Source organism: Cnephaeus nilssonii (assembly GCF_951640355.1).
Source record: "Cnephaeus nilssonii genome assembly, chromosome: 5".
NCBI classification, from domain to species: Eukaryota; Metazoa; Chordata; class Mammalia; order Chiroptera; family Vespertilionidae; genus Cnephaeus; species Cnephaeus nilssonii.
The window spans coordinates 87,486,566-87,750,435 of NC_137076.1; the positions used below are offsets into that span (position 1 = coordinate 87,486,566).

Here is a 263,870-nt window from a genome sequence, read left to right on the forward strand (position 1 = left end):
CAGCCTGGAAGGTTAGCAGGGAATGTGTCCTTAAACAGTGATCTCTCCACTCCTCTATGCATAGTTCTTGTCTCAACCCATTTTAAAGGTAAAGAAACTGAGTCTCATAAAGATGAAGTCATTCATTCAATACTTTCAGGCAATTTTGTGGCAACGCCTATATTAAAACTCAGAACTCAGGACTCTCAGTTCCCTGTGCTTCTACAAAACATGCCAACACTAATCAGTTCATGTTCTAAAATTAAGTTCCGTGGGGAGAGGCTAGGACAGGGTGTGTGTGTGTATCAAGTACAAAATACAAGTCAGGACTGACTCTCCCAACCACTCCCAGGAAAAGGAATTTCTCTCAGCCCAGCTTATCTTTCTGGGAAATTCAGGTTTTCAGGCATCTGACCCAGTGAGTGGGGTAGGAAGGAGGAGCCCTTCTACCCACCCAGCCAGTCCACCTCAGTTGTCTTTCCTCTCGCCTGGGCAACCAGAGGCCTGGGCAGGCCGCAATGCAGGAAGTCCTGAGAAATGGAAGGAACTTAAACGCCCATCAATATGGGAGGGGTCAAGTAATGATGGTGTATTTACTCAGCAGTGAAAAAGAATGAAGCCGGTCTAGATATGGAGTCTAGGAAGGATCTTTAGTACACATTACAAAGCAAACACTGAAAAGACCTGCACACAGTATGGTCACATTGATGTACAAAATTACACCATGTATGTGACTTTGGATGTGTAGAAAGAGGACCACATCAGCCTGATGATGGGGGTCCATTTATTCACTCCATAATCGGGCTGCGGGCCTTGGGCTAGGTGAGGGGATCCACAGAGAGCAGAGCAGACAACAAATCAGAGTTTCTGAAGTGGGTAAAGGAGGGATGGAGGATAGGAAAGGAGGAAGGGACATGATGTCCTTATATTTTAGGTACTTCTGTGTTATGGCAAGTTTTCCAGCTAGAGTGTTGCATGATGATGTCACAATAAATACAAAACGATATGATCAAAGAGAAGAAGGTAGTAGAAGGAGGAGGAATGCACATGTCAACATAGTGTGCCAGGGGTGCTCATGGGAGGACTCCTGGGTTGTCTTTCAAGCTGTTACTCTTGACCTTACTGGAGGGATGGTCTCTAGTACCGAGCATCCCAGAAGGATGATACCAAGTAGAGAACGTCAGGCGCAGTGTCCACAGCATCATAGATGGAAGAAAGCATATTCCAGTGACAAAGGTCCCACACCTCCCTGCAGTTTCCTGATGGCCCTCAGAGAGCACTGCCAGCAGCCGCAACGGTTCCAGAGGAGGCAACCTTTGAATAGCAGGGTCATCTTCCGGAGCCGATGCCATGAATTTAGCTGCGCTGTCTTCTGTGAAAGTGGTCTTCTAAACATGACCTTTATACCCTCCTGCCCTGTCAAGTGCCTCTGTCTGACCAGCAGCCTGTTCTGAGGGCCCTTGCTCTAGCTGGGAACCTGGGTGATAACAGAGGAAGCCTCTTTTCTTCTTGAAGGTGCCAGTCTAACCCTGAGCAGATTGCACAGTTACATGGATTGCGTGAAAGGACAGGCACACCCTTTCCCACCCTAGCACCTCCCAATCGTTGGGTTTATCTTCTATCTTCTCTGGACAAAAACATGAACCAGACAAGCGATTGGCCAGTGGGGTACCAGAAACCTTACCAGCACTCTGATGTGCTTCTGCCTCTTGGTGTCTGTTTGGGCAGAGATTTGTGATCGGAAGACCAGAGTTTAAATCCCGGTTCTGCCATTTTCAACTGGTATGCTCTTCCACATACTTCCTCCTTCATAAATAACAACAATAATAATTAAGTGAAGATAACAAAAAAGTTCTACTTCACAAAATGGTTGTGAGGATTTTAAAAGTTTTTTTAATGTTTTTTATTGAATTTATTGGGCGGCCATTGGTTAATAAAATTATATAGATTTCAATTTAAAAGTTTTTATAGGTGTCTGTCTTTCACTTGTGCAAACCTTGTGTGTGTGTGTGTGTGTGTGTGTGTGCGCGCGCGCGCACACACACACGTGCACAATCACTGTTCTGCTCATCTCCTAGATGTGCCTGGAGCTGACAGGATTTTGAGGGGAAGGAGCATCCCAGGCAAACAGAATGTGCCTGTGACAGAGACCAAATCTCAGTCCCAAACAGAAAGCCTACAAGGAAATGCATCCAAGTAAAACCAGACCCACTTGTCCACAGAGATAATCAGAAAGATTCCTTTAGGCTACCTGGGGCGAAGGCATGCGGTCTAGACCACCCTAACTGCATTTCTGTCCTCACTCCTCACATGGCGAACAGTTTCAAAGACATGAGTTTTACAAGCTGTTTACTTAAGAAAGAAAGATAAAATCTCATGTTCAACTATTTCCACTGCTATAGTATTTGACTTTGTGATCTAATAAAGCTGTTTAAAGCAAAAGGAACTGTGTCTCTCTTCTTTTCTAGGTGTTTTCATTGATAAATTTCATGGAGTGACCTTGGGCAAGCCAGCCATTTCCCCTTCAGTGCTTTCCCCTCTTCCTTTGAGTCCCCACACCACCGGGTCTTGCTCCTATGATGATTCTGTCCCAGTCCCTCTGAGAGTGGGGTACCCAGATCTCCATCCAGCCGTCCAATACAGCTCTGTAATTTGTTCACAGCTCTGAAACACTGTCCCCTCCTTTGTTCCACTTACTGTACTTCTATTAATAGACCCCAAGCTTACATCACAGCCTGCTGAGTCAGGAGATAGCTCATATTCCATTCATTGGAGAGATTTATCAAAATTCAGATGCCTTGATCTTGTTCAGCCCCAACAAATCAGAATCTCTGGAGGCAGGATCCTTGGAGGTTTTCTTTTAGAGCCATTCCAGGTGAGTCTAATATGCATTCCGATTTTGGCAAGTGTCCCAGCGTTTCCCTTCACAGGGATGAGGACAGGCCCAGGTGTAGCTTTCAGGGGTCTCAATGCCCAGCACACCCTTCTTAATCTTCTGACCCATGCCAAAGGTAATTAAAAACCTTAACCATGGGGGCGGGGAGGGGAGGGGGGTAGCACATTTGGGGACAGTCCACTTCAGTGAAAAGAATCTGAGAGGTTCCCTTTCACTCCTCAAAGTTCAGTGTCCACCAATAATGAAATGACAACTTATAATTATACAGGAAGTTCCCTATTGATGAAACCCGTCATCTCACTACATCCTCACACCATACCCATGACATAGGGGTTGAACCTGCCATGTAGGAAGTGATGAAAGGGTCGTCTGAGAGAAGTCAGGTGACTTCTCTAAGGCCTAGTTTGCTAGTTATTGGTAGAGATGGATTTTCTTGAACATTCAAGCCTATGCCAGCACATACAGTAGCTTTCACCACTTAAGACATCCAGGAGAACATGAACCAGACACATACACACAGCGTCCCAACCCCCGGCTCCTTCCTCAAGCAGCATTTGTCTAATAAAAAAAATCAGAATTATTGCCCTGACCGGTTTGGCTCAGTGGATAGAGTGTCGGCCTGCCGACTGAAAGGTCCCAGGTTCAATTCCGGTCAAGGGCATGTACCTTGGTTGTGGGCATTTCCCCAGTAGGGGTGTGTAGGAGGCAGCTGATCAATGTTTCTCTCTCATTGATGTTTCTAACTCTCTATCCCTCTCCCTTCCTCTCTGTAAAAAAAAAAAAAAAAAAAAAAATCAATAAAATATTTAAAAATATATTTTAAAAAGTCAGAATTACTTAAAATGACATGTGACCACATACATGCAGGAGTCTAGCAAATAAGCAAAACAAAGGACTTAAGAGGTTTCAGCAATGCATGAGCACCTGGGGAAAGTAGGAAAGAAAAGCCATTTACATACAGGGTGCCAGGGCTTTCAACCTGTGATATGGATCTGAGTTACCTGGTGTGGTAGGCAGAATATGCCCCCCCAAAGTATGCCCCAATCCTTAGAATCTATGAACATGTTACTTTATGTGGCTAAGGGGACTTTGTTGATATAATTAAGAAATTTGAGAAGGGGAGATTTGGGGGATTACCCAGATATAATCACTAGGGTCCTTATAAATGGGAGGTAGGAGGGTTAGAGTCAGAAGATGTGATGACAAAACTACAAGAGGGCAGATCAGAGAAAGAGATCTGAAGATGCTACTGCAATGTTGGCTTTAGATGGAAAAAGGGACCATGAGCCAAGGAACATGGGAAGCCTCTAAAGTCAGAAAAAGGAAGGAATCGATTCTCCCCTGGAACTTCCAAAAGGCTACAGCCCTGCCAATACCTTGGCCTTGACCCAGTAAGAATCACTTCAGACTCTGACATCCAGAACTATAAAGTAATGCATTTGTGTTGTTTCAAGCCAGGAAGTGTGTAATGTGTTACAGCAGCCACAAGAAACAGATAAACCTGGGAACCAGTAAGACACAGACCCTTATCTGGGTCCAAGATTAGTGGTGAGAGCTCTGATGGGAGCTTGCCGGTGTTGCCTGTGTGCTGTCTTGGAACCACACTCTGAGCGTGGAGGCCATCAGCAACTCCCTGCGGCCTCAACGTCTGGAGGCCTCCGGTTAGCATGAGGGTTAGCATGGGGTGGGCGCATGACCTGCAGACCTCGGGGTTCCCTTCCTCTGACTGTACCCACGCATCCGTCCCACTAATAATGGTGCAGATCTCTCATCAAATCACCTATTCTGAGAGGTGCCCCTTTTATTCCCTATTTCTGCCCCCCTGTTTATTTACTTCACGGATTATAATCATAAGTCAGGGTGTTAGTTTACCACCCTTCTCCTCATGTTTCTGCTGCCCCACCCCTGGCACAGAACGGGCACTCCTATGTGAATGAATGAACTCAAAAAGTAAGGAATCCTTTAGTTCTTTTTCAAAAAATGTCTGCCAAAGTCTCTCACATCTTGTATTTGTAAAATTGAATTTTTTTAAAGCTACATAATCCAAAAGTTTACACTGATCCAAGGAGCTTTATTCTCTCAGACTGGGTCTACATTCCAAGCAGATAAAATCAGCCTGAATATTGATCTTTCCCATCCATGTTCAAGATCTCTGCCCAAATCTGAAAAGCCTGCTGAAGCAGGTGGGTTCCCAAGAAGGAGACTTGGAGCTGAAGATTTGCAGGCAGGAAGCGTATGAGGACATGCTCACAGGGTCCACTCAGGTGGGGAGTGAGGGAAACAGGAGTGGGCAGAGGGAGGAGTGGGCTGCAATGCAGACCCAACAGAGTTCTCAGCTGGTTCCTACAGGGAGCTCAGAGTAGGCATGGCCCTTCAGAATTGTCCCGGCCCAAGGGCACAGATAACAACCAGTCACTGGACTGGTTACAGCTGTGTAATGGCCAGTCCTTGGGGGCAGGCTGGCCCAAAAGAGAGCATGACTTGGGGACAGCAGTTCTCGGCAAGCCCCAGAGAAGGACTCAGCTGAGAGCTGTCAACCTTAAAAGCTTCCAGCCGCTGGGAGAAGGAGTGGGCCAGTCATGGTAGGTGGGAATCTAGGCAGGCTCCAAGCATGCCTTTGGTTTCCTTAGTCACTGGGGAAAAGAAACTATTAAATCAGACTAAGCCCAGGATGGAGCTCTGTGTCACACCAATATGAAGTGGGGTGGAATAGACTAAAGATTCAAGAGAGAAAAATGCTGCCTGGCTGGTGTGACAAAGTGGTTGAGCATTGACCTATGAACCATAAGATCACAGTTCAATTCCCAGTGAGGGCCTAGGTTGCAGGCTCAACCCCCAGTGGGGCGTGCAGGAGGCAGCCCATCAATGATCCTCTCTCATCATTGATATCTCTGTCTTTCTCTCCCTCTCCCTTCCTCTCTGAAATCAATAAAAATATTTTTTAAAGAGAGAGAGCGAGAAGGATGCTGATGTAGAAGAGTCCAGAAGGAAGAAAAGTGAGATGGACTTGAGGGTGCACAGACAGCACGACCTGGAAACAAGGTTGTTCTGAGATGGGGCCTCAGGAGAATGTGATGCGTGGAAGTGTCGACAGCATGGAGGAATGAGGTGTGCATTTCGGTCAGTTCACGGGTGAAGGCTACAATATAAACAAGGAAAAGGGGGAAAGGGGGAAAGGGTACACAGGGCAGGATGATAAGAAGCCAAGTAAAAAGGAATAAGAACATTGCTGGGCACAGCGAAGGGCAGGCTGGGCTGACATTGGGAGTTGGCCAGGGCCCAGTCACGGGAGTCTATGTCTTTCCGCAGGAGCCTGGAATGGAGCAGGGACAGCTCAGAGCTGACAACGCAAGTGTGGCAGGGGACATGGGATGAGAGAATCCGGGGGCTGGTGAGAGAGTCACTGAAATGGGTGACTTCAGACTCAAGCTCGATGAGGAGGCCAAGGGGGTGGGAAAGGACGTGAGAAGAGAGACAGACCTTGACATGAGGTCATGAGAAGAATTCCCAGCAGATTCAGGAGGGTTTGGGGAGTAGGAGAGCAGGTGGAGGGTACAGAGGGGAATTTTAGGAATCGTGTTTATATGATGGAGGATGAAGAGGAGGGTGGAGAGGGAAGTACTATCCTTCAGGAAAGCAGGTGTTCTATTTAAAGTTGTGACATTATAGTAATGATAAATGCATTAAGTAGTTCTAACCATATATTGAATAAAAATGCAAGCTGACTTTCAAACCACTTTACCTCTAACCAAAGCTCAGTTCCCTCTCCAAAGGCAACCACAGGCAACCAGGAGTATTCTTCTAGAACGCTGACTGCATTCCAGATGACATATTTGGGACCCCATTTCTGTACCAAAAAGAATTTACATATATACATATGTGTGTGTGTGTGTGTGTTAAATACATGCATTACGTACTAGTATATACACTGAGTGGCCAGATTATTATGACCACCCCATCAGTACTACGTTGGGCCACCTTTTGCCTTCAATACTGCGGCGATTCTTCTTGGCATTGACTCCACGAGATGTTGAAAGGTGATGCAAGGAATCTGACACCATGCCTGATGAATAGCACTGTCCAGTTCTGTGAGATTTGATGGTTGTGGAACCAGCTGCCTGATGGCTCTTTTAACTTTGTCCCACAAATGCTCAATTGGATTGAGATCTGGTGATTGTGGGGACCACCTAAGCAAGGTAAAGTCTCCCTCATGTTCTTGAAACCACTCCTGCACAATACGAGCACCGTGGCATGGTGCATTGTCTTGTTGGAAGAAGCCATCTCCATTGGGATATACCATCAACATGATAGGATGAACTTGATCAGCAATGATGCTTGGGTATGTTGTGCTATTCAGACATTGTTCCACGTGAATTAAAGGGCCCAAATCATGCCAGGAAAACATGTCCCAAACCATAACACTGCCCCCACCAGCTTGAAGGGTTGTACTCATGCATGTGGGGTGCATGCTTTCAAGCTGTTTCCGTGAAATTCTCCCTCTGCCATCTGCATGATGCAACTGGAAACGTGATTCATCGGACCACATGACTTTTTTCCAATGCTCGACTGTCCAATCCTTGTGTTCCTGTGCGAACTGGAGACGTTTTATCTTGGTAACTGCAGACAGCAAAGGTGTTCAAACAGGCCTTCGGCTTCCATATCCCATACAATGCAGTGTACGGCTAATTTGCCTACAAACATCAGATGGTCATAATAATCTGGCCACTCAGTGTATATAAACATGGGTGGGGAAACGTAGCTTTACAGTTGTGAGTGCACAAAACACAGAGTTCATTCTTGTATTATTATTTATTAACTGTTGTATTATTTTCCATACAAACAACTGCAAACCTACTTTTGCCCATCCTGTATATATTCCTGAATAGGGTCATATTCTATATAGTAACTCTCTCACTGCCTCACTCTTGGCACCAGAATTGCCCACAGTGTGAGACTGACAGCTCCAACTTGGATGGTTTCACTGGACTTGCGGCTCCATCTCCAAGTGAGAAAGGCGGGGCTCTTGTGGAGAAGGAAGCCTCGGTGAGGGCAGCCCAGGCCACAGCCTGTGAGGGTGAGGCCACCGCCATGGGTGATGCTGGCCCAGAAACCTCTCCTCCTTCCCCTGGACAAAGGCAGAGCAAGTGTGGCCCGAAGGCTTTGCCACGTGGTTTTCCAACATCTAGAAATGTTTTCCTGTTTCTGAGTGAGAGTTGTTAATCTTCCTTCCTGGAGTCTAAATAAAGTTCAAAACAAACTTCTAAACAAAGGGGCCCTCTGCTCCTAGGTCTCGACTCCACTCCCTGGAGAGGAACGAGCCAAGATGCTAGGATCCTGACGACTTTAGCAGGCGAGCCCCACAGAATCCCACCCCAGGCTTCCTCTTGCACCTTCCTGGTGGCCACCAATTGTTATGGACATCCTCCTGTGGGTAGCGTTTTATTTCTACTGGCCCCTTTCTTCATGTCCTCATAATTGTGCAGGGAAAAGAAAATGGTTTTCCCAAAAGAAGTTATTTGGGGCTTTCAAATGGCCCAAGGTTCCATGTCTCTCCTAAGAGCCTAATTCATCAGCATGCAGCAGGAAGGTGGCAAGGATCCTAGACAAAGAGAGGTGAGGGGCCCCACATTGGAGCCCGATGCTGCCCCTGCCTCAATGTGAGGCCAAGCGGCTGAGCAGCTGGTCCAAGAGCAGGGCTCATCAGCATCACATGGGAATGCAGCCCCTGCCTGTAGGCTTCCCAGAGTGGCTGTGTGTGTGTGTGGGGGGGGGGGGGGGGTTAAAATATCCCTGGAAGAACATTGCTGGGAGGCACTGGGTGTGTTTCATTAAACTGAGTCTACACAAATGGGAAAAATGTTTGGTCTTAGAAAGGAAAATTGATCTCAACCAGAAATCAAGAGAAGGGATTCAAGACCCTGTCACCTTCATATATGAATTTGTGCTGCTACGGAAGCACGTTCACTCAGATCCTTCAGAAGATACTAGGAATACGCAGTCAGTGCCGGACCTCCGACCTGCCACCTTCCGCACTGCACCCTGGGATGTGGTAGGAGACCATAGACCCTGGTTGCTCAAGGCCGAATCCTGACTCATCATCTCATTGGTTCATCATGTAGCCTGCTCCCAAGTAAGAAGAGCTGTCACCAGCTCATCTGCACAGAACTAGGCTGAACAAAGTGGGAGTGAAAATGCCCCTCCCCTCATGAGAAGCAAAGCCCTTCCCTTAACTCCATCCCTTCCTTGAGACAACATGGTCCCCGTTTTCATGGGAAATGGAGAAGAGGATACCATAGTGTAAGAGTTAGAGAGGAACCATTAAATAAAATTTCTTTATGGTTAGGAGATTTTAGCAAAAATACCTAGGGAGAGGTGACAACATTGAGAAATCATGAAGCAAGGCTGACTCTAGTCAGAAGGAGGCTTCTCCAACTGTGACAACAAGTCCCTTGTGAATCACTAAGAAAAGAATAGAATTGCTAAGGGATGGAACGTGGGGTTGAAGGAATGTCAGGGGCTGAGGAAAAGGAGCGTAAACAATAGAGATCTTTATGCCTATCCTGCTAGGGATAAGCCAAGCTTGGCTAAAGCTAACTTTCCTACTGCAGACTTGATATGGAAGCAAAGAATTTTCTAACCAGAAGTTCTTTTATAAAGCATATAGTCTAGACTGTATCTAGATAAAGCCCCCATTCTGAACCATTTTTAAAAAAATAAATATTAAATTACATTAAAATATAAACAAACATAAATATAACTTGGAGTTCAATAATTAACAAGGATCACTTCCTGAGTGTGTATTCTGAAAAAGGCACTGACCTGGGTGCTTCGTGTACACTATCTCATTTAATTGCAAAACAGTGGTATGAGGCAGCACTATTATTATTCCCTTTTTACAGGTGGAGATACAGGCACAAGAAGATGAAGCACTTGCTGCTACAGAGCAGGCCAAAGTGCTCCTCCCTTCCTCGTTTAAAGCCCAGTGGAGGGCAGGGTATAGCGTGAGGAAGGGCCAGGAGCCCTGTCACTTGTCCTTCTCCCCAACATCTCAGATGACCCCTGTTTGAAAACCAGAAGATAAACTGAATCACTCAAGGCCAAGGTAGGCAAAGATAAAAAACGTAATACATATTTAGCTTTAAAGAAAGAACAGAATATGTCTGGGGTCCAGATACAAGCGTGGAAATCTAAGTCCTATGGGCTGATGCCACGGGGAGCCTGGAGGGTCAGCCAGGACACGGTCCTCGGATCTGGGGCTGGCTCTCAAATGCCCACCCCCTTACTAGACATGACCTGGGCCTCTGGGAAGCAGGGGAGCGGGAACGTTGCTCCCTGCTTAAAGCCCGAAGTCTCAAAGTGCTGCTTATTCTATCAAAAAAGAATTAGAAAACTTCCTCCCACCTTCCAAGGACACCCTGAAGAAGCCACGCATCTGTCTGAATCCTGTGTGCAAAAATCCAACACCCAGGCCTGCTCCTTGAGAAGTACAGGATCTGAATTTACTATGCACTCTCCACTCAGGGGAGTTCGTGACGTCAATTATCTAGGCAAACAACAGAAACAACTGCAAAAACTATAAAGGTTCCCTTCACAGTGTGATGCCATGAGAAGCCCATTTTTTAAATGTTAAAGAGCAGTTCTGAGTAGTTTATAGTTAAAGAGATACAAATCACCCAACAAAATTAATTACTGAGAGAGAAAACTGGCAGATGCCACCAGCCAGTGAATTAGCATGGTGAGGATGGGAAATAAAAGAACTGAAAATGAAATAGGACTAGAATAAGCAAGGGAATCCTATATAATAAAAGCCTAATATGCTAAGTGTCCGACCGTTTGTTTGACCATTCAACCAGTCACTATGAAGCACACTGACCACCAGGGGGCAGACGCTCCAACCGGTAGGTTAGCTTGCTGCTGGGGTCCGGCTGAATCAGGACCGGGCGAGATGGGTCAGACATGCCCTGAAGCCCTCCCGAGGTCCCTCCCCAGCCCCGATCATGCACTGGTGGGGTCCCTCAGCCTGGCCTGCACCCTCTCACAATCCAGGACCCCTTGGGGGATGTTGGAGAGCCAGTTTCAGCCCGACCTTCACAGGCCAGGCCAAGGGACCCCACCGGTACACAAATCTGTGTGCCAGGCCTCTAGTGTGATATAAAAGAATTTAAAAATGGGGAACCATAATGAAGGAATAGAGTATTATAAAAAAAAGGAACAGACAAATTTGATAGCCAAATAAAACTCCATAAAAACAACAACAAAGGCATTGTCGTTAAGGACTCACTGGGTAAGGATTCAACAGAGCAGAGGGACAAAATAGGTTACCTGAACACAGATCTGCAGGAATCACACAAAATGCAACATAGAAAAACAAGGTAGAGACTATGAAAGAATTACCCAAGAAGAGAGATAGAATGAGATGCCCCACATAATCTAATAGAGCTTCCAGGAGGAGAAACTGAGTCACTAGTCACAGGGAAATGATTGAGAATATTCCAGAATTGAAGACATGTATATTCAGATTTAAAAAGCACACCAAGTTCTGAAGAAAATAAATAAAAATAATAGATTTTTTAAAATATGATTTGTATTTCTTTAATGGTTTTGTCTGTTCAGGTTTTTCTCCTAATCTTTTATGAGTTTAATTTCTATTTCATCTAAATGTTTAGTTTTGTAGAATGAAAGAATTAAATAAAAATTAAGAACACAAATTTAAAAAATAGAAAACAAAGACTATAGAAAGAAGGAAATACTGCTGAATGGAAAAACTAATGAAGCATCTCTATGTTTTAAGAGCTTATTTTTGAGCCACTGCTATAGAATCAGTTACTAATGCTGGCCTCTGCTCACTTCCATGACAAACAGGCACTTTCCGTGTGCAGGTCAGATGTCTGCTCCTGGGGTGATTTCATGCTAGTACACTTCCTATGTACGTGGTCAGTAGAACCTTCCAAGGGAGATATCCCAGACAGGGAGTGGGAAGAGGATGGGGACTTCAGCAAATGCTGGACCATCTTCAGAAACCTGACACCAAACAAACATGGGCTAAGAGTGACACCCAGTGGCCAACCACCAGCACAGCCCACAGAATGATTCCCAGGACTTCCACCCCCTGGCTGCTGCTGTGTCCAGGACATTGGTGGGGTCTCCCTGACTGCTGCTTCAGGGAGGTCTGCAATCTAGAGAGTGCCTTGTGGGGGTTCAGTGAGCCAGTTCCCCTCTCCTCCCCTCCTGGCACCCCTCCCTGTCTCCGGGCTCACTTCCCCTTTCCCTACCACGTGAGCAGTCTCTGCAGCATGGGGTCTCACAGGTGCCCAGGTGCAGGACAACAGAGGACACTGTGGAAATAAGGAGAAGGTCTCATGCCACCACTGCGGTACGGGGGCTGATGTTCTCCAGGGTGAGAGTGTATCCCCGACAACTGAGCAGCTAAAATGGGAAAATTTAGTTAATTTAGGTAATTGAAACATTGTTCTCCCTGGAGAAGGTAGGCAAACCATCTCCCACCAGAGTAGTCCTGTGCTGTGGACACAGTGCATGCCCCGCCACCCCTATGGATAAGCCCAGCAGCCTGATCCTGCTGTACCCAGATCATTCCCCCAACTCTTTCCCAAAGCTTTGGCCTAGGGCAGTGGTCGGCAAACTCATTAGTCAACAGAGCCAAATATCAACAGTACAACGATTGAAATTTTTTTTTGAGAGACGAAAACCGACTTCTGCACATGGGCCACAAAGTTTCAATCTCACTGTACGTGCGCACCCGCACGTGGTATTTTGTGGAAGAGCCACACTCAAGGGGCCAAAGAGCCGCATGTGGCTCGCGAGCCGCAGTTTGCCGACCACTGGCCTAGGGCATCTGGAACTTTTATATTGTGAACTGCTTCTTTGCTCTTTTTCCGGACTAGTTCCTTAATTTTAAAAATCTATCAATTATACATCTATGTCAGTACCTTGCATTTGGTAGGTAATCAATAACTGCTTGCCAGTTTTGTTTGGTTTTCTAATAAAGAAGGGTCTCCTTGGAGATGAAGAAGCCAAATTTTTCACATGGCATTTCACAGGAATGGTTAACATTTGCTTTAGATTTATTTACAGGTAATTTGAGATATTTCAAAAGCCATCCATCCACATCCTTTTTAGGGATATATTTCTTGCAATTTTTAGAGCCAGATTAAATCCTTCATGTCAAGTGTTACAGATTACCTGAGCTGGGAAGCAGCTGTCTCTTTGCCTGTATGTTCCATGCTTTTCTGAACTTCTGCTTTTGACTGTAACTAGCCATGGTCCAATTGTCCTTTCTCCTCAAGTCCAGATCATTCCATCAAGAATCAGCTAACAGAATATGTGATCAGTGACATGGGAGCATAATTCAGTGGAGCTCAGGAGGGAGAGAGAGAGAGAGAGAGAGAGAGAGAGAGAGAGAGAGAGAGAGAGAGAGAGAGAGAGAGAGAGAAATCATGAAGGGAAAGAACTGAGGTGAACCATGGAGGATGCAGAAGATCTTGAGTGAAGATTGGATGGAGGGTATAAAAGTAGTGGGAAAGAAATGGATGAAGACTTGGCAGTCGGAGATAATACAAAGTCCATATCCACTATTCCCCTCTCCCCGCCCCAATTATATGGAATGGAGTACTGTGAGTCATGATGATGGGGGGGGGGGGTGAAAATGGCAGCCAAATTCTGAAGCATGTTTATATCAGCCTGAAGGGATTTAAATTAACCTCGCAGGAAATGGAGAGTGATAGAAGACTTGTCAGCAAGTAAATGTCAGAGATAAAGTGAATACCCTTGCAATGTGTTTGGTTGTGGTGTCTAGATGATCTGTAGATGACGTATGAGTTTGAGCATGGGTCATATTCTTCCATAAATTTAGACTATCTTGGAAAACGTACTATGTGCATGGAGAAAAACTGTCTACTCTATAATTATAGGACATAGCGTTCTATAAATTGCAATTACATCAAGCTGGTTCAGTGTTTTCAGATCATCTTTATTTTTACTGACTTTTTGTGTTCTTTCAATTGTGTGTGATTTTTGTTCTTTTAATTATTGAGCAAGAGTGTTAAAATCCCCAGCTGTGATTGTAGAATTTGTTTCTCCCTATAATTGTTTCAAGTGGTTCTTTGTCTATTTTAAAGATCTATTATTCAGCACACACATTAATGGTTGTATGTCTTTTTGTGTTCTACTACAGCCACCCCAGCCTTCTTGTGCAATATCTTTTTCAACTCATTTTCTTTCAACCTATCTTTAAAGTATATATCTGATGAACAGCATATAATTGGGCCTCATTATTTTAAAAAATCAATTCTGACAATCTCTCTCTTTTAATTAAAGTGTGGTTTTATAGTCTTCTGGCCCTCATGGTTTATGATGAGAAGTCAAAGGTATTTGAAATTGATATTTTTAAAGAAAAATTATTCATGACACTTATGATGATGAGGCTTTATTCAAGTAGAGACTACTGCTATGGGGGATTTTAATAGGGGAGAGTGATCAGGCTCAACTCCAAACACAAGGACAAGTGGCGATTTCTAGCCAAGGAGAAGGGTGGGGTCAGTAAATGGAAAATTACTCAGAGGAAACTTCAGGGATAGTAGGATTCTTGTTAGACCTACTTAAAAGGGTTCTTGCTGAAGGCAAGCAAGAATGATCAGATATTTTTTTAAAAATATATTTTTATTGATTTCAGAGAGGAAGGGAGAGAGAGAGAAAGCTAAAAACATCAACAATGAGAGAGAATCATTGATCAGCTGCCTCCCGCATGCCCCCTACTGGGGAACGAACCCGCCACCTAGGCATTGTGCCCTTGACGGGGAATCAAACCTGGGACCTTCAGTCTGCAGGCCAACGCTCTATCCACTGAGCCAAACTAGGTAGGGCGAGGGTGACCAGATATTACGGGTAGGGGATGAGGAGTTTGATCAGATGTTGAGATGATCAGATCAGATGCTGAGTGGAGAATGTTTGCTAAGCTGACTAATGAGTATTCTTGCTAAAACTGGACTGAGTACACCATGGACAGAGACCACGGTCAGGGCCTCGTCAGAAAGAGGACTGACTCACAGGAGATTGATTCACATTTGGTCTTACAGGTGAGAGGATGGAGGACCAGGTCTGCTAAGGCCACAAGCATACACCAAAAACTGGTCACACAGACCAACCTCTTTTTCGTTTTGGATAGTCAGCAGAGCAGGGAACTACAGCCAAGACAGTGAGTTCACCTTTAGGAAAGCCTCCCTCCCATGAGATTTCCCTAAGGAGATGGAGCAAACATGCGCTGAATGCATAAGGTTAGACAGAGTGATGACTGAAATTGACTGCCAATATGCTACTTAACGCTTCCTTGGAGGCTATTTTCTGAGCAGGTTCTTAGTCTCAGCTCTCATTGCAGTTCAGGCCAAAATTTATTAAAGTCTTGGATGAAGTCACAAATTCACTCCTTTAAGTAATATGAATGAGCACCTACTCTGTAGTGAGCACTAGTAACACTATGAATGAAATCAGAGCCTCTGCCATCACAGAACCCACAATCCATTGGGAAGTTAGGTGCAATCAAATGACTGTGCAGTAAGGGCTATGACAGGGAGGAAAGTAAGTACTATAAGAGCATGTAAAAGAGGAGTTTCATCTATGTGGGGAAATCAGGAAAGGCTTCCCTACAGAAGTGACTCTTAAGCTAATCTCTGAAAGATAAGAGTTACATAGACAAAGATAGGAAGGACAAGCATCCCAGAGACCAGCATGTCCCTCAGAGGCCCTGCGCCAGGAGGGACTATGCCTAGTGAGAGCAAATAAAGGGCCAATGAGCAGCGGGTGCAGGAAGCAATTAGGAGTTGTATTTATCTGCCAAGATGTAAGCTCCATGAGGGCAGAGAATTTTTATTACTTTGCTCACAGCTGTATCCCCAGTTGCTAGAACTGTGCCTAACGCATAGTAGATATTCAGAAATATTGAATGAATGAATGAATGAATGAATGAATGAATGAACGAACGAACGAACACTGGTATATGAAGCTAATAGAGTACATAGGGGATATTAACAACAGAAATTTTGAAGAGTTTTAGGCAATGGGATGATGCTAACAGATCTCTCTGTTTTGTAGAGATTAGCTTCGTAGTGAAAATACTGGAGGGGGCAGGAGTAGATGTAGGAGACCAGCTAAGATGAGCATTCCTTTTTTGGATGAAGGCAGCTCAAACTAGGCGGTGGCACTGCAGAGAGAGCAAAGTGAAGAGTATCAAGGGATGTTCAGGGGGCTTGGTGAGGGACTCCTGGACACAAATTGGTCAAAGTCATTGGTGAGGGAGGAAAGAGGGTGCACAGGAAAATGGAATCTGAATTCACCATTATCTCAAAACGTTTAGAGGAAATGTCACAAGCAAATTAAATAAATGCAAACTCTTAACTCAAAATACACTCAAAAATACAATGACACAAGTACAAGTGGGGGAAATGGCTAAAAATAAAACATAAGAAACACTTCAGGGTACTTTCAAGCTCTAAGTGTGAAGGACGCATAAATGAGGGTACCACACACTGATGCAGGGTAGGCCCCCGGAGGAGAATCACTGTAAAAGTAAACAAAGTGGCAAATGGAAAATCCTGCTGTCCTCAGGGCCAGCTGCTGAGACCACACATTCAGCTCTAGGTGACAGATATTAAAATAGACATTTATTGACCAAAACTCACTGAGAAAAGGGCAACTAATGAAACAGTAAAGAAAGTTAGCACATGAAGAAATATCTACGTTAACAGAAGACATTTAGCAAACAGGTAAAAAAAAAAAAACTCAAAAGGAATAGTCACATTTAAGTGTTTAAAGGCTCTTTTGAAGGTGAGAAATTGCACTTCTGTGATCTGTGGGAGTCACATCCACGGTGGGTGTTACAGGAACAAAACTTTCCACTCAGTGACAGAAAGCATTTTCTAAATGAATGTGTCCCAAAATAGAAGTCTCAGCCAGCCCGGGGCCTCCCTTGGGGAGAATAAGCAGATGAAGGCCAAGAGAAGTCAGGGCCAGGTCATGAAATCCAGGGCCTGTGTTTCCGGCTACTTGGAGACTGAGCTTGATCCTCAACGCTAAGTGGAAGCCTATGAGCGTTGTAGGGAGGACGCAGGCTGGTCTGGCTTACATCCTGGGAGGACCTCTCCAGTGTTGAGGATGGACTGATGCTGGCCAGGAGTGCCCACAGCAGTTGCCAGCTCACATCCAGGTGCTGGTACTTTGATTAGGATTTCATTGAACCTATAGATTATTTTGGAGAGAACTGATATCTTGACAACGTTGAGCCTTCCAATTCATGAACACAGTATGTCTCTCCATATATTTAGTTCTAGTTTGATTGCTCTTGTCAATGTTTTATAAATGTGAGCATAGAATTCTGGCATGGATTTTGTTAAACATATCTCTCTGTTTTTGGTGCTATTGTAATGTACTAGCATTGTTTGTAGATTCTTTAGGATTTCCTATATAGGTAATCGTGTCATCTGCAAATAAAGACTTTTTTTTCCTTTCCAAGCTGTACACCATTTATTTCCTGTTCTTTTCTTCAATATAATTTTAAACAATGGATATCCTTGTCTTGTTTCTAATCTTAGGGATAAAGTAGTCTCTCAACATTAAGTATTTTCATGCTTGACCTTTATTAGGGTAAAGAAGCTCCCTATTGTTTCTAGCTTCTTGAGAGATTTTATTATTAACAGATACTGAATTTTGCTAAAATGCTTTTTCTACATATATTGCGATAATCATGAGGGTTTTTTTCTTATCTTTTCTGTTTATATAATTAATTACATTAATTGATTTTTCAAATATTGAACTAATTTTGCATCCCCAGAATAAACCCACTTGTTCATTATGTGTTATTCTTTTTATTTATTGCTAGATTTGATTTGACATGGTCCTCACCACGGTGGTTAGTTCCTGATGCCGTCAGGGAGACCCATGCAGGTCTGTGGTGGAGGGGCCCGGCAGCCATCAGAAGGCGCAGGTGACCAGGCTACGGGCGGGGTGCTCCCCAGACTTTCCTCTGCGAAGGAGGGGAAATGTGCCCTTGCCCAGGGTCAGCTGAGGAACAGGTCCTGCAGCTCAGGGCAGGAGGTGGGGCTGCTGACCTGCTGAACCAGGAACAGGTCACCAAGCTGCTGGCCCTGACCTCGCCCAGAGCAGCTGACGGCTCTTTCCCAAAAGGCAGTTTCCTGTTTCTTGGCTCCCGCAGCAAACCCGGGGTCAAGAGCAGGCAACCAAAGCCTCAGCCTGGAAGGTTAGCAGGGAATGTGTCCTTAAACAGTGATCTCTCCACTCCTCTATGCATAGTTCTTGTCTCAACCCATTTTAAAGGTAAAGAAACTGAGTCTCATAAAGATGAAGTCATTCATTCAATACTTTCAGGCAATTTTGTGGCAAAGCCTATATTAAAACTCAGAACTCAGTTCCATGTGCTTCCACAAAACATGCCAACACTAACAATTAAGTTCCATGGGGAGAGGCTGGGACTGTGTGTGTGTGTGTGTGTGTGTGTGTGTGTGTGTGTGTGTGTGAAGTGCAAAATACAAGCCAGGACTGACTCTCCCAACCACTCCCAGGGAAAGGAATTTCTCTCAGCCTAGCTTATTTTTCTGGGAAATTCAGGTTTTCAGGCATCTGACCCAGTGAGTGGGGTAGGAAGGAGGAGCCCTTCTACCCACCCAGCCAGTCCACCTCAGCTGCTTTCCTCTCGCCTGGGCAACCAGAGGCCTGGGCAGGCCGCAATGCAGGAAGTCCTGAGAAATGGAAGGAACTTAAACGCCCATCAATATGGGAGGGGTCAAGTAATGATGGTGGATTTAGTCAGCAGTGAAAAAGAATGAAGCCGGTCTAGATATGGAGTCTAGGAAGGATCTTTAGTACACATTACAAAGCAAAAACTGAAGAGACCTGCACACAGTATGGTCATATTGATGTACAAAATTACACCACGTATGTGACTTTGCATGTGTAGAAAGAGGACCACATCAGCCTGATGATGGGGGTCCATTCATTCACCTACAAGGTGTGGGGACTCAGCTATGATTTTTGGCTTCATAGTCTAATGGATCTATTTTAGTGATGAGGAAAATATACGTGGCTCTGTCTCATTCTTTTCCTGAGTGACCTTGAGCAAGTCAAACATGTCCTTTTTCTGTCCCTTCCCCTCTTCCCTACATGACATAGCTGAGTCCCCACACTGTGCCAATCTTGCTCCTTGGGACTTTGGCCAAGTCCAAAGGAAAAGGCATGCCCAAGTCAGTCCCCAGGTGTCCTGTCCAATACACGGCGTGGGGGCGCTGGCCCCTCCCTCATTTCACTCACTATCTTTCTATTGTAGCCCACATTTACTCAGGAGACGGTTCTAGAATCACACCTTGAGGAACATACCACAGACCAGTGCTTCTGAAACAGGTTGCACACCTGTCTGCACTTCTGACTCGGACAGATTCATCAAAATGCAGGTTCCCAGACATTGTCCTGTACGGTGAATCATTGAAGTCCCTGGAAGAGGGACCCTGGAAATGTTTTATACACCTTCTAGGTGATTCTGATTAGCTGAAATGTTGGCAAATGCTGCCCCAGGACTTCCTTTCACGGGGAAGAGGGGCAGGTGTATAGACTGCAAGGATCCTCAAGACCAGGCTCTCCTTTCTTAATTTGATCCACACCAAAATTAATTTAAAGCCTTCACCAGCAGGGGGCAGCACGGGCAGGGCATTTGAGCTACAGAGAAAATAATCTGCATACAGTGATCACAAATAACAACCTATAATTGTACAGGAGGCCCCTGTTTATGAAGCTCCTCCAAAGTCATCGACTCCTTAAACCCTTGTTGCATACCTGTGAAGCAGCAGGCCTTTGTGTGAGAAGTCAGGTGACTTCTCTAAGGTCATATTTCTAACCATTGGTAAGAGTAGGTTTTTCCACACATTCGTTGGGAGAAAAGGGGGATGAGAGGGAAGGAATCATCTACAGTAGGTTCACCCTTTAAAACTTATAAGAGGCCCTGGCCGGGTAGCTCAGTTGGTTAACATGTCGTCCTGGTTCTCCAAGGTTGCAGGTTCGATCTCCACTCAGGACACATACAAGAATCAACCAATGAGTGCCTAAGTAAATGGAACAACAATTCTCTCTCTCTCTCTCTCTCTCTCTCTCTCTCTCTCTCTCTATCTCATTAAAATAATTTTTAAAGTTTAACTTTTAACAGAACATGCACCAGAAACACACACACAGCACAACCTTCATTCCCAAACCTCAGCTCCACCTTCACCAATTCTGCCTAATAATAAAGTCCAGATGCTTCTCACCTACACAAACCACATTCCTATAGCTGTCAAACAAACAAGAGGAACAAACTTATCCACATACTTATGTATGCACAGTTGACAAAAGTAAGAGTGAATAAGAGAAAACCATTTAAATTATAGGCTGGTTCTAAATTCTTCAAGTGTATTTGAATACCATAGATTACTACTTCAGAGAGGAAGGGAGAGGGAGAAAGAGATAAAAACATCAGTTATGAGAGAGAATCATCAATTGGCTGGCTGCCTCCTGCACACCCCACACTGGGGATCGAGCCTATAATCCAGGCATGTGCCCTGACCAGGAATCGAACTGTGAGCTCCTGGTTCATAAGTTGACGCTCAACCACTGAGTCACACCGGCTGGGCCCACCTGGCAATCTTATCAAAATGCAGATTCTGATTTTGTAAAACTGAGGCAGGGCCTGACTTTTGCATTTTCCATCAAGCTTCCAGGTGATGCAGTGGCTACTGGTCCACAGACCACACTTCAAGAAGTAGTAGCCTATGTCACCCAATGCCACTTCCTTCCATGGATTAGCACAAGATGGGAGCAATGGAGCTGCTATCTGCTTCAATCCTTGCCCTTCACTGTGTGAGCATCTCTCCCCACTGAGAGCCACTCTAGTGTTTAAAGACACATATTGATCATACATAGTCCCTAAACTAAGCCCATCAATTAACCTCAAACTCACCTGAGGAAACCATGATCTCATACCATAGCTCCTGGCTTCCAAGTCATTCCAAGAATGATTTTAAGTGAGTGAGATTTTGAGGTGCTAACCTTCAATATGACATAAGTCCCATGTATGCAAAACTACATTGGCTTAGAGCAAAGGAAAATTTTGTACGAGTGTTTTGTTTTGATTTTTTCATTACTCAGGTCCCTTAGTTTCAACCAGGGGCAATGTTGCCTCCATGGAGACATTTGACAATATCTGGCAACATTTTTGGTTGTCACAACTGGCTACTACCTAGTGTGTAGAGGCCAGTGATGCTACTCAACACCCTACAATGTATAGGACAACCCACACAACAAAGAATTATCCAGCCCATTTCAGTGGTGCTCCTGTCAAGAAATCCTGCTCTGTACAACTCATACTGATCCAAATCTTTGACAACTTATTGAATGATTATTTGAGTATTTCCACAGATCAGGGGAAAGGCTAATAATATAGGCAGCCACTCAAATTAGACACCTTCCCATTGGGCAGGGAAGTTTAGGGGCTGAAGGGTCCAGTGGTTGGGTTTGAATGCCAGTTCTGCTGCCAGCAAACTGGACGGAATTGGACATATTATACAAATCTCTCAGACATCAAATGACCATAAGCCTCATGAGGACAGGAGCCATCTCTTCTTGGGGCAGCAAAGTATATACATTCTCCTGGCACATAGTAAGTGGTTATATGTTTATGGAAGAAATAAATGGGACCTTACTTCCTTATAACAATCATTTATTTATTCTGATGTAGGTTGCTATTTTAAATTCTTGATTAGAGACTTGAATGTTAGGGATTACTATTATTAGCTGTACCTTGTCCTGGCAGAGCCAACTAGCACTCTGGGATATGTATAATGTCCTTTGCTATGCGTGTACAGTATTGGTTGTGGGGAAAACTGTAGGTTCTAGCATTAGACCACCGGGCTTAAAATCTTAGCTCCACCACTACATGAGCTTAGATGTTCTATTTAACCTCTAAGCCTGCGCTTCTTCATTTGAAAAACAGGGGTAATAACAACTCCTATCTCACAGGGCTCTTAGAAAAATTCAAGTTAAATGAGATAATGGATGCAAAGTCCTTAGCACAGTGCCTGGTGCACAGCACACAGCCAGCTCCCAAGAAAGAGGCTTTGTTATGCTTTTGGCCTCAGGCCTCCAAATCAAGGGCACCTGCTCTGTTACCTCCGCAAAACAAAGAGGAGACGCAGTGCGGAAATCAGAACCTGGCCCCAGAGACCACGCTGAGCAGGCTCCCTTCTGCTGGGCGGCAAATCAGGAGCCCGCCCCTCTCTCCCTGCTCCATGTGCCTGAAGGAGCAGCGCTGGGACGAGCATTCCATACTGTTCCACGTGCCCACTTAGTCACACGCGGAACACAGCCCTGGTGACTAGATGCACGGCATTTTCATTCTGCTAAAGGGCCCAAAGACACCAATAAAGATGTCAACGCTGGAAATTGTTTGGAGAGCAAAGAAACAAATGAGGAGAGAAAAGTGCAGCCTTTGATTCAATAATGAATTTTGCATAAAGGCCCGTATCACAGAGGACCAGAGAACAAACTGCCACACGCTCTGTATTCCATTTTTTATGAGTCGGAGGAAAAGGTGCAGGGAGGACTGACATTAGGAGCACAGTAAAGAAAGTGTATTCAAGCATATATCTTGATTGAGCACGTGGACCAAAGCCATTTATATTTTATTAGAGGCCCAGTGCATGATTGAATCATGCATGTGTAGGGTCCCCTACACGCTTTCGCTTTTCTCGGTGGAGCTGGGTGCCTGTCCGCTGGTGCCGGAGCAGACAGGCACCCAGCTCCCACGCTTTTGATGGTCCGCGGCTGCTGAGGGGGGCTACCCAGCTGTTGAGAGGCGCAGGGGGCGGGACTCCCGCCCCCTGCGCCTCTCAACGGCCGCTGAGGGGGGCTGCCGCAGACACCTGGCTACCCTACCGTTGAGAGGCACAGCTGAGTGTCCGAGGCAGGCCCCCTCAGCGGCCAGATCGCCGTTGAGAGGCGCAGGGGGCGGGAGTCCCAACCCCTGCACCTCTCAACAGCAGGGTAGCCCCCCTCAGTGGCAGCGGATCTGTGCCTCTCAATGGCCGGATAGGCCACCCCGAGTCCCGCCCCCCAGCCTCCCGCCACCCAATCGTGGGCGTAGCGGAGTGATGGTAATTTACATGTTACTCTATTATTAGATAGGATAGCTAGTGAGATCTTGGAGCTGAAAAGGAGCATCTTGTCCAACCCTTTCACCTTTGAGATGAGCAAACTGGAGCCCCTGGGCATCAAGCAACAGGCCCCACGCCTTCGGCCTCATGGTGCCCGACTTGGGAAGAGGAGCCATGGGCTCGTTTCCTGGTCCAATCCTGCCTGGCTCAGGGATTTGACCCCTGACTGTAAGGACTGGCAGGAAGTGTGGAGGCCTTCTCCAAGTGCAGTTCACACATTCATCCAAGTGACCTTTCCTGAGCACGGACTGTGGGCCAGATGCCATTCTTGGTCCTTGGGCAGACCAGGTGTCTGCTTCTAATGCACAACAGCCCATAAAAGTGCACAAATGAATTGTACAACATCACTTCTGGGGTGTTCCATGCCCTGGGGGAAGTAAACAACACACTGTGGCGGAGAGGGACTGGTGGGGGAAGGACAGCTTAGCAGGACTCACTGGGAGACAACATTCACTGGAGATGAGATCTGAACCATGAGAAGGAGCCAGTCACATGGAAGTCAGAGGAAAGGGGGTTCAAGTCAGAAGGAACAGCCACCCCAGGCAAGTGTGGGAGGCAGAGCAAACAGAAACGAAGTCTGTGTGGCTGGAAGAGAGTGGGCAAGGGCAGATGCCAGGAGAGGAGGTGGTAGCCGTGGGCAAGGCAGCAGGCTGGGGCTACAGGCACCGGCCCACGGTCCCCCTGGAAGATGGAAACGGGACTGAGATTCAAACTGGGGCCTCCAGGCTCACCGTTTTTAGGGTTCTGCGTCACCTGTGCTGTGCGGGCCCTTCCAGCATGTGGGCTCACCAGGGTAGTTACAGGAGGACCCTGCCACTCTGGGCCTTGGCCACACTGTGCTCCCACTCAGGACCTACAAGGACAGGCCTCCAGAGGCCAAAGGAGCCCCGAGGAGCAGAGTGGCTGGACGGCATCAAAATGGAAAGTGGACTTCCCTTCCCTTTGGTCACCGTGACACATACAAGGGTCATGAATCAGCCCTGCCAGCACAGAGGAAGGCCTCAATAGAGGCGAAGGCAGATTTTTTAATTATTATTAATTTTTAATTATACAAGAACTGATGGATACATTTTCCATATTAAAAAAAAAAAAAGGAAAGAGATGAAATGAAATAAAATATGGTCCCTAAGGTGTAGACTCATCTCCTCCAATCCTGACATCTCATCAGTAGCCCCACCTCTATCCCATCTAGAGCTAAAAACTATTATCAATTAAGTGAATAGTGTTCCCGGCTGTTCCTTATGCCTTAAAATGCATATGTGTGCACGCCCAAAAGGAGACGGGGCGATTTTTAGGGGTTTGTTTCCACAAACTGCAGCATACTGCATGTAATGGCTGCAACTTCTCTTTACCCGATCAGACAGTAGGTCGAAAGGAGCTTTCCAGGTCACGACACTGACACTCACCTCATTTTGCTATTCGCTCTTCCTTGGAAAGATGGGCCCCAGTTTATCTCCCTGTGAATTGTAATTTCAAGTGTTTCCAATCCTCTCTGCATTACTAAATAACACTCCAGGGAAAGCTCTTCTCCGTCCACGTTGTGAGTGTCCCCCTAAGGCAGACGGAGGACGAGACTCTTAGATGCAGTTCCCAAAAGGGAATCAGCCGGGGGAATTCCTAAGCACCTCGTGGCCTTCTAGACCCCAGAGACCTGTCCTTTTCATCACTGGCCTCACCGTGCACTCACTGTGTGGCGTTACTCAATACCCATTGCCTCTGGGACTTGATAGAGGGAGGGGCGCATCTGATGAACTCTCCCAGTGATGGCCACCTAGAACTCTGTGATCCCAGGGAGTGGACCTGTGGGGTTCCCTCACAAGCAGAGGTTCAATTCCCTCTCGGAGGTTACAAGGCACTTGCAGGGGGGCCCGTGGACTGCAGTGCATCACTCCAAGCACGGAGCGCTTCCCTGGCGTTCCTGAGGAAATGACTAGCGCCACAGACCGCCCTTTTCCATGGCCTTCCTGGATATCAGGGGCTGTGACGTCACCGTCTGCAAATTCTGTGAAAATGCCTGAGTTTCAATCTCTAATGTATAGCGAGATGAGGACAAAAATAATCACCACCTACTTTGCATAGACTTTAGTTTTACAAAGCACACAGTTTCTCCTTTTGTTCCTAGAATAACCCCAAGACACACACAGGAAAGGGATCCTTGCAATACATATCACACTGATGTTTAATGGACACTGTTATTCATTACATCAGAGTAGACTGACGCGCAAGAATTCATTGGTCGCCTAAGGTCCCGTAGCTAGGAAGTGAGATTAAACCCAGAAACCGGGTCTTCTGACTCCATCCTTTCCTCTTGCGCAAGGCAACACTGGACTTCCCAGCTGTGGGGCTTAATAACTAAGCGAGACCAGAGTTCTCAGCAGATTCTAAAGCAGTGGTTCTCAACCTTTGTAATGCCGCGACCCTTTAATACAGTTCCTCATGTTGTGGTGACCCCCAACCATAAAATTATTTTTGTTGCTACTTCATAACTGTAATTTTGCTACTGTTATCAATCGTAATGTAAATATCTGTGTTTTCCGATGGTCTTAGGCGACCCTGCTGCTGTAGAGCCTAAGACCATCAGAAAACACAGATATTTACATTACGATTCATTAACAGTAGCAAAATTACAGTTATGAAAAATAATTTTATGGTTGGGGGTCACCACAACATGAGGAACTGTATTAAAGGGTTGCGGCATTAGAAAGATTGAGAACCACTGTTCTAAAGGATTTGGTGGAAGAGCATGTGCAGAGATAAAATTTAGGTCTTAAAAAAGCCACATGAATAGAGGGAAGAGAGCCAAGTTTGGGGGAAGATGACATGGGAGTTAATGTAACTGAACTCTAAGAAGAGATGAATAAATCCATGGTGTCTGAAAGGCTTTTACTCCACCCATTAATTAAATATGCTCTCTGGGACACTTGAGTTAGCTGGTCACGGGAGGCTTCACTAGGGAGCTGGCAATTAAGCTGAGACCTGGAGGAGAGGGGATTCCAGCTTTGCAAAGGAACAGGGGAAGAGAAACCAGGTGTGGGGAACAGTTTGTAAAGTCCCCAAGATGAGCAAACTCACTGGGAAGCCATGAAGTCCCTCTGTGCAGGGAGCAAAGGGAGAAGGAGCATGAGATCCGGGGGGCCCCTAATGACTGGCCTGGGCAGGTGCTCGAGGAGAACAGAGGACAGCTCCCAGGAGAGGATGGGACTTGAGGAATCTTGAGAAGGTGACTGGAAATGATGGCTTTATTCAAGGGAAGCACAGCAGAGGAGGGCAGGGCCAACAGAACTGTAGGCAGAAGAGAAATTATTGGTGAATAATGAGTAAGACTCCCTCTCTTAATCTGCAAAATGGAAGACCAGGACAGAAGGCTCGCTGAGGTCCCTTTTAGATATGAATTTGGAAAGTGAGCCAAGAGCAGCTTGGCCAGGGGAATGGCAGGGCCGAGTCCAGCTCTCAGATCTCCAGATTCCCATCCGGAGCTGGCTCCGCCCCAGCTTCTTGCTTCTGTCAGGAAGGAGGCTGGGACTGTGGTCGGATGTGAGTGCAAAGCCCCAGCAGAACCCCCCGGTGGGACCGTCTGCCTGGAGCTCCCTTGCAGCCCCCAACACTCTGATCTCAAAGCCAGTTCCTTTGTCTCCCCGGCTCCCCCAGAAGCTTCCCAAAGACCTCAGGAACCCCTTTGATTTTTAAAAAATCTTTATTGTCGAAAGTATTACATACATCCCCTTTCTTTTCCCATTGACCCCTCCTAGCCTGCCCCGCCTCGGCCCCAGGCCTTCACCACACTATTGTCTGTGTCCATGGGTTAGGCATATATGCATACCCCTTTGATTTTTTAAGAAACATTTCTCCATGCAACAATGTGAGGAACAAGAGGAAAAGCATGGCCCCAGCACAAAGCTGTTAGAAAAACAGGCCTGTGTCCTGCTAACTCCACCTGGGCTTCACGGTTTTCCAGGGAGGACGGGGGGCGCAGATGTGGAGGGAGCACCATGTGAGGCTCCCTCTCCTGGTGGGAAGTCCACTATTTGCTCAGCACCTGGGTCTCAGCACAAACCAGGGGTGCCCTTGGGGGACCAAAGGACCCTGCAGCAGCCTAGCATGTGGTGAGACCTTCTGCCAAACCCCAACCGCAGGACACCGAGAACCAAGAACATTTCAGTGAAAGGAACCTCGAGAGTCATCTAGTCTAACCCTCCATTATCAATGTGGAAGCTCAGGCCCAGAGGAGGTCACCTGACCAGTCAGTCAGGTTGTCCCAAGGCACATCATAACTATGTACGAGCACTTCCTAGGTGCCTGATGCTGAGCTAAGGTGTTTACTGACACACACAGTGAGGTAGGTACTGCTATGATCCCTGCTTTATATGAGAAGTCTATGGCCCAGAGAGGTTATGTCCCTTGCCTAAGGTCACACAGTTATGAAGAGTAGAGCCAGGTCTCTAATCCAGACCTTTTTATCCCACTGCTCCTGGGCTTCTTCACATCCTGCTGAATCAGGACTATAAGCAGGACTTCTGACCTCTCAGCCCAGTAGAGCCACTTCCATCCTGGGTCCATTAAGCCTGAACATGATCTTGGGTCATGTGAACCCCACTGAGCTCTTCCACAAAGAAGCCATGAGACCTACCACCAGCAGCCGGTCTTGCCTGCCCTCACACCTGTGATTCCCTCTTTCACAGCTTAGTTCCACACCCTCTTCTTCCCTCCATCCCCCGCAACTCAGACTGGCTGTTCCTTCTTCTTCAGCCTTAGCTCAAATGTCACCTGTTGAATGAAACATCCTTCTGTTAGTGTCTATTACTGCCCTCTCTTCGCTAACTTTACAGCTTGTAATCATACATCTATGTGTTTATTTCTGCATTGTCTCCTCCCCCATGTTTCTGTCAGGCACTGTGCTTGGCACAGAATAAACACTCCATTAGAAGTCATTCAATAAATGGGTCAATGAAAGAATGAACTAAAAAACCTTAATTCTGCCCTAGCTGGTTTGGGTCAGTGGATAGAGCATCGGCCTGCAGAGTGAAGGGTCCCGGGTTTGATTCCAGTCAAGGGCACATGCCTGGGTTGCGGGCTCGATCCCCAGTAGGGGGCGTGCAGGAGGCAGCCGATCAATGATTCTCTCTCATCATTGATGTTTCTATCTCTCTCTCTCTCTATCCCTTCCTCTCTGAAATCAATAAAAATATATTTTAAAAAATAAATAAATCAAAATAAAAAACCTTAATTCTTCTTCAAATAAAATGTCTGACAAAATCTCTCACATCTTGTACTTGTCCAAGTGATTTTGTTAAAACTACATAATCCAAAAGTTTACCTTGAGCAAGGTAACTAGGAGTGTGTCCTTCCAGGTCTTTTGCTAAGCATTATAGTTATATGTATATGTAGTACCTACATATGGGGTCCCATTTGTGAAAAAAAAAAAAGATTTAACTTTTACATAATATTGTGTGCATTCTACGTGTTCTATAAATTATATATTATATGGATTGTGTTGCATAAATACATATGCCCATAAATATACATGATCCTTAAGAAGAACATACTGTATATATTTTTCTGGAATTTTCTTTTCCTGTTTAATTGCATACCAGGAAAATCCCCCCCCCCCCACACACACACACACATAGATTTATCTCATATTATTAACAACTACATATCATTTTTCAAAAATAAAAGTCCTCACTTTTGATGGGATATTCAATAGTCTAGGGATGGCAAGTAGGAACTATGGGGATGCAGGCCCCTCTTCCCACCATTCCCACACTCCATAGGCCAGAAGGGTTTTGTATTCGAGGTGAGGCTGAATGAGAGCGTATTCGTGAATAATAGGAGCAGCACCGGAGTGGGGTGAGGAGGGAGCAGTGATGTGGACGACAGACTGTAGAAAGGAGCGGGATGGGAACACGAGAAAGGTGAGAAGAAAGGAAAGTTGGGGACCTAGGCCTGTGTTAGTAAATCATAGCAATGAGGGGGCAGAATGTGGGGAGGGGAACTAGAGACGACCCCCATTAGGGACAGGAAGTCAGGAAAGGTGGGTCAATGAAAGAATGAACTAAAAAACCTGAATTCTTCTTCAAATAAAATGTCTGCCAAAATCTCTCACATCTTGTACTTGCCCAAGTGATAGTGTTAAACCCACATAACCAAAGAAGAGACGCATCAGGGCGGCAGCCCAGAGCAGCCGGGCTCAGCTGGCCCCAAAGTTTCCGCTTTCCCCTTGAAGACGGTGGCGGATTTGCCTCCCAATGGTTTTGCCACCTGGTTTTCTAACGTCCAGGAGCATTCGCCTGTTTCCGAGTGAGACTTGTTTATCTCCATTCTGGAGTCTCAAAGTTCAAAACAAACCCCAACAAAGGGCCCCCCTGCTTTGTGCTTGTCAGCCCCATTCTCCTGCAAGGCCAGAGCCAAGATTCTGCTTTCCTGATGACTTTCACAGCCCATTCCACCGAGAAGCCCACCCTCGCTTCCTCCTGCGTCTTTCCCGCCTCTCCGATTGTTGTGGACATCCTCACGGGTGTAGCTTTTTAAGCTTCTTTTAACCCTTTTCTCCCTAGCCTTATAATGTTTCAGATTGTTTCCCCGACAGAAGCAATTCGAGGCTTTTAGAGTGGTCCAAAGCTCAATGGTCTCTCCAAAGAGCTGAATTCATCAGCAGCCAGCTGATTTTATTATTTTAAAAGAACCCTAGACAAAAAGAACTAGTCAATTGAGTGCCCTGTAGTTGGAAAATTCTAAGGCATATTTTCATGGCCACCACTCACTCTATGGAAAGGCCCATAGGTCTACATAAGTGAAAAATGACAGGACCATCTCTGAGGGTAGGTATAAGAGAGGGATGACACTAATAAGTATGTTCACCACTATACCCAACAACTTTAATACACCCAACATTTCATGAGGTAGGTATCATATTTTCCCCATTTTACAAATGAAGAATTTGAGGTTCATTGAGGCTGAGTATCTTGTCCAAGGTCACACAGCTTGTTAGTGATGAAACTGGGACTGAAAATCCCAGTTTCTGAATGTGCTGGAAGCAGTTCCTAGACTCTGAACCAGGCCATCATTGGGTTTACCTAATATTCTTGCTTTACTTAGTTAATTACTGTCTATCCCCTGCCCCCTCCCAAATAAAACTTATGCTCCAGGAGGGCCTGGTCCTTGTCTGTCCCATTCACCACTATATCCCCAGTAGTTAGAATAAGGCTTAGCACAAAGTAAATATTCAACAAATGATTGCTGGATGAATGAATGAATACTAAACTTTTATTTGACTTTGTCTTATAATTGGAAAATTTCTGAACACTAAAGCTTTGGATGATAACTACATATGTTCACTGAACAGCCTTGTTCATTTTACATATTTATATTTAACTTACCTAAACTTTCTCCCAGAAAAAAAAAAATACCCTTTTCCAAGCATTGGCACCGAGCAATTGCACACAACAAGAGAATCAAATAAGGAAGCCCAATCTTTTGGAATGATTTAAATATTTATTAATCACTTACTATATTTTCACAGCAATTCTAGGCCTCTGCCCTTTTCAGTAGCAAACAGTGGTCTGTGAATCATCTGGGACACTTGTTTAAAATGCAGAGCAATTACTCAGAAGCCTGAGAATCTGCATTTTTACAGATATCTCGTGTAGTTGTTGCACTAACAAAACTTTGAGAACCACTGTGAGTAGGTTTAGGGTTATCTCCCCCCACTCCCCATTGAAAACAAATCCTATTAAGCTACCAAAATGTGTTTCAAATCCACTGACCCTTCAATTTCTCTGAAGATACTTTAATTGCTATCACATCTTGGTGTTATGGCCATATCAATTTTTTTTCACCGTGTGGAAGGCAGAAATATTGTATTTGCCTAAAAGGTATTCTTTCCAAGTTTTAAGAGGGTGGCTACCTACCCCTACCCTGTCATCCCAGACTCTGGTGCATTGAGTCATTCTCACATGGGACCAAGCTAGAAATGAGAAGACCCTGTCCAGTTCTGCCAGCAGTTGCTGTGTGTCCTCTGGCAGGTAGCTCAGCCTTTCTGACCCACTGTTTCCTTGTCTATAAGTTGGGGTGTGAGTGTTCACAGCTTTTTGATTCAACACAAACTCTAACTGGAGTCATTCCATAGACAGGGATCATGTGTCTTCTCGGTCTTGTTTTTCTACACTCAAAAGTCATGCTTCTGTGGTCATGAATTCCATTCAGGAAATAACAAGGAATGTAAAGAACCCCACCCCCACTGAATTACTCATGACCCCAAAAAATCAGAATATAGGTTTCTCTAATACACACCCAGGTGAACTAATTACAAAAACTAAACTAAACAAAAACACTTTGGATAAGAGCTAGTTGGCCATACAATAACTGGGTGGACCTGTGAGACTGAGTCATGAGGCCACATACCAGCTGTTTGCCTCAGACAGGGAAGTGTTTCAAGGTGGGGGTTCCTAGAACTTCCACTCTGAGAGCTGCACAATATTAGATCTAGAAGAGCCCTGGAGTGTCTGTCAACAAATACTTATTGATACCTACTGTGTGCCAGGCACTGTTCTAGGTATTGGGGGTGCCATAGGAAACCCTACTGACAAGACCCATAGTTTCATGGTGCTAACATTTTCGTGGGGAAGAGAGAGGATAAACAATTGTAACAAATGAACCAGAGACATGGGGCATTAAGAGGGAGACAGTAACGTAAGTTAGGGGGCTGGGAGAATCCCCGAATGTCTCATTTGCTTGTCCAGCTGCTCCCTTCCACACACGAGGAGGACCAGCCAGAGACAGCAGTGACCTGGTCAAGACCAAGCTGAACTGAAGCAGAGTTGGAAGTGAAACCGGTCTTCCTACAAAGCCAATCCCTTCTTCACAGCCGCTCCCAATCTTACTTGATTTCCTGGTCATTATCTAGCCCCTTAGACTCTAAGACCGAGGGAGGGAAACAAGAGCTCTAGCACTCCCTTGTTGGCCCCAAGGCACAAGGGCCCCCTTAGTCATCCCATTACACCCCAGGACCCAGAGAGAAGCCCAGGTGGGGCGGGGCCTGAATACGGGTCGGCGTGTCCAGCAGGTGGCAGCAGCGAGCGGCCGCGCCCCCTGCACTGCCACCCCGCGAGCCCGCATCATGGATGTCGAGCTCTCCTATTTCGCTTTGCTCGCCTTGGAATTCGAGACCCCAGACGAGAAACAGGATTCATGAACCGGTCGCAGGGGCCCGGGCAGGGGCCTCTGGCTCCCGACGCTGGCCGAAAGGTGGGTCCGGGGGCGGGTCACTGCTCTCCGAAGCCGGGCGGGGACGCGCTGCCCAGAGGAGCCGGCTCTCCGCGCGCTGCCCCCGCCCTGCCTCCCTGTGGTCCACACCCCCTTTGGGCTCCGGAGCTGCTGGGCTGGAGTAGTTGGGGGTGCGTGCGATCAGGCGCCGCCAGCCCTGCTTCTGCCTCTGATTCGGGTCCGAGGGCAGCAAGACCGGGGCACCAAGACCCGGGCACCCGTGTCCTGCCCGCCTCCTCTTCCTCCCTGCTCTCACCTGCGCCTCTTAGTCCACTCGCCTTCAAGGCCAGTGGTTACAGCCCAGACTGAGAGGGGACGGCAGAGGGAGAGAGAGCACCTGAGGATACAGAGCTGGCACTGGACTGCCTTTTCACCCCCAGGTGATGAGTGAGGTCGGAAGATCGGAAGATTTTAAAAGCAACCAGGGCCTCCGTATTGAATGAAAGACCCAGTGCAAAGGCATCACCATGAACTCGAGCAGTAAGTGGGTCCTCCTCTCCTTTGCCATGGGAACAGGGTGGGGGCGGGAGGTGCAGGAGCCTGCGCCAGGGCTGCCTGGAAGGAGGAAGGAATCCTGGCATCTGGGTGGACACAGGGCCCCCAGACTCCTTCGTGGTCCTTTCTGTGCTCTCCCGCAGAGAAACGGGGGTCTGGTTTTTCGTGATCATTTTGCCAATGTTTTATGGGCAGGCAGCGCCACTTGCCTCTGCAAGGAAGGCTGCCTGTCTCCTTCTAGCAGTGCCTGGGAAGGCCTCCGAAGCCATTGTCTGACTGTGGGGGCTCTGAGGAGACCTCTCTCCACACAGCTGGAAAGCCACGGCGAGCTCGGCTGGTCCTGGAGCTGGGAGGAGCAGGGAGGCTGGCCCTCGGTGGGTGGGTCTGGGGATTGTAAAAGATCCCTCTCCTGAGTGCCTGCAGCCCCATGGGCCGGAGCTGCTTTCTCCACAGAGCTGTCGGCTGCTGAGCCATGCCCAGAAGGAGAGAAAGAGACAAGCCCTTTGGCCAAGGCCTCTATCATGCCAGAGGCAACAACTGCTTTGCAGAGCCAGGACCAGACATTTTGCTACTAGGCTGGGCCCCAGTTGTTGAGAAATGCAGCCAGAAATACAAAGAGGCCCAGTCCATTTCTTATCACTGTAGTCCCTTAGACCGTGGGGCACCCGCTGTGGCACCACCCTGAAGGGGAGGGCTGGGTCAAGTCCCCCTCCTGCTCCCTCATCAGCTGAGCTTGCTGGGTCATTGCAGCAGCAGGTGGGGTTATTGAACCGGGGGACCCCTAGGAGCATTCGCTTCCTTGGGTCTCTGACTTGCCCATCAGTCTCCTTTCTGGATCCCAGATTGTCTGTAAAAGGAGAGGGGTTGAATTAGAGACCCTTCAAATATAAGAATCTACAAGTTTCTTCTAAAAAAAAAAAGCTAGAGCTGAGCAGCAATACCAGGAAAATCAGAACCTTCTTAGACTGTGTCCAGATCAAACCCACTGTTCCCTCACCTTCCCTCCATTTCCAGGCTGTTGGCAAGGAGGAACGGAAAAGAGCGAAAACCACTGTGATGGAAATGAAATATTTCTTTACTATGTATTTGTATGACTTCTCTCTGCTGCCTCCCATTGTGTGTTACATGGCTGCGCGAAGCAAGCGAGCGAGGCTGGACTCGCTTTGCCTCTTTCAGCCAAAGAATGTGCCTCTTGGTTTTGCCAGCCTGGAACGGTGCTTTGGCTTCACACCGGGCTCAGGGAAAGGGCAAAATTCTGTAGACCCGATCACTTAGTGGGCCACATGTCTGCATCTGGTGCTTTCAGGCAAATAAAGATGTGAACAGCCTGTCACTTCTCACTGTCTCTAGCAAAAACTGGATTTATCGGCGTCCTTTCTCACTAAATGACAGAACAGAAAGAGGGCTCACCTTTTTTTCAAGGAGCTAAGAAATAAGGTAAAATAAGCTACTGGACCCCCCCCCCCTTTTCTCTCTCTGGAATTGTAAGGAATTCTTGTCCTGTTAGCAACACTGGGTATTCTTGAAGGAATGAAACAGAGATTTTACTTTAAAAAAAAAAAGAAAAAAAGAAATAATGACCAATAGAGTTGAAACTGCAGAAGATGAGGACTGACAAAAATGTCATTCTAGACACTTTTTCTAAGTCAGGAGATTAGTGGAAAATAGACAGAGTAGAGTGATTAGGGCAGCCTAGAGGTCTCTGAAGTCCCCATAAGAGGAAGTGCTCCCTGGGCAGCACTGGAGAGGGACTGGCTCAGGGCTCAGGGGCTGGGCTCCATCATCACTGAGGCTCCTCCCAGCGCTGAGCCTGCAGGTGGAGAGAGCAGAAATCAGACCTCTCTGGAGTGAAGGTGTGGCAGGGTCCTAAGGACACAGAACAGGGTGTTGACAGGACATCTCTGGGGCGACCTGATCTAAGCAAAAATGCTCTCCCCTTTGTGATGTGACTTTCTTAACTTAATCCTCATGCCTGAAATTAAGCCTAAGAGCATCTCAGCTTTTCTTTCACTTCCGTTTCCTGGGTCCTCACTCTCCCCCAGCCACCGTGCTAAGCATTTCACCTGCATGAGCACCCCAAACTCTCACACCCAACCTGTGGGATTGCATTGTTACTCCCATCTCATAGGTGAAATCTTCTAAAGGTTTACAATATCTTCTTCAAGTCATGGAATTAATAGTTGGATTATGAAGGGTTCTTGGATGCATGGTAGTTTGACAGTGCATACCGTTCCTAATCCATGGTTCAAGGTCACCACTGAAGTGGGAGCAAAGCATGAGCTTATTATTGAGTCCTCATCACTTCCTCTGGGGAGAGGAGGGGCTTCAGCCTTGGGACAGTGTGTAAGGGCTGACAGAGCGTGGTCCCTGGAATCGGGTGGTCCTGGGTTCCAGTTCTCCTTTTCCATTTATTAGCTGTGGTCCACAGCAGGGTGGTCCCATCCACAAAACGGGAATGGCAGGCCCTCCCTCGGTGTGGAATGGAGATACACGTCAATGTGTTGTGTAAAATTCAGAATGTGGGGCCTTGGGCATGGCCGGCATCATGTCAGCGATGGTGGTCAGCCTGTCGTCGTCACTGCAGTGGCTGTTTTGGCAGTTGCCACTGTTGGCTTTATGACATTAGCAAGCATTATGACAATATGATCACTCAACCTCTCGGACGTTATACCGTCATCATAAATTGACAGGAGCCCCAGAAGTGTGATTTTCAGGATTACACTGGATTATGAGAAAAATGCTTTGCAAACATATGTATATTGTTTTTATCAATAAGAAACACATGCCTTAGATGGCAAAAACGGGGGAGTGGTCACTCAGCGACACCTCAGTGTGCATTCTTGTTTCATTTTTGTGCACTTTCCTTTCTTCTGAAATCCAGCTGAGCTTCAAGACAGGAATTTGAGAGAAAGGGGTAATTTTGGAGATGATGGAGTAGGTGGTGGTTCAGACCTGCAGAATGTAACAGGTGGGGTTTGGCCCTCAGAGCCACTAGGGACGGAAAGGAGAGCTCTCTGCAGGGAGAAGACACCAAAGGCATGAGCAGGACACGCAGGGCTCAGGAACCCTGGGCTAACACTGAGACAGCACACTCGAAGAGCTTCAGCGGAAGGAAAGGGAAAACAGCAATTGCCTCTACCTTGGCCTCTGTTGGGTCTACCGCCAGCCTTTCCTTGCCCTAGCCTGTGCCCAACTTAATTCCAAGGATCCGTCATTTGTCTCCTGACCTACTGAGGCAGCCCACTAACTGGTTTCCCGTCATCCACTCCAGCCCCTTCCATTCTCCCCATCCACCCTCTACATCACACTCTGCTTAAAATTCGGATCCTGCCCTGGCTGGTGTGGCTCAGTTGGTTGGAGCTTCATCCTGTGCACCAGGAGGTCTCAGGTTAGATTCCTGGTCAGGGCACATAACTAGGTTTTGGGTTCGGGGCGCGAACTGGAAGCAACCAATCAATGTGTCTCTCTCACATTGATGTTTCTCTCTCTCTCCCTCCTCCATCTCTAAAATTATTTTTTTACAAATGCTCAATGCTCATTGCTCTTAAGATGTGAGAGGAAACCCCTCAGTGAGACCTGCAGGTCCCAAGTGGCCTGGCCCAGCCTTGCTCACAGCCTGTCTCATCCACACTGCACCATTCTCCATGTTCCCATCCCATATACCTCCTTCCGTTCCCTCTAACACCTGCTCCTCTGTCTATTCCCCCCTCACCCCAGCTGGTCTCTTCACCTTCCTGAGCTGCAGAAGCCCTCCCAGCTCCCCAGCCCAGCTAGCATCCCCCTGATGTGCACTCTCCATGCACCTTGGTCCTGTTCCTTCAGAGCCTCCAGTCTGTCATCACACACTCATCCAGGTCATTTTCCTGAACCACACAGCAAGGAGGGAGCTGACCCAAGATCCCTTGCTCTCACAAAACCCTAGAGCCATGTGGGCACCACCATCTGAAGTGCATATTCTTAGGCAACAAAGTTTTTGGTTATCCCCTGTCAGTGTCTCTCATTCCCATGTCGGCCCAGGATTTCCAAAGCCTCTAGGTCCAAAGCGAGGGGTGACGGTTGACCCCAGAATACCTGAGGCCCTGAGCACCAGAGTCATTTCTGTGTCCCATAAAATGCTGTGTTCTTCACTTGGGTCGGAACTCCCAGAGCTCCTCAAAGCTATGGCTTTCTTTGGTACAAAACCCAGCGCTGGCTCATCCTTGAGGTTGAAGCATCATACACACCATGTACAAGGTTATCTAGAGCCATCATCACCTTCCTCCTGCCCTCAGACCTCTTCCTGGGTCTCTATCATGGACTGGCATGTCAACAAGTTTTGTTGAAGAGGGTATTGAGCGGGCATACAACCCCCACAAAGATGTCATGGGATAAGCAACACCTGGGGTGGTAAGAACCTGAGCTCTGAATTATAGATTCCCGAGTTCAAATGCAAGACCTTTGGTGTACTCCCTCTGTGATCTTGGGCAGGATAGATCTTATCTCTGAGCCTGAATTTTATTGTATGTAAAATGTGAGCAGTAATGCCAATGTACAGGGTTGTTGTGAGGATTAAGTGAAATAACATGAGAAACTCGTTGGCACTGAGTCTCAGGGAAGGACCTGAACCCGAAATTGAGTTGGCTGCTGAGTAGAGCAAAATTCTGCAGTGATGATACCATCAGAGCCAACCCCCCTCTGGTTGAAAATTAGCCTGTTTTGCTGGGGGTATTGTAGCCACCACCAGGTTCTGTCCATAGGGAAGCCATAGCTTTCAGGAAGATTATTAACCTGCTGTTGTATATGGCATGGGTTGAAAAGGGCAATGCAGGAAGTTAGGATCCTAGGTGAGAGAAAATTACACTAGTTCAGAAACAGTCTGAGGGCCAGGATTTTGATGGCTGTAAGAATAGAAATAAGGGGAAAGATCCTTTAGAAAATAAAGCCTATGTGGCCTAACACCCGATTGAGTTAATAGGATGAAGGAGAAGAGGAGTCTATCTGTTAGGGTCCTGGCAGGGAACAGATGGGCAAGTTGAAGGGAGCTAAATAGAAGGCGTCTTTGCAAGTGTGCAAGAAGGGTGTAGAGAAATAAACGAGGAGAAGCAAGGATGGTCCAGTACCAGGAGGATAGTAACAGCAGCTCATTACCACTCATATCACAACTGTCCCCAGGCCTGATGGGCAAAAAATAACAAATAAAGGAACCCAGAGACCCAGCAAGCTATAGGGTAAGGACTGCCTGGCAGGAGCTGTGGCCCCTGGCTCCCAAAAGGCAGCCAGTCCATGCATGGCAACCCCACGGATCTCCTACAGTGATAATCCAACCAAGAGACAGAGAGCAAGGAAGGCAGTTGAAGGGCACATCATGGTCAGCCTCCCACGGTACATTGCAGGGTAGAGAAGGGAGCAGAGTGGATCTGGAGAGGCAGGGAGTTCAGAACTAAAGATATGCAGCACAAGGAGCATGATGACCTTCCTCTGCTGATGTCGTTGACCATGTCAGGAACTCTAAGAATTCCTTGAGAAAATGTGCTTTTATAAATACAAGCACATAGGATGCCCTCTAAAAAAAAGTCTATATTTGCAAAACAGATAAAATACAGATGGTTGTATACTTTATAAGGACAGAGATTTAAAAAACACAACAACAGTGCTTCCCAATGCAACCATAGTTGACAAATGATTACTTGAGGCTAAGGGGGGTGAGAGGAATAATGTAAGGAACAATTGAAAAACCATATAACAATATGATGACTATAACACATCTCTGCAAATCACAATGTGATTTTAAGAGTAGTTGTATTGCATAAAGGAAGTGATATCAATTCTGAACTCCAGCTTTCCTATCTGGCAAAAGCTTTATCTTGCTGAGATAACATCTGCCGTGGTGAATGGTCAACAACTGGCTGATACCCAACATTAGCCAGATACCATTGTAAAAGAATAGAAAACAACCAGAAGTATGTAAGCACCTTTGCCAATTAAATTGTTCTCCTGTAGCTCTTAAGGGCGCAGAATGGAACTAAATAGCTGGATTCAAATTCCAGTTCTGCCCTTTACTTGCTGTGTGACCTTGGGCAAGTCACTTACCTCCTGTGTACCTCAGCTCTTCATCTCTAATGATAATCACAGGGAATATAATTAATAGTGCCTCTCTCATAGAGTTGTTGTAAAGAATAAATAAGTTAATAGTTGTGAATTGCTTAAAACAGTGCCTGGCATGTAACAAGTGTCTATAAAACAAAACAGTGTATATTGATTTGCTAGAGCTGCCATAACAAAGTACTGCAAACTGGGAGGCTTAAAAAACAGAAATGTATTACCTCACAGTTCTGGAAGCTAAAAGTCCAAAAGCAAGGTTTCAGCAGGGTTGGTTCCCTCTGAGGGCCATGAGGAAAATTCTGTTCCAGGCCTCTCTTCTTGGTCTACGGGAGATGCAGTTGACCCCAGGGTGCCAGAGGCCCTGAGCACCAAAGTCGATTCTGTGTCCCATAAATGCAGTGCTCCTCACATGGTCGGAACACCCAGAGCTCCTGAAAGGCATGGCTTTCCTAGGCACAAAACCCAGGGCTGGCTCATCCTTGAGGTTGAAACATCATGCATACCATGTACAATGGGCCAAGATCCATCCTCTCTCGTTTCATCAGCTTCCTCCTGTCCTCAGGCCCTTTCTTTGGTCTTGTCCCTTTCTCTCTTCACATTATTTTCCCATTATGTGTGTTTCTGTGTCCATATTCCCCTTTTGATAAGGATACCAGTGGTATTGGGACTTTGTTTTAACTTGCTTACCTCTATAAAGACCCTATTTCCAAATAAGGTCACATTTGGGGGTTCTATGGATTAGGACTCCAAAATATAAATTTAGGGTACACAATTCTAGCCATAACATAGTATTTGTTAAGTAAATGACCCCCCAGGAGAAGATGTTGTTGTGGATTGGTTTCCTCCGAATATCAGCTATTCCCCAGGGCTAGTGATAGTTTATTGTTAAAACACATGTCAGAAAGGAGGTTATCTGCCTACTTTTGATGTTTAAACCCTAATCTCACCACCTCTGGGAACCTGAAGGGAAGAGTTCACATGTAGGAGGTCCCCAGTGGCTTGGTAGTCCCCAGTTGGTCTGTCTTCAGAAAACACACACTCCCCACCTGACCCTCCGTTCAGATCATTATGCACAACTGTCACATCTCCTAGTGTAACGGAATGAACAGTCAAGGTACTGGTTTTCAATCTGCCAAGTTTCTGGGAATGTCCAATATGGGGAATAAGAATTGGTTTACTCATTTGTTCACTCAACAAATATTTACTGGCCAACCTCTGCACTGGGCCTGATGCTGGGCACACAGCAGTAAACATAACAGACATGGCCTTTGCCTTCACAGATCAAACAGGGCCAGCTGGTGACCAGCATGATAGGACATGTTGTAATTACCCTACACCAGGTTTTCAATGAATTTGAACCATCTACCAACACTGGGAAATTGGGAAATCAAAATTAGGATTTATAGCTTCTCTGAAAGAAACAACTAGAAGGTCTTGCATCCCTGGCTCCATTTTCCGGTGTGACAACAGTCAGTCAGTCAGATTGCTGTTTTCAGTGGAGCGGGTATTGGTCTCCAGTGTGCCACCATTGCCACCACCTCCTGTTAACTTGCACAAGAGCAGCTGAATGTTTTTATGTTTCCTTGCTGCTGTAAGCATTTGAATTGTTAAGCCCCGTCTAGTAGAGATCCATGTAACATCAAACACAGAGAAGTGTATCTTCACACAGAGATGTGGAAATTGCAGCGTATCTGTTAATTATTATGAAAGAAAGTCCTGTCTGGAGTTAGCAATTGATTAACACTGCCATGCTATTAAGGTCCTCTTGAAGTGAGCAAAACCCTACTGCATGTCCTTATTTCCCTAGCTGAGCTATTCCCAAGAGGGAGATATCATATCCTGTTGGATACAGTTGGGCAAACAACGTCCCGCCCCATCTCCCAGAGGTCAGTTTTGTTTCCAGGGGAACCTAGTAGTAGGGGTTGAGGCACAGACCGAAGGAAGGAAATTCTGGATAATTGGTTCCAGCTCTGGGCACCTTTTCCAGCCCAAAGGAAGGTGCCCTGGGAGGCTGAACTGTTCCAGAGGCTGTTCTGGCATAGAGGACATGCCTGGTGCAGTTGAGGACATCAAGTCAACAGCTGGAGCTCCATAACAGTAAGGGCAGTTTATACACCCACCCAGCTAAGGAGTGGTTACTGAAAAGCCACATACTGACCCCCATATGGCTACTCAAAACCTCTCCTCTGTCAAATTGGCGTTCTCCTGCTTGAGAAAGAAAGGTGAGAAAGTAGATAATGCCAACCTCATTTCTTCAGTTAGGGCCGATTTTCTTCAGGGTAGCAAATAATTCATAGAAGGCGGAGCACCATGCCTGGCATGTAGTAGGTGCTCAAAAGATAGTTGATGAATTAATTTATTCATGCAAAGCTTGCTCTCTTTTTCTTTACAACGAAGACTTCTCTAGCTCTAGACTCATTCTCCTGACTATCTGCTAAGTTGCCCACCTGGGTATTCCAATGTATTTCAGCCTAAATTTTAATAAACTTACATAAACCAACAGTTTAATAAACTTATTCTTTAAAGAGAATAAAGGAGGAAAACTGCTTCAACTTTTTGGTTCCAGTTGATTGCCAGAACCTCCATCCGCCCACTCAACCTAAATTAGTAATTAGAAAGTAGGCCTTGTGCATTCCCTTTTCTCTCACTCTCCCACGTTCAGTCTGTGTCCACATCTGGTCATTACACCTCTCCAAAATGACCTGAAGTCGTCCCCTCCTCAGCTGCCACAACTTCCCAGTGTTGTTGACAACAGGCACAGCCACTGGAGTGAGAGTTGGGTGGGGGAGGGGTGGGTGGATCTCAAGTTTGGCAGGAAGGAATGGAGCCATGTGGGCTGCTGGACAATGTGATTCCAGGCTGCATGGGCAGGAAGAGGTTGCAGCACTGCTCCGCAGAACCCTGATTAGGCTGTGTCTGAAGCATTGTGTTCAAGGGTGGACAGGGATCACGGGGAGCATGCCCAGGAAAGAGCAGCCAGAACAGTGGAAGGACTCGAACATGCCAGGGACAGGGCATTGAAGGGGCAGTAGGGAGATGCCAGAGCCAGCCCCTCACCTTGGTTTTGTGTTCGCCTCAGAGTATGGGTGGTCCCTTGACAATTTCACATGACGCTACTGGATTGACTCCTGGAACACAGAAGTCTCTAGCCTCTTTCCTAAGTGTGTCACCAAGCAGACAAGGGGTCCAGACAGGCTCCACTTTGCCGCCCTGTTGCTCCCAGTGCTGTGCTTGCTGCTATGTTCTCCGGCAACAGCCCCACCCCCTCTCCTGGCAGAATTCCACGCTCCACTGCCTGTATCATTTCCAAAGCTTCTTCCTCGCATCTGCTTAATTTTGTGCAAAGCACAGGTCTTTCTCCATGGGCTGTTATCTCTTGCCCTCACGGCACCATCAAGGCCAATGAAACAACTGCGTTGCAATAGTCGAATGGCACAATTGATCTATTTTAAGCACCTGAAGTACCCTCCACCAAGTGCCAGTCTTCCCACAGCAGGCTGCTCTCGGCGTGCAGGGGTGGGGCAGCTGGAGGTCTGTCCCTGCTTTGTGAAATCCGGGGAAACAGCCCAGAGATCTGGATCCTGCCTGTCCAAGGATGATATAAGGCAACCATAAAATTAGATATTTTCACAGTCAGCGTGTGCTGTTCTGGAAGGAGAATTGCCTATCATGCCAGGATTATATGGTACAGGAACCTCAAATGACCATAAATCCCTCTTTCAAAGGAGAGAGACAGAGCCTGGGCCCATGACATGTAGGGAGAAAGGACGGACGTGGGAGGGAGCATTTTTGGAACAAAGAGAAGCCCAACCCACATCTGAGATGCCTTAGCCTCAGATCAATTTTTTTCCTCCTCCTAATCAAGAGACATTCTTTTCCAACTATAGCCTATCTGAGTGTAAATGTTTTGCTTGTATTATTTTTTAATCCTTGCAACAATCCTACCTGGGTGTTGCCTGCATTCTGCATCTAAGGAAGGCCTCCATATTATGTTGGTTCACACCATCCTTCACAGAACTTGCCACAGTTGCTAACTGTTTTATCCAATAGCTTGTTTTCTTCATTTCTGTCTCTTATCCCCTTCTGACAATAAGCCACTTGATGGCTCTGTGACAGACCTGTCATTTTGTTCACTGCTGAGTCCTCCAAACGCATCCCAGTGCTTCACACAGAGTGATGATTGCTAATAACAGTTTACATTTGTTGAACATTTACTGTGTACCTGGCACAGAGCTAAGCTTTTTGCAGACATAAACTCACTTGACCCTCGCAAAGTCCTAGGAGGTAGACACTAATATCCTCATTTTTACAAAGGAGGAAACAGAGGCTCAGAGAAGAAGTCATTAATCCCAAATCTCACATTTAATAGGTAACAAAGCCTAATAAACATATAAATAGATGAACTTAAGGAGGAACATTATATTCCATTTTGCGTAAAAGGGAAATGAGCTTCAAATGCAAAGTCACCTGGCCACAGTCACACGAGCTGGGAAGTGGTGGGGGCAGGTGTTTGCAATCATGTCGATCCTACTCTGAGGCCTCCCTTCACCCCTTCCTTCTTCCTCCTTTTCACTGTCTCTCCCCATTTTACTGTGATGAAGGTCATGGGCTGCTTGCTCTTAGGGTCTCCTGTTGGATGTCCCAGCCCTGCTCTCCCATTCACTGGGGCAATGACACAAATCCCCGCGCTGTGTATGGTGGCGATGTGCCAGGCACTGTGAGATAAGAGATGCACAGGACAGGGAGCATGACCTCTGACTGCCTCCTTCCAGCATCACCGAGGGACAGAGGAAGCCATCATGGGTGTTGAGAGGGGAAAGTGAAGAGGAAGACAGGCCAAATGCCTTTGGAAAACCTGGGGGATAGTGCATGGAGAAGACCTTGAGGAATGAATAAACTTCTGTTAGGCGGAGCAGAAGGGCAGGAAGGGGCATTCCAGATGGGCTTATTCACTCTTCTCCCAGGCAAGCATTCCACAAAGCCTTGTTGCACAACGTCTGCATCCTGGGCTCTTGGGTGGGGTGGAGGGCGAAATAAACAGATACAGAGTGTTTGGGGACATGTCAGGAAGTCCAGCTTGTCTACTACACTCTGTAGCGTCTGAGTAGGTGGAAAGTGAGGAAATAAGGCTGGGGAGTTGGTGAGGATCAGATCTTTGAGAGTTTTAAATGCCAGGCTGGAGAGTATTTGTTACAGTCTGTGGCCAATGGGGAGCCATGGGAGGTTTTGAGCTCAGCAGTGACCCGACCAGAGCTGTGCATTATTTAGGACCATCTCCCCGGCAACACATACCTGCTGGATCAGAGAGCCCAGAGGCAGGGAAGGGCAGGCTAAGTGCAGTGGTGCCCGTGTGAGTGGGAGAGGGGAGGTGTGGGCTGCCAAAAGGATGGCAGTGGTTCCACAGCCCGCTGTGCACTCATGTCGGCATTGCCACCCTTATGCCCACAGGTGGACCTGTTATCTGATTCTGATTTCTGGGGCTGTGAGAACTGATACTTTGAAAACTAGGTTACTGACCAAATCGAGATGCCTCGATAGTGTATTAGATAAGCACAGGAGCTGTGGAGTCAGACTGCCTGGGTTCAAATTCCAGCTCAGCCACTTACTAGCTGTGCAGCCTCCAGAGACTCGCTTTACCCCCAAAGCTCCTGTTTCCTCTCAAGACGGGAATATTTGGGGAGCACTGAGTGAGGGGTTGGACACAAAATGCTTAGCACAGTGCTTGGCACATAGAAAACAATAATGTTTAATAGTGGTGAAATAATGAAATACATTTGTGCTGGGAAATTTACTTACAAAAAGAAAGAGAGTGATTTGGTCCATGGCCCCAAGTTTGCTGACCCCTATACTACATGACCTCCAAGATATCTTCCAATTTTGACATTCCAATGCAAAATGATGGCACAGAAATGCCTAATCCTTATTTAGTTCATCTTTGTAACTACAAGGGGAGTTTACCTCAAATATAATAGAGAAGATGCACTGGAAGTACAGACGCAGAAAGGACTGTCTAAAGCTGTCTCTTTTCTGTTTGCTGCCTTCATATTCGGTACACCCCGTAATTCACACTCTGGTGTTGTATGACTTTTCTCAAGTGGCCACCAAATGCCGGCTGCGCAGGCTGCCCTGGAATCTGTTCAGTAGCCAGCTCCTGGGCTGCCGAGAATGCCACTCAGGCCAGAGACTCGCCCCGCTGGGCAAATACAGACATTCCAGGCTAGTGCTTCAATGCCCAGAGCAAAGCCTCCTCCTGCTTTGCTCCCCATTCACATTTCCTACCTGAGGCCCACATTCCCTTGTAATGCAATACAGTGCTGTGTTGTCTGTCCAGTATGTTTTATCATCCCTCCTTCTGATTCTTTGCAAGAACTCCTCTCGATTCCTTGTATTACTAATGGGCTGTCCATTGTGATGTTCTGCACCTCCCCCAGGGTTGGCATATGACCTAGACTAGCCAACCAGAGTTTCCTATCTACCTTAGCCACAACGATTTGTTCATCAGTAGACACTAACCCAAGAGACGCCTGCCAGAGTGTTTCCTGAAATTGGATAAGAAGATACTGGCAAGGAGAAGTACTCATTCGACTGAGGTTGCTGAGCTGAGGAGATGAGGGTGGGGGATACTGGTGGCCATCCTTGTCTAGAAGAAGCTGTCTGAAAATAGAGAAAGTCAGCTCTCTGACCATGCAGTAAAGCCCCTGCATCCAGCCAGACTTGAGACCAGAGGCTACCCACCACCCCCACCCCAGACCTCCTGGTTGTAAGAACAACAACAAAAACCTTCCCTTTTTGCTTACACTGGTTTCAGTTGGATTCTAACTAAGGTACATTTTTTAGCTGTTCTTGCCATTGGCAATTACCTCCTACAACCACCCCCATCTATCAGAATCCTAGCCATCTTTAGGCTAAAAGACTCTTCCACTCCAGCTTTCTCAGATCCACCCCTGAAGTGATTGTATGCCCTCTTCTGAAGTCCCTGGCCCTTGTTTAAAACATTCTTATGCTTCCGCTCATTTGCTATAAGTCGACATGGTTTATTCATGTGCATTTCCTAGCACTCCTCTTGTAGAGTATAGTGTATTTGCTCCCCAACTGCAAGCCACAAACCACTGGGGAACCAGAGGATTATTGCTGAAGCTTATAAATCCATGTGTGCACCAAGCTTCAAATGCATAACATTCTGTCAAATGCATGGGTTTGGGAAAAATCAATATGGCAAGAAGCTGCCATAACTATTACTTAAATGCAATACCGATATAGAGAGGTTAACAAATATCCTCGACATTAAAAAGGAGTCTTCAAATGATCTGAATGTGGCCACATGGATGTTTACATATATAAAGTATTTGAGCGTTACCCTTAAGATTTGTGTACTTGACTCTATGCAAGTTATGCCATAATAAAAAGTAAAATCTAAAATAAAAATAAAGGAGTTCTCCTACTTGACAAGTCCATTCATCACTAATCAACACACAGAAATTAATTTTAGATAGAACATAGACCTAAATAAACTAAAGCTTCTAGAAGAAAATACAGGAGAATATCTCATGACCTTGAGAGAGGCAATGACTTCTTAGAACACTCAAAGCAGCAAAAATGGGCAAGAAGTTCTATCAGATACTTCACAAAAGAACATATGCAAATGTCAATAAGCACACAAAAAGTGCTCAATGTCATTAGTCATCAGGGAAATGCAAATCAAAACCACCTTTTTACACCCACCAAAATGGCTAAAATTCCTCATACATTGTGGTGGGAATGTAAAATGGTACAACAACTTTGGAAAACTGTGAGTTTCTTAACAACTCATCAATCACCTACCTAGGATCCAACAACTCTTCTAGGTATTTACCCTTGAGAGATGAAAACGTATATCTTGCAAAAAGATTTGTGCAAGAATGTTCCTGGCAGCTTAATTCATAACATCCCAAAGCTGGAAACAACCAGATGTTCATCTATAGACAAATGCATAAACAGAGTGTGGTAGATTTACACAATGGAATACGACTGAGCAAACAAACGAACCAAATGTTGGTACATGCCACAGCATGAATGAATCTCAAAAGCATGCTGGGTGAAAGCCAGATAAACAAGAGCATACTGTATGATTCCATTATATGAAGTTCAAGATCAGACAAAACTAACCTATATGGATGGAAACCATAACAGAGTTTGCCTCTGGTTGTGGGGAGCTGTGATTGATTGCAAAAGGTGGCAGCAAATTATCTCGAGTGATGGAAATGTACCCTATCTTGATTGAGATGTTGTTTACATGGGTTTATGTATTTGTCTAAACTCATTGTAATTATAATCTATATATTTCATTATTCATTAGAAAGAGGGAGAGAGAGAAAGACCCTTTAAAAGATTCCTAGGCTTAGAAATGGAAGATTGACTCCAAATCACAGCTCTCCTACTAACTCTGTGATATCTGCTAGTATCCTCATCAATTCAATGGGTGCATCCTGTCAGCCTTGCTTACCTCAAAGGGCTGTTTCAACTATAACAACACCAGGGAACGTGCTTGGTAAACGTTTGAGCATTGTACATTTCAAAAGCCTCCTCTCCAACTTGTTTCGTTCAGGTCTCTCCCTGGCCTTGATATAGCAGCTACACTAGCCTCCTCGAGCTCACCATAGGCTTTCTAGCCTCAGGGCCCTTGTACATGCTGTTTCTCCACCTACACTGCTCTTGCCCCTGGTCTTCCATGACTGTCTTCCTTGCCTTTTTGTAGTTTCAGATGAAATGTTTTACTTTCAGATTGTCTGTCCCCACCCCTTATTCTGTTCCTTCATTCTACTTGTCACAGTTTTATTATCTGTTTATTTATTTTTATTTATTTACTTACTACGTATCTTTCCCACAGAATTGTAAACTCCCAAATGAGCGGAAAATGCTTTTTTTATTTTTATTTACCAATGTACCCCCAGTCCTTAGCACATAGAAATCAGCCAGTAAATATTGCCGAACTGCACCAATGAACTTGAGCTTTAGTGCATGGACTTTATCTGTTTGTGCTGACTTGGCACTTTCTGCTTGGAGCCAGGTCTTCCCTGGGGCTTGCTGGGTGCTAGAAAAGTGACACCAGAATAATGTTGGTGCCACTGTGGCGTGCTCACTCAGGAAAAGCTTTCTGTGTCAAGGGACTCAAGGCAACTTTAGGATATCCTGTCCTTAGGAAGGCTGGGACACCTTCTATGTGTAGCTATGCTTTATGGTCCCTCTGTTGGGATGCAGCCTGGGGGTTCTGCATCTTTCTCTAGGTCAAGAAGAAGCTGAAGCAGTCTAACTACCTAATACACAGGAGTTGTCCTCCATCTCTAGGGCCCTCCACATCCATGCTCAGCACAGGGCCCAAGAGCAAGTGGAATGAATGCCTGTGTCTACATCCATCAACTTATTGGGCACTTCTCAGACCTCTGACCCATCTTGGGGAGCTTTTCGGCCTAAACCCCTTCCTCTCTCTCCCTCTAATAATCAAACCCCCTTTTTGGCAGGAAGGGGTTCTGGATCTGAACACCCTCACTGAGGCCATTTCTCTCCATAGAGTCAGCCCCAGGCCAAGCAATCACTCCTGAGCCCAGGGCATCTGGCATCACCCACAGCTAATCCTATTTGCAAGAACTCTGAAACCTTCTGTTTTAGAATTGGAATGTGTTGGCTGACCTGGATTATTTTGGCTTCATGACGTCAGTGCTATGGGGAAATGCTCTTTGGCAGCAGCAAAGTCCACTGAGGGTATGAACTTAGGGAATGCTCTGGTGAAAATGTAAGGGGCTTTGAAATAGGGAAGATGTGTGCCCCTCCCCCCACCTACATCCTCCAAAGCCAAAATTATGCTTTCTCTCTACCTTGCTGTCTCCCTTGAAATCCGTATTCCTTTCAACAGATAATGTCAATAAGCCCTTTATGTGAGTAGGATTTGGGGCTACTGTTTCTCATCCGAGAATCTGTCCTGTGCCAATGAGTTTGGGCCTCTGGCCCACATGTTAATTATTGTACCAGGGTTCCCAGAGTCGACTGGGGACAGAATGCCTCTTTGGCTAGAAGAGAGGTATTCTGGTAGGATTTTTTTAAAAAAAACATTAATCTAGCTTAGAGAGGCTGTGAGAGTGAAAATGCTTGTCTGCTTCATTGATGTTTGCTCCCTCTTGTCTGAGCTCTTAACTGGGGCTTGAAAATCAAATGGTAATGAATCTCTTGGGATATTGTGAACTCATATCGGCAATAATCATTTTTTGCTGACATTAGTCCCAGGAAATAATAATAATATTTTAGGATGCAAAATGGTGGCAAGGAAGTCTAGTGGTGTGTGTTAGTGTAGAAAACAAAGTTCCCTGAACTAGGTGTGAGAAGGGGTGTGTTCGAGTCTGGGCACCTCTTCAGTTCCCTAACCCTCAGTTTTCTCATCTGTAAAACAGGAAGCATGTCATCTGGCCTGACTCAGATGTTTAATGTCAATTAAATGAGGCAATGAATGAAAAAGCCTTTGAATTGGCCTCTGTTTTGCCAGTTTTAAGTAGATGCCTTCTTCTCTTGGCTATTCTTTGAGAGAGAAGCATATATTTGAATTGTGTGTTTTTTATTACTTTTGGTTGCTGGCTATGTTTCTTCATTAAAATTTAATATAATTCTACACAGAAATTGGGCACAAGGCAGATCCAGCTTTATTTGGGTTATAGGTAAATGGGGCAAGGTAGAAAGAGTCAGTTCATTATGAATCTAGTATCCTTTGGTTAAGTTGTCCTGATTGCAAGTACTTCGATCCATTGTTAGGTCATGTGTCCAACCATGCATTTTAGTCTCTCATTCAGAAAGTGTGCTCTCTATAATTAAATGGCGATAAAAAGATATACAGAACAGTGAGCATAGGACAGAGGCTTTGCTCCTCTCTTTGTGTCTGGAAGGACAGTGAGCAACCCAGACGAAAAAGAAAGAATCCTTTCATCATGCCCATCAGAGCAGGTGACGTGTTTTGGCCGACGGGTCCAGAATTTCACCCTTCAGCTCCTTTTACAATTCCCAGGTGAATGGTGCCTGTCCCCAGGATCTGCCAGGTCTAGATTGGGAAGAACACCCTGCAGACAGCTCGGTCAATGCTCTGACACTTTTCAGCTGCTCCTTAGACAGTTTCTGCCAATGACTTACGTGACGAAGGCAGTGGGGCCTGAGCAGTCGGGACTTCTTCCTGGGGAAAGCCGTCTGCCTCAGCATGCATTTTCCAGGACGGGTAACACATGTAAACGTAGAAGGGCCTCTGGCATGTCTGTTGTGAAATGGGAATCTCCCAGTGTTGAGAGGGAGCAGGATGTGTTTGAGGGAAAAGAAAGAAAGCCAGTGTGGCTGTCATCTACTGCTGGTAGGGAGGTGGGTCTGAGATGAGTTGGGCGGGGTGGTGTCTGGGAGAGGCCATGCAGGGCCTCAGAGACCATGACAAGGAGTCTGGCTTTGTCCCAAGAGCAAAGTGAAACCACTGAATGGTGTTAAATGCCGCTGGAGGAGGTGGGATCAGTATCAAGCATCATTGGATTTGCATCATCAGATTTGCATTTTGGAAGCATCACTCTGGTTACTGTGTGGAGAAGGAGAGGGAAAAGGAGGCCAGTTAGGACCTGTTGGGATCCCCCAGGCATAAGATGATAAGACTGAGACTAGGGGTAGGTCGTACAGGACATCTTCTGCTTGAGGGGTATTTCATGGTCTTGATTCCCTGCAGCTCTTATACTCTTCATACTACTTAAAATAATGATCTGGCATCTATATTAGTTCGCTAGGACTGCGGTACAAAATACCACTCATGGGTGGCTTAAGCAACAGAAATTATTTTATGATAGTTCTTGAGGCTAAAATCTGAGATCAAGGTGTCAGCAGGGCTGGTTTTTTCTGAGGCCTCTCTCCTTGGCTTGTAGATGATCATCTTCTCCCTGTGTCTTCACGTGGCCTTCCCTCTGTGCATGTCTGTGTCCTGATCTCCTCTCCTTATAATGACAGCAGTCTTATTGGATAGCAGAGCACCTTAATGTCCTCATTTTAACTTAGTCATCTCTTTAAAAACCCTGTCTCCAAATACAGTCACATTCTGATTCCCAGCATACTTTTTTTCTTGGATTCCCTATAAAGGGTATTTAGATAACCGCCAGCACTTTTTTCTTTTTTCTTTTTTTAATCCTTGCCTGAGGATATGTTTTTATTGATTTTTTTAGAAGAGAGGAAGGGAGAGGGAGAGAGAGAGATAGGTTGTCTCCCATATGCGCCCTGTTCAAGGAACAAACCCGCAGCCTAGGCACATGCCCACAATCTTTTGGTGTTTGGGACAATGCTCCAACCACAATTTGTTATTGTCCACCACCACCCTCTCCACACACACCTAGTAACCACATTATGTATAGGAAAAGTTGCATAACCATTTGATGAATTTCATTTTGGTTTTGGTTTTCCACCAGATGTTGAACTTGAAACTTGACTGTGTTGTGATTTCTATTTCAGTGTGGTTTAGCCACAGAAATTTCCTGTACTGGTTACTTCTTGGGAACAAGTCTGTTTCATTTGCCTTCCTTGTGGGCGCAAGAAATACCTGTTGTAGGAAACAGCTGTCAAGTTATCCTGACCAAAAACTTAACTCCTCATTTCATCCCATGGGTGTGTCTAAATGTTTGTTTAATGCCCACAAGAATACTCCAGGGTATGTAAACATGAGTAGCATCCCTTCTCAAGTAATTTACAATCTGCTAGGGAAATAAAGCAAGCGCAAAAGTGACGATATTATTACACTATGCTCTAGGTCAGTGTGGCTTTCAAAACGTGGTATCCAGACCAGCTGCATTAGTATCACCTGGGAACTCAGCCCCACTCAGACCTACTGAATCAGGAACTCAGGGGCGAGGGGGAGCCTAGGAGGCTGTGTTTTGACATCCTGGGATTCTGATGCATGCTCAAGTTTGAAAGCCAATGCTTAGTCACAAGAAGTACATGTCCTGACGTTTTAAAAAGAAAGAGAGCTCATATGTGGAGGGGAGTGAGGGGAGAGACCCGGATATATTTCTAGAAGTATGTTTCATACAAGATAGGCCTTGAGGAGCGGGTTGGATTTTGATGTTTATATATAGATGATCATATTTACTACAGTTGCCATCTGCATGTTTATGTATTGCTTTTGCAAAAGTAATTAACAGCCTGGACTCTAACTTGAAAGATCTGCTAGCTGTCCTTCCTTGCATTTTAACTGGCTCAGTATGAGTTGAGGCTTCCACCAACATATGCTCAGTTATAGAACTGGTATTATGGTATTTAGGCATTTTGTTGGCGGATACTTTCCCTCAAAACATTGCTTGAATTGGACGATGGAGATTCTACCTCTGTATCCTGAGACAAATCAGGCCAAAGCATCCTTGAATGTCATAGTGGATAGGGATATATAGTCTAATAACCCAGCCACTTGATGCCTGAGCTGGCCTTGAAGCTGGGTGGCATCAGGCCACTCAGCATAGACACATACTTCTTCTGCTCCCCGGTGAATAATTCTATAGCACATGTGGGCAAATTATGTCTCAAAGGCCAATTCTGGCCCACTGCCTATCTTTGTAAATAAAGTTATATCGGAACATATATATTGGAACAATCATGCCCATTCGTTTACATATTGTCTATGGCTGTGTTTGCACTACCATAGAACATTTTAATCCCCACCTTAATACTTTGTAGAAACTCTTAAATTGCAAGTGACCAAAACTCAGTTCAAACTACTCAAGTTAAACAGGAATCTATTGGCTTCTGGACCTTTGAAGTCAAGGAAAGTCTGGGTGGAGCAGCTCCTCTTGAGACCCGGATGGACTGTCTTCTCTATGTGTGCTGCTCTAGTCGGTAATGTCTACCCACCTCCTGTTACTGAGCCCTCCTCCTGCTCAATCTGATGAACTCTCTGCCTTCACTGCCCATCTCCATTTTATTCCACCCCATCCACTCTGCTAAGTTCAGATCTTTTTTCTGGTATGGTGGGTCCTGCAACCATAACATGAACACTAGACTTGACATAGGAAGTCCTGGGTTCTAGTCCTCAGTGTGCTATTAAATACAAAAACATGAGATAAGATGTCAAGGCACTGAAAATCCAAAAGCCCTCAATAAATATAAGGGATTGCTTTTATTTTAGAATCAAGGCATATTTAAGCTGGAAAAGGCACAAAAGTTCACCTTATCCTGGTGGTCTGGGTGACAAAATGATGCATTAATGTGTTTTATTTGACTCGCATAGCATTCTTTTTATTTGTTTAATATTTGAGCCATGCTAAAACTGGGACATTTTACTTTAAAATCCAGATTTCTGCTTTCACTGAGCTCATGTCCCCACATGGCAGGAAACCAATGAAACCAAGTAGGGGCCACCCATGCCTGTTTGGCCACATCTCTCACTCCCTTCATCTTACCCAAGCCCACTCACTCATTAGCATGACCTACCTACCCCCTTAAGCACTGAGTTTGTGCTCCCTAATTTAGTACAGTTATCCATCTGATTCCCAAAGATCTGATTCCTGTCTGTTGAGCCTGGTGGTCATGCAGCCCCAACCAGCTTCCCACATGTGGGAAGCTCACAACCTAGAAAGGCAGCCTATTTAATCTCTGCACAGTTCTGACTGTTGGTAAAGTTTTCCCTGTATAATCCATCCTCCTTGGCATCCCAAAATGGTTAAGTGATCTGCCCCAAGTCTTCCGCTGTGTTGGAAGACTAGAAATCAAAAGTGTCAGTATGACTGACCAAGCTAATAGTCTTTTTACCCCACCTGATAGAGGTATTTCTTTCCCACCTCTTTGCCCACTCACTAACCTCAGCCCCAATATAGGGGTGGGGGTATGCATTTTTTTAAAAAATGTCATTCAACATCAAGTTTATTTATATGTTTACATGTATAAATATTCTAAAGAATGGGGGTTGGCAAAATTTTTATGGAAAGGGCCAGATAGAGGCTTTGCAGGTCAACTATTCAACTCTGCTATTTTAACATGAAAGTAGTCATAGACAACACGTAAATGAGCGGCCATGGCTATTTTCCAATAAAACTTTATTTACAAAGACAGACAGTGGACCAGAATTGCTTCTCCATCCATAGTTTGCCTACTCTTGATATAGAACCATGCAGTGGGCCATCAGAAGAGGTGTATGTCTATGTGGGGTGTCTGAATGCCACCCATCTTGCAAGGGCCAGCTCAGGTGTGGCATTTCCAAGTAGCCGCCCTGATTCCTCTGCAGGAAGTTATCTCTGTGGCATTAGTATTCCTTTAGTACAAAGTTTTCAAAATTGTTCCAGGGACCCTGAAAATGCCTGGGACCCTTTGCATGGTCCACAGGATCAACACTGTTTTTGTGGCAACCCTACGAAGTGTTTTGCTTTTTTCACTCTCATTCTCTCATGAGGACAGAGTGGGGTCTTCCAGAGGTGAAGTAGATGAAGTCATCACTCTGACTGCTAATGGAATGCATGCATGCATCTAGGTTATTTTGTTTTTTAAAAATTCTCAGATATAATTTCTAATACAATAAATAACAATAGATGCAACTCACCAAACCAAAAACTCTCTGAGGTTCACAATAAATTTTAAGTATATAGAGGAGTCCTGAGACCAGACAGTTTTAGAACTGCTGCTGCTGTGCTTTTCTTTTACTACAAAATGCTTATGTTGTAATATGGATTTTTCAGATAGTCCCTGCAGGAATGTCATTTTCTTGTAGATAGGAGCTATGCTAACTAGTGTGTTTTATGATTGCACAGGAATTTGCACAACGTAGTTTCATTTATTTTAAAAATGTTTATAGTAAACGTGCTGTGGGCCAGATATTGTGCTGACATTAGGACTAGAGGAGTGAGCAATAGATACTGTCCCTGCCTTCATCAACCTTAGAGTCCAATGAAGGAAAAAGAGATTCAGCAGATAATCACGACTAATGATATCACTATATAACTGAAAATGTAATCAATGGACGGTACCCAGGCCTGTGAGAACCAAAAACAGTAGCGGAGTCAGTGAGGGGCCATTGACCTAAGATCTGTGCGATGTCGAGGATCTGTCTAAAGCAGAATTTCTCACCCTTGGCACTACTGACGTCTTGGACCAGATCATTCTTTGCTGGGAGTGGGGAGAAGCTATTTTGTGCATTTTTAAGATGTTTAGTAGCATCCCTGGCCTCTATTCACTAGTGCCAATAACACATACACACACTCATCACACACACCTGGGTTATGACAACCAGATGTCCCCAGGCATTGTCAAATAACCGCTGATGGGAGGGGTCAGGGGGGTTGGAAAATTTCCCCTAGCTGAGAACCACTGATCTAGGAAAGACGTGCGGTAGAAAGGCTATGGTGATGTGAAAGATGCTTGTGGCTGGGACAGAGCTGGTGGAGATGGAGAGAAAGGCTAAATTTTTAAAAACAAAAACCATCTGCCGGGATTGAGTGAATTAAATGTGTGTTTAATCTACCTTATTAGAACATCATTTCATTGCCAGTCAATTTTTTTAAACATATGTGAAGGTTGGCAAACACATCAGTGAAAATATACTGTGTAATACCCAAAGGATATTTGGCATGTTTTCTAACAGCCCTTTAATATGCATTAGTATCAGATATCAAGATTTCTAAAATTCTCATCTCAGTGCCAAAGATTGTGTGAGTTTCCTGATCACTAAACAAGGGTTCCCAGACTTCAGTGAAGAAAAGACCCTCCATAGGCGCTTGTTTGAAATGTAAAGTCTGATTCAGTAGGTCTGGGGTAGGGCCCAGGAATCTGCACTTTGACAATCCACACCTCCTCCCCAGGTGATTCTGAAACAGGTAGTTAGCTGATGACTGACAAACACTCATGCAGCACAAAGCACCTCCATGGAGAAATTTGTTCCTATTTCACTTCCACCACTGACTTCTGCTAATCATCCATTGCTCTCACCTACCTCTGTGTGTCTTTGTTCGTCTTCAGAGTGGCTGCAGGAAACTTTCCCTGACTGCTCCCATAGCATAGCATCCTTGGTTCCATAGAGTGCCTGCAGCAACAAGTGACTAAGCATGGCTTAAACATCTACACACATCCAGTTTACAGAATAGGAAGTCCAAAGAGGGGCAGATCTAAGGCTGGTTAATTCAGAGGCTCAGCATCATTCACAAGCACTGGATTCTTTCCAGTTTAAGTGGCTCCCCTCAGAGTTCATCATGGGCAGTAAGGCTGCATTCCAGGGCCCCAGATGAACACCCACCTCCAGAAGTCAAAAAGAGCTAAGGAAACCTCTCATTTCCACCTGACCTCCCCTGTGTCTCACTGGCCAGACATATCACATGCCTTTGCCTAAGTCAATCAGTTGTCAAAGAATGAGATTATCAGAATCAGTTTCACCAATCAAGATTCCCTCCCCAAGACTGGGAGGGGTCACAACCTTTCCTGAAAGATATGGCTGTTCAGGGAAGGATAAACAAGAACGAGTTCCCTCCCAGGGGAGAGAGGTTAGCAGATGAGGAGATGAATGTCTGTTGGGAAAGAAACAATAGTGTCCCCTACCATTCTCCCCTTCCTCCCTCCTAGCACTTTCCCCACCATTTCCATAGCTGGAGTGTGAGTCACATGAAGGCAGGGACCTGTTCCTCTCATCCATCATTGTGTCCTCAGCTAGAAGCTGTGGGTCATTTTAGATACATGAGGTCCAGCATGAAGTGGTCCAGGAATATTTGTTTAATTTAATTTATAGATTGTGACTTCGACAGAAAACTGTGATTAATTAGGACATAAGTACTTGGTTGCAAGTGACAAAACCCCAACCCAAACTAACTCATTATTTTAGAAAGGGACTATACAATATTGGTTAGTATGATTGGGCTTCAGGCCCATCTGGATCCACAGAGTAAAGTGTTGCAATTGGGGACCTGTTCATTCTTTCCATCTCGAGTAGGCTCTCTCACTGTGGCGGGGGGTGGGGGGGGCAAGATGGCACCAGGCACCCCAGACTACCTCCTTCTGGCTTAGCAACCCAGATGGCTTCTACGAGAGCTCCTATAGAAAAATCCCAGAGAGGGGTAAGTCAATGTCTTCCACTCACGTGGAAAGAGGATTGGGGTTCTCTGATTGGCTAGGCGTGGGCTACTTTCCAGTCCTGTGTTGGAATAGGGTCAGCCCACCTAAACCCCATGGAATGGGTTTCCCTGGGGAAACAGAGGTTCTTTTGCCAGAAGAAGCAGAGAGCAGATGCTGAACAAGCAAAACAACAGATGTTCACTACATTTTATGTATGAAAAAAAGCTGTTTGCAGGGCCTTACACATGGGCCAAACAAGAGAGTAAACATTTTTCCCTACTCCCCCAGACTATACAAATTAAATGTGAAACAGAATGATGCTTTGTTTCCTAAAGATGAAAAAGCAACTTTTGTCCTTTGATTTTTTTGGGGGGAGGACCTTTGTTTTTATAAAAATCTTTTATTTCAAAAGGAAGTATTCTTCATCTTTCCTCCTATTATCTTTTAGTCTTTTTATTCTTTTTCTTGGTTACTTATCAGGTCTTGACTTTTTCGTCCTACATATCATGTATCAACAGCCTACTAAAAATATTAAAATGCCATCTCTCCATGGTGCCTTCCCCAATTTTTATTTCTTTCTCTTTTCCCCTACCCAATCAGAAATAATTCATAAAAATCTTAGCACTCCATGTTTGGACTTCTTTGATCCCTTTACCAAACTCTACTTTAGACTGTAGCATTTAGGGATATATATATTCATCATTCATTTATTTGGAAAATATGAATTGATTGCCTGCTAGTACCAGGTACTGGGTTCAGCATTAGATAAACAATAAAAAATAATCTCCCCTACACCATCCTGGAATTTCTTTGAAGTAGGAGCTGTGTTTACTTTATCTTTACATCTCCATAATATTTACCTTCATTTTATTATTGTTGTTATTGTTGTTATCATTATCATTATTATAGCAAGCTTTGGCACAGCACTTGAAATATACCAGATAATGTGGTAGGTGATTTATGTACATTATTTCTGATCCTTTCAAAAGTTCTGAAAGGTAAATAAATACTATTGATACCACTTTACCTATGAGGAAGGTAAGGCTTGGTGACATAGCACCTTGCTCAATCTTCTAAAGCCTATGAGAGGAAGAGACTGAATTTAAACCCAGATCTAACAGGTTCCATAGCCTATTCTAATGGCTACCATATTGGACAGTGCAAACCTAGAATAATCTTTATCATTCTTTTCATCTCTGATCTTATACATATTACTAGAGGCCCAGTGCACAAAATTCATGCATGGGTAGGATCCCTAGCGGCCTCCCTTCCCCAGCTGATGGCCAGGGCCTTCCTTCATTCTGTGCTGCCCCCTGGTGGTCAGCGTGCATCATAGCAAGCGATCAAACTCCTGGTCGGTCTAACTCCCGAGGGGACACTTTGCCTATTAGGCTTTTATATATAGATAGATTGGGTTGTACACAACATTTTTATAAGAAATGGCATAAAGTATTGCAATGAAATGGAATAAAAAAACTATCAGGACATATTATGTGTGCTTAGAATAAGTTTTGTTTGTGAAACTTTTGTTGCACATATTTGTGTGCTGGGTCATTTGGCAAAATTGATTTCTTCTAGTGAGTTATAGTCCCCCAAAAAGTTTGAAAACCTCTGCTTGTCCCTGAGTAATGTCACCGAGACCTTGAGAGTGACCTGTTTATAGGGTGCTCTCTTCTCCAGCCTGGGGCTCTGCATGGCCTCATTTCGGGAATATTCTGTTCCTCTAGGTCCTACAGGCATGTGGTGAACATGTGACTTCTTGCAGATGGTAATTGGAAGTGACTTTGTGGTCATCTATCTGTCTGGATGCAGCAATCCCAAACTGGTGGCCCATGGGCAGAATCCAGCCCCCCCCCCCCACACACACACACACACACACAGCTCTTTTTGTGACCCTGAGGTGTAATAATCCTCTGGTACCCAGGAGCTTCTTCTCCTTTAAGTAGGCCAGTCCTGCCAGTTTGGTCCCTGTGGGTCGATTTTCCACTGACGTTACCTGCCTGGCCCCTGAAAGTATTCTGTATTGAAACTGTGCTTAAAATGCATAGAATGTTGGATTGGAAAGGAAACTGAGAGATCACAATGACCCCAAAATGGGAAGTGACCAGCCAGAGACCTCACCAAAAGTTAATGGCAGAGTAAAAAGATGAGAAGAAAGAACCAGATATTAATAGAAATCCTAGTAGGACTGAGGAGGAAGGGGGGAAAAAAAAGAAGAAGAAGGGAGGTAGGTAAGGAAGAAAGGAGGAAGGGAAAAAGGGAGGGAAGAAGGGAGAGAGGGAAAGAGGAAGGGGAAGAGGGAAGGAAGGAGGAAAGGAGGGAAGGAGAGAGGGAAGGAGGGAGGGAGGGAGGGAGGGAGGGAGGGAGGGAGGGAGGGAGGGAGGGAGGGAGGGGAAGATGGTATGCAGTGGAATGATGGCAAGCTATCCCATCAGCCATGGGCCTGGCTATCGGGTCAGATTTCTATGAGGGGAGCCTCTAGTGTGCTGTAGTCACACTGTAGGAGCGTCTGGTGAGAGGATGACTGCAGAGGCCATCAAAAAAAGCCCTTGTAGAACTTTGAGCAATGGGATAAGCTCTTCAGACACCAGAGAGGACGCTTCCAGGAAACCTCTGCCCTCTGAGAACTGAGGCTGCTTAGGGTGGCTTTGAGAATTCCCTGACATGTGTGACCTACACCTCACTTTAGCCTGTCCTTAGGCACACTATCCCTGATCTGAAAAGAAGGTATTTTCCTGCTGGTCCTGGTGTGGCCAGCATGATGGGACCCTGAGCAAGTGCCTCCCCTCACCAAGCCTCAGGGCTACATCTATAAAGGCAGGAATGTGGATGACAAGGGGCAGAAGGTACCTTGATCACTACCTGGGGGAACGAGGGAGTCACAAGTAGGTGACATGCCAGGCCCTACCCACTGCAGTCACAGCTGCTCTTCAGCTCTAGGCGGGATCACAACGCCAGTGCCTGCAAGCACCTGGCAGTGCAGGAGGGAAGCCGGCCAGGGGTGAGGCCAAAGGAAGAGGTAGGAACCATGGTGATCTGGAAGGGTTTAAAAACAAACACCAGGCCGCCCAAATAAAGCATGTCTGGGAGCCACATCCAATGGAAGCAGCCCCGGTCGAGGGGATTTCCCTGAATGCGCACCAGGTCATCATGTGTGCATTCCATGCAGAGTTTGCAGTGGAATCAATATAACCTAGAGGCCACGTCTTCATTTCAAGAAAGGGTTCAAAGCTTAAAAAAAAAAAAGTGGAAACCTCCAGACGAGATGTTTGCTATATGCCCTCCACTCTGATACTGAAAACCTGCAAGTCCAGGGGAGCCTGGTGGCAGCTGATGATCTTGGGTTTCCCACAATATATCAGGGCTTGATGGCCTGCCAGGGCCTCAGGAAGCAAACATTGTGTAAGTATTAAAACCTCTGGCTCAGAGGCCAAGGGGCTGAGTCACTCATAGCACGAAGACAATCGCTGGCTTCCTGGAGTTCCTCTATTTCCAACATGGTTTCCAGGACCCCAGACGAAACCCAAATAGTATTTTTCAGATAAGCTATAGAGATGCTGGGGAGGGTGCCACGAGGCTCCAGTGCAAGGCAGCCCTGGTCTCCCCGCTGGGGGTGCATGGGCAGGTCCCCCTTTCCCCTCAGCCACACTGGGCAGGAGGAGGCTCTCCTGGGAAGGCCCCCCGAGGAGAGGAGAGGGAGGAGAGAGAACTGAGCTTCTCCTAGACCAGTGATGGGCAACCTTTTGAGGGATAAGCTCTTGGTGTGTCAAACTTCGCCAAAAAACTGAGCATAACTCGGGTAGTGTGTCACTTTGAGGAAAAAACTAACTCCAAGACTCTAGTCGCAAATGTTTCATCCTCAGGAGCAGCAAATGTTTCATCCTCGGCACGTGGCCGCCTCAGCGGCCGCGTGTCATCAAAATGGCTATGCGTGTCAGTGCTGACACGCGTGTCATAGGTTCGCCATCACTGTCCTAGACCTACTGATGCCTGTCTGAACACTAGCTCTAGCATTTACACGTGTGTGACTTCAGGCAAATGAACTAACCTCTCTGTGGCTCAGCTGCTCCATCTTTAAAGTAGGGATCATATCGTCTCTGTCTCGTGCAGTTGTTGTAAGAATTAAATGAGGAGATAGGTACGAAGCACTTAGCACAGGGCCTGGCACGTAGTCATTGCCCAATTCACGTTAGCTGTTTTGAGCTATTTTTACAGCTCCTCCGTGTCCCTGAGTGGGGGCTTGGGGAAGGCAGTGAGGGACAGAGAGTGACAAGAGAATGCCCTGGGGATTTTCCCTTCTCCACCAGATCTTGTCTATTCCTCAGCCACTCTTGCACAGCACTCTTGCATATCTTACTTTTAAAACCCTTGGCCAAGCGTGGCGAGATGATATTTTTGAGATGCTCACTGGTAACTGGTATTTCCCTTGCCCACCCTGGTTGCCGCCTTCCCTCTATTCAGTGAGTGAGGCCTCGGGGCTGGGATGGGCAGCAGAAGCCAGAGACAAGAGGAGTCTCTTCCTGGCTTTTGAGTTTCAAAAGTCTGTGCCCTCAGAACAGGAAGGATTTATTACAAAGCTAAAGATTCTAGAGACAGCCTCCGTTAGAGGAGGCAGAAAGGGCTCCTTCTCCCCCAGCTAACAGAAGGATTCCTGGCCCAGGGGTGGGGAGGACAGCCTCGGGGAAGAAATGAGACTCGGATCTTTGGAGTCCTTAGAAAGAGGCCCTGAGCCAACACAACCCCAGCGAGCAGCAGAGGGGTGGGGCAGGGGTGGGGGTGGAGGTGGGGGGACTGGCGGAAACTGTGTTTCTGCTTGTCTTGAAATAGAAACCTAGTTGAGTTGTAAGAAAGAAATGAGGTTTGGGGTTTTTCTTTTACAATCAGGAGATTATTATAGAAATAAGTGAAAAGTTAACTCTGGGACATTATAGCTGGACAACTTTCTGAATTTGCAAAAGGAATGACAAAATGCAGTTCCCATGTTATCAGGTGACTTCATACAAGTGAGGGTACGTCACTGCTGTCACGGGAGGCGCCTCGGGCTTCCTCGCCTGTGACACCGCTGTGGAGAGGGCCCGTTGGGTCTGGCCCAGATCCATCCTGCTAGAACTGTAGCGTGGCAGCTGGCTGTCAGGCAGGAGCAGCCGGCCCGGCCAAGCGCATGCGGCTCTGACACATGTCCTGACAACACATTTCTGGAGAAGGCAGCGTGAGCCATGTTGCCAACCACACGCCATGACCGTGGAACAGGCGGATGAGCCTGGCAGAGAGGCTGTGGAGGAGTTTCTGTTGCAGCAAAGGTTTCACAATACCGTCTTGGGGTGACAGACTGTGTTACTGACCTGCTGACACGGGAAACTGTGGCCAGGCTGGGACCATCTGTGCAAGGACCTGGGGATTCCTAGGGTGTTCCGACCTCTGCTTTGCTGCAGCTGCCAGCACCTGCAGAGCCTGCCTCCCAGGGGCCAGGCACACACACCTGTCGGGCTGTACCTGCCGGAGCCAGGGAAGCTGCTCAAGGCTGGGCCTGGGGGGCAGCCATCCCTGCTTCTTCATCATCTGCCATAGATGCTGTTTCCTGGTCTGGACTCTAGTACCCTCCACTGTTGTTCTTATGTCTTTGTGAAATATATATATACACATCTTTGTAATCAGTTGAATAATGGATGGATGATTACTGTTGGCAGAAAAATTAGATACCCTTTTAGCCTCCCCAAGCCCACTTCCTCCCCAGAGGTAACCACTGTTGGCAATTTTGTGTGGCAGGCAATAGAGCTTAGTGGGGAGAACACAGGTGCCAGAGTCACACTGCCTGGGTTCAGATCCTACCTCTGCCATTGACTAACTGTGACCTTGGACAAGTGACCTCAGCTTGCTGGGCCTTAGTTTCCTCATCTGTAAAAAGAGGGAAATAATAATATCCCCTCATGAGTTATGAAAATTCAATGAGATGACATATGTAAATTGCTTAGCACAGTTCCTGACGGAGTAACCACACTCTAAATGCTATGTCTTATCCTGCCAGACCTTTCCTTATGCATTTACCCCTCTGATTTCTCATTCTCCTTAAACTCTGCTATGCTTCTGAATCCTGAATCCTGAAACCCCAGCTATTCTAATGCTAAACCTCAGCATGGCTCCCCTATGGTGATGTCATCTTTTATGAATTCTCTCTCCACCTTTCCATGACCCTGGGGCTCTGTACCAGCCCAGCTCACCCTCTAGGTTTGCCTTGTTTTTCATTCTGTTGTCCCAGAAAGGGTACCCCCCTGCACTGAGGGAAGCAGAAATTGCGGTGTGAGCTCAGATGAATCCCTTCTCTCTTCTGGGCCTCAGCTGTCTCATTTGTGAAGTGAAACCATTGGACTCATTTTATTCATTCTGTTACTTATTCTGTTATTTACTGAACACTTATTCAATGCCTGGTACTAAGGGTACAGCAGCAAACATGACAGAAATGGTTCCTGCCCTCGTGTTGATCACAGTCTAGTGTGTAGATAACCTCCCAGTCCCCCGCTGCTCTAGAAGTCTGGTTTCCAGGTATTCACTGGATGAACACAGATGTAATGACACAAGATGACACGTGCATGACCCTTAGGGGTGACCAAAAGCAGCTCTCACAGTCTCCCTACCGGAGTTTTCAGAAAACAGATTGCTCACTTAGTATAAGCAAGCACACACAACAAACACTCGAACATGTCCTCCTGGAAGCAGCAGATGTGCCCAAAATACACCGCCCCAGGATAACATAAATCATAGCCTCTCATTCCCACAACAGGAAACACCCAATTCACACATTCCTCTGCAGGATACATCAGAAGCATGTCAGCCACCCACCTCTGTGGCCTACAGAAACCCATAAACAGAAAGCACTCAGAGATGGGGAAGAAAGCAGAGGTTACTTAAGGTGGCGAATGGGCTGCAGCCAAGGGTTGTTTTTTTCTCGACAACCACCAAGGAGGGAAAACCAGAAAACCTTTGCCCAAGTTGGACTGCTTCAAAACTGGATTTGACAACGTTCGAGCCAAGCTCAGTGGCAAGCGATGGGGATCATTTAGAAAGAATTCCTCTACTGGATTACAAGTAGGAATGCACAGCTTCAGAGATCCTTTCACTTAATTACTGCTAATATTTAAGCCCAAGCTACATGCCAAGTAGTGTACTAAGCACTTTTATGTAATCTAAGTAATGTAATACTCACAAATGGCCTGAGTTATTCCCACTCTAGACGGGAGCGAACTGAGATGGGTGCCACACACTTAACTTGCTCAAGGTCACGTGACCAGCAAGGGGCAGGAGGGGAACACAAACCCAGCGCTCCTGACTCCAGCATCCACACCATTAACCTGTGTGCCTGTGCTTCTCCCCGCTTTCAGTGCAGGGTCCCACATCTCTGTGGTCTTATCCCAGCAAACAGGACCAGTGTCATGATTCAACTCCAAAATCAAACGCAAGGTCCCTATTGGTAACGACCACATACTCTTATGTACAGACCCCACCCTAACCTTCAGGCAGACAGCTTTCTACCTGTGAGGTGCCTCGATCCGCACTGGGGTCTTCTCCTCCGTGTTTATCGCATCCCTGTGAACACACCCAGGGTACTTGGGCTCTAATGAAGTGGTGGGGAAGCTGACATGACAGCTGCTGCACCCACTTGTTTTCCTGGGCCCCGGGCGGCTGCGAGCTCATTGCTGAATCGGTTCATTCTCTGCTTGATGTTTCACGGTTCAACCAGAAGCCCCACAGTTTTTATTACACTTCCAGCCAATTATTCACAGTTGTTATACTGTCTCCAAGTCAGTTTTGTCACTCTTTTAATTATACCCCAGCATAACATAGGTGCTTCTACCTTTTAAAGACTATTTTAAAGATGACTCTATTAGAATGTGGGAACACTTTCATTTACAAGGTCAAGTGACCCTCCAGGGAGGAAAAGTATTGTGCAGGCATCACATTAGTAAAGAGAACGTAACTTAGGTCATGTTTTTATGAGAGAGGAAGCATGCCATTATCTGCTTTTAAAAGTGACTAATAAGTCTGATAACATACAACACCATTTAAAAGTGAGACCAGTTAGTGGTAAGAAGAGAGTGTGGAGGGAGAGAAAGAAGTACAGAAAAGGACTCACAGAGCCAGAATCAATTTTTTTTGTTTGTACATAGGTATTTATTATTAAAAACACTAGTAAAATTCAGGTAAGATTAACAAATACCTTATGCTGATCAGAAAACACTAGGGATGTGTTGCATATGAATTTATAAATGGGTGATGTTATCTTTACTTATCTGTTTTTATTTTTAATATATTTTGATTGTTGATAGTATTACAGATATCTCCCATTTCCTCCCCTTCCTCCCCTCCATCCAATCCCTACCTCCCACCCAGGTCTTCACTACCCTATTACCCATGTCCATGGGTTATGTATATAAGTATATTAGAGGCCCGGTGCAAGAAATTCGTGCAATGAGGGGGGGGGTGTCCCTTAGCCCAGCCTGCACCCTCTCCAATCTGGGACCCCTCGGGGGACATCCCTCTCACAATCCGGGACTGCTGGCTCCTAACCACTCGCCTGCCTGGCTGCCTGATTGCCCCTAACCACTCTGCCTGCCAGCCTGATAGCTCCCTAACCGCTCCCCTGCCGGCCTGATTGACACCTAACTGATCCCCTGCTGGCCCATTCACCCCTAACTGCCCTCCCCTTCAGGCCTGGTTGCCCCCAACTGCCCTCCCCTGCCAGCCATCTTGTGACAATGTGGGGGTGGCCATCTTGTGAGGATGTGGGGGTGGCCATCTTGTGATTACGTGGGGGCAGGCATCTTATGATGACATGGGGTGGCCATCTTGTGATGTGAGGGTGTGAGGGTCAATTTGCATATTACCTCTTTATTATATAGGATAAGTTCTTTGGTTTATCTCTTCTTATCCCCCTATTTTTAATTTTAATGTTGACGTTGTAGGAGTCCCCTTTCTCTCTCTCCCCCATTTGCCCACCTCCAACCTCCCCCACTTCCCCCTTCCTTGGCTTTTACCAAATTATTGTCCGTGTCCATGGGTTATGCATATTTGTTCTTTAGCTACTTCCTTTACCTTCTTTATCCAGTCATCCCCATCCCCTCCCCTTGGGCACTGGCCAGTCTGTTCCATATATTCATGCTTCTGGTTCCATTTTTTTAATTGGAGGGCATTTTATAAATCATTGTGTCCAAGCTCCTTAGTGACTACAGAGGGAATTGAGGCCAGGAGAATTTAGATGATTTGCCCACGATTATAAAGCTAGGTATCAGCAGAGAGGGAATTAGAACCCAGGTTTCCCCCAGCTCTGTCTATGAGAGAGAAACACAGGAGATGAAGAACAGGGTGAAGGGGAACAGCCAGGTGAGGGAACTGGATGCTGGATTGTTCAACACACGCTCCTTTTACCTCACCAGGAGGCCATCGCCCCTCCCCTTCAAATCTGTTGTGTTCCAACAATTTTAAATTATCTTTGTAACATTTGGGAAAAGCTTTACTCGCAAATTTAATTATGGAATTAAACTGTATTTGCTTTTAGAACGCTAAAGACTTGGTATGTGTATAAAAGAGGACTTAGTGTTTCAGACCCTTAATTTTTAATCTCATAGGCATTGACTAGCTAATTTCCTGTCTTAAAATATTATACTGACAGCCATCGCCAACTGATTTTTCTTGCTTTTATTTTTGGAAAGATTAAGATTGTTCACTCCTGTAGTGCCTGAAAATCTGTGATTTTTCTTTTTTTTAAATCAGTATTTATTTCACTGCTCAGAATCTTTTGTTTCCAAATCAAATTCAGGATGGGTGAATGTGTGTGTAATTGGTTCCTACTGCAAATTATTTTTTAAATACATCTTTAAAACTCTTCAGGGATTAAAAAAAAAAACACAAAAAAATAAAACATGATTTAAGTCTGGTAGTATTCCTGAATTAATTTGCACATGTTATTTTTATATAAATAGAATTCAACCAGGTTTCAGGTACTGTCCCCTCTCAATGCCTGGTATACCATTTGTGATGCTATGAGGCTTCAGTTTCTACTATGGCAGCCACTAGCCACCTGTGGCTATTTAAATGTAAGTTTATATTAATTAAGATTTAATGTAATTTAAGATTAAGTACCTCAGTAACACTGGCTATATTTCAAGTGCCCAATGGCCACATAGGGCTAGCGATTATTATATTAGACAACATAGATATAGAACATTTGTTTCCATAACTCGGGAAGTTCTATTGGCCAGCACTGCTTAAGGACTAGTAACTGGGAATGTCTCTCCCATGTGCCCTTAATTCACAAAATAACATTAAACAGAAGCCAGAAATTCCCTGCACACATGTCAGAAACATCACATGACTTATGTGTCTAAACTTTTTAACTTTGTAGATTATTTCACAAGTAAGAAGAGCTAATGTCCTTTGAGGCCGTGGCTGCTCTCAAACCTTGCTCTCAAGGATAGTTCCTAACACATGAAGCAGTTCAAAAATTCATGTGTAAGTCAATTTAGAATAAAAAAAGACATTTGCCATAAGACAAATGTTATAAATCATGTGACTTTCTGAGAGGGTTGGACCTGCATTACCACCATTTGTCCACCATCCAGAACTGAAATATCATTGCTGACATGTACACATAAGGAACTGTTTGACATTGAAATTGGGACTCAGAAGAACTGTTGGCCCAGAAAGAAACTCACTACAGACTGATTCATTTGCCTCTCAGCATAACCATTATTGCTTGTCTCATTTTCTGTTCTTATATGTGTATTTCTAGTATCACATGATCTCACTCATCTATAGGAAATAATGAACAACATAAACTGATGAACAAAAACAGACCCGGAGACAGGGAAGCATCGATCAGACTGTCAGGCCTCAGAGGGAGGGGAGGGGAGGGTGGGGGTGGAGGGGAGAGATCAACCAAAGGACTTGTGTGCATGCATATGAGCCTAACTGGTGGTCACAGACAACAGGGGGGTGGGGGCATGCGTGGGGAGGGGTTTGGGATGGGAATGGGGGGATGAGGACAAATATGTAATACCTTAATCAATAAATAAATTTTTAAAAAAGTACTGAAAATTTTTTTAAAAATCAGTAGAAATAATAACCAGCAGCAGAAAATCAACAATAAAATGTTAGTGTTTTAGGATAGGGGGTTATAGATCTGTGGGAAGAGAGATATCCTCCATACATACCTCCACACACAGAGAATAAGATTAGGTTGCTGATTTAATTAGCCAAGGATACAAAATCTTACTGGAAATGAGGTGGCTTCCAGGATCAGATGTGGCATAGCTTCCCTGGACCACCAGAGTTCTATCGGTACTGTCTGGATAAGGAAAGGTCTTCACACATCTTAAAGCTCAAATCTTGCTACACTGCTGCCCTTTTATAATCACAGCTTACATCAGCAATCTGGAAGAACTCACACCAGCGATGAATGCATTTCTGTTCATGGGACTTTGTACAAAATTCAGACAGTTGGGGATGTCCAGCCACAGTCAGCATCACCAAAGCAGTAACCTCATTCTGAGAGATGCAACAAAGTCAAGGCGGTGGGCACCATCAGTAAATGGCCCCAGAAAGCCCATTTTCCCAATCCATCCCCTCACCCTGATTTTTTGCCTTTTTATCTGAGTTGTTCAAAGACTGGGTTATTACTGAAGACCATGATCACAAATTAATTTCCCCAGAAAATCAAATCAGGAAATACCTAATTGATCTTGTAAGTTGGTTCTTGAGAAATAAGATAAGTTAGAAGAGGTAGATGAAAATTTGTGCAGTGATTCTGGAGAGACTTGTGGATATTTCTAGAGCTCTGATCATTGGGGATGATTATACTATTTGTTGTTATTTTCAGACTTGTAGCTTTGTTTCCCTCAGCAATAGCAGATCACCACACTGCTCATATAAACAAGGTCATATTTTTTTCACAAACTAGGGACAGAGGGGAGAATGAAATATTTTCCAAGGATATGGAACAGGAGAAGAAAAGGAGATAGGACTAAAGAGAATGTTTATGGACATTCTGGGGAGGAAGGAAGAATTGCACTGAGCTGTGGGGAGAATATGATGGTCATGATGTACTTTTTGATATGCTTTATTGTATTAATCCACTTAATAAGTTAACTTGTGATTTAGTTAACTAGCTAACTCATTTAATTTGTGTCTTAAATTAAAAACAGGAAAAAGAGTTGACTAAGGGGCATGGATTCCATGAAAGAAAGACTGTGAAGGTATTATTCTCTCACCTCAGATAGCAAAGTTATCAGAAGCAACCATCAGGGCTAAGGAAGTAGCTCTTTGCCCTACAGAACAGGTATGATTCAGGATCCCTTTAAGTAGAAGATAATCAAGAGTCCTGCTTTCCTGTTCTATGTCTTTAAAAAGAGGAGGGTGGGTTACGGAAATAATCTTTGAAAATCTGAAGAAAGCTATAGGAAAATGTACATGACACCAAATTTTATATTTAATTAGCAAGAAGTATTAAACCCAGGTTTATTAGTCAGGATATGCTGCAGCAACAAAAAATCTTATAGGCTATAACCACAAAAATGTTTCCTTGCTCTTGGTAGTTGATCATCATGGATTAGACTGCTAAATCAGGGATCTAAGCTGACATGTCCCTACACACCAACTGGGGTATCATTGGATGCTGGGCTATGGGGAATGCAACATGGCAGATCACATAGTGGCACATAGGGCTTTTGATTAGAAGTGACATGCAACTTCCATTTACATTTCATTGCCAAGCAAGTCATCATGTACAATCTTTCATGTGCCTAGAATAACAGATTCAAATTTCAGTGAACAGACATAACAACTATCACACTAGGTACAGAACCCCTGAACTAGGTGATCTCTAAGTTCCTTGGCAGTTCAAGGTTCCTGTGAATCAGAGTAACTTATAATATGCTTATTCAGAGTTTAGCCAGTAAGTCAACATGTCTAAATGATAGACACCAAGAAGGGATTGAGAAGTACAAATTTGGTAGCAACAAAATAGTCACGGGGATGTAAAGTACAGCATAAGGAATATAGTCAATACTATTGCAAATTACGTATTGCCAGGTGGGTATCAGAATTATCAGGGGGATCACTTTGTAAATTATATAAATATCAAAACAGTTTTCTGTACATCTGAAATGAATATAATATTGAATGCAAAAAAAAAAATCAGTGAAGCACCCAGATCTCATCCCTAATTTTTGTCCCTGCTTCCAACTTAGGACCAACTAGAGAGAGTCAAATGTGTACCCCTAACCAGTCACATAGGACACCCTACTTCTACTTTGCCTCCTAGAACTTCCCCAGGCCCCCAGCCACCAGTCAGGAAAACCTGGATCTTTCCCTTTCCCACCAGAAAGTTTTCCCACTTCTCTGCCTGCCTTTGAGTCTCTACCAAAAGGCCAGTGATGGGGGCTGACTCCCTTACTATAGCGACCTTTGAATAAATAGCCTTTGCTTTTCTATTAATTAATTTTAAAGAGACACCAATTTCCCTTCAATCAGATCATCTTTATAGCCAGGACAAGAGTGAGCCTTGCCCTAATAGAGAATGAGCAGAAGTTTTGGGACTTTTCCACTTTGAGAGAGAATGAAGTAACAGTGATTCTTTCATGGTGCCACTGGGGTCTTCCTATAGAAGAGAAAACTTGGTTCCTCACTAGCACAGTTATTCCAACAGTTTACACATAATGAGGTTGGAACAGACAGCTGCTAATATCCCTCCCAACCCTGATTCTTTGAGTTCTAGGCAAGTGCCTACTGTGATTAAATCTCAGGAGAGCAGATTTTAGAATGGTCAAGCAAAGTATACATCAGGGAAGGGAGATTTAGAAAAGTAGCCATGAGAAGGCCAAAGCAAGAGAACAACAGACCTGATAGGCTAGTAGAGCTCTTGAACGCCGTTAAATGCCGCCCACTGAGCTCCAACCCCCAGTGACTTCAGCCCCTTCAAATCTCCACCACCTCTTTTTTCTCAATTATGCACTTTTGACATTTTCTCAATGTTATGGAAAGTGCTGTTCAAAGGCATCTTTAAGATGAGTCCCCTTGTCAACCTCCTTCCAACTAGACTGCTTCCTTTTGTGCCTCTTTTATAGAAAGTCTGTGCTACCATTGACCACACCCATTTTCTAGATGTGAAAACCGAGGTACAAGAGGGGATGTAACTTGCTTAACGAAAAGGCCCGTTGTCAGCCACCCATTTCTTTGTGACCCTTGAGTCAACTGCAAGCCCTAAATTCCCTTTGAGAAGTTTGGGGCCCAGAGATCACCCTAAAAATGGTATTTCTGGATTATTTAACTTAAAATACTCTACTTCCCTTTTATTTTTCTTCATTTGTGAATCTGGCCTCTTTCATTGCAAGAAAAGTTTATGCTCACTCATGCCTGGGTCTCTGCCTGCCTAAGGAGATTTATGGACTCCAATCTTAATGCCACTCCCCTTCTAATGATGCCTGAGATGGCATATTCAGCCTGATGGTGTATTGAAGGTACTTTGCTCAGCATTTGCACCCTTTCTGCTTTTTCTTCCAGTTAAGATTATAATGATGTCTTATGGCAGACTTTGTAAAGAATGAGAGCCTTATGGATGGTGATCACTTTGTTTCTTCCCACAGTTCCTTATCAGCAGAATCCTTACAATCCCCGGGGCAGCTCCAATGCCATCCAGTGCTACCGATGTGGAGACACCTGCAAAGGGGAAGTGGTTCGAGTCCACAATAACCACTTCCACATCAGATGCTTCACCTGTCAAGGTAGGAGGCCCAATTTCCCAGCTTCCTTCTCAGATTCCTTCTCAGATTCCTGGCCCTGCTCCCATCCCAGGGACATGCCACAGAGGTAGGCAAAACAAACACAGGAGAGAGAGAGAGAGAGAGAGAGAGAAAGAGAGAGAGAGAGAGAGAGACCGACCTAAAGAGACTTCCCTGGAGCCTGTTATGATAATTCTCCCTTAAGCAGTATGGAGTGAAGAGGGAGGGTAGGGGGTGGGAAGTGCTGGGATATGGGAGAGAGAGGGAGCCTGGTGACCCCAGAATGATAGTGCTGACCCAGAAGGAAAACGGCAATCCTGCAAGCTTACCTTACACCTGTTAAAAAAGTCCTGCCCTGTGCCTAAAAATCCATTTGAAAGTGAATGAAAAAGCAAGCTGTCCTAGCCCTAACCAGCTTGGCTCAATGGATAGAGCATCGGCCTGTGGATTGAAGGGTCCCGGGTTTGATTCCAGTCAAGGGCATGTACCTTGGTTGCAGGCACATCCCCAGTAGGGGTGTGCAGGAGGCAGCTGATCGATGTTTCTCTCTCATCGATGTTTCTGACTCTCTCTCCCTCTCCCTTCCTCTCTGTAAAAAATCAATTAAAAAAATATATTTAAAAAAATAAATAAATAAAAAGCAAGCTGTCCTAGCTAAAATTCAACATGGCTCTGAGGTGAACATTTATTCTATGACAGTGTGAAGAACTGCATTAATGTGACTGATACTTCCTGAGGAGTCACTCCACACCATTGATGTATATTGAATTTAAGGTCAATTAAAACCTCCAGATCTTTTCATTCTGGTAACTGCTTCCAACCTCAGCCTCGTCTATCTGAGACTGACTTCCCCTGCCACTGAGGAAAATCCTGGATTTCTTTCCTTGGGATCTAACTGAATTCAGCACTGAGCAAACAAATTAAATATTCCCCAATTTGTTTATGGAAGCATAAATGGGGTGTATTTTAATTGATGTGATTTAAATTTTATATTGAGAATTTGCAAACCCCTTTAATGCAAGTTGACCTGCAAGAGTATCTTGGTGAGTGACCATTTTTATATCACCAGAAATTGAGGTAGGACAAAGATAATAGAATTGTTATAAGGAGGTTTGAGCTATGACTCTGCAATTACAGTCTTAAGAGAATGTATCTGTTGTCTTTTATTTATGCCAAAATTCAGTTGTTTAAAACAATCTTTTAGCTCAGTGATGGGCAACCTTTTGAGCCTGGTGTGTCAAACTTCGCCAAAAAACTGAGCATAACTCAGGTAGTGTGTCACTTTAAGGAAAAAAGATTATTTTGCAAATGTTTCATCCTCGGCATGCGGCTGCCTCAGCGGCCGCGTGTCATAGAAATGGCTACACGTGTCAGTGCTGACACGCGTGTCATAGGTTCGCCATCACTGTTTTAGCTCATGATTCTCTGGGTTAACTGGGCAGCTCCTTCAGTCTGAGCTGGCTCTGCTTATCTCTACCTGCCTCATCATGATGACGTGGTGGGTCAGCTGGCTGTGTTTGGCAGGCTGTTGACCTGAGTGGCTCCATATGGCTCCTCATCCTCCAGCTGCTTGGCTTGGACTCATTCGCATGGTGGTCTCAGAATTCAAGTGCAATCAGCAAGACCTTTTCAAGCCTCAGCTTCTGTCACACTTTTTAATGTCCCATTGGCTAAAGCAAGTCAAATGTCCAACCCAGATTCAAGATTATGGAGAAATACTGGGGGGAGGGGAAAAGGGAGGTGGATAAGGAAGGGGGCTGCGGGGGAGAGTAAATGGTAATGAACAGAGAATTGACTTGGGGTGGTGAATACACAATACAATGTACAGATGATGTGTTGTAGAATTGTGCACCTGAAACCTGTATAATTTTGTTAACTAGTAGGAAAACAATAATAATACATAAGTAAATCTGTAAAAAAAAAAAAAAGATCACTGAGAAATAAACGTTGCCTTTTCTGGGTGGATCTGCAGATCAGATTTCTAGGGTGTGAATGCAGAGAAGGGAAGAATTTGGCCATTTTGACATCTATCACAGGGAGGTGGTAGAATCTTTTTTAATGAGGACTTTAAGGAGGAAGAAAAGAGTATTATTTTCAATGTCAACTTGCTTAGTTAGAGATGAAACAAATGAGAGAATTTTGTTTCCAGGGATTAGTACACTAAATAACCTTCTCATTTGAAAAATCTAAAATCTCTATGAATTTCTTTTACAACTTTTTTAATACACACTACTGTGCTGACATGAAAGGAAGAGGTGAGAAGCAAAAATAAAAGCAGAAATCCTGCTGGGACTGCCAATGCCAGATTTAATCCTGACGGTTTATGCTAAACGTGGGAGACCTTGAGCTTTTACCTTGATGGCTATGTGGATCATGGAGAGCAGGAGGCGAAGCCTGGAGCCTGGCCAAAGCAGGAATCTAATAGGACACCTGAGATTTCCCCTTCCAAAGGTCTTACTCTCAAGGTCTAGATGGATGAGAAATAAACTGGCTGTGGAGAAGGAGACAATACTGAGACACAGCTGTACCAACTTTGGCACTGGGTAGAAGAGAATAAAATTTGTATCAAAATGTCTATCCATAATGCACCCTATATTGTTTGTGGATACATCACAGGTGGTGAAACTAAAGAAAAGCAAGGGAACAACATACATTTTGGGATAATGTGGGAAAGGGATGCTTTAGGGGGAGGCAAATAGGCTCCCAAGGTGCTGGTAATGCTCTATTTCGTAAACTTGGCAGCAGATACCTAGGAGTGAATTTTATTTTTCTTCTTTAAATGGTACATACATATTTTATACATTTTCTGCATGCATAATGTATTTCATAATTTAAATATTTTAAGTAATGAGCTAGATCACCCTCAGGGGCCATTCTAATGCTTTGATTTTGAAATTTCATAAAACTCAGTCTTGTTTGAAAAGTTGAAAATCAACAGAATTATATGCCAGAATCCTGGACTCTCAGATCTGGATGTGTCCTCGGTTACCACCTAACCACCTCATTTTACAAATGAGGCAACTGAGCTCCAGAGAGGTGAGGCAACTTTTTCAAAGTCACATCTGAGTGGTAGAATAGGAACATGGGCAGTGATCCACGAAACAGTACATTTTCCACTGAAACGTGCCCAGGCTGTGTGCAAGTCCTCCTTCTAGGCTCTGTATTTCCAGAGAGCATTCATTCTCAATTTTTTCATATTCTGCCCATTGGCAAAGCATTTGAGCTGCTTCTCTTTAAAATTAAGATTATATATATATATATATATATATATATATATATATATATTTAAAATATATTTTTATTGATTTCAGAGAGGAAGGAAGAGGGAGAGAGGGATAGAAACATCAATGATGAGAGAGAATCATTGATTGGCTGCCTCCTGCAGGCCCACACTGGGAATCGGCCCACAACCCAGGCATGTGCCCTTCACCAGAATCGAACCTGGGACTCTTCAGTCCGCAGGCTGACGCTCTATCCACTGAGCCAAACGGGCCAGGGCAAGATTTTATATTTTTGATTCTCGGAATAATGACTTTCCTGGGTATGCTGATTCCACATCAGTTCTGCACTACAGACCCTCTGTGGGGCCTCCCCAGAGACACCTGTCGTGGGCCAGCTCGCCTTCCATCCCCATGTTCCCCACTGTACTTCCAGGAGCCCCTGAGATTCTTATCAGGCTTAGCATCCTTTCTACCAAAAACTTCCTCCTTTAGCTCCTTGGGGGAAAAGAAGGAACTCATTGTTCTAAGTTTTCTTGTGGCCTTCTGGTTTTCTCCACTGGGAGAGGTGACTCTGGGGGTGGAGTTGACAGGGGAAACAAAAGAGAGAAAAGAAGGGAAAAAACAGGAGCTGTTTCCAATGAGGTCGTAAGCCATGACCTAACTAATTCCACAGCCATGAAGTCAATTGATCGGCCACCTGCATACCTCAGAACAGCCTGTACTCTGGCCTTGCCTGCCCTCCAGGCCCGGCATTGTTTGATATGATGAATTTTCATGAAGACTGATGGAAGAAGAACCCTCCCCCACCTCTCACCTTTACCACCACTTCCACCCACTCACCCTGCTTCTCCACAGGGTTGGGCTTCAGGGCCTCCAGCTCTACCTCACACCGAGTTTAAAATGTTGAGGCTGATCGTGAGCCCTAAAGGAAGCTCTCCTTCTCCCTGGACTCACAGGATGGTAGTCAAAGAAAAGCTCAGGTCATTTTACATATAAGTAAACTGAGGCCCCAGACAAGAGAGGGCCAAGTTCATTGTCACTCAGAGAGTTAGTGGCAGGACAAGACCAAAGCCCAGGGGGCCTGACTCCCAGACCACTATGTCTCCTGCTGTGCTGCACTGGCCCCCTGGTGCTGTAACATCTGGGGCTGCCCTCCTCACTCATCCTGGCCCTGAAAGCCTGCCTCTGGCCTGCAAGGTGAACAAACACTTGCGAAATATTTCTGGCATCCACCTGGAATTCGCTCCTATTTTAACCTGGCTGCTTTTGCAGAACAACTTTCCTTATTCAAGATGGGGTGGTATTTACTGGGGTGATGTCACCCTGTCCAAGCCAGGTCCTCACACTTAGAGCCTTGGAAACTCTGTCTCATTGGTTTCCCCACTATTGGCCACACTTGAGAAAGTTGACTCATGCTAATAAAATCCTCAGGAAACCAATGTAGAAAACCAGAATGCCTGTTTATTAACGTAAACAAGAGCTGTAACTCCCCATTGTTCTAGTGCAGTGGTCGGCAAACCGAGGCTCGCGAGCCACAGGCGGCTCTTTGGCCCCTTGAGTGTGGCTCTTCCACAAAATACCACGGCCTGGGCAAGTCTATTTTGAAGAAGTGGCATTAGAAGAAGTTTAAGTTTAAAAAATTTGGCTCTCAAAAGAAATTTCAATCGTTGTACTGTTGATATTTGGCTCTGTTGACTAATGAGTTTGCCGACCACTGCGCATGTTACTCTAACCAGTCACTTCTCTCCCAAAGGCAATCTATGTAGAAAGTCAAACGATCAGACAGCTGCTTGGTGAATGTACTCAGAACAAGGCAGCTGGTCTGAGGGTTTGAATGGACTCTCCAGAGGCCTCTGATTGCCGACCAGCCCCTTTCTGGCTGGCCCATTCTTGCTTTATTATTTTTTTAAATATATTTTTATTGATCTCAGAGAGGAAGGGAGAGGGAGAAAGAGACAGAAGCATCAATGATAAGAGAGAATCACTGATTGGATGCCCCCCGCACACCTCCCACTGGGTGGGGACTGAGCCTGCCACCTAGGCATGTGCCCTTGACCGGAATGGAACCCGGGAACCTTCAGTCCACAGGCCGATGCTCTATCCACTGAGCCAAACTAGCCAGGGCCCATCCTTGCTTTCGCTGGATCAATACACTCAGAAGTTTTGGTGGCCCTGAGAGCCATTCGATCTCTTAGAAGAAACTTTGCCTCTTTCTGCTCTGCCCATTATGTGTTGACTTCACTCTCAAGGAAATCTCATTTCCCACCTTTCTAAGTTCTTTCGAGGAAGAGTCACGTGTGATTCAGTTGTTCAGACACCTATGATTATATCCACTTACTCTTCTATTCTCTGTTGTATACATCTTCATGTTGTCCAAAAGGACACCCCCAAAACCTAATGAAATGCCTCATAAAATCATGGTGCCTCTCTATTCAAAAGCTACCAAGACAATTGATCCTTTTTGCAACTCAGTAATGGAGAATCATTAACATCTTCTCTCTACTTTTGTATATGTCTATGTTTTTTTGAAATAACTTCTTTATGTTTTTAAAAACTAAAGGGAAAACCATTCCTAGCTTCTTAGTATAGCACAAAGCTAGACCTGGGCCCTCCTCCAACTGGCCAGTCAATATTTCCATGTAGTACTGCCCTCCAATCCCTGAAAACACCACTCCTTCCCCAGCCCTATCTCCACACAAATATCACTTGCAACTTCCTGCCTCTACGCTTCAGCTTATTCTGTTCTTCAAAGTTCAACTTAAGAGCTGCCTCCTCCAAGAAGCCTCCCCCACTGATTGTGCTCCCTTTTCCTCCCCACTCACAGAACGTTCTACCTGCACCAGCCCATGGCCTGTCACCATGACTTATGTTCAGTATGATCTTCCTCTGCACACATTATGAGCTCTTCACAGTTTGGGGATTGTGTTTATCATTCATGCCTGGAAACAGATGCACCCTTTTTGGCTATGATGAGGACAGATTATAATCTTCAAATCATCCATCCCACTGCCATTGTAAATTGAGTCCATGGTCCCCATACCTAAAACACCTAGCCCAGAGTCATGCTTGGAAGAAGTGCCCCAGAAATTTATAACTGAATGATTCTTTATCAAATTCATGATACATCAGCATGTAGCATAGCATGAGCCACATGGCCTTAAATTTTCATTCACTGTTGAGAGGATTGTATAACATCAGTGGTCTCAGTCGGCGTGCACCAGATCAGCTGGGGAGTGTGTTAAAATGCAGATCCCAGGCCCCGCCCTAGGGAGTCTGATTCAAGCCCAAGCATCTGCATTTTAAGAAGCCCAACAGGTGATCCTGATGTGAGTGGTCTTCAGCCCATACTTTAAGGAAAACTGGCCCCACAGACCCATGAGTCCGATGTGCCACCATTCTTTGGTCACTCATGACCAAATCAGATACTGGCCTTGTCTCCAACAAGACCCTCATGCTTGCAGACCTTCCCTGGACTCAATCTGCTCTTCTTTCCCTCCTCGTTTCCTCAAGTGTGTGGCTGCGGCCTGGCTCAGTCAGGCTTCTTCTTCAAGAACCAGGAGTACATCTGCACCCAGGACTACCAGCAACTCTATGGCACCCGCTGCGACAGCTGCCGGGACTTTATCACTGGCGAGGTCATCTCCGCCCTGGGCCGCACCTACCACCCCAAGTGCTTCGTGTGTAGCCTGTGCAGGTGAGCGGGTGGCCAGCGGAGGCCGGATCCTCTGCTGAGCCCCCAGGGAAGGGAAGAAAGGGTCTTTCCCGGGCAGTTCTGGGGCTTCCTGGGCTTTAGGCTGGACACTTTGGTTTCTAGAATCTCAGGGGTGGAAGGATCCGATAGCCAGTGGTTTTCAAACCTTTTAACAGCTGAACCCTTTCTGTCAAATGTGATCTAATGTAAAACACTACTTTGTCCTGCAATGAAGGCATAGTGAGGACCTGAGCCCCCACACTCAGCCTCTCATTTCCCATCAAAAGGCCCAAAGGAACCACTGAGTTCCTTAGCCTCAGTACTCAGTTTGGAAGCCGTGCATCTGGCCACACTCCCACACTCAGCTACCTGTGCTACAGGGATATCTGTGCATAGCCTTCCTCCAGGATCCTGGCAAGTGACCCCACTCCCTAAGCCTCAGCTTCTCCATCAGTAAAATGGGCATCAAAACCATTCCAACCTCGTTGGGTTTTCATGAAGATCAATGAGATGAGGCACCCAAAGACCTTAGCTCAGTGGCTGATACATAATTGTGTCCACTTTTATTATTGTTATTATTTTCATTATCATAATGATAATCATCCAGCCTCTCAGGGTATCTGATAGGTGAAGGAAATCTCACTCCTTCTCTCCTTCCCACTCCCAGCATCCCAATCACTTGTTAACTTAGTAAGTGTACATTAAGGGTCCACTGTATGCCAAGTACCACATTAAGGAGGTAAAAAACCTCAATCCTGCCCACAAATACGTTATAATGTTATGGACTTGTTCTGATTAAGTTATAAGTAAAACATATATATATGGGGAGGGTAATCCTATATAATAAGAGAAGAATATGCTATATGTTTTATTTATATATATTAATATAGATGTTTTATTTATATATATACACATATATACATATATGTGTGTGTATATATATATATATGTGTATATATATATATACACATATATATATATATACACACATTTTTAAGCTGGGAAAGGAGTTTATAGATTAACTAGTAACCCTGAGCATGAATCCATGCGCCAGTAGGTCACTGCCGCCCTCCTGTAGCTCTCCACCTCCTGCTTGCTTGCTGCCCTGCCCCCTCCTGTAGCTCTCCACCACCAGCTTGTAGCCAGTAGCTCGCTGCTGCCCTCCTGTAGCTCTCCACCCGCTGCCCTGCCCTCCTGTAGCTCCCCCTGCCCCCTCCTCACCTCCTCCCACCTTCATAGCTTGCTGCCCTGCCCCCTCCTGTAGCTCTCCGCTGCCTGCTTGTAGTTCGATGCCCCACCCTCCTACAGATCCGTGATCTGGTCATTACACGGTCAGTTGTTACGCTTCACAGAGTAACAGATAATTAGCATATTCTTCTCTTATTATATAGGATTACCCTCCCCATAAAATAACCACTTGTTAGTTACTGATAAGGGTTTTTTTATTGAGACTAATGACAGTTGGAAAGAGGTGGAATTCATTCATCCTCTATCTCTTAAAACCTGGGCCCTGGGTTCTGGATTCCCAGACCCACCAGAGGTTAGCACAGTAGGGTCCATACAGTATAAAATTTTGTCAAGCGCCATAGAGATGTGGTACCTCCCCAAGGTCATGCCATGCCCCTTTACCACAAGTCAATGCCTGAACTATGCAAATGCTGCTCCCCAACTCTTGCCCCCAGGACACCCTCCATCATCCCACACTGCTAACACAAGGGCAATGGAGCCACTGGCAGCCTATGTCAGGGGCTATGCTCAGAGTCTGTATTGACGAGTGTCCAAAACCAGGTGCAAGAGGAGCTGGGTGGTGGGATGGACAGTGTGGGGTACTGGATGCAGTGTATACTTAGTTAGGGAGGACGGCCATGTACGAGCTTGAGAACTCGGAGCTGCAGGACTCAAACTGCATAGATGAGAACTCAAGCTGCGGGAGGAAGAGGTTGTTTGTGGATTTCTAAAGGTCCTGGATGGTAAGTTCAGCAGCTTAATGAGTTCTCTTAGACGTGCAGGGATAAATCAGGTTGGGATGCAAACAGTCCTTCCAGAAAGAACAAACTCGAGGAGGAGTTACTAACCACTTCATTCACCTGATAAGAAATGTAGCTTAACTAAGTGTCATGACTCTCCCCATGTTGAAATCATGTAACTAGCCCAAGTGGGCTTCCAGTTCTGGCCCTGGCCCTAACTGAGTGGTTTAGTCAGCCTGACCCAATGAACGGTGCTTGAATTTATCTAGTGCTCTAGAAGGCAAGCTGTGTGTGTTACCAAAGAGCTCTGAGGACGTGTGCTGTCAGAGCAACCAGCAGACACAGAATCCCTCCAGAGAAGAGGCATTGACTCTCTCCCTCGCCCCCTTGCAGGAAGCCTTTCCCCATTGGAGACAAAGTGACCTTCAGCGGGAAGGAGTGTGTGTGTCAGACGTGCTCCCAGTCCATGACCAGCAGTAAACCCATCAAGATCCGCGGACCAAGCCGTGAGTCCTCCCCACTGGGCACCTACCTCCCTGTCTCCCAGGGCTCCCCTGTCTCAGCTCCATTTATGGCTTCTGCAGGCCTAGAGAGAAGTGCAGGAGGTTCCCACCCTGGAGCACTTCTGAATCATGACCCAGTTGGCACGTGGCCCAGACTGACAAGCTTCCCTAAGCACAAATGCAGGGAGAGCAGCTGCCTGACTGTAAACAGTGATGGCCTGTGCCATCGGGTGGGCTTTTCTGGGATGAGCTGGGCTCCTGATCTTATCTCCCCTCTGCATCCACCTCCCAAGGGCACCCCAATGGAGCTGACCAAGTGTTTTGCTGCCAGTGGTTCTCCATTTTTACAAGCCCCACTAAAAAGGAATTCTCAGACATGTCTTACAAAAGAGAACATGTGGGAGCGAACCACAAGGGCTGTGCTAGTGTCTCCTAGACTGTGTTCTGTACACCGCTGCATCAGTACCACTGCAGAACTGGGAAAAACACAGTTCCAGGCCCACTTTGGACTTATGGGAAGGAACCTAGAAATCTTCATTCTTAATAAGCACCCTGGGTGATTCATTCTCTGTTCATAAGATTGAGGATCGCCATCTAGGGATGAGGAGGACATCCGCCATGCTATAGCAAACGTCATATTTTATCACTAAACCACAGGTTCATGGGAGGGGAACTAAGGATCAAGAGTGTGCCTTGGAACAGTCATTCTAATTTGTGGAATGTCCATTCCACTCAAGTGTGTCTGGCAGTAAGATGTCTAACTCACTGTTCCCAGACACCCTTGTCAGGCTGCTGACATATACGCAGGGACCCGGCCCCTTGCGTCTCAGTAAACCACACCAGGCTCCAGTATTCCTTCATGCTACATGACACTCACTGGCCTTGTCGGCAGAATCAATGAAAGCCCATTAGCTTCCTGTGCTGCATCACTGTGCTGGTACGGGGGGCTGTCAGCCATAGCAGCAGCAGAGTCAGCATGCTAGGGCTACATCCTGCTGAGGTGGGTGAGTACACAACACCCGAGTCAGCAGGGTCGGCTCCCAGGGGCTCCATTAGAGTCCTCCCAAGGTGGTGAGCTGGAGAGAAAGACCATGGGAAGGCTCCCTCCCTCACCCTTCCTTCCTTTCAGTCAAATTGGATCTGTTTGTAGGATGAATAGCCCTTCCCAAAAACAGTTTGCTGCTCTGAGCAGGTTTCTACCATCTCAAGGTGGCTGAGTGCATACACTGTAATCTTTCATAACTCTTTGAAAGCATCGTGCAGAATAGCAGCAGGCCAGGATGCTGGGATGCAGGACCGTGGCCCTGTGACTGATGCTGCTGAAGTACCCGGAGGCCAGTGGAACCACTTGTGAGGCAGTAGAGAGAAGGGAGCTGGGAGTCGGCAGCCTGCCAGCCTTCTGTGTGATGCAAAGCAGTTATGTAGCCTCCCTGGAGCTCACTTTACCCAGCTTTGTAGAATGCAAATGTATTAATGTACAGGAATCAGACTAACATACATCATAGTGCGTAAAGTGCTCTCTAATATAATGTGAGGTATGTTGTCCACTTGGAGGTTTAATATAGAAAGCACGTCAAAGGTGAACAGAGAAGAAGATTCCTGAATCTATCGTTATTTCTCTCAGTTTGTGTTGTGTGTTACTGCATGCATCGGATCTCGGACAGGTGGGAGGCTCCTCAGCTGAGTGTGGGATTCTTGCATGTGAATGCGTCCTCAAGGAGAGGCTACTCAATGTCTCCATCATAATTCTGCAGGTCAGGAGGTAGAGGAAGAATGGATAATGGGAAGCAAGTGAGCATATGGGCAGAACTCCAGGGGGAGTATCCAGGACTATGGCTCATCTTATTACTCACAAAGTAAAGACATCAATCTGTGCATCGACAGAGTACATGTGTCATAGAAATGTTTTCTGCCCGAAGGTCGTCCCTGTCACTGCTGCAAATGACTAGAGGGCATGTTGGAAGGTCTGCTGAGTTCCCAAAGGAAAGAGGGAACCAAAACCAAATTCCAGAGAGCGCTAAGATGAGAAAGGTATCATGGAAAAAGAAAAAGGAGGAAAAAAATGTGATGTCTTTTTTTATCTAAAGGAATGTGAGTTTTATCTGGAGGGTGAATAAAGACTTTCTGGAAAAGCGGGAGTTATATCTAATCAAAATAGGTCAAGAAGGATACTCAGGAACTGTTAAGAGGGGAAAAAAATCATGTAACTTTCCATAGGAAGAAGAAATGTTTCCTCACAGACTTCACTGACAGGAATCAGCAGCAGTAGTGGCATTACCATCATCACCACATCACCATCACAACCATCACCACCATAACTACCAACACCATCACTACCACCATCATCTTCACCCCCACCATCACCATCACAGCCATCATTATCTACCACAATCATCACCACTATAACTATCAACACCATCACCACCACCATCACCACTGCTAACATTGATTGTTACTATTGTCCAGCAATACACTAAGTTTTCTTTCTTTTTTAATGTTTTTATTGATTTCAGAGAGAGTAAGGGAGAAGGGAAGAAAGATAGAAACACCAATGATGAAAGAGAATCATTGATCGACTGCCTCCTGCACGTCCCCTACTGGGGATCAGGCCCGCAACACGAGTATGTGCCCTGACCAGGAATCAAACCATGACCTCCTGGTTCACGATCGATGCTCAACCACTGAGCCACACCAGCTAGGCTACACTAAGGTTTCTATATATAATATCTCATTTAATCATTACAACTCTATGAGGGAGATAAGAGTAATTGATGACAAAAATGAGACTCAAAGAGCATAAATAACTTGCCCAGAATCACACAGATAGTAAGTAATGGAACTGGGATGTGAGCCCAGAGATGTGAGTCTGGCCCTGGAGCCTACTCCCTTAGCACCCTCAATCAAAGACATGATTTGCTAATTAGGAAGGGGGTCTGTGCCTGGATTAGTTACCTAAAACAAGGTGGGGAGCTTGCTATGACTCACAAAACCCACTCATTTTTGCTGATCTAAGTGAAATGAATGGAGCAGTTAAAAAAAATAAAAATGGCTATCTGGGGGTCTTTTGAAACCTCAATAAACTGAGGAATCTGGGAGGAACAGGTGGAGGCATCATACCTTCTGCCAGCTGAAGGTTGTAATTTTGGAATAGAGAGGAACATATGAGCAGTGGACAGCTGGCTTGTAGAAACCAACTAGGAACAGGGTGTGGTTATGACATGAGACTTGTGGGCTCCTGGATGGGGTGCCTGAATTGAAAGGCGAAAGAAAGGCAAAAACAGTTCTGATAAATATGAAGCCAGAACAATGGAGGACCAGCAGTTTAACATGAAAATAAAGACCACGTGAAAAAGGTAGGCCAGAGTTCTCAGGGTCAGTAGGCCTTCCCAACAATAGGGATATTGCTTCTGGCCTCAGATCAGAGATTGGAGAATGCAGAGAATATAGGTTAAAAACATGAGAATGTGAAATAATAATCAGCAATCACATATTGGGCACATATGTGCTAAGCATTGTGCTAAGTCCTCACAGGCCTGATTTCAGTTCATCTTCACACCAAAGTTATAAGGAAAATATTGAGATGAAGAAGCTGGGGCCTAGCAGTCACACAACTATTAAGTGGGAGAGCTGGGATTCTCCCCTCCACCAGCCTCTTACTCCTCACTCTAAACTCTCAACCCAACCTCTAACCACTATACTACCACCTCCTAAATTTTAACTCAAGGTGTTCAGTTCATCCCAGGTAGATCACTACAACTTAGAGAGATGGGACTCATTACTAGAAAGTGTCCATGAAAGAATGCAGCTCTTCAAATAAGCTTACTAGAGAGGTAGAGAATTGTGTTGTTGGCCAATAACATGCCCTGGTGCATGGAATCCACAAGTGAATTTGACCAGTGGGTGACCATTTCAAGCAAGAAAAAGCGAAGTATAAGAAATGAAGAATAGGACAGAAACTGTAGTTGCCTTTAAATATTTGAAGGCAGTGTCATGTGGGGAGAGAGGTAGATTATTCCTGGTTTCATAAAATAGGACTGTCACAGGAGTTGGGTCTTGGCTCCATATAAAGAAGGCAGTTCTGACTATCTTGCTTGTCCAAATGAAAGTCGACTTCCTCAAAAGGGGTGAGCTGCCCACCCCTGGAGGTGGTTAAGCAGAGAATGGCGCCCAACTGTCAAGAATGCTGTAGATTCCTGTATTGGGTAAAACTGGGACCAAATGCTCTGTGATCTCTGAGCCCCTCTGGAATTTTTTACCCTCCTGGAGACACAGGTGCAGTCTTTGTGGCATAGAAAGCTAGACCAGATACCTGGACCTTCAGGTTCTTCTATGCCAGTGGTCAGCAAACTGCGGCTAGCGAGCCACATGCAGCTCTTTGGCCCCTTGAGTGTGGCTCTTCCACAAAATACCACGTGCGGGCGCGCACGTACAGTGCGATTGAAACTTCGTGGCCCATGCGCAAAGGTCAGTTTTCGGCTCTCAAAAGAAATTTCAATCGTTGTACTGTTGATATTTGGCTCTGTTGACTAATGAGTTTGCCGACCACTGTTCTATGCCAAGCATGGGCAAGTCACTTCAGACTCCTGTCTGTCTATAGAAGGGGAGAGGGTGCCTAGCCTCTCTAAACTATTATGTTCTAAAGCCTGTGATTACTGTAATGGGGGTTTAGGGGTAGTTTATCCCAGGAGAACAAGAAGAAAAAAAAATAAACCCCAGAATATTTTCCCAGACCCCATCTGAAAGCCTGGGTCTTCAAGCATCTTGCAATCAGAAATGTTCCTGCCCTTAGCCTGTGCTAAGTGATGTTAGAAAGATGCTGATAGCCAAGAGGCGAGTACTATGGGAGCAGCCTCCTACAACACTTCATCAGGGCCCCGACCTCCCACAGCTTGCAGGGGCTCACCCCCTTCCTGGACTTGCAGACTCATCATCTTCTCTCCCAGGACTGGCTCCCAGCTGGATGTGCGGGCCTCCAGCCAGGCTCTCCCAACGTGGTGTGCAGTGTCTTTCTCCCCACTGCTCCAAGGTGCATTTGTCTTATGGAGCCAAAAGGGAGGCTTGTCCTCTAGTAAACTTTGCCTCATGACCCTTTCCTCCTCCAGAGTGGGCCATCCGGTTGGCTAGGCCCCAGTTCCCAGCATCTCCCAAGTACCTTGGACGCTGGCTCCATTTCCTGCCCTCCCCAGACATTGGTTGAGCAACAGGCAGCTGCCGGGCCCCCCATATTCTGTGGCCCCAGTGCACGTTTCAGGGTGACGGGGACGGAGAGTGAGGGCACCTTTCTGGTTTGGGACAGTCTCATTAGACTTTTTGATCCTTGCCGCCTGGGGAGGCAAACGTTTGGTACAGAAGCACACTGGGGAGGGGCCAGCCATGGTAAATGCTATCCTTGCCTGGATGCTGTAAGGCCCGCTCATTCATACTCATGCTGAGCATGGTGCTAGGCGAGAGAAGAGATTTAACCACAAAATATTGCCATTGAGCGTACAGCCTAAGGGTGAGAAAAAATAGGTTCTAAGCTTATCCCCTGGAGCAGTGCCTCTCGGACTTTACTGAGATCTTGATAAAATGCAGTAGTCTGGGTGGGGCCTTCGCTGCTGCCTGTGTGCAGCTCCCAGTGGTGCTGATGCTGCAGGTCCAGGTCATGGAGAGTAGCATGGGCTTGCTAACTACCTGAGAGCAGGCCAGAAGCAGCACAGGGTCTGCTCTGGATGAACAGTGGTCAGGACGACAAGCAGGAACTTTCTGGAGGAACCCTGGAAGTCTTTCTTTCTCCCTCACACTAGTGTCGAGAAGCCAGGGCTCCAGTGGCCTTTTCTCTCCCCCAGTGGAGCTCTGGACGGTGCCAGGGCCAGGGTGGGAGCTGTTGTGGGAAAACGTGTTCACAGAGGTGTCCTTGACCTGGGCTGAGATGATGGCAGTGCTCAAGGGGCCCGGGATGCTTTCCTCAGCAACGTCCTCTTGTGTTTGCAGACTGTGCCGGATGCAAGGAGGAGATCAAGCATGGCCAGTCGCTCCTGGCACTGGACAAGCAGTGGCACGTCAGCTGTTTCAAGTGCCAGACCTGCAGCGTCATCCTTACCGGGGAGTACATCAGCAAGTGGGTCTCTCTCCCCTCCCACCGGCTTCCTGGGCCTGGGCATCCTACCAGGCTGCCCCATCGGCCCTCGCCTGCATCTCTAGCATCATCTCCCTTCATTTCCATCCAGCTACCACATTACAGCCTCAAACAGCATCTCACCCACCTTGGGCCTCCCACTGTGTTTCCTTTGCCTGAGATACTCTCCTCCCTTCTTCGCATGCTTCTTCCCTTCCCTCTGGTCACAGGTGCCACCCTGTCCTCATACCATCTCTTACCACCTCTGATCCTCCCCTACTGGCCCTCATAGTGTCCTGTGTGTTTCCTTCATCCAGGCTAACACCATTTGCCATTATATATTTATCCATGTTAACTTTTCAGTAATGATAATTATACTTGTTATCATTAATTGAGTTTTATGTACAAGGAACATATTAACTGCTATATATGGATTATTCCATTAAACCCCATAACTACCATCATGAGGTATTTATCCCCATTTTAAAAACTGTGGAAACTGAGGCTCGGGGGAGTGAGTAACTTGCTCCAGCGGTAATATTTCATGTCTGTCCTCACCAGGGTGGGGACTTTTTTTTATCCACTGCTGCCTTCAGCACAGTGCCCAACCCACAGTCAATAATCTAGTTGTTGAATGAGTTCAATTGAGATGAGAGGAGATGATTGATGGGCACACAAAGCCGTCAGGAGAGAGGGCCCAGTTTCTAGGGGCCTCACACAGCAGCACCTGACAAGCCACCTAGTGACCACATTTATACTCGAGAACCTAAAAGAAATTTATGGCCACAGACACTCACAGCTTTGACACTTTGTGACCTGAACACGTCCTAGTACCACTCTTTGGCCCGGCACTGGGACCTAGTGAGCATGTAAAGTACAGAATACATGGTTTCTGCTGTCAGGAAAGTTATAGTCTAATAAGGGAGAGAAGCTATATACATAAAGAATTATGACCCCAGGGAATATGTGATAGGGAGCTCAGGAGAAGTTTTATTCCTTAAAACCTTTTTGATCATAAGTGACAGAAAACCAAACTCAAGCTCACTTAAAAGCAAAAAATGGAAGTTCACTGACTCATAGGAACAGGAAGGCCAGAGGCATACTAGCTTCCCGCGTGGTGAATCCAGGGGCTTACTGAGATGTCTAGCACTTTAGAAGTCTTTCTCTCTCTGTCTCTGTCTCTGTCTTTGTCTCTATCTCTATCTCTATCTCTATCTTCCTTCCCCCTCTGCTTTCCTCTGTATTGAATTCATTCTCAAGTACACCCTCCCCAAGTGGTAAGATGAGCATCAGCAACTCTAAGCTTTCTTTCTATCAGCTTAGCACAGCAGAGAGCGAGGCCTCTTTCCCAAGAACTCCAGTCAAAATCCCATGGCTGCTCTGATTTGGCCACCCTTGGGTCACATGCCCATTTCTGACCAATCACTGGCCAGGAGGATGTGACCCCTAGAGACAGAGAGTGGCCCTCTGTGGCCCACAGTAACTGCAATGGGGAGGGGTGACAAGGCACTGATACTGGCAGAAGGGGAGACGGATGCTGGCCAGGCAGCACTGGTCTGTGTCAGAGGCCCAAGCGAGGGCTTGGAATATTCGGGGAGAGGAGGGATCACTTCTAACCAGCAGGAAGTGGAATCTGGAATCTGTGAGAGCTTCATGAAAGATGGTGGTATTTGAGCTGAACCTTAGAAAGGGGATGAAATTTGAAAATACAATGAAGGAAAGCTTCTAGGCAGAATGCCCAGCTTGGGCAAGGGTAGGGAGGTGTGGGGCACATCTGTCTTTTGCCTGGAGCTCCGGCGTGTGCACAGGTGCAGCAGGGTCCAAGGCTGCAGAGGTGACCTGAGGCCGCATCACTGAGACCATACTGAGTGCCATGTTAGTAGGACTTAGCAGTCTCCTCTGTGCTTGCCAAATAAGGAGTGCCCTCAGTGAGTCTGGGAGCCTAAGTCAGAGTTCCCTGGGGAATAAAGGGTTTGCTCAGAGCTCCTCCCAAGGAGGCCCAGCCTAGACTGCCCACCACACCTTGGGCCTCTGCAGCCTGGCTCTGGGCTCTTCCTCTGTCCGGCAGCAGAATGGCAGGTGCTCAGAGGCACTGGCTCTGGCACTGATGCCTAGGTTAGAAGCCCAGCCCGCATGACCTTGGCAAGACACTTCATTTCTTCGAGTCTCAGTTTCCTTTTATAAAAATGGGGATAAGAAATTGACCTACCTCATCGGGTTGTGTTGTATAAAGGCTCAGAGATCTGTGCTTCGTACCTAATAAGTACCTGGCTAGTATTAATTTTACTTTTGCTTCTTTTTCTTAAAATATATTTTTATTGATTTCAGGGAGGAAGGGAGAGGGAGAGGGAGAGAAAGATAGAAATATCAATGATGAGAATCATTGATCAGCTGCTTCCTGCACGCCCCCTACTGGGGATCAAGCCCACAACCCAGGCAGGTGCCCTTTACCAGAATCAAACCTGGGACCTTTCAGCCCGCAGGCTGACACTCTATCCACTGAGCCAAACCAGCGAGGGCTCTCTTCTCTTTTTAATCATATATATTTTAAATTCCCCAAGGCCTTACCAACCCATGGGTCCAAATGCAGTGGTGTTGGCATTTATACCCAAATTTTGCTGGCTCGTTGTCCTTACATCCTGACAAATGACTTTATCCCCTGCTGAGTCACCCTCCCACACCCATAGAGGGAGGGAGGCTTGTCTCATGGACCCACAAACAACAGTCTCACCTCCAGACTTTGCTGGGCATCGGTCCTCACTGCTGCCTCCCCTTCAGGAAAACAGTGACTGCCCTGCTGCCCAGGGTGGGCTCCAGCAATCCCAGCATGTCAACAACTTGGAGCTGGAACAATGACATGCCTGTTCCTTAGTCTTTCTGTGTGTGAGCCAGTTCTGTCACACCCAAAAGTGGGGGAAATGTTCCTCTCTTCTCACAAACAACATCAGCACTCAGATGTCACCAGATCCAGTCCTTACAGCTACGCAGGGCCCAGAACTGAACTAAACGCTCTGAAGTTCCCAACTATCTCCACACTGATCCTTGGTAGCTGAGCCCCACACATCCTCCTTGAATACCCTTCTCATCAATCACGGGGGTTCCTCTGTCTGCCACTTGCCAGGTGCTCGCTAAAGGCCGGCACACGTCCTTTAATCCTCACGAAAATCTGGGTGAGAAACCAGACTGACTGGGTATGAATCTAACTCTAGGCCCAACAAGTTGGCTTTTCTCATCCACACAGTTCCGACTTCATATGGCTGCCTTAAGGATTAAATGGGATAATCTATGTAAAACACCATCAGAGGGCCTGCCGCACACCAAGCAATAAATGTCATTGGCTATTAGTAGTAGGGGGTAGTATAAGAATAATTAATTAGTAGTAGGGGGTAGTATAAGAATAATTAACAACAATCTTATTACTGCTTGATAAGTTATAAGCACTGGGCAAGAATGGAGCACAGAGGAGGTGGTCAGGATAGGTTCCTGGTATCTGGTTATCCAGGAGCACCATCAGGAGACTCTTTCACCACAGGTGAAATTTTTAATTAGAAGAGGAGCCCTTAAGGATACACAAAAAAATTGATCACATTGATTACCTCCTGGTTTTCCTGGAAGAGAAACTGGGAGGGGCTGGTAGGAGGGTAAAGACTTTTCCCTTTATGCCTTTGTAATGTGCCAAAGGCAAATATTATCTATGCTAAATACAATAACTCCTAATAAAGTTTAAATATTTTTTAAAAGAGCCCTTTGGGGTAAAGGGTCTTCAGAGAATGGGTCTGGAGAATGTGTGGGGAGGGGAAAGAAGGAGAGTAAAAAAGGAACACCTGACCAGCAGCAGACCAGTGGTTCCCAGACATGCTTAGGGAGTTTGTCAAGATACAGATTCCCGGGTCCCCAGGGGTTCTCTGAGTCCATAGATCTGAGGGGTGTCTGGGGAGTTTGGATTTTTAATGAGCTCCCCCAGTGCTCCTAATCTTGGCCCAGTCCCCATCAACTGCAGGTCCTGGAACTTCCACAGACACCACCACCCCCACCCCACCATTCCCCCCCCCAACCTCCCCCGTCCCTCCCCCTTCCCCGCCCCCCACCCCCCCACTCCCCCCCCCCCCCCCCCGCCACAGAACCTCCAACTTCCTCTTCCTGTGTGGATTTCCTCTTGCAGGGATGGCGTTCCGTATTGCGAGTCTGACTACCACTCCCAGTTTGGCATTAAGTGCGAGACCTGTGACCGATACATCAGCGGCAGGGTCTTGGAGGTGAGTGGGTAAGGGTAACTGTGAAGATGTTTAAGCAGGAAGGCCTGTGACTCCCAAAAGTCATCACTGAAGATAGAGAAGTCACCCTACGCCCTTCTTCCATAGCCTCCCCCTCCCCCACTTCCTCTGCTACAGCTTAGCTTGCTAATTGACCTTGAGCAGATAACCTTGCCTCTCTGAGTACCCTCAAAATGAGAAGCTGAACAAAATTATTCCTGGTTCAAAAATGCTGTGATGGGAATATCAGTAACCTATCAGACCCAGGTAGATTGCTAGTGAGTAACAATTATGATTTCTTTCCCAACCCTGCTAAAGAATGGAAGCTGTTTTTTTATTTTTTAAGCATTTGGTAAATGTGCTGATTTAAGAACCAGCTTGTCTAGCAGCCTGCTCCCTAAGCCCTTCTCTGGCTGGTCCATCACCATGGCAACAGCTTTCCTCCGCCTCCAGTGCACAGCTTGCTCTGCCAGTGAGAGACAACCTGCAGCACCCTTGCTGAGCCCCTGCCTGAGCCCCCATCCACTTGCCTTCCTGGCCTTCCTCCCCACGCCTGTGGGCCCAGAAAACCATCATAGCTTTGGGACCCCCTACCTTGAAATATTAGAAACAGGAAAGAGTTTGGTGTGAAGGAAAAACAATAGCCTAAGAGCAGGAACAATTGGGTTCTAATATTCACTCAACTGCTAACTCATGCTCAGATTGGAGGTGAGTATCTTTGCCTTTCTAGACCCGTTTTCCTATCTGACAGTGGCTGGGGATGGCTGGAGCAGAATCGTTCATTCTAACAAATCTGGTCAGTTGGTTGTGGTTCTCTGGAGTCAGCACTATGTTAAGAAGGATTCTGCAGCTACATCTAGGCTCAGCAGGAGAACGGACCCAGAAAGATTTTGTTAAAAAATTGTAGGGAGTCAGAGAGAATACGCTAAGCAAGTGCAGAGTTGATAAACTATTAAGCATTTCCAGGGAGCACAGGAGGGCAACGTGGAAGATAGGGCCTAAAACAGGAGCACAGGCAGGGAGAGTACTAGGCCCAGGTTTCCAAGGGCCCGATACCAGGGTGAAGAGTTTGTATGTAATTCACTGGGCAGTGGGGGCTTGTGGAAGGACCTAGCAGAAGTGACCTGCTTAGAGCTGCACCTCAGAGAGGACAGCCAGATGTACACGGGCCAGATTTGAAGGAAAGAAACTGGAAGTGGGAGACCAGCGAGGAGGCCATGGCCCCACAGGAAGGACTCAGGAGGCACAGTGGCCGTGGGAAGACCAACCACCCTGTCTCCGAGATCATGGAAGTGGAATTCCAATAGCTTTGCAACTGTGAGGCAACTAGTAGACGTGAAGACTGAAAGAGAAGCAGCCAACAGTTGAACCAAAGTGTCAAGCCTGGGTGAGAGGAAGTCTGGTGTTGCCTTCTGCAGAGCTGGGCAGACACACAGTGAGTTCATCTGGGACAGGTTGTCACTGAAATTCCAGGGTGGTTTCAAGAGGGCAGTCAAATGTGGATCAGAGCCCAGAGACAACGGTCAGTCCTGGAGGGACCTAAAAAGTGCTAGGATTTGAATAATAGCACCACGGGAGGGGAGTCGTCGGGATTTGAGAAAGTGCGAGGTAGAGAGCACGCACTGAAGGCAACCTTGGGGGTTCGCTGCTTACAGGTGGCAGGTGGAGGCTGAGGAGTTACCAGAGGAAGAGGAAGAGCAGCCGGGAAGGTGGTGAACAGGGGAGGGGCAGTGAGAGGCCAGACCTTCAGGAAGCTGGCCAGGTCAGTCAGAGTGGTGGTCAGATTCTGCAGGGCAGTTAAGGGCTCAGAAAAGACTGTGGAGTGTGGAGCAAGTCACCTGCAGGGGAGCCATTTGTTGGATTTGCAGGATTGTATGGGAGGAGCATCCAGAGTGTAGTGGGATAAAAGGTCAGTGGGATGGGAGATCATAACAGCAGACTTTTCCTTCAAGAAGGGAAAGAACTTGGATTACACGCAGGGCTGCAAATGGGAACTGTCCCAGCCTTTCCAGGCTGCTCTGAAATTGCCGGTGGTGGCTGACTTTCCCTGCCTGTTACTCTCTTTTAGCGTCCTGGGAGCCTCCTCTCCTAGGGAAGCTGTTGTGACTGCGTTTCAATTGATTCCATTCGTACAAGGCTCCATTAGCATCTTGGACATATTGATTTTTTTCTTAGAGCTGGAAGACACTTTTAGGAGTCAACTAGTTCACCCTCCTCACTTTACAGATGAAAATAGTGAGCCCCAACACATGTGATGCTTTTCCAAGGTCACACGCAATATTTCTGGCAGAGAGAGAGCAAACTCTAGGACGCCAGACCCCTTTATCCCACACTGCTGCCCACAGCTCTCAGCCACTCAGGGGTTTTTGAAGTAAGGTTATGTCATGAGAAATACATGGCTGGAGTGAAACAGACTTGGATCCATCCCAATTTTACCACATCTAGCCATGAAACCTTAAGCAAGTCACTTGCCCTGAGTCTTCGAGTCTTTATCTACCAATGGAGAATACTACTGTTATTTCACTCCCAATGGAAACATATATTTTTCTATTATTTCACACTAATAATAAAGAGCCCGGGAGTAATTCTGGCTTCAGGCACAGCTGGATCAAGTGCTCAAACAAATGCATCTGGAATATCTTGCCATCTTGGTTCCACTTTCTTCTGTTGACTTTATTCTCAGGAAGGCTCTCCTTCATGATGGGGAAGTTGGACCCCAGTGACTCCAGGCTTATTCGTCCTATCACCCAGCATCCCCAATGGAAGGAGAATCTCTCTTTTCTGATAACTCAACAAATATCCTGGGACAGCCTCTTACTAGACAATCTCAGGCTCATCTCTGAACCAGTATCTGGACCAGAGCTGGAATACGCTGGTGGTGTCAGCCCTACTTAACTTAACCACATGGACTGACGTGGGAAATGGGAAGTCCCACCCAGGAAAGGCTTGATGCTATTTCTGGAAGGAGGAGGAAGGATGTTGGCCAGGCAAAAACAACAGTTGCCCACTACAGGGCTCAGCACATTGCCAGGTACACAATAGGCACTTAATTAGATTCCGTTTCCCCTTCCCATCCCCTCCCCAAGACACCCCACAATCCCTTCCTCAGTGACAGAGCTGAGTATGCTGAGCACCAGCCATACTCCTTCCTTCCTAGTCCGTGTCCTGGCCAAGGAGAACCACAACCTGGTGCCCATGTGCTTTTCCTACCCTGTGTGTAGTGCTCTCCAATATGGCCCCCTTTTTCAGGTAATAGGTCTTCATCATATTTATTCACTATTTTCATGACTTCAGTTTGTTACCAAACAGGATATCTCATCTTATCTCACTGACTTGGTTTCCCTTATGCTGGTGCCAGCTGCTCTGGCAGCCTCCCTCCCTTTTTCTTCCCTCTCTCAAGTTGTTTTCAACGCCATCCATGGCCAGGGTACTGAAGTGGGCATGTACCTCTTTCGGCTGAAGCTGTGTGGTGGGCATGACATTTAGGAAGATGCCAAGCTTTAGTTTTGCCAACATGCTATTGCCATCGTGGAAAAACAGGTCTATAATTCAAATGAAAAAGAGACACAAAGTGGGAAGAGGCTACTAATTAAACCAATTATCCCTGCCATGGTGTGGGGGAATCAGTGCCATGACATCTCAGCTTGGGAAAACAGCAAGCTCCTTCCAGAGTTTGAACAGTCTGCTGACAATAAGGACATTTTATTATTGTGAGAACCACGAAACAATGCAGAGTAAAACAAGGAATAGTGGCGGGGTTGTTTGATTTTCCTTTTAAAAAAATATGTCATTTTCACATTTTTGCTGAGTTTTTAGACTAAATCAAGTATTTCTGGAATAAGCAAGCCTATACTCAGACTCCACCCCCCCCCCCCAAAAAAAATGATTTGGAAACAGGCCTTCAGTGTTACACAATGATAATTTTTGAATTGGAAGGAACTTGTTAGCATCAGACCACGTGATGGCTTGGGGATTAAGGAGGTGCTTTAACAACCCCTCCCAATATCCATCAATTTCCCCCAGACATATCCCCAAAAAAAACTTTGCCCTAACATGCAAAATACACCTTCAAAACAAGCCCCACCTTCTAGCCCAACCAGTGCACCAAGCCCCTCCCCTGTGGGAATCCCGGAGCTGCCACTGAAGGGCTCCGCACACCAAGTCCTCTTGGCTGGGATTATAGTGCCAGAGTGGTCAGCGTGGAGGGGAGTGAGGGGCTGGTGACGAGCCCTCAGGAGTCCAGCTACAGCATTGCTCCTGGCTTCAGTGAGACTTGAGTCAGACCTTCTCTGAAGCTAAAAAAAAATTTGCAGCTGCAAGTCATTTTCATTTTTCCTTAAAATAATGGTAGGGAAGGAAAGTGGGAGTAGGGAAGGGGGCTCACCAGAGTAGGGTGAGCTGGAGATAGGGGTGGAGGCACTGAGGTACAACAATCACGGGAGTGGCCTGGGAATCGGAGGCTTGACAACAGGTTCTGGTTTTGTGGGTCCCTTTGTTTGTCTCCTGTGTACTAAGACTGTCCTTCCATTGCCACTCTCACAATATTTGCCATGTCTGTGAACCTCGCATACTCTTTCTTAACTAATACTTTAAATTGTCTTTAAGTTGGCTCGCTTACATATTAGGAAATATATATAACTAGAGGCCCGGTGCACGAATTCATGCACAGGTGGGGTCCCTCAGCCTGGCCGGCGATCCGGGCCAATCGGGTCAGTCTCGCCCAGTTGGGGGGAGCGGGGGAACCATGGGAGGTTGGCCCGCTGTAGGAGGGTGGCTGTGGGAGTGCACTGGCCACCAGGGGGCAGCTCCTGCATTGAGTGTCTGCCCCTGGTGGACAGTGAACGTCAAAGGAATTAGTCGACAGGTCGTTTGGTCATTCAGTCATAACTGTCACTTAGGCTTTTATATGTATAGATAACAGGAAAGCCAGGATCACTTGTGATATTGCTCATAACCAAAAAATAAGTATAGATCTAGCTAGATTTTACTGCTTGTGGAGGCTCCTGTTCTCATTCTTAAAAAGGTAGATTAGTAAGTTTGGGATAGATGTTAAAGGCATACTGCACCGAACTGGTACTTTCTCATTGAAAATAAATCAGAAGAATTGATAGAGGATTGAAAAGGAGAACATTTTTTTCCCCCACTGATTCAATGCTATTATCTCCTGGGCCCATGTACCCTATAAAAGCATCTGCTGCGCTATCAGTGGTGAGGGCCCCATCCTCAGGCACATGCTGGGATGTCCTCAAAACAAGCCTGGTTCCTCATCTGGAAATGAGGTGGGACTGGTGGCCTCCAAAGGGCCCTTCTTCTGCAAGAACAGAAGTGTGGGTGTCCAGGGAAATCCCCCAAACTGCCATCAGGGCCCATGCTGTGTAATTACTGAGCTTCCTAGATGAACTTTTAGATAGTTCTGGACTCTCCTGTGTAGACTCCCATCCGACCTCAGGGCCATGAAGATGCCAGCAAAACTAACACGCCCAGGAAATGTTCAAACCCAACATGCCCCCCGCCCCCACGACAACAGCCCCAGGTCTGTTGTCTCCTATTTCTCCCTTTTATTTCCATAGGCAGGAGGGAAGCACTACCACCCAACATGTGCCAGATGTGTACGCTGCCACCAGATGTTCACTGAAGGGGAGGAGATGTACCTCACAGGTAAGCAAATCAGACCCCCTGTAAGGCATTCCAATCCCCTCATGACTGGAAAGGAGATACAATCGCCTTTTATTTCAGTGTTATCTTGCTTTTGGCTTATCCTCAGCTTTGCAATTAACTCGCCCCTCTCTGGGTGGTTCGGGAAAGTTGCCGGTGTGGCTAATATGAAGTGACATGTAATCTGCCTTCCATCCCTTTGCGCCTCCACCCGCTGCTTGGCTGGCCTGCTTCCCTGGCAGTGCTTTGAGCAGACTCCCCTGGCTCTGCCTGGGGGTGGGAGGTGGAGCTGAACAAGGCCACGGGGTCAGAAAACCTCAGAGGGATGCCTGAGTTGCAGAGTATCTGCAGCATCCCCCCTTCTTGCTCCCCACATCTCAGAGTATCACACCAGGCTGCTGCCTGGGGATTCCCATGAACTTTTGGGAGGCACAAAAAGGAAGGGGATGGAACCAGCACTCTCTTAGAAGCAAATCAGGCCTGCTTCCCAGGGTCCAGCAGGTTCAATCCTCCATCCTCTGCCCAGTCCATCATCCAAGGGCATCATAGAGTTCTTGGCACAGCCCTGTGAAGAGGTCTGCGGGGCCCCTCCTTACCCACCAGTTTGACCTAGCATTTAGGACCCTCTCATGAGGTCTCAAACTGCCTGTCTAGCCTTGAACCAACCCAACACTTAAGCTGCCAATTTCAATTGTTTCTTCATCCATTCAACAACTATTTTTTGAGCTCCTACTATGTGCAGGCTCTCCACCGGGGTCCATGAGTCCCAACCACAGCCCTACACCCATTGCCCTACAGTCCAGTGGGGGAGATGGATCGTAGTCCACAATCACACAAATAACTGTCAACCAGGATAAGTTTTGTGAAGAGGAGACGTATGGGACTATGAGAGCACATAACAGGGTGGGGAGAGGCATCAGGGAAGATTCCCAGAGAAAGAGGATAGGTGGGTGTGAGCTTGGTAAAGAGGGCAGAGATGGAGTGTGCCAACCTGAGGGGACAGAATCTGCCAGGCTCTGAGGTGGGTAAAGAAATGGCAAGTGTTGGGAACCTAGGGGAGCCTGTGTGGCCGAGGTACAGAGGTAGATTGGCAGGGGTGGGCCAGGCCTATCCTTGTGGCTAGGATGGTGTTCAGCCCCTCAAATGAACATGGCCCCCATGCCTCTGGTTTTGTTTGCATGCCTTATCCTCAACAAAGACACTTGTCTTCCCCTGCCCTCCTTTGAAAATTCTATCATTCTGGGCCCAGTTTAGTCACTACCCACTTCATAAACCCCCAAGATGCCCCTGACCCCACCCACAATTTAACACACGCCCTTCTCCCTGAGACCCTATATCCCTTTGTCTACACTTGGTCCCCTCCAGCTTGCATTAGAGTCTGGACCAGCTCCCTGAGAGCCCTTGCTCCTGACATTGGCCCCACAAGTACTCACTCTATAAGTGGTCACTGTTGGCTGAACTGCTGTGATTAGCCATCCCCAGATGTGTGAATATCTCTTAGGGAGTAGTGAGTGTGTTAAGTTGTGGGTTTCCCTACAATGCAGATCTAAGGCCAGGGCGGCAGTTACACAGAATGTGACTTCCTGTGAACCTGTCATAGCCACAAATGCCCAGGTCCAGGAGTTCCTGCAAGATCAAATGAGTCTCTGCCCAGAGCAGGTTTTCTCAACCATGGCACTGCTGACATGTGGAGCCAGATAAGTCTTTGGAACAGGAATTGTCCTTTGTGTTACAGGGTATTTATAGCATCCCTGGCCTCTACCGACAAGATGCCAATAACATACCCTCTTCCTACTGTGACAACCAAAAATATCTCAGGCATTGCTAAGTTTCTCTTAGAGGCAAAATCGTCCTTGATGAAGAACTACAGACCTAGAGCTATTCAACAGAATCTCTTATCATCTGCTCGAATGTTGGAGCAGAAATTCCTGGGTTGGATGTTTTAACTCCACAACTACTTACTTGTATGTACAGTCACACAGGTGTTAGAGGTGGGAGGGTCCCAGAGGTCACTGGAGACTTTAAAGTAACAACCCCCATTATATAGATGGGAATAATAAGACCCAGAGAGAGGGAGAGACTTTCATGTGAACCAGAATGTGAAGGGGGCAGAACAGGACTGGCCTTATAACTCCCACTCCAGGACTCTCTGCACCTCACCTCCCGGGACCCGGGACCTGGGACCCAGGTCCTGCCTGCTTACTCAGGTCCCTGCAAGGGCTAAACTTCCCCTTCCCATGAGCATTGATCCCTCAGGGCCTGGGTCCCAGAGTGGTTCCATGTGCTACATGCTAGAAAGCCCACCTGAGTAGCAGCAGCACCTGCACGATGTCTTTATGGACCCTGACCACCTTGGGAATCTGGACTTTGCACTTGGTTTGAAAATTTGTTGCATGGTATTCCCCTCCCCATTCCCTGGCTAACACATTTCCTAGCATTAAAACTGCCCCCACATTCACATCCGTAGAGCAATCAACACCTTTACCTTTCTGCCTGAATTCTCCATCCTAATCTTTCCCCATGTGGTGCTTTTAATCCTGGCTCCACTGCTTCCTAAGATTTTACCTTGAGTGAGTCTCTTAACACTCTGAACCTCAGTTGCTTAGCCTGTCAAATCAGCTTTTAACAGTCCCTATATATACAAGTATGCTAGGTTCCTGACACATGGTAACCTCTTAGCTCATTCATTTAACAAATATCTATTGAGCATCATCTGAGTGCCCGGGGCTGCCCTAACAACTGGAGACATGGCAGTGAGCAAGTCAGACAAGTTCCCTGTGCTCATGGAGCGCCCATCCTCATGTATCACTACCTTCTAAGCTCTGCTGTTGACCAGAACTTCACAGAATGCTGAAAGAGTTAAGTGATGAAGTGAACAGCTTTGTGATCATGAGAGAGAATGTACAATCAAACCTAGGGTGCAAGTGCCTCCAGGAGGTAGGAGATATTCTTGGTGATGAAGAAGGGCCTGTTACCCTCCTCCTTAATTATCCCCTTCCCCACCCTCCTGGCTCCTGGGAGAGTGGGAGTAATTGCAGGGCCTTCAAGGACCTGCCTTGAGAGATGCTGAGTGATCCTGGAATGAGGGGGACCAGGCCATCCAACGCTAGAGTCACGCTGACTTGGGCTGTGGGCGTTTGGGGAGGATGTCAGCCATGGGGGGTGGGGGCTGGAGGGAGGTTCTGCTACTACTGAGAGCTTGGCCTGTGATTGTCTTGGAAATCCTCCCTGGGTGGGATGATATTCCCCTGAAATAGCAAGAAAACTGTCCTCCCAGGCAGCACAGGAGTGGTGAGAATTGGCTTAGAGCAGGGATTCCTGGGTTCAAAGGTCAGCACTTTCATTAATGGGCTGTGACCTTAAGAAATTACTTCTTTCTCTGGGTCTCTTCCTTCACCTATAAAATGAAGATAATTACACTGTCTTCCATTCCTACTGAGGCCATGCTATGCGGCAGGCTCTCTGTGATGTGCTGGCTGCTCAGAGATGAACGAAGCAGGTATACCTGCTTCCGAGTGGAGTGTACACTCTTAGGAAGGGAAGACAGACTTTATTCAAACAGAAGTGCAAATATTCAATGAGAAGCTGTGTGATAAGTGCTGTGAAGAGGGAATTTTGGAACAATGGAGATGTTTTAAGGCTCCTGTTCTAGTCAAGATCTTGAAAGTGAGTAGGAGGTGGGAGGGTGAAGAAGGGAAAGAAGATTGTGGAGGCAGAGAGAACAGCAGGTGCAAAGGCCCATGGTGGGAGGAAGCATTGCATAGTGGAGAAACTGAGGCAAGCCCACATGGCCAGTGCTCTGAGAACAAGCACACTCCACAAAGTCCTCATGAATATTCGGGAGATGGATGTGAGGCTGCTAAGTGCCCCACAAAGCAGCATACAGGGGAGACAGTGTTCGGGAGCCTGCGAAGTGCATACACCCAGCCTGTCGGTTCCATAGCCAGACACAGAACGCACGGTGCTGGCAACGGGGCGAGGAGGTTCTTTCGGGCAGTTTATTTGTGTTATAATTGCTGTGCGATGGCTTTCTGATGGGCTCTAATTGGGGAAAGTCTGACATCTGTCTGGGTGAGAACTTCGGAGGTCCCAGGAGACAAGAGTAAGTTTTCTTTTATTTAAATTCTGCTGTGCATTCAGTCTTGCAACTGTTTTTGTAAAGATGCCAAATTTCTCATCTGTTTGTGTCTAAACCCTTCATTTGGGCTTCACCAGAGAATTAGATCACTGATTTTGTGCAGCAAAATAATAGCCAAAATGCTGCAGGTTCAGGGCAAAACTTACACGGAAATCACAAAGGCTACAGTTGCTAGGCCAGTGGGAGTTTTTCTAAACCCACAATGTGGCTCATGAGATAAATATTGTTCTTGTTCTAAATGTGCCTATACCTCGGAAAAAGGAAAGATAGACTTTTCTCTCTCCCTCTGTCTACACTAAATACCTCCATGTCCTCAGAATAACTTTGGAAACAGGAGTTCAGCTGCACATTTTTAAACAGGTCCCTGTTGTCATTTGTATATTTAATTAAACCCACCAGGCAGGAAGTCATTTATGAAATCCTAGGACAAACTCTTCTCTGCTGAGGAATCCTCTCTAATAAAATGGTAATATGCAAATTAACCATCACTCCGCTACATACGCCACGCCCACCAGCCAAGCCACGCCCACCAGCCAATCAGGGCGAGTATGCAAATTAACCCCCATCCAGGATGGCTACAGCCACAGAGAGCAAGGTTACCCAGGTAACAGAGCAAGCCAAGCTTTCCCATAGCCGTTTCAGGCCTAAGCCTCCACTCAAGCTACAAAGTTTCAATTATAGAAGGTAAACAAATTCAAACAAATGGCGGCAGAATGGAGCTTGAGAGAGCAGGCCAGGGTTGCCGCCAGCAACAGGGGAAGCAAAGCTTTCCGCACACCCTGGCCGGGCTCACCCACTTAAGGCTACAAAGTTTCAATTGTAGAAGGTGAATTAACTGCCACAAAAATGGCTGCCGCCCCGGAGGGAGCAACAGGCTTCGCTCTGCTCCAGGCTACAAAGTTTCAATTGTAGAAGGAAAATAAATTCCAGATACCAGGCCTCCGCTTGGGTTGCCAGGGGGCGTGGCCGGCCTGCAAACCACCACAGGCCCCTCGCTCAGGCCGCCCCACGCCCCAAGGGAACCCCACCCTGATCAGGGACACCCTTCAGGGCAAACCAGCTGGCCCCCACCCATGCACCAGGCCTCTATCCTATCTAATAAAAGTAATATACAGATTGATCATCACTGCAACACACAATATAGCTGCCCCCATGTGGACACAAGATGGCCACTACAAGATGGCCAGCAGGGGAGGGCAGTTGGGAGGCACCCGGCCTGCAAGGGAGGGCAGTTGGGAGGCACCCGGCCTGCAAGGGAGGGCAGTTGAGAGGAACCAGGCCTGCAAGGGAGGGCAGTTGAGAGGGACCAGGCTTGCAAGGAGGGCAGTTGGAGGTGATCAACCCTGCAGGAGAGGGCAGTTAGGGGTGACCAGGCTGGCAGAGGAGGGAAGTTGGGGGCAATCGGGCTGGCAGGGGAGCAGTTAAGCATCAACCAGGCTGGCAGCAGAGTGGTTAGGGGGTGATCAGGCTGGCAGGCAGAAGCGGTTAGGGGCAATCAGGAAGGCAGGCAGGCAAGCAGTTGGGAGCCAGCAGTCCTGGATTATGAGAGGGATGTCTGACTGCCCGTTTAGGCCCGATCCTGGTGGGGATCGGGCCTAAACGGGCAGCTGGACATCCCTCCAGGAGTCCCAGATTGGAGAGAGTGCAGGCTGGGCTGAGGGACAACCCCCCGCTGTGCACGAATTTCGTGCACTGGGCTTCTAGTATATTATAACAAATTATAGGTCCTGATAATAATAATAGCAATAATAGATAAATAAAATGCCTTATATTTGTTGAATACCTAGTATGTGCCATACACTGAGTTTTAACTGCAATATACCATTTTTTCATTACAACCCTATGAACCAAAAGCCATTAATATCTGCATTTTAGAGAATAAAAAAGTTTAGAGAGGTTATGTCCCTGGGCCAAGGTTAGCTAGCCTGTTTTGCTAGGGTTTAAGTCCATTTTCTTTCATTTATTATTAGAATTCTTAACCTGTGGTTCATAGTTGGCCTCCTGAATTCAGTGAATCCCCTGAAATCACTTGCCAAAGTTGCATGTAGGTGTTTCTTTAAGGAGAGGGTCTGTAGCGTTCATCAAATTGCCAGGTATCCATGGCCCAAAATAAAGTGAAGAGCCTGGGTTCTGTGGTAATGCAAATCCAAAATGGTGCCTTAGAAGCTTTCTTTGATAATCACACCATACCCTTCTCTTATATAACTGAGTCTATTTCAAATCACTTTTTTTTTAGTTCAGATAATACAAGGGCCCAGTACCAGGAAGTGTGTCTGTCTGCACAGCTGGATTGATATTTAGTGGAGGCCTCATTGTTCTCTGACAAGTACCATAGAAGAGGTTTGCTGAGCAATAGATGTCTAGGAGAGGTGTCGTCTGTTGTTATGGCTTATGGAATGCCAGCCCTCAGACTAACCTACACATCTCATCAAACCACACTTTAAAGGGCACTAACGTAATAGTGGCTGCTATAATTTAGTAGTTTAGCATTGTTATTTTAAATTGGATCTCTCTCCTGACAGCTTAGATTGTAGGAGTTATGCTTAAAAACTTTAAATCTTATGTTTTCCCAATCCTGCTACATAATTTTAGACTCTTCAAACATATCCTGCTACTGTGCTAAATTGATATTTCCTAAGTCTGACTCTACTAAGCATATTTCATTTTAAATAGAGTACATTTTAATTTTTTAGGAGCTGCAATTTTTTTACTTTTAGGGTTACCAAACATCTCAAATCCTATAGATATTACAGTGTGGTCGTTTTAAGTTTGTATTTTAAAGTTTGTTTCCAACTTGCTCCTCTCAGGTTGCCACCAACTCAAGACAATGTGGCCATTTTCTCACCAGTTACATGTCACATCCACTTCACCAGCCAATTTGTCCATGTTGGTCGAAATTAGGTCCAGAGTAGCAATTTCCCTGGTTGCTTCCTCTATTTTCTGGGAAACAAAATTGCCTGCCGGGCAAGTCAGGAACTTGTCAGATACTCACGTTTTAGCTCAATGAGATGTTTTATTAGTCTGGACTTTATAGGTGGCAGAAATCCAACTCAAATGACATTAGGCACGAGAGGATTGAACAGCTCACATAACTGAGAAGCACTGAGGAGCAGCACAGCTGGGGAGAGAGGCCCTGGGGTGTCGGCAGGTGGTTCTTCTCCCTGCTGCTTTGTGTGTGTGTCCTCGGCTCTCCTGCTGCAGACTGGCTGCCTCCATGAGGGGTGGGGCGGCATGGCCAGCCCCTGGACACCATGGGTGCAGAGGGGCAGAGTTCTTTGCAAGGTTCAACAGAGGAGTTCCTGAGAGACTCCCAGAAGCCTGACTTTGGTCACATGCCCACACCTAGCCAGGGTGGGGAGACAGTGATTGGCAGGTCGGCAAAACACCTAAGCTCCCTAAACCCTAATTTGCCCATCTGAGAACAGGGATAACCATAGGCCCCACCTCACCGAGCTGCTGTGAGGATTAAAGGAGTGAATACATGGTAAAGGCTTACTACAGAGCCCGGCACCACCAGCTCTGCCGGTGTGAGCTCATAATAAACACCCAGTAATGTAGAAATAACCATTCCCCATGATGCCATGCACTAATAATTTTGGCTTTTGTCAATAGTATCATTATTGTTAATAACACTTAGCACAGGGCTCAGCATATGGGCTCATAAATGTTATTATTATTATTTATCTTGATTATTTTTTATTATCATTATTATATTAGTTATCATTATTATCTTTCAGTTGAGTACTATTGTTATAAAGTGAATAGCATAAGAGCTGGCACAGGCGCTCTCTAAATATAAGAAGAAGAATAAAAATACTTAGTGCCTGACACACACTAAAGCACTCAACACATTTTAATTACTGTCCTAACTGTTCTTTTCAGCAGTTATTATTTCCTGTGAATTACTCGGTACTGCCGTTCTCCTTTCCTCATCCCACTTCATGTCCTCCATGGTAACCAGCTTCATGGTAGCTAAGCAGGTTTGCCCCTCAATCTTTATTAAGCTTCAAGACCACTTGATCATGTCAGCTCCAGGCAAGCTGGTCTTTTCCACTGCTCCCGAGGTGCCCTCATCCCTGGGCACAAGCCCAACCTCCCAGAAGGGCACACTGGCAGCCAAGTCAGGCTTCTGCTTAGTGACTTCACCTGCACCGCCAGTCGTCTGCTTGCTGCAAGCCCCTTGCTCACCTGCTCACCCGGGGGAGTAAACACCACCCACTCCCTGCAAGTGTTTCCTTACTGCTTTCCCTTCCCCGAACTGGATCCTGGCAGACAGCTTTTATTTGGTAGGGGAGGGAAAATAAGAAGAACAAAAACAACTATCGCTTACATAGTGCCTACTCCAAGGCAGATGCTGTTCTAAGTGCATGTACAGCGGTCCACCCCTATCTGCAGGGGATACGTTCCAAGATGCCCTGTGGATGTCTGAAACCACGGAGAGTACCGAAACCTATACACGCCAAGTTTTTTCCTATACATACCCACCATGTAAAATTCACATAACGTCAAATTAACCACTTTGAAGTGTACAATTCAGTGGCATTTAGTACATTCACAATGCTCTGCAACTAAATGCCATCACCCCAAAAGGAAACCGTATCCATTAAGCAGTTGCTCTTCATATCCTTTCCCCTTAACCCCTGGCAACCACCAATCTGCTTTCTGTTTCTGTAGATTTGCCTATTCTGGATATTTCCTTTAGCTGGAATCATCTAATATGTGGCCTTTTGTGTCTGGCTTCTTTCACTTAGCATAGTGTTTTCTACATTCATCCATGTTGTAGCATGTATCAATGCTGCATTCCTTTTTATGGCTGAATAATATTCCATTCTATGGATTCACCACACTTGTTTATCTGGGCAGGGACTTTAAAGGAGCCATTCCAAGGCCCTAGCAACTCTAGGTCACAAAGGTAGTGCTGCCGACATAAAGGCAGAACTCAGAAATTCCACCCTATTGTGGTCAAGAGAAATCCGGACAAGAAACCTGCTGAGGAAGAACAGGCTGGCTAGGATCAGGGTTGAAAACTCAATCGCCTGCTCAAATTTCTTAGATAAGTGAGAAGGGCTAGGAGGCAGACAGCAGGGAGGGTCACAGGCCACCTGCCGGGCCTTAGCGCATTCAAATTCAAAAATACTTAAGAAAACACTGTGCTGCCTAAATGGAACCTTCCCTGGGCCAGCTTCAGTCACTGCTCCATTTGTAACCCCAGCTGGGCATTCTGGAAAACTGTGGCACCAGTTCCAGTTTTGGCATAAATATCCACTAATACAAAAAAAGTAAATGAGTTGGCAAATTGAATTTCAAGGTCCAACAGAGAGGTGAGTGGGTTCCCAAACATTAAATAAGTCCACAGTGTTACAGGTGCTATAACCAGTCAGATAAGACTGAATGCTGACTCTGCTACAGACTAAAAACAGCCTTAATACCTGGCCCAAGGACAGTCTTAGAGAATTAGATCTCTATCTGATTTAGCTGACACAGAAATGGCTAATCCTTCACTTCCATAACCTTTACAGGAGGTTTTAACTGCAGAACTTGGAATTGTGGGTGACAGTCTCAGAGGATGAGAGTGTGACTTGTGGAACCAGGAGTCTTGTAACAAGCAAAAACATGTTGAATTTTTACAAGTTCAAGAGTCCCGTCTTGTAAAATTGATTTCTTTATCCCATGGCATTCCAGGGGAACAAATTTGGAGTGTTAAACGGTATTTAGCCCTGCGGTTCTCCAATTTAGTCATAAATCACCTGGGGAGCTTATTAAAATCACAGATTCCCAGGAAATGGACTTCAGGGGCTCTTCTGGGGGGCCAGGAATCTGTGTTTTACTAGGCTGCTGGACAGGTGGCCCACAAGTCACACTCCAACAAACCCCGATCTAGTGAATATTCTTGTAGACAATCTGAAATTATAGCTGTTGAATCCGAGTCTAGATTCTACCTCTTGTCCAAATCTCTGGGCCTGCTTAGAGAATTTTACTGGCCTAAAATAGAATTTCATGTTTATTTTGTTTATTCATTCATTCAGTGAGTATTAATTAAGGATCTGCTGTCCCTGCAGGTATATCTGTAGAGAGGACAGAAATGAATCCCGCTTCTTATAGAATTTATATTGGATGGAGTAAATAATTATTTTTCCATACAGAGAAGCCTGTTAAGATAGAAACATAAAATCTCCATGGTTGGGCGGGATAGTAAATGTTCATGAGTGTCACTACCACATGACGTATCTCCTCAACAATATCCCTGCTGAGCATCTACACACCCACTGTTTGCTTAAATACTTGCAGGGATGGGAAACTAACTTGCAGAATGAGCCCTTTCAAACTTCAGACATTAAATTTTCCTTCCCTGAAACTTTTGCCTTTGGTCCTTGTTCTCCTTTATAAGACATGATGAATGAGGTTATCCCTCTTCCCACAAAGAAGCATTAAAATATTCAAAAAAAATCCTTTCACCCTTCTGTTATGGTTACCATCACCCTCTGGATGCGTATCACTGTGTCTTTTTTAAAAAAATACAAAGGTGAAAGCCAACCAGTCGTTCATCTGTTTCTTTATTAAACTCACATGAGCCAGGCACTGTTTAAGACTCTGGGATAAAGCTCACAGAAGAGAATAACCTCCCTCTTCACTCTGGATGCTACCGTTCTGTTAATGTCACATTGTAGAGCTATTAACTCACAGCGGAAGCTCGCCAGACCATAATTTCATAGAGGTCTTCATGAACAAATCATCTTTTCTTACCTTCATTTATCTAAGTTTATTGCTATCTACCAACAAATGCCTCCCCTCTTTAATTGGAATAATATTCTGCCAACTCCCAAACTTTTTTTTTCATTTTGTTATATTTTCAACCCTCACAACGTATAAACCTGCTTTCCTGTGTACGGAGTGCTGAAGCCATCTGTGGCTCAGCTTTATTTCAGAACAGATATGTCAGTGGCATGGAGAGACCATCTCATCTGGCGCCCTCCCCTTACACATGATTTCCCCCATGAGAACTTCTGCCTGACTTTTTACCTTTCCTATGCCTCTTTTGCTTAATCTCCTGGCCTTAGACATCTGTGTCCACCTCATCCATTTCCTACAGTGATCATCCATGTGCTTCCTCCAGAGCCAGAGTGGTAAACAACTCCTGGTGGCTTGGGCAGCAACTCAAAGAGGACCCGGAAATGCTCTAACTCCCCGAAGCAAGGATCCCCACCCACCACTTGGCAGTAGACACACCCTGAGTTTTCTGGATCAAGCTGCAGACCCAGAGTCCCTCTACTGGGCTCTGAGAGCCATTGCACTTGACAGAGAGGAATTAAACATGTGTGGAATCATTAGGAACACCCAAGACTGTCAGCAAACAAGAATCTAAGATCACTATCCCACAAATGACAAAATGGCTCTAGAATTAGAATTTTGGAGATAAAAATAATCTCCAAGACCACCCAAACCTCACCTCCTTGTTATTCAGATGAGGAAATTGGGGCCTTAAAGAGGAGGTGTTAGAGGCTGAGCAAACACAAGAACCCAGGGCTCCTTATTCCAGGCCCATCCTCTCTTCACCACTCTTTTGGGTCTAATTGTTCAACCTTAAATCAACCTCCTGTCACTTAGCCAGTATTCCAATCCTGGAGTTCCAGGCAACAAACCATAATGGTGAGTATATCCCAAAAACAAAGCCAGACAAACAAATGCCATCTGGGTGCTCAGGAATCCAGCCATTTGCTGGCTCCTTTCCTTTTAGGGCTGGTTACAAGAGGAATGGCACCAGTGGGATAACATGTTCCTATTTTTTTCTTCTAATCCAGGACATCTGTCCCTTCTTTGGGGAATGTGTAATATTTGGGGCTCCTCAACATGTGACCAGCCACCTGTTGCTCATGCCTTTCCAAATTGGCCTCTCAGTTTGGGGCTGGCCAACTGGCTTCACACCCACAATGAAATGCAATATTCTAAGTTTGAAGAGTCTGGAGTCTTTCAGGAATTAGCAGGTCAAGTCAAAGCTCTTAAGCAGAATATACATCATGACACTTCTTCCCCTTAAATGTCATAGCTCTGGTAGACTGTCACCAATCTTTGAAGAGAATGGAAGGCTGGAGTTCACCAGTCTGTCACTTTATTTCACCTCCACTGCCATTCATTCATTCAACATACATTTATTGACCACCTGCTATATGTCACTCACTGCCAATCGTCCACTCATCTATTCACCCCCACAAACATGTACGGAGACTCCACTGAGAGCAAAGTCCCATCCTGGATCTGCGGGAGGTCCAGCAATGAATAAAGCCCAGCTCCTGCCCAGAAGGAGCTCTTAATTTAGTTGGGGTGATAAATCTACAAGCTACTATGATTTAAGGCCATATGTGCTAAGAGATACAAAGAACTATGGATCACAGAGGAGCAAGAAGTCACTCTCAGCTGGCAGGTAAGAAAGTTTGCAAGAAGATGTCATGTCAGGCATTAACCTTGAGGAATGGGTAGGATTTGGACAGGCAGAAAGAGTGCATGGCTGGTTAAATCCCTGTAGCAGCAGAGAGCCAGGAAAAGCAAGAGTCCTCCTGGCTGCTGTGTAGGGTTCATATGCTGTTGAGGGAGTAAATGGAGATGGGAGAGGGTGGGGAGAGACTTGAATGCTGGTAGGTGTGAAAGGTCTGAGCCTCTGTTATTTTCCTGGCCCCCAGGTTCTGAGGTTTGGCACCCAATCTGCAAACAGGCAGCCCGAGCAGAGAAGAAGTTAAAGGTAAGCAAGCCCAGCTACTTTGTGCCACAGGCTGGGAGCACTGTGCTTTAATAGAAAGTAATTCCTTAGTGTGCATGCTCCCAAATGTGTGCCTAACACCCACCTCACGGGGTGGGATTAAGACATTGGATGTGAGGGCACTTTGAAAACTGTCCAGCAGTGTCTTAATGTGAGTTTTTAAGTGTTTCTGGGGTGAGGCTATACCCTAACCATTCCTTACCAAGATGGCAACGTCTCTGAGATGCCCCAATCTAAGGTCATTTATTAATAATAATAGTTAATATTGTCACAGGGATTGAGAGTTTGCAAAAGATCTTCACAGCCACTGTCTGATTTGATTTATTTAACTATGGGGCAGGTAGGGAAGACATTTTATCTTTGCTTTGCTTGTGAGAAGACCAAGGTCTAAAGAGGGCAGGGATTTGCCCACAGTGATGCAGCCAGGCAGAAGCACAGCCAGTCTCCAGGCACATGCTGGACCAGTGTCCCTCTGAATTACTGTGATTCTGGGTTCTTGATCCAAGAACTGCAGAGAGGGGCCCTGTTCCTCGGTCCTTGATGCTGTGCAGGAGATACCTGGAGTGTGTGTTGGGGGCACTCGGTGATCTCCAAGGTGCCCCTACCCTCTGGTCCTCAGATCAGCTTGGTCCCTTGGGACCGTGTTAAAAGTTACCTGCTAGAGTCTCAGGTAAAAACATATGTGTACAATTTCTGACAAGCTGGTGAAATGTTGTCTCCTTTGCCATCTCATCCATCTAATGTAACTTTTGGGAAAGAGATGGTTTATTGATGTATAATTTTTTTGACCCAGGAGTGGGGGTTTTTTCCTGTTTCTTCCAAGGCCTCTCTCTTTTAAGGTGTAAAAAGACCTAATCATCCTTTTCTTCCTCAATGTCCGCCTCTTTGGTGGCATTTCTCAAATTTCAGTCACCCTACAACCCTGATGCTTTTTGCCATATCTGTGTGCCACCTGTATCACTATATAATTAACATTTTTCTTTTTCTTTACACCAACTCACTACTTTTTACTTAACTAAACTTATTTTAAAATAAAATGTTATAGCACCATGTGGAAAACCAGTATTACTTGCTATAAATAGAAGGTAACCATAAAATAAATTAGATGAAAATGAAATAATTCTTAAGAATACAATTCTCAAGAATAATTCTTGGAAATTCTAGCTGGATCATGTTGCCTGCACTCTTTGTTTAAAAGGCAGGGGAGGGGGTGTTGGGGAATTAGCAATTTTCAAGACAGTTGTTGAAATGTATTAGCACAAAATTAAGACTTGCCCCTTGATCTGAGAGGACTGAAATAGAACTTCACATTTTACTCTCTCACTCTAGGATTCTGTATTACCAAATGTTCCACCTAAATTCATCTCCACTAGAGCCACACTTGTTCACAAAACACTGCTATACAGCCCCACTCAGAATGCTTTAAGTTGTAGGATGAGAGATCTGAAAGGGAATTTAGCAATCCCTAAAACCAACCCCTTCATTTTATAGATCAGAAATTCAAGATCCCTAAAATCACATAGTTCATTAGTGGTCCTTAATGCTCAATCTGTTTACTTTTTAACCACACCATGCTGCCACTCTCTGATGCACTGAGATTGACACAGTGTTATTCTGCTAAGGAAGCCGTTAGTCCATCACTGCCATTGTTTAGAGAAAGATTTTTTAAGTTTATCCTTTAGGTTGATGTCAATTTGCAATGGATATACTATAAACACTAGGTATATTGTGCAATTACATGAAGTTTAACCTACTTTTATATTTTGTATAAGCAAACTACATTTGGAATAGTGCTAACCAATTTTATTCATTTAAAGTAAATACATTATTGGCTGGGATTACCTCAAATAGAAAGTTTTAAGAGTAACTTCCTACCTAAAAGGCCAATTACAAATATGTAAAAACAAATCCATATTTAGTCCAACAGCCTGAAGTCCCGTACATTTCTGATTTCATTCACACTCAGACATTGATTTAAAAGGCAGTAAAGAGTAAGCACAGAATAGCCAGAGAGTGCTTTTAATAGTATTGCTAATGTTCCCTGAAGAGCTGGGTTCTTATACCCCGTCTCCCCCTTCCCACCAAGTTGGGGTGAGCTTCTCACCCCTTCTGTCTTTGTATCTCCCACAGCACAGGCGAACGTCTGAAACTTCCATCTCACCCCCTGGATCCAGCATTGGGTCACCCAACCGAGTCATCTGCGTATGTATCGCTTCTCAGCACAGAGAGGACTTTCTTATCCCTGAGCCTGGAATCTAAAGAGGTTCTTAGGATAGAGACAGCTGTCATGTTTTCATCCAGCTGGTGTCCACTGTTGTCCAGTGTGCCAACATGTGCTAGGCACTGTGCTGGGTCCTGAGGATACAGTGGGGACAGGGAGGACATAGCCTCTACCCTTGGGGAGCACACAGCTTAGCAACAGTTATAGGGATAATATCGAGATCAGGAGGAGCATGAGAAAGAAAGTGCAGCAACAGCAAGAGCCCTGGACGAGCTCTGAAACAGTGCAATGCCCATTCTTCCCATTACTTAACTGAGACAAGGGCAAGAGAAAAATTGGGAATTAAGAGTCCTATTCAGAGTGGGTATTGAATGGGATGTCAATGTAGAGACAGTGGGTGAGGTAAAGAGGCAGGAAGGAGGAAGAAGCCATATGAATGTGGAAACATGGCCGTAAAGGATTTGCAAACATATAGAAGAGCTTCCTAATTGTGTGAGAAATCCAGGGATGGAGTAAACCTTGTGCATGTGTCTGAGCTCCCACCCCTAGAGGGATTCCAATATAGATATTCATCATTGCCAGGGATGTGGCAAAAGGGACAAGAGTTGAGATAGATGACCTTGGATGTGTAATTTATTCATGCATTCAACAAATGCATACTGAGTGTCTACTCCACTACATGCTGTCTTCTGCACTGGGGAGGTGGTGGTGCCTCACTAACCTGATCCATAATGTTGAGCTCATAATTCCATGGATAATCAGTGGCAGTTCTGATAGGTGCTAGGAATAAAAAGTATAGGGTGCTCTGATGATGCTGCAGATTAACCTGATGGTCTAGGGCCAATTGGGAGTAGAATCCTAGGAAGAAACATTTAAGCTCAAACCTGAGAGAGAAATAGAAGTAAGATAAAGGAGGAGTGGTAAGCACAGCCTGAGAGGACCACGATGAGCTGAGGAGGGACTGACAGTAAGCAAACCTCAGTCCGGCTGACGCCAGACTATTTCAGCATTCCTCAAGGCAAAGGAGCCAAGAAGACCAGAAATGGGGGCTGGAGATAATGTCTAGAGCAGGAAACCCTAATAAGAAGTTGTAGAGACAGTCCTCAAACCTACCAGCCCCGGGTGGGCCCTGCCCATCATGCCTGATCATTATTTTACTCCAAATCCACATCCAGTTTCCTCCTTGATTGCTGGATTATGCCTATTGATGGGACTATTTCCTTTCCTTTCTTCCTCTGTTTAAATTTTTAAAAGATGTAAGAGTAACCATTGACTGCAACTTCAATATGGGTCAATACTGCCATGCGGCTCCCACAAAAGACAAGCGACTTTGATCACAGGCTGTACGCACTGAAGACTCCTGTCAGAACAAGGAATGGGGCAGACCACGGCAGGATTAATGAGCTTAGTTTCGGGGCCTATACCGTGAGAAGGTTATTGACCAAAGTGGGTCTGTCTCCCAAAGAGAGTTACCAAGGTGTACGAACTCAGGATATAGAGAGCTGCACTGTAGAGCCCTTAATCCCTGGCTGGTCTCCTCTGTGCTTCTGAGGAGCTTTGCTAACCTTTGTGAAATAAGCTAGGTCCTGATGGTGTTCACCCTGGAGGCAGCTCGTAGAGTTGCCCCTGTGAGATGCAGCTCGACTACAGATGAACAACAGCAACTGGGGACACCTGCCACTGTGCCCTCCAGCTGGGGCCCTATACATTGAGATCAGTTACCCCCACATCCTCGCATAGGCATGTGTGTTCCCTTCTGTATCCTCCTACTCTCCCCTTAATGATGCCTCACTTTCAGCTACTCAGGAGAATGACTGCACACGTGTTGTGAGTCATGTTTTAAGTCAGACTGTTCCAAATATGGCTTCCAAAGTCAGGGAAGAATCCATCCAACCACATTTGGGACAGGCAATAATAGGCAGAAGGAAAGAGTATTGGTTTAGTTTTCATAAATACTGAGGTTTGGTATTAAAATAGAATTATTAGTGTACCTGGAGAGGATAGGTTCTTTCAAACTTTGCTCCATCCCCCACTGACTGCTACAGTCATCTCCAGGTGACTTGACTTGGATCAGCTCCTCATGGTCCCTTCCTGGCTAATTATGTTAGGATGCCTCTGTCCAATCACTATAAACTCATTTATAACCTGGAACAATGCAGCTATACGAAGAAACATTAATTTAGTGTCTCAGAGGTTTGGAGTAAAATGTTGAGATGAATATTGATGAGTTGAAACAAGTTTGTAAGATGCCAAGAGTTCTCAAGGTCAAGATCTAATATCCCAGGATGAAAGGCAGCAATTACTTCAGCAAGTAGACTTTGCAAATGAGGTCTCCTTTACCCACAGCCCCCCAAATTGGTACAGATGTGGATGTCTGACCCTGGCAGGGTCTGGCAGAAATGAGGTGGCATACCTCAAAGGGTTTAAGTGAGACAGGTTTTGTGAAGGGAGCATTTGCAGAGGTGTGGGCAGGGTTAGGGGACCCACTTAGTGCAGCATCCCAGGACTATAAGAACGGGAAGTTGTCACCACCCTCAACCTAAAGGGAAAGGATGGTAAGAGCTGGAGCTGTGGAAGAGCAGTCCCAGGCAGGAGCCATGCCCAACCACAGCCAGGCAAGACAGGTGCCACAGGGACAAGTGCACAGCCTCTTCACTCTCCTCCCACTCTGCAGGTGCCTCCCCCCACCCTTTGGCCAACCCAACTGAAAGACAGGGGGCCTGTGATGGTCCATGGGGCCTTGGAGCCTAGGTCAGGGCAAGGAGAGTAGACAGTGGGTCTAGGAGAAAAGGGGAATGAAGAGCACAGTGCCCAAAGAGCACTGGGATGGGACAGGATGGAAGAGTGGAAGGGCCGTGTTTGAAATACCAATGCTTTTAAGGTCTTTATGAAAGCTGTTCTCTCTGTACTAGTCATGGCCCTGAGACTTACCTGGCCCCCAAAGCATTGGGAGATGTTATGAGGATAATACAGTCTCCTTGGATGCCCTATCTAGTGACTCTCTTAATTTACCTCACTTCAGCACCTCAAGAGCACAGTAGTTACGGGGGGGGGGGGGGGGGGGGCGGGGGGGACAGATTCTGTTAACCAGAGCATAAACCGGTCACAGAAGGAGGATGCAGACATGGAAAGAACATGGCTTCAGAAACCATGAGACATGGGCTGTCCCCTGCAAGGGGAAGCTCTCTCCTCATCCATGCATTTCTAGAAAACGGAACTCAGGCAAAGTCAGGTAGTAGAGGCTCAGTTCAGTTCAACGTGAGGAGCAGCTTTCTGATGCAGCCCTTTGACAGCTGTAAGCCAGTGAACGCCCCACCCTAGGGAACAAGGAGAGGCCACTGGAGAGGGCAGGCTCTCAGGTTAGGCTGGCTGGCTTTGAATTCTGGTTTTGCTGCTTATTAGCTATGTGACATTGGGCAAGTCAATTGATTTCCCTGTGCCTGTTTCCTTATTTAAAGGTGTGGATAATATTAGTACTATGAGAGTTGTGAGTTGTGGAGTTAATCCATATAAGAGACTGAGAACAGAGACTGCCTCATAAGAAGTGCTCACTAAAAGTCAGCTAGTAATTTCTACCATGATTTTGTCTTTGCCTTCTTCATCATCCTCAAGAATGCTGTGAATGGGGTATCTTCACTCTGTGGGGTTAGAAGGCAGTCAACACCCTGATACTTCACAGAGATGTCATGACATGTGGAGGAGATAAGTCCTGTAAAGCACAGGGCCTCACACATCATATGTGCACAATCAGTGTTGGCCCCGTTGGAATGGATGGCCTCAAAGACATCTTATTCTCACATTCTGCAAGTCTTCCATCCTAAAGTTTTGTTTCTCGTGAAAACTGGAGAGGCTTGTTCTCCCTGAGCCTCTCTCCTTTCCCTCTTATCTTTCTGCTTCTTTCCTGTCCATTTCCTTCTTCCCCAGGCTAAAGTGGATAATGAGATCCTTAATTACAAAGACCTGGCAGCTCTCCCCAAGGTTAAGTCCATCTACGAGGTACAACGCCCCGACCTCATTTCCTACGAGCCTCATTCCAGATACACGTCTGATGAGATGCTGGAGAGATGTGGCTATGGAGAGGTATGGCATCTTGCCCCTCTCTCTGGGGCTGCTGGAGGAGAGGAGGGTCCATGGGGTCCCCAGTCCCCTCCATCACAGACACTTTTCCCTCCACAGTGTTGGCCCAAAGACTCTTTTAAACTGGAATTTACAATTAGCATTTTAAAATCAGGTGATTTCATCCAAAACTCTGACTTACTTGAAAAAGTAGAGCTGATGACACTACACCAGTATTTCCACCTTTTAGAGATGGGGAGCAGTTCTCTTGGGTCCCCACCACTTCCTGAGAACCCCAACATTGAAGCTGAGAACCTGTAACTACTTATCACTTGAAATACTGTTTTTCTTACAGTGGAGAAATTTTATACACAGCCTCAATTTCAGCTACTCTTATCCCCTGCCACAATTAATGGCCATTTGGGTTTATAATCCTTAGTTAGTAGGTTCTCTGGTTTTTGCACTTGGCCTTAAATCCCTGAACTCAAAGCAAGAGAGGAACTCATAAACACTCAGCATCAGATGGCTTTTGAAATAAATGGTTCCTGGACAAGAGAAAGTGTTCTCTAGAGAAGGCAGGGTGGCCACTACCCGGGAGGTCTTGGCCATCAATATCCCAGGAGATTTCTAACTCCATCCCAGACTCCTGAGCTTAGAGCATATGGAGCAGAAGGACCCCTGTTGTGGGGGGCACAGACTGAGGTTCCTGTCCCTGTTCCACCACTGTCCCCTTCCTCTCTAGAGGGACTGGCTTCCGTTTTGGTTTGAGAGCCTGGTGCTGAGACTCTCTGTGTTCTGGCCCCTGAAATGGACCAGGAAAAGGGGACCAAGTGTTTGGTAGAAGCTGATTTTCCTAAGGGCAGAGATGGCCCACTAGGGCCCATAAGCCACACCCACCCCTGGAATTTGTTTTGTTTCACTCACAAAATATCTTTTAAAAATGTAAATTCGTTTTCAACATTTAAACATTGGAGATTTCACCTAAGAATTTGCCTTTCTGACTTGTCTTAGAAACTTTAGAAGCTGTGTTAACATTGGACAGACACTCCAACCTGGCCCTGATGTTCTAGGGCTGAGCAGCCCTCGGTGGAGGGAACGTTCCATCTCCAGCTTCCCACACCACCCTCTGGCCAACTCCCGTGTTGATGGCACCAGCCTGGCCCTTGCTTGGCTCAACCTTTGGATCCCCCTACCCAGGCACTGTCCTCATGAACCACAGAGGGGTTGTGAACTGGTAAAGGGACAAGGAAGGGTCCTGAAATGACTCTGAGCTTGCAGTGGAGAAGCCTGGGTCCAGGCCGCTTCCCTGAGAGGTCCCAAGCCTTCCCGTTCTCTCTCTGGGCCTTGGCTTTCCCATTTGAAAAAGGAGGGCATAACCTCAGGTTTTCTACCACCTGTCAGCACTGCTACCCTGGAACTCTAAGTGAGGGTTATCCGGACAGGAAGGCCAAGGGCAGCGGATGCCCACTCTTTGCTGAACCATTTAACTGCTCTCTGTCCCTCTCTCTCACCCTCTTCTCGCTCCTTCCATGACTGCCTGCAAACTCTTCGCTTCTAAGTCGCTGGGAACATTATCTCCCTACTCCCAGGTAATTAATCTGGTTTGGGGAGACCTTTTATATAATTGTGTCCCTTGATGCTGACCAAACAGGCCCCTGATTTCACCCCAAGGGGCCCGAGCCCTTGACCCAACCAGTAATAGTGAGATAGGAGCATGACCTGGAGGAAGGGGTGGTGGCATAAAGGGTAGAACTGATTGGGGGCAAACCTGATGTACCCTTTCTACCCAGAGAAGACCTCCCCAGTGCTTCTGTGATCCTTGGCCAGGATTCCAGGGACCTGACCCTCAGGTTCCATTCAAGGGCCTGTGAGTGATGGGCGAAGGCCCTAGAAATTCTCTGCACCCTTCCTTGGGTTGTGCATGTAACCTACGGAGGGGTCTCTATTCAGAAGGGCAGCACCATGCTTCAGTCCCTAGAATCCCAGATTCTCTGTCACTCCCCCACCTGCCTACCAGACCCTTGGGCCATAGGCCCGCCTAGTTGCTGGCCTTGCTCACAGCCCCACTTCCTCCCCCAGGACATCTACGAGAACCTGGACCTCCGGCAGAGACGGGCCTCCAGCCCGGGATACATCGATTCCCCCACCTACAGCCGGCAGGGCATGTCCCCTACCTTCTCCCGCTCACCTCACCACTACTACCGCTCTGGTAAGGAAGGGGGGAGCCCCCAAAGGGACAGGAAGAGCCAGGGGGACAACACAGTGGTTTGATGTTCCCAGCTGTGGAGACAGAACAGGGCTTTCCTGAGATCTCTGTTTTACAGCATGGCCTCTGTAGCCCTGTGGCCACCCAGGTGACCAGCTGGGCCTCACTGAGCCCCTGCAGATGCCCTTGGCAGGGGAGAGGAAGAGCAGCTGTGGGGAATGGGTGGTGGGCTGCTAGGAGAGGGGAGTGGCAAGCAGCCCAAAGGCCCTAGCTGGAAGAAGACACTTCAGTCCTCAGCCTTAAGCCTGCCTGGTCCAGAGGATAAAACCAAAGGACCCGAAATGGGGCTGTGGCCTGGCCTCCACCCAGGCCAGTCAGGTCGTGGACAGCCAGCCCTGAGATTAAGGGTGAAGCCAGCAAAGCGATTAAGGGAGGTGGCAGGAGGGTGGGAGGGCGGGGTAAAAATGCCTTCCTGAAGCTTGGTGGAGTGGATTCTTCCAACCCACAAAACCTGACTTTGGGGTGAAGCAAGAAAACAGGGTCAGGCCTGTTTCTGCAGACACAGTGCATGAGCGCACAGCCGCCTCCCCACTGTCCCTGCTCCCCACACTTCACTGCTGCCTTGACTGCCACCGCGTTAATGCCTGTTTTCTCTGCCTCTGTTCTCTCTGGGGACCACTGCCTGCGTGCTCCAGGGCCCGAGAGTGGCCGGAGCTCTCCATACCATAGCCAGTTAGATGTGAGGTCCTCCACTCCAACCTCTTACCAGGCTCCCAAGCACTTTCACATCCCAGGTAGGCTGCCAGCCCGGAACTCCCGGCATGGACGGATGCATGCTTCATGGGGTTGCCGGACACCCTGCACCAGCACCGAGGAGAAGCCAGTTCCTGGGGACCCTCCCTAACCATCACCGGAACTAACCCGCCCTCCAGCCCTGATACACCCACAGTCTTTCACTCTCTTCACAGAATCAACCTTGGTCAGGACCACCAGGAAGTAGCCCAGGGAAGTGCCTCGAATGTTGAGGGGCCGTGATGGGACACAGCAGTAATCAGGCTGAAAGTCAGGGGCTTTTGCATCAAAACTGGGGATTAAATCTTGATCCTGCTGCTTATATATAAGCTGGTGACCTCAGGCCAGTTACTTAGTTTCTGAGCCTCTGTTACTCCTTCTGTATAGCCAGGCACTATTCGGGACCCTGAGGCTGCAACTTAAACTAGCCCAGATCCTGCCTTCATGGTGTTTATGCTCTAATGTGGGGAGAGAGATCATAAATGAGTAAACAAATAAGTAAAAGGATAATTTCAGGTGACAGTAGGTGCTGTAATAAAACAGAGTGACTGGGGTGCAGGAGGCTGGGCTAGATGAGGTGGTCAGGAAGGGCTTCTTGGAGGTGGTGATAACACTAAAGCCAAAAGATGAGAAGGAATCATCCTTATGAGGATCCCAGGGGAAAACACCCTGGCAGAGCAAGTACAAAGGCCCTAGAACATGCTTGTGTGGCTAGAGGTGGCGAGCCTGAGGGATAGTGATAGGTGAGCTTATAAGTATGATCTGGACAAGATCTCACCCTGAGTTATAGCCTAGACTATTCTCCCAACTCTGAGTGCAGGTTCTCACTCCCCACTCACTTTCCCAGGAGCTTGTCCTGCTGTTTCATCTACTCCTTTCCCATCCTGTCTGTTTTGAGGAAGTGGGAGGAGATGACGCTGAACCATGGCTGCAGCATTCAGGGCACTTTCTCATGGAATGAGGCGTGGCTGCTGGGTGGAGGCAGTGGGGCCCGACCTGCATGGGGCCTGCTGAGCACGTGCCCACCCTTTGCCTGCATGCCCACCATTCAAGCCCAAGTCCCTTCCTCTGCACCATTTGAATCCATCCATTCCTCTCCCCTCGCCTTTCCTGGAACCTGGTGGTACAAGGTTGGAAGCTCAGCTTTGGAAGAAGAAGTCCACCTGGGAAAAGATGGTGGACCCTTGGGAAAACTTATGGACCATCTCTCTCTTCTGAGATCAACTGACCAACTGTTTTCTCCTCCCTCTCCCTCTCCCTCTCCCTCTCCCTCTCTCCCTCTCCTCCCTACTGTCCCTTCTGGGTCTGTCTGGCAGCTGGAGAAAGTAACATCTACCGGAAACCCCCGATCTACAAACGGCATGGTACGGTCTGAGGCAGAGCGGGCGTGGCCAGGCAAGGGATGTGGGGCAGTTAACACATGTGCCAATGGCGCCGCACAGGTCACCAGGAGGGGCACGTGCAAGGCTGCACCTCGGGCCTTACTGACTCCAGGGGACATTGGAGAAGATTGTGGTGACATTTTAAAAGAGCAAGGAAGGCTTCATATCCCCTACACCCTTTGCCGCCATCTCCCCAATCCCCCTTCCCTACTGTCTGGTGTCCTAAACTCCATGGTCAGAGTAACCCTTGTCAGCGTACCGCTGGGAGGGGCGCTCCCAGGGCACTGACGCTCAGTCATTCATCTCTGAGGCCTGGCGGTTCCTGCAGGAGCACTTACTGAGCCTCAGTCAGTGGGCACATCTCTTAGCCGAGGATACGGAGGCACAGCTGCCACCCTGTCACCCTCGCGTGCCTATGGGTCTAGGTGGATAACAGAGTTGGTGGAGCATGGAGCCAGCAGAAGCAGCCCTGAGCCAGGTTCTGATCTCACTGAGCTAGTGGAAGGGGCGGTACAAGTATAAATCGTGGCTCTGGGTACTTACAACCTGATGATTTAGACAAACGTCCTGGATTTTGGAAGGGGCTGGGCTGGGGCCAAGGGGAGTCTGTGAGCATGTGCACGTCTGTGTGTGGCTGCAGAGGCCATACCATGTGCCCTAAGTGGCCACAAAAAGTTCCCAACCCTGACAAAATTAGTTTGACTTTACATCTGGAAAAGGCCCCCAGATCTCAAAGCCCTCGGGACTGCGGGATTTTGCAGATGGCTCTGGGAGGCAGCACCAAAGCAGGGAGTGTGGGGTGGAAGTGGCTGAGTGGATAAGAGGGTGGATGAAAGGGCTGAAGGAGAGGGGCTGGGGACTGACTGAACCACATCAAAGAGAACTGGGAAGCTTTGGGAGCAAGTGCTGCTGGGGGAGGGGGCACAGCCTGGAGCTGGCTGAGGGCCATCTCAGGACCCTCTGCTGCCCTGGCTGCCAGGAGTGTAGACTTTGTCCCTATAGCTTCTCTCCTGAGGATCTGTCCGAAAGCCAGCCCTCTCTCTGCCCTAGCCAGCCTCTTGCCAGTCTTTGATATACGCTAAAGTCACTGCCCCAGGTTTTGTGGCTGCGATAGGTTTGATGGTCACTCCATGCTGTGGAATTCATGTGGAAGCTGGAAGCTGGATGGCATCTGAGCCAAAAGACTAATTCTGATGCTCACAGATGAGGAAACTGAGGCAGAGAGGGGAAGGACTTTCCCAGTGTTACAACTGAGTTAAGCGGCAGAGCTGGGCGAAGAACCCAGCGTTGCTGACTCCCTCCCTGTCCAGTGCTCCTTCCTTTGGGTCATATCGTCTCCCCAAGAAGGATGTGGCATCTCAGGGTGAGCAGGTTGACCTGACTCAACATGCAGCAGGGCTTGCTTGCCAATTCCCACCCTAAATGTGGCTCAATTCCACAACAAGGCCAACTGCTAGAAGGTAAGGAAGGTAAGGGCAAGGGCTCACCTGGGACATGTCCAATCTCACCTGGAGGAGCCACGGCCTTAGTGTTCACTCAGGAGCACACCTGGGAGTCCGTGGAATGTGGTAGAAGGATCCCTGAGCGAGGTGTGATCCTGTTCCGGTCTAACTTGCTATGTGGTTCAGAGCAAACACCTTCCCCTCTCTGGTGCTCAGATTCCCAACTGTCAAATGCAGGCCTTGACCTCAGTGCTTTTCCAACTCCAATGCTCCATATTGTGGCCTTACTCCCCTGGGCTGGAGCCTGGCTGAGACATGGGAAACAGTGTACAGGACACTGGTCTAGAATACTCTGCCTCCCTAAAGCTCTCTCTTTGGGTCCTTTGCAGGTGATTTGTCAACAGCAACCAAGAGCAAAACAAGTGAAGACATCAGCCAGGCCTCCAAGTACAGTCCAGCCTACTCTCCAGACCCCTACTATGCTTCAGAGTCTGAGTACTGGACCTACCATGGCTCCCCCAAAGGTAGTGTGCCCTGCAGGGTAGCCAAGGCCAGAGCCCTGTCACCTACACCAGGGACACAGGGCCAGAATAGTCACCTGCTCCTTCACATGACCATTCACTTATTCATTTGGCAAACATGTATTAAGGACCAGCCATGGGCCCTAGGGAAATACTGGGGAGCAAACCAGACCATGTCCTTGGCCTCGTGGACCTAACTAGAGCAGGAGGTGATATACCGGAGGTGAGACACAGGAGGTAAGAGAGCTGATGACAGGGGCATGCTGTCCAGCCTAGGAGATGACAAAGCGTCTCAGATGCAGAGACTGCTGCTACAGGAAGGGTGAGGAGGAAGCTTTGTAGAAGCACATCTGCAAAGCCCAAGATGGGAGGGCAGCTGGGGGGAAAGAAATGGCCGTCAGTTTAACCGGAGTTCAGAGCAGGGAGAGGGAGGTGATGAGGAGCCAGATCCCACCGGCCTTGTGCGTTTTCAACTTTATCCTAAACAGTAGGAAGCCATTAAGAGTGACATGATCAGATCTATATTTGTGAGAGACCACTTTGGCTGCAGGGTGGATAACAGTTTGGAGGATGGATGGAAGGCTTTTGTAGGCACCTGGAAGAGTCTTAGTGGTCCTCAAGGTGCGACCCCAACCAATCTGGCATCCCAAGTGTTTCCTTTAAGTATGGGAAGGAATTTTCATCACGTGCCATTTTGATTCAATACACACCTTGGCTAACCTTCTGAGGAGCTGAAAGGACCCCTTCCTCACCCTCAAAGAAATCTCCATTTCGAAAGGAGCTAAGACACCAGCACAACTATGACCCGAAGTGGACAGTGACCAATGTCCATAAGAGAGAAGTGTTCAGAGGCTGCACAGCCAGCAGGTGTCGGGAGAGGGGGGAATCTTAGATGAAACTGCTTCAATCACAAAAATACAAACAAAAAACCTGACTCCAAATGGCTTAGGCCAGTGGTCGGCAAACTGCGGCTCGCAAGCCGCGGTTTGGCGCTCTGTTGACTAATGAGTTTGCCGACTACTGGGATAGGGGCTTAATCACAAGGAACAACAACAGCCTGTAATTATTGGAATCGAGAGTCTAGGTCAGTGGTCGGCAAACTCATTAGTCAACAGAGCGGCAAACCGCGACTCGCGAGCGGCAGTTTACTGACCACTGGCTTAGGCCAAATTAGGGATTTCTTGGATCAAATGACTGAAAGTTTCATGGCACGGCTGGATCTAGAGGTGAATGAACATCATCGGGACTTATCCTGTCCCCCGAGTTGGGTGGCTCCATTCTCAGGCTGACTCTGCCCTCTTCATAGCAGCGGGAGCTCCGGCAGGTCCAGGCTTACCTCCTACCCTGGGCAGAAAAAGGGCTTCTCTCTTCCACCAAGCAAAGTGCCAACACAGTGGCTTACTAGCTCTGTTTGGGCAGTCAGCTTCACGCCCACCTCAGAGCCCAAGAATGGAAAGGGATGCTGGGCATCTCTGTACAGGAGGCCATGGTGGAGCGGCAGCTCACCAAGTGCACTTGGGCAGGGTCACTTGGCTTGAAAGTGGTGGCACATAAGGGAAACACCCACCTGTCTAGGCTCTACTGCCCCTGCGCCCTCTCCCCAGAGCAGGCTGAGTGGGCAGCGCACGCAGGAGCTGATCCTCGCTGTCTTTTGGCAGTGCCCCGAGCCAGGAGGTTCTCATCTGGAGGAGAGGAGGACGATTTTGACCGCAGCATGCACAAGGTGAGCTGGCCACCCCGCTGAATGAGATGCTTAGACGGTATGTTACTGAGGATGTTTTCACTTGCGAGTGGCAGAAACCAAATTCAAAGTCATTTGTGGATGGGAAAAAGAAATAGCATAACTGAAAAGCCAAATGGCAGGATTAGCTTCAAGTATAACTAGATGCAGCTGCTCAAAAAACTGTCAGAGGGAAGTCATCTCCCTCTGCTCTGGTGCCGCTGCCTCTGCATTGGCCTCCTGCTCAGGCAGGTTCTTCTCGTGTTGTGGCACATGAGTGCCAGCAGCTCTCATGCATTGCCGGTGGGAAAGGAAAGTGGTGCCACTTCCGCAGACACTGGTGGTTCCTCAGAAAGTTCAGTGTAGAACTACCATGTGACCCAGCAATTTCACCTCTAGATATAGACCCAGAAGGACTGAAAACTGGTACTCACATATATGTACACACATGCTCATAACAGCACTATTCACAGTGGCCAAAAGGTGGAAGCAACCCAAATGTCCATCAGCTCACAAATGGATTTTAAAAATGTTGTATATCCATACAATGGAATGTTATTCAGCGATAAAAAAGGAATGAAGTACTGATACATGCCACAATGTGGCTAAACCTCAAAAACATTAAGCTTAGTGAAAGAAGAGAGAAACAAAAGCCCACATATTATACGATCTCACTTACATGAAATATCCAGAATAGGTAAATCCATAAAGACAGAACATAGATTGGTGATTACCAGGGACTGGACTGGGAGGAGAGGGTAATAGGGAGTGACTGCCTAATGGGTACAGGGTCCTTTTAAGGGGTGATAAAAATGTTTGAAACTCAATAGAGGTTGTGGTTGTACTAAATGCCACTAAATTGTTCATTTTAAAATGGTTAAGTTTATATTATGTGAATTTCACCCAGACCACAGGACCACTTGTGAAGGAGAGATAAAGTCCCAGAAGACAATATGGGCTGCAAGGAGGGAGGGACACTGGGAAGGCAAAAATAACAGAGGTTCACTATAGAGAGTCCAGGCAATCAGCCTCTCCCAAACCTATTCCACCTCAGGGCTCTTTGCTTCCTTCTAACAGTTAGAATCTAACTTCATCTTGCTTCTCTCCAACCCCAGCTCCAGAGCGGAATTGGCCGGCTGATTCTGAAAGAGGAGATGAAGGCCCGGTCCAGCTCCTATGCAGATCCCTGGACCCCGCCCAGGAGCTCCACCAGCAGCCGGGAGGCCCTGCACACAGCTGGCTATGACATGTCCCTCAATGGCTGTAAGCACTGTTCTGGAGGCCTGCCTGGTGGGGGCTTTCTCCTCCCCACTGCTGTGGTCTCACCTGGTTCTAGAATACAGACTTGGCAAGGGGCTCTGCAGGGCACTAAGTGAGACCATGTGCTGCGGTGAGCAGTCACTCTGCTTCCTGGGGCATCTGAAGCAGTGACTTCCAATCAGGTTCAGTGTAAACAAAAACATCTTCTAATCGTCTGAATGGCTCAAAGATATAAGGGGCCCCTCTTGAGGTAGTGAGCCTCCTATCACTGGAGGTACACAAAGCAGAGAACTGATTCAAGCGGTTTGCCCTAAGAGTCACTGTAATCCCATCCCTGTTCCTGGACACACACATGCTCTGTCTGCCTCCTCTCTTTCTTACCCCTGTGGGAGTCAGTCCTGCCAGGAAATCCTATCTCAAGTCAATACTTGATGGGTAATAACCTTGTCAAGATTAATCATCTTGACATCATATCAATACTTGATGGATACAAGTCAATACTAGATGAGTAGTAACCTAATCAAAGATAATCACCCTGACTTTGGGTGAGATTAAAGGAGATGGTGGTGGGAATGATGATAAAGCCAGTTTCATTCAGTGTTTTGCATGTGTCAGGCACTGTGCTAGTTCCTTTCTGTATTATGTCATATATTCTTTACAATCACCCTGTAAAGGAGATGCTCCCTCCCCATTTAAGAGATGAGAAAATTAAAGCATGATTACGTAACTTGAAGAAGTTAGTATCTACTAATGGCAGAACCAGGCTAGTTCCCCATTTGACCACTGAGAGGCACTAATTTTAACCTCTGCTTCTGGGCTCTGTGCAGTACACCGCCAATGCTGCTCAAAATTCAACACATTCAGTGGCATCTGTGCAGCAAATAAAACGCAGCACCTGCTATGCCCCAGGTGCTGGTCTAGGAGCTGGGAGGGGAGGTAGGATGCGGTACAATTGGAAACTGACCAGTGGGAAAGGAGGTAGTGAAAGAGACCCCTTCTCCCCTCCAGCTCCTGTGTGTCTGTCCACCATGTCTGTCTGTCCCTATGAACACTGACCTGTGGCTTTTCTCTCTTGCAGCCCCTCGGTCCCACTACCTGGCTGACAGTGGTATGTTCTGCCCGCCCTACCTTCAGCCCATGTTGTCCTGTGAGGACCAGAGCTGAGTCAGCTGCAGGTCCCCCATAGCTGTGATGAGCATATAACATGGATGTCCCAGCACAGTCCTTCTCTCCAATAGTCTACCCCAGTGGTTGGAAAACTCATTAGTCAACAGAGCAGCAAATCGTGGCTCACGAGCCACAGTTTGCCGACCACTGGTCTACCTCATTGTGTTTGTCAGCTGGTGGGCCTCAATTTTTGGTTTTAGAATGAGGGTTGACGTGCCCAGTAGCTCCCAGAAGGAAAGAAAGAGTATGCACCTCTTCCACCCATCTGAGAGCTTACCTGTCTGGGTTCCGAGCTCTCACCTCCAATTCCAGGGCCTTTGTCCAGAGCCACCCTGTGGCCAGGACAGGAGTCCATCATAAGAAGCTAGATGTGTGCAGGACAAGGCCAGAAGACTGTGTGAGTGGGTGCTTTGGGTGGGCCTAGAATTCTGTCAGGCTGAGGCACCCCTAAGATTAGTCAGCTGCAAGCCTGGAGAGCAATCGGAGGAGCTGGTGGCCTCCGCTGTGGCCCCTTCAGTCCCGGGGTTAGGGAGTAATATTGGCCATTTGCAGCCAGATGAGCTCAGGGAGAGGGGCCCCTAGCTTGTTTTGCTTCTTTTTTTCAGATCCCCTCATCTCCAAGTCCGCCTCCCTGCCTGCCTACAGAAGAAACGGGCTGCACAGGGTAAGAAGGCTATGCGGGGACATTGCCTCTGCGATGTTGGCGATTCCAGCATTAGCTCATTGCTGTGGTGCTTATGGTGATCACTTAGGGGTGGAACCTGGACAAAGGCCTTGGGGCTAGAGGTGGGTCAACTGAAGGAACCCAAAGGCAATGCTTGCTCTCCTCCCTGTGAGCCCTATGTGAAAAGGAGCCCCCCGGGAGAGGCTGGTGCATGCCTGGCACTGCGCTAAGCACTTTACAAGCACTAACTCCTTTACCCTGCGAGGTAGTTACTATGGAGGCACAGAGGGGAGGGGGTGACCTGCTCAGGCTCTCACACCCAGTAAGTGCAGAGCCAGGACTCAAGCCCACACCTGACTGCCTGCTCCACTTGCCTGGCATGGCTTGGAGCCCTCTGAGCTCTTTGATGGCCTACAACATAAAACCTTCCCAGAAATGGTAAGTTGGTTTAAGGACCTAAAGATTATTAAAAATATGCCTTGTTAGCAAGAGGAGAGGCTGTGTGCCTGGACAGGTGATGGGGAAAGCAGGGACATTGAGATAGATGTTTATTAACTGAGCACCTACTAAGTGCCAGGCACTGTTCTAGGTGCTGGAGGTACCGCAGTGAATAAAGTGGCTGCTCCCGGGGAGCTTGAGTTCTAGTTGGGGAGACAGACAACCAGCAAGTAAAGGTGGGATCTGCAGTCAGGTGGTCCTAATTGCTAAGATGGAGCTCAAAGCATGGGGTCAAAGAGAGAAGGCAGTCAGAGAGGGATGGTTTTAAGCCAGGCCTGAGGGCACAAAGGTTCTTGCTGCTCCAAGACCCATCCAGATAGAGGAACGCACAGTGTCCAAAGGCCCAGGGTAGGGAGGGCTGGCATGGAGTGAGCATGAAGCCCGACCCGGGAGATGAAGCCCGACAGGGTGTCAGTAGGGCCCTGCACGATGGTAAGGACTTCGGAGGGTTTCCAGTAACTGTGCTGTGTGACCTGACTCCCTGCTGTATGGACTAGAGACTGCAGAAGGACAGAAGTGGAGGCTGTACACCTGTTAGACTACTTTAGGATCGAGCATAAGAAAGGGATCCGAGCTCCACTGGAGCATGGCGGCTGGTGTTAATCAAGCTTCCTGCTGAAGGACACACAGGCCCTGTCCTCTGTGCGCTCAGAGCCTGGACATTTGCTCACACCACAGTTATTTATTTAATGTACTTTATGTACATCAGGCACCACTCCGGGTGCCTGGAATACATCAGTGACCAAGCAAGACAAAAACCCCTGCCCTCTGAGCTTCCATTCTTGTAGGGACAAACAAAGCAAGTAGTAAATAGTAAACAAGTCAAATTATATGGAATGTAGACGGTAGTAAGTGCTATGGGGGGAAAGAGGGAAATGTTCAGCAGGATAAGGGAGATCACGGACTTGGGGAGAGGGCAACAGTATTTTTAAATAGGGTTGCCAGGGTAGATCTCATGAAAGAAAGCATGAGATGTAATTCACCAATAAATGAGTATTTCCTGAGTGCTTATTATGTGCTGGGCCTGGGCACTAGAGATATGGCAGTGAGTTAAGTTACCCCAACTGCAGACTGAGGCTTCTGCGAGAGCCCCATGTCCCACACGCCCTGGTCCATTTTCTGGAGAGAGGTGAGTACTTCAGGGAGGCAAGGTGAGCTTGCCTCAGGCCGGCCCTGGCTCTGTCTCCCCTGCAGACACCCAGTGCGGACCTCTTCCACTACGACAGCATGAATGCCGTCAACTGGGGCATGCGAGGTGAGTCACGGGGACTTGGGATGCACTGCTCATAGCTGTGACATGACCCTTAGCAAATGACTGCTACAGACTCGGGCCCCAGGCTGGGCTCTGTCCAAACCCCAAGTTCCCACTCCCTTTCACTTTCCAGTCCCTCCCTTTCCCACTCCTCACCCCCCATCCTCTCAAATCCCTGGCCTTGGGTGACCTCCAGGCCATCTGTCACATCTGGGTTCCCGGAGCCATCCCAGAGCACTGCTGTCCTGGCACGGCTGAGCTAGACTTGCTGCCAGCACCGGGTGCAGGGAAACACTCGGAGCCAAATGCACACTGTTCCCAGCAAAACTTCCATGAGCTGTGGGCAGTCTGCCAGAGGCTCTCCCGCCAGCCCCACCAGCTCCTCAAGCAGGAGGGCAGCTCATATAAAAACTTGGAGGGCACCCCCCGCCCAGACAATGGAGGGGGGGTGTCTTTCCCTGTGCTTCAGACTCGTCTTATTTCGCTTCGAAATCTCTCAAAAGTCATTTTTCCCCTAAAACCATATCTCTGGATCAGCCCAACCTCTATCTCCCGCCATCCATGGTACTCCTACCAGCCTTGATTTGGGATGAATTCAGCAAGGACAAGGTCTGAAAGACAGAGGCCAGTATAGTATGCACAGCAAAGACCAATGTGTTTCCATTTTGTGTGTCTTTTCTCTCTACAGAGTACAAGGTAAAGGAGATGCACAGACCTGGGAGGTCTCTGAGACACTAGTACCTGCTACACTGGGACCAACAGGAGAATGACAGTGCTATCTATGCAGAAAACGGGGGCCTCGATAAATAACCCCAAGGGTCCCCTTAAGACCAACATTTCCAGTTCCTTGGCCCACTTTCCCTAAATCCTTCCCTACGACTCTTGCCTCCTGAAATCAGACCATTCCCCGTGGACCTCAGAGACTGCCTGGAAACTTCCAAATCACCATATGAGACATTTACATTCAGGAGGCCTTGTGCCCACATTAATGTCAAATGCCACCAAGCTTATTCCTAGCAGATCAGGGGACTCTGGACCCTTGCCTTTTGGGAAAGGGTGGCTTGAGGCTGCCAGGCAACCCCAGGGAAGGCAGACCCAGTCCTCCTTCCAGACTTTAACTTCTGGCTCTTTCTGGGTAGAGGAGGGAGCCCAGACACAAAATGTGGCTGAAGGGACAAGCCCACCGCCCTCACCCAATCTGCAAACTCCTACCCCCATCCTTTCTCCTTAGATCTACCCTTATGAACTGCTGCTGGTGACCACAAGAGGAAGAAACCGACTGCCCAAGGACGTGGACCGGACACGTTTAGAGGTAAGTGTAGAAAACTGAGCAGGAGCCGTTGGGTTCAAAGGGATTCTAGTAGTTGCCTGATCTCACCCAGCTCAGAAGGGCTCAGGGAAATGAATGGCTTCAAGGTCACACAGCTTGTTGAAAAGTAGAGGCTCTGTTCCATGATGTTCTGTGCTGCCTCCTCAATTCACTCAGCATCTGTGCGACACAGGCACAGCGTGTCCCACCTGCAGTTGATGATTCTGCAGATGAACGAAGAAGCTAGATTTGGTCCCTGCTCTCATAGTCTGGTAGATAAGAAGAAAGTCGGCCCTGGTTTTATGCAGGATTGTAGAGAAAACCAGTGTTGTGACAGAGGGAACAGGGAGGCAGCACTACAGAAGTAAAAGCCGAAGGAGGCCTCAAGTCGGACTCCCTAGGTTCCAACCCTGATCCTGCCATCCCTAGGTGGGCAGCTTGGCCAAGCAACAACGTCTCTAAACCTTAGCTCTCCTCTGTAAGGCAGGGTGACTGTCATACTTCCCTCCAGTTGCCAAGTGACACAATGAAACAATACACAAAGCCTCTGGCGTTGAGTCAGACAGTGTCCTGCAAAGCAAGCACTTCGCCAGTGTGGGATTGCTCTTACTCAGAGACCACTAAAGCTCAGCTTGAGGACCAGGCTTCCAGCAAGAGGAAGGATTTGGCTGGACTTTGAAAGTGGACAGGTTTGGATGGGTAGAGAGAGGGAGGAGAACATCATGCAATAGAAATAGCATAGATAAAGGCACAGATGTGACCTGAGCATGGCATTGGGCTTTCGAGCCATCCAGTACATTTGGCTTGGAGTTCCAGTCCCTGGTCACTTCTGATGCAAGAGCACCCTCTGTCCTTTCCACCCCAGGGCCTCTTCCTGCCTCTCCCTGAACTGCCCCTCCCCTCCCACTAGCCTTCTCACTCCTCAAGGCTGCATTCTAGTGATGCCTGTGCCCCAAATCTCCCCAAGCCTCCCCCAGAATGTGTCACCCATCTCTTCCTCCAGTCTCCCCCAGCCCTGTGTCTAGCGTACAGATCCATTTCCTCTGCCTGCCAAGATCGTGTTTCATCTACCACATGGTCTAGACTGGGAGGAGAAGCATATCAACCACCTTGACCTGACAGCAAGGAATTCACCCAGAGTAGAGAGAGGATTGGGGCAGTCGGAGGGGAATGCGAGTGAGTCCTTCCAGCCCTAGCATGTTGGGGTAGCAGCGAAGAAGCAGATGATTCAGCCAAGGGCCTCCTTTCACTGTCTGGCAGTGAGAGTGTCTTCCAGTGCTGAAGGGGACAGCTCCCAGGGCAGTTCCGTGAGCACCAGCACTAAGGGATGGAAATGTTCATCCTGAAAACCAATTGCTCTGCTACACCCTCCAGGACACCCAGAAGCTCAGACCAGGGAAGCACGGCCTTCCCTGAGCACCAGAACCACCCAGGGAGCTTTTTAAAATACCAATACAGGGCTCCACCTGTTAAACTGCCGTCTGGGGAAGGAACTCCGGCTTCAGTGTTCAGAGACTCACGGGCACGTCTAACGTGTTGCCTGAGCTGAGACCACTGGGCTAAACACTGCCCTACCCCCCCTGTACCAGTTCAGGAAGTGGACTGAACTAAGTCAATTGACTACTATAATTGCTACCAATAGGTCATCTCAGTGATTCCAATAAGTTTTCAGGCAGGATATATGGCATATATTTCTCCCTTAACACACAATTTAAAATTTTATTTTGAAAAATTTCAGAACTCAAAATGTTGCAAGAATAGCAAAATCAACATCCATCTACCCTTCACTTAAATGCACCAATTATTGATATTTTGCCACATTTTAAGTGCCACATATTTCTAAATCTAAAAGCTTTTGGCAATGTATTAAGTTTCAAGACTGTTTGTAAGGGAGGGAGAGCAGGCAGAAGGTGGGAAGCAGGGGTGGGTGAAGGTCCTGCCATGGAATGCAAAGCAATGTTTTATTTTACAATGTATTGTTTTCATATAAGAAAGAGATGAAAGGACATTTCAGTGGGTGGATGAATATGAACAGTAGTGTTTTTCATTGACTAGCCCGAGAATCCGCCATCTAGATCATTTGTAAAAATATTAATAAGAGGAAATACACCCTAATATCTTGGCTATGCCCCCAGCTTCCCCCAAAGGACAAAGGAGTAGCATTAATCCATACACACTCCTAAACACAGAATGAATGCGTGTAGCAGGGATGTAAAAAGGTGAGGTTAACCTGGATGCATCCAGAGGCACTTACGGTAGGTGAAGCATGAGTCCCACCTGAATCCCGAGTGGGGTCAGCCTCTTCAATCAGACCAGCCCCCGAGGTCCCTCCAATGAAACATTCACTCACACATTTATCCATTCAACACATATTCATCACACACCTTCTGTGGGTCAGACACCATGCCGGGCACAGTGCACCCAGAGGAAACATACAGTGACCGCTCCTGCCTCTACCAGCCCCCAGCCTACACCTCACATCCTCAAGCTGTTTCCTCTCTCTCCCCTCCCACTTCCTTTTAGCGCCACCTGTCCCAGGAAGAGTTCTACCAAGTCTTCGGCATGACCATCTCTGAGTTTGACCGGCTGGCCCTCTGGAAGAGGAATGAACTGAAGAAGCAAGCCCGGCTGTTCTAGACAGAGGCTCTATAAATATATATGCACTTATATAAAGATATATGTAAAGTCTCTATACTGGAGCTCAGTATAATCCTCTTGTGTAATGGGACACGCTGCCTGCCAGGAGACTTGCTTTTCTGTGCTGTCAGGCAAGCCCACATCATCAAAATATTTTTATGCTCCTTACTTTCTCTTTTCTAAATGTAATGGGGTTAGGGAAGGAATTTGAGGGGACGCCCATCCTTTTACTAGGGATCCTTTTTATACTGAAACATCTGTCCTAACTTGAGTCCCCCAAGGTCCAACCCTCCTTCCTAAAGGAGGTGCCTGAGGTCTCTTCTCTCTGCTTCTTAGCTCTTTTCTCCAGTCTTGAGTGTGGACACTGACCATGCGGTTTCACATCTTATTGGCCCCAGAGGGGCCTTCCCATGGGTGGATCCACAGCCATCTCCCAAAGTCACTGAGCACCTTTGAGAGCCCTTGCAGAATTTTCTCATCACCCACAATTAGGAGTTCGGTGCTCTCTGGGGGTGATGCAGTTAGAAGTGTGGGCCTCGGGACTGCTCATCACAGCAGTAAACAGAGGTGGCCAGGGACTTGGCCTCTCCTCGGCTCTTCAATCCTCCTCCTTCTGTACTTGATCCTAACCTCTCCCTGGTTCAAATCTATGACTCATGGTAAAGGAAAAGGCGCTTCCTTTTCTTCCACCACTTCCAACTGGCCCCTCTGCCTGGCCCCTACCATGAGGACCAGAGAGAAGGATTGGGAGCTGGGAGCACAAGGAGTGTAAGACAGAGAAGGGCACCTGTTAGAACTGGAGCTGCGGGACCTCTTGGGGCCTCTTCCCCCCCTCACTGCTCCCAGCACCTCCTGACCCCTTCCCGCTTTGGAGGAGAGGCCCATTATTGCAGCCTGTATTCTTCAGCCTTACTACAATCTATGTGCCTGACAACTCAACACACCACAGGGCTAAGGTTCCCACCATAGCTCTAACCGACCAACTAGACAGACAACCTCTATCACCCCTCTCAATGTAATAAAGGCCATGTTCCCAAGAAAGGTTCCTGGTCTATGCCTGCTGGTCCCAGGGCTGGCAGGGCAACCCAACCAGGACCTGAATCCCACTACAAAGTGGGCCAAGTACCATAGGGGAAACTTTCTGAAGAATGGCTGCTCATGAGATTCCAGAATGAAGCACTGGCCCACACCATTCAGATCCTCCTGGATTTCCCCAGTGGCTGCTTTTCCTGCCTCCTTGCCTTCTGGAACGGGGTGAATGCTTAGCCTTCTCTCCTCCCCTTTTCAGACCTTCTACCCTGAGTTGGTGATGTCTGGTGGGGCCTGTTCCTTCCTGGAGATGCCTTAAGTCAGGCAATTTTGAGATCTTGGGAGGAAGGACCAATGCATGGAAATGACAATTATGACTCTCAAGAGGCTGGTGATGTGACATGGCAACTGTAGAACTGACTTCAATTCAACACACACTCACTGAGCACCTGCTGATGCTGAGCACTCGCTGTATACTGAGCACTGAACGGGGGAGGGAGGGAGGACGCTGGGACGATCAGCATGGGCCTGGTCTGGGGGACGTGCCTACTAACAAGGCATGGACTCACATGTGATGGGTGTAAGGCGGAAAGTGATGGGAGATGGCATGAGGAAGTGTTTGTGACATTACTGAAAAGGCAGATGGCAGTCGGTGCAGACGAAGGAGAGCGTTCTAGAGGAGACTGCATTTGAGCAAAGTTCGGGAAGCATCTTTGCAAAATGGGAGGAGACTGTAACTTGAAAGGGTGAAAGGATGAGGGACCGGAAGGGAGGTCTATTATGCTCTCATTTAAAACATCAACCCCCTCGGTTACTTCTCTTTATGGCCAATATCTTTCAACTGTCCTGACCCCTTAGAAATGTCCCCAGCCAGACGCAATCATTGAAACTGCCTCATTGTCACTGGTTGAGAACTTGGCAAGATTTGAAGGGCTTTTGTTATTGTTGGATATTTTTGTTTCCCATAAAGGCACATGATTTCAACCCAGACCTGTGTCCTTCTGTCGTTCGTAGTGGGAGTGGAAACGAGTGACATGGGAAGAGACTGAACCACACACATTTTTTTCAAAATAAGAGTCTAAAGAGCAGATCTCCCTTGGCCTTAGTTTCTCCTTCTGTAAAATAAGAAAATTTGATGAGGTAAGCATCACCCAGGTTGGGTCTTCCAGAACACGGGTCCTGCAAGATGGTAGAGGATGTTCCAAGGACAAATAAGATTCTGTGATCAAAAAATTATACTAGTAATAGTTCCTCATTATTAAGTACCAACAATGAGACAGGTTCTATGCTGAGGAATTTACATCCACCATCTCTTTTAAGCCTCTGTCACAACCCAAGAGGTGGCCATTATTCTTATCTCTGTCTCACAGATGAGGAAACAGTTTTGAAGAAGGTACATAATTACCCTGGTAGTCATGGACCAATTCCAAGCTGTTTGACTGGAGAGACCGGCTTATCTATCCACTCTTATCAGTCAGGATGTGTTCAGCTCCAAGAAAAGAGTGCCTTCTTAGAAATGGCTTGAACAATGAGAACACACATTGTCTTGCACAACCGGAAGTCCAAGGTGCAGGGCTAGTCAATTAAGCAGCTCAGTGATTCCATCAGAAGCCCAGGTGTTTCTGCATCTCTTCACCATCAGCACACTGGCTTGTGTCCTCAGGTGTGACCCCCTCATGTTTACGAAAGGCTGCTGTGACTCCAGCCATCATGTCCTCACACAACCACATTAAAAAGCAGGAAAGAAACTTCCCTTCGTGTGTCTCTTTTAATTAAAAAGACCTTCCCAGAAATCCTCAGGAGACTGCTCCGCAGGTCCCACCGGCCAGAACTAGGGAATAGACCCATGATCTTGCTGCAAAGAAGGCTCAGAAACTGAGCATTTGGCATTTTTAGCCTCTATAGTGGGAGGCAGACGTCCTGCTGACAAGGGAGAGAAGCAGGGCAGACAAGGAATAGCCTCAGGATAAATGAATCACAGTGTCTCAGTCACAGCCACTGCCCGCCCCTGCTTAGACACTCACAATGCTCATTGGCAAAAGTCTGCAAAGTACTATAGTAACTTTGTTTAATCCAATAATTCACAAACTACTTTGACAAAACTCTGAATAAGAGATGTTAGACTTCCTGTATTTCAACTATCCTAAGATGCACACATTTTTCATGCTTTGACATCTCTGAAGATGAGATGTGACTCAAAAGAGGCTCCTTTCCTGACCTCTCATTCTGTGATTCTTCTAAGTACCATCCCCACCACAGCCCTCCAGACAGGTGGCTCAAATGTGCAAAAGGATAGTCAGGAATGTTCCTTTGCTCCCTGCCTACACGTGCACCCAAACAACATTCACTCATTGAGCATATGCTGCCAGGCAGAAGCTCTGAGCATCCAGCAATGTGCAAGGCAGGTGTGAGCTCTCGTGTAGCTCTGGTCTAGAGGAGAAAACAGACTGTAAGTAAATAAACAAAAAAGAGATGGTGCATGAAGATAACTGCCACAGAAACAACAAATACGCCGCTGGGGAGAGAAGCAGAAAGGAACTCAGTTCATATATTTACTGAAGGATAAAAAGGGAAAAGTGGTGGGGGGAGTACTCTAAAGAGCATATGCAAAGGCACTGGGGTGGGTAAGAGCTTGATACATTTGAGAAACTAAAAGTGCCACTGAGGACAGAGTAGAGCAAGTGAGGGAGATGAAAAGACGAGTGAGATTAGAAGAGGTGGGAAGGCAAGCAGGGACCAGAACGTGCATAGGATCTAGAAGGACACCTCTTATTCATTCAAACTTTGTGGAGATTGTCTGGCTTGCATGGCGGTTGTTAATATATCGGATGCAGGGAGAATCGCTCTAAGCCTTGCTACTGAAGTGTGCTCCCCAACCAGCAGCATTGGGGTCACCTGGGAGTTTGTAAGAAATGCTGTATCTCGTGTCCCTAGTCAATCCGCCTCTGTGTTTTAATAAGATAATAATCATTAATAATTTAATAATCCACACACATAGTGCAGTTTGAGAAGCACTATTCTAAACCACCATCCTTTTAGGACAAATGCAACACCATTTTGTGTCTAGGCTTAATGAAGTTCTAGAAAGGAGCCCTTTCCCCATGCATATAACCTTTTTGGACACTGGGGGGCAATCTTACATTAATAAACCAGAACACAATTGCAGGGGGGAGGGTGGGGGGAGGAGGGGAAGGAGAGCACAGAAGTCACAGGAGGTTAGAGCGTAATGTCCACATTTTGCAGCCGAGGAATCAGGCCCACTGAGTGAGCAGATCAGGACTAAGCAGCTCCCCTGCCTCCAGCGCCGCTCGTCCTCACTGGGCACCTGGCACGGAAACATGGGGACCGGCTGTGGAAGGTGTCAGCAGCTACACTAGCCACTGAGCAGAGCCGAACGCGGAGCAGACGGGCTTAACATTCAAAGAGAACAGAGCACTGCTGAAGTTCATAGCAATTAACATGGCAGAATGATGCCGGCTCCGTTAATGCCCCTGGGGAACTAAGTTTTACATGCTTCGTTCCTCATCAGACTCTGAGCTGCTAAAAACCTTGACTACACAGTGATAAACACCTGCTTTTATATACACAGCTCTGAGCCGCTGCCAAGCCATTCGGAAGCCAAGCTATTCGGAAGCCCTGGAGCGAGGTCCTTTTAAATAAATAAAACCCAGAAGCCCTGAAGATGACGGCCAGCCTCTCGTTACCACCCAAGGGCCCACTGCCTTCTTCACTGAGCCTGGTCCAGTCGGCACAGGGAGGGACACAGGCAGGGGGACCCCAGGCCTGCAGTCAGCCCCAGGGCTAGTCCTCTCGGCAAATGAGGGCCAGGTGTGCAGAGGAATCAGGTCACAAAAGTCAAGCGACAACTATGCCCATGACAGAAAGCGTTTCCTTCTCAGAAGGAACTATCCCAGTGTTTCCCAAACTGCAGTCACTCAAACATCACCTTCACAATGTTCGTAAGATTATTTATTTAGTCAGTGCTGCTTATGTAATAACTTATTTCAATTAATTCATACCCGATGTTTCTATTTTAAGCAATATCACTGAAATCATGGGTTTGTAAGGACTGGTTATATGTTTTAAATACAAATTTAGACAACTTCATCGAATCTTTAAATATGCTAGCCTGTGTAACATCTGAGTTTATCTCACTTCTTCACCAGTAGTCTGAATTTCATCCTTTGGGAAGAGAGGACGTGTATTCCCTCAATTCTTCATGACAACTGGTCTTTGGGGAGCCAAAGGGAAAACTAGCAGAAGGGCCACAGAGAGAAGAAAACACAAGCTCTTCTGACAATCGAACAGGGCCTGGGTTAACCCCGCCCACCTCAGGGAGCCAAGACCATCATGTACCACCGGTTGGTCCGGGGCATCATGCCAACAGGAAGTCCCTGGCCCTTGCTAAGGCTTTCCCTGGATACACTGCCCTCCTCTGCTGCTCTGGGGGGTAAAGCCTTTGCCTCCATGAGCATCTCCGTGAGCTTCGGCAGGGACATTATAGCACGGCAACTGGACTCAGCCTCACCACCAGGCACAGGTTATATAGGCTGAATTGTGTCCGCTCCCAAAAATAATCCATATGTCGAAGCCCCATCCCTCCTCCCCTACCCCCACCTCAGAATGTGGCTGTATTTGAAAATAGGGCCTTTAAAGACATGATTAAGTAAAAATGAGGCTGTTAGGGTGGGCCTTAATCCAATCTGACTGGGGTCCCTATAAAAGCAGATCAGGGCACAGGGAGAGACGCCAGGGTTGCATGCACAGAGGAAAGACCATGTGAAGAGGCACCCAGAGGGCAGTCATCTGCAAGCCAGGGAGAGAGTCCTCGGAGGAAACCAACCCTGCTAACACCTGCTCTTGTACTTCCAGCCCCCAGAACTGTTGAAAGACAAATTTCAATTGTTTAAACCACCCAGTCTGTGGTAGTTTGTTATGACGACCCTAGCACATCAATACAACACATGCAATTAGGCCTGCAAAATAGGAATCAGAGCACTTATTTCATAGGGTGGCAAGGACAGAATGATGTGCTTCGGGGACAGTACGTGGCTGCAGGAGAGGTGCGCCTCTGACGCCACAGCATCTCCCTCGTTCTTAGATCAAGTGGTTTGGCCAGACTGTCAGTGCCCCCTCTGGGCCGGTGCTGGACTACAGGGAGAGGGGATGCCGCTGTCCCCCGGAACCTCTGCTACCAAGGCGTGCGGGCCTGGAGAGGTGAGGCCTTAGCCAGTTGGAAGGAATCATGTAAAGATGAAGACTGAACAGAGGAAGGTAAGAGATTGAGAGAAAGTAGCAAGAAAACTCTTTGTATTCCTGGGGATCTGAGCTTGCCTTCAAGCCAACTTCACCCCTTCAACTTCCCCGAGGTCGGAGCGAGTAAGTTCCTTTCTTATGTAAACTGCTCTGAGTTGTGATTCCGTCTCTTGACACCAAAGGAGTCCTGAAAGGCACACTGGCTTCCAGAGTGAATCAGCACTGACGGTGGAGTCTGGCATGCATGCCTTTACTGTCCGAGTGAGGGAGAGTGATGACAATTTAAATAGCGCAGGCAGCTGCCCCAAGGGATCATGGGATGGGAGGGAAGACTTGCCAGGGCAGCCAAGTGAATACATATGAAGGGGTCAAAATCTGCCTCGGTCAGTCACGGAAAGATGCATGTAGGACCTGAACCCAAGGGCCCTTTTGTTCCCAAAGCCCTCGAGTGGATACAAAAGAAGTGTGACTGCCTCTCTAACACACAGTCTTGCCCACCTGGATCAGGAGAAATTGTCCCAAGTAATGTGTCCTTCCGACAAAATGATAGCACTATCAGGTGTTCCTGCAGAGAAGGGGGAACCTGGCAGAATTTAATGGTGTGATTTACAAAAAGTACCCTGCAGGGGGCAGCCTGGGTGTGTGGCTGGGACTTCAGTCGCCCTTACAATTCCCAGAAGCATCGTCAGAGGAAACCCACCTTGATTACAGTAATAACCCACACTTCCGCCCGTGGGTCAGGCCCTGCACTAAGTGCTTAAGATGTCTCATTTAATCCTCCGGCACTACTTTTATCCTCATTTTACAGATGAGGAAATTGAGCCTTTGGTAAGTTCATTCAAGGTTTCAGAGCTGTAGGTGGCACAGCCTGAACTTGAACTCAGGGATGTCTCACCCCAAAGCCCATGCACGTGGCCACTGCACAAGTCCTCCCTAAACAGAGGGATTTGGAGAGCGCTTCCTCCGTGCCAGGTGAGGCACCAAGCACTTTACATACATACATGGTCGATTTAGGCCTCACAACCACCCTGTGGGGGAGGTGTCATTAGCCCCAATTTTTAGCTGAGGCATCTGGGGTTCGGAGAGGTTGAAGATCATGCTCTGAACTGGGTATCAAACTCAGATCCTCCTCGGTGCAAAGTCAAGCTCTTTGTGTCCCACAAACTGAAGAGAGTGACACTGTGGGGGCAGGAGGGGTGGGGTTCTGGTGTCATCGAGTGTGGAGCTCGGGGTACCACTCCTGGTTCTGCCCCTAAGGTCTTATTGTGATCTCAGGCAAGACCTCTTCCTCTCTTGCCTCAATTTCCTCATCTGACAAAGGCAGGCTCCAGACTGGCTAATCTCTCAGGCTCCTCTTGGCTTGAAAGTTTTTCTAGTTTCAGGTTTAAGAAATTCACTTTGGACCTGCAGCCTGGCATCAGCCCGATGCCTAGAGGTGAAGATGGGCATGCAGCCCAGCCTTTTGGGGGAGAGCTAGTCTGTGCTGTATTGTTGGGCATCATCTCGTCCCTCAGGGTGGAGGCACCCAGCTGGACAGACTCCCCAGAAGTCTTCCTGGGGCCACAGTTTTTCTCAGAGTTCCATATTGGGGGGGGGGGGGTGCTATAGACATGCAGGGCCAGGGGGAGGGGGAGGTGTGTGTGAAGGCACAGGTTATATAGGCTGAATTGTGCCCGCTCCCAAAAATAATCCGTATGTTGAAGCCCCATCCCTTCTCTCCCCGCCCCCCCCCCCCCCCCCTGGTGTGTGTAGCCAGATTAAGCCACAGGGGTGTTTTAACTGGCTTTTGCAATGTCTTAAATCAATTGGGCCGAAACCGGTTTGGCTCAGTGGATAGAGCGTCGGTCTGCGGACTCAAGGGTCCCAGGTTCGATTCCGGTCAAGGGCATGTACCTTGGTTGCGGGCACATCCCCAGGAGGGGGTGTGCAGGAGGCAGCTGATCAATGTTTCTCTCTCATCGATGTTTCTAACTCTCTATCACTCTCTCTTCCTCTCTGTAAAAAATCAATAAAATATATTTTTTTTAAAAATCAATTGGTATTAGTTACCAACATTTTTACATCAAAAGAGATTTTACACTAAAATCTGGATTTATGGATTCTCCTAAAAAGTCTGAACATCTGGCCACTTCAGTCCCATGTTCCCACTGGCCACACTGGCCCAGGTTGCTGGCTACTGGCCTTTTGCTGAAACAAGAGTGCCCTGCTTTGCCAATGCCCCCCTGGCCAGCTCACACACACCTCCCCTCCCCCTGGCCCTGCAGGTGCTTCAGTCTGTGCGACTCATTTATGGAGCCAAGGGTGCTCTTTTCTGGAGGAAGGACCCAAAAGGAGGGGGTGGGCTTCATGTAGCATTTGGACATGAAAACAAAAGTTCCTTTTCCTCCAGATACAACCAGTGCAGTAGCCACTGTTGACTACTGAGACTAAGCCCTGAAGCCTGGGTGCAGGTAGGAGCCCCTGCCCTGGAGCAGAAATTGAAGGTATGACAAAAGAAGGAGTTTTCATCCATCCGTGAAACTCTTTCTCCCAGCAGCTGCCCCTCAGATCTCTATCTGCTTTCCGGGGCCCAGAGTGGACCAGCAGGCATGTGTCATCTTCCTGGATAGGGGCTATAATGGCAACATTGTGCTGAGGGGAACAAGAGAGGTTTTCATCCAGTGACCAGCACTGAGCAGACATTCGAGGAAGGGGTTTTGGGGCTTGCCCTGCACAAAGGAGCTTGGGAGAGGGGCCCTGAGGCGAGGAGAAGCCCCTCGGGCTGGGCTGCACGTCTACAGCAACACGCAATGAGGGTAGAAAGCACAGAGGCATTGCTCCCAGAACACCTCAATGCAATGTCATTTCCCTCTGCAAGTAAATAAGCAAACAAAACAATCCTAGAGGGTAAATGACACCACCACCCCCCAACGACACATGAATTCACAGAAGCCTCCTGAATACTTGAGCATTTACGCACTGGCTTGCTCCACAAGACATTACCACTTGCTAAGTGCCAGGCACTGCGCTAAGGATCGAGCAGTAAGTAAGACACAGCACTCACCCCTGCAGTGCTTGCAATCCAAGGGCCAGGGAGAGGCAAGGAGAGAAGTAAGTAGGAAATTCTACACCGATGACCCAATGGAAGAACGGAGACTTACACAGCGACAGAGTCAGCTCAAAAATCCAGATTCGAACCCCCAACCTGTGGTCTTCCAAGGTCTCCTGAGATCAATGTTTGTCTACTCTGAGGTTGGGGCTCAGTGAAGAAGGCACCCTAAATAACTAATAAGGAATGTGGACTCTACACTGAGGGCAAGAGGGAGCCATCGCATATTTTAGGGGGAATCTAATTGGGATCAGGGAATGATCACTCTGGTGGCCAGCGTGGAAGCAGACCTGGGGACAAGGTGACAAGTTAGAAGGCTAGAGTATGTTTCTCTCACTGGGACAAAGAACCTTTAGCCTCCAAATACTCCTTTCCCATGGCTTCCCAGTTCCACCTGATAAGCTAAGAATGAGGCTGGAGAGTATCATTTGTTTTCACAAGACTGGCAGCATGAGGGAGTTGAAAGCTTTCTTCCTGGTATTGTTCCCGGGACCGCATTTGATATCGTTTTTTACAGAGCTGAAGCTCTTCACCCAGAATTCTTTAGACAGCACCAGGCGAACCTGGAAGACTTGGTACTGAGCAAGAACGAAAGGGAAGGCATGAGGCAGATCCTAAAAACCCTTTCCAGGTAGTTGTACTCTTAACAGGGAAACGTGAGGGGGAGGAGAAAACCAGGCATCCACAGCCCCCTCTCCACTCTCTCCCCAGTGCTTCCCACCCGACACCCCACAGTCCAGCCAAACCAAATGGTTTGCAGATATAGCCTGCAGTTTTCTATCTCTGTGTCTTTGCTCTTATGTTTTCTCTGCTTGTAATGTTATCTCCTCAATGCAGACTCACCCAAATGTCTGTCTTCCAGTACTGTCGCCATGATTAGTAAGAAATTCTTGCTTTGTTTTGATTAACTAAAAAACACTTTATCTCTGCCCAGCCTGTGTGGATAAGTGGTTGAGCATCGACCCATGAACCTGGAGGTCGCAGTTCAATTCCAGGTCAAGGCACATGCCCTGGTGGTGGACTCAGTCCCCAGTGTGGGGTGTGCAGGAGGCAGCCAATCAAAGATTCTCATCATTGATGTTTCTATCTCCCTCTCCCTTCCTCTCTCTGAAAATCAATTATAAAAACATCATTTTAAAAAAGCACTCTTTCCTACTCAGGTGATTTTCACATAATAATTTGTAATTATTTTGTACATATTTATTTCCTAGATTGTAGATTACTTAAAGAGATTATTCCTACTTAGTGTTAGTTCTCCCAATAGAAACTTACACAGAGTGCAATAAACATTCCTAAGTGAACTGATGATAAGTGGGTATAGCTTTTAGGGTAACTATAAAGTTCATTAAAGGAAAAGTACAGAAAAAATATATATAATTATTCCTTGCCAAAACCCACAAGCAGCCTCCTCATCCAGCTCATTCCATTTTCCTGACCACAACCAAGCTGTAGTCAATTTAGTCAACACTGCCACCAAGTGGACATTATGGGTAATTATCTAAACCAGAGTACACCTTTTTGTTAATCCTTAGAACTGTGCACAAACCGTGTTCTCCAGTTTTTTACATCTTTTCCAGACCAGAGTTCAGTTAATCCACACATAGATTCTTCTACAGATACATAGAAATCCTTCTTAGCCCTTTGACTTTTCTTTCCAATTCTCTGATAAATCTCCAAAGTCCCTGAAAGTTTCTCATTTTCCTCCCCGGCAAGTGTGGATACTCTTTCCAGACTTGTCTGGTGAGAACTGCTTTAATACCCAAGCCTCCATCTGTTTTTGCAATAGTGATGTTCTCTATCATAAAATTATTTCAAGTGAAATAAATATTATGTTTTTAAACTATTAACGGGCTAGTCTTGGAACTTTACAATTTATAGCCTTAATTCCAAGAGTTTCAGAGTTCAAGTAGTGAACTTTTGGGACTTCATCCACTTGTAAATTGTTGGTTGTCTGCTTTAGAATTTAAACTGACCTTTTCAAATTGGAAAAGTGGGCAGGAACAAAGAGGAAGTTGGAAACTAATAATGTTCACATTTTTATAGTTATTTATGGTTTAGAAAGTGGGCTTGTATCATCATTTCATTTGCCCTGCGAACAGTCTTGTGAGGCCAGTATGAGGTTTCCCGCAGCACAGATGAGCAAGCAAGCCTCAAAGGCTGAATATTACACATTTAAAAAGTAGTGGAGTAAGACCTCACACACAAGTTTCAGACTTAAATTCCATTGTTGTTTTTCACTGCACCACATTTCCTCAAAGTGCTCACAGGCACACTAAACAAACTGCCCGGGCAATTTTGCAAAGCCAACATTAATTTCAACCTACCCATAAAAGCAATAAAGAAAAAATCCCCAGTCCAGGAAAGGGCAGGATGCTCTTTCTCGGGCCCTTCCTCATCTCTCCGCCTTTGTACAAGGTATTGTTTTTTATTATTATTACTTCACTCCTCTTTCACACCCTTATTGACACCGGCACAGCACCTGCTCCACTGTCTGGCACTAGAAGTTGCTCAGAAAGACTTGTCCACCGAAGATGGTAAACCCAAAGCCAGGAATGGGTGGCCGCCGCAGAGAGAGAGAGGTTTTGATTCCATGGGGGCGGGGGGAGGCATGTTCTAACTCGCCTCGGCAATCTGAAGAGGGCATGGGCTGGGAGATACGACAGGACAGCGGCGCTGAACGAAAGCGCGGCAACCGGAAAATGAGTCCTCCGGGCCTGAGCGGGAGGGGCGTGGAGGGCGTGCGGAAGGGAGGGCGTGGCACGGGCGTGTGCGGGACAGGGGACACCGGCCGGCCGGCGGCCCAGGGGGCGAGGCGTGCTCCCGGTCTATTCCAGGAGAGGCGTGGAGGGGCGGGCGGGTGCCGGGCGGGCATCCTGTCTGGGGGAGGGGACGCACGGAGGGCGCTCCCGCGGGGCGGACTGGAGAGTGCAGCGCACCCGCCCGCCGCCGCCGCCGCCAGCCCCGCCGGAGCCACCACAACCCGCGCCGAGCGCCCAGGCCGCCCCGCGGCGATCATTGGCCCGCGCTATGGACCGAGGCCGGGGTAAGAGGAGCCGCAAAGGCCGCACTTGCTGCACGGGGCGGGGAAGGGAGAACCGGGCGAACAGGAGGCCGGGGGGGGGGGGGGGGGGGAGCACCGTGGGGCGGCGGGGCGGGGAATGGAAGGCCCGGTGCTGCGTGTGCAGGTGCCTCCTGCTGCCCCAGGCAGCCCGGCGCCTGTCGGTCCTGGAGCGGAGAGGTCTCCTGTGTGTAAAACCAGCGCTTCATACACTCAGTCTTAACTTCATAAAAGAATCCCCCACAAGATTCCCGAGTCCGGCGGGCTTTCCCACCCCATTTCCCTCTGGAGGGGTACACCAAGGTTGACAGGTTACAGTCCAGAAACACCCCACATGCGAAGACCCCACTGTGCGCCTGGGGGGAGGCCCGGGGAGATGGGAGCCCGCAGCTGCCCAGGGCACTGGGAGGAGAAAGGGCAGGCGCTCGGGGGCTGAGCCCTGGCTCTGTTCCTGACACGCTGTGTGGCCTTAGCCCAGTCCCTTCTGCTCTCGGGCTAGTGCCATCGTCTCCCAGACCCCTTCCTGCTTGAACTCTCAGATGAGTGTATTTGACAGAACTTTCGCAGAAGTGGTGGGGCTTGCAGAAATCAGAAGTGACTTGAGAAAAGAGTGTAGGGGCTGTGCTTAAGAAAAGGCCTAGACATCTCAAAGAGCATGAGGCTGTAAAGAGGTGGCCTGCTTGGACATGGGGACCGTGTCTAAGGCTGGGACAGCAAGGTCCTAAACCCCCACCTCTGGGATCCAAAGAGACCGCCTGTGTGAATACACTTGATAAACTGGTGGGTGTGGGGCATTATTATTCTTGTTATTATGGTTAAGTGGAAAATTCTCCCCCCTCCCTACAATCATCTTTCACACTTCCTCCGTCTTCCTGTGTGCTGTGCTGAGGCCACCGGGGGGAAGGAGCGGCCAGGGGTGTGGAAGCAATTAGGAGGGCACTGGGGGCAGGGACCTGTGCATGAGCAAGTGTCAGGGCAGCCTCCCCTGCACTCGCATTACAGATAAAGCCAGAGTTCAGAGGGCTGCAGAGGACCCCTGGCTCCCAGTTCAAGATTTATAAAGCAGTTCTCACCAGACAAGTCTGGAAAGGGTATCCACACTTGCCGGGGGCGGAAAATGAGAAAGAGAAAAGACGCACCTCTGATGTCTCTCATTCCTCTGTCCCCACCTCCCACATCACACATCTAGAGCAGAGCACGGCTCCCCCAACAATTAGCTCCCCCCTCCCCCCCGCCAAATTGTCAAATTCCACCCTGTCAGGCCCCGGTACAAAAATCCAGAATTATGGAAGCAGACTATGTCTTCCTCAGACACACCAAGGGTGACAATAATTCACTTAGTTTTAATACTTAATAAACGATCGCTTCTCGGCCTTTTGGCGAAGATCAAGTGTAAGTACTTAGTAACCGACGCTTCACTTCAGAAGGCAGCCTCCGGAGCACTCTCCCCAGGAAGCTGGACTTCCCGGGAATCTGTTAGGGCTCAGAATGTTCCAGGGCTCTGACCCTCTCCCCCACTGCAGGCTTTCCAAGGCTACTTTCCTTCTCCTACCCAGTTCTCATCACAATGGGCCATAACTAAGTTAGTTATCCAACTACCTGTTAGCATGTACCTCCCCTTCCCCACTGTGAGCTTCTGGAAGGCTGGAAGTAGATGACACTCTGCTGACTCAATGGCTGGCACACAGTAGGAGCTCACTAACAGTGGTTCAGTTAGTTACATGAAACATACTTTATAGTGCACCTCAGGTTAACTGTAATGCTGATTTTTTTTAAAGAGAATATTACTAAGTCCTCACATCAGAACAGTTCTTTGTGACTTGTAAAGGCTTTCTCAAAATGCCAGCAAAGTAGATGGGGCACACAGGCCCAGTTATCTGTCTAGATCAGTGATGGTGAACCTATGACGCGTGTCAGCACTAAATATTTAGTTTTTGGTTTATTAAATACAATTATATATAACAATTATACATTTATGTTATTTAAACTATAAATATCGCGAAATAATGTTTTTTCCTCAAAGTGACACACTACCCGAGTTACGCTCAGTTTTTTGGCGAAGTTTGACACACCAAGCTCAAAAGGTTGCCCATCACTGGTCTAGATCCTTAGTTGTAATTGTCTGCCATGATAAATTATTGCACTTTATCAGCAAAACATGACTAAGTATTAATTAGAATGCAAAATCTGTATGTATCAGATAAAACATGAGACTTGAAAAATCTTTCCAGCAGACATTTCTTGTGCCTCTGCCCCCAAGAGGGTGTGTGCATACTCTTCCATTGTCAAAAGGGTTTCAGAAGTGCAGGTCTAGTTTCAACCCCATACCTACATGGGGCCGGGGGCGGGGCGGGGGGGGAGGGGGGGACTGTCATGGCCAGGATACTGTGGAGGAAACCACACTTCTGTATTAACAACAATATCAACTGAAATCATCAAGCTCTTACTATGCACCAGGCACCACGCTCAGCTTTTTACATGGCTACTCTTGGAACAAGTGGTGGGATAGGGGCCATGATCAGGCACTAATCATTATTCCCCCCGTCATAGGAAAGCAGGCTTGGCAGGTATATTAGACAGCTAGGGTTGCCATAACAAAATGCCACAGGTTGGTTGGCTGGCTTACACAGCAAAAATGTATTTTCTTACAGTTCAGGAGGCTAGAAGTCCAAGGTCGGGATACCAGGGTTGATTTCTGGTGAGACCTTTTTTCTGAGGTTGTAGACAAGCTGCCTTCTCACTGTGTCCTCACATGGCCTCTTCTCTGCACACACCAGGGGTGGGGAACCTTTTTTCTGCCAAGAGCCATTTGGATATTTATAACATCATTCGAGGGCCATACAAAATTATCACCTTAAAATCCTGCCTGCTATATTTGATCAAACATTTAATTAACTCAACCCTAATGCCTTGGCAGGGCCAGACCAAATGATTTCTCAGGCCTTATGGGTGCGCAAGCTGGATGTTCCTCACCCCTGCTATAGACTAATACACCACCTTCTACTGGACAAGTAATTAACTTATCCTTATATGACAATAAAATATGAATACTGATAATACCTATTTCTTGGGGTTGTTGTACATATTAAGTGCATGGGAAATACTTCAAACAATGCCTAGAACATGGGACCCACTCAGTAAATGCTGGCTCTTATGATAATTACAATCTTTTAAAAACAGATTTAACATAATAAAATTGCTTTACTTGGTCCCTCCACATGCTGGTCTGACTCTGATGACACTTTTTGAGTTCCTACTTTGGTCAGCTTTTGTACAACTCAGAGGCAGGACCCATGTCATGATCTTCTCTGTATTCTGAAGCCCCTTGGTGCTTGTCTCTTGGAAATCCAAGTTCAATAACTGGACCACTATCCAACTGACATTTCTGAGTGTCCATTTTCTCTTATTTATTCTACATATTCATGCCTACTGACTGTGGTTGTGTCTTCACAATTTTGCTTTTGTGAACTTTCCAGTGTTTTTAAGCCATCTTCTCTTTAAGATCTTTGGTCTAAATTTTCTCTGATTTTCCAAATTAATGGCCAAGGTTTTTTCTGATCTGCCTGGCTCATATAAAGTCATTGATTTCCCCAAGATTCTTTTCCTTTTCACTTCACACCTAGTTATTTTTCAATTAATCAAATTCAACCCAAGATGGGAGGTTTTTTGCTGCATTCTATATTCTTTTGGCAATCATATTGTCTACTGGGCAACTTAAGAAATAATTTGAAGCTCTGCTTTTCATTAAGTGAAATTGTTATTGTTCAAGAGATGATAAAAGAACCCATTCTAACTGTGTCTTGCCTTCTGTTGGATCAGCTTTGAGGTGATTAGGAAAGCCACATCTTCCCTATCCAAAGCTTCCATTGACCATCCAGCCTGTAGCTACTCTATGATGAGCCTGTCCCCATGGCTGTGAATTCCCATACCTCTTCCCTGACATCCGAGTTCATTCCCTCCACCACTTCTATCAGTTACTGTCCTTCTGAAAGGCATACTCATCCAAACTCATCTTTTCCATCCAAACATCTGTGAGGTCACCTTTAACAGCCTGGCAACTCCGTAGAACTGAGTGGGTCAGAGAATGAACAAATTGGGGTTTGAATGTGACTGCACCTTTTGACCTGTGTGATCTTGTATGAATTGGGTAAATTACTTAATTTCTATGAACTCCAGTTCCATTGCATTTGGAGTGTCATGGGAAAAGCTAGCACTTATGAAATATTCAATAAATGATAGATGTTATATTTATCAAATATAATTACTTGGATTTTAGCCACCCTCTGCAATGGATGTATGTGGTCATATGGCATTTAAGCTCACTCTCTTCCCTGTAGAGGCTTCTGCTGGTCACTGGGCACCACTTCCATTTCCTTGTCCCAGTCAGTCTTCCTAGTGTTTGGCTTCTCCATTTTAGTCAGGGTTTTTTTCTGCCTCTCCCTCAAATATCAGTTTCAAGCCCCGCTTCTCACGTGGGTGAGCACCCTGCCAAATAAGTTCTTCCCTCCCCACCCTCTGCCAAAAGCATATCATTATTCCATTCTGATCTTTGGTTTGGAAAAACAACCTTGTTTTTGGATATCATCAGCTTCTCATACCCTTCTTACCCTTTAAAAAAAAACAAAAACTTGCAACTACACAAAAAATCAATCCCTCACACACACATACCCCCACCACCTCTAAGCATTGTCCTCCTTCCTTTCCTGGCCAAATTTCTCAAATAAATGATCACTCATGGCTTCCTGTTCCTTCCCACACTCTTTTTCATTCCCTACTGTCTCACTTCTAATCACACCTTCTGCTGAAAGCCCACTCTTAAGGGTTACAAATGATTTCTATTTTGTCTAACCTTCACTTATTCTAAGTCTCCTCTCCTGGATTTTTCTGTAGCTCCGTTGACTCTCTACTTTTTTCTAAATGTATTCTCCAACTTTAAAGAGATGTTGGAAAAGCATGGATTTGGGAATCAAGTAAGTCTAGGTTAAATAGCCACTACTCTATCCCTCTAGGAAGCCTTTTCTGCCTCTCCCATCCCCCAGTCCCAGGGTTATACATGCTCATGGCCTCTGCCTCTCCTGCCCTAAGGCAAGTGACCCAACTGAGTCTTGTTCCGCAGTCTGTAAAGCAGCAAGAATGACACCCAGTACTGAGACACTGAGATGTGGTAATATTTGCCCAGCACCAGTGCCTGGCCCATGCTGGGTGCTTACTAATTGTTATGTCCCATATTTCCCTCTGGCTCACTTGCTTTTTCTTCTTTGATGGCTCTTGCCCCTCTCTCTCCTCTTACCCCACCCTCCACCTCAGCCCACTCTCTACACTCACTCCTGTAGAAAACCAAGCCCTCTAGGAGGAGACTCTCAATGTCCATCTTCAGCCACGAGTTACTCCTGCATTACCTCCTGCTTGTGGTACATTTCCATTCGGAGGTCCCAACTGAACCTCCCAGTGACCCAATTTTGAACTCATTTTATTCACCACCAAATCAGATGACCCTTCCTGTTTCTCTTTTTCTGCTAACAACACAACCACGTGAGGAGCTACTGAAGGAAATGGAGCTGTTTGTGAATGAGACTAAAATTGAAGGGGGGATCTGTGATCAGTCCTATAGAGAGGTAATAGACTCCAGAAAGCTATTCAAGAAGTAAAACAGATGCTTAATTTGGGCTCAATCTAGGAGAAGTATACAAATGAAAAGTTATCAATAATAGAATTAGAGTTGTTCACTGCATGTTGCCCAGGACCAAACCAGAGAGGGTCGGACCTGCATTACCACCATTTGTCCACCATCCATAACTGAAATATCATTGCTGACATGTGCACATAAGGAACTGTTTGACATTGAAATTGGGACTCAAAAGAACTGTTGGCCCAGAAAGAAACTCACTACAGACTGATTCATTTGCCTTTCAGCATAACCATTATTGCTTGTCTCATTTTCGGTTCTTATAAGTGTATTTCTAGTAGCACATGATCTCACTCATCTAGGGGAATTCATGAACAACATAGACTGATAAACAAGAACAGACCCAGAAACAAGGAGGAATGGATCAGACTGTCGGGCCTCAGAGGGAGGGTAGGGGAGGGTAGGGATATAGGGGAGAGATCAACCAAAGGACTTGTGTGCATGCATATGAGCCTAACCAGTGGTTAAGGACAACAGGGGGGTGGGGGCATGCGTGGGGAGGGGTGTGGGATGGGAATGGGGGGATGAGGACAAATATGTGATACCTTAATCAATAAAGAAATTTTAAAAAAAAGAATTGGAGTTGTTCAGGGACATCATGAAGCAGAGGTTGAATGATCACAAATCAGAGAAGCCATAGAATGGCTCCTGTGGGACCACAGTAATATATAGGTCAAGAACACCTGTCACTTAATATTCACAGTGTTTCCATAGAGATGGCCCTTTTGCAAATTATAGAGAACAGGACTTCGAGGAGTATATACTTCAACCTAAAGCATTCATCTTTTATTTAAATACTAGATGCCCGGTGCACAAAATTTGTGCACGGGTAGGGTCCCTAGGCCTGGCCAGCGATCAGGGCCGATGGGGGCCTTCCGGCTGCGGACTGGGGCCTTCCTTCATTCTGCACCACCCCCTGGTGGTCAGCGCACATCATAGCGAGCAACTGAACTCCTGATCTCCCAGTAGAACTCCCAAGGGGACACTTTGCATATTAGCCTTTTATATATATAGAATACCTTATATCAGAGATTTTAATGGACTTATGAATTATCTCTGCTTGTGGATGGAATTTGGGAAGAGGAACTGATGCAATTAAAGACAGTTATTTAAAACTATAGATCTGATCATGCTTAAACCTTCAGTAGTTTCCCAATGTTCTTAAGAAATAGGTTACAATCCTTGTGGTCACCCTCAAGGTTCTTCCCTGGCTGTCACAAACTTATTTTGGGCACCTGTCCATCTCTTACTGTGGGCTCTCCTCACACTGGCCTTTGTACCTTCACCTGGTTAACTCCTACTTATCCTTAGTAATCTGCTCAAACATTACTTCCTCAAGGCAATCTTTCCCAATCTCCAAAGCTACATCTCCCTTTCAAGGTGCTCTTAGCACCCTATTTTTCTCATTGGTTGCCATTTTCAGAATCACAATTAATTGTGGGATTGAATTAGCTGTTAATATGAGCTCTGTGAGGGCAGGGCCTTTCTGACCTGTCCACAGCTCTCTCCAGCACCTAGTTTAATGCTTGGCACATAGTAGGTACTAAAAAAAATGTCTGTTGAGATGATGAATAAATGAAACAAGGGGAGAAACAAAATTCACAGAATGGAATTGGATATGGCCCCTTTAAGCTCCAGGCTTCTCCATTTCAATGATTCTCATTTTAGGGACAGAAACATAAACTTAATTACTATTCGTCATTTCCTTTGCCTTCATCCTTTATACAATAAGACTCTGAATCCTATTGACTTTTATTGAAAAACATATCTTGGATGGCTTCTTCTCCTATATACTGTCATCTCCTATAGGAGCTTCCTCTTTCTACTCTCGCCTTCTCCAGCCTGCCTTAAGGACTACTCCTAATTTGTCTACAGCAGTCTTTCTCAAGTCCAGCTGGGCTCAGAATCATCTCCTATGAAGCCTACTGAAAATATATCCTACAATGGGTCTGATCAATGGAGTGAGGTTTGGGAATGTGCATTTTTTGCAAAGCTCCTAGGTGAGTCTGATTCCTTACTGTTCTAATGCACTGCTTCTATCATGACCCTTGAACCTGCTCAAACACCTATTGCTCACTCTAGCACTGCCTTTCACACTTTTCTACCAAGTGGGACTCTGGGGTCTGGGTCTGCTACACAAAGTAGCCTTCTGAAATGTCTCACTTTAACTTTAAAAAGCCAAGCAAATTTTCTACTATAGTTCATAATATAGGGTGTCCCCAAAAGATGAATGCACACATTTTGAATAATTATAAAGGCAGTGTTTATTAAAAATACATTTCATCTTCAAAATTGAGCCATCATCTGCTAAAGTGTGTATACATTTTGGGGGATACCCTGTATATCTGAACACACTCCCACCCCAAAAATCTTTGTGCAGTGTTCCTCCAGAGATGCACTGTGTTTACCCAGAGGCTTCTCCTTCCATACCTGCCCTGCCTCTGCCATGGACTCTGCCATGGGTTATATGAACTCTAGCTTGAGAAGACAAACCCCCCAATAAATGTCCCAGCACACAGTGCCAGAAATGGATCTGGACCTGGAAGTAGAAATCCCACATCTTAGTCCTGGCTCATCCATGCACTTCTGCAATATAAGAACATACATTTTCATGAAGCTTTTAACTTTCAGAAGCATTCTCACATTTGCCAGTTCTGCCCATTTCAGCTAGTGTCAGGGGTGTGGAGCATCATAGCATGCTTCCTTCAGAGCCTGGCAACCTCTGGAGATCACACATGCTCTCACTCAGCAGTCATTCACTGGGGGGTTGCTATGGGTAAGAAGGAACCTGGGTGATAAGAGGAATTCACACAGAGAATTGACCACTAAAATCCTTTCTCTGGGGACCCTTCCAGCCCTGCGCTTCTCTCCTGTGGCTTCTCTCAACTCTGGCAAAAGTCCTGTGAAGTGGACAGCTGAAACATTCTTCCCATTGGACAGGTGTAAAAAGTGAGGTTCAAAAAGATGACTCTGCTACTCTCCCTCCCTGAAAGAGACTTCCCTGTGAAAACTCCCCTGCCACATCCCCGCTTTGACCTCTTCTCCGACTTTGGGTTACCTCCACCATCTTTTTTTAAAATATATTTTTATTGATTTCAGAGAGGAAGGGAGAGGGAAAGAGAAACAAACATCAATGATGAGAGAGAATCATTGATAGGCTGTCTCCTGCACACACCCCACTGGGTACCAAGTCCACAACCCTGGCATGTGCCTAGACCAGGAATCGAACCTCGATCTCCTGGTTCATAGGTCAACACTCAACCACTGAGCCACAACAGCTGGGCCCTCCACTCTCTTTTAGAAGATTTCACTGCACTACCTGAAATGCCTCCTCCATGTATATATGAGTCCTATGGTCTTAAACTGTCTTTTCATCTCATTTCCAGTGTCTAATACAGAGCAGATGTTTAATAATAATAGCCAATGAGTGTTCACCATGACTCAGGCAGTTTACATGTGTATGTCGAGCCATTTAATCCTCTCAACAAGCATGAAGTTGAAGCAATTTAGCCTTATGTCCATAAAATATGCCATTAATTTTATTGCAGGAGAAATTCCATCCAAAAATGCTGCATACTGCTATGAGTTCTGAGTGTCTGTACAATGTGTAGCTTCTATTTTCTAAAATCACAGATAGGGCATGCGTATGAATTATCAATATACTAGAGGCCTGGTGCACAAAATTCGTCCATGGGTAGGGTCCCTAAGCCTGGCCGGCAATCAGGGCCAATCTTTGGGACAATAGGGGGGCCCCCACTGGCACCTGCCTTGGCAGGTCTGGCGCCACCTGCTTGCTGGCCCTGCCCCCTGCCCCCTGCCGCCACCACCAGTCTCATCCCTCTGCCAGGCAACCAGCAGGTCCATCAGGGGCCCTTGCTGGTACCCACCTTGGCCAGCCTGGGGCCTATGGGCTGGCGTCAGCCCCCTGGTGGTCAGTGCGTGTCATAGCGACTGGTCATTCCACCCGTCACTCCGCCTTTCAGTCAATTTGCATATTAGGCTTTTATTATCTACTAGAGGCCCAATGCACGAAATTCGTGCAAGAGTAGGCCTTCCTTCCCCCGGCTGCCAGCACTGGCTTCCTTCTGGCACCCGGGACCCGGGCTTCCCTTGCAGCCCCAGCTTCGTCCAGAAGGTCGTCCAGAAGGACATCTGGTCTAATTAGCATATTATACTTTTTGCCAGAGGGAAGCCGGTGCCGGCAGCCAGGGAAAGGAAGGCCTACTCTTGCACAAATGTCGTGCATCAGGCCTCTAGTCAATATATAAGCACAATTTTGTAGTTTTTGACAAAAATCTGGTAGGCTAATGAGTACAGCCCCTATAGAGAGGTATTTGTGGCTCATGTCAGTGTGTGAATTCATAGACTATTTGAAGTGATTGATATATTTGTGATATTTTTTTTCCTTCCATCCCCCCAAGGAAATTCAATGGGAATGTTTATCATGACTTTGTCCCCTCTTGCATTTTCAAGTTATTTTCTGTTATTTATTTTCATTACATAATTATAAATATATTATATATATAGTTATAAATTCAATTATATGTATATATTTCAATTTCCCCATTTTACAGATGAAGAAACTGAAGGTTAGAAAGGTTTATTTACCCACCCTGCCTAACCTAAGTCCTTTACATTCAAACCTAAGTCCTTTACCATTGCTTTCTATTGCTTCTCCATGAATGTTGAAGAGTCATTCCCAGGTCAGTAGATGAAGGCCCTGTTAGAGAAACCGCAAGAACTTATCAGGTAAATATTTCAAGGCAGGGGCGGGGAGGCTGCCAAGAAACAGGGGAGAGAAAAGGGATCTGAACAATAGGGCCAGGCAGCTGCCAGTGAGATTTGATTTCTTAGCCTTCACATTACTGCTGAGGCCGTAGGAGTTCTGGTATTTAGAATTCAAGAAGCTCTGATCCTCCTGGAATTAACCAAGAGACTGCCCCCAAAGAGCCCAGGCAGGGTTTGTGCTCCATCTAAAATTCCATTCGGGAATCCCAGCCGCACCCAGGTCAAGGTGGAGGTGCAGAGCCAGCCAGGCAGGATTCTTCTCCCTGACACAGTTGTCAGGCTACACTGGGGGCAGAATGTGGCAGCATTGCAGTCATTCCAGCTCCGACAGCAGGTCCCATAGGAGGCGAGCTCAGGCTTTTTATAGCCCTCTAGGAACCAGGGAAAGCTGATCTCCTGAGAGGGAGAAGTGGGCACGTGCCTTTTCCAGGCACCGTTCCCTCAGCTGTGTAGTCCCAGGGTAGGAGTCACGGCTAAGTGAGCAATGCAGGGGCGAGGGAGCGAACCTACACTCACGGCCGGGGAGAAGGGGATCCCAAACAGACCAGTTCCTTGAATCTCTTCCTTGCGCTTCAGTTTCTTCACCTGTCAGGCCGAAGTATTATAGGGCAGGGATCTGCACACCTCAGGCCGTGGACCAACTCCAGCCTGCCACCTCTTTTTGTAAATAAAGTTTTATTGGAACACAGCCATGCCCATTCATTATGCACTGTCTATGGCTACTTTCTCACTACGATGGCAAAGTTGAATAGTTGTCAGAGTGGTCATGTTTGGCCTGCAAAGCCTAAAATAAGGGAAAGTTTGCCAGTCCCTGGATTAGAATGTAGAGTTGGGCGTGTCTGTTGGAGCACCGTGGTGAGTAGGATTCTGAGGGTGTGTTCAGACTGAGGAATGAAGCATTGTCCTTAGACCATACAAGAGTTTGTATTTAAGAGCAGCGTTGGCTGAAGGCCATTTACCAGTGCTTTTTTGAACTACTTTTAGCCCCAGAATCCTTTTGCAAACAAAATCTTAAGCAATAGAGCTGCTTTGGGTGAAGTAGAAATGAGAACACTGAGTACAGCCCACTGCATCCCTCCTACTCCCAAGGCAGCCCCTAAGGAAGCTACACAGATGCCACAGCTTCGTCAGAACAGCATTTGAAATCCTAGGCCCCTCATTTTACAACTGGGGAAACTGAGGCCCAATAGGCAGCATGTTGCCTAAGGTCACAGTTGGCTTTCCACGGCACCACTAATGTGGTCATAAGGTATCAGTAGAGCACAGACATATCTCCGTTGTGGAGAAAAAACCTGTCCACTGATTTGTGGGCTCAGAGCTGCCACTAGTGCATGGGTGGCCATGACATGCCCTCACTGACCCAGCAGCCCACAGGGATTCAGGGCTGGGACTTGGCCAAGACACATTGCCGATACCTGCTCATGCTTCACAGTGGTTTGGTCAAGGTTTGGGGCCTTTTATCTGAGACCAACCGAGCCAAAAGAAAATAAAAATTGAATCGGACCATATTTTTTAAATTTCATTGATACCAAGACATATTTTTTAAAAATCAGAATATATCTGGCGCTCTCCCCCTCAGGAGCATGCTGGGGCCTTTCTCGTCCCCCTCTACCCCCAGGCGCCTTGCCTTTGCCTTCCTCCCTCCTAAGCTTCTTTTGCTTCTGTAACTTGTTTCCTGAGCCTGTGCAGCCCAGCTGACTCGCCCCTACCACCTCTATAATTTTCTAAAAAAACTTTCGCTCATAATTTGAAAACAAGTCAGAACATAGCTTATAATTGATATATGAATTTGTTCCTCTTTCTGTGTGTTTTTTCCCAAAAAGCTGTTTTTTAATAGGTAAGACATCTTAAAATCAGTGGCATCTTAGAATAGAGAAATTATGATAATTTATACTAAAGCTTTCTTTTGAAGATGGAATCAGATTTATTCATTTGTAGAATAAATATTTATTCTTCCTGCCCATTCTTGTTGAAGGGTTTGCTGAGAGCAGATCCAGCTGATAAGAAACCAAGGGGAATTTTTTTTTAGCTCCACTTGAACCAAGAAGAAAACTGACCTAGGAGGGTGCTGGGAAGCCAGAGGCGGGTCGCATTTCCTCACCTCTCGCCAGCAACCAGGTGCAGCTCTGAGGGGTGACAGAGAAAAAACTCAGGGTCCCTGTGCCCCGGAACCTCCTAGTGAGGCAGAGAAAGTAAGACTTGGTCACTAGTGTCTATGGCATGAACTCATACCTGGTCATTGTCCATCAAAGAGAATATATTAAAAAAAAAAAACAGAGGGTTCAAGGGACACTTTCTAGCCATGAACCTCAGAAGCGCTGGAGAGGTGGCATTGCAGGTGGAGGAAATGGCAGGCTGGAAGGAAGGCACGGAAACGTGCTGAGGGTGCAAGCCGGTCAGCGTACCTACAGGTTAAATGGAACCTCTGAAGTCCTTCCCAAGAGAGGGGCCGCATCCTCCAGGTCCTTAGCTGGGTGTGCCCCAGGCCCTGAGAGGCTGTGTTGCTCAGTTTGTAACTAATTATAGAGACAGCATAGTGTGGGAGCTGAGTGCTATGGCTCTGGTGTCAGGTTGCCCGGGTTTGAATCACAGTTCTACTCCTTCCACTTAATCCCGAGTCTGAGTTTCTTCAACTAAAAATGGAGATGATAATCTCCTGCCTACCCAGGGGGGATAACTGGATTCATGCAAGAAAAGCACTCAGCACTCGGAAGCATTAAAAAAAAAAAAAGCTAATGCTTAAAATACAGCTTTGTAATGATCGCCTTTCTTAATGAATTAGAATAGAATCCAAGTTCTTTCAGTAACACTTTCCCGCAGCTTTTGGCTTCCCCCCAACTGCCCATCCAAAGGATGGGATTACAAAGGAGTTGGGGATAAACCACAGGGATTGCACGCATGTGTGGAGCTCTTTCTTCACCTGTGTCACAACGGAAACTGGTGTCTGGCCCTGGGGAGCTCTTGCTGAGGTGTGAGCAGGTGGGGGTTATGCTAAGTGTTGCCATTTGGGGAAATAATTGAAGCCAGCAGTGAGCTCACCTCAGAGTAGACAGGGGGAGCTTGGAAAGAGGTGACCAGTTAGGAGCTTCAGCAAATATTGCAGGTGAGCAGCAGACTATACGATTAACTAGCCTTCATGTTTCAGTTAAGAACAGGAGAGAGAAAACTTCAAACTCTGTCCATGTTCAATAGCGTTCACTGTGGAGAATTGTTGGTCTAATGAAGGCATTTGTCTAGGGCTCTTCAAGACTCAAGACATTCATTCCTAGGACCTTCAACCATCATTTTCTTGGTCCCCATCCCTAGTCCTGGAGGCAGGATTCGCCCCAGGATGGCTGGGCTCCCTAGGAACTGGATTCCTGGCTGCCTGGCGCAGAACCAAATCCAGGGTTAGCACTGGGAGGCTTTGGCAGGTGAGGGGACAGAAGGGAGAGAGGGACTTCTTACCTGGGCAGCAGTCAAGGTGGCCATTCTGAATCTGACCTTTAGCCTCCTACCTGGAACATTTAGGCTAGCCCTGGGTGATGCTTGAATCCCCTGTGACTGCCAACAACATCAATAGTAACAACCAAACTTTTCAGAAGGACTCTTGTGCTTGGCACAATGCCTAACACTCTGTGCATTATCTCCCCTTCTGCTCACCTCAGAAGGGGAGATAATGTATGTCAGAGCTCTGAGGTCAGTGCTCTCATTATCACAATTCTCAGGTTAAAATGAGATGACATCACTGCCTGGGGTCACTGGGCCAGGGAGGGCAAGTCCCAGGTTTGATTCTGGGTGTTTTTCACCCAGTCACCCAGTGTCTTAACTACCCGCTGTTCTGATTAAACTCTTGGAAGGGACATCTGCTTCTTCTTAGTTCAGATTTCTGCCCTCCAGTACCCCCAGTGGCCTAGTGCTCCACCCTCCCCCTACCCCCCTACACACATGAGCCCTTCTGCTCTTGGAGACAGTTGTCATAGGCAGGATTCACAGCCCCCTCCCTAGTCTGCGATCCTTTCTCTGAATTCAGGGTTGTCAATTAATCCCTCCCCAGTCACCTGTTATATACTGTGCGGGCACTGGGTAGCAGTGGCAGATATTAAATCAGGCATCACCTCTGCCCTCATGGGTTCACAGTTTAATGGAGGAGAACAAGTCATCTGCTCTGAAGGGTGTAACAGGATGATCTCACCTGTCCAGGAAAGCAGGATGGACCACCTGGAGCAGTGGTTCCCAACATGGGGCACACGCCCCACACGGGGGCAATTTGATTTTTAAGGGGGGCAATTCGAGAATGAGTTATTAACAGTGAATTTTTTGCATTTCTTATGGTTCTAGGGGCCTCATATACAGTAGATAAGCATATATGGTGACATACTTATGTATTTCAGTTCTCTATTATATGTTTTGAAACTTTATTTGCTATTTTTTATATCACTTCATATTATTATTATTAGGATTTTCTTAGTGATTTCTTCCTCAGTACTTCAACTGTCCTTTCATTCTTTTATTTTTCTCTTTCATAGATGCCATGTTCTTTGGAAGCTTGTTTAGACCAAGTTAGTGGACTTTTAGGCTTCCTCCATGTGAATAGGAATTCACTTTTTGAATAATTACATCACGGGGTGGGGGGTGGGGGCACCAGGATTTTAGAGATGCTTAGGTGGGGCATGGCCAAAAAGCGGTTGGGACCCACTGACCTGGGGGAAGTGGTATCTAAATCAACTCCCAAGGATGAGTTGGGAGTAGGAGAAAATTTAAATAACAATAATAGTCAACTTGGTATGTATCAGAAACTGCTCTAAGCACTCTATATATTACCTTACTGGGTCCACATGACAACCCTATAAAGTGTAGAGTTATTACTAACCCCATTTTGCAGATGAGGAGACACGGAGAAGTTAAGTAACTTACCCAAGCTAGTAGCGGATAGCAGCTGAAAGCCATGCAGAGGAAATATCGTGAAAAAGAACAATGGGGTAGGTGGGGTCTCAGATATTGAAAATAGGTAGGAAATAAAAACATAACTTTTAAAAAGACCCATCGAACATAATAAAGATAAATATATACTATGTTCCCTGAAGTATCTATGGATGATTTTCTGGTTCTTTATAACACTGAGGTTTCTATGGGCTGATCATCAATCTAACCTTTGCCTTTCAGAAGAGGGATTCTGTTCATTCTCATCTCCTGAATCCTACACAGGTTCTATGGTTTGACTGCAGAGAGGGGAGCAGATGGCACATTATACTATTAATCACAGTTTACCAACTTACAAAACTTCAGGGTACAGCGTGCTCTCACTTTTCACAGTCACTGTCAGATTTGAGTATCACAATAGGCCCGAAAGGTAGGCAGGACAGCTATCATCACCCACTTTAATGTGAAGGAAACTGAGACACAGAGACAGGAAGCCATTTGCCCAAGGCCACACAACCAGTAAGTGTGGAGCTGCGGCTGGAGCCCGGGCTTTTGACTGTAGCTCCTGTGTTCTCTCCTCTACGCCAAAACAAGGTGTACAGTGGGAGCCAGAAAGATTCAAACCTGGCACCTGTGACCGCCAGAAAGCTCTTTAGCCTCTCTAGGCTTCAGCTGCTTGTCAGTAAAACTGGGATGAGAAGAGCTCCTGTGACATAGGGTTGCCACAAAGATTAAATGAAGTAGTAGGCACAGAAGATTAAGCACGGAGAATGTTCCCACCATGGAATGTCACACAAAACAGTGAATAAATGCAATGGCAGGCAACAACTAGATAACTGTTTGTATAATAATAGTAAAGAAAAAGTTCACAAAAGATTACCTATAACATTATGCCCTTTTAATAAAGTGAAGAAATGTTTAAATGTTTACAGGTACATCTATTGCAATGACACTACAGACAAGGGAAGGCAGGAGTGTGAAGAATACAGCACTTAAGATGGCAGCTACTAGTAGGTTGGTGGGGGACGCAGAAGCGTGGGATCATAGTGGGATGTAAGCTACCGTCCAGATCTTGGCTTTTGCTTTGAATAGTAGATTCGTGGGTGGTTACCACATTAGCAAAAATAACTAAGTAAATAAATAACTATATGAAAGAGGAGTGTGCATGGAATGATAATGACAATGTCTCATAAAGCAAGAATTGGGATTAACCCAATTTTTGTCTACCTGAAATCCTATTTATAAAAAGAAAGAAAAGGGTCAGACACAGTGCCCAGTGTTCAATAAATGTTGTCTGTCATTCTTGGATATCCTTATTATTATCCGCATTATCTGCATACCCCTAGCCAGCTGTTCTTGATGTCTGCCCCAGGCTATTGGTGAGATGGGTCCTCAAACTTCTCAGAAACAGAAAGCCCAGCCCCATGTAGGCTCAGGCCAGGTGCCCATCCTGTGAGTGGACACCAGTGGGGAACGGTCATGAGGTGCTCATTTTTGGTTTCAGCAAGCTTTGGGTGTTGGGAATCCCTATTAGAAGAAGATGGCCACCAGGTATTATAATGCAACCATAGGAAGCTTGGGCTCTAGAGTTAGGTCTACGTTTGAATCTTGGTTCTGTTATCTATGTGCCTTTAGACAACTGACTGTGCCTCTCAGAGCCTCACTTGGTTCATGTGTAGAACAGGGCAAAAGCAGTATCTACCTCACAAGGTCATTACCAGGACTAAATGAGGTAATCAACACAAAATGTTTAGCACAACATCTGGAACATCACTTACAATCTCAAAAGCACTACCTGCTTCATCATTGCGTCTCCCCGGCCACCCCTGGGACTGCTTGTTTCCCAGCTTTGTGTGAGGGAGGTGGTACAGACAGCTGAAAGTGGAAACAGCTGCCATGTTGTGTGGGGGGGGTGAATGTGTGTGTCACAGTTTTCCACTTCCTCCTGGAACCATTTCCTTTGTGAACTAAACAGGGAGGAACCCGCAGACAAAGGAACAATTCTGGGAGAGCCCAGTCCCACAGCCTGAAGTTATTTCCTTAGAGGTTGGTGGCTTGCCCCACCCCCTCCTGCCTAAAAATGCTTGTTGAAGAGGGAGCTATGATTCCTGGTGCCCAGAGCGAGGGCGCTGCTGGTGGATGACAGGAGCTAGGCAGAGCTAGAAAGGCCACTAAGATGCAGGGCTTTCACAGACCCTGTCACCCTGCCCCACCACCTGCTTCCCCACTGACCTGTGACCTCCCTGACTTCTGGCCTCCCAGTCTTCCAGTAGATGAGAGAATTGTACTACTCTACTATCCCTAATTATAATCCCCACGGTTGACAAACCCTTTCCTAGCCATTCCCAATGCCCCCTGGCACAGACCTACACATGGGGATTCTGCACCCCTCATTACAGAAGAGGAAAATGACACTCAGAGGAGCTACTGACTTACCCCAAATTCGACACTAGTAAGTGGCAGGAGTTAGAACCCAAACCAGATCCTTATGCCAAATCCCAAATCTTCCAACCTTTCTTTACCACCTCCCTACCTTGGGATTTTGTGTTTCTGTCCCATGGAGTCAAACTTGTACTATTCTCTTCAGCATAAAGGATATTCAGTTTCCTGCCAGAGCTTTAATTAACACACACAAAAGTCTTCCAAGGTGACCTCGCTCCCCCTTGCCCTCCCTCACACCAGCGCTATATTTAACTCCTGGAAATCAGTCGGCACTGAGGCATTGGCTTTGCAGCTGGGATTTCTTTGCTACTCTTTTTTCATTCTTTTCCAGCCCCATGAACCATGGTCTCCCCTGTATACTCTGAGACAACAGGAAGTGTTTGTTTTAGTGATCAACAATGCTAGTCCAACTGGTGTGGTCCCCTCCAATGGCCTTCTCTTGGACTTAGAGAAGTGCTTGTAAATTCAAAGGAAGGAAGTGGGATGTCCCCATGGCTCCAGATGGGTAGATCTGCAGCAACTTGGAAGAGACCATGGGCAGGAAAAGGAGAGATTTCTGCACCCCTGAAGGGAAGGGGCAATTCTACTGGCCTCGCCTGTATTGCTGGGGCTTCTCGGCTGCTTTACCCAGAGCTGGACATAGACAAAAGTAGCATCCTGAAGGAGCTTGGGGGGAGGCATCCCTTAGTAGCTCCTCAGTATTCTTCCCATTCTGCAATCCTCAGTTCCCACACCTACAAAATGGGGCTAGTCTATCTTGTCATAAGAATGAAATTACCACTCTGGCCAGTAAGGCTCAGTTAGTTTGGTGTAGTCCCGTGCACCAGGAGGTTGCCAGTTTGATTCCTGCTCTAGGGCCCATGCCTGGGTTTCAGGCTCGATCCCCAGTTCAGGGTATGCAGGAGGCAGCCAATCTCACATCGATGTTTCGTTCTCTCTAAAAATCAATAAACTATTTTTTTAAAAAGAATGAAATTATGTAAATAATACATGTAACTCTCTTAAAGCAGAATATGACTTACATGATAATTATGGAAGAGTAATGTAAATAGCTAACATTTATTGAGTACTTACTATGTGCCAGACACTGTTCTAGGCACATTCTCATGTATTAGGGCCCCTTCACACTGATGAGGTGGTATACTCACAGGTCACTGATGATGTACATGAGGAATGGGGTGGTTATGTAAGTGTCCCAAAGGTACACAGCTAGGAAATGCGGAAACGGGACTTGAACTCGAGTAGTTTGGGTCACTCAATATATGTTAGTTTTAATTTCCTAATTTACATGTTAAGATTAAAATCCACCAACTACAAAATGGGCATCACTAAATAATGGGCAGCCATACTCACACGAGGGATACAAGTTCAACCAAAATAGGGTTTGGGGAGCTTAGGCAGTTGGGCTTCTGGTTCCTTTTGTTACCCAGGGCTTTTGGTTCTTCTTTTTTCTTTTTTTAAGCATCTTTTTACTATGCTGAGCCACTGTGAGGACAGGCATGGTCTTCAAATCACATTAACTAGTCATTATACTTTATCAACTCTGAAGAAAAGTTTGCTTCAAGAATTCATTCATTCCACAAATACGCACTTATCTGTGTCAGGCACTAGCAAAAGCAGGCACTATTCCTGCCCTCAGGGAGTTCAGGCTCATGTAGGGCAGTGGTCGGCAAACCGCAGCTCGTGAGCCATATGCGGCTCTTTGACCCCTTGAGTGTGGCTCTTCCACAAAATACCACGGCCTGGGCGAGTCTGTTTTGAAGAAGTGGCGTTAGAAGTTTAAGTTTAAAAAACTTGGCTCTCAAAAGAAATTTCAATCGTTGTACTGTTGATATTTGGCTCTGTTGACTAATGAGTTTGCCGACCACTGATGTAGGGGAAACGGACATTAATCGAAGACATAAGTAAATATAACATTTCACCATGAAAAGTACCATGGGAGAATGATGCTATGATAGCATAAGTAGGGGAATGGTTGTGGTCCGGAGGACAGGGAAAGTTTCCCTTAAGAAGTGGGAAGTGAATTGAGAGCCCAAGGGGGGCAGTACTGGTTTCAGGAGAAGGGCGTTCTGACAGGCAGAGGGAATAGCATATACAAAAGTCTGGGTGAGGAGGCTGAGGGGCAGAGCGTGAAGGCAGCCTGGGGGGAGGTCTCTTTGGAAGGGCTGCAGGGTTGGCAGGCCACAAAGAGGTTCCTCTTCCTTTCCTTCCCCCACCAAACATGGAGGTCACACCTGTTAAGTGCACTGCTTTCCTTTCCAGGGCGACTTGCCTCTCCACTGCTGTCATGGGTCATACCTCATTAATGTGCTAGGTCGTTAACACACAGCATACAGAGAGTCATCTCTAAAATCATGTTCAAAAATGTTTTAAGCAGTGCACTAGTTCTTTCTCCAGGTCAGGAGCCTTTATGGGATGGAAATTGGGTTATTTTGCTTTGCTGTTTAGAAATGAGAAAGGAAAATTGAATAAACCAAAAGAAAAATCGTAGGCCCTTCATAAAACCACATCCTGACAACTCTTCCTATTTTCCAGCTTTAAACCATGCTGCTTGCCTTTCCTCTGATTATGAAAACAAAGAAGGATGAGTTTTCTTTGTCCTAAAGGTGCCTGCCAAGTAGTGAGGTGGGCAAAGGAGAAATTGTCTTTCCTCCGACTGCTTTGCAGTGACTGAAATTCTAACTTGAAAGCTTTTCCAAGCATTTCTGTAAATCCCAGGCTAAAAGGTGACCAGGATGAAATCTGAAGTCAGAGTGCCCTCTGAGCCTACCTGGTAGGAAGCAAAACAAAGGTTGTTATTCTGTGGTTTGCTGAAGTTTAATTTATTCACTTCTCTCTTGTCATGGAAATTACACTCATTACCTTTGGGTTCTCTGAATAAATCCGCCTTCCCCGCACTGGAACTGTACTGGCAGTGAGGAGCCAATTACTGGAGGGTTTCCCTCTCAGGCCGCATCAGGGGTGTGGCCTGAGGATGCGGTCCTGGCAGCAAGTAGCAGTGCTTTTCTGCCTGTGGCTTAATTTCTGCTCTCTACCTTTTGGTTTCAGTTACGTGGGGAGGGTGGAGAAGCAGAGAGAAAATTGAGCTTAGCCTTGGTTGGGTATTCACGAGGAACAATAAGCACTCTGTGGCCTAATCTTAGATATATTTTTAAATACGTTTCTAATTTTATTTGGCAAACTTTTTTGCATCCCAGAGAACAATTATCACCCTTCTTGGGTTTCGGTCCCACATAGTGAAAGACTGAAGACTTATAAACAATGATTAAACCATTTCTTCCTGTGTTTTTTCCTCATTGGGATTCACTGTATCTCCCCGAGGCTCAACTAAACCAAACAAGATCAATGAAATTTATTCGTGGCTCTAAATAAACTTCAGACATAAAAGACAGCCCTGTCCTTGATGCCCCCTCCTGTCCTCAGAAAGCAGAAATGATTTAGACCAGGAGCGAAGATGGGAGGGGTGGGTTAGGGATTGGTGAAGGAGATCTTTCCTGACGGGATGGCAGAGATTTCTGGGTTGCGTTACTGTTGCTCCAACTGGAAGATGCAGTCCCCTCACCTGACATGGAGGGGTCCTTAGAAAGTGAGCACTGAGGGAAGTGGATCCACTGCCATAGGCACCCCAAGCTCAGTGTTGGGCCCAGGGCTTGCAGAGTCCCCTGATGTCCTCTTGCCACCACCTACCCCCTCCCTTGTGCCTACCACTGCACCTGAGGCTGCCGGAGTCACAAATGAATGAACAGAGCACCTGCTGGGTGCACTGAACGCCACAAGCATCGCTTCATCCCCTCTCCACGATGGCCATGTGAAGCAGCTACTGTTACTGCCCACACTGTTTGCAGGCAAAGAACTGGAAGCTTAGCAATGCTAAGGCGTTTCCCCAGAGGCCCACAGCTGGGAAACAGCAGAGCTGGGAGGGGGCCCAGGTGGTGCACATGGCGTTGCTCCTCTATGACTCATCTAAGCATCAAGCTTGGTGTGGATTTAACACAAGGTACTTTAATTTTCAACTGGTTGTGTGACCATAACTAAGTCAAATAACCTCCTCGACCCTCACTTTCCACCTCGTTAAATGGACAGAGTTAGAATCGTGTTCACAGAATAAATGCTCCCTGGGCATCTACTATGGTTGAGGCACAGTCCCTGTCCTCGTGGACTTGTCACAGCAGCTGCAGCGGATCTGTTGCTGAGTACTCTCTGATCAGCACTGCGGAGTCTGCGTCGTTGTGCGGAGTTTAAGAATAGCAGCAACAACAGTACCATGCCCTCATGGAGCAATTGCTGGCTCCAGGCACAGCACCATCTGAGTGCTTCCAAGCATGACCTGGCCTGGTTCTCCCAGCCTGGGAGGTCGGGGTCCTATCATTCTCGTTTTACAGGTGAGAAAAGCTGGGCTGAGTCTCGAACATGCCCATTCTGTACAGCGTGGACATGGCAGACAGGAATTCCGATTTGCACAGGTCTGACCCTAAAGCCCAATCACTGTGCTCTTCTAAGCAAGACTCCACGCCCAGCTAGTTATAATTTTCTGTAGGGACTCTTCTTCCCACCGTGCCTCTCTGTCATTTCAGGAGGGGGTGTCTACTGATACGTTTTTAAGGAATGAGAGAGTTCTTCCCTCATTCCCTGTGGTCACAGACCTTCCCCGTAGTATGCGTTTTTTGGTGGAGTAGTTTTCAGAGACTGGACCTTGGACTGCCTGCATCAGAATCACCCGGAGTGCTCATTAAAGTGCAGATTCCTGGGTCCCAGTACAGGGTTACTGAATCCGACTCTCCTGATAGCAGGTCTGGGAATCTGTCCTTCCAACTAACCTTCTGGGAGAGTCTTAGTCTTGCTAAAATTTGAGCCTTGGGAATGTATGAGCCCTGGCAGAACCATTTGTCATATGCATTATATGATTTTTCTACAAATTCAATTCTCTGTGGTTTAAATCCCTGCGGCTTGAATTATCTGGCCTTAAAGACAAAGCTGCCCTCAAAGGCACCTCTGTGTTCACTGCACCTGAAAGCCAGCTTTCCGGGGGAGTTCCGTAGTACAAGGTTCTCTCTGGGATGAGATCCCACTGTTAAGTCAGGTGTGTGCTTTGAGTTAGTACTTGTTTTTCTTCTATGAGATATTCATAGTTAGGGCTCAAGTTCAAAGGGCCAGTGGGGAGAGGCCCACTGCGCAGGAATTCCAGACCCACAGTAAGGGGCTCTCACCCACCCAGTGAGGGGACCCCCAGGTCAGGGGCCCCAGTGAAGTCATAGCCCAGAGCCCTCAGCGGGAGGGCTTTGAGGGGCTGCCCGCCTGCTCCCCACCCCAGCCTGGCCTCTGCTGCTCCGAGCCAAAGTCTTCTGATGGCGGATTCAGGAGCAGGGGGCAGGCTTTGAAGTCGGACAGACCTGGGCTTAAGGCCCGGCCTTACTGTTTACTGGCTGGATGATCTCATTTCTCCAAGCCTCTGTTTCCTGCCTTGTAGGGTACAGACTGCAATAAAGCATACCTCTTGCGCGGTTTATGAGGATTAAATGAGATGACGCAGGCTAACTCCCAACACACGATAACGGCTCAGATCTAGGGAAGGGTTCTTACCCGCTTCCTGCCTGCAAGCGGATCCCCCTCCCCACCCCCTGCTCATGCTCCTGGGCAGCTGCACTTTGGAAATGCCACACGATGGGCTCCCTCTGCCACCTGCTGCCTGCCAGCTCCTTCCAGGCTGCAGGAACCAGCACTGGGAGCTCCTCGCGCCCCCTCTGCCTCGCCCAGGTTCACTCAGTCCCCTCAGCCTCCTTTGCATTATTTGGACTTTTACCGTCACATCTCATTTAAACGAAAAACACTTAGAAGTCAAGATTCCATATTAGGAACCCCATCAAGGACCAGGAGAAAAATAAAAAGTGTTACAAAGCCTGAATACTATAGCTCCTGTTTTTAAATGCACAGAACTCACTCACAACCTAATTGGTATTGCTTTAGAAACAGTCATAACAAACCTTAAGTTAGACGCAGGACAGTTTGAGAAGCAGGAATGCTGCCACACATAGGTGCTTGCTGAGAGCAACAAGAAGAAGTCCTTGAAAACTCACAGCCAAGAGAAAGAGAGGATGGAAAAACAGGGAGGGAAAGGGGAGAGAAAGGAAGGGACAGAGGGGACAGCTGATTGGAATACTATTATCAATTAAGAGGAATAAAACACCGATTCACTTACATGAACTTTGAAAACTTTATGCTACCTGAAAGAAACCAGTGACAGAAGGCCATGTAGTAATTTTTTTTCCTTTAACTGATATGAAATGATCAGAAGAGACAAATCCATACAGACAATAAGTAGATTAGTGGCTGTTAGGGCTGAGATGTTGGGAGTAATGAAATTATTCTAAAATTGATTGTGGTGATGGTCTCACAACTCTGCGAATATAATGAGAACCAATGAATGCACACTATTAAAAAGAATAGTCCGAAAAGTTTGACGTCATTCATTGAAGGACAGTAATTCTCTAGAAGGCGTGGTGGGGGCAGGGATGTCGAGGAGGTCCCCGAGATGTTTTCAGAGGGTCCCTATGGTCAAAACTATTATTATGCAGCACTAAGGCCTTACATGGCCTTTTCACTCTCATTGCCTCGTGGGTGTACAGTGGAGTTTTTGACATGTGATGGTTACATGACATGTGATGTCATGTAGCTCTGAAGGCTAATGGGATATGTGCCTCTGTATTCTTGTGTTTTAAATTTCTCTCAGTCTTAATTCTTACTACAGCCAATGTTGACAGATATAACCCACATAAAACAAAAGCTCATTGGGGTACTTGATAATTTTTTAAAGTGTAAAGGAATCCTGAGGCCAAAACATTTCAAAACCACGTGTAGAGAGAGAAACTGCCACTGCACCCCATAGTTTTAGCATTCCTGCCTGACAGCAGAGCAGTGTTGTGGGTTTTCAACTACGAACCCCTACTGCAGGCCACAGAAAGCTCCCATGGTACCCCACAGTGCCGTCCCTGTAGCATTCAGCATGGCCTCCCTCGTGAGCATTTACTATGTATGGGCACAGCATTTTTCATGCCTGACATAACTCATCTTCACAGGGACCCTACTAATAAGAGGCAGGTACTGTTATTACCCCCCTTTACAGAGGAGGAAACTGAGTCATAGGCTAAGTAACTTGTCAAAGGTCCCACGGCTAATGGATGATGGAGCCTGAACTTGAACCCAGGCAGTCTGGCTCCAGGGTCAGCTCTCTTAAGCAGGATGTTATAGCCCCTCTGAGCCATCCAGATCCTGTAGCTACAAGTCAGTCTCACCACTTCCCCAGGAGGGCCTAGGGTGGGGAGAAGCTCATGGAGTTGAAAGTCAAGAGACTAGAGTTGAAGTCCTGTCTCTTCTGCTTGCGTCTGTGTAATTCAAGCAAGTTATTTATCTTCCCTGAGCCTTAGTTTCTTCATCTAAAAAGTTAGGGTGATCATGGGACCTATCCCAAAACCTGTTGGTAGGATTTATAAAATACTGCAAACCAATATGGTGCTATGGGGAAAGGAAGAGAGTGAGGGAACCAGGTCCAGCCAAGGCCGTGCTGGCTGTGTGACTGGAGAAGTTATTTAACCACTCTGAGCCTTAGTTTCATTCTCCGTACAATGGAGATAATGAAATGCTTGACAGGAGATTTAAATAAGACTGTAAGTCTGAAAGGGCTTAGGCAGCTCGGCACAGGTTAGCTGTTATTATGCACAAGGGATTGGCGAGTTGCAAAGCAGGACAATACTAGTACTGTAATGAGGCTGGTCTTTAGCTCTAAGGCAAACCAAGTTCCTGTTACTATTCGGGACAGGGAGACATCAATGACATCATGGTCTTGGCACGCTCCAACTTTTAAAGGATCCTGTGCCCTAGGATTTTGCAACTCCATGTGGTCTCAACCAGCAGCAGCAGCAGCAGCAGCAGCAGCAGCTGGGAGCTTGTCAGCAATGCAGACTCTCAGGTCCCACCCAGACCTCCCGAGTCAGAATCTGCATTTTGACAAGATCCCCAGCTAATTCCTATATACACTCAAGTTTAAAAAAACACTGGTGTCGCATGGAAAGAAAGAACGGTAATGGTAGTTTTTGGCCTGGGATAGGAAGGGTTAATGTTTAGTTTGGCTCCTGCCAAGGCACCGGAAACAGAAGGTTCCAGAGATTGAAGTGTATGGACTGATGGGACAGGAAGACTCCCTTCCTGCCTGTGTCCTGGACTGCCAGGGCTCCAGCCTGGGGCCTGCACTGAGCCTCGGGCTGTGGTGAGGAAAGGCCCTGGGCCTGCAAAGCAGAGGGCATGCTGGGACAAAGGGAGGCCTAAGTGCCTCTTCTCGGGCCACCTGGACTCAGCTGCCAGAATGAGCCTGGGAGGTTCAGTCCTCAGGCTAAGGCCACATGAGGTCTGAGGCAGAGTGGAGAAGCCCAGAGGAATGTCACAGCTAACTGAGCAGGGCTCTCCCAAGGGTGGCCAGCACTGGGACAGCTGTGTGAAGGCCTCTGAGGTCTCCCTGGTGCACCCAGCCCCACCCTCTGTCCCCTGGTCCCCTGGCCTCTAGGGGGTGGGAGCAGGGCTGGGTCCCGGGACCCGGGACGCAGCGCTATGACCATGCTTCCTCCGCAGTGCTGGAGCAGCTGCTCCCCGAGCTCACGGGGCTGCTCAGCCTCCTGGACCACGAGTACCTCAGCGACACCGCCCTGGAGAAGAAGATGGCCGTGGCCTCCATCCTGCAGAGCCTGCAGCCTCTCCCAGGTCAGACGTCAGCACTCTGCCCAGAGCCCCTCAGGACCCTCAGTAGCTCCCCAGGGCTGCTGGCAGGAGGAAGCCCACAGCATAGCATTCAACACTTTGCGTGATCTGGCCAACGTCCTCATCCACTTTGGCCCTTCTCCACCACAACCCTGCCTGTGCTCTTTGTGCCTCTCCATCCCCAAGGCACTACAAATTCACACACACAATGCACATGCCACACACAGGTACATGCCACATACCACACTCACACGCACACCACATTCTCACATACACCTCACATGCATAGCACATCCATAACAAATATACACTACATGTGACACACACCACGCTCTCACCAACAGCATGCACTCACATACACAGCACACATGACACATGGCACATCTCTCACATCCCACATGCTCTCACACACAACAAACACATACACATCACACACTCCTGTACACAGATGCACACTGACACACACCATCTTTATGAGTTGGCCCCACATTGTTATTCATCCCCCACCCCCTGTATCCCACAGCTTCTCTGCCTGTCTTCCCAGCAGCAAGGTCTCCTCACCTGCTCCAGCCTTTTCTCTATGCCCATCAGCCCCCGAGATGATATTTGTACATCAAGACCTCAGTGAACCCTAATGGGCTGGCCCCGTGTCCTGCACTACTGAAGGCGTCTGAGTGATACGCTGGGAGGTCACTACTCAGTGATTCTCTGAGCCTCACTTCCTAGTGACAAAGAAGGTCGAAGTCACTGGCTGCCCTCACAGGACTGGGTGGAAGAAGGGGACAGTGGCCGTTGAGCTGGCTGGAGCCCCTGCCCCGAGCCACTCCAGGGAGGCCCCTGTAATCTGTTTTCTATACTGGGCTCTAAGCATCCTTTCACTTGGAGGAGATCCTCAATAACAATGTAAAAATGAAAACAAGGTTTGAAAACTAAAGAAATCATTTTGGTTGTGCACATGCTTTGCAAACTGAATCTTGTATCCTGTGCAGCGGGGAAGACCTGGCCCCGCCTCAGAGTCAGCGTCTGCGGGTCCCCATCCTCCTCACTGTTGGTGTGTTCTCCTTCCTCCCAGAAAAAGAAGTCTCCTATCTGTATGTGAACACAGCCGACCTCCACTCCGGGCCCAGCTTCGTGGAGTCCCTCTTTGAAGAATTTGGTAAGTGACCCTCTCCCGACCTCAGTCTCTGGAAAGGCCCCTGACCAGGCAGGGAGATACCTGCACCTGGGCCTGGCTCCAACATGACAACAATGATCACTTTAGGCAAGTCCCTGAGCCTCTCTGGGCCCTGCCACATCTGCAAGTCTAGTCAAATGTACGGTAATAGGAAGTCATCCCCAAAATTTGAGGAAAGGAAGGAATGAACGTGCAGGCCAAGGAAGGTATGGCACATGGGGCATTGTCCTGCCTGCTGCCTCGCATTCATCAGCAGTGGCCGCCTGGGACCCTGGGTGGAGCAGTGCAGTGGCACCATGGGCATGGGAGCAGCCAAGCAGGGCTGGTGCAGTGTGTGTGTAATGAATGTTCTATCTCAAGAGGAGGCTCAACACAGGGAGACAGCTATGGGTCAAATGAGGGAGTGTTAGGGGCTGACAGACTTAGGGAAGACATTGCTTTTGTGACATAACCCTTACAAATTTGCACAGCACTGTACCAAACGTTATCTCATTCGATCTTCTCCATAACCCTGAGAGAGAGACAAGGCCGGTTTACAGATGAGAAGATTGAGTCTCAGAGCGATGAAGTCACTGGTCATTAGGGTTACTAATGGAGTTGGTATTGGAGGCCTTCTGACCCCAAATCCAGCCCTCTTCCTGCTCTGCCTTTGCTCATCCTCGGCTTTCTCTGCCCAACGGCCTGACATTTCATAGACTGTGACCTGAGTGACCTTCGGGATATGCCGGAGGACGAAGGGGAGCCCGGCAAAGGAGCCAGCCCTGAGCCAGCCAAGAGCCCATCTCTGAAACATGTGAGTCATGGACTGGCTTCCCACACCCTCAGGCCCTTTGCTCCTCTGGAGGGGGCCAGGGAAGCTGCCCCCTGATGCTGGGGACGCTCCTGGATGTGCAGGACCCTGTTCTCTCTTCCGTGTGGTAGTTAAGGGCAGAAACTGACTCATGCTTACTGTGCCCCTGCGGAGCAGAGATAATGTGGTAAGCTGACCTGTCCCTTTAGGCCCAAAGGATGACCCAAAGGGTTCTGTCATGGCTTGTGCTTGCAGAAACACAGATGGAGTGATAGGGAAAGCTCTGGGCCAGAAACTGAGTGGCCTTTACCCTCTTCCCTACTGCTGTGTGGCCTCTGAGACTGAGTTTTTCACGTACAAAATGAAGGTTTGGATCATATCTAGGGTTCCCAGCCTTGGGGCCACAGAATTAGGGCAAGGGACCCATAATCACACCAAGCATTGTTTCTCAACTGCATAATTCACTATCATCAGCATCAACAGTTCCAACTGTTGACAACTTACTGTGTCCTTTACATGCACACAGCAACTGAGTGAGGTTATCCTCATTTTACAGGAAAGGAAACTGAGGCTCAGAAAGAGTAAGTGACATGCTGATGCCCCACAACTAGAAGGTAATAGGGTGTAGCTGTAAAGCCAGGGTTCCCTGGCCCCAGAGCCTAAGCTCTTGGCCACGAGGCGATACTGCCTCACTAAATAACATCTCACATTTACTTGTCCCGCTGCTCCTCATGTGTATGTAGAGGAGATTATAGGGTACTGCAGAACCCACAGTAGCTTTTAGTAATTCTGCATGTGCTCACTCAAGCGTATAACTCCTTCTATGTGACAGTCCACAAAACTTTTAGACATTTCAGAAGCCCTGCTGCTTAAATAACTTGGAAAAAACACAGGACCAACCAAACACTCTTAAGGTTTCTCAGCTTTGCCCTTCTGCAAGCCTATTAGATAGTATAGCTACTCAGTCAGATCTTGCCTTCTAGGCGCGCCTGCCTCCCTCTCCCCAGCTTCCTTCCTGTCATTCTGCTGCTCCCCTCTGCTCTCCAGGCCTTCTTAGTCTCACATACCTCTTCCTTCTCCCTCCAGGCAGCAGACCTGCCTCCACCGCTCCCAAACAGGCCTCCGCCTGAGGACTACTATGAGGAGGCCCTTCCCCTGGGGCCAGGCAAGTCCCCTGAATACATCAGCTCTCACAGTAAGTTCTGGTCCCCTTGGGAGTAGAGGGCAAGGAGTAGGAGGCTCCTCTCCTGAAGCTCCAAGCCTGGCACCCGCCAGCCCTGCCCACCTCCTGAGGAGTAGCTGCCTGAGGACATGGCCTCTTTAATGACGTCCTGGGTACATCAGTGGGTGTGGACCCAGGGGTCAGGAGTTTGGGCTCTCGGCCCAGTTCTGTATGGCCTTGGGCAATCCCCTTCCCCTCTCTGGGCCTCTGTTCCCTTACCCTTAAAATAATAAAGAGGGGTAGATACATGCATGTAAATGCACTAGGGTGGAGATGCACAGATGACCATTACAACCTTTGCCTAGCTCTGAAGCTGGTGCTAACCTCAGAGCTCCTCCTCAGTGGACTGATGAACTAATGCATGTTTCAGCAGAATCACATTTTACAGGCGGATTAGGTTATGTAGGTTATGAAGTCAAGGCATATGATAAAAAAAGCACATGGTCAAAATCAGAGGTCTTCAGCAGAGAGTGTGGGCACCCCAGGGGATTTATGAAATGATGCAGGCAGAAGTATTAAAAGTGTCATTTACATTTAGGTCAATACCTCTTTTAAAAAGTCCTATGTGAATGTTTTATAGAATTTATAATCTAATAATAGCATGATGCTTCTAATTAGTTTAAATATAATTATGTATATATGTGTGTGTGTGTGTATATATATATATATATATATAAATATATATAAATAATATGGACATACATAATAATTATGCATGTGTAATTTATACATAAACAAATATAACTATATTTCATGATTATATTTTTACCGGTAGGTGAGCACAATAAAATTATTTAGAGGGCACTAGTACAAATTATCTTTGAAAAATCTCAGCCTGGCCAGCATAGCTCAGTGGTTGAGCGTTGACCTATGAACTAGGAGGTCACAGTTCGATTCCCAGTCAGGGCACATGCCCGGGTTGCAGGCTTGAACCCCAGTGTGGGGCATGCAAGAGGCAGCCAATCAATTATTCCCTCTTATCATTGATGTTTCTATCTCTCTCCCTCTCCCTTCCTCTCTAAAATCAATAAAAATATATTTAAAAACTAAAAAAATCTCTTAAGTTGACCACAAAAGGAGAGTGTTTGGTTTTGACTTGTTCTCAATCGGTCTCCTCCAGTGTTACAACAGGTGGCTGTTCTTTTGAGGATCAGATAAGTCACTGGCTTGGGTGTAGGGACTTAGCAATCCATACAAGAAAGTACATGATGTTCAGTTGCCTAGATCACATCTGCTTCTACTGGTAACTTGAGAGAACAGTAGCCCCGACTTGGATAGTAGGTTGGTGAGATGGAATTCAGGGAAAGGACTGCCATAGGGTGCCACTCATTGTAATTGCTTTTGTACTGTAAAGTCATAGATTAAGAAAAGGGTAGCGAGGCCCAGAAGGGGCTTTCATCTCAAGTGCTAAGAAACGACAGAAAGGAACAGCAATTTGGTGGAGTGCCACAAGGTACTATGATATACATTGAAATAAAATCCTCTACACCTGAAAAAAAAAAGAGAAAGTACATGATGGTTTTTGATGACTCAGCATATTAGTTGCACATGTATATGAAAATATTTATGTGCTGGGATATTTTCCAACCACAGAAAAAGTAAATAGCCCTAACTGGTTTGGCTCAGTAGTTAGAGCATTGGCCTGAGGACCAAAGGGTTGCAGGTTTAATTCCTGGTCAAGAGCACGTACCTCGGTTGCAGACTCGATCCCTGGCCCGGGTCAGGGCATGTGTGGGAGGCAACCAATTGATGTCTCTCTCCCTCCCTCCCCCCCCCCCCCCAATCCTCCCTCTCTTCCATTCTCTCTGGAAATCAATGGGAAAATATCCTCAGGTGAGGATTTTTTTAAAAAGTAAATAAAATAGGTCTCCTGTGCTGATCAGAAATGAACTCCAAGATACATTCACTGAAAAAAATCAAACACATAATACTGCATATGACATGATTCCACTTATTTTTTAACAGTATATATGCACAGGCATTCATTTTAACAATTTTTCTAGGATATGCAAGAGACTCAACAGTGCTTTCCTGTGGGAAATGAATAGAAAACTGGGTGAAGGGAACATATATTCCCACGCAATTTCTTTTGTGCTGATTATGTTTTTTGCCATGGGCATATATTTTTTTTATTGTAGTAAAACACACATAACAGGAAATTGACCATTTCAACCACTTTAAAATGTCCAATCAATGGCATTTAATACATTCACAGTGCTGTGCAGCCATCACACTATCTAGTTCCCAAACATTCTCATCACTGCAGAAGGAAACGCCATACGCATTAAGCAATCACTCCCTATTCCCCTCTCCCCTGAGCCCCTGCCAATCACCAATCTGCTTTCTCTATGGATTTGCCTTTTCTGGATACTTCATATAATAGAATCATACAATGTGTGGCCTTTTGATTCTCACTTATTTCACTTAGCATAACGTTTTCAAGGTCCATCCATGGCATTGCATCTCTCAGTGCTTCCTTCCTTTTTCTGGCCAAATAATATTCCACATTTTGTTTATTCATCCATCAGATGGACATTTGGGTTGTTTCCCCTTCTGGGCCGCTGTGGCATAGTATTTTTATGATTGCTAAACTAGTTCAAAGTGAAACGGTAAGGTTGGACAGGCGATCAGTGGCTTTCTCCAGCCTTCGTAGTCGTGGGGTCTAATGTCACTGTTAGCAGCTATCTGTCTGTGGAGCAGGTGACTTTTATTTTCTCCACTGGAGAACGGGGGGTGGGGGGCGGGGGGCGCAGGGAAGGGAATGAAGTGCTCTGTGCCCTGAATCCCAGGTCGAGCCCCTCAGATGAGGCTCCTCCACCTCCCCACAGAGCTCACCCCCCTCGCAGCTGGCACAGAGAAGCCGCCTCTGGAAGCAGCAGGCATCCTGGGGCAGTAAGGAAGGGCGGGCCTCAGGAAGGGCCAGGGACCTCATCCAGGGAAAGAGTGCCAAGCCCATCAGGGAGTATCCTTCCTTTCACACAGTATCCAGCCCCAGGTGTCTGAGCCCTTTGGCCAGGCTGTCCCTCCCTCTTCTCCCTCACACCTCTTCTTCCCCCTCCCCCACACCCCGGGTCCTGACTCTCCCAGTCCACCTCACAGGGCATGCCACCAGCACGTGAGGCCTCAGAGTCCTGCTGGGAAAGGCAGGCTCTGAGCCTCACTTGGGAGACAGAACTGGCTGTCCCAGTCGCTGAGAATTCGAGCACCGCCATCCTCCGGAAACAGATGGACAGCAGGGTCTGGGAGCCCGGAGCAGTGCTCGGAAGAACAGTGTGGTGTGAGAGCGAGCTGGACTGGGTGAAGGAAGGCTTTCTGAAGGAGGGCTGTGCCGCTGTCCCCTAAGCTGGCAACCTTGGTCTCATCCAGGCTCTGTCACTAGCAAATTGTGTGTATCTCAGTTTCCTCGTCTGTAAAATGGGGCTGATACCTACATCCCTGCACTATGGGAATTGGAGGAGACAATAAGAATAATGTGCCATGCACTGTGAGAGTTTATATGCATGATATCACTAATCCAAGGTGGGAACTGTGCTTGTCACTTTAAGATGAAGAAGGTGAAACGCAGATAAAACCGTTTTCTTTCCAAGGTCCCTCAGCAAATGATGGAGGCAGATTTACACTGAAATCTGATCAACCCCAACGCATATGCCCTTCACCCACTGAACTTCAGAATGTGCTCCAGAGACGGTCTACATCAAAATAACCTTATTTTTTTTAAATCCAACTCCTTGGAGTTCAATATAGTTTCTATTTTTACATATGTTTTAAAATGTCCTGTTAAATAGTAGGGGGATTTTAAAGTGCAGAGTCCTCAGCCCCGTCCACACCAGTGAATCCGAATTTCTGGGGATACAACCCAAGGATCGGCAATTTAAAAAGATACCTGGTAATTCTGAATAGAATAAAATGTGAGATAACCCCACCCGTGCACTGTGCGGTAGCCCTGAGTGGGATTGTGCTGTGAAAATTCAGCAAAGGCAGCAGCTGTATTCTGTCTGACATGCATTAGTATTACCTCCTCTAGTCCATTTCCTCCTGTGTAGTCACAGAGGCTCAGAAGGAGAATTGCTTTGATGCAAAGAGGGAGATGTATCAGGAAGTGAGCAGAAGGGCTGAGGTGGCAGAGAATGCGGCAAAGGCGGAACAGGAAGGGGGCTGGGATACCACTCTGTGCAGTACAGGGACCAAGACTCACGTCCACACACACCAGTGCCCTGGGGTCATTGAGGAGGGGCTGACCACGCTCTGCCTGTGAAGGTCAGAGAGAAGAACTTCGGGCTGGGTCTTGAAGGGTGAGTAGGAGTTCTCTGAGAGAAAGTAACAGAGCACAGGGAACAGCATGAGCGAGGCCTGGAGGTGTGACAAGGCCCACCAGGACAGGTCCTGGTGACAGGAGCACAGAGGGCATGTGGGGAGCTGCAGTCGATGAGACACATTGAGGAGGCCCACACCCTGGCCGGGAGAGCTACAGGGAGGGCCACTCTCTCCCGAGTGGGCAGTGGTATCCAGGGACTTCCCCAGCCCTGGCCCCTGGAGTCTGCCTGCATTTTTCCAAAGTGCGGCTCCTTCTGCCAACCCCACAGATGGCTGCAGCCCAGCCCACTCCATTGTGGATGGCTACTACGAGGACGCAGACAGCAGCTACCCCTCGACCAGGATGAACGGAGAACTGAAGAACTCCTGTAAGTACCAGGCGGGCCTTCTGTCCCCTTGACTTGACCCTTAGCATGCATGTGCCCAACCCCCTTTGGGTCCCCATGGAGGCCCCAAAGCCCTTGTCCTCAATGATCTCGGGATTCAGGGGAAAGATCACTGGCACAGGAGTCAGGAGCCCCCCATGGAGCCCTTGCCCTGACTCTTGGTGACCGACCTTATATAGTCATTCATTCTCTCTGAGCCTCCAGTTTCGTTATGTATAAAATGAGGAGAGCTTGAGTGTCATGAGAATGACTTGAGACAGTGGATGCAAAGATGATGGGGTAGTGACAGTCGCTGATGTTTACAGAGCTCACTAACTGCTAGGCACTTAGCCAAACCCTCCACATTCACTGACTCTCACGGCAGCCCAAATGGGCAGATACTGTGATACTGTGTTCACTATGACGGTTTGACTGATGAGGAAACTGAAGCTCTGAGAAGTCAAGTCGCCAAGGCCACAAAGCTAGTGGTAAAGGAAAAGCACAGCACCCAGGCAGGTGTTTAGCCATTATCATAACCACCCCTTCACGGTCCTGGGGCCCCAGAGCAGGGATGCCTTCGAAGGGGTAGGGAGGTGAGACCCAGCTGATGGCACAGTGGCAGGTCCTTTCCCATGGCGCCTGCAGACAACGACTCTGACGCAATGAGCAGCTCCTACGAGTCCTACGATGAGGAGGAGGAGGACGGGAAGGGGCTGCAGCCCACGCACCAGTGGCCCTCCGAGGAGGCCTCCATGCACCTGGTGAGGGACTGCAGGATATGTGCCTTCCTGCTGCGGAAGAAGCGCTTTGGGCAATGGGCCAAGCAGCTGACTGTCATCAAGGAGGACCAGCTCCTGGTGAGTGGGCACGGACGTGTTCCTCTCGGCCTCTCGTGGACTTGTGCACGTGTGTTTATGTGTGTGTGTGCAGGCATGTCTGCCTCAGTTACCCTGGGCTTGCTTTGTGCACAGAGGCTCAAGGCCTGGTGCTTTGAAGATCGGTGCTCTGCCACTGGAGTAGAATTTTTAAAAAAAACAACAAAAAACTAGAAGACCTGACAGAGACTTTACCAAGAGTTTGTTTTGCCAGAGACAAATTTTTTTATCGCTTTAAAACAATGTTTTCATTATGCAAGTAAATTTATTTATAAAACTAGAGCAAAACAATGTAAAAAAAAGTGATTTTTAAAAACACCATCTATAATCACTTTTTTTAAAAGTGATTTTTAAAAACCCATTGACCACGAGCCACTGTTAAGTTTTGGGGATTTTTTTTTATCTGAGAGTATGTTTATTAAAGCTGGGACAGTGAAACAAGGAAGGCCTAGGATAGAAGAAGCAACAGGAGAGCCTAGGCGGGCAGCTGTGGCTCTCCAGAAACGTTAGGGGAAAGAAGTGAGCCAAGGCAGGCTGCTGTCAGTCACTGCGGAGTCAGAGAAAAGGGGGCCTTGGAGACAGGTTCAGGGGGTTTGCCCGGGACAAGCTGCCCATTGCTCCCCTGGCTGCAAGTCTCATGGGGACCCTTAGAGTTTAGGAGAAAGAAAATTCACTGGAAAAGAAGATTCGAGTGACATGTCCAAAAGAGAGCAAGCCTGTTAAGTTGTGTTTTTTTTTTATATATTTTTTTTTATTGATTTCAGAGAGGAAGGGAGAGGGAGAGAGATATATAAACATCAATGATGAGAATCATTAATCGGCTGCCTTCTGCACACCCTACACTGGGGATCAAGCTCACAACCCAGCATGTGCCCTGACCGGGAATCAAATTGTGACCTCCTGGTTCATAGATCGATGCTCAACCACTGAGCCACACCAGCTGGGCCTAAGTTTTAATATACATATTTCCACCCTCATTTTCATACATCAGTTTTTTCCAAAACTGAGCCCATGCAGCACATGCTTTCTTAGGTTTTTTTAGTTTGCCATCTCTCATCCCTACTATTTCATAAAAGAAAATGTGCCCTTAACTCCAAAGTAGAAGATTGAGCAGACATAACTTCAGAAAAAAACTAACATACATCCATCTGAACATGACCTTTTCTCACCCTGGAGCAGTGAAAAGCTAGTTCCAGTCCAGAATCAGTCCAGAGTCACGACTTACTCTTTCCTCCCCGCATGCCCTCTATTTCTCTTGGCTTACTGCACTGGCTAGGCCTTCTAGCACAATGTGAAAAGAAGTGGTGAGAGTGGGTATCCTTGTCTCAGTCCACATGTCAAAGGAAAAGTTTCAGTAATTCACCATCAAGGCTATTTGCTGTGAGTTGTTTGTAGATGTTCCATATTATCACATTAAGGAAGTTCCCTTCTATTCCTCGTATAGGTGTTGAGTTATAAAAAGATACAGAATTTGATGAAACACTTTTTCTGCTTCTATTGAGATAAGTGGTGGGTCTCCTTTTCCCTGTTAGTATGATGAATGATATGGTTGGTTTTTTAATGTTAACCACTCTTGCGTTCCTAGAATAAACTCTACTTGGTCTTGACCCAGTATGCTTTTTATACATGTCTGGATTATCTTTGCTAATATTTTGTAACTGTTATGAGAGAGATTAGCCTATAAATTTCCTTTTCTGTAATGTCATTGCCAGGTTCTGGTATCAAGGTTATGCTGGCCTCATAGTAAGAACTGGGAAGTGATAATCATTATTTATAAACTATTGACTTCCCAAACCCAACCCTCTATCTCTGCTAGAATTCCCTCTCCCAAATTCCTACCATGTAGCCCATTAGTAGCAAGGAGCTAACTTCCTCCCAAGCCAGCCTGTTTCTTCTCTTTAGAGAAGTTCTTTTGACTCGAATGGTCTTCCTAGTATTGTGCTAAAATTTACCTCTTCCTAATAAGTAGTTGTGCCCCCTGGCGCCCCTCAGTAGCCCTTGATATCTGGAGATTGCCCAAAGATACCCCCTCTCTTCTTGGGGGTGAACAGACACAGCTCCCGTCTTCACACAGTGCCCACAGTTGGGCTGGGTGGGGAAGGGAGATATCTGTGGGGTAGGTAGAGCTCCCCTTTGTGCAAGGGTGTCTCCCTCCTCTGCCCTCCATTCCAGGAGACCCTGACCTCTTCTTTCCCTGTCCAGTGTTATAAAAGCTCGAAGGACCGGCAGCCACATCTGAGGCTGGCACTGGATGCCTGCAATGTCATCTACGTGCCCAAGGACAGCCGGCACAAGAGGCATGAGCTGCGCTTCTCCCAGGGGGCTACTGAGATCTTGGTGCTAGCACTGCAGAGCCGGGAGCAGGCCGAGGAGTGGCTGAAGGTACAGGGAGCTGTGCCCTCCTTCCACCTGCCCTCCCTTCCTTCCTCTCTTTCCCAGGACCAGCTCTCAGTGGGGAGGGCTCCTGCCTCTGGAAGAGCAGGCTTTGCTCCAGGGAGGGGGCCGATGCCTGTGCACGGCTAGGGCTTCTGTGTGGAAATGGGCCTCGGGCATCTCCAGGAGACAGGCCTCAGGCTGGAGGCCTGTGTTTCTTCTCATCATTTGAATCACCGCCTAACGTCCCTACTGTGGGCTTGTCCAGCCTGTACTGCTGCACCTCCTGGAATGGAGAGCTTAATATCTACGAAGGAAGCTGATCTTACCATTAGATAAGCTAATCCTTTTTTTCTTTTAAAAAAGGAAAACCCTTCCTTGTCTTATGTGAAATGTGGATCCTTGTAACGTCCACTGTGGCCCAGCTTCTGCATTTTGCAGCTGCACAGAACCATTAGAGTTAGCATGTCCTGGGCCATCTATTGTTCTAAGAGCTTTACACACATAACCGCATTTACTCTTTGCAATGGAACTATTATTGTTTCCATTTTACAGATGAGGAATCTGAAGCACAGAGAAATTATGTGACTTGCCAAAGACCACACAACCAAGTGTTGGGACTAGGATAGAAGCTAGCAGGGAAATCTACACCAAAGGCCATAGGTAGGGTGGCATAGTGATCATGAGGGAGGCCTTGGGTGACACACAAACCTGAGTTCAAGTCCCAGGCCTAAGTGGCTGTGTGACCTGCAAATGACTTCGCCTCTGTTTCCTCCTCTAATTAATGGTTCTTGTAAGAATTCTAGAGAGCATTTGACATAATATCTGCCAGGCAGTAAGTGCTTAGTAATTATCAGTGATTACTGTGCCATGATGATGAAGGCAGCACCCCCAGTCCCTTTCAATGGGCCCTCCAACCTGCACCCTGCCTCCATTTCACTCCTTTTCTCTCCAACTGTGATCTTCCTGCTGGAACAAAGAAACCAAACCCCTCCCTCCCCATTCTCCCTTCCTTCCTGTGATAACCAGCTCTTCTCCCCCTTCCCCCCCCCCCTGCCCCCCCAGGTTTAGAATTTCTCTTTACTGCCTTTGTCTCAGGAAGGAAAGGAAGGGAGAGAACCTGACTGCTAGTGGAGCCTCTACCCTCAAGGGGAAGGTGGGTCAGAGAAAGAAGCCCTAGACTGGGAGTTAAGCGGCCTGTCTTAACATCCGGCTTGGGAAGCCACTGGCCCAGAGGTTAAGGGCAGGCAACCATGGCTCCGCCTCTTGGAGCCTCATTATCCTAATCAGTAACTTAGAGACCACAGTGGTCCCTGCCCCACAGGGCTGCTAAGGGGATACAATGGGATATTCCATGCAAAGTCACCTGACTTTGTAAACCACAAATGGTGACCTTTGTTATATGATCTGGATGTTTATGCTGTGTGACCTTGGATGAGTAGGTAAATGCCTTGGCGTCTGGAGTGTCCATATCTTTGAAACAGAAGCAATAACCCTGGCTGCCCCCCAGGCTATTGTAAATGTCCAACACAGTCAACAGAAGTGAATCTCTCACGCTTGTGCGGGGCAGCCCAGTTCACGTGGACCTTCACACCCATCATCTCGCTGGTCCTCAGACAACCTAATGAAGTTACAACTCATGTAATAGATGGGGAAATTGAGGCCCAGACAAGTGGCTTTCTCAAGGTCACACACTAATTAGCAATGGAGCAAGGTCTAAAAGCCAAGCCTCTTGATTCCCAGCCCCATACCTTTTCAATTCAAGGCACAGATACAGAAGAAAGCTTCTTTAAACCCTGATGTGCCCACACATGGCAGGAAGCCGCATTAACCTGTCTCTTCTGTTCAGTGGTCCCAGCCTCTCTGCTCAATGGCCCCGACCACACAGACCCCATTCTTCCTTTTGCTTCCACAGCATCCCTGCCCACCTGCTCACGGCTGTGTGTCCTCCCACAGGTCATCCGAGAGGTGAGCAAGCCCATCACAGGGGCCGAGGGGGCAGACATGCCCAGATCCCCAGTCCTCCTGTGCAAACTGGACCTGGACAAGGTACAGCTGTCTCCATGAGTCTCCTCTGGGCCAGGCAGTGGGGGCTCAGCACAGGCTTTTCCATGGGGGGACTCTGGGGCTGGTGGTAAAGCAGGCACCCACAGTGGTATCATACAAGCCAGGAGTGCCCAGTACAGAGCTGGCCCCACAGTAAGCACTCGATAAATTTCTAACGAATGAATGAATGCCTATATCCAAGGTGCAACACAAGCCAGAGGAGGGAGTGACTAACTCTGCCAGGACAGGAGTGGTTACATTTGAATGGAGCCATGACAAAATCGTAATTGTCTGTCAGAATGGGCCCCATTGAGACGTAAGTGCAGCACTCACTTAGTAGTTGGTCAGACCGTTGGAAAATATGTGCCAGTGTCTGTTCTTTGCCCAGTACTCTGGGTGATAAAGGGACTCAGCCCCAAATCCTAGGGGAAGGTTTAAGACCCACATACATGGGTCTGACGTGATATAGTACAGGCTAGCAGTTATAGAATGTGACCGTGGGGGCGGCATTGTTCTAAATGCTTTGCATGTATTACCTAATTTAATTTCTACAACAACTCTTTGATGAGTTACACTTTCATATAGGGAACCTGTACCCAGTAGGCACTTAATTGACCTGTCATGACTTTATAAAATGCCAATTCATCTATTTTTCTCCATCCTCACTGTCATCTTGGTTCATCCTGTTACCCAGTTTCACCTTGCCCAGGATGACACTCTCTTAAGTAGCTCTTCAGCTTCCAGTCTTGCTCCCTCTTATCACATCCCCCATGATGCCACTGGAGCCAACTTGCTAATCTGGTTGCATTACATTAGTCTCCCACTTAAATATCTTCCCAGATCCTTGTCACCTGGTCCAAACTCCTAGGACATTTATCTCAATGTGTTATAATTAATTGCCTTGCTCCTCAAATAGCCTGTGAGAATCTCAAAGATACAACTATTCTAGCTCATCATGGCCCACCCCCATACCTGGTATGGTATCAAGTACATTAACAGTTGCTGACAAATATTTGTTAGCTAATCCTCCTGTGCAGGAGTCTGGGGAGACTGAACCAACAAGGGGACCGCTGATGTGGGGCTGTCTGTGTCCTTCTCCAGAGGTTATCCCAAGAGAAGCAGACCTCAGACTCCGACAGCCTGGGCATGAGCGATAACTGTTCCACCCTTGGCCGCAGAGAGGCCTGCGAACATGGTAGGAGCCTGTGGGGGATCAGGTGGGGATGCCAGAGCCGGGAGGGGCAGGGGGCTTGCCACATGCACGCAGTGCAGAGCAGGTCCTGACCACTCTGGAGACCTGGGTGAGGTGACCTGGCCTGTGCACACCTGGAGCTGTGGGCGAGGCCTCTGAGAAGGCGAGGGGTGGGTAGACCAGGGGAGGGACATGGGTCTCCCTCCCCTCCCCTGACCCATCTCTGCAGCAACAGGCAAAGGGAAGAAGAGCAGCCTGGCAGAGCTGAAGGGTTCGATGAGCAGGGCTGCAGGCCGCAAGATCACCCGCATCATCAGCTTCTCCAAGAGGAAGGCGCTGGCCGATGACCTGCAGATGTCCTCCACCGAAGAGGCGGTTCCGTGCTGTGGTGGGTACTGGGCATACTAGGCATTCACTGGAGAATTCAGACCCAGTTGATCGGGCCCCTGGGGCCAAGCCAAGAGACCCTCCAGGCTCCATCCACCTTGCCCCCAGGACAGAGGAGAGAATCCTGCCACTGGATAGCTAACCCCCACCCCATCAGTTTTCCATGTCCTTCCATCTCTACTCTCCCATGAGGACCTGACACTCAGCAGGAGGAAAAGCCAAGTGACTCCCATATTTCTGTGACCTTAATTCCAATTATTGCCTGTCTCCAGGCCTCAGTTTCCTCCACTATGACGAGAGAAGAGTATCTTATTTCCCAGCATATAACATACCAGGTGTATAAAAATACTAAAGTACTTTTCATTATAAATGCATTCAATGTGAGTTAAAAGTGGTTTGAGAGGGTGAGCGTATTATTCTGCTCATTTAAATGCAGTGTTCCATGTGCTGGGATTCAATAGAAAATCATATATTTTAGATATACAGTGATATTCTAACCCTGGAAGAATAGTATAAAGGCACCTGGCTATACAGAAATATTTTGTAAGCAGGGGGATTTCTAAACCCATAGGTCACAGGACTGTACCGCCCTCATTTTATAATTCTTTATCTTGGTCAGATGCTTTTACTCCCACATGCTGCCACCAGGGGTCAGCATGATCCATTATTTTAGGGAGAGGAAAGGCAAGAGGAAGAGTTGTGTCTCTTATTCATTGTATATAGCAGTCCCTGCACTTTTCATCAAGCTTGGGATGGTCCAAAGGCTGTGCGGAGAAGGACAGATGTGATTATCAGTCCCCATTTTGCAGACAGGAAACTGAAACTCAGAAAGAGAAGAGGATGCCTGAGATCACACACCAAGAGAGAGCTGATCGGAAGGCCTTCTAGCTATAGTACAAGGGCTGTCCAGGCACTGTGGCCCTGGGGCACCCTCCGCAAGGCTGGGCTGTCGGGAGGTCACACTGCCGCTCTCCCCTCCCAGGCTACCTGAACGTGATGGTGAACCACAGCTGGAAGGAACGCTGGTGCCGCCTGAAGTGCAACACTCTGTATTTCCACAAGGACCGCACAGACCTCCGGACCCACGTGAATGCCATTGCCCTCGGTGGCTGTGAGGTGGCCCCGGGCTTTGGGCCGAGACACCCATTTGCCTTCAGGATCCTGCGCAACCGGCAGGAGGTGGCCATCCTGGAGGTGAGAGGAGTCCAGTGGCCCTGGTGGTGCAAGTAAAGGGAGCGATGGCCTGGGTGCTGGCTTTTTGTCTTGGGGGCCTCTCTTCTTTGTGTCAATCTTTCGGCTATTTAGATTTTAAAATGTTAACGCTGGAGGAAAATGTAAATAACTACCCCCTCACGTTACAGATAAGGAAACTGAGGCCAGGGCAGCCACGTGCTTTGTCCAGGGCTCCACAGAGGGTCAGTGGCCTCTTGGTCTCATCCTAGAACTAAAACCAGCCTCTTGGTCTTGTTTTCTTTGCCCAGTACCCACTGCCTCTCTCGGTTCTTAAATTCATGAAATATTACTTTAGTAACTCACTTTTATTTTGATAGTTTAAGATGGGTCTCTCATTCCTCTTCAATTATACACAGAGCTCTCTGGCAAAAAAGCATACTTTCTTCATTAAAGTGTAGTATGTATGGGCTAAGTTGATTTTATAAAAATGCTCTTTAAATGAAAATTAACGTAAGTATGCATGTAGTTATGACCAGCAATTTCTTGCCCATCTTCCTATAAATAATTGGCGATTATAATACAAGAAATAATATGATTGGGTTATGTAAGAAATAGCTTCCTCTAATAAAAAGTAAATATTTTTAAAAACTATTTTTTAAGGATATTCAGGAAGACTCGAATGTTATCATGTCTAAATGGTCAGGAGGGCTCTGAGGATAATGAGCAGAGACCTGAATAGAGGGAAGGTGGGAGCCATTTGGATTTCTGGATGTGTTCTAATCTTGTTCTTCTTGGATCCCTAAGTATTGGGTACATAACAGGTACCCCCGTGTCTATATAAATATGGGGTTAGGTAAGTGAGCAGCAGCCCAAGTGAACTCAGCTTTGCCTCCTCTCCTTCAGGCAAGCTGCTCAGAGGACATGGGCCGCTGGCTGGGGCTGCTGCTGGTGGAGATGGGCTCCAAAGTCACTCCCGAGGCGCTACACTATGACTACGTGGACGTGGAGACCTTAACCAGCATCGTCAGCGCGGGGCGCAACTCCTTCCTGTAAGAGCTGGCACCCCACAGCCCACAGCCGCCCAGGACCTTTCCCGTCTCGGCTCCCTCTCAGAGGCTCTGAGTCCAGCCCTGGGCACTGGGCGGGAAGGCTGAGGAGGGCTCTGTTCCCTTGGGAAGTCAGAGTGGGTGCGTTCCTCTTCTAGCAGGCAGGAGTGAGCTGGCTAAAGGAGGCGGCCCAGGGTCAGGGGAAGCCTTGGATGGAGTGAGCAAAAGTGGAGAAGTCCTTTTATATTGACATGGGCTCTGCTCACAGGCTGGGACCTTAGGCTCTCACGCCCTCAAGCCCCTGGGCAGGCAGGCACAGGACTGGTATGTGGAGTTTGGTACTAGAGGAGCTAGGCTCATGTCACAGCTCTATCACAATCATCAGCTTGGCTGGTTCCTTGCCGGTCTGGGTCCTGTTTTCTCACTTATATAATGGGGGTGATGCATTACTTGTTTCCTGGGTTATGAGAATCACGTGGGTCCCTGCCTAGATAGCCCTGAACACAGCAATGGCCCAGCGCTGCCTGGAATGGTTGTATTACTAACCTTCCAATATCCACTGTGAGCTGCTGCCAGAATCAAATGAGAGTGGACAGGAAAGCACTGTAAGCTGCAGAGTGCCATCATCATCATCATCATACCTTGTATTCTCTAGATATGCAAGATCCTGCCAGGATCAGTGGCCTGAGCCCCGAGTCTACGACGATGTCCCTTACGAAAAGATGCAGGTATGATCCCTTGGGGCTGCCCAGCAACACGGCAAAGGCCACTTCTTAGCTCTCCCTCTCTCTTTCCCTCACTACAGTCATGAGCCACTTAATGTCAGGGATACATCCTGAGAAATGCATCCTTAGGCAATTTCGACCTTGTGCGAACATCATAGAGCGAACTTAACACAAACCTGGATGGTATAGCTACACACCTAGGCTACATGGTATAGCCTACTATTCCTAGGCTCAAGTCTGTACAGCATGTTACTGTACAAAACAGCATGAAAGCAAATGAAGCACAAGAGAAAATCGTGCAATCAGGAGACAGCAAACACAAGATGTATGAGGCTGCTTGCTGCAGGTGTAGCACAGTATACTCTTTTACAGCACACTTTTTTATAAGTAGAAAGAGTACACCCTAAAATAACATGTAAAAGTATAAATAGGGAGAGGAAAGGCAAGAGGGAGAGTTGTGTCTCATAAATTTTTCAAAGTATAGTAAATACATAAACCATTAACATGGTTATTTGTTATCATCAAGTACTATGTACTGTACATACTGTATGTGCTATACTTTTTTTTGGTTAATCCTCACCCGAGGATATTTTTCCATTGATCCTTTGGAGAGAGTGGAAAGAGAGGGAAAGATAGAGAGAAGCATCAATGTGAGAGAAACACATTGATTGGTTGCCTCCTGCATGTGCCCTGAACAGGGCCCGGGCTGGGAAAGAGCCTGCAACCAAGGTATGTGCCCTTGCTTGGAATCGAACCCGGGACCCTTTCATCCACAGGCCGACTGCTCTATCCACTGAGCAAAACTGGCTAGGGCTGTGCTATACTTTTATAAGACTGGAAGCACAGTAGGTTTCTTATACCAGCATCACCACAAACACTGAACAATGCATTAAAATGTTAGGACAGCTATGATGTCACCAGGCAATAGTAATTTTTCAGCTCTATTATCATCTTACTAGAGGCCCGGACTGCCCCCTCTCACAGTCTAGGAGCCCTCAGGGGATGTCCTACTGACAGCTTAGGCCCTCTCCCCACAGAGCCTCCCTCTATGGGAGGCGACCGGGCTGATCAGGGGAAGGTGCCGCCCCCATCACCCCGCTGCTACTGCCACTGCCGGCCGCGGTAGCTGCAAGGCCTGAGCCCTGGGCCTCGTAGCTGCAAGGGCTCATGGCTGCCTGCACCCCAGGCCTCGCAGCCGCTGTGGCTTTGTCCAGATGGACTTTCAGATGGACATCTGCCCTAATTAGCGTATTACCTTTTTATTAGTATAGATGGGACCACCATTGTATATGCTTTCAACAGAAACATCATCATGCAGCACATGATTATACTTTTTTCCTTTGCCTCAGAGAGATTGTTTTCATTTAACCAGCAGCTGGAAGGAGAGGGATGACCCTTCTTATCACAGATCATGGCTCAGGATGAGGAATCCCTGGAAAGAAGGCTAGATGGTACAGTGAAGAGCTCCCAGATCAAGACGAGGAAGGACTCTGGACACTGGAAAGCACTATTCCAGTTTGAGCAAGGTGTTAGGCTCTCCACCCATTTAACACTCTGTGAACTAAGGCTGCTGATTCAGTGGTGTCTGGAGGCAATAACTGGGTGGCCACACCTGTAGGCCTTCACCTGGTGGCATCCACAGTCTGGGTTTCAGCTCCCAGAACCAAGTCTCCTTGTCTTGCTCACTAAACCGAGGAGATATCGGCTCATTAATTACAGTGAGGCCTCTGTGGCCATCACTGAAGCCAGAAAACTACATTCTGATCAGATGCTGGTGGGTGGGTTAGGCCCGACAGCATGGGGAGGGAGGGGAACCAAGCTGCCAAGGAAAACAGACGTGCATCAGGACCCCTGCTGTGGGCAGTGCTAGGTCACACTCTGAGTTCACACCTCTAGGACTCCCTTTACATGGTCTTTCTTCAGACACAGATTAACCAATGGATGCAGCTTGAGATCTTTCTCAGTTGGAGAGTTTAGGAGCAAGAGCTTAGCACTTAAAGGAGCAAACTTTGGACTCAGGGCTCAATCTGAATTACCTTGGGTTCACTTCTCTGGTCTTCACTTCTGGGCTTCAAACAGATATGATAAAATCTAACTGACTGGACTATTGCACGAGCTAATTGAAATATTTTAAGGAAAGAACTTAGCACAGGGCCTGGACAGGAAGTTCTTACACAGAAAAGTAAACCGTACTGCTGTTACTAAAATCACTATTATATTACATTATCATCATATTCCACTCGTGGTTCCTGAGCTTTGACAGATTCTGAGTGTTCTTAATACTCTTCATGCACAAATGTATAGTCAGTCTATGTAACTTCTATCATTGGCGGATGTCATCCATAACTTTTTTTTTTAACAATTCAGAAAACTTTAACGATACTTCGAAATAAGAAGAGGACAAAATATCTATGATAAATCAAATATGTCACCCACAATCTTTTCAGACTTCTTAATTTTCCTCTCTGCACATATTCCAATTTAGGGCTATCTTCTGCTGCCCCCACCCCACAGAATGATAGGAGGATCCAATGATACACTGCTAGTGAAAGTGGCTTACAAACTGTTGAGTGCTGCACAAGTTTAAAAATGTAAAGCCAAGATCTCAGAGGCCCCATGGCACTCACCCACCGAGCATGGACCAGGACACACCCGCGTTGATGACCCTGGGCCTACCTGCACTTCATCTTCTTCCTCCATCTCCCTCCCAGGATGAGGAGCCTGACCGTCCCACTGGGGCCCAGGTGAAGCGCCACGCATCCTCCTGCAGTGAGAAGTCCCATCGAGTGGATCCGCAGGTCAAAGTCAAGCGCCATGCCTCCAGTGAGTTCTGTGGGGGAGGGGAAAGGGTGAGGAGCAGCCCATGAGTGGAGGGAGTCTCAAAATCAAATTCCTCCAGGGATCAGGCAGGTAAATAAATGAGTGAATTGAGGTGTAAGAAAATACTCTACCATAAGAAAAATCACATCATAAGTACAGTGATGCAGGGCAGCTTGCATGTGGCCTCAGAGGAGAGACAACAAGGAGTGGAGTGGGGGAGACTGTAGGAAACTGTAGTGCTCAGGAGTGCCCACTAAGCTCCAGCCAATAGCCCACACACAGCAGTGCCAATTATTCAAGAGAGACCAGAAATCTAGACTTTATATGAAATCTACATACCCATAAAGAACATACTAAAAAGAGAGGAGAGAAAGAAGCGTAAAAATATATATATTTATTTATGTATTAAAAGAAATAATGGCTGAAAACTTGCCAAGTTTATTGAAAAACATTACTGATATATCCAGGGTACCAGTGAAGTCCAAGTAAAATAAAAGCAAAGAGATCCACAAAGGACACATCATGGTCAAAATGCTAAAGCCAAAAGGAGAAAACCTTGAAAGTAGAAGAGAAATCTATTTGTCACTTACAAAGGATCCCCACTAAGATTTACAGCTGACTTATCAGAAACAACAGAGGCTTTTCTCTTAAGATCACCTGCGCCCAGCCGCGTGTGGCTCAGTGGTTGAGCATCGACCCAGGAACCAGAAGGTCACTAGGTTCAATTCTCGGTCAGGGCACAAGCCTGGGTTGCAGACTCAGTCCCCAGTAGGGGCATGCAGAAGGCTGTCAATCAATGATCCTCTCTCATCACTGATGTTTCCTCTCCCCTTCTCCCTTCCTCTCTGAAATCAATAAAAATATATTTAATTTAAAAAAAGATCACCTGGAATAACATTCAGCAATAAAAAGGAAAGAAGCACTGATATATACCGCATTAGTTCATTAGTTACACTAGTAACATGGACGTTAAATATTCCTTATTTTCCCCTCCACTATGGAAGCCCAGATTTTTCTGGAAGATACTTGGGCAGTTCTGAGGCAAATACTTATCACCACTACTAGGAGGCCCACAGAAGTATAGCTCCTTGCAACAATCTAGTTTGCTTCTTCACCACCCTTCGAGTGACTCAAGGATTACAGGGTCGGGTGTGAGATAAGCTGTTCTCCGTGGTGCCAACATAGTAAGGCAAACCAGGGCAGAGACTCCCAAGAGTGAGTCCACTCACTGGTTCGGACCCTAAGCAAGTTTTCACTCATCTGCAATTGAAATGATAAAAATAAGTACAGTGCAGGAAGTTTTTCATAAATCTAAATCTATTCAATGTAAATGACCACTTTATTCTGCATTTGTGTTCTCCCAACTCTGGGGATGTTACACTATTATTTATTTTATAAAATATTTGGAATAATTAGATGGTAGTTGGGATTTTTAAGGGTCTTATCTGTTATGTCAACAACCCTTTGTTGGTCTACCCATTTTCTTTATTTTACCAGCCTAAAAAATTCAAAAGTCTGGGAGCCAGCTCCCCTGATATGCTATTGTATATCTGGAAAGTTGGAGGAAGTATGGGTCCCCTTCTCTGTCCTCCATGCTTTATTTATGATCTAGTTTGACTTGGAGGGTAGTTGTGGCAGGAATTGATTTTTGCATGAGTCACTAGGTAATCACTGCGATCCCTATAAGAACTGGAGAGACAAGACCCACACAATTATCAGTAAATCATGGGAATTGCTCCACACCCCACCAACTTACAAAGGACCGTGTGTGGCTGACTGTAGCAACAACATACATAAACTTTCCCTGAGAGGTTTGACTATGGCCTTGCCCCAGCTAGAGCAGTACTGCATGGCATGGACCTGGAGTAGGTGGACATGGGTTCAAACCTAGGTTCTGCCATCATTAACAGTAAGATATAACCTCTCTGTGCCTTTTTCCTCAACAATAAAATAGAGCTAATAATAGTCAGTTTTTATGAAAAGGAAATGGAAATGCATATAGGTGACCTAGTACTTAGTAAATACTCAATAAAATTTTGCTATATTTATTTGTTTTTATATTTTTTTTATTTATTTCAGAGAGGAAGGGAAAGGGAAAGAGAGATAGAAACATCAATGATAAGAGAATCATTAATCGGCTGCCTCCTGCACACCCCCTATTGGGGATCTAGCCAGCAAACCCTGCATGTGCCCTGACAGGGAATTGAACTGTGATCTCCTGGTTCATAGGTCAACACTCAACTACTGAGCCATGCAACTGGGCTATTTGTTGTTTCGGTCCATGATAATAGTGTAGAGCCCATAGTAGACTACTAGATCCCTCTCTACCCCCACCCATTTCCTAGTAATAAAATGGGCAATGCCTGACTTTAGCCCAAGGTCTTGATTCTCCATGGATCTGAGTTATATCTACCAGTCTCCTTGTCTTACACATACCTGAGAGTTGACTATAAAATATGCCCTTTTAAAACCAAAGTGTGTTATACGTCACAAAATTTATTTTACATTATTATTATTATTATTATTATTATTATTATTATTATTATTATTTAACCTTTACTAAGCACTTATTAATTGCCAGGTACTACACTAAGCACTTTTCATGAATTATCTCATTTTAAACCTACCACAATGCTAAGAGATAAATTTGATCAATATCCACATTTACAAATGTGGAAACTATAGCTGAGGAGAAGACACAAAAACATCACTATTCTCTTCTGCCTGATGTCACACAACCAATAAAGGGCAAAAGAGAATGCAAACCTTTGTCTGGTTCCAAAACCCTTCCCCCTCATCGCTGAGCTCTACTACCTCCCTTTTGCTCCTTGCTTCCCTAGAGCAGCCACATTAACTATATCTAGGGATATAGCTCTAAATATCCCCATTTTTATAGATGGCGCAGTTGAGGCTGAAAGAGAAGCTAACACCACCCAAATGCCCTTCCCAGAGGTCAGAACTGAGGCCCTTTTCCTGCCTCCTAATTCTGCAGGTGCCAATCAATACAAGTATGGTAAGAACCGAGCTGAGGAGGATGCCCGGAGGTACCTGGTAGAAAAAGAGAAGCTGGAGAAAGAAAAAGAGACAATCCGGACAGAGCTGATGGCACTGCGGCAAGAAAAGAGGGAGCTAAAGGATGCCATTCGGAACAATCCAGGTACCTACATGGTGTGGTCCTGAGCGCTCTTGGAGGGCTTGGCCTTTCCCTAGAACAGATCACCTGGTTTCTTACCCAAGACAGGTGAGCTTCTCCCTCCTTCCTCCTTTTCATCATCATCATCGCCACTGCCGCCACCACCACCACCACCATCATCATCATCATCCCTCCTGACTAATGGAAGGGCCCCCTATTTAATAACTGCTTTTTGGGTAAAGGGATGAAAAAGCATCACAAAAATGTGTACACTTAATGTAAAATGCAATCTAATTTTAGAAACGTTAAAATATGAAAAACAGCATATGCTTTAAAATCAGAGAAATAAAAGATCATTTGAACCTCACATTAACTCATTCATTCACAGATAGGTGCTGAGTATGGCTATTTGAGCATAGGTCCAGGTGCTGGGGACGATGGACAGTGCCTGGTACATAGCGAGCATCCAATATGTAATCACTGAATGAACAACTGAATGAATGAAAAGAACCCACCGTTACTAGAAAACCCTCCAGTGCAGCCTCCCTCAGGGCAAACATGGACTAATTTTTAAACCTAGTAAGGCCCAACATAGATAGCTCTTGGTACCAAGAAGGCTCTAATTTAGATATGTTGGGTTAAACTGAATAAACAGCAAGAACCCCTGGTCAATGTAAAGCTCTATGTTATGACTCTTGGTTACAAGGAACAGAAACCAAAGTTAAACTAGCTTAGTAATGAAAAAAAAGAAAAATGCACTTGAAAAACTGAACAATCAGGTATATCAAGGTCAAAGAACTTAAATGATGTCACCAGGAAGTACATTTCTCCAACTCTTGCTTTGACCTTCCTCTACATTGGTTTCATTCTCTGCCCTTCATGGTGACAAAATGATTGTGCAACTCCAGCCCTCACCTAATCCTCTCAGCCACCCCAGCAGAGAGAACTTCTCTTCCTAGTGGCCCCCACAAACACTTCACTCTGACCAACTTTAATCCCTAGGCCAATCACTGTGACCCTGATTGATATAGGATTATGGGCCAGGATTAAGTTACGTGCTAACACCTTGAACTAGGATTGAGGTCACCCCCATCCAAACTATCCTACCTAATAAAAGAGCAATATGCATATTGACTACACCTTCGCTACGCCCAAGCCACGCCCACCAGCCAATCAGGACGAGTATGTAAATCAACCCAACCAAGATGGCAGTTAATTTGCATATCAAGACAGCGTAGAAAGAAGCCAAGTGCTGCAGAAGGAAGCGAAGCTGCAGAGAAGCAAGCAGGCAGGCGGGGAGAAGGGAGGCAAGCAGGCGGGGCCGGCGCAGAAGGGAGGCAAGCAGGCAGGGCGGGGGAGAGTGCAGCAGGAAGCCCTATTGCAGGAATCTTCCTGCAATGGGCTACTAGTCCTATATAATAAAACCGTAATATGTAAATCGACCAAACGGTGGAACAACCAGTCTGTATGACGTGCAATGACCACCAGGGGGCAGATGCTCAATGCAGGAGCTGCCCCTGATGGTCAGTGCGCTCCCACAGGGGGAGCGCCACTCAGCCAGAAGCCTCTCCCACCACCTCCACTGCAGGCGGGCAGTAAAGAACAAGGGGTCCCAGACTGCAAGAGCCCCAGACTGTAAGAGGGATGTCTGACTGCCAGCATAGGCCTGATCCTCACAGGCAGACATCCCCCGAGGGGTCCCAGACTGCAAGAGGGCACAGGCCAGGCTGAGGGACCCCCTCCCCAAGTGCACAAATTTTGTGCACTGGGCCTCTAGTAAATAATAATGGAGGAAATGTGGTTTCCCAGGGGGAAAAAACAAGGTTCTGTATCCAGAAGATGGGGAAATGGGTATTGGAAAGGTAAAAAACACACTACCCAGCATAGAGCTGGAACCCCAGGCCTGAAATCCACCTCTTAACCAGGACTGAGGATAGGAAAGGCCCTCTGGGAGGGGCAGACTAGGGCCTGAGGCCCTGCCAAACTGCTTGATGCTTCAGGCCATGCTCAGCTGTTTCTCATCAATGTCTTTGGAAACAGGAGCAAAGTTAAAGGTTCTGGAGGAGGCCGTGGCCACCCTGGAAGCTCAGTGCCGGGCGAAGGAAGAGCACCGGATCGACCTGGAACTGAAGCTGGTGGCTGTGAAGGAGCGCTTACAGAGGTCTCTGGCAGGGGGCCCAGCCCTGGGACTCTCCATAAGCAGCAAGAACAAGAGTGTGGTGAGTCCACTCCCTGCTACACCAGGGGTAGCTGCTCCTTAATGTCCTCACATGCTACAGATCTTGATCATCCTTTGTGGCCAGGAGTTATGCTCGCTTACAGATAACAAAAGAGGCCCTAAGGGACATGCCACAGCTAAGATGGAGACTCTCGCAGCAAGTTCTCTGGCCTGTGTTCTCTCCACGGACGCACCACCATTTACTTGACTTTGTATCTCTTAGAAGTGGCCTTAAGGTTACTGATAACTACCGTATGTTGAATAAGAATAACAAACTTGTGTTAATCAATTACCACACCATCTTAACCTGTATTATCTCACATAGTCTTCACAGCAGTCCTATGAGCTAGTACTATGTGTATTCACCCCATTTGACAGACAAGGAAACTGCTATTTTTATTAAGAATTGGACTATATGGCCCAGTTGGCATGGCTCAGTGGTTGAGCATCGACCTATGAACCAGGAGGTCACGGTTCCATTCCTGGTCAGGCACATGCTTGAGTTACAGTAGGGGCATGCAGGAGGTAGCCAATTAATGATTCTCTGTCATCATTGATGTTTCTATCTCTCCCTTCCCATCTGAAGTCAATTTTTTAAAAAATCTTAAAAATAAAATAAAAAGAATTGGACTGTATTTTTTTATCATTATAGTCCTATCCCTTTACATATTCTGAAAAACAGTAGGAGTGCAATAAATGTTTCAAAGGAATAAATGTTCTACTTACTTTCAGACAAGGAAATTAAGACTCAGAGAAATGAAGTAATTTGTCTGATAAGTTCAAGTTATCATTGAGAACTTTCATCTTATTGTTGTCCAAGGTAACAGCTGCCTGGTCAGACCACACCCTATGACTAGGAAGTTAGGGCTGTTTCTTCCACCCTACATGTCCTCTCCATGGGGCATTTCCAACCTAACTTAAAAATTAAGAGCTTAGGAGGATTTCCAGAAGATGGCGGCATAGGTAGACGCCTGTACTCGCCACCTCCCACAACCACATCAATATTACAACTAAAATACAGAACAACCATCATCCAGAATTGCTGGGAATCTGGCTGAATGGAAGTCCTACAACTAGAGAAGAAGAAAGCACACAGAAACTGGTAGGAGGTGCAAAGGCACAGAACGGGCTGGTCCGGCACCCACGTGGGCCGCTTTTTTAATCAGGAGGGAGATCATCTCTGCGAAGGCCGCCCAGAGGAGCAGGGGTCCCAACCCCACACCAGACCCCCAGCCCAGGGTCCCAGAGCTGGGAAAAGAAGTCCCTATGGGCAGTAAGAACTACAGGCTGTAAAAACCAGTGCAGATTGGGGCTCAGTAACACAGAGGCTGCTGGAGACCCAGCTATTCCTCTTAAAAGGCCGGCACCACGAACTGAACTTACAAGGTCCCGCTTCCTCTGAGCTCCAGCACCAGGGTGAGGTTTTGGGGGACACAGACATATACGAGGAGGAACTGGATTGTCTGGTATCAGGACAGGAACTCAAGGGTGGCTTTCTCCCAGACAGAGGTACTTGCAGGGATCACTGTTCCTATGCTGGGACCTCCCCAGTAGATCCCAGTGCTGACTGGTGGTCATGTCTGTTTGCTCCGCCCTGATGATTCCCTAAGACCCCGCCTCATCCAATTTATAATCCAACCCAAGCTGTGTGCAGCAGGTTTTGCATATGAATGGCCTGTCCTTGTTCAGGCTAAATTCTCTCAAACAAGCTAGAGCTGTGTCAGGGAGCACCAAACCTATCAATAAAAGGCCCAAGACCCAGCACCAGCACCAGCCTGACTTGCTTCACAGCTGGGCCCCGTCTGAGCACTTCCAAACCCAATACAAAGAGGAGGAATCTGCAGATCTCTCTGTAGTTCCTGCTGGGTGGTCCCAGGCAGTGGCTGACTTTGCATCTCCCTGGAGACCAAAGAGCCAGTGCACCCAGTGGTCACTGTTAGACAATACCACATTACAACTCTACACATCCATAAGCAACACACTCAAGGGGCAGACTCAGTCAGCACCAAAGCCCCACTGAAGCAAGTCCTGCTCCATAGGGGTGTCTCCTGCATAGCGGCTCTCCCACTGTGGTCCCAGCTGGTCCTCACAGCCAATTGGCCTGGAGGTCAATTCCTCCCAGTAACACCAACAGCAATCAAGTCTCAACTACAACAAGACTGTGCTCACAGCCCACAAAGGGGTGCACCTGGAGCTCCCAGCTCAGGTGACTGGGGAAGCTGAGCCACTGGGCCCTACAGAACACTTACTACACAAGGCCACTCTACCAACTCAAGGAAACATAGTAACTCTACCCAATACATAGAAAGGGAAGCAGCCAAAATGTGGAGACAAAGAAACATGTCACAAATGAAAGAAATGGAAGAAAGCAAAGTACTGGAGTTAAGAGTTCAAAACCACAGTCATAAGGTTATTCAAGAATCTTCTAGAAACCTCCAAAAAAATGGAAAAGGACCAGTCAGAAATAAAGCATACACTGACTGAAATAAAGAATAATATACAAGGGATTCAACAGTAGAATAGAGGATTCTGAGAATCAAATCAACAATTTGAATATGAGGAAACAAAAAATACCCAACCAGAAGAGCAAAAAGAAAAAAAGAATCCAAAAATATGAAGATAGTGTAAGGAGCCTCTGGGACAACTTCAAGCATACCAACATTTGCATTATGTGGGTGCCAGAAAAAGAGAGAGAGCAAGATATTGAAAACCTATTTAAAGAAATAATGTCAGAAAACTTTCCCTACCTGGTGAAAGAAAGACACTTACAGGTCCAGGAAGCACAGAGAGTCCCAAACAAGAAGAATCCAAAGAGGACCACACCAAGACACGTCATAATTAAAATGCCAAGGGCTAAAGACAAAGAGAGAATCTTAAAAGCAGCAAGAGAAAAGCAGTTATTTACCTACAAGGGAATGCCCATATGACTGTCAGCTAATTTCTCAACAGAAAATATGCAGGCCAGAAGGGAGTGGCAAGAAATATTCAAAGTGATGAATAGCAAGGACCTACAACCAAGATTACTCTACCCACAAAACTCTCATTTAGAATTGAAGGTCATATAAAGAGCTTCACAGACAAGAAAAAGCTAAAAGAGTTCAACACAACCAAACCAGTATTATATGAAATGTGGAAGGGTATTCTTTAAGAAGAGGAAGAAGAAGAAAAATATCAAAAATATAAACAACAAGATGGCAACAAATACATACCTATCAACAATTGAATCTAAAAATCAAAATGAATGAGTAAGAAATCTAATGAACACAATAAACTGGCGAATAAAATAGAATCAGAGGCATGGAAATGGAACAGACTGACTATTCTCAGAGGGAAAGAAGGTGGGGGTGGGAAGAGATTAACCAGAGATCTTATATGCATACTAGAGGCCCAGCGCACGATTCAATCGTGCGGGTAGGGTCCCTAGGCCTAGCCTCCTGCGATCAGGGCCATCTTCTGCCTGTTCGCCAGTCCCCAGGCCCAATGCTGCCTCCGCCGCCGCCACTGAGCTGCCAGGCTGTTGGGATCACCAGCTCATCCCCAGCCGCTGCCGCTGCTGCTGGGGCTTGAGGCGCTGACGAAGGGGAGCATGGCAGGGGATCCGGGTGCAGACAACCGGCTCCCCGCCTCCGATGGCAGCGGAGCTGGGTGTCCAGGGTGTCCGAGGCAGCCCCCCTCAGCGGCCGCCAATCCAGCCGTTGAGAGGCAGGGGGAGGGGGGGTGGGAGTCCCGCGCCTCTCAATGGCCGGATATGCCACCCCGAGTCCCGCCCCCCAGCCTCCCACCGCCCAATCGTGGGCGTAGCAGAGTGATGGTTATTTGCATATTGCCTTTTTATTATGAAGGATATGCATTACCTATGGACACAGACAATAGGGTGGCGAAGGCTTGGGGTGGGGCAGGGACTGGGTGGAGGGGGGGCAATAGGGGTAAAAAAGAGGGACATCTGTAATAATCTCAACAGTAAAGATTTTTAAAAATTAAGAGCTTAAAGGCCAGGGACACAGAGTCACAGAGGGCTGGTGGACAGGCTAGAAGTGGTTCACTCATCCCAGCTGCTTCCTCCCACCAATAGGCCCTGATGTTCACATTCCATAAGACTTTCCCTCCACTTTTGACTCTTTCTGTGATCTTTAGAGATAAAGTTTTCTCCAAATTCCCTGCAAGCTAAGCTGTTAATGTGTCCCATGTAAGGAACTGCATCCAGTAAGGTACTAAGCAATCACCTGGAAAATTTCAGGGTAGTGTAGAAAATTAGAAGGAATGCAGGAGAGAAAGAAATAGGAAGGACAGTGGGGTAGGAAACCTAGCTCTCCCACTCCCCAGACATGTGACCTTGAGCAGTGACTTGACCTTCCTACTTTTCTTATCTTTACAATCAGATGACTAATAGTACCTACTTCATAGGCTTGAAAAGGCTCAATAAACTAATCAGCACAATGCCTAGTATATAGTGTGGGTTCGGTCATTTCAGCTGTCATTAGCTTATTCCAAGGCCTTCGAGTGCCTTCCTCCCTCATCCTGTTTGATGCTAGTATGTGTGGAAAGTGCCCTCTATATGCATTCTTTGGAGGGCAGGCTGGGTGTAGATAGCCAGCATTAGACTTCACCTATGTCAGTGATGGGCAACCTTTTGAGCTTGGTGTGTCAAACTTCGCCAAAAAACTGAGCATAACTTGGGTAGTGTGTCACTTTGAGGAAAAAACATTATTTCACAAATGTTTCATCCTCGGCATGCGACCGCCTCAGTGGCCACGTCATCAGAAATGGCTACGCGTGTCAGTGCTGACACGCGTGTCATAGGTTCGCCATCACTGACTATGTAATTATTTCTTGTCATCAACAGGAAACTGCAAATAAACCCCAGGACAATCCTCCAGAGCAACCTCTCCCTGTAAACTGTGTTTCTGAGCTGAGGAAGAGGAGTCCATCCATTGTAACCTCCAACCAAGGAAGAGTGCTGCAAAAAGCCAAGGTACAGCTCTAGATAGTTTTCCTCAGTAGTAAGAGTGACGACCTGTGGACTGAAGGGTCGCGGGTTTGATTCTGGTCAAGGGCACATACTTAGGTTGCAAGCTCAATCCCCAGCCCCAGTCAGGGTGCATGCAGAAGGCAACCAATCGATGTGCAGTGAAATGTTTTTATCCTACAAGTCACATTAGACCAGTGGTCGGCAAACTCATTAGTCAACAGAGCCAAATATCAACAGTACAACGATTGAAATTTCTTTTGAGAGCCAAATTTTTTTTTTATGAGTATAACTCTTTTTTAAAAAATATATTTTATTGATTTTTGACAGAGAGGAAGGGAGAGGGATAGAGAGCTAGAAACATCGATGAGAGAGAAACATCAACCAGCTGCCTCCTGCACACCCCCCCACCGGGGATGTGCCCGCAACCAAAGTACATGCCCCCGACCGGAATCGAACCTGGGACCTTTCAGTCCGCAGACCGACGCTCTATCCACTGAGCCAAACCGGTTTTGGCTGAGAGCCAAATTTTTTAAACTTAAACTTCTTCTAACGCCACTTCTTCAAAATAGACTCGCCCAGGCCATGGTATTTTGTGGAAGAGCCACACTCACGGGGCCAAAAAGCCGCCTGTGGCTAGCGAGTCGCAGTTTGCTGACCACGGCACTAGACTATTCAACAAACTGATCTGTCTTGTCTTTCTGTACTTCAGGAATGGGAAATGAAGAAGACCTAGAAAGAGGATGAGAATTTATCCAAAGGAAATATCAGCTTGTCCATCTAAGGCGGAAATGCTTTTTTCACAAGGAGCTATCAGAAGACTGAAAGTAACCCCCACTCTCTGGGGCACCCAAAAGACCAGCCTTTATTGTCTGCATGATCAAAAGGGGTATAAGGAGGGAAGAAGTAGAAGGGAAGAGGGAGATGAAGCGCATCCCTATATAACTTCACAGAGGGTGGGACATGGGGGTGGAGGGAGACAGACATCTGCACAGTTGTAAAGGTTTTGTTAAATGTCTTTGCCTTCCCTTGGGAAGAAATGAAAGCACGTGTGAATAAGCCATTCCATCCCATTCTCAGCATCCCATTCCCAGTCCTTAGGGCAAAGGAAGGCAGTGCTGAAGTATCAGTGATGCAATAGAGAGGTGACTTGATCATCCAATCACATTTGTGTTGGGCATTATTGACAACCTTTGGGCAAGATAAAGAGCTGAAAAATCAATAGAACTATCCCTGCCTTCATAAAGGTGAACAAAAGCTATAGAGAACATCCAAATTCTACAATCATTCCTCATCTGCTTTAGGCAGATGCAGTGACAAAAACTCCAGATTTGAGTTGTTTTCAAATCAGAGATCTAAGGAAGCAGCAGGCAAGGAGAGGTTCAGTAGCTGACATATGTTAAGCTCTGAGTGATGCTCAGTGACAGGAGCATGGATTGCTAATGTCCACAAGAAGTTTTGAGCTTTGTAGGGTGGGGTCATTTGCTGTCAATCAAGTCCTTTCCCTATTTTATATGACACTCTGGCTCCAGGAGTTATGGTTAGAAATGTAGGAGACACTCTTAACATGCTTATCCTCATCTTGCACTCAAGAAGCCCACCTGTCTGCTCTTCCATATCTGCTGTCAAGTAAAACTATCAGGGAGAACCAAGAGGACAGTGGCCCATTTCTGCCACATGAGTGCCTTTTACAAGCACTTGATATTTTTATAGAGGAGCAAGGACCTCAAGTCCTGGGCAGTCTCCTTGCTGTGCCACTAACTACTTTCTCAACACTGTAGGCATTTTATAAGTCTACCACATTTCCCTCCAATAAAGATAAAACCATTTAGCTGAGAGGTTAGCTCAGAGGTTAGCTCAAGGGGAGAGAAGGGAAATCCCATAATAATCTCTGGCCACTCTGCTAGAGGCTTCACATACTTGACCCTGCCTAAGGCTTTACATACTTGAAGCCTCATCCAAACTTTTCCCCCTTCTGAGGTAGCTGGAGACCAGAGAAAGAAAAATAACCTGACCCAAAGCACCCAGCTGGTCAGTGGTGGAGCATAAGTTTTAGGGCTTATAGAGCCTGTATCCAGACAGGGCTGGGTTTGAGCCCTGCCTCTGCCACTTAACAGCTGAGACTTTGGGAAAGTCACTTGACCTCTCTCATTCTTGTTTTCCTTACCTATCAAAACCAGGTTAACAATAGTATGTTCCTCCCAAGACCATTGGGGGAATTAAGTGAGATAATACATGGGAAGCATCTTATACAGTGTCCAAGTAATAGTAAATATCTAGTCAATAGTGGTTCTTATTATTGACTTTTACGTGGTAATTACAACCACCAAAAGCTATAAGGCAAAAATCTGTAGCTGAGTTTTCATCCAGATGCCACCTGAGTATCTTCAATAACAGGCATTCACATAATCTGGATTGTCAATATCCTTTTTTTTTTTTTGTCAATATGCTTTTTAAAATGTGAATCTGAAATGTCACCTGACAACCCAATTGTGTCATTGTTTCCCAAGTAGTTATTTTGAGACTAAGTGTCTTTTTCCACCAATAAATCTTAAGACTCTTTGAGAGGTTAAACCCTAGAAAATTAATAATTAACATTTTTTAAAGAATTTTTATTTATTTATTTAAATATATTTTTATTGATTTCAGAGAGGAAGGGAGAGGGAGAGATAGAAACATCGATGATGAGAATCATTGATTGGCTGCCTCCTGCACGCCCCCTATTGGGGATCAAAACCTGGGCATGTGCCCCGACAGGGAATCAAACTGGTGACCTCTTGGTTCCTGGGTCAATGCTCAGCCACAGAGCCACACCCAGCTGGGCAAATTAACATTTATTGAACACTACCACGCATCAGGCACTATGTTAGCCAGAGCCAACTTCACAGGCATGCAACCTGTGCAGTCAGGCTTAGCAGGGCTCTGTGCTTGGTTGATTGCTCTGCTGTTGCCCTCTTAATAAGTTTAGAACAAGAGGTTCCACATATTCCATTTGTCCTTTAAATCAGCAATCACCAACTGGTGGTTGTGAGGTCAGAAAGGTTGGCGACCACTGGTTTAAGGAAATCTTTGGAGCAGCGATCACCAACTGGTGGTCTGTGGACCACTGGTGGTCCGGGAGGTTCGAAAGGTTGACGACCGCTGCTTTAAATTATGTAGGCAGTCCTGGTGCTAACTAATCACCTTTCTAGGCATTATCCCTTTAGTCTTCACTAAAATCCTGTGACACAGATACCGTTATCCAAGTTTTCACAGTTCAGGAAATGGAAACCAGAAAGGTTAGATAATTGGCCAAAGCCCACAGTTAGGAAGTACTGGAGCTAGCACTTGAATGCAGGTCTGACCCTACAGGCCTTCTTCTCAGTTCCAAATGGATAAGGGTTCTATTTCGTTCATTTCTCCCCCTCCCCTTGCATTGCAGCATTCAGAAGCACAGTAGCATTTAATAAATAGATGAATGAATGTATGCAGCACATTTGATCTAAGTTGAACAACTAAGAGAAGTGTAAAGAAAATGGCTAGCCCTAGCCGGGTTGGCTCCGTGAATAGAGTGTCAACCTGCGAACTGAAGGGTCCCGAGTTCGATTCCCATCAAGGGCACATGCCCAGGTTTCGGGCTCAATCCCCAGTAGGGGGCATGCAGGAGGCAGCCGAACAATGATTCTCTCATCATTAGTGTTTTTCTCTCTCTCTCTCTCTCCCTCTTCCTTCCTCTCTGAAATCAATAAAGATACTTTTTTAAAAAAAGAGAAAATGGCTAAAGCATAGATGCCAGTTCTTGCTTGCTAAATGCTTTGTTTGGTTGTTTTTCAAAGTATAGGCTCATGGATCTGAGGTGGAGTTGAAGCTACAACCTTCCCTACACTCCCAGATGTTTGGACTATCAGATTTCTAGTGTCAGATTCTTAGTGGGGGACCTTGGGCAGGTTCACCAACTCTCTGAGCCTCAATTTTCTTAAATGTAAAAGGGGATCATAATCCCTTTTTAAGTCATGTTGCTCTGCCCTAAGGCCAAAAGGAAACATAAGGTGTTAGCTTCAACACATCTGAGTTGGGCCTTGGATAGAATACAAAACATGCAAAAGACTCCAGTTCTGTCCTCATGGAATTCACAGACAAGCAGAGAGAAAATCTGGCCCAAATACATACAGGTAACCCATGTTCTGGTGAATGCTCTCAAATAAGGAAGGCACACTTCTCATCCTTTAAAAAATACTTTTTTAAAACCTTGGGGACTATCCAGTAACTAGTCTGGATATGCTCTCAACCCCAATCACAAGTCACATCCTGTCAGCTTTCCATACTAAATCTCTCTAAAATACATCCACTTCTTCCTGTCTCCACTCATTCCATCAAACTTCATCAATTCATTCAACAAATATTTATTGAGTATCTGTTGTACTAGATGTCAGAAATCACAGCTCAGAACAAGACAGCCTCATGAAGCTCATACTCATTAGGAGAACAAGCAAAAAGAAAACAAAGCAAATAAAATACTAATATGGAAACAAAAATGTGCTGGACACACCTAAAATATTAGCGATTTTAAATAATGTCTTTGTTGAGGTGACCCTAGAACCCTTGCATGGACTATTCCAACAGCTTGTCTCCCTATCTGTTTCTCACATCCTGAAATCTCCTCCCTACAGCAAAGTGACTCCTTTAAACATGCACAGGCTTTGTAGCATGTTCCCATTGCCATCAAAATAAGACTCATTCAAAAATGTTTGAATTACATCAGGGTACTGTTCACAGACCAAAAAGAAATCTATACCCAAATGGAACTAACATTTTAGGGGGAAGGGGGGAGATGAGAAAATTGGAGGAAGAAAACCAGGGAATAGTGATGGAGAAAGGAGGGGTGTCAGGACCCAATATTTTATTTTCAACATATATTGTTATTTATTTCAGAGAGGGAGAGGGGAATCATTGATCAGCTGCCTCCTGCATGCCCCACACCAGGGATTGAGCACACAACCCAGGCATGTGCCCTGACCGGGAATCGAACCACTGAGCCACACGTGCCGGGTTGGATCACAGTATATTAAATCCTTCAGGCGATCTGCCAATGCCTAACCATAAGTCTGATGTTGTTACCTCCACTTCCTCCAGTATTTCAGTCCCTTTCTCGCAGTACTCTCCTTCTTACTGGATCATTGCAGAAGCTGCTTGCTACTACCTGAATCACTTTCCTGTCTTTCATCTACTCACTCCACGGCTTTCAGTCCAAATATTATTTCCTTTAGGAAAACTCCCCACATTCGGCCATATTGTATTAGTCTTCCGTAACACCATAACCCTCACCTTTAAACTTCGGTCCTATTTTGACTTTATATCACGTTTGCACTTGTTTGTTGTTTATAATTTCACATAAGCTCCAAAAGAGCACATCTGGGATCCCCGTGGAACCCGCGGCTAGCACCGCGCCTACGTCGTTGTAACAAACACATACAACGTGCAGAACGCACTGAGGACCGGAAGTGTTGCGCCCCGGCTCGGTAACAGACTGGCGCACCGGAAATGAACGTTCCCTTCCGGCCTCCGGGAGAGGGAATCGCCCGCGAAGGCTGCCGGGAAGCGTGGTTTTTGGGGTGGGCGTTTTCGTCACTTGGAGCCAGTGCGCGTGCGCTGCCTCTGTCGGCCTAGGTCGGGAACATGGCCGCGCGGTCCTTGTGGGCGGTCCGGCGGCGGTTGCAGCACCTCTTGGCCTCGGTTGCTGCGTCCGATGGCAGGTAAGCCAGCGGAGCAGGCCGTGGGTCGGGACGTGAGGACCATGCGGGATGAGCGAGCCGCAGGGGCAGTTGTGGACAAAAGGACTCATCAAGCTTCTCGGCCACTCCGATCAGGCGCCCACCGCCCCATTTTACAGAGCGGCAAACTGAGGCCCACAACCGTGCTTCATTGCCAGGCGGAGGAGGTGGGAAAATCCGAGGTCACTCCCTCGGAGGTGGGAAATCTTTTCAGCCCCGAACATAGGTTGAATTGGGCAGGTACCTCTCCCGCCCCTTCTCCGCGGCTTTGGTGTCTGTAGGTAGATGGGGATTCTCTCCCCCGACTCCTGTGTGACTTTAGGCCAACCCCTTCCCGGTTTTCCGGGCTTCACTTTACCTGTCAGGAAAAGGAGGGCTTGGAATTGGTGTCTCCCCAAACGGCCCTTTCACCTGCCTTGGGGGTCTGTGAATTCCAGTTGCTGTTTTTATCTATGGGCTGAGGCCGTTTTTAGTGACCATTTATACCGATTGTAGAACTATGGGTAATTTTTTGTATTAGTCCCGGTTTAATTGAGGAAACTGAAGTTTGGCAAAGTTGAGTAACTTCTCGGAATAATATTTCAGACTGGAAACCATTCAGGGCTCCAGAATCGGCGCTTGTAATTAGTAAGCAATGTTAATTATTCTCAGGAACAATTCCCTGTTGACTACTACTTCCTCGGAATGAAGAAAATGGCTGAGTATGTGGGTGGATAAGGTTGGACCTCTGAAATGTAAATTAATCCGCGGGGGAATCCGAAAACTCACTGTATGCAAAACTATTTGTCATCTTTTTATCTTAACACACCTGATCCAGCAAGCACCCCGCCCTAACACCTGGGTGAGAGGTTGAATTCGGGCCTTTTCTGAAAGCCTTTGTGGCCGTTTGTGATGTAGGGAAGTGACCAGAAGAAAAATGGCTCCTCCTGATAAAATTTACCCCCACTCCAGTTCTGAAGCCGTGGGAATTGAAGGGATTGGCCACAGCTCCCCTCTCTTTCAGGACTTGAGCTCTGGCCACTTTCCCTTTAAACCGGCCCTTAGAAGATTTTGACCTACTTTCTATTGAATAAATATGGTTTGTTAGGGGTTTATGAGGAAGAAGTTATTTCATGTGTATAATCAAACACCAGTGAATTCAGGACTGGCCTGGAAAGTCTGGGAATATAAAAGTCTTGCCTTCACCTTATATTAGCTGTTCCCTCTTCCCTTCCTTGAAGCAAAACTCCTTTACCCTCTTTAAACCTTTGCTTGGATGTCACCTCAATAAGCACTCCTCAGTCTATGACAGTTTATGTGAATAAACCATTTTTAAAGAGCTTTTTTTGTACTCACAGATTGATTTTCTTGATAACTTTACTTATCATCAAATTACGAGGATCCAGGAGGTGTATTGGAAACCTCATTGAAGAAAAGGTCAGAGGTGCTACAATCCAAGATCTACAAACTAGCCCCTACTCCAAATTTCCTCCTATATAAACTGAATGCAATGGCAAACATTTTAGCTGTAGAAAATTGTAGATTATAAGTATAATTGAATGCAAAGATCTTTCTTATTCATAGTGTTTTATACATATTTAATTGACTTGATTTTGCATATAGGTGAGTTACCATCTCAGAATTTTTCTTATTCAGCACAGGTTCGTTCTCTCCCCTAAAAGCCTTAATTACAGTTTGCAATCAAGAAGATTTAGAATTCTAGATCTAACTTAAGTTTGATAAAAGTCCCTGTACTGGGCTTTATTTTCCCCAACTATAAAATCAAGGATTGAACCAGCTTTATGGCTTTGTGTTTTGAATTCCCCCAACTGATAAATGCCGCCACTGATTCTGAGTATCAGAACTTGGTTTCTTCTTGCTAATTTTTGTGTCCCTATTTCTGGCTATTTCTAGTGCCTGGTGCCAGTATCCTGACTCCATAGAATACTAGCTATGTGATCCTGAACAAGTCTTAAACCTCTCTGAGCCTTGGTTTTCTCATCTGTAGGATAGGAATGATCATAGTACTTATCTCACGCATTGTTATGAAATGAAAAGATGATTTAAGTGAAATCTTGAAAACAGTCTGTAGTATTTAGTAAGCATTTTATAATTGTTCATATTGTTACTGTGACTGAAAACACTTGTCTTGAGTTCAATCTGGAAACTTCCAGTCTCTGAACTCTGTTATAGCTGTTGACTGTTTATGATGGCATTTCTTCATTATGCGCTCTCTCCTATTTCAGGGGATGTCTGCATCCTTTCAGCACTGCCACCCAGAGAACTGCTGGTGAGGACTGCAGTTCTGAGGATCCTCCTGATGAGCTTGGGCCCTCTCTTGCAGAAAGAGCCTTAAAGCTAAAAGCTGTTAAACTGGAGAAGGAAGTCCAGGATTTAACAGTAAGTAGATTTTATATTATGTGCTCTTCACATTCTCTGGTTAAATATCCAAGTAAAGTTTTTTATGTCAGTTATCACTGACTAAGGATAGCAATCTCTTTCAATTCCCTATTTTGTTACAGTATTTAGATATTTTACATTTTGGTAGCTTCAGAGGAGGTACAATGCCTGGCATGTGATTGACAATAAATATTTGTTGAATGGCAGGTTATTTATCATTATACTCTGCTGATCATACTACATTTGGCATACTGCTCCCAGTACTGGGTTGACAAACACACTTTGATGAAGATAGGTATTAGAGTAATTGCAAAGCAAGACCAACTATATGGTAAGGAGGTTGGAAAGCATGTTTTATGACAGCATTTAAAGGAACCAGGGATTATGAAAATGAAAGAGACAAAGACTAAAGAGACTAAAATAACTGCCTTCAAATAGATGACACGTTTTTTTAAATGTACTTTTGTTTGTCTTAGAGTTCATTCAGTGAACAAAAGTTGGACAGTGGTAATGTTGGCTGAATGTGAAAAAAGAAAGCTTTTTCTCAAGATGAGCTTGAAAACTGTTGATATGTTCAAGCTAGCAGGCTAAATGACAGCCTTTCAGGGCTTCTGTAAAGAGTAGGTTCCTGCTTTGACTGGGCATTTGGAGTAACTGGTAGAAGATTCCTACAATTCTTTTTGTTTTCTTTTTTTTAAATTAAAAACCTGTCACAAGGCTAAAATTTGTAAAGTATGCAAAAACATTCTTTCCTACCAAAAAGCATTTGTTTTCTCATCATATTGACTTTGCTTTTGATGGTCAGGTGAGATACCAGAGAGCTCTAGCTGATGGTGAAAACATAAGAAGGCGAACCCAGAGATGTGTAGAAGATGCCAAGATATTTGGTGAGAGATTTATTCACAATAAAGAGTACCTTTAACTATAAGGCCACTTACTAACAGTTCTGCAAACTGAACATAGTGAAAACACATCTGAATACTTAACTGGTCCCTACCCTACCCTTCCATTATTACCATAGGCTTTCTATGCTGCTTATGGGGAATGTTGTCAAGTGAACCATTTACTAAAATAACGCTTGTCTTTAGTTTGACCAAACCTTTGTTACTTCCTTTTTAAGCATGTACATTTTAACATTCTAGTGCTCATACAAACAATTGTGTTTAACTCATTAACCAGTGAATCATTAAGATGGTCAGAGAAGAATCCATAAAACAGACACATTGGCAATCAGGCCTGCTGAAACTTGCTTCATAGTAGCAAAATTGGTCTATATAGTGCAATAATCAGTTGTATCTCCACCAAGAAATTTTTACGAGTGTGGACAAGAATTATTTGCATTATTCTCAGTATTTTACAACTTGCTAAATTATAAAATAACTCGGAGACAAAAGCTTGGTCCATATGGAAGCAGATAACCCTGGAAGCTGTGCTAGATCACATTAATTTCTCTTTGGTCCATTTCAAAGACTTTCAGACATTTTCTCTGCATGCATCTTGTTCCAAATGTGTTCATAACAGTGTTAGTTGAGTAACAGGGCTTCAAAGGTAAAGGGCAAATCTGTGATTATTTGCTGTACTCACAATTTATTAGGTAACATTATACTTTCACTGCACATAGAAGGAAAGGGCTTGAAGGGCCCTTGCATTCTATTTTGGCCAGTCTTCTTTTACAGATAAGATGACAAAAGTGAATTTGTGATGGATGTAGACTGAGTTCATTGTCTCCTGACCCCTAACCTATTATTCTTTCCCTTGTGTCACACTACTTTATAGCAGGCAGTTGGAGACTCATTAATGTGTCTTAATTTTCTTTCCTATTTAGCCAATCCTCAAAATAAACCATTCTTTTGACTCACCTTTAGCATGGTCTTTTGTCAACTAATTTTTTATTATTGCCTCCCATGAAATGCTAATATCTTGTCCCCATTGAGAATGCATGCCTCAACATAACTGAGACAGAAATTTTCAAAATTTACATAACTCGCTGCTAAAAATGAATAGCAACAAAAATACAAGAAGCATAAAAGTGGTTTTAAAGAACCGATTCCTGAGCCCATTATAAATAGTCTTACCTAGTTCTTGGGTTCTACATCTGCCTACCATCCTAGTAGGCTTCCTAGTCATGTGCCTTCCAAGAGAAACTGGCTTGTCCATTGGGTTGATGATGATCCCTGAGTCCTTCCTGTGTGGTGATCTTCCCACTTCCTGGTGTGGCCAGTATACTAGTCACCTCTCTGGACCTTCCCCAAACTCCACCACCAAAGGCAGAGTGACTTCCTCATAAACACTAAAAGTGTCTGGTTTCTCCGCAGGAATTCAGAGTTTCTGTAAGGACTTGGTAGAGGTGGCAGACATTTTGGAGAAGACTACAGAGAGCATTTCTGAAGAATCAGAGCCTGGGGACCAGAAGCTCAGCCTTGAGAAGATCTTCCGAGGATTGTCACTTTTAGAAGCAAAGCTGAAAAGTGTGTTTGCCAAGCATGGCCTGGAGAAGATGACCCCCATTGGTGACAAATACGACCCACATGAGCATGAACTCATCTGTCATGTGCCGGCTGGTGTTGGGGTGCAGCCTGGCACGGTGGCATTAGTAAGGCAAGACGGCTACAAGCTGCATGGCCGCACCATTAGACTTGCCCAGGTGGAAGTGGCAGTGGAGTCTCAGAGAAGACTGTGAATGGGCCGTGAGGAACTGAATGTCCTTAGAGTGCAGTCACCTGTGTTTCCTTTATTTATTAAACTAGGTTTGTATTGTACATGAGCTACTTCATGTGATCTTTTTGGGTTTAGTCATATTGGCTTTCTTTCTAAGACACTCTGTTGATTTACTGTGACCTGTTTGGTCTGTCTCATCAGGAGTCTTGCTATTGGGCATTCGAACAATGTGACAAGTGTTCCTATGGCCTTTATCAAAATACGTTTAAGAAAATTATCTTTACACTTGTACTCTGATGACTTTCGACCCAAAATCTTCTTAAAAGTTGGAAATGAATATATGTTTATGTATTTTCAACTGAATATTCCTTTCTAATAGTCCCCATAACAGGAATTGTATAGGATCTTGTATTTTGTGGGGAAAGGGATTGGTTCAACATTTGGGTACTTAGATGATAAAGCTTTATAGTTGTATGAATTTAGATCATTTGGGTTAATTTTTATATACATAGATTTTCAGGACTTTACCTTTTTAAATTTTATTTTCCTGTAAGCCATTTTTGTCCTTATAGTTCCTGCCAGGTAGACATTATATTCACACTCATTGTCTTTTTCTGATTTCCATTTATAAGGGCTAAAGACCCAGGCAAAACTTGGAAGGCAGGGAACATTGAGAAATTAAGATACCCAGTTCCCTTTATGTCACATGTATGCAAACATATCACCCCTTTAATGTATTGATTCCTAGAGTTAATGAGCCTATATGTTTATCTGTTATTCTTTCAGTCTTCTTATAACTGGTGTTCCATAAAATGTGTTCAATGTATGAGTCAGTGAATGGATGATACAACAGACTTTAGAAAGGAGGTCACATCTGGCTCTTTTAATGCTAGAAGAGGCCTTCATATGAACTAATTTCATCCTTTCCACTTTTCCTGACGTATGAAAACAGTGTTTTTAGAATTGGACTCAAAATAATTTCTCTAAAACTAATGAACTAAATTTCACCGAGAACTGGAATAAGGAACAACTACATAACTTCAATCATTTAAGATTTAACAGCTCTTTAATGAACATGCAAAGATGTTTTCAGCGGACAATTAAGTGTTATCTGTTCAGATTGCATAGGCTTAGGGTTGTTGGGTTTTTTTTTTCCCTTCATTGTTTTAATTGGGTAGGTTTAGGTTTAACTTAATTACCCATAAAATAAATCCATTTCTACTGGAACTCTGTGACTGCTTTCAGTGGAGTGGTAAAAGTTATCCTCTTAGACATAATAATTCTAGGACACTACACAGACTTATATCAATAAAGCCATCCGCCAGTGAGCCCTACCATCTCTATCAGATTTAGACACTTTAAAAAAGAATGCGTGCTCTTAAAATGCGAACAAAACTCTGGTGGTAAGATTTTAAAACCAGAATCTCTTAGCATCCTGCTAAGTACATAGTTTAAATTTAATGAGCGTTCAGATTTCACAAAAGGAATTTGTCTTTGTTTTGGCCCGTGTTCCTTTGAGATTGACAGATGGTGACAATAAGAAAATGAGCCAATTATATTTATTCATGTGCCCTTGAATTACAGGCTATCACTACCAGTGAATTAAAATAACCACAATTTTAGGTATGGAATGTTCTGATTACTTGAAGAGTTCTAATATTCCTTGTAAGCTCCTGTTTAGTAGTTTGAGAATAATTTTAAATTTTTTTATAATTCATTAGTTTTGTGGACTTAAAAGTGTAAATTTAGAAAATGGAGCCAGACAGTACGCATCTCAAGTTGAAGGGCTTTTGAGAGCCAGAGGAGCATAATCGAACATAGGCTTGGTAGGCATAGACCTGAACATAAATCCCAGCTCAGTCATTATAACCTTGGGCCCCATTCATTTCACCCTTCTGAGCCTGCTTCCTTATTTGTAAAAATGGTTATAATCTTCTCAGAGTATTGTGAGGATTAAATGAAATGTGTAAATTGCCTATTTTAGTAGGCCCTCAAATATTTATTTTTATTGCTTTTTATTATACACATTGTTTTTCCTGTTTTTATAGCTGCCTAAAGTCTAGGGAAAGGGGAATACTGGTTGAGAGGTACTTAACTATTCGCACTTACAAGCTAATCAGAGGGACTTATTTTCCTTCCAGCTTCTGGTTGTTTTGGGGTTTGGTTTTGTGTGGTTTGTTTGTTTGTTTGTTTGTTTGTTTAACCATAATGTAAGGAACCCACATTTTTAGACTGAATGAGCAAGAAAATTGTGTTGGTGCTCTGAATCATTTTCACCTTGATGGTAATATGAAAAGACATTGGCTTACAGTGGATATGGGACGAAACTTTGGCTCATGTAAAGAAGGGGCCTTGGTGTGTTAGTACTTGGATTCTAGCGGATTTTCCTCACTGCCATAAAGGAATCAGTCAGTACAATACTGATGTAACTTCTTTGATTTCCTTGAATTTGAACTTTGTGATTGATCAATGCTTTCATGGCAAAGGACTTGATAAGTGAAGAAAGGTTCTTAAACACTAAAGCAAAATCAAGGAGTGAAAACTAAGGATGATATATGATATTCAGAAATAACTAATAAAACCCAATTTGAAATAACTGCAGTTCACATGTGTAGTGTCTTTGACTAATTCATATTGTGTATTGATATGCTGTGGTCACTTCAGTGACTGTGGCCCACTGTGTTTGATGCTCAGTGGAGGTACCTTGAGATTTCACAGCAGCCCAGCCAAATGGATGCATGAAGGTATTCCCCACCCTCCCCTGGTGTTGAATCTTGTCTGTTTTTATACCTCCTTGACTTGCTTCTTTCTGATTCCTTTGTATTTTTTTAGATATAGACTCCTGTGTTTGCCTTCCTCTCTAGAATTGCCTTATTTTCTTGTGCTTGCTTCTTGATTCTAATTGTCTTGTCTGCTATAACCACTTAACTTGAACTGCTGGATTTTTTACCATCCTCAACCAGATTACTAACAAGTGACCTTGTCCTTCCCAACCTCTGCCTGGCCTTGTTTTTACCTCTGCTCAGCTGACTTCCACATACCAGCCTCCTGGCTGAGTCGCTTTCTTTGGAGCCAGCCTTTTCTGCAGTTTGGCCTTTCATTTTCATCCTTCTGCACACCCTGACTCCAGGATCCATTTCCCATATTCCCAGTGTTAGTAAGTAAATTCTTGTTCCTATGTACTCATAGACTTTGTCCACATTCTTAATTTCACAGTGTAAGTTTTAAAACATGTGACAACCTGGCTCCAAATTTCCTTGAATTTGACCTTTGCGATTGATCAATAAAATATAGTAGAAGTGACACTGCCAGTTTCTCGACACAAAACTTCCCGTCTCTGGATGCTCACTCTTAGAAGCCAGCCCCCAAACCAAGAGCAAGCTGAAGCAGCCTGTGGGTAGAACTGAGGCCCTAGCTAAGCTGGCCCAACCCAACTGACAGCACCATCTTGCCAGCCATCTTGAAAGTGGATCCTTCAGCCTCACCCGACACCATGTGGGATAGAGATGACCTGATCTCACAGCCCTGCCCAAAGTGCGGGTTTACTTTTAGCCACTAAGTTTTGGGGTAGTTTGTTATGCAGCAGTAGATAACTGATAGAGTCACCCAACCTCATCCCCAGTCTCACTAGTTGTTTTAACACCCCTGCCTCTAGAATTATGCCTCTTTGCTTTCCTCGTACAGCTTTTTTGAACTCGTCCTACAACTTAATGCGCTCACACTGCCAATGTGTTTATAAGATTGGAAGAACTTCCTAAGAGAAGAAAACAGCTCTAGATTCTAGAGTTTTCAAAGACCCTGAAATTACAAGCAGAGTGAAGAAGTTGTTTTAAAGTTAATATGATTTACCCTACAAAAAAACTACATGATTAAGTCAGCACAGAAAAGAACTTCCCAGTTATCAATGAATGCTTTGCTCAAAAAATTTTAAGGAATTTTTTGAGTCTTTAGAAGTAAAAGGTTTTGCATTCTGACACAAACATTGCCAAAGTTTTGGGGGTTTTTTGTTTGTTTGTTTTTGTGGAGTTTTTTTATATAATATTAGGAATGTTTGTTTATTCATCTACCACTTTACTAGTAATCCAGTCTGGTCCTCTTAAGATACAAAGCTAGTTTAGGACCTCAGCTATAAGCTCCGTTACTATTCTCTGAATCCCTTCAGTTTCTTCTCTTAGCCATAATCTAACAATAAATATGAATTTTACTTATTTATCTGAAATTTATCCCCAATTTTATTTCCTGCTAGAGGAAATCTGTCTTTCAGTGTGGCAAACTACCCACACTGACTAGTCTTGTTTTCTTAGAGGGTGAAAATAGAGGTTTATCCCTTCCTTTTTACCTTTCCTTCATTGTGAGTAGATGAAACCCTTCCCTTTTGTTTGTTTTGTCTTGTTTTTAAGTAGAAGGCAGAGCTATTAACTATGTAGAAACTCCAAATAAACGTAACAGCAGTGTCAGAGCATATACTGAGGGTAACCCTGTCTGCATGCTTGGTCAGCAATTTCCAGCATTTTCACATGCCTTATGTCACGTGATTATCACAACCACCTAGAAACTGAGACACAGAGGAGGCACCTTACAGAGCTAGTACCTCTCAGAGGTTGGACTTGAACCGAAGTCGTCTAAGCTTTGGTTCTTCCTCTTCCACCGATCTTCCTGCAGCGGGACCCAGGTCCTGATGCTGAGCACCCGAAAAGTGCACACCTGGATAAGCCAGCCAATGACGAGCCCAGATCCAGGAGGCGGGACGGGGAAGCTGCCAATGACAGAGCCTGCCCGAGAGAGATGCAGCCTGTGCTGGAGAGGGACGGCTACTCGTCCAATGAGAGGCTGTGAGCAGAGAGGCTGGGAGGCGGGACGGCCAATGTTGCTCCCGGGCGGGGCGGTGAGCCCAGCACCAACGCGCGAGCACCGGACCCCGGCGTGCTGCCCCCGTCGCCGCCCGCCATGGCCCGCGCTGCTCGCTTCCTCGCCGCGCTGGCCGCGCTCCTCGCCGCCGCCGCCGCTACAGGCGGAGACGCCGGGCCTAGTAAAATCGGTGCGGGAAGGACGCGATGGGGTGCTGAGCTGGGGAGGGCTGCGCGGGAAAAGGGGCGCTCAGCCGGCAGCTGCGGGGTGGGGGATGGGGAAGGCAGCTGGGCGATGGAGGGGTACCCGGGAGAGGAGCTGGGTGGAGAAGAGGCGAGGGATTGCGACTGGGCGCGGAAGGGGACCGCAGCAGGCAAGGTGCTGTTGCGGAGGGTGGCATGGGCATGTGTCGAGGCTATCTGGGGTGGAAAGAGGCTTGGGCAGGACTGGCCAGTGATCTCACCGAAAGATTCAGAAATAGTGAGCATGTGCCATGGACCAGGCTCTTTGTCAAGGGCCCCGTAACAGAGGTCAGGGTGTGAGAGACTGGCATTCACAAAGGCTGATTGAAGGCCTGGGTAGCAGGCACGGCGCTCCTAGTTCCTGCAGAAGACTGCACAATACCGGGAAGTTAGTGCTAAGGCTGTAAGTACCCTGCCATAGAGGAAGGGCGCTTCACCCCAGCCTCTGATGGCTCTGGGGGTGGGGGCCCTGGGGCGCTTCTGGAAGCAGCACCTAAACCAGACCGCTGGGAGGGTAGGAGACAGCCCTAGTGGAGACAGAACCCAGGGTAGGTCAGCTGGAGATTTGCTGAGTGACAGCGTGGGGAACTTTTTAATAGCACTCATTTTATTTGTGTGTGTTGTGTGTTGTGGGGTTTGCCTGTCTCCCCTCCCCCATTATTTTATTTTGAGAAAGGTCAAATGTCCACTGAAGTTGAAAGAATTACGCAGTGATCACCCCTCTGCCCACCACCTGGTTCCTGCCATTAACAGACTGCTACTCTACTTGCCTTATCATATACCTATCCACATCCAGGAACCCATCTGACGTTTTAATGGATTTCAAAATAAATTGCAGGCATCAGGACACTTTGCTACATACTTCATCATGCATGTCATGGACTAGCATTCCATATTTGTTTACAGTTGTTGTTTTTTCCTCTTAATAATTGTCATTTTAATTCAACATGACTCAAAAGATTGTCATGTCCCGCACATAAAACTTCCACAGGTAGGCAGAGGGGGTGGGCTTCTGGTGTGGGGGAGTAGGAGCCCCTACTCCACTCCTCTTCCTTCTGTGCGCCCCACTCGGCAGGGAGGGGTGTTGCATGGGAGCACCACAAACTTAGGGTCAGCGCAGTGCTAAGGCATCTTGGGTTACAAAGCCACAGCTCAGGCCACAAAGGGTTAAGACACACTGAAGCATGTCAGAAATCAATTTGGGACCGAGAGTTGAGGGTTTTCTAAAGAAAGAATCATGAGGTCCAGCGTGGCCAAAGAAGGCCTCATGGAGAAGGTGGGTTTTGAGCCAGGCTTTGAAGAATGGGGAAGAGTTAGGCAGGCTGTACCTGGAGGTGCTGGGCACTCTTCCTTCTCTTGGGAGTGGACAACAGAGCGGAACTCCCACTGACCACTGGGGAAGGCTCAGGGCCTCCTCCCCGCACTATTGTTCCTGGCAATGCAAAGCTTGCTGCCTGCCTCCTTCCAGCTGGCCCTGCCTGCCTCGCCCCAGGGGTCATCTAAAGCAGGACGCTTGGCAATGCCCAGCTGCCCTGTAGCTTCCCGATTGTCCTCGGCTCTCTGACAGGAGCCTCCGTCCACCCTTGGTGGTTTGAACTCTATCCACACGATAATGAGGAGCTTCCTGTTAGCGTGGCTTAACCCTCAGACTGCTGCAGGATCACATCTGAACTCCTCGGTGTAGCATTGGACCCTTTAAGTCCCCCGTAGTTCCACACGCTGCCCTGCTCACGCTCTTCTCTGTGGAGAATGTGTTTCTGCTCACGGGCTTCCCGGTTGTCCTCCAGGGTCCCAACCAAACGACCCTTCCCCTCTGAACCTGTGTCTCCCCACCCCCGGGCAGAACTCATTGCTTCCTCCTCGGGATTCCCTGGAACCCTGTTGTCGCCCTTAGTCACACGTTGTCATAGCTGATTGTGCATGAGTCTGTCTGCCCCCTCTCTGCCTGGGCTCAGGAGGACAGAGGCCCTGTTAGATCCATCGTGTGCCCCAGCACATCTTACCGTAGACCAGAGAGTGGGTGTCAGTTCATGGGTGTTGAGTGAGCGAGGTGTTCTTCCCTCTGGCCCTTGGGCAGCTTCCAGGCTCTGTTGCCAATGGAGGGGAGGGGAGCACACTGGTTTAAAAAGGTTAGTGGCATTCTTGGAAGTGGCTTTGTAAATACTGAGGAGGAGGAAGTGGTTTGTTTTTTCAAGGTACAACAAACACTTAACGAACTCTCCTGCCTGCCAGGCTCTGGGGGCATATGACCTGCTCTCAGTCCTTAAACAGACCATTTGAGCAGAACGTGCCGAGGCCCAGGCCCAGGGTAAAGACAGCGTGAGGCGGAAATATGCTGGAGGGACGCCTGACCCGTCAGGTGGGCCAGGCGAGCCAAGCAATGGCATGAGGGCCACAGAAGCCAGCGAGGCACAGGGTGACGGCGCATTCCTGGTAAAGGGAGCGATGCAGTCAAAGGCAGAGGCGCGAGAGAGCAGTCACATGCTCCACAGAGATAAGAAGGTGTGGAGGGTGGCAAGGGTGGGGCCGGGGATGGAATAAGTGGAGGCCAGATGATAAAGAGCCTTGTATTTTTGCCTCCTGGACAGGAGCCGGTGGCTTTAGGGTCCACCGTAGGTCTAGGAAGGACAAATCACACCAGATTTATCTTATTTTCTTTTTGGCTAGAGTTACTAGCTGGACTGTCAGATGAGAGGATCAGATACATGGTGGGTCAGGTGTCAGGCCAGTTCAGTAGCTTCAGAGCTGCCTTACTGTCCTCTCACAGTCCTGTTTTGGATTCTTATCTAGATCAGCATCTATCTGCGTGGTGGTTCCCAGTAGCACCTCACAGCCCTGTGCAGCGAGACGTTTTTTATCAGTGACTGGAATAAGAATACTGATGGCATGTGAACCAAGTTTGGAGAGGGAAGAGGTGTAGGAAACACAAGGGATGATAAGACCCAAAAAGACCTCAAAGAGCTGAAACTTTGTAACAAGAGTCTAAACTGGAATAAAGTGCCCTGTATGCTTCTGAGCAAGCCATCACGGGGCGCTTTCCAGTCTTGGCCAAGACAGATCTAGAAACGATGTATCAGGTAATTGGTTGGTCTAGAGTCACTAGACCAAGGGTTGGCTGACTTCTTCAGTAAAGGGTCAGAGAGTAAATATTTTAGACTTTGCAGGCCTTATAGTCTCTGTTGCAACTACTCAACTCTGCCTCACAGGCAAGCAGCCCAAGACAATAAGCTAAAGAACAGGTTTGGCTGCGTTCCAATAAGACTTTGTTTGCAAAAACAGGCATCTGCATAGATTTTGCCCACAAGCTCTAGTTTGCCAAACCTTGGATTAAAGAATGGTTTCCAAACACTGATCTACCTAATAGTACCTGTCAGTGACCAGGTTTTCATGGTGAAATAAAAATAGGGACAATGTAATGAGTTTTGTAGCAAACTAAATTTATTCTCTTTAAATGATCATCCTGAAATTTGAGGTTTCTGCTTTTTCACTGCTAATGTGTCTTTTTTTTTTTTCCTTTCTCTCTTTTTTTTTTTTTACAAAGTGAGGGTTACAGTAGATGGCAGTTTTGCACTTTAGTAATCGCTTTACTAAAAACTAGTCTGCAGATTGCCTTTTTGAGGTGTTCTAACCCTAGGCAAGTGCCTGGGACTCACTGGCCCAGGAGGCCGTGAAGGTGTGTCCTGCAGTCTCATGCCCATATTCTGTCTCTCCTTGCCTGCCTCCCGGGCCTGCTGGCAGCCGTGGTTGGAGCTGGAATCGGGGGCTCTGCCGTGACGCATTTCCTTCAGCAGCATTTCGGCCCCCGGGTGCAGATCGACGTGTTTGAGAAGGGGACGGTGGGTGGCCGCTTGGCCACCATCTCGGTCAACAAGCAGCACTATGAGAGCGGGGCCGCCTCCTTCCACTCCCTGAGCCTGCACATGCAGGACTTCGTCAAGCACCTGGGTGAGTGCACCGTCCTGGGGCTCCATCGTCCAGCCCCCAGGGCTGGCGGCAGCCATCTGGCCCTTCCCATATTGCCCACCCCTGATGGTCAAAGCCAGAAGGTCATGTAGCTCAATCTCCTCATTTTACAGATGGAGCAGCTGAGACCAGAGAGGGGAAGGAACTTGCCTGAGGTTACACAGTGAGTTAGTTGCAGAGCCGGGATTACAACTCAGGTTTGACTCCCAGGCCAGTTTCTTTCCCTTCCAATCTGCGGCCTCTTCATAATCATAATCGTAATGGCTCGCACCTGCTGCGTGCTTGCCAGGGACCTGGCATCCTTGTAGGTGGTACATAGCCATTACCTCTAATCCTCCCTACCAGCCTGCAAGATGGGGGTCAAATCTCCTCCTACGGAAATTGAAGCTCAGAAAATGTATGCACCTCGGCTAAGGCCATGCAGCTAATAAGTGAGAGAGCTGGGATGTAACCCCAGCGGCATCTATCAAAACCACAAAAACCTATACTGTTGGATGCAGAAATTCCACTTCTCGGTAGTGATATTTGCACATGTGCCAAGAGGCAGACACTTAAGGTTATCATCACAGCATTGTTTAGAATAGCAAAAGGTGGGAAATCTACCTGCCCACCCACTGGGATCTGAGATTAAATAAATTACTGTTTAGGTATACAGACTGGTCAGCCAGATGAGGACATCCTTTACGTCCAGGTATAGGACAATCTCCCAAGACACAGCATGTTGGTAAAGTACAGGACAGTGTATAGTATGTGGGGGGAGGGGCTAACTCAGAAATATACACATTTATGAGTATTTGCACACAAAATATCTCTGGAAGGATGCTGAACTAAGAAAGGTACTGGTGACTCAGAGACAGGAATGGGAGGGTGGAGACAAAAACCTGTGACTTGGGGCAGGTCCTTTAACCTGTAAGCCTCAGTTTCCACATCTCTGACGCCTGTCCTGCCTCTTCCCGGGCCGTGAGAGGATGGAGTGAGATACACAAGGGCCTGTGCTCTGCAAGCCGCAGAGTGTGGGTGGTTCAAGGAGCTGAGATTCTTCCCGTGGGGTCTTGGTGCCCACGGCTGCCATCCCAGACCTGTCCACCCCTGACATTCAGGATGGCATCTGAATTTCCCTCATGGCTGAGTGGATCCCTTTTGGAAAAACAAAGTAAAATAGTACATTCTTTTAATTTTTTTCTCCTTATCGACTAACCAGCCCCAACCTTTCCCCAGTGCATTGGTTGACTGTTTTAAACAAGCAGCACAGATGGATGAACCGTAGAGCTCATGGTCCCTTCAAGGGAGCCAGTCCATTTGCATCCTTTGGAAAGGCCCCGAATTTCAGCTTCAGGCACCGCTAGGTCTCCTGGGGGCCCTCTGAAGGGGACCTGAGGGGATCCTCCTTGTCTCCTCAGGGCTGAAACACCGGCGAGAGGTGGCGGGCAGGAGCGCCATCTTCGGCGGGGAGAATTTCGTGCTGGAGGAGACGGACTGGTACCTGCTGAACCTCTTCCGCCTCTGGTGGCACTATGGCATCAGCTTCCTGCGACTGCAGATGTGGGTGGAGGAGGTCATGGAGAAGTTCATGAGGTAGGGCTGGGCGGAGCAGTGGGGCTCCCCAAGGGAGAGGGGGAAAGTGTTATCATACATGTCCAAAAGGGAGAGGCGCTTGCTGGGCATGAGAACCCCGCACCCTTCCATCCAGGCCCCGAGCCAGCACCCGGGGGGAGGAATGTACTGAGCTGGTATAGGCATGGTCTCTGGTATTATCAAGATAGCATCCCCTTTATGTCTGCTAAGCTAAGCAGGGGTTGTAAACTCAGGCACCTAAAGGGGATATAGAGCAGCAGGTGGGAGAGAGGGGGTGAGGCGGAGCACCCTGAAGAGCAAGGCCTTCACTGGGGGCAGCCGGCACTCTGCCAGCACCAAGTGCGGCCGTGGGGGAATACCTACCTCATTTGGCTAGTTCTTCCCATTTTTTTCAGAAGACGCTGAAAATCTGGAGTTACATGTGAAATCTCCCAGCTTTTCAATGTATGCAACCAATTCATCTTATTAGCCAAAGGAAACATGCCTGTAGGCCGTGTGCAGCCTGCAGGCTAACTCTTGACACTGCTGTCTCCCAGTTTTCCCACCGCGAACAAACACCTTTCTTCACCCTTCTCTCCTCCTCGGGTCTCAGTCCCTCCCCATCACTTCCTGTGGTCACTCTGTCCCTTTCTCGCAGTTCCTCTGCTTGCCAAGCTGGCCCTCCAGCTCTCCTTCAGAGTCCCTCCCGAAGGGTCCCCCTGCCCCTGGGCCAGGTACAGAGGCGCCTCCTTCCCTGTCCCTGGCACTTCTCCCCTCTCTCCACTTCCTAACTGTGCTTGTTATGGCACCTCCTCCGTATATTCCCCAGGTGGCCCCCAAACGTTACATCCTCACCGCTCTTTCTTACGTTTTTATCCCTTGTCAATTGTATTCAAACATACAAAGCTGAGTTCTCCCTTTTGTGGGAGGCACTTCTCCCTGTCAGCCTGTTTCCCCTTAAGTTCCAGACCCACATTTCTAACTGCTTTCTGGACACCTCCAGCTGGGTATCCCGTTAATAACCAGACGCAGCATGTTTACACAGCAGCCCAAGCAGAGGCAACATGTCAAAGGCCAACCCATCCGGAAATCCATCAGCGCATGCTCCCTGCGATTGGGGCAAGATGCGAGCTCGGGGAGTAGGTGGCAGTGCTGTTAGATCAAGCTAAAGGAGAGGACAGGCTGGGCTGGCAGAGAGGGTGACAATATTGGCATGAGGCAGCTGCCATCGGGCCCCATGTGGTCCTAGAAGCCAGGGCAGAACCGACGCTGCTGGAGAGGCGGATGCATCAGTGGGGCGGTGGCCTAGTGCCTGGCAGTCCCAGCTGCGTGAGAGGAGGACTGTGCCCTTGACAGGGAGTGGCTCAGCATGTTTGCAGCTGTCATTCAGCAGAGCCACCATGTGAAGCCAGGTCTGGTGGGATTCCAAGGAATTCGCCCTTCCCTCTGTGCTGTCCCTGTAGGTGGGCCAGGCCCCCCGCAGCCAGTGAGCAGACCAAGGGGAATGTAGCCATGCGGAGGAGGGTGGGTCCCTGCCGGGCCTCCCGGGAGCAGTGGCCCAGGAGCGGGTGGTCTGCCCAAAGGCCTTTCTGCATAAGGGCTCCAGCTCCCCATGTCTCCCAGGATCTATAAGTACCAGGCCCACGGCTATGCCTTCTCGGGCGTGGAGGAGCTGCTCTACTCGCTGGGGGAGTCCAGCTTCATCAACATGACCCAGCGCTCTGTGGCTGAGTCCCTGCTCCAGGTGGGCGTCACGCAGCGCTTTATCGACGACATCGTCTCTGCCGTCCTGCGGGCCAGCTACGGCCAGTCAGCAGCGATGCCCGCCTTTGCTGGTGAGCCTGTGGCCCTCGGCCTGCCCACCTGCCCTTCCCTGCCCCACAGTGCCCAGCATGGGCTGGCTCCCCATAACAACCTCACACCTACCTGGCTCAGTACGGTTGCCTGAGCACTTAGTTGCCCCGACCCCATTTGATTCTGGCATCGGTCCTCCAACCTGGCAGGAGATGTATTTACCCCACTTTACAGATGGCAAAAGCGAGGCTCAGATCTCAGGTCCAATGTGTGTCTGCTACTCCAGACTAGGTTAGTTTCAGTAACTACCCAGGGGCCTCTGGGCTGTGGGTATTCATCTGTTAGCCCGCCTAATCTTCCCATCTCATGATTGGGCCTGTGAGCATGTGCACAACCCTCCAGCACAGGCCACAAGAGGGGTCATAACTAAATCTGCCTGCAGAGCCATTGGGCATGTCTTCCCCCAGGCCTGGCCGCCATTCCGGGCCTTGGAAGATGTGGGAGGATTTTGCTGGGGCAGTGGGAGGATGGAGAGCTGGGGCATTTAAGGCCAAGAAATTGCACAGCCACTTACTGGCCTTTCCTCCCAGCCTGCTTGGCTGGGCCCTTCTCTTCTCCCGGCCTCATAACATGGAAGGGCCCAGGCTCGGTCCTTGGTCCTCTTCTCACGCGCCCTTGGTGAGCTCAGCCAGTCTCAAGGCGTTAAATTCCACCCACCTGCCTCCTAAGCATGACCTCCAGCCCAGACCTCTCTCCAGAACTGCAGTCTCACATGTCAGCTGCCACCCTTATGTCTCCACTGGGACATTTAATGGATGTCTCAAAGTCAGCACGGCCGAACCTGAGCTCCTGACCTTTCCTCCTGGAGCCTGCCTCTCCCAGCTGGGGTGGTAGTAACTCCTTTCGGTTGCTCCTGCCCAAATCCTGACTCATTTCCTTCTCTCATACCCTCCCCCTGGTATGTCAAGAAATCTCATCTGCTTTACTTCCTCATCTATCCAGAATCCCGCAGGTTCCCACCACTGCTTCCTCCCTGGTGTAAGCCAGTATCATCCCTCACCTGAATTACTGCAGTCTCCCACCAAGTCCGCCCACACCCCGCCCCTTACAGGCTATTCTCAACACGTCTGCTGGGTGATCCTTTTAAAACAGAAGACAAGTCGTGTCAGGTCTGCCTGTGAAACTGCATCAGGGCTCCTGTTTTCCTTCCAGTGAAACCCAAAGTCCTCTCAGTGGCCTGCAAGGCCCTACATGGCCTGGGCCCCACCGCCTCTCCCCACCCGCTCACCCCAGTCCAGCCACTCTGGCCTCCTCACCGTGTCGCCAGGGTTCCAGGTGTGCTCCTCACCTTAGGGCTTTTGTGCGGCCATCCCTCTGCCTGGAACAGTCTTCCCTGAGACGCAGTCATGCTAAACTCTCTCTCCCATCAGTTCTTTGTGCAGGCAGTGCCTTTTCTTGAAGCCACCCTACCTCCTTGTCTTACCCTGCCTCTTGCCCCCAGCAGCCCTGGGCTCCCTCCCCCGCAGGCATCAGCTTCTAGCGGACTATTATATTTACTTATTTTTCTCCCACTAGAATTTTTGCTTCCTGAAGACAGGAATCTCTGTTCCCTGGTTTACTAATGTATCCCTAATACTTAGAAAGTGCCTGGACCATTGTAGGCATTCAGCCCATTTTTGGTGAATAAATGAATGAAAAGGTTTGAAATTAACAAGCTCCTTCCCAATCTTCAGATCCTGCTACGTGTCCCCCTCATGGGGCGTCCCTGTTCCCTTTTTAGTATTTCGTGTGTATCCTTCAAAATATAATTCACATACCACACAATTCACCCAATTAAAGTATACAATTGAGTGGTTTTGACGATATTCACACTTGTGCATCCATCACCACAATTTTGAACATTTTCATTGCCCCCAAAAGAAACCTCATACCTTCAGCTTTAGCTATCAACTCCCCAATGCCCCCAGCTCTCCAGCCCTAGGCAACCACGAATCTACTTAGTGTTTCTATGGATGTGCCCATTCTGGATAGTCTGGATAAATAGAATCATACAGTCTGTGTTCTTATGTAGCTGGTTCTTGCATTGAGCATAGTGTTGTCGCCTCACAGCATTGTACATTTATTATATTTGATTTTGTGTGTTATGTCTCTCTGTGCCCATGGTTGTGGGGAGTCTTGGCCTGGGAGGGAGGCCAGGTAGGATGGTAGTGGATTCTTCAGCCCTACTTCCTGCCCAGTGTTTCCGAGAACCTACCGGCTCCCTTTCCCCTTTGCCCAGGAGCCATGGCACTAGCGGGGGCCCAGGGCATCCTGTGGTCCGTGGAGGGAGGCAACAAGCTGGTTTGTTCCGGTCTGCTGAAGCTCACCAAGGCCAACGTGATCCATGCCACAGTGACCTCGGTGACCCTGCAGCATACAGGTGAGCAGACAGCAGGTGGCGTGGCCACCCCATTCCTAGACAATGAACACTCACGCCTCCTCTGTCCCCAAATTCCAGTTTGATCTGCCTGGGAGGAGGATTCCAAAAAACCAATGGGAAGTCCCAGCATTGTCAAGTGACACCAGAGGGCACTGTTGTCCCAATTCCAATGTCAAAGCCAGAACACGGATTCGCATCCGTCTAGCTCTACTCGTTTGACCACCGCGGGTTTTGAGCCACAGTCAGCGGCGGAAGCAGAACCAGAGCTTGAGTCTCCCGGCTCCCAGTCCAGTGCTCGCCCTGCAGCCACACCTGCATGGAAAGGCGATCCCCACCATCTGGACAGCCCAGCCACACCCAGGGTCTCACACCCTCCATTCTGGGCCCCCGATGAGCGATCAATGGGTAGAAGCCGAGAAATAAGTTGACTTTTGTGCTCTCTTCTCTCCTTCCAGAAGGGAAACCCCTGTACCTGGTAGAGTATGAGAATGAGGCGGGCACTAGCTTCGACTTCTACGACATAGTGGTCATCGCCACCCCCCTGCACCTGGACAACAGCAGCACCATCGCGTTCGAAGGCTTCGACCCGCCCATTGATGTCATCCAGGACTCTTTCCAGCCCACCGTTGTCTCCTTGGTCCACGGCTACCTCAACTCCTCCTACTTCGGGTTCCCTGACCCTAAGCTTTTCCCCTTCGCCAGCATCCTTACCACAGATTTCCCCACTTTCTTCTGTGCCCTGGACAATATCTGTCCCGTCAACATCTCGACCAGCTTCCGGCGGAAGCAGCCTCAGGAGGCAGCCGTTTGGCGAGTCCAGTCCCCCAAGCCTCTCCTTCGGTCCCAGCTAAAGACCCTCTTCCGCTCCTATTACTCAGTGCAGACAGCCGAGTGGCAGGCCCACCCCATCCACGGCTCCCGCACCACTCTCCCTCGGTTCGCCCTTCACGACCAACTCTTCCACCTCAATGCCCTGGAGTGGGCAGCCAGCTCCGTGGAGGTCATGGCTGTAGCTGCCAAGAACGTGGCCCTGCTGGCTTACAATCGCTGGTACCAGGACCTAGACAAAATTGACCAAAAGGACTTGATGCACAAGGTGAAGACTGAACTATGAGGGTGCCGGGCGAGCCTGGGAATGTCCATCCCCGCTGAAGATGGATCACCCCCCACAGCGGCCAAGGCTGTGCAAGCCACGCTCGCCTGCCCAGCCTCCTTCCGACCCCTCCCATGTCGAGTGAAATCTCTCCGGTGGGTCCAGGTGGCCTGCTCCCTGCCTCTCTATCTTAAGGATTCTCAGAGTGATGGTTCCTTTTTTTAAGAGAGAGACTAAGAGAAGGGAAGGAAATTCAAACCAGTGTATTCATTTTATTTATTTTTTTAAAGGAAGAAATAAAAGTCCATCTTCTCCAGCTACTTCTGACTTGGTTTTCTAAGTAGGAGACAGAGATAATGATGGGAATGAATAGAAGACAGAGAACTCTGAATCCAGTTTCTTTGCTGTTTTTCACAGCCTACCCCTAAAATGTACCTGTGGCAACACCAACAATGACACGTGTAACCAGATGGTCACAAATCAAGAAGAAGGGAAAATCAGGAAACAGAAGACATGATAATAGCTCCTATTTACGGAGGGCTTGTTGGATGTGAGGTGCCTAGTTAAGAACTTATTGCCCTGGCCAGGTAGCTCAGTTGGTTAGTGCATCGTCCCAATATGCCAAGGTTATGGGCTCCTTTGATCCCTGGTCAGGGCACATAAAAGAATCAACCAATGAGTGCATAAATAAGTGGAACAACAAATCAATGTTTCTCTCTGCTTCCCTCTCTCTCTTAAATCAATTTAAAAAAAAATAATTTATTAGACACCATCTAAGCCTCTCAGCAATACCATTTGTGGGAGAGATGACTGTGGTAGGACCCAAGGAAGAGCTGGTTACCCCACAAGGGGCTGTCAGTGTAGCTCCAAGCTTCCTGTCAACCACTGGAAAATGGGAAGCATACCAGGCCGTAGGAAGAGGAAAACTTCCTTGGCATTTGCAGGAATTGACCATTCTGTCCATAAGGCAGGGGTTGAGGAATGTAACAATGATGTGTCTTGCATGGAGACAAGTCCCTAGATGGTGGAAGGCAGTCATACCTGACCCCCAAGCATTGACCCCAGCAGAGTAAAAAAAGAAAAGGTGTTGGGATGGAGTTCAGAGGTTAACAAGATTAGGATGCCCAAGTCCCACCCACACCTGCTAAATCTGGCTCTGGGGTTGGGCCCAGGAGGACACAACACTTGCCAAGGGACACTGATATTGTGGCTAACTTCCCTTTTTTTGAAGAGATGGAGATAAAAGCCCAAAATGAAGTAATTTGCCCAAGGTTTTTTGTGAGTTCACAGAACAGAGTTAAAATCTGGAGCTTCTCCTAATTAATTGAGTTCAGCATGGGGCAAAATCCCCTTCAAGTAGGCAGAGGCCCAAACTGGCTCTGAAGTTTCACCCCGCGGAGGTGATGGTAGTGGTCATTAAAGAGTTGGTGCCTTTAAAGTTAGAGGAACATGCCCTCGGTTACTACAGGAATTTTGAAGTTGACACATCGGTAAGAATGCTTTTGGTTGACGTAGTAGGAAACCAAACTCAGACTGCCTTAAGCAATAAAAGGGTTTTACTGGTTATCATAACAGTCCCAGCCCAGGGCACTGTGCAGTGCCAGCGCCATTACTTCTCTCATGGTCAAGGACGGCTGCCAACAGCTCCCAGAGCGACAGGATCTTCTCCCACGACCCCTGAGCCAAAGTCTGGGCTCTGGGCCAGTTGGGCCCCTGCTGAACCAATTCCTCTGGCCAAGTGAATGCCACATGCTGATTGGCTTAGAACAGTGAGGCCCCACCCCTGGAGCAGAGGTGGTCTCATCCAAACTACAAGGGCAGATGGGTAGAAGGGGTGTTGGAGAGAAGCACAATGTCAGCCACAGGTAGGATGGGGCTGTGACCTTTCCCTTTTCTCAAGTCCAGTGAAATCAGTGTGAAATGGCATCCTTTCATGGTTTATAGTTAACATGAAGATGCCTTGGGCTATTAGGGAGTAACCAGTGATCATAGGTATTGGGCCAGAGGACCAAGACAAATAAATTTGTCCCTGATAACCACCCCCCTCTTGCATCCCTAAGGATGTGCACAAAAGAGGCAAACCAGGGCAGTTACATTTGATCCCCGAAGCTGGCATTCTGGCTCCATGCCCAGCTTGAGTGCTGTGGAGCTGGCTGCTGCTTCAGAAACTTCCTTTGTCTGGGTACGCAGGCCTGAACAGCTCAGAGCCAAACTGGGCCAAAATGCCCATGCTGCCCACTCCCCCAGGCCCAAACCTGAGAGCTGCATCTCACCACCTCCCCACCTACAAGGAAAGGGCAGAGGTTCCCGAAGGCAGCAGAAGGGAGCATGAGAACCAGGGGGGAACCTTTGCCCCCAGGCCCACCAGAAGCCCCCAGGGACCCACAGCCCTCTGGGAGAAGAGAGCATTTGCAAAGACAAAGAGTTCTATCATCTGCCAAACAAAACAGGAAAGAGGTGACACATTCCCAGTCGCCCTGGGGGCAGTATAGTACACATTTAGAACTCCTCAAAGGAACTTCACCCCTACAGCAGGTGGCTCAAGCAGGATTTCAGCTCTTTGGTGGGAGGAGGGCTGTGGAGCATAGAGTTGGGAGTGGGTGAGGAACGGTGGGGAGGGAGGAATGCCTTGCTCCTGACCCACCTTTGAAGGAGCATCAGAGGGAGCTAGGGGCAGATCTTGCCCCCCCCCCCTGAGGCCTCCTTGCATGAATGCATGCATGCATTCATTCACCAAGGCCTGCACCCCTATTTTGTATGTGGCACTGTGCTAGGCGCTGGGGATGCAGCACTGAAGTTGGCAGATGAGGCCCCTATCTAACAGAGTTGGGGGACTCTCAGCAGAGAGTGGAAAGCAGGAGACACATTAAAACTCAGACCAGCCCTGGCCGGTTTGGCTCAGTGGATAGAGCGTGGGCCTGCGGACTTAAGGGTCCCGGGTTCGATTCCGGTCGGGGGCATGTACCTTGGTTGCGGGCACATCCCCAGTGGGGGGTGTGCAGGAGGCAGCTGATCTATGTTTCTCTCTCATCGATGTTTCAAACTCTCTATCCCTCTCCCTCTCTGTAAAAAAACAATAAAATATATTTAAAAAATAAAATAAAACTCAGACCAAAGGAGGTTAGGGGCACCGTATGGACCCGGTTCTCCAAAGGTCCCGAGCTCCCTGCTGCTGCCTTTAAACCAGGAGACTGGGCAGGGCCAGCTGCCCACCCAGGCTCATGAGACCAAGCTCCAGATGAGAAAACTGAAGCCTGGGAAGAGGAAATGCCAGCCTCCATATAAAACTAATAAACTAACTTGTTTATTGAGGATCTCTGTGTGTCTGGTGCTCTGGGAGGGTCCCACCAGGTGAGGAGTTTCCCCACCCAATCCCTATGCCCCAGGGCACCCGGGGTCTCCCAGGACTAGAGCTACCATCTTGTCTCTCAAATCTCCCCACGCCCTCACCCCACAAAAAGGCCTTGGAAGCCACGGGTTCCTCATGTGCGGCTCAAGTCTTGAGGCCTGAAGAGCAGGCTGTGGGGGCCTCAGAGACAAGCACACACACACACACACACACACACACACACACACACACACACACACGGGAGGAGACACAACTTCTGGAGGCATCAGCATGGGCTGGCACAAGAAATCTGTTTTCCATGTGTCTGGAGCCAGGCCGAAGCTTCCTGGGGTAATTTTAACCAGTATCCACTCTAGAACGATACCAAAAAAGGTAAGTTACTTACCACCCCAGACAGACACATACCTAACCTAACCAGTGCCCTTTCATGAATGATGGAGCCTTAATACGTTCAGAGCTAAAGCTGCTGTAAGCATTGAAGTTAGAGCAGCGGCGTGTTTCTATACTGGCTGATGGCCCTCTTATTGAAATGAACTCTAAAGAGCCAGCTATTCTTACCCTCAGAAAATAGCCTGAGCCCCTCAGCTGTCCTGGGGGCAGGAAGGTATTTTTAGACCTGAGAGCAGCTGATTTAGGATTTGGTGCAGGGGCTAGGAGGGCAGGGGGAGGATTGAGTTGCAAGGGGCTGTTGGGTGGGTGGGAATTAGCATCTCGGGGGGAGCTTTCGGGCAAGTCGACCCACACTGCTTTTTTTTTTTTTTTTTTATCAGTAAAGCGCTTTGATATAAAACAGTGATTCTGGAAGGGTGGTCCCCAGACCAGCAGCAGGAAACACTGCCTTAGAAATGTGAGGCTCAGCCCCCATGTCGAACCTACAGAATCATTTCAGAACCACTGCGTGTGGGGCCCAGCAGTCTGCGTTTTAACAAGCCCTCCGGGTGATTCTCAGGCTGGCTAACGTTTCAGAACCACTGATGTCAGCAAACCATCTCACCAGATCCCCTTGTGGATACGGCTGGAGGAAAGAATGATCTATGTTGATGCTTCTCAACTCTCGAGTGTTTGTTCAAAGCCAGAGATCCCCAGACCAGAATAACTGCGTTCCCACGTGCTCATTTCAGGGGCTCGATGGCCCAGGTTAAAAACCCCTGCCCTTTGGCGAGCCCAAGGCTCCTCTCTGGGTCTAAGGCTGAGCCCGCAGAGAATCTGAGTTGAAGGCGACCTTATTCCTCCCAGAGCAGGAATCTGCTCTGCAATATCCTTGAGCGGCTCAGCCTTTGCTGGACCCTTACAGAGACAGGGGCTCACTGCTTCCCAAGAGATTGTTTGCAATGGTCCTCCGCTCACCTAGGTAGAGTTAACGCTTCGTCACTCCTGCAGACGTTTATAGCAACCACGCTCCAATGGCATGACTGAAATAAGGCTTATAGACCCAAATTAAAGGAAGTATGTGACTATCCAAAATGGTAGAAGTAAATGCAGTATTTTTTTTTAATAACCCATTTCAGTGTTGGAGAACGCTGAGTGATGGGGAGTCCTCCTTTATATTGAAATCTACCTCCCAGGCACCTCCTACCCCCACCCTGGTTTTGGCTTCAGAGCCACAAGGAGCAAACCCAAGGTCTTGCTTTAGAAAGACAGCGTTTACTTTTCATTGGCCTTGTGTGGCATAAGGGTGCAGCGGGGGGCGCTCCCCAGCTGCCCGCAGGTTCTGGGCCTGGGCCATTCAGAAGATGCAGGTGCAGCCCACGGCGATGGTCTCCATGACTGCGCGCTGGCGGCAGGGCCCCGTGCGCGGCGGCAGCGGGCAGAGGCGGCGGCGCACGGGCACCTGGCTGAACACGGGCACGCTCACCATGCTGCGGTCCTCCTGCATGGTGAAGGGGTTCACGCAGCCCAGACACAGGCACCGCGCCTCAGGCAGGTCCGCCGGGATGCGGGTGGGGTCGTGGTTGATGCTGCAGGAAGACAGGAGAGAAGCAGGTGCTGCTGGTGGTGGTGTGTTTGGGACGGGGGAGGGGCAGCAAATTGGCGCCCACGCCCCACGCCTCTGCTTTTCCTAACCCCGGGTTTTATACCAAAGGAAGGACAGTGATCAACTCCGCGTTCTGGGTGAGAAAAGGAACCTTGGAAGGCAAGTCAGGCACCCCAAGGTTATCCAGGTTCAAGGATACCAGTCAGTCACCCAGTTTTCTTCTTTCCTCCGGCAAGATCCTTATCCTAATACTACATGGTGCTGTGGGGTCACAAAGAAGCTAAGGACCCTCTGTCTCCCCACCCCCTTACTTATAGTCTTGAGAAACTTAATCCACGGGAAGCTAATAGAACATTTATGCCTAATTCTCACTAAAAGAGGAGTCAGGAAGCCTGGGGTCTATTCTGACCTCATTTCTATTCACGCAACAAATATTTTCCACCCACCCACCATGGGATTGGCCACATGTCCAGTCCCAGCCCAGTAGGATCGACGACATCGTCTCTGCCGTCCTGCGGGCCAGCTACGGCCAGTCAGCAGTGATGCCCGCCTTTGCTGGTGAGCCTGTGGCCCTCGGCCTGCCCACCTGCCCTTCCCTGCCCCTCAGTGCCCAGCATGGGCTGGCTCCCCGTAACATAGGGTCCTTGACATAGGGTGTTCACTGATGGACAACACAGAGGAGTTCCCTCCTACAGCTGAGAGGACAGGGACTTGATTTGCGACCTTGTCTTCACTGTGTCTCGGTTTCCTCATCTGCTAAATGTGAGGGGTGAACTTGACCTGTGGACCTGCAGAGTCAGGATCACCTCGGAACTTGTTACAAATGTGGAATCTTGTGCCCCGCCCATCCCCCCCACCCCCTCTTGATCAGAACCTGCATTTTTATAAGATCTCCAACAAGTCAAGGGCACAGTAAAAGTGAGAGGCCCAGCTTTGGAGGATCTTTATTTTATTTTATTTTTATTTTTTGGAGGATCTTAATGGCCACATTCCAGAGATGGTAGCCACTAGCCACATGTGGCTATTTACATTAATCAAAACGAGCTCCCCAGTCACACCAGCCACACTTCAGGTGCTCAAGAGCCACATGAGGCTGGTTGGACTTGACATCACCACAGAATGTTCTATTGAACATGTTATTCTGGACACCAGTTGTGTGGCCTGAATTTGAGAGGACCTTCAGGGTTAGCCTGTTTCGTCATTATTCATTCAACACATACACAGGTGGCCCCTTCTGGGTGCTAGGTTCTGTGCTGGGAAGTGGAGCTACAAGCAAGCTAAGATACCACCCCTCCCATTAGGGGCAGCAGGTTGTGACTCCCAAACCTCGCTGTGCATCCTAGTCACGTGGAGATGTATAAAATCCCACCTTCTGGGCCTCAGCCCTGGAGGTTTGGATTCGATGGAGCATGAGAATGCACAGAAGGTCCTAGTCTAGCATGAGACAGATATGGACACAGTCCACTCAAGACCACCTGGAAGTGCTGTCACTGAGAGGTGTACACAAGGCACCCCGAGCTGGAGGAGGTGACACTCAGGGAAAGCCTGGCAGGTACTTCAGCGGGGACTTGGAGAACAGTAACAGCAGTGTTCTGCATGGATATCTCGTTTAATGACAAACCTATGAAGTAGATACTCCCATCACCTCCACTGAGGAAACTGAGACTAAGCAACTTGCCTAAAGCCACACAGCAGGTAAGAAGCAGAGCCAGGATTCCATCCCAGGCATTCAGGCCTCTGCATCCAAGGTCTTAAAACTCTTACAATGATGGGGACAGTGGGCAGGGTGCCCCCCTCCCCATGCAACCCTCAACGTGCGATGCAGCTTGCCCACGGCCACCCAGCCTGGCCTACCTGTAGCCCCATGGTGACAGGCTTCTCTTGTTGGACAGCCACAGCTGCAGGTTGACCTCACACTTCCTCCTTGCTGGCTCAGAGCTGTTCCTCAGTTGGGCCACCATCTCCCCAAGGTTTCTCTCATATTCCTCCATGCGGGCGTACGGTTTTGCCCTCGATACCAGGTCCAGTGGCACCTGATGAGGCCCAGGGGCCACGGTTCCAGGCCGCCCTTGCCCCTTCCTCTTGCTTTTGGGGTTCCTGGGCTGGCCTAGCCCCAGGAAGATGGAGATGCTAAGAAGAAACAGCTGAGGAGGAAGGCCACGGGTCAAAGGTCAGAGAGCCAGGACTCCCTCTGGGCCAAGAGTCAGGGCTCAGGGTGGGGCAAGAAAAGAGGAGAGGCCTTATGGGAGTGACTCTTACCTGCCATGCCCTGTCTTGGTCCCACCAGCCCATCACTCCTGTGTACCAACACTTTTATGCACCATACTCATCACTAAGTCTTGTCTATTGCACCCTTCAAAAATCTCCCTACCCATTTGAATTGATGGAGAGGTTTTTAAGGGCCAGGGATGGGTCTTTTCTAAATATCATTACTTGTAAATGAAGTCTATTTTCCTCCTTTGGAAAAAGAACAAAATCTCCCACCCATCCACTTCTCTCTATCTGCACCACTGTTCTCACGACCCTGGACAGCTCAACAGTGTGTCCTCCTTACCCCCCCACCCCCCCCCCCCCTTGAATCAATTCTTCACATCTAGGCTAAGAACAGCTATTTGAAATGCAAATCTAATAAAGTCACTTTCCTGGGCCTGAGCTTCCTCTCACACCCACGTTTCAGCCTCTGGCCTTCTCTCCTTCCCTTCCTCTCACCATGCTCCTTCCTGCCACAGGGACTTTGCACAGGCCACTGCCTGCAGAGGGCTGCCTCTCCTCGCCTTCTAAATGCCTCTCTAGTGTCACTTCCGTACGGAGGCCTTGGTGGACCTTCTTGGGCTCTCAACACTACATGCCTCTTGCATGCCTACAGTCTTACAGTCTCTGTGAGTGATTCTCTTCTATGCCTGACCCCCACTAAGCACAGACTCCATGAGGACAGGCATTGCGTCAGTTTCCACACACTGTTTTAGCTAGCCCCCGGGTTTGAGTGAATGAATGGCTGTCACCATCCTTGCCTTCTGCAGCTCACAGTCTGGGAGAAAGAACAGATGGTGAACAAGAAAACAAACACCTAAATCTCCCTAGAGATAAGTGCGATGGTGGGACCCTGCAGCACGTGGTTAGAGAAGAACAGGGCCACCCGCTTAGCCAGGGTCCCACAAAGCCTTTCTGGGGTGCAGGCATGTCAGGTGAAGTTTGAAGGATAAGAGGGAGGCAGATGGGAAACTGTGAGAGGAGGTTTGAGTTCGTTAAGAGCTTTGCTAAAAGGAAACAGTGAGGCTGAAGTAGAGTGTGGAGGGTGGCAGCGGAAGGGGGTATGAGATGGAGGTGGGGAGGTGGGCAGGTGGAGGCCAAGGATCTCTGTTGGACTCCATGGCACCTGTGCTCTCCTCCTCCACCCCCTAACCCTCTTCCTGCCCCTCCCCTCGTCCTCCCTCACCCGCTCCTCTCCACCCTCACCTGCTGTCCACTTCTGCCCTCAGAACCGGGAGTGTCAGGAAAGCCTCTGGCTCACACAGGAGAGGACCCGGGGGCCAGCAGAACCCAGACTTCTCAGGAAGCCGGGGAGAGAAGGGCCAGGGCTTGGGTTAGGGCCAGGGCTGGCCAGATCGGGGGAACCTTCAGGGGGAGTTTCATCTCCTCATGGAATCTAGCCAGGCTCCTGCCTGCCCTGTGTCCCTCACCCCACGGTTCACATGGCCCAGCCTGACTTTTCCAGGCTACCCAGCAAGTCTTGACCCTTGGAAACAAGTCTGAGCGTAGTCCCTCTTGGCAGAGCCATTTCCTGGAGCAAAATCCACGACAGAGATTCAAGTCCCTAAATTCTTCCTGGATTCTGATGCAGAAAGAGGTCTCCCTAACAATAGGCTTCCTCGTCGCATCTGAGTTTCTCACTCGGTGTTCTCAAACTCTGGCTCTTCACGCAGAGGGACACAGAGCAGAATCAGAGCCCCCTCCGTTCATGTGGCAGGTGGGACACGGAGACACGGAAGGGCTTGCCCCGGGTCACACAGCCTGGCTCTCAGGACCCAAGGACTCCTTGGAAAAACCCCGATAACTGAGTTTGCCAGGATCTCCCCAGATGCCTTTGGCCTGAAAGGGCTTCAGTGTGGACGGGCCCAGTTCAGGAGCCTGAGCTACTGGCCATGGCTGCAGGCTGTGAGACCAGTCTGTTTCTCTCCAGCCCTGGGGGAGAGGGCAGAGGGAGAACTCTGCAGATTCCAAGCCAAACAGAGCCAGACATTAATCAATAGGAAAGAAGTACCGAAACACTCAGGCCCTCAAAGGGGTGGGGGTGGGGGAGCGCCACGTACCAGGTTGTACAGCCAGTCCATCCCGACGAGCCAGGCGGTCGGCCTGCAGCTGCCGCCCGCCTGGAACCCCAGATGCCTCCTCCAAGAGAATGGCAGCAACAGGATGGAGCGAAGCAATTATAGCTCATCAGGGGGCTGCTGGGGGTGGGTGGGCTCGTCATCGGCTTGGGCCCCCAGCTGGTTGGGCCTGGCGCAGTGGCAGGCGGTGAGGGGCGTGGGGGCAGGCCAGGAACCGGCCGAGGTGCCCAGGGGCTGTTGACTAAGGGACAATGCCCTGTGTGTCTGGTGGGGCTCTGGCGGGTGGCACCTCCGTCTGTGGCCTGCGGCCGGCCGGCCGGCCAGCACCCACAGGGCCTGCTAAGACAATCAGCTTCGTTTGCTTTGGGGATGGCAAGGGGGTGAGGGCAGAGGAGGGACGGGCTGTCCGTTGGTCAGGAGAGCAAATGTTCTCCGAGTGTGCTGGCCAGGAGCAGGACACAGACCCCATCTCCCAGGGAAACGGACTCAGGCACTCTGGCCTCAACCAGTCTCAGGTGAGCCCAACAGCCTTTGGTGACCAGAGTTTTGCTTCCTTAGTTCACAGGCGGGGAAACTGAGGCTGGAGCGGGAAGGGACTTGCGCAGGATTACACAGTGAGTTACAGATGACAGAGCTGGGGTTCATACCTGGTCCTGTGCAGGGCTCTAGCCACCAGCCCAGGCTGTTTTTCTTGGGACATTTTCTGCGCAATTCTGGCCTGCTGGGAATGTGTTACTGAATCTGTGTTCTCACACGAGCCAAGTCTCAGGTCCATGAGGACTTCATGGCCAGTCGTTCTGGCCTTCCCTTGCATAGAGAAGGTCTCCACTCCAGGGGCCTGGCCCCCCGTGACTGTCTGTGACTTTGATTCTCTCGCAGCCTCGGTTTCCTTCTCTGTAAAATGAGTGCCGCGCCCAGGAACTGACAGAGGCCTGGCCCATTTCTCCCTGAAATCTTTCTGAGGCTCAGTTCCCACATCTCTCGAAAAGGGATCATCACAGCATCCACCTTTGGAGGCTATTATAAGGACTTAAAAGAAATAGCCCATGTTAAACACCTGGCACGGTGCCTGGCACGTAGTAACTGCTCAATAAACACTTAACTGTTTATTATGAAAATTATTGTAAAATAATTTTATTATTGTTTTTATAAACATTAACTGTTCTTAGAGCTAGCACAGGTTGCATTGCTCAGCCGAGTCTCCTTTCTACCCCCTCGGGCCCACCCTCCTGGCTGAGAGAGCTCTGGGTTCCACAGGCTCTGGCGACAATTCTGTGAGCTCAGGTGACCCCAGCATCTGTGTGTCCTGGAATCACATGCTGAACTGGCCGGCCCCGCTGGTCGAGGTCTCTCACTCAAGTGAACAGCCCAGCCAACTGTGAGGGAGTAGTCCGCCCAGGGCGGCGGTGGGGGCGGTGGGGGGGGGGTGAAGAGGGCAGGGGCGGGACACTGTGAACAGACACCCAGGACCGCAGCGCCCTGTTGAGGGGCCACTCTTGGCCATTTACAGGAATGGGCTAGCCGCTAGGGGAAGAACGCGGGGTGCGAGGCGCTCCTGAATGTCACAAGATTAATCTGTCCAGGGCAGGTTTCCACAGCATAACTGAGAAGCTGGCTGAGGCTTGAGCTCATCGAGAGATACCACCTTATTTGGTCAAATACTAGACAGGGCTCCATTCTATCGCTGGAAACTCCAGAGGGAGGGGGACTCTGAAAATACCTCCTCAGGCAACAGGGCCCCCACTCCCACCCCAGGCTGTCCCAGCCCCACTGCCACTGTCCTTTGAACCAGAGAAACAGCCAGAGTGACCGGGCGAAGAATGGGGCAGCAGGGAGTCAAGGATGGGCCCAGGGGCCATATTGGCCAGTGCAGGCCAGGAAGGAGGCCCCTTCCTCCAGCCTTGGCTTCTAGAAACCACGGGCGGGTCATCTGCCTTCACGGATGCCCTGAGTGTGGATTCTGGCAGAGTGTGGTCAGAGCCAAGCCTGAGAGGGAGGCATAGTGACTTCGACTTCAGGGGCTTCTGCCCCACAGCAAAGTTGGGGTCCTTAAGTCTTTACACACGGGCGGTGGTCAGTACACGGCACTTGTGAATGGGGGAAGGGGCGGATGGGCTGCAGAGCAAGGGGCAGAGGGTGGAGGCACTTAGAGCTACAGGCCTGACCAGGAGCAGTGCTGTGCTCACCACCAGGTGGCGCCACCAGACATCCCTGAAGATCCTGGCACAGCCTGATGGAACTTCCACACCAGCTACTTCTTTTCTCTGGAATGGGCCCTGGGGCCGAAAATGAGGGTCTGGGAGAGTGGGTTTGGGACCTGTGCCTGCCCCTGGATGCCCGCGTGACCCTATTGTTAATGAGGACCAGTGCCCAGGACACCTTCCTCATTAGAGCAGGAATGGCACAGCCGGCCAAGAGGGGGTGGGGTGGTAGGAGGAAGGATGAGCAAGGGGACTTCTGTCTGCCGTGTGAGTGATTTCCTTCACTTGGAGCACCTACTATGTGCGTGCCAGCCCCTAGCCATTTGACACCCGGACACCGTAATTCCCAGAAAATAACAACTAGTAGTAATAATAGCTGTTGCTTTATATCTACTTACTGACTGGCAGGCATTGTGCTAAGTCCTTCATGCACAGTTTCATTGAATCCTCCCACCCACCCTGTGGTGAGGCCCTAACTTTTCCCCAAATATAGAATGGGGAAACTGATGCTCATGGAGCCCAAGTTTGATTCATGCACATGCTGTTCCGTACAGCGGGAGAAGAGGGGCATTGCAACCAGGACAGGAGGGGGCATGTCCAGCTGGTCTCTTGGTCATCAAGGGGGAGACTACTGGTATGCTTGCCTCAGCCTTACCCTGATAGTCTCAAACAAACTGGACCCTGCGTGTTGGGGAGATCGCTGAGCCCAAGCCCGAACAAGAGTCTTCAAGGGGACCTGTAGACTGGTAGGGGCACGGCACCCAGCAATGTTCCTGACACGTCGCAGGCATTCGCTGTTTCATGCATTGAATCACACCAGTGGTATGTCACGCAGGGCGATCACGCTGGGACGGAGAATGGGAGGCCAGAGCAGCAGGGAGCCGGTGGGGGAGGTGCAGCCCAAAGGCTAAGAGTTCAGACTCCGGAGGTTGACAGGCCCGAGTTTTAATCCTGCCTCTACCAGCTCACAACTCTGCGGCCTTGGGAAAGTTACTTGACTTTTCTGAGCCTTTGTTTCTTCGGCACAGTGGAGATAATAATAACTTGGCTCCCAATGGATGCTTGTGAGGATCAGATGAAATCATGCATGTCAAAGCACTTAGCAGCGTGCCTGCCGACACTCAGCACTCAATGAATGGCAGCTGCAATGGTCACTGTTATTGCGAAAACAAATTTGGAGTTGGGCCTTCTGAGATATTTCTGGGGTGTTCCCAGGTGGGAAGGGCATTGTTGGGTGGGGTCAAGGGCAGATCCAGCAGAAGAATGTAGAGGCCCCTGGTCATAGTGGGCTTATCCGGGAACCTCGGCTGGGCCAGGAGGGCCCACGGGATTCAGTCTAAAGACCAGCCCAAGTGGACCCAGTAAGGCTGGGGGAGGCAGGAGGAGACTAGCCGGCGCCTCCGCTGCAAGATGGAGGGGGGCTGTGGCCAGGAGGGCGCATCCTCCACAGGAGGTCTTGGCTCTCCTGCCATGCTGCCCACCCCACCCTCCACCCTCCTGGTAGGAGTCCTTCTCCCAGGCCCATATTTGCACAAATGCCTGCCTCACTGCTCACTCCAGAGCCCCAGCCAAGAGGCACTATTTTAAGATCCCTGGACGGGAACACTGTTGGTGGGAACAGACCCAGCCAGCAAGCTCCCAGTTCTCAAAAAAGGGAAAGGCCTCGGTGAACGGGCGGCCCCCGGGATGTACAGAGGGGGCACCACATCCACATGACCCTCTGCCCAGGCCAGGTGCCAGTGCCTCCTCCCCCACGGGGAGCAATCAAGGAAGTGGGAGCTGGGGCAGGATTCTAAGAGGTGGGCTTGTGCTTGGGGACTGGGTGGCCGAGGCCTCCCTTCTGCCCAGCACCCACTCTTGAAAACGCCGAGTTTGTTTCTGGGTTGCATACTGCCTTTGCGCTGTAGCCAGTCTCTTGTTAATGCTCGCCGCCCATAGAACCTCAGGGATATCTTGTTAGCTCCTCCCAGAGTAGGAAACCCTTCCACAGGGAGGAAAACCTTCCGTACAGGGAGGTCATCTCTCTCTGAAGATGCACATCCCACGTTTTAAAGCTCTAGTTGTTGAGAATGATCATTATCATTGTTAACGTTTTCTCCCATTCAGCTAAAGTCCCCCCACCACACCCCGTGATGCACTGTGGTATCGTGGGAGACTGCAGACTTCAGAAATGGTGGCTGGGCACTTGCTCCGCCCCTTCTTACGTGACCATGTCCATGTCTTCTAACCTCAGAGAGCCTCAGTTTCCCCAGAGGGTTGTTAACATTGATTTATCATAAAAATTATGACTTGCCTGGCATACAACTGGCATTTAATACTTGGCAAGTTTGGGCTGTTTTTCTTGTAACTTGGTTGGTTTTGTGAGTGCCTATTTATTGTAGGGTGTTCTGTGGGTGTATGTGTTATTTTGGGTTTTGATTGGGGAGACCCAGTATAGACTAAGATTTAAAGCACAAACTTTGAACACAACAGCTGGGTTACCTTGGGCAAGTGACCTAACTTTTCTGAGCCCATGTGTCCTCCTCAAAAGGAAGGGGGATTTCAGGAGGTAAGTGCCTGTCACAGAGCGGTGCTCGGCGAATGGCCCTGCTGCTATTTTGTTGTACCCGTGGTTTTTAGCGCTGCTCAATCAGGTTGCACAGAACAATTCTAGTCAGCTCTTTCCTAGAATTTTCTAACTGCCAAATCCCAATAGTAGAATGGATTGCCCTAGAAAAGAGTGAACTCCCCATCAGCCGAAAAGACCGGAGGCCAGAAGACCAGCTGGGAGTGCTGTGAGGGAGATTCAAGGAGAGGAAAGGGTGGGACTGGTAGAGCTTTAATAGATAGTTCCTCTCCAGCCCTGAGAGGTTGAAGTCTATGTTCAAGGCCTCAGACCCCTATATAGGGCTGTTCTGCCTGCCTTGACTTGCCCAGACCTGGGGCAGGAAGGAGCCCAAGAGGGCTCGTGAGGGACATGGAATAAACAGCGTGTCCCCAGGGCAGACAGAGGCGCCGGCCCCCCTGCCCACCAGCACATCCTCCCCTCAGTCCCAGGGGATGTTTATACTCTGGTCGGAGTTTACAGGACATCTGGACTTACAAGATCCAGAGTTCTGGCTTCCCCCCAGAGCTGTCAGCCCCTCCTCTTGCAGGGTGGGTCTGTGTCTATTTCGGGTGGGAGGCTCCATCCTCCAGCGGGAGCAGGAAGAGGGTACAGCATGAGAAATGTTCTCTTCAGACCCCCCGAGTGTGGACCCCGGTGGAGGAAGAAGCCTGGGCTGTGGAGGATGGGAGAAGAAGGGGGTCCATGTCTTCTGGCTGTTTATAGGAGAGGAGTCCTAGGAGGGGGAGAGATTTCCTTTGCAGCTTGTGTTCAAAGGCCTGCTCCCCGGAACCAAGCTAAAAACGGACGGTATTTATCAGTCTGCCTTACATGTTAGCTTCCGCCACTGCCACAGCAGTGCTGTTTTTATTGCACTTGTTTGGTGTGTATCTGTATGGGTGCAAATTCATGGGCGGAGTCTTGTATGTGTGTGTTTCGTTTTGTTATGGCTTTGAAGGGTCTTACAGGTAGCCAACATGTCTGATTGACACATGTGCTTCTCACTGCCTGTCTTGGGGACCTGTGACCAGGGCAGGTCTTGCTGAGGGAGCAGCTACTCACAACCCACCCCTTGAGGTGACAGGCAGCATCACATCGCACTTCAGCAAGGAGCCTTGATGGCCATAGCCAAGGCCTCCATCCCCATCCTTCCTCCCCCAGAAAACAGCCTCAAAAACATCCAGGCTCTGAGGACTCCAGTGCGTCCCAGCCCTGGCCTCCGTGCAGAAGTGTGTCTCTGTGGCCTGAACCTGTGGAGAGATGATCTTGAGAAAACAGGGGATGGTTTAAGTTTGTTGTCTGGGAAACAGTAAGTTGCAAAGTATGGGCAATGAGGACCCTTGAGAGTTCTTGAGGAGGGTTCATTCGCTTCATTTGACACAAATCTGTATTTGAGCATCTATTAGAGGCATACAGCAGTGAACAGCTAAACAGGTCCCGAGCTGATGCTCTTATAGAGGATGGCAGACATCACGATACTGGTATTTTAGGGTCCGCCTATGGTCAGTATAGGGACTCTTGTGGGGCCCCTCTCCTCTCAGTCTCCTGTACCTCCTGCATCCTTGGGAACTGCAGGATCTCCTGGGAAGCCCATGACCTCAGCCCTCGGGGCGTGTGGAGGAAGGTACACTGTCTCCAGAATGTGATAGCTTGCCAAATTTCCATTGGAAGGTCAGTTCTCATAAATATTGCATTTGTGAGGAAAGAGGAAGAAATGGCTCATGCGGAGTCTGACCATTTCCAAAGTCTGGTTCCCAGGAAAGAAGCCTCCATAATTGTTTTTATGTTACAAGGCAGTTTCAAGGTTTCTGGTCCTGGGAGACAGAAATGGTCCAGCCCCAGGAGCCAGGCAGATACTACCGATCATCGCCCCGGTGGTAAGAGGGATACCCTTGGCGTGTGTATAGCACTCGACAGTTTACAAAGCACCTTTATATCTGACTGTATTTACTGTTTGTATCAACCCCATGTGACTGTAAAGATTTTACAAAAGAGGAAATTGAGGCCCAGGGAAGGGAAATAACCCGCCCATAATCATATAGCACAGAAAAGGGGGCAGAGCTTAGAATGAAAGCCTGGGCCCCTGAGGCCACTTTTGACCACCACCCACGCTAACCTTTGCCCCAGTTTAGGAAAGGAGCATTGAAGCCACGCAGCAATTACAGGTGGGCACCCTTGCCTGTCATTCAGTGTACACAGAGTGCCAAAGGTCACCCAAATGATTTCTGACATGGCCTAGCTGTGTTCTACGGATAAATCTACATTGGGGGGAAATGTGTTTGGCGAGAGGGCCTGGTGCCAGGGAGAATGTTTTCTGAGTCAGTTCCAGAGAAAATTCAAGGGTTGGGATCCTGATCTCTTTCTCTCCAGTAGTGCGTTGTTGGAAAAGCTGGGCTGGTTTGGCTCTTCAATCTGGTGATCACATAGCTATCTATGTCTATAATTGTTATCTTCCAGGTTGGGATTCCCTTGCATTCTATGCCATTATCTCAACCACAGAGCTAGCTCTGACCTCGTCACTCCAGAATCACTTCCAAATCTTCTCAATTTTTAGACCATTTCTTAGAGTCCCAGGCACAACGAGACCTTACTGGTCATTTTGCTGGCTTCTCAATGATGCTCCTAATTCAATGCTCCTGAGTCTCTTATTAGTCTCTACTTGTTTTAAATGTCCACCTCCCTTTCCTCCACTGATGACAAATTGGCTTTTTGAGAATACACAGAACAAAGCTGTTCCCTCTGCCCAATGACAAGGAGTATCAGTCAGGAGGGGCCATGTTGTGCTGCAGTAACAAACAGCCCCCAGATCTTGGAGGCTTAGCCCAGGGAAAGTGTCTTTCTCACAAGTTGGCTGCAGGGCATGCTCTGTTCATCGGAATCACTCAGGGACACAGTGATGGAAGCTTCACCACAACATTGACTTCCACAAAGGATCAGAGGTTTGTAGACAACAGATTTATAGAGGTCAAGAACGGGTTCTGGAGTCTCTATTCCAACCACTTATTTCCTTTGGGAAAATTCTATCATCTCTTTAACTGTCCTTTTCTTATCTGTACAATGAGGATGATGAGAAAGTACCTACCTCCCAGATTTGCTGTGAGGTTAACTGAGAGGATGGATGTGAGTCCTCCGCAGAGTCTGGTTCATAGAAAGAACCCAATAAATGTCAGCTATTATGATGTTAACATAAAGTTAAAGCATGAAGTTAACAGTGGCTACCATCTCCAGGCAGCACAGCCCTGTTCTTTTCCTTGTTCCTCATATTGACCAGTTTGAAGTCCTTCAAAGAATTAAAGAGTTCTTTTTGTTGTTTTATTTTCCACAAGTTATTTTCACATTATTTCTTGTGCATTTTAGCTCATGAGAGAGGCCCTTAGGTGTTCAAAGCCGAGGGAGGAAGAGGTATATCTATGGGTCTTGCCAACCCCAAACTAGATTTACCCAGTTCAAGTTTCATTACCAAGTGCTTTTGTAGAGTCCAGAGAAGGGAGGTTGAATTTGGAGAAGAATCCTTGCTTGAGACAAACCCAATGGCAGAGAGGCACAGAATGAAACTGCAGAATGTCGGAGTTTGAAGGGACTTTTAGAACAAGCAAGTCTTATCATCTCTTCTCTTTTCCAGACAGGGAGACTGGAATAGTACTTTACCAAATTCATAAAGATTTACTTTTAAAAATAAAGTCCAGTGAGGGAAAGAGACTGATACAATGTCACACAGCAATTCAGGGTCAGATTTGGGGCCAGAACTCACTTATTTTAATCCAAGTCTTGGGGCTCTCCACATACCCCATAAGGGGACGACATTCCTCACCACTGGGACAGGGTGGGGTGCGGATGGGGGTAGGGGGTATCTCTTTGGAATTATGGCTTTTCCTTGTTTCACAGAGTCGTATTCCAGCGGAGTTGTAAAGTTAAGAACTTTATAAACATTACCTTATTAAGGCTTCTTGGAAACCCAAAGTCACAGCTCCTCTGGGTCATGGGACATGCGTTGAGCATCCAGTGAACAAACAGAGGGTAGCGTTACATTTTTCACTTCGTTTAGGAAACCTGGCTTCTAATTATAGGATTTGTTTAACAGTCCTGGGTGGTTTACGAAGGCTTGGAGTCAGCCTGCAGTTCCAAGGGCTGGCTGAGGAGTGTCAGATGGAAAGACATGGGTGGAGTGGGGGCAGGGAGGGGGGGAGGCTGGGAGGGGGCCTCAGCAGCAGAGGGGAGAGATGAGCACGCAAACTTTAGGCCAAGGCCCGAGGGGACATTAAAGTAATATTCCCTAATCCCACCAGCCAGGTTGCTCGGAGTTGGAAATTGTCTCCAATAACCCCCCTGTTACCATAACCCTCTCACACATAGGCAGTGAATATGAATTTGTTCTACAGCGAGCAAGTTCTACTCTTGGGTTCCTTGTCAAATTGAGCCCCCCTGCAATAGCAGTCATTGTTAGCACAAGCCCTCCTCCCTCTCCTGAAAAATGGGCTAGAAGCTAGCTGGATCGCCATGTTTATTTAAATGAATAAATTTTAAGTAGGTTATTTTTTTTTAATTCTTTACAAATTCTGTAAAGTACTATTCTGCTAATATGTTATATTCCTTTAACACACACACACACAAAATAGAAATTAGAAAAGATAGAAATAAAAACAGAAGTCTCTCATGTTATATACAGTATAATTATAATACATAACTAAGTCCCCATAGTTAAGCTCATTGTTTAAGGTGGCAAGGGACTTATCTAAGGGGACTCTAAGGGTGAGGAAGGGGATCGTTATGAAGCTGAAAGGCTCCCCCACTCATGCAGCCAAAGTTGGGGTACAAGGATCTTGCCAAGCTGCTCCCAAGCCAAGACAATTAAGGCCCAGCCCATCTACTACAGATCCATGGCCCCCAACTCACTCAGGGCTCCAATGCAAGCTCAGCCCAGGCCACTGCCACTCAAGAAAAGCCCTCCCATGTCCCAAGCCTCCCAGTTCTCCCAGCACCTCCATTCCTGAGTTAGTACATGTGCTCTTGCACACACACACACACACACACACACACACACACACACCTCTAAGTCCCTTGGACTAGCCAGCTCTACACTTTCTTAAAGCTAGGCCTATGGTTTCCAAATGGGGTATCGTTCCAGGCTTAGGAAAAATATTAGGTTCTTCTATTTTTACTTCTATCTTTCCTAATTTCTATTTTTTATCTATGTATTTACTGCCAGGTTCTATGTATTCACTGCCCTGTTCCCAATTTATATGTTTTATCTGTGTATTCTCCTCCCAGGTTCTCGTCCTCCTCCTCCCTCTCCCCCAGGCTGCCTGGAGAGACCATCCATTGCTGGTGGGAGGACATATTGGTTACAACCTCTGTGGGGGGACAGGGGACAATATATCTCAGAATCACAAATGCATGCGTCCTATGATCCAACAACTGCTCTTCCAGGCCTTTGTATGAAAGAGGCACCCCCACATAGGAATGACACAGGTACCAGGACAGGCTTTGCAGCATTGTTAATAACAGGAAAAGGCCCTGGCTGGTGTGGCTCAGTAGTTGAGCATTGACCCATGAACCAGGAGATAGAGATTTGATTCCAGTCAGGGCACGTGCCCAGGTTTCGGGCTCCATCCCCAGTAGGGGGCATGCAGGAGGCAGCTGATTGGTGTTTCTCTCAGTGATGTTTTTCTCTCTCTCTTTCCCTCTCCCTTCCTCTCTCTCTAAAATCCATAAAAATATATTTTAGCCCTAGCTGATTTGGCTCAGTGGATAGAGTGTCGGCTAGCAGACTGAAGGGTTCGATTCCAGGCAAGGGCATATGCCCGGGTTGTGGGCTCGATCCCCAATAGAGGACGTGCAGGAGGCAGCCGATCAATGATTCTCTCTCATCACTGATGTTTCTTTCTCTCTCCCCCCTCCCTTCCTCTCTGAAATCAATAATATATATATATATATATATATATATATATATATATATATATATATTAATAAGTGAATAAATAAATACATAAATGCCTGTCACTATATCAGTGATGGGCAACCTTTTGAGCTTGGTGTGTCAAACTTCGCCAAAAAACTGAGCATAACTCGGGTAGTGTGTCACTTTGAGGAAAAAACTAACTCCAAGACTCTAGTCGCAAATGTTTCATCTTCAGGAGCAGCAAATGTTTCATCCTCGGCATGCGGCCGCGTGTCATCAGAAATGGCTACGCGTGTCAGTGCTGACACGCGTGTCATAGGTTCGCCATCACTGCACTATATGAAGAAGATCATTACATTCCTCTCTTTTCCTCTTCTCTGGGTTGGGCCCAGGAGGCCTCACCTTTATGAGTCAACAGAGTCACCTAGAAGTGAGTCAGGTCTCACCCCTCCGAGGCAGAAGCAACCACGGCCAGTGTATGTGGCTGTTTTCTCTGTCCCTTCCTCAGTAACAAGTTGTCCAACCCTACTATGGTGCAAACGAAAAAAACTGAGGCTCAGCTTGAGGTAATCCGGTACCCAATGTCCCCCAGGAAGTGATGGCAGGCAATTGGTCATGGTTGGGAGAAGACAGTTATCTTTTTAAAAAAATCTTAGGGTAGCAAGGAAAACTAAAAGAACACCTTTGGGTGGGGCAGCCTGTGGGAGAAAATGTAGGAAGTGAGTTACCAGCGTGCGGCACAAGGTTCTAGAGTGCGGTCGTGAAAGTGAGCACCACAGTGCTTGTTGAGTGTCTGGTGGGTGGTGGGACTTCCTATCAATGGGTGTTGGTTAGCTGTGCTGTCACCCCACAAGTTATGGGAAAGGCCAGGGCTCCGACTTCCAACTCCTGGTTTCTGAGGACAGTGCTCTTTCTAGTACCCCAAGTTCATGTGCTTGGTGGTGTGAACTTTTGCCAGCCACAAAATGACCAGGAGTGGGGTAGTGGGTAGAGGGTGTTGGATTTAGGAGGGTGGTTTGGTGGATTGACAGAGCATCCATTCCAACCTACTCCTAGAATGCCTTCATTACTGCAGAGCCTAAGAAGGTAAAAACATTTCCCAGACTCTCTGGTTCTGAATGAAGGTCATATCCCTGCTTCATCACTGTAGTTGACATCAAGCAATACTATATGGGTTTTTCCACAGCAATGTTCCATTACTCATGTATGAGCTGAACCGTGTCCTCTCCCTGCCCCCCCCCCCCAATTCATATGTTGACGTTGTAACCCCCTTATTTGGAAATAGGGCAGTTGCAGATAGGATTAGTTCCAATGAAGTCATACTGAAGTAGGGTGGACTTAATCCAATATGACGGGTGTCCTTATAAAAGGGGGAGAATTAGAGACAGACAGTCACGGGGAGAAACCATGTGAACATAAAGGCAGACAGCAGGCTGATGCATCTACAAGCCAAGGAACGCCAAAGACTGCCAGCAAACCACCAGAAGCTTCTAGAGAGGCCTGGGACAGATTCCCCCTCACAGCCCTCAGAAGGACCCGACCCTGCCACACCTTGATCCTGGAGTTCTTGCTTCCAGAACTGGCAGACAGTCCATCGCTGTTGTTTGAGTCACGGAGTCTGTGGTACTTTGGCACAGCAGCCCTAAGAAACTAGTTAGAGCCATCGCTGGCTTTGTGGGTGTGGAAGGACAGTCATGGCAGTGGCGAGAATGGCTTCCTGGCCCCTGCACTCCGCACAGTCTGTGTTCTTGAAGCCAACAGCCAGTGGCCCTTTCTGACCCCAGCAGCTGCTCTAGGGGGACAGCTCAGTGGTGCGGCCGACCCAGTCCTGTCCAGGGCCCTGCCTGGAGCTTCTCCAGCCTTTCCAACAAGTTGTAAGCCCCCGAGTCCCTGTCGGAAATCCCTTTCTGCTTAAACTAACAAGAATGGTTTCCTACAACTGAACCTTGACCGGTCCCTCCTTGTCAAACAGCCCTGTGTTGAATTTTCAGTTTTGCACACTTGGCATCTGTAAGTTCTAACACAAAGTAAGCTGTCAAGGACCTTTTATGTGCCTTTTTAAAATGTGATAATTACCTCTTTTCTGATAGCAAGAACAACAAATGCTCAATGTGAATTAGGAAAAAATCAAGTACAGATAACAATAATGGAATAAGCCAGAATTACCCAAGTTCCCACATTCTTTCAAATATCTAACTGCATTTTCACACACATGTGCAATCCTATGCACACATACATGTTACTGGGGTGTTCCTTTGCCCAGTTCAGGATGCCATTAGTGTGGCTCAGTGGCCCCAAGAGTTCAGATGTTCAAGGCCCATGTGCTGGTTACAGCAGGAGGTGAGACCTGCAGTGCAGCTGCTCTCTCCAAGGCTCTCACCACCGTCCTCTTATGCGTCCAAGGGTCTTGGGTGGGGGCGGTGTCCAGTCCCATCTGGTGCCCTGGTGCTGTATCAATGTGCTGACTGTGGTAGGTCATGAATGTCTGATCAGAAGCTGGTTTCAGTGAGTCATATCCAAGCTATGGGTCAAGTCCACAACTCCCAAGGCAGCCACAGAGGTGGAAGCTAATATTCTCCCTCAACCGGGGAAGGGCTCCAAGCCAACCACCCAGGGCCCTTTAACGCAAGCTGTCCCCCTTCCTATCAGCACTCGAATGCCAGGGGTCACAGGGATTCGGACTGTACACACCATTGGCCTCCCACACACTGCCATTCTTCCCCACTGACCAGCAGAAAAGGTTTGCTGCGTCCTTTTCCCAAGACAGTGGGAGGCCCATCCTCCCTGCCTTCCCCAGAGACGCTCCCTTCAGGCATTCCACAGCGACTGTCTTGCCTGTCTGTGCCGTAGACTAAGAGTCAGACAAACTCAGCTTCCAGCAGGGCACCTGGCTTCACCCACACTTATCCCCACACACAGATACATCTTTTTAAAAAAATTATGGTAAAAGACATAACATAAAATTGACCATTTTAACCATTTTTAAGTGTACAATTAAGTACATTCACAGTGTTGTGCAGCCATCATCACTATTCATTTCCAGAACTTTTTCAGCATCCCAAATAGCAACTTTATTCCCCTCCCCCTAGCTCCTGGCAACCGTCATTCTTCTTTGTCTTTGTGATTTTGTCTATTCTAGATACTTCAGATGAGTGGAATCATACAGTATGTGTCCTTTTGTATCTGACTTATTTCATTTAGCATGTTTTCAAGGTTTATACATGTTCTTGCATGTACTAGAATTTATCCTTTTTATGGCTGAATAACATTTCATTGTACATATATATGTATGTGTATACACACATACACACACACACACACATATATATATATATACATATATATATATATATATATATATATATATATATATATATATACTGTATATATCATATTTTGTTTATCCATTCATTTATTGATGGACACCTGGATTATTTTCACATTTTGGCTATTATAAATAATGCTGCTATGAACATCAATGTACAAGTATCTAAGTAACTAGGAGGTTCTTCTTCCATCATTATTATTATTATTATTATTATTGCCATCCTAATAGGATTGTAGTGGCATCTCATTGTAATTTCACAGACACATCCTTTTACTTAAATGGGGTTATACCATATATCTTCTTCTGTACCATGATTTTAACCTCATTCATATGCTATGCACAGCTTTCTATGGAATGATGTTTTGAGAAATTGGTTTGATTACAAATTATAAGCGTGTCTTCACTAATTGACTATTACCTCTCAGAATCAAATTAAATCAATGAAACAAAAGTCTTACGCTCGTCAAAGAAAACACATGGAGCTTGATTTTTAACTCAGAGCTCATGGCCCTTTCCAATACATAACTGTCTCCCACTGGTCCCCTCTGAGCTATGCCTTTGGGTCAAATCGGTGTGAAGTCAGGGCTGGTGGTTGGGGACAGGTTGGGAGTGAGAACATGCAGTGTGTGATGAAGTGCATAGGATCTCAGCCCTTGGAGGGACTTGCAAGTTGTCATTCAGCCTCTGCTTGCATTCCTCCAGGAACAGAGAGCGCATAACTTTATCAAGACAGCCCTTTAGTCCATTTCATCCTTGAGGAGCTCCACTGACTTATAAAGTCCTTTTTTCATTTTTAAGAGTTACCAATTTTGCCCAGCCGGTGTGGCTCAGTAGTTGAGCGTCAGCCTATGAACCAGGAGGTCACGGTTGAATTCCCAGTCAGGGCACATGCCCAGGTTTTGGGCTTGATCCCCAGTAGTGGGCATGTAGGAGGCAGCCAATCAATGATTCTCTCTCTCCCTTCCTCCCTGAAATCAATAAAAAATATAGTTTAAAATAATTAAAATAAAATTTTTAAATTTAAAGAGTTATCAATTTCTTTTTTATTTAATTGAATTTATTGAGGTAACTGGTTAATAACATGATGTAAGTTTCAGGTATACAATTCCGTAGTACAACATCTGTACATTGCATTATGTGCTCACCACCCTCCAAGTCCTTCTTATGTGGATCTGAACTCCATCTTCTTAAAGGTTCTAATTGTTCCAAGGCAAGCTCTTCCTTGATCACCTGTAGGAGTGAGGTGTCTCTCCCAGGCCCCATGAGTCCCCTGTTCTTCAGGCCCCTCCTGTTTGGGGTTCCCCTTGCCCCTGACTGCACACACTGTCTGAAGACACAGAACTCACCGCACACACTCTCACACCCAGCTCCTAAGAAGAGCCCTCCCTTTGCCTCCCAAGACGCCTTACCCACACATACTAGGAGTATCAGTGACCTGTTTCCTCTGGGAATGGAGGGATTTCAAGGCTGCTTGCCACAGTCTGGAAAGAAAAGCCACTTCACACAGTGATTAATAAACCTAAAGCACTCATAACTCCCAAGAGGGGGTATGGGAGGAAATAAAAACGGCTTTGAAATGTTTGAGACAGATTTATGACACTGAGTCACAAATGGCTGCCATTAAGCTAGCCTTTTAACCTTTTGCACTCGGATGTCGAGTGTGACTCGACACTGTTAGCATTAGAATAAAGGAATCGAGAAAAAAGCAAGCGAGTGCAAAGGGTTAAGATACGTTGGTGCCAGGACACCTCCTCTCCTAGGATGTCCTAGGCTCTGTCTCTGGGTGGCTTTAGTTCCTTGTCTTGACCTCTGATAATGAACTTTCTGATAACAGCCTGGCGGTGTTTAGCCAGGCCCAGAGTTTGGGGCATTGACATGGTGGCTCTCAACACAACTTAGACTGGAAGTTTTTCTGTTTTTCCTTTCAATCTCGATGGAAACTCTCTGATGCTCAGACAGTAGCAGAACTAACAGAAGCATAGGTTAAGTTTCACAGTCTCCAGAGTGAACTTTCCATCATCTTGATGGTTTTACTGGGGGGCTTCATCTTTGCCCTGGGATCTGTTGGTGGTGCCTGGAGTGTTAACCTGGCCCCCTGAGCGTGAGCGTGGTGGGGAGCGGGGTTCCACGCCTTCCCTGCCCATGGTCTTACACCACGGGCTTGTGGGGCGGGGGTGGGTGGGGTGGGGTGGGGGAGAGCGTATGAATGGAATCCATCTCCTTGGTTCAGGAAGGAAAGGGATAATATGAATGGTGAGTCTGCTGTGTGTCAGCTCCGGAGTCACAACACTTAACAACACCGGACGCTCACTGAGCACCTACTTTGAAGTGGGCCCTGGGCTAACCCTTCGTCAGCACAGTCTCGCCTCTTGGTCATGGCAATCCTAAAAGGGGGTGCTGTTTCTCACTCCATGCTACAGAAGGGGAAAATAAGGTTCGCAGACATTAAGTAACTTTCCAGGCCCCCCTCCATCCCCAGGACAGCAGGGGCCGCCCCACCTGACCCTCAGGGCAATGCTGCAAGGCAGGCCTTATCATCCATTTCACAGAGGAGGAAGGTGAGGCTCAGAGCAACAGCTGACTGGCTGGGGAGCACAGGGCAGTCACAGGCTCACAGGCCTCCCGCATCAGGAGGACTGTTTCCTCAGAAGGAAGGAAGAGGAGGTGAGGATGCCCTGCTACACCGGGGCCTTGTGAGGCCAGGGACTGTTGGGTTGAGCATCCCACAACCCTCGTGGCCACTGGCCCCAGGATGGCACAAGGTCCTGTGCTGGAGGGAATCCAGGCCCTGAGGGAGGGGAGGGAGGGGGCAGCCAGGAGCCAGGGGACCAGGAATTAGAATGTGAATGGAGGTAGCTCTGGTCCAGCCCCCTGGCCACAGAAGGGAAGTTCTGAACAACAAAGGGCAGGGATGGGGTAGCAGCCCTCGGCTCTGGGCGAGGCTGGCCACTGGGAGGAGCCCTCCTCCAGCCTCAGAGCAGCTGCTCCAGTGCTGGCGGCTGCCCCTCGATAAGCTGTCTTTCTGGCCATCCTGCACCAGCACTGTGGAGGCCTGGGGACACAGACCCTGCCCAGGGGGTCACGCTCCCTGGGAGAGCTAGACAATGAGCAACTAACCCAGGAGAAACGTGAAATAAGGGCATACGTGTGGCAGGCTTGGAGGGCCATGAGCAGGGGCAGTGGTGGGGAATAATACAGCGTCCAGGCCAGGCCTCATCTAGAGGTGACTTGAGCTGAGACCAGAAGCAGGAGGAGCCAGCTCTGGGGAAAGGGCACTTTTGGCAGAAAGAACTGCCAGTGCAAAGGCCCTGAGGCATGAAAAAAAATGCTAAGATAGTTCTAGGAGGCCGGTGGGGCTGAAGCGTGGGAAAGGAGGAGTATGGTAAGAGATGGGCATCTCTGACAACTAGGATGGCGGGGGGAAGAGAGACGGGGGCGTCTGGACTCAAGCTCCTGTCCTGTGGCAGAGCCTCTATGACGAGGGCAAGCCTGTCCCTCCTGGGTTCCTGGCCTCCTTTGCACAATGATGGGGTTGGCCAGTCAGGGCCCCCGCTTTCTGGAGAGTGTATTTGATTCCTCATGGTCCCCAGTCCCTTGCCATGACCACCACCCTCTAGGCCCCCAGGAGCCAGAACTGATGTCTTCCTGGCTAAAGGTTCCCAGAAAATCTCAGCACTCCCACTCCAGTCCTGGGACACAGGGACGGAGAGGAGGAAGGAAATTCTCACACACAGCTTACTCCCAGGGCTTTGCTCATGTTCCCAGGCTGACAACTGGCAACCCTCAGAACTCTGGCCCCCACCCCCTTCCTCCTCCTCCTCTCCCTGCCTCCCTCTCTCCCCTGGCCCCCCTTCTTGGGCTTAATGACTTCCACATGGGCCTCTGGCAGCTGGAGCCAAGCCTCCCAGCATTGTCTGAAATCTCCAAATTTAGAAGAAATATGAAAATTGTCAACCACTCCTTCCTTAGGGGGTAAAAGCAACATTCGGCACCAGGGGCAGGTCAAGGCGAGGCGGTCACGTGGCGGGCGCCTGGGCCAATCGGGGGCCCCGGGAGGGCTCAGCACCCGCCTCACCCCAACACTGGGCTTGCCTCTTCAGCTCATATAAGGTAAAAGGCAGAGGGCCTCTGGCCAGGGAGCAGCGAGCAAGGGGCTGGGGGCTTAGTGTCGGCCGTTTAAAAATGCCCCTGCAGCAGTGAGGGGTGCCAGAGTCCCAGTGAAGTTAGTTGAGAAGCAGTGACATCCTCAAAGATCCCCCAAATGGCCTGACCCCCATCTCTGGGCCACAAGGAGCCACACCTGGACCAGACACAGGAGAGGTAAGCACGAGAGGCAGATATGGGCAGGGTTGGGGGGGGGGGGGGGGGCCTGTGGCATCCTCCCCAGGAGAACACTGTGTTGGGCGTTTAGTCCTTGCTCTCTTGCTAATCTGCTCTGTGCCTTCTGCCTCTCTGGGCCTCAGTTTCCCCATCTGCACAGAGGCTGGACTTGATTATCTCTAAGCACCCTCCTGCCCTGACGGATGTGTGGAATCTGTGGTCCTGTTGGCTTCAAGGACTCCTTGTGGCTGTGATTAAACGGGGGAGTGGGGTAGCGGGATGGGAACAGGGGGAGTGGACACTGCTCATGTCTTGCCGGCTGAGCTTCACCGCCGTGACCGAGTCTGGGCCCATCTCCCTGGCTCCTCGGTAGACAGTGCTTCTGTGTTCCACGAGGTTTGATTTCACAGCTCCAAGAGCCCGGGGCTCCTGGCAAGGAAAACTCTATTCAAATAATGGTTTCAAGAAGCAAAACTGGAGGAGAAGCCGTATCAGCTCAGGCTCCGCAGACAGGCAGACAGGCAGACAGGCAGAAAGGCCGGAGTACGGGCTGGGCCAGGGCAGTGGGATGGGCACGCTGGCTGGGGGATGGGGATGGGGCCTGGGCGCCAGCCCGGCTCTGCCTCTCATTGCTGGGCCCGGTGGCCTTGGACAGGCGCCCTATCCTCTCCGCCCTGCAGCCTCCTATCTGTACCAGGAAGCTGTTGGGGGACACAGTCTCCACGCAGGATGTGGCTTCTGAGCCCCATTCAAGCTAAAGGGCAGCCAGTGCCGGGAAGTTTCCCCAGGAGCCCTGAGACGAGTCTGCCCTTTGGCCCCTAGCTTAGAGTCCGAGCAGATGCCCGTAGCCTGTGGGAACTTTTGGAGGTTGGGCCTCACGTGATTAAAAGGAGCCGAAGGGGCTCTGACTGCAGGCTTGGCCCCAGGCAGCCTCTGGTGGGGAAGGGGCTGATCTCTGGGTCAGGACAGCAGCGTGGGATGGGGACAGAGGGACAGCAGAGGACTTCAGGGGGGGAAAGTGGGGGCTCAGAGGAAAGCAGGCAACGTGGGATGGGCATGGGGAGGCAGAGCTAGGTAGAGGCAGAGGTCTGAGGTCAGGACTGGGAGACACTTCTAAACAAGCTCTGGCCGCATCTGGGGCCCAAAATGGACACAGTCCTCCAGCGCCAGCCTGCCCAGCACCCACACCTCCCCACCGCTGGTCACCTGAGACCCAAGGCCATCATGGTCCAAAAGGAGGCCCTGCCTGGGTCCAGTTCTGGCTTGTTTACTACGGACAAGGGACCCTGGGCAGGCCACTTGCCATCTCTGAGCCTCAGTGGGGCGTCCATGGGCCATGTGTCCCAAAGTGTGGGGTCTAAACCACTGCACACTCACCTAGTACAGGGAATCTGAGACGGGGCCCAGGATTCTGCTTTGCAAGCTCCCCTGCACATGGAGATTTGAGAATGCGGTGCTGTGAAGCAGCCTGGGACTCTGGCAAAGAGGCCACGGAATCCACAGGAAGAGAGCCCTACTCTGGGTGACCCAGAGAGCTGACGGCAGCGCTGGAACGGACCCGTCTCCCTGCCCAGCCCGGGCTCCCTAAGGTGGTAGGGATAGGAAAGTGAGACTGCGGTTATGACGGTCCAGGCACCACCTAAGGCCTTGGCACAAATCAATTCGTCTCATCCTCACAACAACTTTGTGGGGTAGGCGCAATTATTATCCTCACCCTCACTGTGCAGATGAGGAAACTGAGACACAGAGAGGTTAAGTAGCTTGGTCACGCGGCTAGTGAATTGTTAAGCCTGGACACTATAATTCCTGGCTGCCCCAGAAGCTCTCTCCCCAGGGGTCTCCCACCTCCTGCCCTGCCCCTGGGCCACCCCACCCCAGAACTTCCTGGTGACTCTCAGGTGAGCAGTGACAAGGACTCCCACCCACCTCACAGAGGAGACGAGGCTCAGAGAGCGGCCGCATGGAGCTTGAACCCCAGTCTTCCGGGGCACGGCTCTCCCTCCGCCCGGCCGCGGCCCCAGGACCGAAAGGAGTCTGCTTGCCACTGGTCCCTAAGAGCCACACTGCAGGCCTTTGGGCAAAGTCAGCCCTTTCCCAGCCTGGCCAGTTCTGGGAACAAGCTGACACACACAGCACCGAGGACGAGAAAGTTCCAGGCCCAATGCCACCGCGGAAACTCGGGGCTGTGTCTGACTCCCGAGTGAGCCTTGAGGGGTCCGGGGAGATGGTCGCTGAGGCCTGCACCTCTGGGCTGTGCCTGGGGCCACCTCAAATGCAATTTCCAACTAAAACAGTCCCCCGGGCTCAGGGCCATGGAGTCCTGCAAACATCTGTGAAAAGGCCTTTTTCCGATGATTGTTATGACCATTTTTGTCCACTTCTCCTAGTGCACGTGAGTTTCTCTGGGGTTTATACCTGGAGAGGATTACTGGGTTCTGGGGTACATGCCTGTGAACGTTCCAGGGGAGCACCGCGTTATTTTCCCAAGTGGCTGAACCAAGTGACCTGCCACCAGCAGTGTAGGAGTGGCCCCTCCTTGACAGCACTTGAAATGACCAGATTTCTTGAAGTACATATGTTACACTTCATTTTGTATCTATCAAATTTGAGTAATAAAGAATGTAAGGAAGAAACAAAAATGCTGCTATGTCCTGTCCACATGGGTATCTAGAAATTGCCCTACATATGGACCAAGTTGCAGAGTGCCCTGCAGGCCCTGGTTGGCAGTGGGCACTGCCATGAGGCCCTCCCCTCTCCTCCTCCCCCGCCCCCCAGCAGTATGCAGTGGCTGTGGTCCAATCAGAGGTCGCCTTAGGGCCGATCAGCAGGAATTCGGGGGTGAGGGTGGGGAGGAGGGGAGGAGGGGAGCCCGCAGTGGCTGCCACCTCCTAAGGGCCTGTCTAGACAGGCCCCACGGGGCTTCACCACACATTTCAAGAGCCAGCCCGCCTTCCCTCTTGCAAAAGAGTATTGTTGGTGGCAATGCTCTGCCACCAGAGACCTTTTCTCCAATTCGCAGCGTGCCTTAATGGACAGCGTGAATCACCCGCTCTCACGGCCCATGGAGACCGATTCGGGCCTGTTTTTGTTCGAGGGAGGAAACAGGCCGACTCTGGAGCCAGGAGGCTTCAGATGTGGGGTGAATCCCTGTGCCCAGGTGATGAGGTGACCAGGCGAGGGTCAGGGCGCTGCTAGAGTGGGACTGAGGTGTGGTAGGCCGGTTGTTAAAGGTGCCAGAGGGAAGTCAGGCTGCCTGGTTCTGAATCCCTTATCTGCCTGGTAGGACCTGCGTGGCCTTGGACATGATAAGAATACCTGTCTCGTTGGGTTAGTGAGCCGTCTGATTAAGTGAGTTAAAACTCATACAGCCCTCAGAACAGTGACTGGCATATAGTAAGTTCTCAATAAAAAGTAATTGCAAAACTGTGAATACTAAAGGCAGCTTTTGGGGGGTAGGGGGGATGTACAGGGCTCGAAATCTTCTTTCCACCTGGGGAGGGGATAAACTGTTCCCTCAAAAATAACAATTGGCCCTAGCCAGATTTGCTCAGTGGATAGAGCATCAGCCACGGACTGAAGAGTCACGGGTTTGATTCTGGTCAAGGGCACCTCAATTGCAGGCTCCATCCCAGCCCTGGTCGGGGTGTGTGTGGGAGGCAACCAATCTATGTTTCTCTCTCTGTGTCTCCCCCCCACACACACACACACTCTCTCTCTAAAAATCAATGGAAAAATATCCCAGGTGAGGATTAACAACAATAACCAAACAAAAAAACACACACAATGGCCACATATCAACTCTGCCCACATCCTTTGCCCAGCACTCTCTGAGGTAAGAATCATCCCGCAGGGGACCTGGGAGCTCAGAAAGGTTAGTCATTGGCCCAGAGTCACACAGCTTGTAAGAAGCCAAGCTGGGACTCAACCCCAGGAGCGGCTGACTCCAGAGACCATGTGCTCACACGCTAGCACCACCCCAGTGAGTTCGTGAGCCAGAACCAGTTCTGGTCCTACCCTGCCTAACAGGCCCCACTCTGGGCATTGGGGAGGGGCCATGGAGGCCTCATGCTTCCTCTGGATTCGTCACTGTTGGGATAGGGGATAGCCTCCCACGCCCCCCACGCCCCCCTCCCCAGGCCTGCTCGGGGCAAAGATGCACCCTGCAAAACAATCGTCACCAGTGAGCAGCCCTTGGTGTGGCTGAGTACCCTGGGGGCTGAGTACTCTGGGGCCTGAGTACCCTGGGGCTGAGTACCCTGGGGGCTGAGTACCCTGGGGGCTGAGTACCCTGGGGCTGAGTACCCTGGGGGCCTCAGCGGTCAAGGCTGCCCCTTAGCCAAACAGCCCATGGGAGATGGGAGGAAGGGGCAGTCAGCTAGGCCAAGGCTGGAAGAAGCAGGCTCACCCTGGCTCCTCCCCAAGAGCCTGTACCGAGAGCCCCCTCCTCAAAGACCCTCCTCTGACCCAAGCCATGGTCTGAAGGAGGTGGACAGCCCCAAACTGGAAGCCGATGGGGCAGAGGGGACCCTCCTTCTCCCCCTTCTTCAGGGCAACAGGGATGGGAGAAGTGTCCGGAGGGAAGGCGGCTGTGCCTCTGATGGCACCACCCCTGGCTGGACTGCTGAGCTTGGAGGTCACTGGTCAGTCTGCCCCTCAGGCACGATTGCCTGACCTCAGGCAGGTGGCCCCACAAGACCATTGAATCTGAGGGCATCTGCTGAGCTAAGCTGAATAGAAGGGGAGGAAGGGAGAGAGCCAGGCTAAGACTCTGGCCTTGGCTCTGCAACCAACACCCTCGGGTAAGTGCCTCCATCCCTCTGGGCTCTTCAGGCTGTGCTGTTGCTTGATTTGAAAAAAGGGGGACAGCTCCAGTCACCCCATGTATGACAGTGATGCTCAGACTCTCGGGAGGAAAACCTGGGGTGGGGGGTCAGAGTAGCAGGGGGCACACTTTGGGCAGACAGAGAAGACAGGAGAATGCATTCCAGGTGGGGAGCTCTGTGCGCAAAGGAACCGAGGCAGGGCTGGGAAGACATTTTCAGGGGAGAGCGAACAAGCCCTGTTGGTTGGAACGGAGGGTGAAGTCTAGGGACTCCGTGAGGTTTGAGGCTGGCAAAGTGGGGAAGGCCTGGCCGTGAAGTGGCTTGGATAGCCAGGAACCAAAGCCCCAGAAGGTGGGACTGGTCCTTCTTGGCATCTGTCTCTTTCTTTAGCCTGTTTTCTCCCTCCCCAAAGCACCACCAGGAGGCAACCAGTGCAGGGGAGAGACCTGGGGTTTGGGCATCGGTGACTCTGCAATGTCACCAGTGCAACAGGAGGCCTTCGGGTGGGATCAGAACGAGCAGGACGCCCAAGGGGCTGCAGTCACCATCTGAAGAGCTTTCTGAGGAGCCGGAAAGGACAGGGGTGCATCCCCAGCGAGACAGATGTCATCGGGATATTGGGAAGGAATCTCCAATAGTCTATCCAAAGAGAGAAAGCAGTGAGCTCCCCATCACCAGAGGTATGCAACCTTAGCAGTGACACTGCAGAGAGAAGTCAAACATTAGGCTTCAGGCTTTTCCCACCACCGACTGGGATTTCACATCACAGCCCTGGCTGCCTTGGGCCAGTCTCATGGGGCTGAGCACCCCCCCTCCTGCCTGAATCTCAGATTCCCAGCTGGGCATGACATCAATTCTGCCCTGGCTGCACACGGGGGCCTCTAGGGACTCCCTTCCCTCCCACTTCCTTTCACCACACTGCTGCCTTCTGCCCTTCCCAGGCAACACCAGGGAGACCTGGAGCCTGGTTGTGAGACTGGGTCCCTGGGGGACATTCAGCCGATGGCCTTCCACCCAGCAGGAATGAGGCAGAGGGGAGCAGGGTCCCTGAGAGCCCTGTTCACACGCCCCAGAGAGTTTACATGGAAATTCCTGGAGGGTCACAGGGAAGCTTAGAACAAGATGCTTTATTTTTGGCCTCTTTCTTTCCTGTCCCTCCTTTCCCCAGCAGTGTGTGTGGGGGTCACAGGAGGCTGGAAGAGGAAAGCAGGCCTCCTCTTTGGATTGAGTCACAAAAAGACCAAGCATGGAGAGATGGTGCAGGGCAGATGCGGAGGGGTCCAGGCAGGGGCTGGGGAGGTGGGCAGTTATGTGGGACAAGGGTGGAGGGAAGGGCAAAGTCCTGGGCAGGGTCCTG

At 47.5% G+C, this 263,870-nt stretch overlaps 5 protein-coding genes across 5 annotated transcripts; 4 read left to right on the forward strand and 1 right to left on the reverse strand.

Annotated features, from left to right (window-relative positions):
• Positions 1 to 32,833: 32,833 nt before the first annotated feature.
• ABLIM3 (actin binding LIM protein family member 3) lies at positions 32,834 to 135,210 on the forward strand (the record flags this gene model as incomplete). The annotated part of the gene is given in 24 exon segments (XM_079773257.1): positions 32,834 to 32,845; positions 32,847 to 32,874; positions 71,655 to 71,792; positions 78,521 to 78,704; positions 81,062 to 81,174; positions 87,145 to 87,271; positions 91,431 to 91,524; positions 97,092 to 97,179; positions 109,990 to 110,048; positions 112,197 to 112,268; positions 116,212 to 116,367; positions 117,903 to 117,932; positions 118,423 to 118,552; positions 119,245 to 119,343; positions 120,658 to 120,705; positions 122,555 to 122,689; positions 124,345 to 124,409; positions 125,522 to 125,669; positions 126,745 to 126,774; positions 127,439 to 127,497; positions 129,190 to 129,250; positions 129,936 to 129,943; positions 130,479 to 130,559; positions 133,080 to 135,210. Coding segments are annotated over 24 exon segments (2,079 nt in total). The 3' UTR covers positions 133,194 to 135,210.
• Positions 135,211 to 145,451: 10,241 nt separating this feature from the next.
• Positions 145,452 to 208,495, forward strand: AFAP1L1 (actin filament associated protein 1 like 1). The gene is made up of 19 exons (XM_079772462.1): positions 145,452 to 145,609; positions 172,062 to 172,190; positions 173,260 to 173,343; positions 174,057 to 174,154; positions 175,238 to 175,346; positions 179,957 to 180,055; positions 180,698 to 180,909; positions 183,130 to 183,309; positions 185,257 to 185,349; positions 186,448 to 186,541; positions 186,768 to 186,926; positions 187,908 to 188,119; positions 189,002 to 189,147; positions 189,800 to 189,872; positions 192,581 to 192,692; positions 195,682 to 195,846; positions 197,863 to 198,041; positions 202,884 to 203,012; positions 203,719 to 208,495. The coding sequence occupies exons 1-19, from the start codon at positions 145,594 to 145,596 to the stop codon at positions 203,740 to 203,742; spliced, it is 2,313 nt and encodes a 770-aa protein (XP_079628588.1). The 5' UTR covers positions 145,452 to 145,593; the 3' UTR covers positions 203,743 to 208,495.
• Positions 208,496 to 208,614: 119 nt separating this feature from the next.
• Positions 208,615 to 216,379, forward strand: GRPEL2 (GrpE like 2, mitochondrial). Its single transcript, XM_079772463.1, has 4 exons — positions 208,615 to 208,738; positions 210,982 to 211,135; positions 211,941 to 212,022; positions 213,451 to 216,379. The coding sequence occupies exons 1-4, from the start codon at positions 208,662 to 208,664 to the stop codon at positions 213,813 to 213,815; spliced, it is 678 nt and encodes a 225-aa protein (XP_079628589.1). The 5' UTR covers positions 208,615 to 208,661; the 3' UTR covers positions 213,816 to 216,379.
• A 2,298-nt stretch (positions 216,380 to 218,677) lies between these two features.
• On the forward strand, positions 218,678 to 230,278 carry PCYOX1L (prenylcysteine oxidase 1 like). Its single transcript, XM_079770811.1, has 6 exons — positions 218,678 to 218,831; positions 222,622 to 222,828; positions 224,247 to 224,421; positions 226,024 to 226,235; positions 228,473 to 228,613; positions 229,069 to 230,278. Exons 1-6 carry the CDS (start codon positions 218,741 to 218,743, stop codon positions 229,725 to 229,727), a joined length of 1,485 nt encoding a protein of 494 aa, XP_079626937.1. The 5' UTR covers positions 218,678 to 218,740; the 3' UTR covers positions 229,728 to 230,278.
• Positions 230,279 to 234,781: 4,503 nt separating this feature from the next.
• IL17B (interleukin 17B) lies at positions 234,782 to 239,376 on the reverse strand (the record flags this gene model as incomplete). The annotated part of the gene is made up of 3 exons (XM_079770330.1): positions 239,341 to 239,376; positions 236,885 to 237,174; positions 234,782 to 235,013 (listed from the first exon to the last, which is right to left on the reverse strand). Exons 1-3 carry the CDS (start codon positions 239,359 to 239,361, stop codon positions 234,782 to 234,784), a joined length of 543 nt encoding a protein of 180 aa, XP_079626456.1. The 5' UTR covers positions 239,362 to 239,376.
• Between the last annotated feature and the right edge of the window lie 24,494 nt (positions 239,377 to 263,870).

What these genes read in the sequence shown, in the direction of transcription:
- GRPEL2 (XM_079772463.1), top strand. Translation starts at nt 208,662, where the DNA reads ATGGCCGCGCGGTCCTTGTGGGCGGTCCGGCGGCGGTTGCAGCACCTC. An exon ending in GTTGCTGCGTCCGATGGCAG is followed by an intron (nt 208,739 to 210,981) that starts GTAAGCCAGCGG and finishes CTCCTATTTCAG; the next exon opens with GGGATGTCTGCATCCTTTCA. An exon ending in AGGAAGTCCAGGATTTAACA is followed by an intron (nt 211,136 to 211,940) that starts GTAAGTAGATTT and finishes TTTGATGGTCAG; the next exon opens with GTGAGATACCAGAGAGCTCT.
- AFAP1L1 (XM_079772462.1), top strand. An exon ending in TGAATACATCAGCTCTCACA is followed by an intron (nt 175,347 to 179,956) that starts GTAAGTTCTGGT and finishes CCAACCCCACAG; the next exon opens with ATGGCTGCAGCCCAGCCCAC. An exon ending in GCAGCAAGAACAAGAGTGTG is followed by an intron (nt 198,042 to 202,883) that starts GTGAGTCCACTC and finishes TGTCATCAACAG; the next exon opens with GAAACTGCAAATAAACCCCA.
- PCYOX1L (XM_079770811.1), top strand. Translation starts at nt 218,741, where the DNA reads ATGGCCCGCGCTGCTCGCTTCCTCGCCGCGCTGGCCGCGCTCCTCGCC. An exon ending in AGCGATGCCCGCCTTTGCTG is followed by an intron (nt 226,236 to 228,472) that starts GTGAGCCTGTGG and finishes CCCTTTGCCCAG; the next exon opens with GAGCCATGGCACTAGCGGGG. An exon ending in GGTGACCCTGCAGCATACAG is followed by an intron (nt 228,614 to 229,068) that starts GTGAGCAGACAG and finishes CTCTCCTTCCAG; the next exon opens with AAGGGAAACCCCTGTACCTG.